At 41.0% G+C, this 288,358-nt stretch overlaps 2 protein-coding genes, 1 long non-coding RNA gene and 1 other non-coding gene across 8 annotated transcripts; 2 read left to right on the top strand and 2 right to left on the bottom strand.

Annotated features, from left to right (window-relative positions):
- Positions 1–5,457: 5,457 nt before the first annotated feature.
- On the bottom strand, positions 5,458–5,751 carry LOC102265633 (large ribosomal subunit protein eL37). Its single transcript, XR_001351703.2, has one exon. It is a non-coding gene; the product is annotated as a large ribosomal subunit protein eL37 (transcript).
- A 72,720-nt stretch (positions 5,752–78,471) lies between these two features.
- On the bottom strand, positions 78,472–228,153 carry PCED1B (PC-esterase domain containing 1B). Of its 3 annotated transcripts, XM_070370669.1 has the most exons (6): positions 228,023–228,153; positions 204,710–204,819; positions 202,542–202,614; positions 105,500–105,667; positions 92,858–93,059; positions 78,472–80,106 (listed from the first exon to the last, which is right to left on the bottom strand). In XM_070370669.1, exon 6 carries the CDS (start codon positions 80,053–80,055, stop codon positions 78,742–78,744), a length of 1,314 nt encoding a protein of 437 aa, XP_070226770.1. In that variant the 5' UTR covers positions 80,056–80,106; positions 92,858–93,059; positions 105,500–105,667; positions 202,542–202,614; positions 204,710–204,819; positions 228,023–228,153; the 3' UTR covers positions 78,472–78,741. The 3 variants fall into 3 exon arrangements, with proteins under 3 accessions (XP_070226770.1, XP_014336103.1, XP_070226769.1); XM_014480617.2 differs by lacking the exons at positions 92,858–93,059; positions 105,500–105,667; positions 202,542–202,614; positions 204,710–204,819; positions 228,023–228,153 and adding an exon at positions 88,802–88,942; XM_070370668.1 differs by lacking the exons at positions 92,858–93,059; positions 105,500–105,667; positions 202,542–202,614; positions 204,710–204,819; positions 228,023–228,153 and adding an exon at positions 88,517–88,684.
- On the top strand, positions 88,906–97,249 carry LOC106701208 (uncharacterized). Of its 3 annotated transcripts, none has more exons than XR_011464222.1 (6): positions 88,906–89,040; positions 89,505–89,628; positions 89,746–89,796; positions 93,099–93,154; positions 94,821–95,034; positions 96,666–97,249. It is a non-coding gene; the product is annotated as an uncharacterized lncRNA (long non-coding RNA). The 3 variants fall into 3 exon arrangements; XR_011464223.1 differs by lacking the exon at positions 88,906–89,040 and adding an exon at positions 89,068–89,172; XR_001351702.2 differs by lacking the exon at positions 88,906–89,040 and having other exon boundaries at positions 89,282–89,628.
- A 109-nt stretch (positions 228,154–228,262) lies between the features above and the next one.
- Positions 228,263–231,641, top strand: AMIGO2 (adhesion molecule with Ig like domain 2). Its single transcript, XM_005903242.3, has 2 exons — positions 228,263–228,746; positions 229,110–231,641. The coding sequence occupies exon 2, from the start codon at positions 229,173–229,175 to the stop codon at positions 230,736–230,738; it is 1,566 nt and encodes a 521-aa protein (XP_005903304.1). The 5' UTR covers positions 228,263–228,746; positions 229,110–229,172; the 3' UTR covers positions 230,739–231,641.
- The last annotated feature ends 56,717 nt before the right edge of the window (positions 231,642–288,358 follow it).

Here is a 288,358-nt window from a genome sequence, read left to right as displayed (position 1 = left end):
GGTGGGCTGCCGTCTATGGGGTCGCACAGAGTCGGACACGACTGAAGCGACTTAGCACAGCAGCAGCATATATGCAACAGAGATGAAAGAAAAAGAACAGCGCCTCAGGGACCTTGCTCTCCTCAGAGATAATACCAAAAGATCTAACATTTATGTCATCAGAATCCCAGAAGGAGAACAGTGAGAATATGGTGCAGGAAAAATGTTTGAAAAAATCATGGTTGAAAACTTCAAATTTGGCAAATAACAAACCTAAAAATTCAAGGAGCTCACAGAATTCCAAGTAAGATACATGCAACGATATGCTCAAACATCATAATCAAACTGCTGAAAACTAAAGGCAATGAACAAAGTGTTGAAAGTAGACAGAGAAAAGTGATGCCTTACTTATAGAGAAAAAGCAATTTGAATGACTGTGAATTTCTCACCAGAAATCACAGAGGCTGAAAGGAAGTAGCACATCTTAAAAATGCTTAAAAAAAAAAGGAAAAAAAAAAAAAAGAATTTTGTATGTAGAGTAAATATCCTCCAGAAAAGAAAATGAAATAAAGATATTCTCAGATGCAGAAAAATTAAGAGATTTTATTGCTAGCAAACTGACTCTGATACCCAAAGAAACTAGAACATCAATGTTTTAAAAAGAACGATATAAGTGATAAATGTCTGAGTAAATAAAATAGACTGAGTTATTTAAAAAGTGTTTGAAGTTTGAAAGCAAAAATTATGAAATTATCTGAATAGTTTGAATATACGTTGATATAATATGTAAGAAAGTGCCAACATAAAAGCAGGGGAGATGAAGGGACTTAAAAGATGGTAGGATTTCTACATTCCATGAAAAGTGGTACAATACTATTTCTAAATGTGTCAAATGTTAAGTATGCCCTAAAGCAATACTTAAAAACTATGCAAATAAATGTTGACAAAAATCAGAGTAGACAAGTTAAAATGGAATACTATCAGATATTCAAATAGCTCAAGAGAAAGCAGAAAAGGGAAAACAAACAAAAAAAGAGGAAATAAACAGAAAATAAATATTAACATGATATACCTAAACCCAAACATATCAATATTTACATTAAATATAAAGGCTTTATCTGAATTATAGAGATTGGCAAACTTTTTCTGTAAAAGGCCAGATAATAAATATTTTTGCTTTTCTGGCCAGGGTGTCACAACTGTTCAATTTGCCCATTGTAGCACAAAAGCAGTCATAAACAAAGCATAAATAAGTGTTTTGGCTGTGTTCCAAGTATACCTTATGATTAAACACCAAAACAAGTAGTGAGCTGCATATGGCCCATGGATGGGCTGTAGGTTGGTGGTTCCTGTCCCAGACAAATTAATTAAAAGACAAATTGTCAGAATAGATAAATAACCATGGTCAAACTGTATGCTATCTGTAAGAAACTCACTTCAAATACAGTGGCATAAGTAGACAAAAAGTAAAAGGGCGGAAAAATTATTTATACCATTAATCAAAATGGAGCTGAGGTGGCTCTATTAATATCAAACAAAGAAATCTCATAGCAAAAAGTTTACCAACAGTAAATAGGGACACTACATAATGATAAAAGGATCCATCACCAAGAAGACATAATGCTCTTTGATGTCAATGAACCTTACGATGGAGCTTCAAAATGCATGGAGCAAAAACTTGTAGAATTGAAAGCATAAATACAAAAATGCATAATTGCCATCAGAGATGTAAACACTTCTTAATAAACAATGTAATTATTATAGTAAAATTACCAAGGATATAGAAGAACTGAACATTATCAACTAATTGCATCTAATTGATGTTAATAGAAACATTACCTGACAGAAATATTAACAACAGCAAATGGAATATAGCAACACATGAAAAGAATAATCTACCATGGCCAAGAAGAATTCCAACAGTTAGAACCAGACAAAAAAGAAGGGACTGGTTCAAAATTGGGAAAGGAGTATGTCAAGGCTGTATATTGTCACCCTGCTTATTTAACTTATATGCAGAGTATATCATGTGAAACGCTGGGCTGGATGTAGCACAAGCTGAAATCAAGATTGCCAGGAGAAATATCAATAACCTCAGATGTGCAGATGATACCACCCTTTTGGCAGAAACTAAAGAGGTATTAAAGAGCTTCTTGATGAAGGTGAAAGAGGAGAGTGAAAAAACTGGCTTAAAACTCAACATTCAAAAAACTAAGATCATGGCATCTGGTCCCATCACTTCATGGCAAACAGGGGAAAAAATGGAAGCAGTGACAGACTTTATTTTCTTGGGCTCCAAAATCACTGCAGACGATGCATGCAACCATGAAATTCAAAGATGCTTGCTCCTTGGAAGAAAAGCTATGACAAATCTAGACAGTGTATTTAAAAAGCAGAGACATCACTTTGCCAACAAAGGTCCATCTAGTAAAAGCTATGGTTTTTCCAGTAGTCATATGAGGATGTGAGAGTTGGACCGTAAAGAAGGCTGAGCGCCAATGAAATGATGCTTTTAAACTGTGGTATTGGAGAAGACTCTTGAGAGTCCTCTGTCTCTTGAGGACAGAGATCAAATCAGTCAATCTTAAAGCTAATCAATTCTGAATATTCATGAGAAGTATTGACCCTGAAGCTGAAGTTTCAATACTTAGGCTACCTGATGAGTACAGCTGACTCATTGGAAAAGACCTTGATGCTGGGAAAGATTGAGGGCAGGAGGAGAAGGGGGTGACAAGGATGATATGCTTGGATGGCATCATCGACTCAATGGACATGAGTTTGAGCAAACTCTGGGAGATAGTGAAGGACACACAAGCCTGGTATGATGCAGTCCATGGGGTCACAAAGAGTCTGACATGACTGAGTGACAGAACAACACCAACAAGGAGAGTTTATCACAGGAATGTGAAGCTGACTCAATATTAAAAATCAATCAATGCAATCTACTATATGAGCATCCTTTTCAAGTACATTTTGAACATTCACCAAGGTAGATTATATTCTGAGTGACAAAAGAAATCTTAAGAAATTTTTTGAAAAGGAAATAAAATAAAAAGTATGTTCTCTGACAATAATATGATAAAACTAGAAGTAAATAGGAGAATAATAAAAGGAAAATCTCCGAATACTTGGAAATTAAATGATATGCATCTAAATGAGCCACAGGTCAAAAGGAAGTCTTCAGGAAGATTAGCCAAGATTTAAAACTGAACAAAAATAAAATACAACATAACAGAAACTGTGGGATGAAGACAAAGCAGTGCGTGTATGTGCTAGTCACTCAGGCGTGCCTGACTCTGCAACCCCATGGACTGTAGCCCCCCAGTCCTCTAACCATAGGATTTTCCAGGCAAGAATACTGGAGTGGATTGCCATTTCCTTTTCCAGGGGATCTTCCCGAACTTGGAATAGAACCTGGCTCTCCTTCATTGCAGGCAGATTCTTTATCAACTGAGCCATCAGGGAAACCCTACTTAGAGGGAAATTATAGCATTAAATGCTTATATCGAAAAGAAAGATTTTATATCAATAATCTAAGCTTCCTCCTTAAGAAGCTAAAAAAAAGCAAAATGAACACAAAGCAAGTTAAAGAGAGAAAATAATGAAGATAAAGGCAGAAATCAATAAAATTTAAACCAGGAAAACAATAAAGAAAATCAGTGAAACAAAGCTGACTCTTTGGAAAGATCTATAAAATTAATAAATGTCTATTAATATTAACCCCCAAAAAAAGAAAGAGAGAAAACATTATTTACCAATTGGAGGAATAAAAAAAGATTATCACAATTGTCACCAAATATCTCATAACTATTAAAGAAATTGAATTCATAGTTTTAAAACTTCTGCAAGAAGTCTCCAGGCCTAGATAATTTCACTGGAGAATTTTACCAAACATTTAAAGAAATAAAACCATTCTATGTAATCTTTTCTAACAAGTAAAAATGGGCAAAACATTTCTCAAGTCATTTTATGAGGCTAGCATTATACTGACACCAAAATCAGACAAAGACAGTACAGTCAGTTCAGTCGCTCAGTCGTGTCCGACTCTTTGCGACCCCATGAACTGTAGCATGCCAGGCCTCCCTGTCCATCACCAACTCCTGGAGTTCACTCAAACTCACGTCCATTGAGTCAGTGATGCCATCCAGCCATCTCATCCTCTGTCGTCCCCTTCTCCTCCTGCCCCCAATCTCTCCCAGCATCAGAGTCTTTTCCAATAAGTCAATTCTTCGCATGAGGTGGCCAAAGTATTGGAGTTTCAGCTTTAGCATCATTCCTTCCAAAGAATACCCAGGACTGATCTCCTTTAGAATGGACTGGTTGGATCTCCTTGCAGTCCAAGGGACTCTCAAGAGCCTTCTCCAACACCACAGTTCAAAAGCATCAATTCTTGGGTGCTCAGCTTTCTTCACAGTCCAACTCTCACATCCATACATGACCATAGGAAAAACCATAGCCTTGACTAGACAGAGCTTTGTTGGCAAAGTAATGTCTCTGCTTTTGAATATCCTATCTAGATTGGTCATAACTTTTCTTCCAAGGAGTAAGCGTCTTTTAATTTCATGGCTGCAATCACCATCTGCAGTGATTTTGGAGCCCCCAAAATAAAGTCTGACACTGTTTCCACTGTTTCCCCATCTATTTGCCATGAAGTGATGGGACCAGATGCCATGATCTTAGTTTTCTGAATACAACAACTAAATGCCTACATACCAGTATCACTTATAAACAAATCCTCAAAAATATTAACAAATTAAATCTAGCAAAATATGAAAAGAATAATACACCATGACCAAGTCAGCTTTGTCTCAGGAATGCAAAGCTGGTTCAATGTTCAAAATCTATCAACATAATTCACCATATTAACAGTCTAAAGATGAAAACTCTTATGGTCATATCAATTGACATACAGAAATCATTTTAGGAAGTTCAACATTAAGGAAACTTCCTCAGTGTGATAAAGGTCATCTGTAAAAACACAACTAACATCTTACCTAACGGGGAAATGCTGAATGTTTTTCTAAGATCAGTAATAAGACAAGCATAATTTTAGGCATGCATATTAGATGGCTGAAACTCTAAAGCAAAGCAAGGTGTCTATTATTCAAGCCAGGATAATGGTTACCTCTGGGAAAGGAGGTAGAGAAGTGGTTGCAATTCGAAGGGGCACAGAAGGGTCTTCCAAATGTTGGCAATACTGTTGTCTATTTTTTGACCTAATGGTATTCTCATCAGTGTTTACATCACAATTTGTTGTGTATTTATCTTTGGCACTTTCCTGTATTTCCATTATATTTTTCAATGCAGTGTTATAGAAAAAAATTAATATTTAAAAAAATTTTAAATGTTACTTTCTTTAGAGAGAATTTTTTCTTTAGAAAGAATAATTTAGTACGATACTCCTCGTAACTTTATATTTTTATTTTACTTTGCTTTTTAAAGCCAGAACATTTATTGCTTGACTAATCATTGAAATCCTTAAGATGAACCAGATACCGCGACAGCTGCCCTTTGGGGTTTAAGTGCTGTTCTTTCATGGAATCCATGCCTGAATCTGCCGTATACAGATTTTAGGTGCTGCATTCGACCAGTCCCTGTGGTATTTCGTCTTTTAGCTTTGCCACTCCAGTTATACTTTCTCTTTTGTTTGGCAGGATAGCCACATTTGCCGTAGGTTGACTTCTGAAGGTGGTAGGCTTTAGAGCCACAGCAGCAGCACAGCGTGTGTGTCTTATTCTGATGCTTTCCAAATGATGAGGTTCCCTTTGTCATCTTGCCCTGCCCAACTTTCTATATTTTTAATATTAATGCTGCTGCTGCTAAGTCTCTTCAGTCATGTCCGACTCTGTGCGACCCCATAGACGGCAGCCCACCAAACTCCCCCGTCCCTGGGATTCTCCAGGCAAGAACACTGGAGTGGGTTGCCATTTCCTTCTCCAATGCATGAAAGTGAAAAGTGAAAGTGAAGTCGCTCAGTCATGTCTGACTCTTAGCAACCCCATGGACTGCAGCCTACCAGGCTCCTCCATCCATGGGATTTTCCAGGCAAGAGTACTGGAGTGGGGTGCCATTGCCTTCTCCAATATTAACGCTAACAATTTATAAATACTTGAAGTAAAAAATCTCTGGAGATTTTATTGTATTCAAACCAAAGTCATAGTTTTAGCTACTCAGCATGGAACTTGCTTAACTCCTGAGGTTTGGTTTTCTCACCAATACAGTGAGGAGTGGGCTAGAAAGTCTCTTCTGGTTGTGGGTGGGGCCCCAGCGCAGAAGGAACACAGGGGATCAACTAGCAAGCTTCTTAGTGTGTTTTAAGCTTCAATCCAACCCTTTCTGATTGAAAAACTGTCAAAAATTGGCCTTAATTACCTAAAAGCTTTTTATATAAGTTCCTTAAAAGATTATTTATAGTAAAGCCATTTAATATCATTAAGATAATTCCATGTGCATGTAAAAAAAAAAAAATTATTTTAAATTCCAGTGATGGCTCAAAATGTCTGTCCTACTTTTTTAGGTTTCCACTTGCTTAAAATAGTATTTAAAATAAAAATTTGAACCAAAGAGCCAATAGGAATTTGGAAAAACAAGCATGGATAGAAAATTAAGAATGTGTAAAAGTCCTGTAACTAAATCCTAATTTGTATCAGTATTATGGAGAAAATATAAAGTTATGCAAGCAGACGTTAGCAAAAGTACAGATAATAACCTCAACGCTTTTTTTCTAGATTTGGAAAAAATGACTTAAAGCTTGAATTTTTATTATGAATGCTCATGTATTTAAAAACTTTTAAAGGTCTTACTTTGGGAGCGATATGGGGGTTTTCTAAAATATATAAAATAGTAGCCTATCTTTGTGTTTTATTATACATGATAAAGTTTTAAATTTGTATGTAGTAAAATGTAGAATTCCCTACTCTATGATTCCTTTTAATCTTTGCCTAGAAAGTAGTTCCTCATTCATTTCTCATTCATTTAATTAATGTCTTTCATTTATTTAATAAATACTGAACATTTAATATGTTCTAGGTATACATCAGGAAACAAAATAGACAACATTTCCTACCCTCTTGGACCTTACTTGTAGAGGAAGTAGACAAAAAAACATAATTAATAAGTATATTATATGATGTGTTAGAAGGTAGTAAGTGCCATGAGGGGAAAAAAAAGTGAAGCAGAGATATGGAGATCAATAGTGAGAGGAGGTAGGGGATTGTAATTATAAACAAGGGAGGATCAGAGTAGAACTCATTTAAAAAGGATATTTGAACAAGATACTTAAAGGAAGTGAGTGAATAAGGCATGCAGATATTTCGGGGAAGAATTTTCTAGGTGAAGGGAGTAACATGAACAAAGTTTCTGAGGTCAGAGGTTGCCTGGATTGTTGAAGGAACAGCATGGAGCCCACCGTGGCTGGAGCAGTGACGAGTTGGGAGATTAAGAGGGGTAAGGGGACTCTTGTGAGACTCTAAGAAGTCTGATATTCACTGTGAATAAAACGGGAGCCATTGAAAGGCTCATAATCTAACTTGGGTTTTGACAGGGTCACTTTAGCTGTTCTTCTGAAAATGACTGTAGGGAGACAAGAATAGATGCAGAGTGACCTGTTAAAAGACTATTACAATAATCCTGGCAAGACGTGAGGGTGACCCAGATCGTAGTTTAACAGTGGAAGTAGTAACAAGTGGTCACGTTTTGGATATACGGTGAAGGTAGGATTCCACTGGAAGAATGGATTTTTTATCAGCTGAGATGAAGACTATGGATGGAAAAGAGATGGATAAGATTAGTTCAGTTTTTGACATCTTAAATTAGATGCCCATTTGATATTACAGTAAGTCACTTTTGTACATACAAACCTTCAAGTTGAGAACCTTCAAAAATGTGAACATGTATTCCATCAGTGCCAGGCATGAATGAAATTGCAGCTTGCCCTCTGTGAGCTTCCCTGGTGGCCAGCTGGTAAAGAATCTGCCTGCAATGTGGGAGACCTGGGTTCAACCCCTGGGTTGGGAAGATCCTCTAGAGAAGGGTACGGCTACCAACTCTAGTATTCTGGCCTGGAGAATTCCATGGGCTGTATAGCATGGGGTCTCAGAGAGTCAGATATGACTCAGCGATTTTCACCATTCACTCTGTCTCCTTCTGCTGACGATCCTTCAGCTCTACCATCTCCCACCTCCTCTCCCTCCTCTAGTCAGTAACTCTTCTTGCCTGTTCACTTGACACCAACCCATATAGATCAGCTGTTGTACTGTACTACTGTACTTTTTAAAGTCCTGCTGCCACTGCTGCTGCTAAGTCGCTTCAGTCGTGTCCGACTCTGTGCGACCCCATAGACGGCAGCCCACCAGGCTCCCCCATCCCTGGGATTCTCCAGACAAGAACAATGGAGTGGGTTGCCATTTCCTTCTCCAATGCATGAAAGTGAAGTCGCTCAATCGTGTCGGACTCTAGTGACCCCATGGACTGCAGCCCACCAGGCTCCTCTGTCCAAGGGATTTTCCAGGCAAAAGTACTGGAGTGGGGTGCCATTGCCTTCTCTGTTAAGTCCTGCACTATAAGGTTAAAAACATTTTCTTTATTTTTTGTGCTTTTTATGTATTATTTGTATGAAAGTATTAATAAGTCTATTAAAATACAGTAGGATGTGTTAGTTGGGTACCTCTGCTACCTTTGTTGGAGAAGGAAATGGCAACCCACTCCAGTGTTCTTGCCTGGAGAATCCCATGGACAGAGAAGCCTGGTAGGCTGCAGTCCGTGGGGTCGCACAGAGTCGGACACGACTGAAGCGACTTGGCGGTGGTGGCGGCGGATACCTTTGTTTGACTTACAATTAAACTGGACTCACGAACACACTCTAGGAACTGAACTCATTTGTATGTAGGGAACTTGCTATAAATGACAATGTTGAGTACTGGACTGGACTGAATAGCATCCCCTCAAAATCATGTCCACTCAGAACTTCAGAATATGACCTTATTTGGAAATAGGATCTTTGCAAATGTAATTATTTAAATTCCATTAATCATACTGGATTAAGATCAGTTCTAATCCTGTGACAGCTGTCCTTATATGAAAGCGAGGTGAACACAGGGACACACCAGGGACAGTACGATGTGAGGACAGAGGCAGAGACTGGAGCAACGTGTCTATCTATACATTATAAGACATGCCTGAGATTGCCTGCAAGTACCAGAGGCTTTGAGAGAGACACCGAGCAGCCTCTCTCTCAGCGCCTCCAGCAGCCAGCCTGCTGACGCCTTGGTTTCAGGTTCCTGGCCTTCTGAACTGTGAGAGGATAACTTTGAGTTTTATGCCACCCAGTTTCTAGTAATTTGTTAGCGCAATGCTAAGTGAGCAAGTGGAAACATGAGTAAAGTTTAGGGAAAAGATCTGGACTGGAGATATAAATTTGTGTATTGAAATCATATAGATAACATTTAGAGCCTTGAAATTCAATTCCAAGTAAATGATATAATTAGGTTGGGGAAGAGATCCAAATTCTGAGCCATGGGGCCCTCAACATTCATAGTTTGAGACGATGAAGAGGAACCAGGTAAAGAAAGTGACCAATTCAGGAGAAGGAAAAGCATGAGTGTGGTATCCTCAAGTTAAATAGAGTCTATTTAGGGACTTGCCTGGTGGTCCTTTGGTTAAGAATCTGAGTTGCAATGCAGAGGACATGGGTTCAATTCCTGGTTGGGGAACTAAGATCCCATATGCCTCGGGGCATCTAAGCCAGCATGCCACAACTACTGGGCTTGTGACCCACTGGAGAGTCTGTGCACTGCAACGAAGACCCCATGTGCTGCAAATAAGACTGGGTGCAGCCAAATAAACAAAAAGAGTCTATTTAGATGGAGCACCATCAGGTAAAACAAGCAAGATGAAAAACTGGAAATTAGCATTGAATTTATTAATACAGTGATCATTTGGCAAATTTCATAAAGAGAGTTTTGTTGTAGTGCTGGCAGATAAAGCCTGATTTGGAATGGATTTAGGGGAGAATGTGGGGGAAAAACTGTAAACAACGATTGTAAACAAGATAAGCAGCAAAACAAAGTAATTCTGTTTTAAAAAAGAGCAGTCAGGGAATGGGTTAAGACTCTGCCCTTCCACTGCAGCGGGTGTGGTTTGAATCCTGGTTGGGGAAGTAGGATCTGACATGCCTCCTGGTGCAGCCAAAAACAAACAAACAAAACAAGAAAACAACAAAAAAGAGTCAAAATAGAGTTTATGGGAAAATGTCAATAAGTGGGGTCATGACAGGGCTATTTTAAAACTGGAAAAATAACAGCATGTTTATGTGAAGAAGAGAGTGATGCAGAAGAGAGATGAAAACCCATCCATCTAACAGATGCAGGGAATGAGTGATGTCCTTGGATAGGGAAGAAGGGATGAGATCTGGGACAGAACGGTCCAAAATGGTAACAAGGAACCACAGCTGGCTTCTGAGCACTTGAAATGTGGCAAGTCCTAATTGAGATGTGCTGTAAAGCACAAAATACATACCAGATTTCACAGACTTAGTATAAGCAAATGAATGCAAAATATCTTGTTAAAAACTTTAATGTTAATTACACATTCAAATGCTGTTTGGGATATACTGAGTTAAATGAAAGGTGCTATTAAAATTATTTTCACATAATCTTTTTACCTTTTTATATTGGTACTGCTGCTGCTGCTGCTAAGTCACTTCAGTTGTGTCCGACTCTGTGTGACCCCATAGACGGCAGCCCACCAGGCTCCCCCATCCCTGGGATTCTGCAGGCAAGAACACTGGAGTGTGTTGCCATTTCCTTCTCCAGTGCATGAAAGTGAAAAGTGAAAGTGAAGTTGCTCAGTCGTGTCCTAGAAAATTTTAAATTCTGCATGTGACTCACATTACATTTCTTAAAAAAATTTTTTTCTTTTTCATTTTTTGGCTGTGTTATGTACATGTAGGATCTTAGTTCTCTGACCAAGGATCAAACCTGTGCCCCCTGCTTTGGAAGCATGGAATCTTAAACCACTGGACCGCCAGGAAAGTCCATCACATTACATTTCTATTGGATGAGCTACCCTATGGCTCAAGTGAAGGAATTGCCCCCCTAGAGAAGCAGGACAATTTGTCTCAAATAATAAGAGGGAAAGCAGAGTATAGGGGGAAAACTGTTGGCTGGTGAGTGGAGGGGGTGGTGGGAAACTGAAATAGCTTCCGTTTTCCCAGTGAATGAAGAAACAAGAGTGTCCATAAATTGAGTTCTGTTAATTTGTATTGAAGTCATTTTGGTATAGAATACAAAGCAAGAATCTAAATAGATTTTTCCCCCTCAGTAATGACCATTTGTTCCTCACCACTTATTGAGTAAGGTTTCATCCCCATTAATGTGTGATGCCCTGCTTTTCATAATATAAATGCGATTTGTTTGTGAGATGTCTGTTTCATCAATCTGAATAGGCTCATACCCATCCCATATTGATTTAATTATTGTAACTGTTGAAGGGATTCAGAATATGACTCTTCAAATATGCCACTTTGGTGTATTGATTATTTTGAGTTGAAGGCACTTGAGAAACACAGAGACATAAGGGGTTCCGTGCTCTCCTATTTTCTACCTAAAAGCAGGTCACAAAATTCCCCAAGAGAAAGGTGCCCTCACTGTACCAGAAGAGAAGATCATTCATAGACTGCAAAGCCAACACCGAAATGGATCTGTATAAACCTACTGAAATAACCCTGATATTCCACCAATTTCCCTCATATATTTCCTAGTCACTTTCTCACAGCTTATTGTCCCCTAGCCCAAACCTCTGTTTTGTCACTTCCCCACAAATTTCTTGTTTCTTTGTTTAAAAGTGTACAAGTCCTCAGTTCTATCTCTTTTTCTTCATAAGACTCCCAGGTACATGCAAAAACAGTGAATACAATTTGTATGTTTTTTCCCTGTCTGTGCCAGTTTAATCCTCAGGTGTAGGCACAGATCCTGAAAGGGTAGATGAAAGTTCTTCCTCCCCTGTGCTCTATAATGTGCTCTGTATGTTAGGACTGTCTCTATCCCCCCTTCTTTTTCACAAAAGTCTATTCTTCAGTATACTTGCCTGTTGTATAATTCCAAATGAAATTTTAAGATGTTTTTCCAAGTTCCAAAAATTGTAGAGATTTTGCCTCTGTTCAGTTCAGTCACTCAGTTGGTTTTGTCAGTTTTGTCTTGGTAGAGAGTTCTGACAAAATGTGGTTCACCAGAGAAGGGAATGGCAAACCACTTTAGTATTCTTGCCTTGAGAACCCCACGAAGAATATGAAAAGAGATTTTGCCTGGCATTGCTCTAGTTTAGAAAAAGTGACATCTCTGCAATATCCTGTTTTGCCGTTCAGTATTCAAAAGCAGAGACATTACTTTGCCAACAAAGTTTCGTCTAGTCAAGGGTATGGTTTTTCCTGTGGTCATGTATGGATGTGAGAGTTGGACTGTGAAGAAGGCTGAGCATCCAAGAATTGATGCTTTTGAACTGTGGTGTTGGAGAAGACTCTCGAGAGTCCCTTGGACTGCAAGGAGATCCAACCAGTCCATTCTGAAGGAGATCAGCCCTAGGATTTCTTTGGAAGGAATGATGCTAAAGCTGAAACTCCAATACTTTGGCCACCTCACGCGAAGAGTTGACTCACTAGAAAAGACTCTGATGCTGGGAGACATTGGGGGCAGGGGGAGAAGGGGACGACAGAGGATGAGATGGCTGGATGGCATCACCGATTCAATGGACGTGAGTTTGAGTGAACTCCGGGAGTTGGTGATGGACAGGGAGGCCTGGTGTGCTGGGATTCATGGGGTCGCAAAGAGTCAGATGCGACTGAGCGACTGATCTGATCTGATCTTCCAAATTCATTTTCTCTCTCTGCAGTTGTATAGTTTTCCTCATATAGGTGCTACACATTTCTTTATATTTCTTGGGATTTTGATTTGGTACTTGCTATGACTTTTAAAAATGTATCCTTTTTTCCTCACTACGATTTCTATTTGGTAAGTCGGACTGGAAAGTGCTGAACTTTTGTATCTGAAGCTTGTATTTACTCTCTACCACTTGTCAATGACCTATTATGTTCCATGAGGAAACTGAGATTAATTAAAGTATTATTTTAATAGTTTTTTAGTTGATTTTCTGAGGTTTTATCTATATGCAAATAAGTGATCAGCATAAAATGATAGCCGTGTCTCTAGCTCTTCAATAATCACATCGTTTACTTCCTTCCTTTGTTTTCTTTCAGGGCAAACTGAACATCATTTAAACCTCTTTTAATCTCTGGGCACATCATTATGGAGATGGCAGTAATGATAAATTATATTGGGCTCTTCTACTCCGGGTTGAAACTGCTGCCACTACCGTTAATTTCTCAGGTGTCACATCTGTTGCAGTCCCCAGCTACTCTACCTTGCTTATTCTGTAGCTTCTAACCTGATAAATAATAAATTGTTAAAACAATACGCTTAATTTTAGACTATTTCCCCACTGGGGTTGGTGGAGCGTTTCACTGGAAAGTGGTTTCTGTGGAAGCTGTTTTATGTGCAGAGACAGTTTCCTGCTCACTCTAAACACTTGAAATGATCAAAAGCATGCCCTCTGGACAAGGGAATGTTCTAGTATGACTGTATTTCATTAGAAAAAATCACCAGGATGTGAGTTAGGAGACATGGATTCCCAGTTTATTAACTTGCAATGATTTGTCACTTCATGCTCTGGGTCTCTCATCTATCAGATGGCTATGAGTAGGATACAGAATTAATAGTGTCCATTTGTACAAATAGCATGTCACAGGTTTCTAAACTTTTTTCACACACATTATTCATTTTTTCCTTCTAATAACCTGTAAGCGATCAGGTCAGGGACTATCATTCCCATTTTACAGATGGGAAGACTGAAGCACAGGAAACTGGGTTATACAGACTCACAGGGGACTGGGTTGTACAGGAGACTATGTTGTACAGACTCTAGGTTTCTAGTTGTTGAGCCTGACCTAGAGCCTGTTTCCTAGTTCACTGTGCTCTTTGGATGAAAATCCTTAAAGTCCATCAGAGCCTATTCCTTTAGTATGTCTAGTTAGCTGGTAAACCTACCACTAGTAGATTTGTCAGACTTGCATGGGGATATGCAGGATGTGGTTCCCCTGATCTCCAGCACCCTAGCCTGGGGTACTCCTAATCTCAGTATGGATCCTTTCCAAAGCACAAACTAGTTCGTTATTCTCTGGGCCTGGGGTCTTGTTTTACTGGGAGAGTGTGTGTGAGAACTTTAGGGCCAATTGAAAAGTGGGAGGGCACAGTCCTCAAGACAGTCCTCATTTCTGACACCAACTGCAAGTTCAAGGGGCTCCCCAAACCACCCTCCGGTTTGGAGTTCTCTAGAAAGATGCACAGAACTCACTGAAAAGTGGTAGATTCCCAGTTATGATTTATAACTGGGAAGGGATACATATATTAAGATTAGCCCCAGGAAGATACACAGAGAGTAGAGTCTAGGAGGTTTGAAATGCAGGGCTTGTGTGGTCTTCTTTTCTCTCTGGGGAGCCAGAGGCATAATAATATCAACATGTGATGATATGCACAGAGTATTGCCAACCAGAGAGGCTGAGGTGTTTGGTTTTTACTGAGGTCCATTACATAGATGGTAGCTCAAATGGTAGCTCAATTGGTAAAGAATCTGTCTGCAAGGCAAGAGACCAGGGTTCGGTCCCTGGGTTGGGAAGTTCCTCTGGAGAAGGGAATGGCAATCCATTCCAGTATTCTTGCCTGAAGAATTCCAAGGACAGAGAAGCCTGGTGGGCTACAGTCCATGGGGTTGCAGAGTTGGACACGACTGAGCTACTAACACAGTCCACAGTCCACATTACACAGATGTGATTGAGCAGTTGTCCGTGTGGTCAGTGTCCAGGTTCCTGATCCTGGGAGACCCAAAGCCTCTGCTCTGAGTCCTGCGGTTGGTCATTCTGGTGTGGCCTGCCCCATCCTAAATCACTTTATTGGATGATCTACTGCCCCTAGAAGAAGAAAGACATCGGAGATCACCTCCCAGCAGTTGAGGACAAAGGTCAGACCTCTTGCAATGGAGGTTAATTCTTCACTACACAGGGCAGCTGACAGCTCTTTGTTTCCTGTATAGTGAGGAAGAGAGCTCAAGAGCTTCAGTTCAGGGGATCAGATATTTTTGAAAGAGAGTTTGCTTTGGCTGTGCCTGAAATGCTCTGCTCTTCAGTTCTCCAAGGGAAAATGAGCTCACCCCTCATTGAAGCCCTTAACCAATCAGTAGCACAAACAGCATACCCCAGGAGGCCTCAGTTCTTTAATCAGCAACCTGAATCACACTGAGGAAATTGCCCTTAACGTGTCATCCAAATTTTATGTAGACCCAAATGTTTCATTTAAATATAAAACAAAGATAACAGTGTATCTGAGTGAAATGTGCCTCTCTTCCAATCATGCTGCTCTTTCCCTAGCACTCAAAATTCGAACCCCACTGAGAAGTTACCCTACATCACCTTCCCAGCCAGCAAAACTCACCAGAGAAAGCCAACTCTTCTTGAAACACTTCTCCGGCACATATCTCCAGATACAAAGACTGTCAGTCAATGACAAAGAACCAACTTGGTAACAGGCCCTAGACTAGCACTGTGGAGAACACAGGGGTGAATCAGTGAGGCATCCTGCCCTCCGAGATCTGGCGGTCTAGAAAGCCAGGGAAACACACAAACGACCTGATGGTGGAGGGAAAGGTGTTGCCATATAGACTTAGAGGGAAGGGAAATAGCTTCTCCCTCAGAGCCTGGGACTCAGGCCCATGTCTTGTCCTTTCTAAGGCAGAGAAGTGTTTCTCTGTGACCTAGTCCTGGAACATCTATTTTTCTTTGCAACTGAAACCAAACCCTGGACCTCACAGGACCCGATACTGAGCAGGGCCCTGTGGTGCTCTTGGGCACAACACCTTTCTGTGTCCCTCATTTCTTTGATTATAGAAAACAGTCTTCATTCAGCTTCCATGACCTTCCCTGAGTTCTAACTGGTAGATTCAAGCAGATGTTAATTAAGGAAGGGAGGGGAGGAGAGACCAGGGAGAAACAAACAGTCAAGAGCAGTCCTGGGGTAAGATCCTGATTCTCCATCAATGCATACACATATAACAACATCTTTGAGTTATTTTGCAAACACTGAAACCCCCTCCAGGTGGGAGAAATTAATGATTAACTATGGTAGCTGCCCACAAGCATATAGACCCCAGACCAGTTGGACCTGAAGGTTGAAAATTCTCACTCTTACCTACCTCACCACGAACCCATCAGGAGAATGTCCACCATCTGACCACTCCCTCTTTGAACAATTACTATAAAAACTTCTTACTATCTTTGTGGCTGAGTCCAAGCTTGCTCTGCTAGCCACATGACAGGCCAATAAAATCGGAGAGGAGGTATTGAGGCAAGGAATATAAGTTTATTTGGAAAGCTGGCTGACTGAGAAGATGGCAGACTAATGTCTCGAAATAACCATCTTATCAGGGTCTGGATGCTAGGTTCTTTTATAGAACAGAGAGAGAGAAGAGGTGAGAAAGTAAAGTAAAAAGGCCATATATCTTGCAAAATAGGAGGGGGTGTGTTAATTTCTTCTTTTCTGCAGCCATTCACAGGAGGGCTGGGTCAGACTGTCTCTAACAAAGGCACTTTAACAGTCAGGTAGAGGTGCAGGGTTCTCTGAGGCAGGCCATTATGTGTGATTAAAACAACAAAAGCAACAAAAAGCAAAGATTAAAGTTAAAGAAACAGATTCAGCATGGAAGCAGAATTGGCTTCTCCCAGCAACATCTTCTCTAAACTGGGGCACACAGTTTTGAGGGCATTAGCCTGCTTTGCCTGGCAAAGTATATCCTTTTCTACCTCACCAAAAACTCTGTCTCCAAGATTCAATTTGACACCAGTGTAAAGAGAAGTTGAGTTTTCGACATCAGGCCCCACTGAGGTGTTTTTTTGACAAAAGCACCTCAGTGCCCCCTGTTTCTTGTTTGTAGATAAAGGCTGTAGTCTCCTTGGTCTTTCCTGAGTCTCAAAGAGCAGACTTAAGCAGTTACTAGTTAGGAGTAAGAGAAAGCAGAAATAAAGGAAAAGCAGTCAAGAAACAATAGTTCAATGATAAAAAGGGTCCTAGTTCCTCCTCAAGGGAGGAATAACAATTTGACACATATCTGAATTGTTCTTCAGGAATGAAGGCCCCCACACTCAGATGGGAGGATAGTGACTTCCTGCTAAGCACAAGTACAGAGACCCCAAACGGGTTGAAATAAGAAGGTTGATGATTAAATAAGAGCCCCAAACCATCAAACTGTTACCTCATCACCAACAACCAATCAGAAAAAAGTCACGCTCCCTGCATCCCTCGCTCCAAATGTTCTTTTTAAAAGACCTCCCCTGAAAATCATCTGGGAGGCTGAAGCTTTGAACAAGAGCTGCTTGTTTTCCTTGCTTGGCATCTGCAATAAATGCTGCACTTTCCTTCACTACAAACTGTTGTTGGTAAATTGGATTTTCTGTGCAGCATATGAGTGGACCTAGGTTTGGTTTTATATCAAAATCAGGCCTCTTTTTGGAAATTCCAGCCAAAAAGTCCAAGACACACCAATTCTATTCCCTGGAATATGTTTCCACTGGGGGTGGGAGTGAGTTAGGTGTTCTTAGTCATGCATTTCTTCTGGTATTTCAGGGTGGCAACGGTGCCTATGGTGGAGGGTTTAGCGCACAAATGCAATAGATTAAGGGTTGAATGTGATGCTGAAAGCCTACTTCTCTGTATGCTGGTGCCAAATCAAATCTTGGAGACAGAGTTTTGGGAGAAGTAGGAAAGGATATCTGTATTACTTTGCCAGATAAAGGGGGCCACAGCAGGCTCATGCCTTCAAAACCATGTGTCCCAACTTGGAGGAGACAGTGAGAAGTTTCATATAATTGTTCAAAGAGAGCATGATCAGCTCGTGGACATTCTTCTGACAGGTTGGTGGTGAGGTAAGTAGGAGTCAGCTTCTTCAGTCTTCAGGTCCAACTGCTCTGGAGTCTACATGCTTGTGGGTAGCATATCAGTTCAGTTCAGTTCAGTTGCTCAGTCCAGTTCAGTTGCTCAGTCGTGTTTGACTCTTTGTGACCCCATGGACTGCAGCACGCCAGGCTTCCCTGTTCATCACCAACTCTTGGAGCCTACTCAAACTCATGTCCATTGAGTCGGTGATATCATCTAACCATCTCACCCTATGTTGTCCCCTTCTCTTCCTGCCTTCAGTCTTTCCCAGCATCAGGGTCTTTTCCAATGAGTCAGTTCTTCATATCATTTAGCCGAAGTATTGGAGTTTCAGCTTCAACATCAGTCCTTTCAATGAATATTCAGGACTGATTTCCTTTAGGATGGACTGGTTTGATCTCCTTGCAGTCCAAGGGACTCCCAAGAGTCTTCTCCAACACTACAGTTCAAAAGCATCAATTCTACATTTGGATCAGTTCTAATGAGGTGGATGAAACTGGAGCCTATTATACAGAGTGAAGTAAGCCAGAAAGAAAAACACCAATACAGTATACTAACGCATATATATGGAATTTAGAAAGATGGTAACGATAACCCTGTATGCGAGACAGCAAAAGAGACTCAGATGTATAGAACAGTCTTTTGGACTCTGTAGGAGAGGGAGAGGGTGGGATGATTTGCCAGAATGGCATTGAAACGTGTATAATATCATATATGAAACGAATTGCCAGTCCAAGTTCGATGCATGATACTGGTTGTTTGGGGCTGGTGCACTGGGATGACTCAGAGGGATGGTATGGTGAGGGAGGAGGGGGGGGTTCGGGATGGGAAACACGTGTATACCTGTGGCGAATTCATGTTGATGCATGGCAAAACCAATACAATATTGTAATATTGTATTAACCTCCAATATTAACCTCCAATTAAAATAAATAAATTTATATTAAAAATAAATAAATAAATAATGAAATCTAAAAAAAAAACCCCAAAAAACAAAAGCATCAATTCTTTGGTGCTTAACTTTCTTTATAGTACAACTCTCACATCCATACATGACTACTGGAAAAATCATAGCTTTGATTAGATGTACTTTTGTCGGTAAAGTAATGTCTCTGTTTTTTAATATGCTGTCTAGGTTGGTCATAACTTTCCTTCCAAGGAGCAAATGACTTTTAATTTCATGGCTGCATTCACCATCTGCAGTAATTTTGGAGCCCCCGAAAATAAAGTCTCTCACTATTTCCATTGTTTCCCCATCTATTTGCCATGAAGTGATGGGACCGGATGCCATGATCTTTGTTTTCTGAATGTTGAGTTTTAAGCCAACTTTTTCACTCTCCTCTTTCACTTTCATGAAGAGGCTTTTTAGTTCCTCTTCACTTTCTGCCATAAGGGTGGTGTCATCTGCATATCTGAGGTTATTGATATTTCTCCTGTCAATCTTGATTGCAGCTTGTGCTTCATCCAGCCCAGCATTTCACATGATGTACTCTGCATTTAAGCTAAATAAGAAGGTGACAATCTACAGCCTTGATGTACTCCTCTTCCAATTTGGAACCAGTCTGTTGTTCCCTGTCTAGTTCTAACTGTTGCTTCATGACCTGCATACAGATTTCTCAGGAGGCAGGTCAGGTGGTCTGTTATTCCCATCTGTTTCAAGAATTTTCCACAGTTTGTGGTGATCCACATAGTCAAAGACTTTGGCATAGTCGATAAACCAGAAGTAGATGTTTTTCTGGAACTCTCTTGCTTTTTCAATGATCCGATGGATGTTGGCAATTTGATCTCTGATTCCTCTGCCTTCTCTAAATCCAACTTGAACATCTGGAAGTTCATGGGTAGTACATAATTTATCATTAACTTCTCCCACCTGGAGGGGGTTTCAGTTCCAGAAAAATAGCTCAAAGATATTTTTGTGTGTATCCATTGATGGGGAAATAGAATCCTGCCCCAAGGCTGCTCTTGACTGTTTCTCCCTTGTCTCATATCCCCTCCCTTCCTTATTTAACAACTGCTTGAATCTGCCCATTGGAACCCAGGGAAGGTCATGGAGGCTGAGTGAAGGCCACTTCCTGTAATCAAAGAAATGAGGAACACAGACAGGCCTTGTGCCCAGGAGCCCCACAGAACTTTCCCAGTATCAAATGAAGCCCTGGAGCTTTCTCAGTTGAGTTGCCATGATCTTTGGGGAGCTGTGGGAGACAGAGAGTGTGTGTTTCTAGAAGAACAAGATGCAGCACTGAGCTGTTAGCAAAGATACTTGCTTCTCTGCTTGCTTAATGGATGATAAAATTAAGTTCAAGGGTAAAGAGAGAACTGTTTTACTTATTAAATTCCTCATTAGAATTTGCATATTAGACGACCTTTCTCAAAAGCCACAAACTGGTTTCATTTTTCTAGTAAAATAAAATGTGGTTAAGGTGGGTCTGAGGCGGTGAGGAGCTAGTGCTACTATTAAAAACAAGAGACCCAGAAGCCCTGTCTCAGTCCATAAGCAAATTGTGGGCAGTTGCTTAGCTGCTGCCTCAGTTTCCCCATCTGTCAAAAGCAGCCCAGAGCTCTGGCCACCTACCGCATCCCCACATCAACCAGCCACAACTTTTCAATGCTGTCATTTCCCTCCAGATCAGTCTTTGTTCTTTTGTTTCTTTTTCCTTTTGTCTGCAATTAACATTGCTGTGGACATGTGCTCAGCTGCTCAGTCATGTCCAACTCTTTGTGACCCCATGGACTATAGCCCACCATGCTCCTCTGTCAATGGGATTTCCTAAGCAAGAATACTGAAGTGGGTTGCCATTTCCTCCTCCAGGGTATCTTCCTGAACCAGGTATTGACTCTGCATCTCCTGTGGCTCCTGCATTGGCAAACAGATTTTTTTTTTTTTTTTAACCACTGAGCTACTGGGAAGCCCTTAACATTGTTGCTACTGCTTTATTTTTATTAACATTTGCCTCATTGTCTTTTCCCTTCCCTTTATTTTCAGTTCTAAGACATGGCTGACAATGTGCTTCCTTCCCAGGGCTTACATTCAGCTTTCAAGGATGAGCTGCCTACTCACTCAACACTGTAAATGAACTGGTCCTGTTATCTAAAAACTAGGTTCCTCTCTTGGTGGGTGTTGAGCCAAGAGACACAACCAAGCTGAAGCACAGGACGGTAAAGCGTCTGTCTACGATGCGGGAGACCCAGCTTCGATCCCTGGGTTGGGAAGATCCCTTGGAGAAGGAAATGGCAATCCACTCTAGTACTATTGCCTGGAAAATCCAATGGACAGAGGAGCCTGGTAGGCTACAGTCCATGGGGTCGCACAGAGTCGGACACGACTGAAGCGACTTAGCAGCAGCAGCAGCAGCAGCAGCAGCAGCAAGTAAGGAAAACACTGAGGATCTTTCCCAAAGCAGTGTCTCCCAGACAGCAAAACTAGGGAAGTGTTAAGCTAAGGGAGCATCTATATTCATGAAAGGGCCTGCGCAGAATTGGGGCCAAGGTCAGTAGAGTCCTGCTTTAGTTGACCGAAGTCAGAAGGTCAAAAAGGACTTCACAGGTGGTGCAGTGGTAAAGAATCTGCCAGCCAATGCCAAAGACACCGTAAATCTGGGTTCTATCCCTGGCTTAGAAAGATCCCCTGGAGGAGGAAATGGCAAGTTACTTCAATATTCTTGCCTGAAGGATCCCATGGACAGAGGAGCCTGGGCCATTTCCTCCTCCAGGGGGTCTTCCCGACCCAGGGATCAAACCCACATCTCTTACGTCTCCTGCAGTGGCAGGCAGGTTCTTTACCACTAGCGCCACCTGGGAAGGCAAAGTTAAGTTTGTTACTGTTACTTTGAGCAGGGAGAGAACATCTGTAGGGGTCCTGGGCCTCAGTCTGAGGAGATCGAGAGAGGAGTCCTGGGGCTTGTGCTTGCAGATGTTGGGAGGGGAGCGATCCAGGGAGCTGGGCTTGCTGTCAGAAGCTGGGGAATTCTCTGATGGTTATTTCAGTAGGGCAGACTAAAGGCAGTCTAAAGGTGAAAATGACAAAGAAGCACTGTCCCTAATTTTAGCTGGGGGCAAGGATGTTTGTGTTTTGTCTGTGCTCATACTCAATTGCTGAAGGATCTTGTCCGTATATCGATCCATCACAATCGCAGAGTAGCCTTGTCTGATGCTGCCATTCGGTGCGGTTGTTGGCCTTCAGTAGAACAGTAAATCCTAGCTGTTGTTGTGGCCAGTTGAGAGCAACTCCAATTCCACTCCCCAATGTCGGGGACTGCTTTCTCCCTTCTCAGCCTGGAGGGGCTTTGTGTTGTCTTCTGCCCAAGTTAATCCCTCCCCGTCCTCAGAGCTGGAGAAACAGGAAGTGAACAAAATGGAAGGTGGTGCTCATGGTCAGGAAACAGCCGTGCCCTTGCCCGACCCTGACTGGAGATGCTTCCTTACCTGTGCCTCCTGACTCTCCTAGGCTGCCTCACTTCCATCTTGCTCCAGCAGTCCTCTGCCCTTCCTTCTCTTCTCAACCTAAATCCTACCTAGACTTCCCAGGGGGCTCAGTGGTAAAGAATTTGCTTGCCAATGCAGGTTCTGTTTCTGGGTTGGGAAAATCCCCTGGAGGAGGAAATGGAAACTCACTCCAGTATTCTTTCCTGGAAAATCCCATGGACAGAGAGGCCTGGTGGGCTACAGTCCATAAGGTCACAAAGAGTCAGACCCAACTGAGTATACACACAAACCCTATCCAGACCAGATAGAGACACACAGAGACCAGTGATGGGGTTTAGGATGCTGACATCAAAATATGGCTCCTTCTTATATTGACTATTTTAAGCTGAAAAAGTTTGAGAAAATGGCCCAAACAGGAATGTTACTCTGAGCTCCTTCCCACCTCACCCTGCTTCCTTGAGACAGGCATAAAACTCTGATGTGAGACGTTCCCTCCCTGTACCTGGAGGAGAGGAACACGCTTATCTCCAAAACAAGACAAAAGGATGCCAAGGAGAATCCTAACAGGTCTTGCTCAGTTTCCCCAGTTACTACACTTACCTTGCACTTCTGGCCCTATCCTATCTCCCATGACTGTCCACTCTTCTCAAAGCCAGCACTGAAATGCTCGAGTCTAGCTCTTTCCTCAGGTCTTCAATTCCTTACAAAGACTTCTGTGTCCCATAAAACTTATACTAAATACATTTGTATACCTTTTCTCCTGTTAATCTGTCTTTGCCAGTTTAATTTTCAGACCCAGTCACAGCCCCTAAGAGGGCCCAGGAGAACTTTTCCTTCCGAACACCAGAGGCAGCTTTCCCCTCTCTGACTGCTGCTGAAAGCTCGGCTTCTCCATACTCAGGTGCTGTATGGAATCTCAGAGACAGAGTTTTGGGTGAAGGAGACAGAGTTTATTACTTTGCCAGGCAAAGGGGACCACAGTGGGCTAATGCCCTCAAAACCATGTATTCCAACTTGGGGAAGATAGTGAGAAATTCAATAATAGCTGTTCAAAGAGGGTGTGATCAGCTTGTGGACATTCTTCTGATGGGTTGGTGGTGAGGTAAGTGGGAGTCAGCATCATCAACCTTCAGGTCTAACTGATCTGGGTTCTATCTGCTTTTGGGCTGCCTACCACTCATCCTTAACTTCTCCCACCTGGAGGGGATTTCAGTATCTGCAAAATAGCTCAGAGGTATTGTCCTGAGTATTCACTGATGGGGAAATACGACCTTGCTCCGGGCTGTTCTTGACTGTTTCTCCCTGATCTTGCATCCCCTCCCTTCCCTAATTAACAACTGTTTGAATCTGCCCATTGGAACTCAGAAAAGGTCATGGAAGCTGAACAAAGGCAAACAATCAAAGAAATGAGGGACACAGAAAGGCTTTGCGCCCAGGAGCCCCACAGGGCCCTGCTTGGTATCATAACTGTGGATGCTGTGGATAACCATAATGCATATACATTATGGTGTATAGCTATACTATGCACCCTGTAGTACAGCTCCTAGTCATTTGGTAACTGCTTTACGAGGATATGTTTGGTTTTTCCATTTGCACTGTAGGTCTTAGTCTGACTGGTTCTTTTTCATCTTTCATGGCTCAACTTAAATGTAATCCTGAGGCAGGACTTCCCAGCCCACCTTAAGTAAAATATTCCCGCCCCGAGGCATTCTCTCCTTTAGTGTGTGCACTCAGTTCAGTTCAGTTGCTCAGTCATGTCTGACTCTTTGAGACCCCATGGACTGCAGCTTGCCAGGCCTTCCTGTCCATTACCTACTCTCAGAGCTTCCTCAAACTCATGTCCATCAAGTCAGTGATGCCATCCAACCATCTCATCCTCTGTCATCCCCTTCTCTTCCTGCTTTCAATCTTTCCCAGCATCAGGGTCTTTTCCAATGAGTGAGTTCTTTGCATCAGGTGGCCAAAGTATTGGAGCTTCAGCTTCAGCATCTATCCTTCCAGTGAAAATTCAGGACTGATTTCATTTAATATTGGTTTGATCTCCTTGCAGTCCAAGGGACTCTCAAGATTCTTTTCTAATACCACAGTTCAAAAACATCCATTCTTCGGCACTCAGCTTTCTTTATGGTCCAACTCTCACATCCATACATGACTACTGGAAAAACCATAGCTTTGACTAGATGGACCTTTGTTGGCAAAGTAATGTCTCTGCTTTTTAAAATGCTGACTAGGTTGTTCATAGCTTTTCTTCCAAGGAGCAAGCACCTTTTAATTTCATGGCTGCAGTCACCATTTGCAGTGATTTTGGAGCCCAAGAAAATAAAGTTTCTCACTATTTCCATGTTTCCCCACCTATTTGCCATGAAGTGATGGGACCAGATGCCATGATTTTAGTTTTTTGAATGTAGAGTTTTAAGCCAGATTTTTCAGTCTCTTCTTTCACTTTCATCAAGAGGTTCTTCAGTTCCTCTTTGCTTTCTGCCATAAGGGTGGTGTCATAAATGTTTGTGTGCTCAGTCACTAAGTTGGGTCTGTTTGCAGCCCCAAGGACTGCAGCCTGCCAGGCTCCTCTAGCCATGGGATTCTCTAGGCAAGAACACTGGAGTGGGTTGCCATTTCCTTCCCCATGTGATGTTTTCTTCATTTACTGATCACTATATGAAATGACTTTTACTTATTTTCACCAGCCACCTGAATGTTAGTTGTTTATAAAAGCAACTATTTTGTCTGTCTTGTTCATCCCTATCTCTCCAAAATCTATTTTTAAATATAGGATTTTCTTTTCCAATTTTACCAAATCCAGTTTAAATTATAAACTGGAAAAATTCTATACAGGGTTAAATTCCTGATTCTACTGTTTTCTGAAGAACTTAATCTGATGAGGCTGAAATGAAAATAACAACAATTACAGGGAGAGGAATGACTGAGAAGTAAAATTTTCATTTGCTTATTTAGGTCTTCCCTTTCCTGTCTAGTGTGACTTTTTATAGTTTTTTGTGGTCAGGAAGTTCCATTTTCATCGGCTGACCCTGACCTCTATATTGATTCAATTCAGCTGCTATTATCAGGCAAATGTGTACAGAGTTCACAGCATCAAACCAGGCAGGGGCCAAACCATGGACAGAGTGTCTCTGCTCCTGAGATAAGGGGTCTTATCATTCATGGGACTCTTTATACTTTCAACAAATGATTCTTTTGGCCTTTCAATTATCTGCTTAATTGTTTAGCTTTTGTTGGCATTCAGTATCTGTGAGTGGGGAAATGGTTGCAGATAGTTTTGAGATGTGAAAAATCTCACCTACCTACATCAGTTTAAATGGTTCTTGGTTGCAAAGTACTAAATATGGCTGTTCATTCATAAAAAACAATAAAATAGAACTCTCTGTACACAGAGAAATGGGTCTGGAAGGTAGCCAGAATGCTCTCTGGGAAAGAGGCAAGACTTGAAAAGGAGAGTGAAGGCTTTACCTGTGAAGTGTGAATTTTTTTCCATAGTCAGAATACTTTTGTATGTTATTTATATAATTAAAATGATTTTTAAAAATAAGTGTGTGAAAGGAAAATTCATGTTAAATGTCCTGTTTTCAGATTCTATACCAAGGTCAAAAGTAGAGCTCAACTCTCAATGAGATAGTACAGTTTCATGAAATTCACAACCAGGAGAAAGGAGAGAAGTGATCCTGACAGTCTTTAGTGATTCTTTTGTAAGAAGCTGTGTGTTCCCAGCAGATGTGTTATTGATGACTCATGGTCCGCATCTCATTCCCCAAGCACTTTCAGTTCCCTGCTGAGACGTTCCGTCTCTTCCCGATGCCACGTTCCCCTACTCTACGAAGCTACCGTCTTGTACCACTGCCAGTCTGTGACCTTTACTGTGCTGCTGACCGGACACTGATGGGAGGTCAGTTTTCATTTTTGTCAGTCATCCTGGCAGCCAAGCCCCTAGGACAGGCTAAGTCGTTTCAGTCATGTCCTACTCCTTGTGACCCTGTGGACTGTATAGCCCACAAGGCTCCTTTGTTCATGGGATTCTCCAGGCAAGAATACTAGAGTGGTTTGCCATTTCCTCCTCCAGGGGATCTTTCACAACCCCAGGGATTGAACCCATGTCTCTTATGTCTCCTGCATTGGCAGGTGGGTTCTTTACCATTATCCAAGCCCCTATCCCCTCCTACAGACACTAGGTATACCCTCGGCTCTTCTGGTGACTGCTGCTGCTGCTGTTGCTAAGTCACTTCAGTCGTGTCCGACTCTGTGTGACCCCATAGATGGCAGACCACCAGGCTCCCCCGTCCCTGGGATTCTCAAGGCAAGAACACTGGAGTGGGTTGCCATTTCCTTCTCCAATGCATGAAAGTGGAAAGTGAAAGGGAAGTCGCTCAGTCGTGTCCGACTCTTCGCGACCCCATGGACTAAACCAGGCTAAAACCTTAACTCAAGGGCTGTCAAACCATATAGCCTAGTTCACTGTCCATGATACTCTGGCATGAAAAGTCTTTCCAAACAAGAATCAGTTAGCTTCAGCCATCTAACTTCCAGGAATTAGAATTAAGAAACACTGAGAGGAGGGGCAGCTTGCAGTGAGAACTGTTCAGCTTATGTAAAAGAAGGAGGCTTTGAAGTAAAGCAGAGGCTGTGAGGAGCCATGAGCAGACTGACCTCGAGAGGAAGCAGAATCGATGGACACATGGATGCTTTAAAAAAACAACAAAATTCTGTAAATCAATTATCCTTCAATAGAAAAATAAATTAAAAAAAGAAAATATTGTGAGTAAATGTGGGAAAGGCAATCAACAGTGAAAGAGAATCAGAGTTTCCTAGAGGAGCAAATCTGCAGAGAATAAGTGCAGCATGTTCTGGAAGGCACAGAAACTCCATCACCTGACCTCCCAGAAGGCTCTTGGCATGTCCATGAGTTTCTCATTGCAGTCTCTTCCAGCCTGGCTCTGATATATTCAGACCTTCTTGAAACCTGGGTGTTCTGCTTTTCTGGGGTTCTCTGAGACTTGACCATGAGGCTGAGATCACTGTTTCCTCATTTTTATAGGATTAAATATAGCACATTCTTCATGACTTGAGGTGATCTGAGTCTTTGGAGAAGGAAATGGAAACCCACTCCAGTATTCTTGCCTGGGAAATCCCATGGACAGAGGAGCCTGGGCAGGCTACAGTCCACGGGGTTGCAAAGAGTCAGACACCATTTAGCGACTGAGCCCGAATGCGTTGAGTCTTATTCTTCAAATCTAGAGAACCTAACTCCAATGGTCTCTTTGCCCTGCGGGGGTCCCCTCAGCACAAAAGGTGGAATAGGTACAGCTGAGCATCGTGGAAAAGGCATGGTCTTCCAAACACATTGGTCTGAGCTGCAGGCCAGGCCTCCACCTGTGCGCTGTGGAGGCTTTGGGGAGGTTACTTACCTACTTTTAGTATTTGTCCTTCCTACCTGGAAATGCCTGTGGCTCAGGATTGCTGTCAGGCCCAAGAATGGTTTATGTCAGGAGTTGGCATGATGCCCCACACATTGCTTGGTACAAGTTCATGCCCTTCCTTCTCTGTGAATGCTTCCTGTCTTGCACAATAAAACCCCACCCACCCATTACCCTTCAGGGCAACAGCTATAGTTAAAATTGTCTGCTTCCTGTTTCCCTGGTTTCTGCTGTTTAACTCTTTTGAGCTCACACACTTAAAGAGTGAAAGCCAGTCTGGTCCTAGCCATAAACATAAATTTGAGGTCAGAGTTTGGGCCCATTTCATATGAAAGCTACTGCGAGTTCAGTAGAAGAATATGGTTGGAAGCCCACTATAATGTAGTCAGTTTCACAGGGCATTGGGGACAGGGAGTTACCTTTTTTATATCTACCCTCAGTCAAGCTGCCATCAACAATTTCTGCACAAGATATGCCAAGATTGGAGGACCATAGCACTGTATGTGATGAACTGTGGCACAGAGCGATTAAATCACAGTTTATTCCAAATTTCACCTATTTAGGATTTACAAATGTATGATGATTTTTGAACAGTGTGATTAAATATTGTAAAGATGGTGTTTAACTCTCTTGTATGTGTTGGTGGGGGGAGGGGGGTGAATGGAGAGAGTCAGTCATATTTGGCTCTTTGTGACCCGTGGTCTGCAGCCCGCCAGGCTTCTCTATCCATGGGATTTTCCTCACAAGAATACTAGAGTGGGTTGCCATTTCTTTCTCCAGGGATCTTTCAGACTCAGGAATCAAACTAACACGTCCCAAGTCTCCTGCATTGCAGGCAGATTCTTTACCACTGAGCCACCCAGATCTTAACTGGGACTAATTAAGATTTAATCTAAAAGTGTCTCCCCGTACTGTCCTGCTCCTAGACAGGGTTAAGGATTTATGGGCGAGTGACTCAATAGCTGCTCTGTCTCTCCAGAAATCAGCAAACATCTATAAATCTTGCTGAGCTCCACCAGAGTATTACTATGTAGAAAAATATATGGTGGTATTGTGTTTATGGTGGAGCCAGATTATCCTAAAATCATAACATTCAAGACACATCTAAATTCTTCCTGAGAAACTAATCTGCCTGTTTTCCCTGCTTGGACCTGTTTTTCCTGCAAACCTTCAGAGTGTAATTTTTTTTAAGGGACCTGTATAAATCTCTCTGGAGCTGTTCATTCTAAATTCTTTATTTTCTAGTAATCTCAAAGAAGTGGCTTTCTGTGCCCTGCTGACCTCCTTCACTCAGAACAAAAACAAAAGAAAACATAGACCAGAAAACTGAGCATCCTCAGGAATCCAACTAGGCAATGTGAAATATGCACATTCCACAAGTTCCATCAATTATTTCTTAGGCATAAAAGACAAGTGCAAGTATTCCACCAACTGAAAGATCTGCCTCAAAAAACAGAAACCACAGAATCAATAATTCTCTAAGGACAATGAAATGAGGAAATCTTTTATGAAAAACCAATGGGAGAACTTGGTAGATCGTTCGTCATTCCTTCCTACCATGCACAAAATTTCCCCCTAAATACATGCTGAGTCAGGGTAAATCCCAGTTTGAAAAGACAATAACACCCCTTCTGCAGGAAGTTCACTATGACTCTCAGTTAAAGTTAGACAAAGTAGAGAGAAATCTAGAACCGAAAATAATAGTTGCATCCTCTAGGAACCTTGTCATGTGTCATGTAACATACATGTATGTTCTGTGCCTTTGTCTAGATGGTTGAACAGAACTTGTATAAATCAGTAAAAAAGATATTGTTAATTTAATAAATAAAATGATGGACTGAGTTTTCAAATGGAAACCTTTTCTGTGAGAAGTTCTGTATCAAGGACAATCCAAAATAGCTTGCTTAGGTTGCAACACAAATGCCAGTACTCAAGGGGAGAATATGCCTCAAGAAAAGGTCAAGTTAAACTCAAAGAGTAAGACATGGCATATAATTACCATCTCCCCATGGACATCTAGTTGTTACAGAACTACCATCAGACAAGATAATAGATGGAAAGGAACACCTGAAAGGGGAAGAATCAAAATTCATGAAATTGTTCAATAAATAGAATGATGAGAATGCTGTCTTTAACAGTGTCACACCACAAATCCAGTGTCATTATAATGTTATGCTATATAAAATCCAGTTATTTCTCATGATTAAATGACTTAGGATGGGGACCAAGACATACCATTTTCTCAATCATTTAGAAGACATTTTTCTCTCATCACTGTCGTTATTCAACATTGAAGAAATAACTCTGTGTTTCATAAGAGGAAGAACCAGGAGGGCTACCTTCTAGCACAGTAAGGCTCTTTCCCTACTGCTTCAGCTCAAAGTGTTTTGTATTTTCTTTGAGAAAAGACCCATTCTGTTCCCTTTGGCTGTCTGTCCTGTTCTGTCCTAGGTTTGGTTGTGCTTCATGGGACTCTCATGCCTAAAGTGATTCCTGACCTTACACATATTTTCTACTTTTCTCAATTCCTCCAGGACAATGCTGAACAGGTCCCAGACACTGATGGAAGTGAAATCAATCAAACATCCCATCATTCAGGCTCTCCTTTCATGATTAAGGATGTTTTCCTTCCAGAATCCTGACTCTTTTCTGTGTCTCAGGAAATGGTAACACCATCTTTTCCATCAAGAATCATTACAATGAACACGATGGACTTTTTTTTCAGACAAATCACCCTGAGTTTTTCTCTGAAGTCCCTTAGTTTTCTTAGAATTCTTTTGTGTTCCTTCCAGTAGCCTTAAATAACTGAGTGGTATGTATCCCTGCTTATTGTGCTGTCTCTCTGGCGCTCCTCTTGTTTCTCCTTGGAGCTCCTTTGGAGCTCAACAGAGTCTCTATACAGAAAGAGTCATTGTGTGTGGATAGACACCCTGACTGGCACGATGAAGAGCTCTCAGAAAAGACAGCCTTTATTTTTACTCAGAGATTAACCTGATTACTTGTAATGCCATCATTTTTTAAAAATAGCACCTCAAGGAGACAAACAGAATGAACTAAGTACCACTTTATGGAGTTTTAGAGTTGCAAAACATTCACAATACTGATTATAATCTCCAGAAAATTAAAGTTCAGAAAGCAGTTGTTGGTCTCCAGATTGCTTTACTTCCCCTCTACTGGATCATGTAGAACTTGCCTATTCCTCCTGAGGGTCCTTGGCAAGACTCTCTTGTTCATTCTTCTCTAAGTGTGGTTATTAATTAATTAGTTCTATTATATAAACATCTGAATGCAGAGTTCCAACGAATAGCAAGAAGAGATAAGAAAGCCTTCCTCAGCGATCAATGCAAAGAAATACAGGAAAACAACAGAATGGGAAAGACTAGGGATCTCTTCAAGAAAATCAGAGATACCAAAGGAACATTTCATGCAAAGATGAGCTCGATAAAGGACAGAAATGGTATGGACCTAACAGAAGCAGGAGATATTAAGAAGAGATGGCAAGAATACACAGAACAACTGTACAAAAAAGATCTTCATGACCCAGATAATCACGATGGTGTGATCACTGACCTAGAGCCAGACATCCTGGAATGTTAAGTCAAGTGGGCCTTAGAAAGCATCACTACGAACAAAGCTAGTGGAGGTGATGGAATTCCAGTTGAGCTATTCCAAATCCTGAAAGATGATGCTGTGAAAGTGCTGCACTCAATATGCCAGCAAATTTGGAAAACTCAGCACCGGCCACAGGACTGGAAAAGGTCAGTTTTCATTCCAATCCCAAAGAAAGGCAATGCCAAAGAATGCTCAAACTACTGCACAATTGCACTCATCTCACACGCTAGTAAAGTAATGCTCAAAATTCTCCAAGCCAGGCTTCAGCAATATGTGAACCGTGAACTTCCTGATGTTCAAGCTGGTTTTAGAAAAGGCAGAGGAACCAGAGATCAAATTGCCAACATCTGCTGGATCATAGAAAGAGCAAGAGAGTTCCAGAAAAACATCTATTTCTGCTTTATTGACTATGCCAAACCATTTGACTGTGTGGATCACAATAAATTGTGGAAAATTCTGAAAGAGATGGGCATACCAGACCACCTGATCTGCCTCTTGAGAAATTTGTATGCAGGTCAGGAAGCAACAGTTAGAACTAGACATGGAACAACAGACGGGTTCCAAATAGGAAAAGGAGTTCGTCAAGGCTGTATATTGTCACCCTGTTTATTTAACTTATATGCAGAGTACATCATGAGAAACGCTGGGCTGGAAGAAACACAAACTGGAATCAAGATTGCTGGGAGAAATATCAATAACCTCAGATATGCAGATGACACCACCCTTATGGCAGAAAGTGAAGAGGAACTCAAAAGCCTCTTGAAAGTGAAAGTGGAGAGTGAAAAAGTTGGCTTAAAGCTCAACATTCAGAAAACGAAGATCATGGCATCCAGTCCCACCACCTCATGGGAAATAGATGGGGAAACAGTGGAAACAGTGTCAGACTTTATTTTTCTGGGCTCCAAGATCACTACAGATGGTAACTGCAGCCATGAAATTAAAAGACACTTACTCCTTGGAAGGAAAGTTATGACCAACCTAAATAGCATATTCAAAAGCAGAGACATTACTTTCCCAACAAAGGTTCATCTAGTCAAGGCTATGGTTTTTCCTGTGGTCATGTATGGATGTGAGAGTTGGACTGTAAAGAAGGCTGAGTGCCAAAGAATTGATGCTTTTGAACTGTGGTGTTGGAGAAGACTCTTGAGAGTCCCTTGGACTGCAAGGAGATCCAACCAGTCCATTCTGAAGGAGATCAGCCCTGGGATTTCTTTGGAGGGAATGATGCTAAAGCTGAAACTCCAATACTTTGGCCACCTCATGTGAAGAGTTGACTCATTGGAAAAGACTCTGATGCTGGGAGGGATTGGGGGCAGGAGGAGAAGGGGACGACAGAGGATGAGATGGCTGGATGGCATCACTGACTCGATGGGCATGAGTCTCAGTGAACTCCTGGAGTTGGTGACGGACAGGGAGGCCTGGCGTGCTGCAATTCATGGGGTCGTAAAGAGTCAGACACGACTGAGCGATTGATCTGATCTGATCTGATCTGATTATATATTAATTTATTCACTCAATACCGCCTCCCAAACCCTGCTGCTTATTCCAAAAAAGATTTAAGGTAGACTGTCATCATTCTTGTGGGAAAACAAGAGGACTGCTCTGTTCCTCGGTGTTTTTTCACAAAGCCCTTTGTCCCCAAGCTGGCCTTCTGCTCCTTATTTCTCTCACCCAAGAAGCAAGGCCTGGTCTTTGGAGAAGGGCCCTACTTTTCTCTTCTAAGGCAGTTTTGAAGTATCTGGTTGGAACAGCGGCCAGAATATGCCTTGCTCTCTGTCTAGTATTTCACTTGGAAGAGAAATGGTTTGTATCACCTTTGAGTTTAAAATCTCATATACAAAATATCTAATTTTTTTAAAAAATTGAAGAAGGACTTCCCTGGAGTCCAGTGGTTAAGACTTCACCTTCCAGTGCCGGGGGTGTGGGTTCGATCCCTGGGTTGGAGAGCTTAAGGAGCGGCTGAAAAACCAAAATACAAAATAGAAACAGTATGGTAACAAATTCAATAAAGTCTTCAAATACAGTTCACATAAAAAAAAAAAATCTTTGGGAAGAAACTAAAAAGAAGAAGAAATTTCAAGCAGCTTCCCTTGCTTAGAAGCAGATTAATTGTCCATGCATTTTAATGAATCCAAATCATGACAAGAAATATCACGAACTGGGCCCATGAGAGTTTGTTTCAGAAATGGAAACTGACAGCTAAAAATGTATCCATACATTTTCTACTTACGTTTGTTCATTTCATGTGTGTTGCTTCTAGAATGTCTGCCATTACAGAAATAGGTGATTTTTTTTTCCAGCCCTTTCAATTGCCATAGTGAATTTTAGATCCCTCCCATCTGTGATCCAGCCATACCATACAACAGTTTCTCATGTCCTTCTGTCTGCTTTAGGAAAATGCCTCTAGTTTTCCTGGGGATGTTTTTCCTATAGGAAGAATTCAGAGAGAAAATAACTCAGTTGATAAACGTGATGAAAATGGACCTAGTCTTTGCCATATGGTGGGAATTATGGAGAGATTCTTTATCATCCCATTATACTCAGCTGTTGTTTACTTTTTGTGAATTGAATGTTGACAGTTATAGTTTGAGGGTTTTTTTAAAAACAGCATATGCTGAACAAGATAAAATATTTAGAACAACTTACTCTGGACTTAGCAATTATACTACATTCTTCCAGCTCATGTATGACTAAATTAGAACATTTAGTAATGTTTGGAGACAACTCCCACACTTCATAAGCACCAAGGGAAAAAAATATAATTTATTTAATTGGTTTTCATTTGAAAGGGAAATAACCCCATTTCAAGCATCTCAGTGTTAGAAAAGGCACTGTGTATTCCCCGTGAAAATACACAGATGCTCATACATTTGGGAAATTAACATGTATCTTCCACAAGGAAACGTATGAAGGCTATTTCATTACATTACAACCATTCCTTTCACCCACATGGTTTTGCAGAAGCACTGCCAGTCACCTCATCTTCCCCTCATATACTCTTTACAGAAGCCCTGAACTTCAGACCAGAGATGAGGCTTTTAAATTATCATTGGTTTCCAGTGTTACCATTGACAGACATCATTGATTCAATAGGCACTTAAGGAGAGTCTCCTCAATTGTGCCAGGCCTGTGCTGGGCACTAGGAATCTGAGATGAACTCACTGTGACCCCTTCTTCAAAGACCTCCAGACTTAAAGGCAGAGTCAAGGAAGAAAATGCACAATTACAATGCTGTAGTGGAGAGGGGGCACAGAGGGACACCTCAGTCAGCCAGAATGGGAAATGATGGCTGTAGGATAGCTAAGGAATATTACCAACAGCAGGATGTTTGAGTGAGTAAGGTGGAGAGAGAAGCCTCATGCAATGATATCACTCAAAGGCAGGAGAAAGCGCCCTGAGTCAGTGATCACTATTAGTTCATTGGTGAGGGGAGGGAAGAGGGGAATCAGACTGAACAGTTAGGTGCAGAGCAGATGGTGTTGGACTTTGCATTTGAACTTTACCCTGAAGGCAGTGGGGAACACATGAAGAATTGTGAAGTTCTCTGGTGTTCCATCTGGGAGGCTGGGGAGGAGCTGAACAGAGGGCAGTCTATGCTGTATGACCCTGAGCTAGCACTGTGGCAAAGGAGTGTAGACCTGAGTGAGTGCTCAGGGTGGATCAAATGTGTCTGATGTGTGGGAAATCTTGTTTGCAGGAGAGCTTAGGTAGAAACACTGGAGGGGAAAAAAAGAATTGCTGTGGACTTAAAAATGCACAACGTGAGACATGTGAATTAAGTTTTATCTGGGGCAAAATGTAGACTGTAGTCTGGGAGACAGCACCTCAGATAGCTCTGAGAAACTGCTCCAAAGAGGCAAGGGGGACGGACAGTATATATGTGATTTTGGTAAATGGGGAATACATGCAATCCAGCACATATTTTTTTTGTAGAAATTTCTGCTCATCTTGTGAAGCTTCTGCTAGTCACGAGGAATAGTCATCACCATGAAGGATTTTAGTTCTTTTTTAGATATGAGAAGATACAAGAATTGAGCTCATAAAATCAGCTTCTGAGAATATCTAATTATCTGAAGACCTGTTCTGCCAGGTTTTTTTTCTGAGCACAGAGTGCTTCATTTCTACTTTCCACCCTGAACTCCTTAGGGCGTGTTGAAGGTCAGCAGCTGCAGCAGCACATGATTTAATCCTTGTAGAGGTAGATGGTAAGCACCCATGGCAAGTACCAATTTGTAGTTGACAGGGCCCCCTCATGGTCATAAATTTGACCATACTTCGGGAGGTATTTTACAACCATTTTATCCTATAGTGCTGGGAAGGCTCATTTTTGGGTTTGGCAAAGGTTTCACTGAGAAACCACTTAACGTTTGTTACTGGACTAGGCTTTTATAGTCAAAGATATTTGGACCTGTCTGTTAATACAGTCTAGGAAAAGAATTCCCTTTTGCTTTATCTTTTTATATTTAGAGTTATATTATTACATCCATTGATTGCATACAGAACTGTACATTTGATTAAATGCTTTAAATTGGCTAGTCATCATTATTTTCTTTGGAGATTTAGTTACACATTTGGCAATGAAAGAAACAACATTCATGAAAAATAGGCAAAGTACAAATAATATAGCTAGCAGTTTTATTGAAGTTATAAGTAAGAATTAAGCCAAAAACTTTCATTAGGTGTAACCCAGTATATTCTTCGGTTATTTGACTTAATCCAGTGGGAAATTATATACTGGCACTGTTTTTAAAGCTTCTAGCCCAATTTTTTAGTGTGCTAGGCTGGTTATTCTTAGTATAATTTAATTGTTCCCAAGATAAAAGAAACCTTAAATTGTAAATGACCATAGCCTGGTGTTAATTACATAAATCTATTCTATAATTGTGTGATCCAGCACATATTTTTTTTAAACCTCTATGTAATTGTGAGAGGTTTTATCTTTTTGACTGAATTTTTGCTTGTTGCTTTTATTGAGCTTGAGTTACTTAGAAGAAAATTCATATTATGGCCAGAGTCAGAGCAGGTATTAACTGGCCAGGTGAGAGGATTCCACCTAGTAATATTAAGAGTCACCTGAACAGGACTGAGCTTTTTTGTAAAATAATTTTTTAAGGGTGATTTAATTAGAGCCTTGAAGTGGAGAAATCCACTAAGGTAATCTAGAGGTACTAGATCCAGGTAATTGGCCACAAACCAATAATTGGGTTGGTTTTTAAAACTAGCACAGGATCATGTCCATGACAGAAGAACATCTGATTTATATGCAAAGGTCTAAGAAGTTAACAAAACATTATGAGTGATCATACAAATCAGGTTCAGCATTTTGGGTAAGGTGCTTACTTTTGATGTCTTTTTTTCCCCCCTCCCTTCTGGTGCAGGGGTAGCTTTCTTTCTTGAGTGTTATTTTAAGGTAAGTTTGAGATCAGCAATTCTCTTTATAGACCAGTCTGGTGTACTGGCCTTTAGAAGTGAGAATTCAAGAGTCAAGTTCCCTTCAGTTCTATTGTACATGAGCTAGTTAAGAGTACCTGATAAAAAGTTTTTTATCTAGGTAGGAGACAGCCCCTTTGGGCATATATAATCCCCTGTTTGCAGCTCATGGGCATCTGATTTTTATACAGAGATTGTTGACACAAACTTTAGAAATAAAAGAGTGGTTTTTAAAAAATAATTTAATTAACTTTACATTAAAATAGCATAATAGCAAGCAACTATCTGGGAAGTGAGTTAGTAAATACAGACCTTCATTAACAAAACTGGAATTTAACATTTATTGAAACAATCTTTTTTTAAATTACCCTAATTTTTACCTAATATATTCAACAAATTAAGACTAATTTGTTGCAAAATAAGTTTGGTTTAAAATTTTAACATTTATTGAAACCTAACTTTTTAAAAATAATACATTTACCAAATATATTTAATTCAGACTATTTTGTTGCAAAATAAGTTTGGTTTAAGAAAAAAAATTGACCTGATAATCTATATAAATATAATTGATCGTATAGGCTTTCACCGTTTTAAACTTTTTAATAAGGAGTTTTAAACTGAAGCTTAAAAAAAAAAAAAACTCTGAGGACTAGGACGCATACACCAATGGCTTATTACATGTTTTACCTACAAATCTAGCTGAATTCCTCCCTTTACAAGGTCCTCAAAAATACCTTGAGGTTTTTGTACCTCTTGGTGAGGTAGCTTTCCTAATTTATCTGAGAAAATTGCTGAAAACCTAAGAGTTTACAATCTTTAGAGGGACCAGATAGAGAAAAAAGATTAATGTCTTAATTTTGTTTACAAAAGTATGATTACCAAATTACTATACGTCATAATTAACTTGAGGGGAAGGTTTTCCTTACATCTGGAAAACACACATTCAACTCAGTAATTTTTTAGACAGAAACCATAAAAATTATAACCATTTTTACCAGTGTATTCAGTCCTTTTGTTAACTAACTTTTTGTTAATAGTTTATGAAGCCATCAGGTTTCTCATTAGGATTTTGAAATTTCTTACCCAGTTCAGCATTATGGTCTGAAAGTTAGAAACTTATATTTATTTAAAAGTTTTTTGTTAATCTTTTTGAAGAGGAAGCATTTTTTTGCAAAGGCATCAGACTAAAACCATAACTATATATCAACAAAAGACTTAAGACATATTTAAATTTGATTACAATACAAAGTAACTTGTTACTGCTGTGCTATACAACACTTGCAGATAATAACTAGAATTATGACTGATAACATTTTACCAGGATATGTCAGCATTTTAGGAACTCCATATAAATTTTAGAATATTTATATTAATAACATTTACCATACAATATAAATCTGAGAAGATTTATTACTCATTTGACAATACTTCCCATGTAATTTAACATAGCAAATGAACTTAATTAGTCTAACATCTCTCATTGGGATGTTTCAGGAGCACTTTGAAGCATCCCAAAGTTAGCTAGAGGTCAAAAAGACTTCATTAGAATTTGATTTAGGAAATTTTGTCAAAGAATATTAAAAGGATTTAGAACAATTAGTCAGATAAGATCATAGGTTACTGTGAAACAATAGTTACTTATTTAGCCAAAATAATAATAAAAGATTTCAAAGGTATATACAGAGCAGATAGCTTAAAAGTAAAAAATTTAAAATCTGATGTTAAAGGCAGTTGAACATTTTAAGAAAACTTGTACCATGCACAAATTTTTTTTTTCGGGGTCCACTTTCCACAAACCTTTTTGTAATCATTATTTAATTTGCCCATCCAAAAACAGTCACCTGTAACTCAGATCTATTTCCTTCTTTTAAAATAAAATGCAATTCCACTCCCCACACCTTCTTTACTGAAAACACAAATCCTACTTTACTTAAGGAACCGTGAACTGACCTTTATATTAGCATTTTGTAGATTGGTGAGCATAAATACCAGTGATACTTAAAAAAAAAAATTGCTTTCTTACAGAGAACATCTTAGGATGGCACCAAACATATTTATTAATAGTTGAAATATCTTCAGCTTTTCTGTAAGAGGAAGCCAGTATATAGTAGTTAATGTTTTGTATCTTGTTTTATTTGGGAGTGACCTAGATGTTCAATAAACTTCCTTTACTTAATTTAGCACAGCCCTAGAAATTTAATTTAGCAAAATTTAGAGAGACTAAATAGATAGAAATCTTTAAAGCATAATTATTTTTTAGTAGAGGTTATTTAAAGCTTTTATTTTATTTACATTTTCTTTCTTTAAAAGTTTCTTTACATTGAATTTCTTTCCTTGCTAACAAAATTGCAATAGCTATAAGATTTTATTTAACTATGCTAAACCTAGGCACAATTAAAGTATTATAATGGATTATTATACTGATGACTTTAAAACATGTTTATATTAGATTGACAAAGTTTAACATTAATACCAGGTATTAATTTAATATTGGATATTTTTCAGTTTATATAAAACTGAAACTTATTTAGCTTAGTTTTCTTTTTTCAGTAAAGATTTTTTATTTTTTCTTAATATATATTTATTTTACTAAAGTATAGTTGACTTACAATGTTTCAGGTGTATAGCAAGGTGATTTCCTTATGTGTGTGTGTGTTTGTCGCTTCAGTCATGTTCAACTCTTTGCGACTCCATGAACTGTAGCCCATCAGGCTCCCCTGTCCGTGGAATTCTCCAGGCCAGAATACTGGAATGGGTTGCCATGCCCTTCTCCAGGGGATCTTCCTGACCCAGGGATCGAACCCAGGTCTCCCAAATTGCAGGCAGATTCTTTACTATCTGAGCTACCTAGGAAGCCCCAGTTCAGTTATACATATACACATATATTATTTTTGAAATTATTTTCCATTATAGGTTATTACAAGATGTTGACTATAGTTCCCTAAGCTATAAAGTAAACCTTTGTTGCTTGTTGCATATCTATTTTTTTTTTTTAAGTAGAAATCTAGCATTCTATTAATACTTAGTCAAACAAGTGGGATCAAAATGTCATAGATTTTTCAGCTAGGCAAAAATTCAGTTTTTTCTAAAATTTACATTATATACATACTTCATATATACGTATACAAAAGCTTTTTTACTATTCTTGATAAAGGCTTGAGAAAGAACATAAAAAAAAGAAGAGATGGAAAAATTGAAAAACATGAACTAAATGAAATGGGAGCACTGAATATGAAACAGGAAAAGTGAAACAAGCTAGATAAAAGGAAAAGATCATCATATAGTCTAGTTGTTTTTAAACATGGTTGCTCATTAGAGCTCTGGAGGAAAAGGAAGCAATACCTGGGCATTCGTATTTTTCAAAAAATTCTGATATGCATATTGGTTTTAAAAAGTGATTATAGGTTTTTCTATTAGATCCTAGTTTTGGTGATATAGAGGTCTATTATTTTTCTGTTGACCCATCATGATACAATGGTCTTAAGTGATTAATAGTTATATAATCACAATAGCAAAAAATGCTTATCGGTTTTCACAATCAATAGCCAGACAAAAAATAAAAAATAATTATGATTACAAGCCATAATGGGATAATGATTAACCTAACAATATAAAATAATTGCATACAATTTGGGGAGTCAGGCAGATTGATGTGGTAAATGAAATTGCATAAACGCACATGTATTCGTCTCCCCAGCGTCTATGTCTTTTGGTTGGTGCCTTTGGTAATTATCAATGGGTGTTCATTGGATGGACTGATGCTAAAATTGAAACTCCAATACTTTGCCCACCTCATGCGAAGAATTGACTCATTGGAAAAGACCCTGATGCTGAGAGGGATTGGGGGCAGGAGGAGAAGGGGACGACAGAGGATGAGATGGCTGGATGGCATCATTGACTCGATGGACGTGAGTCTGAGTGAACTCCGGGAGTTGGTGATGGACAGGGAGGCCTGGCGTGCTGTGATTCATGGGGTCGCAAGAGTCGAACATGACTGAGCAACTGAACTGAACTGATCCTATTACAGTTTTCCTAATTGTTTTGGGTTTATTTTCTGTAGGTCTTTTCCATCTCTTGTATTTCCTGTCTAGAGAAGTTCCTTTAACATTTGTTGTCCAGCTGATTTGGTGGTGCTAAATTCTCTTAACTTTTGTTTATCTGGAAAACTTGATTTCTCCATCAAATCTGAAGGAGAGTGTTGCTGGGTAGAGTATTCTTGGTTGTAGGTTCTTCCCTTTCATGACTTTAAATATATCTTGCCATTCCCTTCTGGCTTGTAGAGTTTCTGCTGAGACATCAGCTGATAGCCTGATGGAAGTTCCCTCATATGTTATTTGTCGTTTTTCTTTGTTTCTTTAAATATTTTACCTCTGTCTTTATTTTTTGTCAGTTTGATTACTATGTGTTTCACTGTGTTCCTCCCTGGGTTTTTCAGCTTGAAGTGAAGTGAAAGTCGCTCAGTCGTGTCTGACTCTTTGTGACCCCATGGACTATACAGTCCAGGGAATTCTCCAGGCCAAATACTGGAGTGGGTAGCCTTTCCCTTCTCCAAGGGATCTTCCAACCCAGGGATCGAACCCAGGTCTCTTGCATTGTAGGCAGATTCTTTACCAGCTGAGCCAGAAGGGAAGCCCAATTTTTCTTGTATTTACAATTTTCTTATATTTTTTTCAGCTAAATTTTCTTGTATTTAAAATTGTTTGATTTGTAAATGCTTACTTTTTTTAGGCCAATAAATTTGAGCTCATTTACAAATTAACCTTGGCAAAACTATCCAAATGTTAGGGGAAGCACACTAACTAAAACCACCCACCTTGGCTAGGCACCATAATAACCATTTGCATGAGTTATTTTATCACAGGAGTTGCTAGTAAGGAACATGGAACTGATAAGCCACCACCAACCAGAAGAGTTCAGGAAAGGTCAAAAGGAGACACCACGTGTTTGACCACCTCCCAGAATCCTTCTTGCTGGCATCCATCTTGGCTGAGCAATGCATGTGCCACTAGGAAGGGCTCTTGAGTCAGAATGATTGGCCAAAGAAAATCCAGAAACTAATTCCATTATCATCAAACCTGAGACTATGAGCCATGAGGCAGAGCAGTTCTCCTGGGTTCCCTTACCCTACTGCTCTCCACCAGGACACCCTTTCCAATAAAATCTCTTCCTTTGTCAGCTCATTTGTCTCTTCAGACAATTCATTTCTGAGTGTTAGAGGAGAGCCCACTTCTGGGCCCTGGAAGGTATCCCCCATCCTGCAACATAAAGACAAAGAAAGACACATACTGAGACATACATATATTCAGACAGACACAACAAGAGATCTGGCTTTATTTTTTAAACTTAATTTTGAATTAGATATCTTAATATCAAACTCACTAACTTATAAGAAAGATTTTAAAATGCTTTCCCTTTTCTGTTCTGTTTTTTTTTTTTTTTTTTTTTCAGTTTTAGGAATTAGAGATGGTCTGGATGACACAGTGGTAAAGAATCTGCATACCAATGTAGGAAACGCAAGAGATGTGGGTTCAATCCCTCCCCTGGAGAAGGAAATGGCAACCACTCCAGTATTCTTCCCTGGAAAATTCCATGGACAGAGGACATCTGGTGGACTGCAGTCCATGAGGTTGCAAAAAGTGGGACATGACTGAGAACACACGCACAACTCATAGATAAGATAAGTGGTCATGTTCTCCTCATTTGGACTTATTCCTTTAGGCATGTGTGTGTGGGTGTGTGCCCATGCTCAATGGTGTCTGACTCTTCGAGATCTTATGGACTGAAGCCCACCAGGCTTCTCTGTCCATGGGATTTCCCAGGCAAGAATAGTGGAGTGGGTTGCCATTTCCTCCTCCAGGGCATCTTTCTGCCCCAGGTATCAAACCCACATGTCCTGCATTGGCAGTTGGATTCTTTATCACTTGAGCCACTTGGGAAGCCCATATTCCCTTAGTACATACATATACATATATATATATTTTTTTTTTTTTTTCAAGCTAACTTTCTCTACTGGTTGGAATTAAACTGGTTCCAATCAGCAACTTAGCAACAGCAAATCAGTAAAGAAGGTTAGCTTGAAAAAAAAAAAAAAAAAAAGATCAGTCCTGGGTGTTCATTGGAAGGACTGATGTTGAAGCTGAAATTCCATATTCTGGCAGCCTGATGTGAAGAGCTGACTCATTTGAAAAGACCCTGATGCTGGGAAAGATTGAGGGCAGGAGGAGAAGGGGACGACCGAGGATGAGATGGTTGGATGGCATCACTGACACAATGGACATGGGTTTGGGTGGACTCTGGGAGTTGGTGATGGACAGGGATGCTGGCGTGCTGTGGTTCATGGGGTCGCAAAGAGTCGGACATGACTGAGCGACTGAACTGAACTGAAACTGGTTGGGGGTTGGTTAACCTTTGACTAGTGCTGTGCACTTATATTGGTGAAATTAAAGGCTCATCGCTTTTATAGATACCCCCTTTTCTTTCTTTCTTTTAATGGTTCTGAAAAGTTGGTCAGCCAGTGTAACAAGCATTAGTGTGTAACACAGACCAACCTAGATTGTTTTTTTTTTTTTTTTGACTAGAGTAGCCAAATCCTCATCTAAGCCTTCTAAGAGGCAGACCACTGGAGGTAATGGAATTCCAGTTGAACTATTTCAAATCCTAAAAGATGGTATTGTGAAAGTGCTGCACTCAATATGTCAGCAAATTTGGAAAACTCAGCAGTGGCCACAGGACTGGAAAAGGTCAGTTTTCATTCCAATCCCAAAGAAAGGCAATGCTAAAGAATGCTCAAACTATCGCACAATTGCACTCATCTCACACACTAGTGAAGTAATGCTCAAAATTCTCCAAGCCAGGCTTCAACAATATGTGAACTGTGAAATTCCAGATGTTCAAGCTGGATTTAGAAAAGGCAGAGGAACCAGAGATCAAACTGCCAACATCTTTTGGTTCATCGAAAAAGCAAGAGAGTTCCAGAAAAACATCTACTGCTTTATCGACTACACCAAAGCCTTTGACTGTGTGTATCACAACAAACTGTGGAAAATTCTGAAAGAGATGGGAATACCAGACCATCTGACCTGCCTCTTGAGAAATTGGTATGCAGGTTAAGAAGCAACAGTTAGAACTGGACATGGAACAACAGACTGGTTCCAAATAGGAAAAGGAGTACATCAAGGCTGTATATCATCACCATGCTTTTTTAACTTCTATGCAGAGTACATCATGAGAAACGCTGGGCTGGTAGAAGCACAAGCTGGAATCATGATTGCCAGGAGAAATATCAATAACCTCAGATATGCAGATGACACACCCTTATGACAGAAAGTGAAGAAGAACTAAAGAACCTCTTGATGAAAGTGAAAGAGGAGAGTGAAAAAGTTGGCTTAAAGCTCAGCATTCAGAAAACTAAGATCATGGCATCCAGTCCCATCACTTCATGGCAAATAGATGGGGAAACAGTGGAAACAGTGTCAGACTTTATTTTTTTGGGCTCCAAAATCACTGCAGATGGTGATTTCAGCCATGAAATTAAAAGATGCTTACTCCTTGGAAGGAAAGTTATAACCAACCTAGACAGCATACTAAAAAGCAGAGACATTACTTTCCCAACAAAGGTCCGTCTAGTCAAGGCTATGGTTTTTCCAGTAGTCATGTATGGATGTGAGAGTTGGACTATAAAGAAAGCTGAACACTGAAGAATTGATGTTTTTGAACTGTGTTGTTGAAGAAGACTCTTGACTTCAAGAGTGCAAGGAGATCCAACCTGTCCATCCTAAAGGAGATCAGTCCTGGGTGTTCATTGGAAGGACTGATGTTGAAGCTGAAACTCCAATACTTTGGCCATATGATGTGAAGAACTGACTCATTTGAAAGGACCCTGATGCTGGGAAAGACTGAAAGCGGTAGGAGAAGGGACGACAGAGGATGAGATGGTTGGATGGCATCATCGACTCAATGGACATGAGTTTGAGTGGACTCCAGGAGTTGGTGATGGACAGGGAGGCCTGGCATGCTGCAGTCCATGGGGTTGCAAAGAGTTGGACACAACCAAGCGACTGAGCTGAACTGAAGAGGCAGACTTAAGCAAAGGATCATTTTGGCAGTTAGGAATGACTTAGGTGTCAAGTCAGAATATGGCTTCAAAGTTTTTGTTTTGTTTTAATCCTCCTTTCCTGGGGACAGGGGAGCAGCAGGAGGTACAAGAGTTGGAAGAGATAAAAAAGAGAGAGACAGCATCTGGCCAAGCAATTCAGGTTGAAGAAAATATGAGAGGGAGAGACAGAATCAGTGACAGACTGTTAGCAGCCTTTTTTTGTTCTATGGTTTTAAGAGAAGCTTCTAGATACTAATCAAAGTAAGCATTTCATTCAGTCTGTTTGACCTTATGGTCAGCTTTTCTAACTGTGTGCCTGTAAATATTAATTTTGGAATATCAAAAGAACTCCAATTTGGTCATTTTTTGTTAGGATCTCTTTTCGTATAATTTCCCCAAGTAAGTAAATACTTGCAAGTATAAGTTTTGTACATACATATCCCTGGCTGAGGTTTTAGTTAAGAGGCTGGCTTTCTGATGTCCCTTGTAAAAGCATCAGATCAGCCTCTTAAGTAACCATTCAGCACTGACAAGTAAGTCTCCTACAGCTAAGCAAACCCTGGTATCTTTCAACCAGCCCCCACCAGTATATTTTAATGGAGTGGGTATTCCTTGGCCAAGCCCCACCAAGCATCTTTCCCCTGGATGGGGGGTGGGGGTGGTATTCTCCTAGTATCTTTCAACCAGCACCTGCTCAAAGTGTCTTTCGTTTCCAACTGGTCATGTATTCCTCAGTATGTTTCAACTGAGCCCCACCTAGTGTCTACACATTGAGTGGGTATGCCCCAGTATCTTTCAACTGGGCCCCTTGCAGTACCTGTCGGCTGAGAGAGGGCAGGTTGTCTGCTCCACTACCAAATAAAACTCAGGATCATCAACCAATATGGGAGATCTGAGAACCAGGAGATACTTACCCAATTTGTCTAGACTGTCCAAGGAGGCAGATGGGCAGATGGTGCCAAGGCTCTAGTTCCTCAAAGAGTTCAGGTGAAGGGAAGTCTATGCTGGGTCCCTTCGTCAGTTGCCGTAACTGTTGATTTTAAGGAAATTGCAACATGAGAATTGCGAGTTAAGCTTTATTTGGGGCAAAATGAGGACTACAGCCTGGGGGAGCAGTTTCTCAGCGCTATCTGAGATGCTGTCTCCTGGACTGCAGTCCTCATTTTGCCCCAAATAAAACTTAACTTGCAACTCTCACATTGTACATTTTTTAAAAAGTTGACATTCCCTTTCCATGCTGCTATGGCTGGGCTCCAGGACTACAATGGAAGGATATATTTTGCTCTAATCACAGTTGATTATCCAGCACTTACTGTGACCAGACCTGGTGCTAAGCACTTTTCATTGAAGAGGATCAGAAACTGCCAGTGTATAAGGATGACTTTGAGCTGAAAGCAACTGAGAGGCAGAAGATGTGGAAAGACTACTCTGTTCTCCCTGGTCTGCCTGAGAGCAGGGTACCAGTTGCCCTTTATGAAGGTGTCCAACCCAACAAGAAGGGAAGAATGACTCTAATCTCTGGAGATGGAGAGTAACATCGAGATGAGTCTTATTAAAGACTCATTACAGACCTTATTACAGACCTTATTAAAACACCCCTCATCTTCCGTTAGTTCCCCCATATATCTCTAGTTACTTCCCCGCAGTTTATCATCCCCTGAAGCTCAAATTTCCTCTCCTTTGTTAAAATGGGTGTATAAGACCCCAAGTCTGACCAATTCTTTGAGTTTCACTTCTCGTCTGTGAGCTCATATAACTATTAATAAAAAAATTATCTTTTCTCCTTTTAATCTACTTTTCATTAATTTAATATTGCACAGCCCCAGGCAGTAAACCTAAGAGAGTAAAGGAAAAGGTTTTCCTCTCTGACAAGATACATCATCATATCTTTTGAACCCTCATCCCTCTCAGTAAAGAAGGTTCTATTATCCCAGCATGAAAAGTGAAAGTGAAAAGTGTTAGTAGCGTCTGACTCTTTGTGACCCCATGGACTCTGTAGTCTGCCAGACTCCTCTGTCCATAGAATTCTCCAGGCAAGAATACAGGAGTGAGTTGCTATTCCCTTCTCCAGGGGATATTTCCTAACCTAGGGATCGAACTCAGGTCTCCTGCATTGCAAGCAGACTCCTTAGCATCTGACCATCTGAGCCACCAAGGAAGCCCCGGCATACTGATACAGAAACTGACCTAAGAAATATTAAGGAACTGATCCAAGGTCAAGTAGCTAATAGGTAGCAGGTCCAGAATTAAGACTCAGGCCTATGTGACTACACAGCCTGTTCATCTAACAATTATGGTGTAATCCCAGCATGATGGAAAGATAGTGCCAGTAGACACAGATTAGGGTGCCAGGAACCCTGTAACCTAATTCTGTCCTGCCACTATCAACAATAAAGTTAATCATGTAAATATTTGTGCTGTTTTCTGTTCTGTTATTGTTCAGTCACTCAGTCATGTCCAACTCTTTGTGACCCCATGGACTGTAGCATGCCAGGCTTCCCTGTCCTTCACCATCTCCCGGAGCTTGCTCAAACTGATGTCCGTTGAGTCGGTGATGCCATCCAACCATCTCATTCTCTGTCGTCCCCTTCTCCTCCCGCCTTCAATCTTTCCCAGCATCAGGGTCTTTTCTAGTGAGTCAGTTCTTCGCATCAGGTGGCCAAAGTATTGGAGTTTCAGCTTCAGCATTAGTCCTTCCAACTTAGTCCTCCCAACATTAATCCAATGTTCAGGATTGATTTCCTTTAGGATGGACTGTTTTGATCTCCTTGCAGTCCAAGTGACTCTCAAGAGTCTTCTCCAGCACCACAGTTCAAAAACATCAACTCTTCGGCACTCAGCCCTCTTTATGGTCCAAGTCTCACATCCATACACGACTAAATTGCATGAGATAAAGTATGCCTTTGAATTATGGGCTGAATTTTGTTTCATTCAAAATTCTCATGCTGAAGTCTTAACTCCGAATACCTTAGAATGTGATTTTATTTGGAGACAAGATCTTTAAAGAGGTAATTAAATTGAAAGAAATTAATTGGGTGAGTCCTAATCTAGTCTGACTGGCATCCCTTTAAGAAGATGAAATAAGGACACAGATTTACATAGAAGGAAGACCACGTGAAGACGACTATCTATACACCCAGTGGGGAGGCCTTAGAAGAAATTACTCCTGTGATACCTTGATCTCAGGCTTATAGCCTCCAGAACTGTGGGAGAAAAGTTTCTATTGTTTAAACCAGTCCATCTGTAGCCCTTTGTTATGGCAGCCTTAGTAAATAAGCACAATCATATAATCTATCTGCCTTATCAACATACACTTTTAAAATTCCTGTTATGTCCTAGACACTATTCTAATTTATCTATCTTGAAATGGCAATGCTTACTACCTTACAGTAGTGAGCCCACAAGCCAAACCACAGATATTTAAATTCTGTGGTTACAAGAAAATGAAACAGGAGTCCTTTCAGTTCTGTTAAATGCAAAACAAACACCTATGCACACCAGGTGTGGACTTCTGCATTTGACATGAACCAAGGTGGTCAATTGCTTTAATTTGAAAGAGGAAAAGTAAGCAGCAGATCTGCTGATGGCCTTATTTTGAACAGGTGAAACTCTCTTCTTAGTGGGTAACTCAGCTGCCTCAGACTTAACTAAACTGCCATGACCAGCTTACTATTTGCATGCACGCTAAGTCGTTTCAGTTGTGTGTGACTCTTTGCGACCCTATGGACTGTAGCCCTCCAGGCTCCTCTGTTCATGAGTTTCTCTAGGCAAGAACCGGAGAAGGCAATGGCAACCCACTCCAGTATTCTTGCCTGGAAAATCTCATGGACGGAGGAGCCTGGTAGGCTGCAGTCCATAGGGTCAAGAAGAGTTGGACACAACTGAGCGACTTCACTTTCACTTTTCACTTTCATGCATTGGAGAAGGAAATGGCAACCCACTCCAGTGTTCTTGCCTGGAGAATCCCAGGGACAGGGGAGCCTGGTGGGCTGCCGTCTCTGGGGTCACACAGAGTCGGACACGACTGAAGCGACTTAGCAGCAGCAGCAGGCAAGAATACTAGACTGGGTTGCCATTCCCTCCTCCAGGGGATCTTCCTGACCCAGAGATCAAATCCACATCTCTTACATCTGTTGCAATGGCAGGTGGGTTTTTTTTTACCAGTAGGGCCACCTAGGAAGCCCCCAACTTACTATTTACCCAACTTCAGAGCACTAAGCCACTGAGGGAGGCCCCCATGGAGAGCAATCGCTGATACAGATGATGAGAAGAGGATCAACTGAACTCCCCAGCTTATGTGGAGAAGGTTCAGGAGAATGTTGTGGGGGAGGAGAGGGGTGAGCTGAGGTGGGGAGAAAAGATGGAGAGAAACACATTAGCTATGGCAGGAGAGAAATGTAAAGAAATGGGAGAGACATTTTAGAAAGGTTTTTGGTGTGTGATGTGACAGACTAGAGATCTCTTCAAGAAAATTAGAGATACCAAAGGAATATTTCATGCAAAGATGGGCACAATAAAGAACAGACATGTTATGGACCTGACAGAAGCAGAAGATACTAAGAAGAGGTGGCACGAACACACAGTACTGTACAAAAAAGATCTTGATGACGCAGATAACCATGATGGTGTGATCACTCACCTAGAGCCAGACTTCCTGGAATGTGAAGTCAAGTGGGCCTTAGGAAGCATCACTATGAACAAAGCTAGTGGAGGTGATGGAATTCCAGTTGAGCTATTCCAAATCCTGAAAGATGATGTTGTGAAAGTGCTGCACTCACTATGTCAGCAAATTTGGAAAACTCAGCACCGGCCACAGGACTGGAAAAGGTCAGTTTTCATTCCAATCCCAAAGAAAGGGAATGCCAAAGAATGCTCAAACTACTGCACAGTTGCACTCATCTCACACACTAGCAAAGTAATGCTCAAAATTGTCCAAGCCAGGCTTCAATAAAATGTGAGCCATGAACTTCTACATGTTCAAGCTGGATTTAGAAAAGGCAGAGGAACCAGAGATTAAATTGCCAACATCTGCTGGATCATCGAAAAAGCAAGAGAGTTCAGAAAAATATCTACTTCGGCTTTACTGACTACACGAAATGGCTGTCTGAGGAGGCCTTACAAATAGCTGTGAAAAGAAGAGAAGTGAAAAGCAAAGGAGAAAAGGAAATATATAATCATTTGACTGCAGAGTTCCAAAGAATAGCAAGGAGAGATAAGAAAGACTTCCTCAGCGATCAATGCAAAGGAAAAGAGGAAAACAATAGAATGGGAAAGACTAGAGATCTCTTCAAGAAAATCAGAGATACCAGGGAACATTTCATGCAAAGATGGGCTCGATAAAGGACAGAAATGGTATGGACCTAACAGAAGCAGAAGATATTAAGAAGAGGTGGCAAGAATACATAGAAGAACTGTACAAAAAAGATCTTCTGACCCAGATAACCATGATGGTGTGATCATACATCTAGAGCCAGACATCCTGGAATGTGAAGTTAAGTGGGCCTTAGGAAACATCACTATAAACAAAGCTAGTGGAGATGATGGAATTTCAGTTGAGTTATTTCAAATCCTAAAAGATGATGCTGTGAAAGTGCTGCACTCAATATGCCAGCAAATTTGGAAAACTCAGCACCGGCCACAGGACTGGAAAAGGTCAGTTTTCATTCCAGTCCCAAAGAAAGGCAATGCCAAAGAATGCTCAAACTACTGTGCAATTGCACTCATCTCACATGCTAGTAAAGTAATGCTCAAAATTCTCCAAGCCAGGCTTCAGCAATACATGAACCGTGAACTTCCAGATGTTCAAGCTGGTTTTAGAAAAGGCAGAGGAAACAGAGATCAAATTGCCAACATCCGCTGGATCATAGAAAAAGGAAGAGAGTTCCAGAAAAACATCTATTTCTGCTTTATTGACTATGCCAAACCATTTGACTGTGTGGATCACAATAAACTCTGGAAAATTCTGAAAGAGATGGGAATACCAGACCACCTGATCTGCCTCTTGAGAAATTTGTATGCAGGTCAGGAAGCAACAGTTAGAACTGGACATGGAACAACAAACTGGTTCCAAATAGGAAAAGGAGTACATCAAGGCTGTATATTGTCACCCTGCTTATTTAACTTATATGCAGAGTACATCATGAGAAACGCTGGACTGGAAGAAGCATAAGCTGGAATCAAGATTGCTGGGATAAATATCAATAACCTCAGATATGTAGGTGACACCATCCTTACGGCAGAAAGAGAAGAAGAACTAAAGAGCCTCTTGATGAAAGTGAAAGAGGAGCATGAAAAAGCTGGCTTAAAGCTCAGCATTCAGAAAACTAAGATCATGGCATCCGGTCCCATCACTTCATGGCAAATAGATGGGGAAATAGTGGAAACAGTGTCAGACTTTATTTTTTTGAGCTCCAAAATCACTGCAGATGGTGACTGCAGCCAGGAAATTAAAAGACGCTTGCTCCTTGGAAAAAACTACGACCAACCTAGATAGCATATTCAAAAGCAGAAACATTACTTTGCCAACAAAGGTCCATCTAGTCAAGGCTATGGTTTTTCCAGTGGTCATGTATGGATGTGAGAGTTGGACTATAAGGAAAGCTGAGCATCGAAGAATTGATGTTTTTGAACTGTGGTGTTGGAGAAGATTCTTGAGAGTTTCTTAGACTGTGAGGAGATCCAACCTGTCCATCCTAAAGGAGATCAGTCCTGAATATTCACTGGAAGGACTCATGCTGAAAAGCTAAAACTCCAATACTTTGGCCACCTGATGTGAAGAGCTGACTCTTTTGAAAAGACCCTGATTCTGGGAAAGATTGAAGGCAGGAGGAGAAGGGGACAACCGAGGATCAGATGGTTGGATGGCATCACCGACTCAATGGACATGAGTTTGAGTGGACTCCGGGAGTTAGTGATGGACAGGGAGGCCGTGCTGCCGCCCATGGGGTCGCAAAGAGTCGGACATGACTGAGTGACTGAACTGAACTGTGATAGACAGATTCCTCTTTAATCTGTGTACAAAAACATTAATAAAGCTCTTCCTTTTTGAAGGCTGCACTGGCTATCAGCCTGTTGACTCTGGATGCATTCCCTGCCTGTGTTCTCTCTGACTGTCTTGAGCTATGACTCCCAGGCGCTCTTGACCACCAACTCTATGTTAGGTTTGCCAGTGAGAGGCACTGGTGGAGATTGGAGTTGGGAGGAAAGGAGAAGTTAAGGTATTTCTCGCCTTTTTCTCTGTATTGGGAGGCATGCCTGGCAGCAGCTGCAACTCCTGTATATTAATAACTTCTGCTTTTGCCCTAACAGAGCCCTGATGATACTAGGTGTTCCTGAGTGGTCCCAGCTCCTGGGCTCAGGTAATACCACCTTTTCTATTTGTTCTTCTAGCCCAAAGAGTGGGTAGTGTCTTTCCGGTTGCTAATTTGGAAGCTGCCTCATCTACCTAGGTTAATCTTTCAACTCCTCTAACACTTTTATAACTAATTCCCTGTGTTTAATGCCCTCTGTTTAATAATCCTAAGAGGAGAGACATCTTTTCTCTTGGTTTCTATAATGAGCATTTCTCTAAACACAGGCTTTGTCTCTCATTGCCCCTTTACTTATTCCATTCCTGGGACTCTGGAGTGAGTAATCTGATCATAATTTTGGAAGAGTCACTGGTCCCATTGGATCAGCTCTGCTTCTTCCTTTTTGGAGTGAGTCTTCCAAGAGAACACAATGTCTCTCTGTATTGAAAATCTTGCCTGTGCAGGCCTGCTCTGGTCCAGCAAGTGTCTGCCTATGGGCAAGTCTGTCTAGTTTCAGCCCATTTGACTGCCTTGTTGTCTTCTAGCCTGGTCTCTAGAAGTAACAAAGGTGACTCCATTTGTCTTAACTTTGTCTTATTTCCTCAACTTGGTCAGCATGGGAAAGAGGATTACTGTTTACTGAAGCTTCTTCTGAGACCCTAACATTATTCATCAATTGTTTTGGAACTGAGTTTATAGTTGTTTTTTTTTTCTTTCAGATCAGATCAGATCAGTCGCTTAGTCGTGTCCAACTCTTTGTGACCCCATGAATTGCAGCACGCCTGGCCTCCCTGTCCATCACCAACTCCCGGAGTTCACTCAGACTCACGTCCATCGAGTCAGCGATGCCATCCAGGCATCTCATCCTCTGTCGTCCCCTTCTCCTCCTGCCCCCAATCCCTCCCAGCATTAGAGTCTTTTCCAATGAGTCAACTCTTCATGAGGTGGCCAAAGTACTGGAGTTTCAGCTTTAGCATCATTCCTTCCAAAGAAATCCCAGGGCTGATCTCCTTCAGAATGGACAGGTTGGATCTCTTTGCAGTCCAAGGGACTCTCAAGAGTCTTCTCCAACACCACAGTTCAAAAGCATCAATTCTTCGGCGCTCAGCCTTCTTTACAGTCCAACTCTCACATCCATACATGACCACTGGAAAAACCATAGCCTTGACTAGACGGACCTTTGTTGGCAAAGTAATGTCTCTGCTTTTGAATATGCTATCTAGGTTGATCATAACTTTCCTTCCAAGGAGTAAGCGTCTTTTAATTTCATGGCTGCAATCACCATCTGCAGTGATTTTGGAGCCCAGAAAAATAAAGTCTGACACTGTTTCCACTGTTTCCCCATCTATTTGCCATGAAGTGATGGGACCGGATGCCATGATCTTCGTTTTCTGAATGTTGAGCTTTAAGCCAACTTTTTCACTCTCCACTTTCACTTTCATCAAGAGGCTTTTGAGTTCCTCTTCACTTTCTGCCATAAGGGTGGTGTCACCTGCATATCTGAGGTTATTGATATTTCTCCCAGCAATCTTGATTCCAGCTTGTGTTTATTCCAGCCCGGCATTTCTCATGATGTACTCTGCATATAAGTTAAATAAACAGGGTGACAATATACAGCCTTGACGAACTCCTTTTCCTATTTGGAACCAGTCTGTTGTTCCATGTCCAGTTCTAACTGTTGCTTCCTGACCTGCATACAAATTTCTCAAGAGGCAGGTCAGGTGGTCTGGTATTCCCATCTCTTTCAGAATTTTCCACAGTTTATTGTGATCCACACAGTCAAAGGCTTTGGCATAGTCAATAAAGCAGAAATAGATGTTTTTCTGGAACTCTCTTCCTTTTTCTATGATCCAGCGGATGTTGGCAATTTGATCTCTGTTTCCTCTGCCTTTTCTAAAACCAGATTGAACATCAGGAAGTTCATGGTTCACATATTGCTGAAGCCTGGCTTGGAGAATTTTGAGCATTACTTTACTAGCGTGTGAGATGAGTGAGATGCTACAAGACCAGGGCACGGCCTAGAGACATGGGCACCCGGGCTTAGATGATTGGCCAAAGTTCTCGTCCTCAGCAATTTTTTTGAAACTCTCCAGTTGGACTCACATGCGTTCCTGAATCAGCCCTACTTCGTGCCCACTTCCTGACTTTGCAGTCCCTCACCTGACAGGTCTATAGCGATGCCATTGAGCTAGAATATTGTTCCTAATGCCATGTTGATGTGTCTGTCCATGAAGTTGGAATCCCACCATATGTTGTTGCTGTTACAAGCGGAGTCCTGCTGTATTTGGGTGTCAGTAAAGCTGACATCTAGTGTAGGCTTCTCCTGCTTTCTAGAATCACCAGTACACTGAACTCCCAATTCTAGAGTTCTGCCTCTCTTATGACATGTTCTCCTGTAGGGGTCCCTGTCGCTCTCCCTGTAACCTAGCTGCTTTGGAACCACCAGCACACTTTGAATACATACACACACACGCACACACACCCTGAGTCCCATATGGCATGCTTTGTTCAAGTCTTTTTCCTCGTAGGCTTCTCAGCTGCCATGTATATCAAGGATGCAAATACATGAACCAGGGATTATAATCTCCAAAATTCACTCTCCAGAACGATCTGAGTCTCAGCCTTAACCTTGTGTGTGTGTATGTTTTAAAACTTGAGCCCCAGGAGAAATGTCCTGCCTTCTGGATACTCCTTGGGCCCTTTGTCCATTCCCTGTTTTATTTGATAAATTTACATGTATAGTGGAAAAAATTTGAGCTCTTGGAATAAAGTCAGAAAAGAATAACCCACAAAAAGAGCGTATTTCTTTCAGTTCTATTTAAGTCCTGTGGTGGGGCCACCCTTACAGGTCAATATGTAGCCAAACTGAGGAACAGATTAGTTAAGGAACCCTTGTGCACCACTGGTGGGAATGTAAATTGGTACAACCACTATGGATAACAGTATAGAGAATCCGCAAACGATTACAAATAGAGCTACCATATTATCCACCAATTCCCTCCTGGATATTTATCTGAAGAAATGAAAACAGTAATTTGAAAAGATATATGCACCCCTATGTTCATTGTAGCATTATTTACAAGAGCCAAGATATAAGAGCAAGATAAGTGCCAATCAATAGACAAATATATACAATGGAATATTACTCAGCTATAAAAAAGAATGAAGTACTGCCGTTTGCAGCAATGTGGACAGATTTAGCAAGTATTATGTCAAGTGAAATAAGTCAGACTGAGAAAGACAAATACTGTCTGATTTCACTTAAACCTGCAATCTGAAAACAAAACAAATGAAAAAACATAAAACAGAAACAGAGTTTTCAATACAGAGAACAAACTGTTGGGTCTCCTGAGGAGAGGGAGGTTGGGAGAAGAAAAAAATGTGTGAGGGAGATTAAGAGGTACAATTTCCCAGTTGCAAAGTGGATGAATTACTAGTATGGAATGCACAGTGTGGAGAATATAGTAATATCTGCATAATATCTTTGTATAGTGACATATCATAACTAGACTTACTGTAGTGATCATATTGAAATATAGAGTAGTATCAAATCACTATATAGTGTTCACTTCAGTCCAGTCGCTCAGTCGTGTCTGATTCTTTGCAACCCCATGAATTGCAGCACACCAGGCCTCCCTGTCCATCACCAACTCCTGGAGTTAAGTTGGTGATACCATCCAGCCATCTCATCCTCTGTCATCCCCTTCTCCTCCTGCCCCCAATCCCTCCCAGCATCAGAGTCTTTTCCAATGAGTCAACTCTTCATATTAGGTGGCCACAGTATTGGAGTTTCAGCTTCAACATCAGTCCTTCCAATGAACACCCAGGACTGATTTCCTTTAGGATGGACTGGTTGGATCTCCTTGCAGTCCAAGGGACTCTCAAGAGTCTTCTCCAACACCACAGTTCAAAAGCATCAATTCTTCAGTGCTCAGCTTTCTTCACAGTCCAAGTCTCACATCCATACATGACCACTGGAAAAACCATAGCCTTGACTAGACGGACCTTTGTTGGCAAAGTAATGTCTCTGCTTTTGAATATGCTATCTGGGTTGGTCATAACTGTCCTTCCAAGGAGTAAGCGTCTTTTAATATCATGGCTGCAATCACCATCTGCAGTGATTTTGGAGCCCAAAAAAATAAAGTCTGACACTGTTTCCACTGTTTCCCCATTTATTTGCCATGAAGTGATGGGACCAGATGCCATGATCTTCGTTTTCTGAATGTTGAGCTTTAAGCCAGCTTTTTCATGCTCCTCTTTCACTTTCATCAAGAGGCTTTTTAGTTCCTCTTCATTTTCTGCCATAAGGGTGGGGTCATCTGCATATCTGAGGTTATTGATATTTCTCCCAGCAATCTTGATTCCAGCTTGTGTTTATTCCAGCCTGGCATTTCTCATGATGTACTCTGCATAGAAGTTAAATAAGCAGGGTGACAATATACAGCCTTGACGTACTCCTTTTCCTATTTGGAACCAGTCTGTTGTTCCATGTCCAGTTCTAACTGTTGCTTCCTGACCTGCATACAAATTTCTCAAGAGGCAGGTCAGGTGGTCTGGTATTCCCATCTCTTGAAGAATTTTCCACAGTTTATTGTGATCCACACAGTCAAAGGCTTTGGCGTAGTCAATAAAGCAGAAATAGATGTTTTTCTGGAACTCTCTTGCTTTTTTGATGATCCAACGGATGTTGGCAATTTGATCTCTGGTTCCTCTGCCTTTTCTAAAACCAGCTTGAACATCTGGAAGTTCATGGTTCACATATTGCTGAAGCCTGGCTTGGAGAATTTTGAGCATTACTTCACCAGCATGTGAGATGAGTGCAATTGTGCAGTAGTTTGAGCATTCTTTGGCATTGCCTTTCTTTGGGATTGGAATGAAAACTGACCTTTTCCAGTGTAACAAGAACTAACACAGAGTTGTAGGTCATCTATACCTCAAAACAAAAACAAACAAACAAACCCATATAAAAGGATATCTGATTTGTGGTCATCAGAGGTAGTAACTAGGAGGTAGAGGGAAGGGGAATTGAATGAAAGCAGTCTAAAGGTATAAATGTCCATTAAAAGCCAAATAAATACTAGGGATGTAATGTACAATGTGATAAATATAATTAAAACTGCTGTGTATTATATATGAGGGTACTGAGAGAGTCAATTCTTAGGTAGATTGATAAGAAATCTGGGGTCCCTGAGGAGGAAAAAGGGGTCTGGGGCTCTCAAGGAGGAGAAAAGGACAAACCATTTTTTTTCCTCTAAGTCCTGAGCTAATGATTACACAACAAAACAACTCATCTTGCTGAAGGATATGTTTTTCCTTAAACTCTGTACCAATGATTATGTAACAGCATGTATCCTGCTTCAGGACATGCTTCTCATTCTTAAGACCCTTCTGACTAACCCTGTCATGGCTCAGACGCTAAAGCTTATGCCTGTAATGCGGGAGACCCAGGTTCGATCCCTGGGTCAGGAAGATCCCCTGGAGAAGAAAATGGCAATCCACTCCAGTATTCCTGCCTGGAGAATTCCGTGGATTGAGGAGCCTGTTAGGCTACAGTCCACGGGGTCGCAAAGAGTCGGACACGACTGAGCGACTTTACTTCACTTCACTTCACTTCAAGGGCGTGGGTCTGGTAAGACCTTTACAACCCTGAGATGGTCTTTTGATTTACTGCAATCCTGCTGCTAAGTTGTTTCTGTCGTGTCCAACTCTGTGCCATCCCATAGACGGCAGCCCACCAGGCTCCCCATCCCTGGGATTCTCCAAGCAAGCACACTGGAGTGGGTTGCCATTTCCTTCTCCAATGCATGAAAGTGAAAAGTGAAAATGGAGTCGCTCAGTCATGTCTGACTCTTAGTGACCCCATGGAATGAAGCCTGCCAGTCTCCTCCGTCAATGGGATTTTCCAGGCAAGAGTACTGGAGTGGGGTACCATGGTCTTCTCCTTTTACTGCAATAACCGATTGAAAAAGTATATAAGTGAAGTGAGCTCGCTCAGTCGTGTCTGACTCTTTGTGACCCCAGTGGACTGTAGCCCACCAGGCTCCTCCATTCATGGGATTCTCCAGAAAGGAATACTAGAGTGGGCTGCCATTTTCTTTTCCCAGAGAACTTCCTGACCGAGGGATCGAACCCGGGTCTCCCGCATTTCGGGCAGGCGCTTTACCCTCTGAGCCACCGGAGGAGCACATAGTATATAGCTGTACAAATAGTATATGCTGCTGCTGCTGCTAAGTCGCTTCAGTCGTGTCCATCTCTGTGCGACCCCATAGACGGCATCCCCCGTCTCCGGGACTCTCCAGGGAAGAACACTGGAGTGGGTTGCCATTTTCTTCTCCAATGCATGAAAGTGAAAAGTGAAAGTCAAGTCGCTCAGTCATGTCCGACTCTTCGAGACCCCATGGACTGCAGCCTACCAGGCTCCTCCGCCCATGGGATTTTCCAGGCAAGAGTACTGGAGTTGGGTGCCATTGCCTTCTCCGAGAAATAGTATATAGAAAAAGTATATAGCCCCCTTGCTAAGACTAGCAAGGGGGCACTCTCCGTCCCGCTTCTGACGTCTATGTCAGAAACTTTCTCTGTCCCTTTTTCACTTTAATAAAACTCTGCTACACAAAAGGTCTTGAGTGATCAAGCCTGGTCCCTGGTCCCTGGTCCGGAAGCTAAATCTTCTTTTTGGAGATCACAAATCCAACACTGTAAGCTATCTGTTGCTAAGTCGCTTCAGTCGTGTCCGACTCTGCGCGACCCCATAGACGGTAGCCCACCAGGCTCCCCCTTCCCTGAGATTCTCCAGGCAAGAACAGTGGACTGTGAAAAGCCTCACCAGGCTCCTCCATCCATGGGATTCTCCAGGCAAGAGTACTAGAGTGGGGTGCCATTGCCTTCTCTACTGTAAGCTATCAGTACTATGCAAATCCTGAGTTCTCCTCAAAATGAAAAAAATTTTTCTATTTCTTTAATTTTATGCCTGTATGAGATAATGGATATTCACTAACTTATTGTGAGAATCATTTCATGATATATGTAAGTCAAATCATTATGCAGTATACCTTATACACTGCTCTATGTCAATTTCATCTCAATAAAACTGGAAGAAAAATACGCATAAAATGCCAAAAAACAGAAAATCCTCCCAAACAAAATCTTAACCACAAAATAACTATCACACTAAAGAGAAAAAGAAGATTTTACTAACATGAGATATCTACTTAAAGTTTAAGTTTCCAAATTTAATTTTTATGGGTATTTGATCAAATTAGGATCCAAATATGATGCATTACATTGCAATTAGTCTGTATGAATCTTTTAATGTATAGTTTCCATGTCTCTTTTTCTCTTTCTTTCTCATTTTTCTCAACTAACATGTGAAGGAAATTAAGTCTTGTATATTCAGTTCCCCACAATCTGGATTTTGCTGATTGTGACCCCATTGTGTCATGTAACATATTCCTTAGGTCTTCTGTTTTCAAAATGATTTGATTCAAGAATCCTGAAGAGACTTTATTTTTTTAGCAAAGAACACTTCTTAAGAGGTAATAAACTGTACTTCTATTAGGAAGAGCCTGTACATCCCTTTTTGAGAAGTTTCATTCTTTGATGATCATGGCTTAGATTATTCCCTTGAGGGTGTCAAAATGATAATATTATATCACTTATTCAGTTTCCCAGGTGGCACAGTGGCAAAGAATCTGCCTGCCAGTGCAGGACACACAAGAGATGCGGGTTCAATCCCTGGGCTGGAAGATCTCCGAGAATTAGAAATGGCAACCCACTCCAGTATCCTTGCCTGGAAAATCCCATGGACATTGGAGCCTGGTGGGCTACAGTCCATGGGGTTGTAAAGAGTTGACATGACTGAGCATAGCACAGATTACTCATTCATTTATTAGTTGAAGTTCTCCTAAAATGAGAGATTTCCCCTCATCTGTTATTATCCTGAAGTACAGTTTATACATCTAAAGGCAGGATAAATGCTTGATTCTTCATTTGCCATTAAAAAAAAAAACAGAAGCCTGGTTCTCTAGTACTGTCCAGAGGTTACCAGGGAGGGTGTCTGCTGTGGTTGTTTTATTTGATAGGTTGTTTCTGAGCATAACTCTGAAGCCCAATTCTCTGGGATCAGGATCCCAGTTTAGTTGTGTGACTCTAAGCTGGGCACGTACCTGCACTTTCCTCATTTGTATATTGGAAATTTGAGGGTGTTTTCCTTTGTCACAGGGTTGTTCTGAGGATTAAATGAGAATCTACATACCACTTGGAAGAATGCTTGTCAGCCCAAATATAAGTGTTCCTGATCATTAATGCTATTCTTATTATATTTAAACAGGCTTGAGTGGATTCTAAGCAATGGTATTTTGTAAAAGGTCCCCAAGTGAAGCCGAGTTGGGAAACCACAAGATGGTGAAGTTTAAACAGATAACGTTTACAAAGCAGAGAAGATGACTGTATTTGTTTTGGGGTGTTTTTAGAGTTAAGATTAGGCTTAGGGTTAGAGTTCTGTTTCTAATTTTAAAAGACAGCCTAGGAATTGATGCCCTGCTCCCTTCCTCACTAACAGTGTGAGGTTTGACAAGCAAATTAGCATCTCCAAACCTCCAGGTTTTCATGGGAAATAAGATTAATGATAGTGCAGGGCTCATGGAGTGGCTGTGAGGATCAGTGATCCCACAAAATGCCTGGTTCATAGGAAGTGTTAGTGGTGATGTAAGAAAACTTCACCAGAGACCAATGTCTGTGCCCAGCTGACACTCCTCTCCCTGCCTAGATGTGTCTCTCCATAGAACTAGTTTTTCTGCCTTTTCACCATTTCTTTATTCAAATAAAAAAAAGCAAGCATTAAAACTTTGACAAAAATAGATTCCACACAAATAGTTGTACTAGAAACTATTACATGTTCAGGGCAATGAACAGCTATATAAACTTATACTCCAGTAATTCATAGTAGAACATTTTAATTTAAATGATAGTTCGAAAGAGAGAATCTTCAGGGCTTCCCTGGTGGCTCAGTGGTAAAGAATCTGCCTGCCAATGCAGGAGACACAGATTTGATCCCTGATCCGGGAAGATCCCACATGTTGCAGAGCAACTAAGCCCTTGCACAACTATTGAGCCTATTGGACCAAGAGCTGCAACTACCGAGCTCACACACCCCAGAACCTCTGCTCTGCAACAAGAGAAGCCACCACAATAAGCCTGAATATCGCAATAGAGAGTAGCCTCCACTCGCTGCAACTAGAGAAAAAACCCGAGCAGCAATGAAGACCCAGCACAGCCAAAAATAAAATAAGTAAATAAAATTATTTTTTTAAAAAAGAGAATCTTCAAATTGGCTGAACACATAAATAAAGGCCCTTTGAACACAAGTCCAGATGGATTTTCTGTTATCTTATTTATACTTCCTGACTTATCAGATCTTTCTTCCTTCTGCCTGTTGCATAGCTTTATTTGTTTTGGTTATCTACACACTATAAACTTGGCATTTCATTTGAGATGCTGTGTGCTTTAAAAGAAGGTATTTTGTTTTCCCAATATCCTAACTTGTCATCCATAAAGACGACAAGACAGTCTTTAAGACACAGATGTTAAGGGATGAATTATTAATCAAATCGTAAACAAGTTAGAAGATGAAATACATTTGCTAAACAGTTATATTTTAATCTTTTCCAAACTTTTCATCCTCCAACCCTAGAGATATATCAGTAATAGAGAAAAATGCCATATACATAGGTGGAACCAACTAAAATAAACAGAGGCCATATTTTTTAAGGCAGAGGTTTCTAATACGGAGATCTCTTTTATGGCTTTCCATCCCCATGGGTCCTGTGCTTTGAAAAAAGCAAACACACCAAATTGCACTTATCAATATTTAATTTATCTTCCCATTTTTTATTAATCAAAGTCATCTACAACTGCCAACCAGAACATCCAATTGGTATGAGACAACCTGGGTTACTATACTGAATTGCAGCAAAAAGCAAGAAAATATTTGAATGGAAAACATCTTTAATATGAAAACAGACATAGTGTTTTCTCCCCCAGCACAAAGAATGGAGATAGGAATCTTGATATGCAGGGTCCTTTAATCTTTGGCTCCAAACTCTGATAGGCAGCTGCTGCTGCTGCTGCTGCTGAGTCGCTTCAGTTGTTTCCGACTCTGTGCGATCCCATAGATGGCAGCCCACCAGGCTCCCCTGACCCTGGGATTCTCCAGGCAAGAACACTGGAGTGGGTTGCCATTTCCTTCTCCAATGCATTAAAGTGAAAAGTGAAAGTGAAGTCACTCAGTCATGCTGATAGGCAGAATGGCCCCCAAAATGTCCCCATCCTATTCCCTTGAACTTGCGAATGTTAGATTTAGTGGCAAAAGAGAATGAAAGTTGCAGATGGAATTATGGTTACCAATCAGCTGATTTTGAGATGGGGAGATTATACTGGATTATCCAGGTGGGCCCAATGTAATCACAAGGGTCCTTAATTAAATGTGGAAGTGGGAGGCAGAAGAGTCAGTGTCAGAGTGCTGTGATGTGTTATGAGGTGAGAGATTCAATCGGCTTTGAGTCTTGAAGATACACAGGGCCAGGAGCCAAGGAATGTGAGCAGCTTCTGGTTAGAAAAGGCGAGAAACTGCGAGGACTTCCCCAGTGGTCCAGTGGCTAAGACTTCAAGCTCCCAATGCAGGAGGCCCGGGTTTGATCCTTGGTCAGGGAACTAGATCCCACATGCCGTAACTGAGTTCGCAAGCCACAACTAAAGCTGCAACAAAGATTGAAGATCCTGCGGCCTCAAGTAAGACCCAGCAGAGCCAAATACATTTTTTAAAAAGGCAAGAAACTGGATTTTCCTTTAGCACCTCCAGAGAGGAACGCGGTCTTGCTGACACCTTAACTTTGCCCAGTGAGACGAATTTCAGGCTTCCTGCCTCTGGAATTGTAAGAGAATACATTTATGTTACTTTAAACTACCAGTTTGTGGCAATTTGTCATAGTAGCCAAGAAAACTGCTACCTAATCTCTTTCCTCAAATTATTGACCTCTACTCCCCTTATGAGTCCTGTGTTCTGGACAAAGTGACCTCATCAGCGGTGCCTGGGCATGCTTTCCCATCCCCTCTGGATTCTTTTTCATGCTCTCCCTCATAAAGTAGTCACTCCACTTCATTGCAGCAGAGGCAAATCCTGTCTCTCTTTCAGGATGCATTTCAGATGCCTCCCCTGCTGCAAGCTCCATTGCTACTGCATCTGCCAGTTGCCTGCAATCTCTCCTTCCTTTGAAATCCTGCAGTGCTGTAGTTGTCTCTCCCTGTCCTGGCACGGACTGCACTTTTTCCTGAAATAAACTTATTCATTCACATACTGTATCTTCTCTACCAGTTTTTAGTTCCTTGATGACAGGGCTAGTGTTCGACTCATCTCTAAATCTTCTATAACGTTTAGCCCAATACTTTATGTCCTATGAACTTTACATGTAATCATAATCCTGGTACTAGTGGTAAAGAATCCACCTGACAATGCGGGAGATAGAAGAGACCCGGGTTCAGTCCTTGGGTCAGGAAGATCCCCTGGAGAATGAAATGGCAACCCACTCCAGCATTCTTGCCTGGGAAAGCCCATGGAGAGGAGCCAGTCCATGGGTCACAAAGAGTCGGAATACATGTGGCTGAGCACACACATACATACACATGTGTGTGTTTTTAGTAGTTCAGTTATGTTCGAGTCTTTGTGACCTCATGGACTGTAGCCCACCAGGCTCCTCAGTCCATGGGATTTCCCAGGCAAGAATACTGGAGTGGGTTGCCAGTACCTGTTCATATCTGCTCCTCTGTATACATGTGTGTATATACATGTATATGTGTATATATGTATGTACATATAGGTAAACGACATTAGGACCTTATGCCCTCATAAGAAGAAAAAGAAAACTAAGGTTATTCACTAGCTGCCACACAAATGGCAAGCATCCCAGACACATCTAGTTTGTAGGAATAGCCTAAACCCTTGTCCCTTCACAGAACGGTTATTGAAGAATGGATGAGTTACTCAAACTTTATCCCCTGATGGAGGAGATGCAGGGTAAAAATGGAGAGCTGTGCCTGAGAGACCCCCGCGTTCGGGAATAGGATCTGAGCAAACAGAGGAAGGGGAAGTCCATGAGCAGGAGTAAGGTATGCCAATACCATACTTTTAAGTTTTATTTGGGATTCAGCTACCCATCATAAAAAAAATGCAAAATGCTGTTTTTTCCCCCATATAGATGTTGATCAATATTTTTCTAGAAAGAATCTAAAAATGAAACTAAAAAAGCCACAACATCAAATAGCTGATGATACACTTGGCTTGCACATCTGTGAGACAGGGCCATGCTTTTAAAAATACTGAATGCTTGCTTTCCAAGATAAAGAGGTAGCTTTGTGGCACTCTAAATTCCAGTTCTGTGAAAATAGAAAATTGTTATTTTTCATATTTTGCCTACTAAAGCAATTACTTTAGCTATTTTTTTCTAGCTTTTGTCCTTCTAAAATAAACATGAGGCCCAAGAATACACATCTCTCCAAAGACTATTCTAATTCTGGTATATTTTTAGTTCTTTTCCTCTTATAGTCAGGAAATGATAGATCACAAATGCATTTTTAATTGTTTTTTATTCCTATATGTCAGACATTATGCTAAGTGTTTATAGATATTCTGCCATTTAAAGCAAGCTAACAATTGCCCCCCGTGTTCATAGCAGCATTTTTTCAATTGCCAAGATATAGAAGCAATCTAAGAGTTCAGCAACAGATGGATGGATAGAGAAAATGTATATAAACGAAATGGAATACTATTCAGCCACAAAACAGAACAAAAATGTCCCATTTGCAGCAACTTGGGAGGGCATTATGCTAAGTGAAATAAATCAGACAGAAGAAGAAAAATACTAAATTATATCACTTATATGTGGAATCTAAAAAACACAATCGACAAGTGAATACAACAAAAAAGAAGCAGACTCAGAGATACAGAGAAGAAACTAGTGGTTACCAGTGGGGAGAGGGAGGTACAAACTCTGGTTGTAAGAGAGGCTAATAGAATGTATTGTACAATATGGGGGTATAGCCAATATTACATAACTGTAAATGGAGTGTAACCTTTAAAAACTGAATAAAATTTTTTAAAATTAAAAAGAAATGAACAATTCTGTGAGGTGGGTATTATTACCCTTATTTTAAAGTTTAGGTAGCTGAGCCGTACAGAGTTTAGGTTCTGATACAAACTCCGATCACCAGTAAAGGCCAGGAGATTCCATGTAACTCAAGGTGTCTGCATCGTCAAGCCCATGTTTTGGACCCAGTACCATCCAGAACCTCCCCGTGGGCTACTTACCAGGCAGAGGGAGCAGCTACATCCTTCTTGTGCTCAGATGTCCGTGTCTAACTTAGATATTAGATTTAATGAAATTCCAGGGCAGAACCTCCCGAATTTTTTGACAACAATCCATAATAAGAATTAACTTTTAACATCTAATCATAGAACACACACAGTTTGAAACAATATTATTAGTACTGTATAACATGCTTTGATATATTTTATTCTGCTCTCAAATTTTAATAATTTTGGTCAGGTACCACTAGATTGTTATCATAATTCACTAATAGGCTATTACCTTTATTTTAAAATATGTAGCACTAGTACATAGATAGTTTATCTTACACAATTAATTATCTTTTTTGAAAAAACACATGTTTATTTTTGGCTGTGCTGGGTCTTTGTTGCTGTGCACAGGCTTTCTCTAGTTGCAGAGCGGGGGCTACTCTTTGGTTGTGCCGCCCGGCTTCTCACTGCAGTAGCTTCTCTTGTTGAGAAGCACAGGCTCTAGGCCTGTGGGCTTCTGTACTTGCAGCAGTCAGGTTCAGTAGCTGTGGCTCATAGCCTTAGTTGCCTGGTGACACGTGGGATTGTCCTGGACCAGGGATGGAACCCATGTCCCCTGCTTTGCAAGGTTGATTCTTAACCACTAACTAGACTACCAGGGACGGAGAAGGCAACGGCACCCCACTCCAGTACTCTTGACTAGAAAATCCCATGGACGGAGGAGCCTGTTAGGCTGCAGTCCATGGGGTCTCGAAGAGTCGGACACGACTGAGCGACTTCACTTTCACTTTTCACTTTCTTGCATTGGAGAAGGAAATGGCAACCCACTCCAGTGTTCTTGCCTGGAGAATCCCAGGGACGGGGGAGCCTGGTGGGCTACCGTCTATGGGGTCGCACAGAGTCGGACACGACTGAAGTGACTTAGCATAGCATAGCATAGACTACCAGGGAAGTCCCACAGTTACCTTTCTGAAGAGAGATTTATCATAGTAGACAAGTTATTTAATTTCTGAGTCTCGTGTTTCCTCATCTGCAAAATGAGAAGATTGGACCAGATTTGTGACTCTTAATCCTGAATACACATCAGAAATGTTTAAGAGCTTTTATATATTTTTGTCCAGGTTTTTGCCCCCAGAATCTCTCATGTAATTGTTTTGGGGTGGGGGCCTGTGTACTGATTTTTGCTGTTATCTTATTGTTGTTTTTTAACTCCCCAGGTTACACTAACTAGCCACCAATCTTAGAAATTACTGAATTAGATGATTGCTAAATTTTCTTCCAGCCAAAAATTTTAGACTATTTTGAGTGGTGAATGGGCCCACATCCAGCAGTTCTGTGTACATCAGGGTGGGGCCACACACTTTGTGCACTTCTAACAAGTACCTTAGTGATTCTGATGCAAGCCATCTCAGTAACACTGCTCTGAGTCATTGCCTCACCAACTGTTTATTGTTTCCTCAGTCTAGCACTTAACCCGGCCTGTGGCCGATGCTCTGAAATGTTTGCTAAGTGGCTGCCTCCCCAAGCTGCCCAGCCACTCCACTGCCCTCTGCCAGCACCAGGGCTTCATGCCCATTTTCCTCTGTTCTTTGATCCTTTTTCTAACTTAGCTCAAGTAAGATCATATTCTCCTCTTTCTCCTATTCCAACCGTACTTATGTCTTTCAATACTAAAAATACAGGAAATAAATTCAATATTTTGTATTAACCTATAATGATACTGAGCAGGGTTCTAGGGGGCTCTTGGGCACAAAGTGTTTCTGTGTGCCTCATTTATTTGATTACAGGAAACAGCCTTCATTCAGCCTCCCTGACCTTCCCTGAGTTTCAATGAGCAGTTGCAAGCAGTTGTTAATTAGGGAAGGGAGGAGTTGCAAGACCAGGGAGAAACAAACTGTCCAGGGCAGCCTTAGGGCAAGGTCCTCTTTCACCATGGAGATGACACACACAGCAGTCTTTGAGCTAGTTTGCAGATACTGAAACCCCCTCCAGGTGGCAGAAGTTAATGATGACTGATGGTAGGCTGCTCACAATCATGTAGACCCCAGATCAGTTGGACCTGAAATTTGATGAAGCTGACTCCTACTTCAGTTCAATTCAGTTCAGTCACTTAGTCGTGTCTGACTCTTTGCGACCCCATGGGCTGCAGCACACCAGGCTTCCCTGTGCATCACCAACTCCTGGAGCTTACTCAAACTCATGTCCATTGAGTCGGTGATGCCATCCAACCATCTCATCCTCTGTCATCCCCTTCTCCTCCTGCCTTCAATCTTTCCCAGCATCAGGGTCTTTTCTAATAAGTCAGTTCTTCGCATCAGGTGGCCATAGTGTTGGCGCTTACCTCATCACGAACTCATCAGAAGAATGTTCACGGTCTGATCACACCCTCTGTGAACAATTACTATAAAACTTCTATCTTCATGTTGGGACCCATGGTTTTGAGGGCAGTACCCCACTGTGACCCTCTTTTCCTGCAAAGCAATAAAGCTATACTTTTCTGCTTCACCCAAAACTCTGCCTCTGAGATTTGATTTGGTATCAGTATCCAGGGAAGCTGAGCTTTTGGCCTCAATTGGGGAAAGGAAGCTGAAAAAAATAGATATATATGTATATATAACTGAAACACTTTGCTGTATACCTGAAACTAGCACAGCATTTTAAATCAACTATACTTCAATTAAAAAAAATACACTCAAACTAGGTTACTCACACCCTGAAGGTAATTATACAGTGGTAGCTAAAATAATAGAATGAACTTGGACAGATGTTTAATTTTATCTAACGTATATTTTTATAGTGTTAACTATGTGTCAGTCACAGCTGTAAGACTTTATAAATATTAACTTTGTTGATGTACATACATAATCATCCTATGAGGTAGGTGCTACCATCCTTCTATATGACAGATTAGGACCCTAAATCCCACTCCTTTTTTGCAGCACTGATACTTATTTTGAAGAGCATTATTTTTTATTTTAAATTATACAGACTTGAACATAGTATTTCAGTTAATATTTTATTTTTTAATTTTTATTGAAGTTTAGTTGATTTACAATGTTGTGTTAGTTTCAGATGTACAGCAAAGTTATCAGTTATATACATAACTGAATATATATATCTGTATATATTTTGTTGTTATTCGGTCACTAAGTGGTGTCTGACTCTTTGTCATCCCATGGACTGCAGCACACCAGGCTCCTCTGTCCTCCACTATCTCCTGGAGTTTGCTCATATTCATATCCATTGAGTTGGTAATGCTATCTAACAATCTTATCCTCTGCTGCCCCTTTCTCCTTTTGCCTTCAATCCTTCCCAGCATTAGAGTCTTTTCCAATAAGTGAGCTCTTTGCATCAGGTGGCCAAAGTATTGGAGCTCCAGCTTCAACAACAGTTCTTTCAACGAATGTTCAGGGTTGATTTCTCTTAGGATTGACTGGTTTGTTCTCCTTGCAGTCCAAGGCACTTTCGAGAGTCTTTTCCAGATTTTGATCAATTCTTCTCAGCAATATAATGATATCAATATATATTAATCCTGAGAATACACACACACATATATATTCTCTTTCAGATTCTTTTCTGTTATAGGTTATTACAAGATACTGAATATAGTTCCCTGAACTATACAGCAGTTCCTTGTTGAATTTTACATTTACTGCAGCAATGTGTATCTCTTAATCCCAACTCTAAGTCTGTGAATCTGTTAATTCCAACCATAACTGTAAATTTGTTTTCTTTAAGTCCATTTCTGTTTATACCAGTTAAAAATTTTCATTAATTAACAGTCTAATATGAGATATAAAATAAATTTAATTTGGGGGGTAGCCTGCTGCAAGGAGATCTCCTATAGATAATGATTTAGCCTCTTCCCCTATTGGGTTTTTAAGTGGAAACATGAAAATATAGTATTAAGGAATTATTTAATAAAGCATTCTTAATTCACCCAATAGTAATTTCCTTGAATAACTTTACAGAATATGACTTTTTAATCTAAATGTTTATCTCTAGTCATGAAAATTTAACATATTGTCCAACAAACATTTTTATTAACAAATATGTATTTGTCAATAAACTAATAGTGTATCATTTGCTAAGTTACATAGACAAGTGAACACCCTCACTCTGATGTGTAGTCACTTATTTATTGGTCAATTAAGTAAGATACAATACCAAAATGAAGATGACTTCACATGCAAAGGAGTTATTGTCCATTTATTAACTAACGCATTGGATAGGCTGTACAGTCTTATAAGCTAATCCCCAAACTTTGTCTCCCTTCCATCTGCAAAACCAGAACCATTTGTCTAGTGTTTGCAGCTTCATCTCCAGCTGGTCTATGTTCTTGATGTTGTTCTACCCTGAGCTCATTTTCCACGGTTGATAGTGGGGCTTTTATTGGGTTGTTTCAAATACCTGGCTTCCATCTAGAATCACATTTCAGATGATCACTGTTACGGCTTTTCCTGTGTCTGAATCCTTGTCAACAGAGCTCTAGCTGATTGATGGAAGGTGGGGTGGGCAAAGGGGTCTGAGAATAAAGTCCAGTTGTATCCATTATCATATCTTATGGTGACCAGGCTTTTCTGTAGGAAATGTATCTCAGAGTAAGCAGATAGCACCCCTGGATGGAGGAAATCTCTTCTTTACAAAAGAATGCTGAACTAAGAAATGTGTAAAGCAATGGTAAGATCAGAAAAGTCACTATTTTTCTACACGTAATTAAATCTCCTTTTCATGTAAGAATCATCCATGTGTGCTAACACCATTTAGTGAAATGGCGTTAATAAATTCACCATTTAGTGAATTGATGAGGAACTGGAATATTGACTATGTACCAATTCATTACCCACAAGACACTTGCTGGTTCCAAGTAGGAAAATATAACAATTTTCTGGCCACACCTCACAGCATGTTTGATCTCAGTTTCCTAACCAAGCCCCTTGCACTGGAACCACAAAGTCTTAAAACCACAAGACCGCCAGGGAAGTACCTGAAAAACAGAACTTTAAAATGAAGGCATCCGACCGTCACATTTTACTTGGTGATCCATCTCAGCATAGAATACTGGGAACCATCTTATACGTCCACTGAGCTGTACAGTTTGAAGCTCACTGCCTTGCCTGTGAACTATTCTACCAAAAATATTTAACTTGTGTTGAAATCAAGCCTTTGGATCTAACATTGACTTTATAGGAAACACAGGAGATAAAGTAAAAATTAAATGACATCACGAAGAAATCATTAGACTAGCTCAGTGGAAAATTCTACAGGACAAATATTTTCAATGAGTCACTGCCATGAAAAAAAACAAAAGAAGGGAGTGTTTGGGTTCTCTTCTAGATTAAAAGAAATTCAGAGACATAGTAACTAAAGCAATGTTTGATTCTTCAGATCAGATCAGTCGCTCAGTCGTGTCCGACTCTTTGCGACCCCATGAATCGCAGCACGCCAGGCCTCCCTGTCCATCACCAACTCCCGGAGTTCACTCAGACTCACGTCCATCGAGTCAGTGATGCCATCCAGCCGTCTCATCCTCTGTCGTCCCCTTCTCCTCCTGCCCCCAATCCCTCCCAGCATCAGAGACTTTTCCAATGAGTCAACTCTTCGCATGAGGTGGCCAAAGTACTGGAGTTTCAGCTTTAGCATCATTCCTTCCAAAGAAATCCCAGGGCTGATCTCCTTCAGAATGGACTGGTTGGATCTCCTTGCAGTCCAAGGGACTCTCAAGAGTCTTCTCCAACATCACAGTTCAAAAGCATCAGTTCTTCGGCGCTCAGCCATCTTCACAGTCCAACTCTCACATCCATACATGACCACTGGAAAAACCATAGCCTTGACTAGACGGACCTTTGTTGACAAAGTAATGTCTCTGCTTTTGAATATGCTATCTAGGTTGGTCATAACTTTCCTTCCAAGGAGTAAGCGTCTTTTAATTTCATGGCTGCAGTCACCATCTGTGGTGATTTTGGAGCCCAGAAAAATAAAGTCTGACACTGTTTCCACTGTTTCCCCACCTATTTCCCATGAAGTGGTGGGACCGGATGCCATGATCTTCGTTTTCTGAATGTTGAGCTTTAAGCCAACTTTTTCACTCTCCACTTTCACTTTCATCAAGAGGCTTTTGAGTTCCTCTTCACTTTCTGCCATAAGGGTGGTGTCATCTGCATATCTGAGGTTATTGATATTTATCCCGGCAATCTTGATTCCAGCTTGTGTTTCTTCCAGCCCAGCATTTCTCATGATGTACTCTGCATACAAGTTAAATAAACAGGGTGACAATATACAGCCTTGATGAACTCCTTTTCCTATTTGGAACCAGTCTGTTGTTCCATGTCCAGTTCTAACTGTTGCTTCCTGACCTGCATACAAATTTCTCAAGAGGCAGATCAGGTGGTCTGGTATGCCCATCTCTTTCAGAATTTTCCACAGTTTATTGTGATCCACACAGTCAAAGGCTTTGGCATAGTCAATAAAGCAGAAGTAGATATTTTTCTGAAACTCTCTTGCTTTTTCCATGATCCAGTGGATGTTGGCAATTTGATCTCTGGTTCCTCTGCCTTTTCTAAAACCAGCTTGAACATCAGGAAGTTCACGGTTCACATATTGCTGAAGCCTGGCTTGGAGAATTTTGAGCATTACTTTACTAGCGTGTGAGATGAGTGCAATTGTGCGGTAGTGTGAGCATTCTTTGGCACTGCCTTTCTTTGGGATTGGAATGAAAACTGACCTTTTCCAGTCCTGTGGCCACTGCTGAGTTGTCCAAATTTGCTGGCATATTGAGTGCAACACTTTCACAGCATCATCTTTTAGGATTTGGAATAGCTCAACTGGAATTCCATCACCTCCACTAGCTTTGTTCATAGTGATGCTTTCTAAGGCCCACTTGACTTCACATTCCAGTATGTCTGGCTCTAGGTCAGCGATCACACCATCGTGATTATCTGGGTCGTGAAGATCTTTTTTGTACAGTTAGTGGGTCCCAATCTGAATAGCTATCTGAGTTCAGCTGCTGTAACCAAATTCAGGAGTTCTACCTTGCTTGCAGGGCATGTGTTCCAAGACCCCCAGTGGATATCTGAAATTTTGGATAGTGCTGAACCCTATATATACTATGTTTTTCTCTATACATACCTATGACAAAGTTTAAAAATTGTAAATTTACAAATTAGGCACAGTCAGATAATATCCAAATTGCTAGCATTATTCCTTTTGTACTTTGGGCCATTGTTAAGTAAAATAAAAGACCCTTGAACACAAGTACTGCAACAGAGTGACAGTTGATCTGATAATCCAGACTGCTACTAAATGACCAATGGGCTGGATACACTGGGCCAATGGATGACTCAGATCCTGGGTGGAGTAGAGCCAGGGGAGTTGGGGTTGGATGAGAAACTTCATCATGCTAATCAGAGGAGCACACAATTTAAAACTTGATTTGAATCTTTAAAGACCTGCAGTGCCAGGTCTTAGGTGCAGCACATGGGATCTTAGCAATCTTTCTCGTGGCATGTGGGATCTAGTTACCTGACCAGGAATCAAACCCGGGTCCTCTGCATTGGGAGGACGGAATCTTAGCCACTGGACCACCAGAGAAGTCTCCCCAACATGTTTTTTAAAGATATGAAAATGGTCTGTGGTTAAATAAATCTTGGAAATCTATATTAAACACATTTAAGCAAGTTTATTTAATATAGAACTACTCAGAGCCTCTAACACATTAAAAGCCATTTCACATGGGGTGACTACAGAATGAATTCTTTTGTAAGCATCCGTGCCCATAGAATTCATGAGGAGTAGCGACCATGGCTCAAAGGGACGTTTTAGAACATGTTTCTTTAAAGATTTATCAGTAAAGACTTGTGAAAAATTATATCTGTCAATTAAAAATGCAGTCATAATGGCTTTCCTTAAAGTTGTGACATTGAGAATACTGTTTCTAGTTTATAGCAACACACACACAGGAAAAGAAAAACAAGGGTAAATTCTTTCGCTGATATGATCTAAGGTTTCAAAACAACTCACCTTGAAGATCTGTGAACTGAAGTTTCCACAGATGGAGCTGCTGTTATGTATACCTCTGGAATCTAATATGAAAATTGCCTCAAGCTGTCAGGCAATGCAGGCGGTGGGAGGTGGGGAGGTGGATAGGGAGTGGAGTGGGTGGGCCGGTGGGCGGAAACAAGAGCTCTGTGGCTGACCAGGAACAACCAGGCTGATCATGATCCTACAGGAGGATGTAAGGTTTCATTTGTTTTCAAATGCTGGGCCTTGCTTTGCTTATACTTATGGGAAAATAGAGTTATAGCTTTCAAGTTTTGGCTTTTGGTATAACGTATTACTTGGCTTAAAACTCAACATTCAGAAAACTAAGATCATGGCATCTGGACCCATCACTTCATGGCAAATAGATGGGGAAACAGTGGAAACAGTGATTTTATTTTTTGGGGCTCCAAAATCACTGCAGATGGTGATTGCAGCCATGAAATTAAAAGATGCTTACTCCTTGGAAGGAAAGTTATGACCAACCTAGACAGCTTATTAAAAAGCAGGGACATTACTTTGCCAACAAAGGTCCGTCTCATCAAAGCTATGGTTTTTCCGTAGTCATGTATGGATGTGAGACTTGGACTATAAAGAAAGCTGAGCACCGAAGAATTGATGCTTTTGAACTGTGGTGTTGGAGAAGACTCTTGAGTCCCTTGGACTGCAAGGAGATCCAACCAGTCCATCCTAGAGGAAATCAGTCCTGAATATTCATTGGAAGTACTGAAGCTGAAACTCCAATACTTTGGCCACTTGATGTGAAGAGCTGACTCATTTGAAAGACCATGATGCTGGGAAAGATTGAAGGCGAGAGGAGAAGGGGACAATAGAGGATGAGATGGTTGGATGGCATCACCAATTCAATGGACATGAGTTTGGGTAAATTCCGGGATTTGTTGATGGACAGGGAAGCCTGGCGTGCTGCAGTTCATGGGGCCACAAAGGGTCGGACACGAATGAGCGACTGAACTGAATTACTTGAGAAACCTACATGTAGGTCAGGAAGCAACAGTTAGAACTGAACATGGAACAACAGACTGGTTCCAGATAGGAAAAGGAGTACGTCAAGGCTGTATATTGTCACCCTGCTTATTTAACTTCTATGCAGAGTACATCATGAGAAACGCTGGGCTGGAAGAAGCACAAGCTGGAATCAAGACTGCCGGGAGAAATATCAATAATCTCAGATATGCAGATGACACCACCCTTATGGCAGAACGTGAAGAGGAACTCAAAAGCCTCTTGATGAAAGTGAAAGAGGAGAGTGAAAAAGTTGGCTTAAAGCTCAACATTCAGAAAACAAAGATCCTGGCATCTGGTCCCATCACTTAATGGGAAATAGATGGGGAAACAGTGGAAACAGTGTCAGACTTTATTTTCTGGGGCTCCAAAATCACTGCAGATGGTGATTGCAGCCATGAAATTAAAAGATGCTTGCTCCTTAGAAGGAAAGTTATGATCAACCTAGATAGCATATTCAAAAGCAGAGACATTACTTTGCCAACAAAGGTCCGTCTAGTCAAGGCTACGGTGTTTCCAGTGGTCATGTATGGATGTGAGAGTTGGACTATGAAGAAAGCTGAGCACTGAAGAATTGATGCTTTTAAACTGTGGTGTTGGAGAAGACTCTTGAGAGTCCCTTGGACTGCAAGGAGATCCAACCAGTCCATTCTGAAGGAGATCAGTCCTGGGTGTTCTTTGGAAGGAAGGACTGATGATAAAGCTGAAACTTCAGTACTTTGGCCACCTCATGCAAAGAGTTGACTCATTGGAAAAGACCCTGATGCTGGGAGGGATTGGGGGCAGGAGGAGAAGGGGACGACAGAGGATAAGATGGCTGGATGGCATCACCGACTCGATGGACATGAGTTTGAGTGAACTCTGGGAGTTGGTGATGGACAGGAAGGCCTGGCGTGCTGCAATTCATAGGGTCGCAAAGAGTCAGACATGACTGAATGAATGAACTGAACTGAACTGATACCTTATTATAGAAGATTGTGAGAAATACGCTGCATGGATCTTAATTTCATCATTAAAGTTCCTTTTTTTTTCCCCAGAAAACTTGAGACAAGAGTCAAATATAAAAAGCTGTCATCTCTTGAGGCTAAAGATTTGGCCAAATGCACCCTAAATTCTAAATCCTAACAATAGAGCAATAATTTCTCTCATAAATGTTGAATAATTTGGCTCTTTTCACCAGACAATAGCTTGATTGCATTGCATTGCATTTCGACTTAAGGAGTAAGAGGACAATAGCAAAAAATAGGCAAAGAAAAAAGCTCTAAGATGGAAGATAAGGCTAGGGTATGTATGAAATTAACTGCAAGCACCCACTGAAGGCGCCTTCAGGCTCTAAATCCCAGTGGGGGTAGGGAAGTCCCAGAGGTGTTAGCTTTCCAGATGACTTAGGTAAAGTTATGGGAGAGTTCCATAGAAAAGGAATCAAATACATCCTGAATTCTGATTTAATCCCATTATTACTTAAGAATACAATGTGAAGTCATTGTATTCTTGAACATTTAACTAAACATGCTTGAACACCTTTGTCAGGTACACTAGCAGCCATTGGGAATTCAACAGGTGAACAAGACTCCTGCAGAAGCTAACAAACAAGCAGCCACTGAAGCCCCTGAGTGGGGAGCAAAACAAAGGAAATAGAGTGTGTTATGATGGTCCTAATAGCACTTTTAGATTAAATGGTCATGGAAGACCTCTTAGGAGATGACTTGGAAGGTGCAGGTGGAAGAATGAAGAGTTAGATATCCAAAGAACTAGGGGGTAGAGGATGTAGAACATTCCAGGCAAGTGCAAAGACCCAAGTTATAGAAGAGCTTGACATGCTATATAAACAGAAAGAAGTCCTGTGTGGTTGACAGTGTAAAGAACAGTAAGAGTTCTAGAAGATAATGCTTCAGGGACAAACAGAAGCCTGATCATGTAGGACAGCACAAGACACAGTAAGGACTTTACTCTGGGATAATGGATTTGGACTTCTGAGCTCCAGAACTGGGAGGGAATAAATATGTGTTGTTTTAAGCCACCATCTTTGTCATTTGTTACAGCAGCCATAGGAAATACAGGTGGGAAGAAAATTGAGTTTACCTGTACTCTCAAACGTCTAAGAGAAACAGGACTGTTAAGTGATTGATGTCATTTAATTCATAACATAGTAGATTCATCATTGAGTCAGTGTGTGGTGCTCAGCATTGTATATCTAAGAACTCATTCTCCTTGATTCATGAGGCATGATCAGATTAAGGAGGGTGAAAACATATTAACTCACAAAAGAGATATAAACCACACCACCAACTCATTGGCTTATTCATGGAAGCAGAAATACTAAATGCATCAGCTTACTCAGATCAGCAGCTAAGTGCTGCTTGACTTTGCTTGGGAGTTGTAAAGCCAGAATGATGACAATGAGCTCATTTTATTGCCTAAAGTTACCAAATCTCATAGCCTGATGCACTCATCTCTATGGGATGAGAACATTTATACTGGTCAGACGAATCCACTCTCTCCTGACTATGTTGGTACATTCTGACAAATTCTGGCTGGTAGGCAGTACTTTTGTAAAGTCCTCAAAGTCTTTCTGAGTGCATCATAAGGATAATGTCAATTTACATCATCTTCTCAGGTAGTCTCACCGGGAAGTGAGTCTCACCGGGAAGTGAGTCTCACCAGGAAGTCTCACTTCATCTTTCACTCACTGATTCTTTCAAGAAACAGTATTCAGATCTTACTAAATGCCAGATACTTCACTAGGATTTCAGACACAAAGTAAGCTAAAAAGCCCTATTTTTCAGAAATCTTATTTCAGTGGATTAAGAGTTTTCATATATTTCTTCTGTAAATAGCAGGTCTCACTCATGTCTTAAGATTTCATGAACTCCATTTTTGCAGAATAATGTTTCCTTACCCTCATTGTCAAATTTAGGGATGATCCAACTGAGGACCTATAAAGCAGTCAATTCAATGAAAAATTCCACAATCTGGACAATTTTAAGTTATGTCCTATTTTGATCATTTTATCTAAGTATTAATATTTCACTATCTAGAGTGAAAAATCTCAATCTCAATAATTTTTACATTCCTACAAAACAGAGAAGAGAGAGTTGTGGCCACCTGTGCAATTTGCAAGAAAGGGATTTGTACACAGGGTGGTGCCTTGCAGCTCCTAGTTTTACTCTATGATACATTGCCATTGAGTGCAACTTAAGTTTTCTCAAGTCCCAAACTAAAGACTATTAAAGAAATCATAAAGTCACAACCATGCCATCCACTCTGGTTTGCATACAAAAATTACTTGCACATCTAACCAATAAATCTCTGGTTATGGAACTATAGGGGTTTTTTATCATCTCTTCCATGAAAACCATGTTTGGTAAACTTCCCTTCTTGGTTTGTTGTGGTATAAATCAAGTTTGAAAGTTAATATAAACTGGAAACTAGTATAAACTACAAAGGACTAATGGAGAAGTGATTTTTCTGGGTGACCTATAAGAAGTCACTCAGCTCCTGGCCTCAGTTTCCTTCTTTGTAAATGTTAAATTTTATGTCTTTAGTTTTCTCAGTCCTAAGATCCCATGATTTTTTGAGAATCTCTGGTAAATAGCACCACAAAATGTTAAAAGTTATTTCGTTTATTTATAAGAAATCAGATCCATTTTATGGAAACCCTTTGGTGAAATTCCATTTTGAGTAGTTTTGAGGCCATGACCATACAGTAGATATTGTCCCTGCTGTTATGAAGTGTTCAAGAGAAGGGAGAGGCATCATTAAATAAAGACTCAGAAATCCACAATGACGTTTATGAAACAACTTTTTAATTTCAATTGTATATTTACAAAAAGACAGAGAATAAGCAGTGGGAAGGCAGGAATGATGCCTGGCCACCTCCCACCTGAGGGTGCAGAAAGGGGCCATGGACAACATGTATGTGTCAGACTGATCTTCCCTGCCATTATTGATAACAGCAATGGACAAAAGGCTTCAGTGAAGGTCAGTGTATTTGGGAAGAGGCAGACCATCTGTTCAGTCCATGTGCCTGAGAAGGAAGAAGGCCCAAGTCAGTCTATTGAGGCCTTGGCTCTTTATAGGCTGAGGCCCTTCTCTTGGAAGTTTTAGGCCGCCTTCTCCAGGGCATGTAGGGGTCAGGGGGATGATACCTGGGAAAACCCCTATGGACCTCAGGGACCCGTTGCTGATAACAGGGTGGAGGGAAGCGGGGCATAGGTGGCTGGGGACCATACTGAAAGTCACCTTGGACGGCAAATTCTGTTTGGGTAGATGGGGGGACATCTGAATGTAAATAGTTTAAGGAGAATTGATCCGATTGGAAAGGATGGTCTGAAGAAAAACAGGTTTCCTGGGGACAGAATGGGAATGGAGGCATCACCTGGTGTAAGGGGATGGGATGACGTTGTGGGGACAAGAGCGGAAACAGGGGTGGGCAGGGAGGCGTGGGGAGCAGGGGTTGGCGCCCTGGGAGAGGCAAAGGTCTGGGCAGAGGGCAAGCCGGCTGATCTCCGCAGACCAGGGGCTGCCTCTCAAGCCTCCGGCCAGGTCTTCTTCTCCCAGGGCCATCCGGGATCCACTTGTCCACTGGGTCCCGCCGGGGCAGCTCTACCCCCCAAGCGTCGGCCACGTGGGCCAGCAGGAGCTGGGAGAGGTGGCGGTGTGCGCACTGGTTCCAGTGCACTCCGTCCGTCTGCAGGTACTTCCCTGTGTGGCGGCGGAAGTGGAAGTGCAAGTCCAGCACATCGAAGCCGTGCTTTTGGGCCTCGGCAGAGCTGTAGAAATTGGCTTCGATCACACTGATTTTCACGGAGGAGGAGGTAAACTGGACCTCGGGCGGGACGAAGCGGCTGGTGATTTTGTCGCCCACGGGCATGGCCGTGTTCCACACCAGGAGGCACGACTCGGACAGCATCTGGCGGAGGCGCCCAAACAATCTCTCCAGGTTCCGCCGGTAACTAGGCCAGAAGTCCTTCCCGTACCTGGTGATGTCCCAGAGGCACGAGTTCATGATGACCAGGTCCGGGTGGTGCTCACCGGACTGCAGCTCCTCCAGGACGTCCTCCAGGTAGTCGGAGTACACGCGCGTCAGGAAGTAGAAGCGCACCAGGTGCTGGCCGGAGCAGAACTGGCGCACCTCGCGGTAGTGCGTGCCGTTGTGCATGTGGCCCTGCTGGCCCCCATGCACGAGCTCATCCTGCTCGAAAGTGTGCTCCCCCTTGGCCTTGAGCTGGCTGAGTGTGAGCAGGCAGTCCTTCTGCAGCAGGAGCACCAGATCCTTGTACACAGCCCTCTGGACCGAGTCCCCCAGGATAACCACGAACTTGTTGTGGAGCAGCTGCCGCACTTCGGAGGCCAGTAGATGGACCATGACGTCTGCACCGCCTAGCTCTTTTCTTTCACTCAGCGGGTCTGCGGAAGGCTAGGATAGAAGGAGAGAACGCATGGGAGGGACCAACCTCGCGCAGGACAGGATGCAGGAAGGTTCGGTAAGGTGGGCCTGCCCAGGGACTGGGCTGGAACTCTGGCCTGGGGCGTCTGAAGGGCGGGGCTCCACTACCCTTAGCCCGGAGAGAGGGGAGCCTGGAGCCAGAAGCCCTGGTTGGCCCAGAGGAAGTTTCTGCCTGAGACTTGACTTTGAATACCCAGGAAACCCAAGTTCCATGGCCAGGAAGGGCCTCCGCCCTCCCCAGCTGGAGGTGCATCACCCGGTGCCTGGACGCAACTCGGATGCCTGACAAGTGAAGAATGGTTAGGCAGACTTTGCAGAGGTTAAATAATGAGGATTGTGATTAAGCAAGAACACGGAGTGTCATATACTGTTAGCTGAGGAAGTTACATACCATATATGTGGCCATATCGCTGAAATGGTGTAAAATAGCTATGCATACTAAGTTGTGGGAAACCAGGCTCCTCTGCCCATGGGATTCCCTAGGCAAGAATACTGGAGTAGGTTGCCATTTCCTTCTCCAATAGATATGCATAGGTAACATTGAAAGAAAATACACAAAACCAGCTTTAAATAGATAGTAAGATCATGGGGGACTTGCTTCCCCTGTCCTCTTTTTTGTAAATATACTTTACATAGTCTTAAAATCAATTTTAATAAGAACTTAATGTTTCTTATCAATGGAACTTGTAAAAAATAAAATTATAATTCACAAGTGCTTCAGCTGCAATATTCTTTGTTTTTTATTTGAAGGAAATTGACTTTGGCATAAGAAATATATTGAGCTAAAGACCAATGAGAATCTATGTATCTCATGTATCTAAAGGCAAGATATAAGTTTTCTGAGGAAGGTGACCCTTCCCCCACCAAGGAGAGAAGCGTCAAGAAAGAAGAAAACAAGGAACTGTCAATACAAAGATGAGTCTGCATAAACAAACCTTACTAAAATAGCCCTTATTTCCCATTAGGAACCCCTTATATCCCCTTCTCCACACTTTATTATCCTTGAAACACAATTCCCTTTGTTCTCTGTTAAAATGGTAATATAAGCCCAAGTCTACCTAGTTCTTTGAGTTCCATTCCTTTTCTGTGAACTGTTGTGCACACAGATATTAATTTAAAAACTATATGCCTTTTCTATTTATCTACGGTAATTTTATTCACAGGGCCCCAGATACTAATCCTAAGAGTATAGAGAAAAAGTTTTTTCTTTCCCAGAACACTGAATAAGCTGTTAAAAGTTGTGAAACTCATCTTCAGAACTTCAGATTGAGTTTATTTCAAGCTGCCATTTACAGCCATATCCACTAATGAATAAACGCTGGAAACACACTAAAATACTAAGTCTCACATGGGGAGGAACATGGCATGCCCTTCACACACTTACAAAGAAGCTGTTAAAATCTGCTGTGGCTTGGTATTTGTAGGCTATCATGCATTAGTAAAAATTTTAATAGGTGTGGTGGATAGCTATTAATAAATTACACATTTGGTTTTTAAAAGCTATACTATTTGTGGTTTTAAATGAGTATGAGCCCAAAAATAAAAACATAAGTTGGGTAGAGTACAAAAGTGTTCCCCTAAGAGAACAGTTAGAAATATTGGCTTATTTGAATCTTCATTCAAAAACATCTGCTATCAAATAAAAAGCTTAAAACCAAGATTTTGCTCATTGTAGTACAACAAAATTAAACATAAACTCCAAATCCCACTGGGGCTCAGGCATATTCTCTAGTTTATATTCACTCATTCATATAACTCACACTAGTTTATATTCACTTATTCATCCAACTCACACTTACTAAGCACTGACTAAATGCTCCACATGGGGATTCCCTGGTGGCGGAGAGGTAAAGAATCTGCCCAGCAAGCAGGAGACATAGGTTCTATCCCTGGGTAGGGAAGATCCCCCGGAGAAGGAAATGGCAACCCACTCTAGTATTCTTGCCTGAGAAATCCCTTGGACAGAGGAACCTGGGAGGCTCCAGTCCTGCTGCTGCTGCTGCTAAGTCGCTTCAGTCGTGTCCGACTCTGTGTGACCCCATAGACGGCAGTCTACCAGGCTCCCCATCCCTGGGATTCTCCAGGCAAGAACACTGGAGTGGGTTGCCATTTCCTGCTCCAATGCATGAAAGTGAAAAGTGAAAGTGAAGTTGCTGAGTCGTATCCGACTCTTAGCGACCCCATGGACTGCAGCCTACCAAGCTCCTCTGTCCATGGGATTTTCCAGGCAAGAGTACTGGAATGGGGTGCCATTGCCTTCTCTGGCTCCAGTCCATGGGGTCGCAAACAGCTGGACACTACTTAGCAACTATACAACAATAACAAATGCTCCACATGGGGTATATAGAGATGTGTAAAACCTGGTCTTGCTTTTCAGGAGCATATCAGATATATTCATTGATAACTGTAATACAAAGTTGAGAACACTACAGTGTTAGTTGCTCAGTCATGTCTGACTCTTGAAACACCATGGACTGTAGCCTGCCAGGCTCCTCTCTCTAGGCAAGAATACTGGAGTTGGTTGCCATTTCCTTCTCCAGGGGACCTTCCTGACCCAGGGATCAGACCCAGGTCTCCTGCATTAGCAGGCAGATTCTTTACCATCTGAGCCACCAGGGAAGCCCATAGACAAATAAACAAAGGATGTGAAACTGGTTTGTAAACAGAGCTGGGCTGCTAGGGCGATAAGGAATCATGTCTGTGCACAAGTGTGCCAGGGTGCCTGTTCATGTCCAGGTCAGGATGTGAGTCTGGAGGTCTGCCAAAACAGAGTGAGACGCAGGCAGAATGGAGCACTGAAAGCGGCCAGTCAGGAGGAAGCTTTGTATCTGTATCTGTCTTTGACTGGCTGTGTGATCCTGGGCTAGTCCCTGCCCTATCTGGTGCCAGGGTCCTTTCCCGTACAATGACAGTCCCGGGTTTCATGCTGCAGACACCCAGTTTCACCTTCTAGGCCAGGCAGGGCTGGTCCTTTGTGCTCCCTGGGATTTGAGTGTGCAGTGAGGAAGAGAGTCGAGAGAGAAGAAATCATCAGAGAAGGGTTGGAGTAGAAAGGAAATGTGGAAGGGGGATGTGACAGAGCATCTGGAAGAGCAGACTCAAGGCCAGGATGGGAAACGGCCAGAGGCTCTGGGTCAGCTACCTTCAAGTGCCATGAAAACAGAATGAGCAGGTACAATGGACGTTCAGGATCTCTGCAAACAGGACTCCTCTACCCCAGACCCAAGTCTCCAAAGTGTAAAGTGAAATCTTTTCCCAGTGTTTTCAGGGTTCCCATGCTTGCTCCTTGGAAGAAAAGCTATGACAAACCTAGATAGCGTATTAAAAAGCAGAGATGTAGTTGTGTGAGAGTTGGACCATAAAGAAGGCTGAGCACTGAAGAATTGATGCTTTCAAATTGTGGTGTTGGAGGAGGCTCTTGAGAGTCCCTTGGACAGCAAGAAGATCAAACCGGTCAATCCTAAAGGAAATCAACCCTGAACATTCATTGGAACAACTGATGCTGAAACTGAAGCTCCAATACTTTGGCCACCTGATGAGAAGAGCAACTCATTGGAAAAGATACTGATGCTGGCAAAGATTGAGGGCAGGAAGAGAAGGGGGTGACAGAGGATGAGATGGCTGGATGGCATCACCGACTCAATGAACATGAGTTTGAACAAACTCCGGGAGATGGTCAAAGACAGGGAAGCTTGGCGTGCTGCAGTCCATGGGGTTGCAAAGAGCTAGACATGACTAAGTGACATGTCAGAGCAACAAACGCTACCCCAGTTCTACGTGCCCTCTCTGGGTTGGACTCTGGTCATACTCTGTCCTAGTCCCCTAGGGTAGAGGACACCATTCCTTTCCATTAGAATTCCCTCCCCTAGGGTGGCAGATGTGACAACAGAGTGCGGTCTCCTTCAGCGGTACTGTGTTTACAGGTCCAATACATTGCTTCTCTGTGTGTGAAGTGCCCTGGGCTTGAACTCATGGATGTGAGTCAAATTTGCTGCTTAAAAGTTGTGGAGAATGGAGGCACTTAAGTATATTTGTGAAAAACAACGCTTTTCATCTGTAATTTTCCTCAACTGTAAAATGGGACTTTTAGCACCCACTTCAGAGATTTGATCTGAAGAAGTGGATAGAACAATGTCCTGATAAATAGGGTGGATATGAGTTACTATTTATAAAGCAAGTTCAAGAACACTTGGATAATCATCTGTAAACGAGGGTTACACTATTTGTGCTGTAGAGATCAAATGACAAGAAGCAAGTGAGATTTTGAATAAAACAAAACTAATGTTATTTGAACAGATACCCATGCCAAATGCTTGGCAAGTGTTACCCGATTTGTGAGATAAGAAGGATCTTCATGTGATGGAAGTGAAAGTCACTCTGTTTAGTCGCTGAGTTGTGTCCAGCTCTTTTTGACCCCCTAGACTGTAGCCTGCCAAGTTTCTGTCCATGGAATTCTCCAGACCAGAATACTGGAGTGGGTAGCCGTTCTCTTCTCCAGGGGATCTTCCCAACCCAGGAACTGAACCCACGTTTCCGCACTGCGGGCAGATTCTTTATCATCTGAGCCACCAGAGAAGCCCACCAGGGAAGCCTACCAGGGAAGATTTAAAGCTACTGATGGCAAACTGTCCCTGTGGGAGATAGCCCTTAGAGCAGAACCTCCTGCAGTCTGAACCCCAAAGCTCAGGCTCAGGTCAGGGAGATGGGAGAAAAGTGTTTCAGTGTGCCTTTAAGCATAGACAGGAAATCCTTTGGGCTTCCCAGGTAACTCAGTAGTAAAGAATCCGCTTGCCAATGCAGGGGACTGAGGTTCAATTCCTGGGTTAGGAAGATCCCATGAAGAAGGGAACGGCAACCCACTCTAGTATTCCTGCCTGGGAAATCCCATGGACAGAGGAACCTGGCAGGCTACAAGCCATGGGGTCACAAAGAGTCGGACACAACTCAGCGACTAAACAGCAGCAGCAGTAACAGGTAATCGTTAACTCCGCCTGCTCAGGGGAGATGATCCATGTGACCTTAGGGGGCTGGGGAGCTGCAAGTGAGAATACAGATATTGGGTTGATCAAAAAGTTCCTTTGGGTTTTCCAAGGCTGTTGTGGACAAACCTGAAGGAACTTTTTGGCCAATTCAATATAGATAGATATGATCTCAAGCAAGAGACCTGCAAAAATTAAAAGACCTGTGTTTTAGAATAGCCAAAACAAATTTCTACAGATTTTAGAGCCTCACAGTATTTGAGAAATTCTGGCTGCCTTATATGCTGACCAGTGAACCTAACCCACCCAGATACTGTTACAAGGGCTTAGAGCCAAAATCAAGCAAAAATGTCCAGCTGAGAATTTCTTGCTGTTCTTCTGCAATGTAACATGCAGACTGGACTGTAGAAAAGAAGGGAGGAGGAAGTGACTGGGAAGAAACATTCCAGTTAGAAGCTGAAACTGAAAGGAAATTCATGAAATTCTTGATAAACTTCCTGTCACAACTGTAACAGGATTAACAAATCAGACCCCCTCAGGACCGTGGGAAAAAATCATTTAAACTAAGATGTCAAGCATGAAAAACAAAACCTAACAAAAAACAAAGTAATTTTTTTGGGGGTGGGGTAAATGAAGAATAATTTGGAGAGCTGAATCTTCTCTGGTCTAAAAAAAAAAAAAAAGTTGGCAAGTTTCATTTTCAAAGCTCCTTTGATTTATAAAAATGAAACAAAAAAAGAGATTTGAAAACTATCAGTTCAGTGATTTTTTTTGGCCTAAGGGTTTTTCTTTGCTTCAAACTTGCAAAAACTTAACAGCTATTTTATAGATTAATTGACTCGTTCATTAAGAAATTTATTGAGAACCAGATATAATGCTAGGTGCAAGGAGTAGCTATAAAAAGGCAGTCTCTTTCAAGAGGATGGGTAAGAAAGTGGACACATAAAAATATCAGTTAGAACTGATGATGTAAATGAAATATCAAAGCTGGTATGAAGAGTCAAGGAGGAGGGAAGAGGAGATAAATGGATGATCAGTGCAATCTGTGAGTCCAACCTCAAATTAAAATCGATTTTTAAACGAGTTTTATGATGATTCCTCAAATTTTAATTGTAAGCAGTTTCATGTTTTTCTGTTTTCAGAGTAAAATTTGGGCTTTGGCTAATGCTCTGACAGAAATATACATTATTAATGGCTACTATTGATGCTACAATAAATTATTTTGAGGCATCTTGCTTATATTTCTGTTCGGGGATAATTAATTTTTAATGGCTTCATAAACCATCATTTATAAAATCATTGACTAATGCATTATAACTATCACAAACCAAACACATAGCATTTGGTTTTTTACTAATCAGTGGGTTGTAGAAATTATGTTAGTCTTTTTGCTTTTCTTATTGATTTTTGGTAACAGGAAGAGTGGCAAAGATATATAGGCCAGTAACTCCAGAGACCCTACAAAAAAGTCTTAAATCACACAGGTAATCACTAACAATTAGGATGCTGTTTTGATTAGTTGTAGAAGTACTTTACCTAGTTCAAAGTTTCTTGCACATGACTAACCATCTTAATGCAACATTGTACTAGGCATATTAAATAGATCATTTTCTCCTAACTGCATTTTTGGTGATCACATCTATGTTTGAACTATCTAAGATTCCCTTAAATGTTAATAGAACAGATTGTGCAAATAAGAAAATTATTTTTCATGAGCTCACCTGTACAGCATACCAATTCTTGATATTTGTTTAGTTTTCTAAGTGGAATTTAATCTTGTCAAAAATTAAATTGGTATCATGTCAAGTTTTCAAAGGAAAGAGAAAAGCAAAAGATTCAAATTTCTCTTCTGAGGACGGGGATTTCTCAAGAGACTGACCTTTTTGATTTGGGCCAAGTTACTCGTCTATAAACATGAAAATGGAAATCATGCAGTCCTATTATTTTAAAAAGTGGTTTTAGGTGAAATTTTTAAAGATATATGAAAGTACTGTGAAATCCTATGATAAATAAAGCAACAGAAAGTTGTTTTTCAAATAGTAATCATTGGAAAGACCGATTTTAATGCCGCACCCCCAATAACCTCACGTGCAATATAGGCCTTAGCTCTGCAGTTCATTAATTCAGAAAAAATATAGAAAACTTTGTATACCTTGGTCTGTGAATCTGTCATTCCGTAAGTTTGGCTACATCCTCCAACAACCCTCATGGTTCCTCTGCCCCATCCCAACACATATGTCATATGACCCCTATTTCTCACTTGGCTATTCAGTTAGTTATACGCCACAGCTAAAATCTCAGAAACTTACGGTATAAATGGAAAGTTGAATTTAGACTAATGATCTTCAAACTGGGCTCCACGTAACCATTAAAATCTCCTTGTGGAGGCATGAATCTCTGTGGACACATTCAAATTTGTATCCATACCGTCTTCACTGGGCCACAAGCTTAATTTGTGATTTTTTTGGGGGTGGGTAATAAAATACCAACAGAAGAATTGCACACATTTGAAGAGTTTGAAAATTGCCAAGTTTAAAAATCCTTAAGGCAGCATATTTTTCACATTGTAGTAGTCTAATATAAAAAATTTCCTATGGACTATACAAAGAAATGCAGGAAACATCCTTAATGAATGAAATCCTCACTATCAGGTTCATAGTACCTGATAGGCAGGTAACTTCTATAAAAACAAGAAATAAACTATGGAGACTTTATTCAAAGAGCCCCATTAAACAAACAAAAAGCAACAAACAAACAAAACCCACAAAACTTGTGTTTTACCAAAGACTGCGATTCATGGGGTCGCAAAGAGTCGGACACGACTGAGCGACTGATCTGATCTGATCTGAGTGTAAAGTGGAAAAAAATCAGCCAAAAAATCAAAGCAATTCAAACAAAATGTGATTTCAATCATGTACAGCCATTGACAAACTTCCACATTCTGGTCTTCCACATTCCACCATTTTACTTAAACCACATTTGCTAATTCTCTACCTATTAGTCCTTTAACAGGAATGAAAGATACTGAAAGGCAGTGACCCCGCTTTCACTTCCAGCAGATGACAAAGTCAAAAGTGGACTCTGGCCTTGAACAGCTGTGTGCTCTGGGATGGCCTCCCCCACCCCCAACCCCCCCGACCCCTGCGCCGCAATTTTTTCTGTTGTCAAACAGGGGTAATAGCCCCCACTTCACTCAATAATAGTGAAGATAAAAGATCCACGTCAGCGTCCATCAAGGGCCTAGGAAAATACCAGTCTTGCATTAGGCACCTTTAAACCCTTAGCACAACTCCTCCCCTGGGGAGCACACTAAGCCTGCTGAGGGCAGCTGGCTCTGGCTCCCTCCCTCACACTTCAAACCCACAGTTCCTCTCCTCCCTCCTGCAGGGGCCAAGAGATACCTCCTCAGGTGTGAAGGCGATCCCTCAACTCACGGCCGGTCTCCTACATGCCCGGGCACTTTGCTCCAGGAGGTCCCTCAGAGAGGGGAGAATTATGCATTCCACGTTCTCTTCACTCTCCCTGGGCTGGCTCCTTTCTTTAAACCTTAAACATATTCTAGTTTCTTGCTTTAAAAAAGAAAGGAAACTTCTTTGACTCCACCTCCAGGACAGTCCTATCTTTTGTTTCTACTTCAAGGCCACTTTTTACAAAGTTGTTTGAACTGGCTGTGTCTGGGTCCTCACCTCCCACTCACTCCTCCGTTTACTTGAAATTTGGCTTCCAGCTCCACCAAAGCGAAGAAACGTTTGTCAGCAAATCCCCAACGATTTCCTTGTTCCTTTCAGCGGCTGCTTCTTGGGCCTTATCACATCTATAGCATTCCTAGTTCCCCGGGGCTGGGGCACTGCGGAAGATTCCCCTCTGTAACCCTGCCCGAGAGTCTGACACCGAGGCCGCCCGTCTCACCTCCCCCATATCCTTCGTGAGTTTCTCTTTCTCTGGCGATCCCCAAACGTCGGTCTTTCTCAAGGCCCACTCACTGCCTCCCTCCTTCCTTTCTTCAGCATTCTTTCCCTCGGTAAATTCATCCACACTCTCTGCGTCCACCCGTAAGGTGAACAGAAAGCCCTCTTTGTCCCTACAGTTCTGGTTTACCTCTGTTTTTCCAGACTAATTGTTGATCGCCACCCTTCCCCTAAAAGTCCTAGTTAGGATGGAAACAAACGATACACTCCCCATATCACTTACTATTTGTATGCAGATGACTCCGAATTGGGGCCTTAAAAGCACAGAGGCTGAGAAGGTGGGCCCTCGAGTCAGCCCCCTGGGTTTAAACCCTGCTCCATTGCTTTATTAACCTCTGAGACCCTGGGGCGATAATGTAATCTCTCTGCACTTAAGAAATCTTACCTACAAAACAGGAATACTAACACGGACTTCTTTTAGAATCAAGGGTTAAATGAACACATGCGAAGGCCTTTGCATACGGTCTACCATATTTTTAAGTGAATAAATTTAGCTATCTCAAACTTGTCTCCTGAGTTCCTGACGTTGTAGTGAGTAGAATAAGGTGAGTTCAGGTGAGATTTCCTGGGGGTGGGCAGGGAGGAGCAAGAGGTGACTTAGTCTGTGTGGGCTTTTTATCACTTGTAAATTCTTTGGATACCACTATTCTCCCATCAAACAGGCTGAATTCCTCACCGAAGACTCCTGTGACCTTTGAACAATCCTTCCAAAGGTAAATATCGGTCATCCATGGGAATGACGGTGGTCTATTTTTCTGTGCACTTTCAGAGAACTGCTATACAATTTACGCTTAATATTGGCTGGGGATAACTTGGTGGAAATAAACTCTGCTTCTAAAATGCTTGGGTCAAGTCATTTTTATTTTTCATGACTGGCCATTTCCACCATTCCTAAAACATCAAAATTCTTCAGTGACAACTTGGATATGGATCAGCTCAACAGTTTCTTGGCAATTAAAAGAAAAAAAAAAGATGTAATTTTAGAAAATACTTTAGGAATGAGAATGTTGCTATATATTTTAGGAAACTGAGCACAGTTTCACCTCTTTTAGATTTTATGGCTAACTTTTCTATTTTCCATAGATTTCTCATAATACCTACGGAAGTGTGTCTTACTTTGATTGAAACTTTTCAAAATAGGAGAGATTTTATTTTATACATGTTTTCTCATGTTTCTCAATTTCGTATCTTCATTTTCATCTGATACACTAGCCTAACTAACTACAACAGTTTGCATTTACAGACTTTGTTTTTTAACCTAGGAGATGATCCTTCCTTCTGTGCATCTCTCCAAAGCTTGTGGATGAATTACAAAGCTTGTGTATACCCAGAGGGCTTTTTCTTAAGCACTCCCTGTTTGATCTGTGACTCAGCATTGTGTTCCCTAACCCCTTCCTCTCCTGAAATTCTGTTCCTTCTTTAAGACCCAGTTTAAAATACAGTTCTAAGAGCCTTCTCTGTTCCCAGAGAGAAAAATTCCCCCCTTCCTCTGACAGATACCTCTGTTTAGCCCTTGGTTCTGGCTTCTCTGGTGGTTCAGATGGTAAAGAATCTGCCTACAATGCAGGAGACCAGGGATCAATCTCTGGGTTAGGAAGACCCCTGGAGAAGGGAATGGCTACCCACTCCAGTATTCTTGCCGGGGAATTCCATGGACAGAGGAGCTTGGCGGGCTACAGTCCATCAGGTTGCGAAGAGCCGAACATGACTGAGTGACTTTCTGCTTTATTGTATAATTAACTGTCTATGTCTTCCTACTCCAGTACATCCTGGTCCTGGGGAGCAGAAATGGGTCTCACCTATCCTTGTACCCCTCATGCACCAGTGTCTGAGGCAGAATATGGTTATTACCCATTGAGCATTTACCCTGTGCAAGGCCTCTTCTAGACTCAGGACCTAGTGAAGAAGGAACTATTATACCCATTTTATAGATGAGTAAACTGAGGCTTGGAGAAGTTATGTCAATCATCCAAGGTTGTACAGCTGCTGAGAAGAGACAGCACTCACCCCTTATGGACAGTGACTCTTCTGCTTGATTAGATAAGCATAAGATTTTGTTTTGCTTCTTTAGGAGGAAATATGGCTCCAGAGACTGAGCTTTTAACCTCAGCTATACATATATAGTGAAATCAAGAGGAAAAAATAATTTTACCAAAAAAAAAAAAGTTGCATATAGTTTTCCTTTTTTTTTTCTCTGTTGATAAACAAAACAAAGCAATGCTGTGTGAACAGCTTTAAATTTTTCTTTGTGAAAACAGGACAAGTATGAAGTCAACCTAGTTTTTTACCACTTATAGTTAACAATTCTGAGTGAGTCAGTGGGAAAGTCAGGGCTGCACTAAAGCCACATTTGTGTTTCAAATGTTTCTATACTTATATTGACTACTCTAGATTCAACAGTTGAGTAAGAAGTTTCCATGATTGTAAAGGGTTGGGGTGGGGGTGATAATATTGACTAAATTACTTTCAACTGATGAACAGGTTGGATTCTGAAAATTCTGTCTCTAGGAAGGGCCACAGAAGCCCATGTAACCAGCGATGAGAGCACTAGTCTGAGTCAGCAGGCCAAAGGTTTCTGCCACCACCAATGCTCACTTTACCTCTGTGTGTTTAAGCTTGAAGTTGGAGAAATGGCCCCTATGTTCCTCTAGGGAGATTGTCCAGAAGAGCTTTTAAAATGAGATTATTTTATTATTGCTGTTGGTATTATTTTTAAACAATATTATCTAGTATTCAGATAGGTTTGTATGGGGAGCAAAGGTTTTGAATGGGAAAATGGGATTCTAAGAGCCAGTTTCTGTCTGCTCCCTACCAACACTATTTGGTAGAGGGATCTGGAAGGTCTGGGTTCCCACTGCTCTGTGTGGGATTTCCCTAGGTTTCAAGCCCAAAGCTGGGAACAAGAGGAGGGACCAGGTGGAGGGGAGAGGGCCAAGGGAACTGAAACCACCACCACACCAGGCCTTTCCCAAGTCATGCTTTCCTCCCTTCAGATCTGAGTTTGGGCCTAAGAGTTTGTTCCTACTGTGTGTTCAGCAGAGCTCTTACCCCTTATCCCTCAGTAACAAAACTAATCCAACGGCACTGCCTACCTCAGGGTTAATTGTGGAAATGAAATGCTCTGTAAACTCCATGGATGTTAAATGTTATTCTGAGTCATCTCAGCATATTTGGGGGATGGGACTTAGCAGTTAAGGAAACTGTCCAGTGAAATGAAGTGTTATCTTATTATTTAAAAATTTAACTTATTATTTAGTGACATTGTTTAGTACCCTCCAAACAGTATGCTCAGTGTTTTGTCTTCTCTATTTATTCCTCTTAAGACCTGGATAAAATTGGTACTTCATTTTCTCCATTTTACACATTCAAAAATTAAAAGATTGAGTCATCTGCCCAAGGTCATCCATTTTATAAAAAGCAGAGCTAGGAGTCATAACCGATGCCAAGCCTTTGTGGTCAACCACAACATAAAAGATTACACAGACAATAGAAGCGTCATCTCTTTTCTCCAGTTCACAGCTCACTGTTTCCTTGCACTGTATGCTTTTAGAGATTTAGTGGCTTATCAGTCATGCACCCTTATTAGACAATATTACAATGATAACAGTTGTCTCTTTAGGACTCTTCAGTTAAGTGGAGGTGGGGTGGAGTGGACTAGGCTGGTGATTCCTTCCTATACATTAAGTGCCCCAAAAATGAGGATCCTAAGAAAGGCTGGTCAGAAATGTGAAATAGTAATGCTTAAAATAAAATGGCAAAACTGAAAGTACTTACTCATTAAAGTAACTGGTGATTTAGAAATGTACTTCTCAGTTGGTCCTAGATCTTTTCCCTAGAGAGACTCCTTTCTCCGCTGGAGGTTGAAGCGTCAGGTGGGAGAGCCCAGAACCTGGGCTCAAGGCAGGTAAATTCACCTCTGGGGGCTGCTCCGTTTGTGAGCCAGCGTCTGGGGAGAAGAGGCCATTTCCGGTGGCATCTGGAGCAAATAACATAAATCAGCACTTTCTTGCATTAGGAAGTGGAAGACTAATGACGGAAGCGTTAAGAACTGGGCAAATACGAAACAAACTGGTAAGTAAATCAAACTAGAGCTTCTTCCTGAAATTTGGCTCTTAGCTTGCTTTCATTTCACATTTCTAAGTAATCTGGGTGTAATGTCTATTGACTCTTGCTTTGTTTCATTTTAACAATTCAAACTCTGGGTTCTTATCACCCTTATTTGTGTGGTTTGTCCACAGCTGGGAAAGCTATTAGAAGGGGAAAGGGGGAAAGACTGGGGACTGGAAGCAGAAGTGAAAAGAGAGATAAGAGAAAATGATGAGAGGAAGACTGGTCCCTTTTCTAATTAATTTTTTAAAGTCAGAATCCTGATTTTTTGTATGGGGGCATTAGAGTTTACAGGCCACTTTCCAATCCCTTCCCTTGCTCCTCCCACCTCCTGTGGGTGGCAGGATAGGCCATTCTGCAGCTGCAGAAAGCAAGGGGTCTCAGCCACAGGCCTCTGGTAAACAAAGTGGCAAAGCCTCCTCTCCTGCTCCCCTGGAAACCATCAGGTGACAGGAAAGGGAAATGGGAAATGGTTCTCTGATTGATTAGATAAGCTCAGAGCTTTGTTTTGTTTGGGAAGGATCTGACTTGGAAGAGGAGTATCACTTCTACACATCCCAAGAGGAAAGAGAAGGAAGAAATAAATCAGAAAAAAAAGAAAACAAGAGGAAGTGAAGTTTTAGAAGTTTTCTCCCAAGAGTGAACTTTCTAAAGTATGTCAAACACTTTAGGATAAGGTATCTCTCCATTGCTTTAAATGGTGTAAGATACCTAAGGAACAAGAGTAATAGATTCCAAAATAGTGCTGAAATAATGTCCTTCATCCCTTGATTTTTTTTTTTTAATTCTGTTTCAGGTAAATTGGCCTATTAAGTGATGCATTTATCTTTTCTTGAAAAATATTACTTTACTTTGCTCACTGCTCAATGTATGGCTTAAGAATTAATCCCACACATTACACTGTTTTTATATCCTATTTTCTATAGCCACAAATCAAATTATTTCACACTTTTCCCATGAATTTAATTACAATCATTACTGTGTCTCAAGGCAGGGCTGTACCTAGAACCCAACTGATAACTTTTGTATTTTAAACTTCAGAGTGGCTTGTGACATCACTTTGAAAATGTGCCATTATTTGATTCTAGCTATTCTACAAATGAGTTGCAAATCTAACTTTAGTATTTTAAAATTCAGAGTAATTTGTGAAATAACTTTGAAAACTTGCCATTATTTTGAGTCTAGCAATTCTGTAAATGAGTTGCAGATCTTTCCAGTTCTCTAAATTCCAGCTAGTGTGTACATGGTGAGAATAAAAGAACAATTTAGAGGATGACTAAAATTCACATAATCATCCTAAGACCAGAGAACAGAGGAGCTGTAATAATGCAAATGCTAATCTCACTTGTACTCTTTAAATTCAAAATAAAATTTTTTGAGACCAAGTAACAGATTATTTCCCACAGATTTTCTTACTTCCAAGAACTTATTATGATATATGGAGAGAGTTACAATTGCTGTTCTGGCCCCATTTCATGTTCTATAGCTCAGTGAGCTGGCTTTCTCACCCAGCTTTTTCCTAAAAGATAATGAGAACTATGCATGTATAATGTTTTACACTTAAAATGTGCTATCACAATAAATCCTGGTTTACAAAGTAAGGCAAGCTCTCATTATCTTCACTTTGCAGATGGTGAAACTGAGGGAGAGCTGAAATGACATACGTCACCTTGATGGGTCAGCACAGGATGGAGCACACCTGAGTGCAGGCGGGCATGTTCACGGCCCTCTGCGGGGGAAGTCAGACAGGGTACACTGGCCTCACTGTCATCTTTACACCATTTTGCTTGTTTCTAGAAGCTACTTAATGCACAGGGTGCAAAAGTTCAAAAGGTGTATGAGAAGTAAGTTTCTTTCCCTTTCTTGTTCCCTAATCCCTTACTCTTCTTTCTAGAAACAATACTGTCACACCTTGTCTATTCTACCAGAAATATTCTCTGCAGATATTCTATATGTCTCAGAAATATTTTATTCTCTTTTTTCCTTTTGAAAGAGTCAACTTCCATTTTTATTGAAGGCTCTGGAAAAAATACAAACGCCGCTTAGAACCAGTAGTAAACTGCAAAAAATCTGGTAAATCATCCAGACTGTTGTAAGCACTTAGATGTTTGAAATGCTGTAGAAAACTTGAGAGTCACAACAGCCTATGAAAAGAGGTGGGCTACTGTCCTTTTGGGTTTGGCCCTGATATCCCATCTGGGGATAACTCAGAAAGCTTGATCTTGATTTGTGATGTGGTAATTTCATGTCTTTTGATGGAGAGGACTGGAGCCAGAGCGATGATGCTATGAAATAAAGTGAACTGCCGCATGTCTGACTTTGGGGCCAAACAGACTTGGGTTTGAAACTTGATTCTTTGACTTTGGGAGTCACTTAACTCCTCTGTGACACTGCAATTTTCTCATCTGTGAAATAAGGATAGTAATAACCACTACCAAGAGGCATGGGTTTAAGGAGAAAATAGATCCAAGTACCAGGTACACTGCCATGGCTAGTAAAATATATCTGTATCATTAGTCATGGCTCATTTTATTCAGTCTTTCCCTCATTCATTCAAAATAATTGTGGTAGGCACTGTACGAAGTGCTGGGGAGAAATTGCTGTGAATATGGTGGGGGGAAACCCCAAAAAACCCTTGCCCTTATTGAGTTGATCTTTTTGTTAGGGGAGGCAGGTACTAAAGAGCAAGTGAAATAATACGTTAGATAAATGAGGATAGGAACATGATTGCTGGATAGGGTGAATGTAAGGACTGCGGGTTGGAATTTTAAATAGGGTGGTGACGGGGTTCATGCAGCACTTTGACATGTTAAATATTTTAAGCTGAAAGAATGTGAGAAACAGCAGGTACTGAAAAGACTCTGACCACCACCCCCACCCTTCCCCACCCAACCCTGAAGCAAGTCTTAAGACCCTGTGTGGGAGAAGCTCTGTCCGTTTAAGAAAGAAACATCCTTGGACTTCCCTGATAGCTCAGATCATTAACAATCCGCAGATCCCTGGGAAGATCCCCTGTTGAAGGGAATGGGCATCCACTTCAGTATTCTTGCCTGGAGAATTCCACAGACAGAGCAGCCTGGGGCTACAGTCCATGGGAACGAAAAGAGTTGGACATGACTGAGCGTCCTACACATACACAGCATCCTTATCTCTGAAGACAAAGGGACTCCGAGGAATTCCAATAAACAGGGCTTGCTAAGTTCCCTCAGTTCACTGCCCTTAACTCTCACCCTTTGTCCTATTGATCTTCAAATCCAGTTTGAAAACATTCAGGCCTATTCAATGGATTCGAGTTTGAACAAACTCTGGGAGATAGTGAAAGACAGGGAAGCCTGGCATGCTGCAGTCCATGGGGTCGCAAAGAGTCAAATAGACTGAGTGACTGAATATCAACAAGAATCCTCCCTTTGGGTCTTCATTTCTTTAGAAAGGCTAATTTGTAACTTTTCTCTTGTTAATTTGTCTTTTGTTACAGAGATCCTGCTAAGAACAGTGCAATGTGGAAGTAAACAACCTTGGTTCAGAGGAGGCTGCTGTTGAGAAGTTGAGGGTGGAGGTGGGGGGATGGAGCAAACTTGGTGGAAATCTGGTGGGAGGAAGCACCAAGCAGAGAGAACAACAAGGAAACGAATTGACTGGGCTGGAGAGAACAAGGGAGGAAGACACAGGAGATGGACTTTCTTCACACAGAGAAGAGAGAGGCAGATGGTGACGGAGTCCTTGGGCCTAGAAAAGAAAACATCGGTCTCCAAGGCCCTTGCTGAATCATCTAACTCCGGGGAAAACAAAACCGAACTTTAAGTCCCGCCCTGATGCTCTGGGACTTAACCATCCCCTGCCCAGGGGACTTATTGCCCCCCTGCCCAAAACCTCCCACCCCCTGTTCAACTACAAATGCCATCTCAGCTGAAGATTACTGAAAACGTCCTGCCTGCCTAACATTTCCCTCATCGCTTCCACAAACCTCCCTTTAAATATGAAGCCTCCCTGATCCCTCTCACACGCAGCCTGGTCGTTAGGCCGACTGTCACCCCTCCTTGCCTGAATAAAGGTAACTACTTCTCTTGAGGTCGTCCCTCCTCCTTTTCTGCCTTGGCCCGAACTGTACCTTACAGCTGGGAATTCCCTGGTGGTCCAGTGGTTAGTTAGGACTCCATGCTTTCACGCTGTGGGTGCGAGTGAGGGCTTGGGTTCCATTCCTGGTGGGATCCTGGAGAACTAAGATACCATAAGCTACACTGTGGGGCCCAAAAAAACAAAAATTCAGGGAGAGGGGCAGATTAAGGGTCATTGAAAGGACTTGGGCTTGTTATTTGAAAGCTGTTGTGAGGGGCTTGAGCAGAAAATTAACACCCACCTTAATAAGATTGGGATGTGAGGGAAAGCAGGAAGACCAATTAAGGAAGTTACCAAGTAATGCAGGAGTTGAGGCTTAAACCAGAGTGACATTAGCCAAGGAATGAGAAAGAGTCAGATTCTGGATATATTTTGAAGTAGAGGTGACAGGATTTGCCTGTGGAGAGAGGACGGGGTGTGAGAGAAGGGGGGAATATAGAGCTAGCTCCATGGCTCTTGGCCTGAGCACAAGAGGGACGAAGTTACTGAGATGGAGAATCTCTGGGAGAAACAGATTTGGGGGTGGATGGCTTGTTCCCTTTTTGAGATTCCTTGTACACATCTAAAGTCAGCTGTGGGGCGGGGATTTGGCACTGGGCAGAAAGGACTAGCCTAGAGAGAGCAGTTTGGTTTGGGTTTGGATGCTGTTGCCAATGGAGATGGTGAAGCTACAGAAGAAAAGAGGTCTGAGAATTCCTGGGAGGTCAGGAAGAGGAGAGGGAACCTGGAAAGGGCCTGAGAAGGAAGAGTCAGTGACCGCAAGAACAAAGTATAAGGTCCTGGAAGCCAAGAGGAAAACGTGTTTCAAGGGAGGAAGGATGGTCTCAGTCAGAGATAGGTAATAAGTCAAGTGGGATGTTTGACCACTGGCAGGACATTGGGTGACCTAGACAGTGTTGGGGACAACTGCTGATTACAGTGGTTAAGAGAATGAGAGGAGAATTAGTGGCAGTGCCACCCTCCAGGAGTTAAACTATAAGCAAAGGGAAACTAAAGATGTGGGGAAGTGGGGGGAAAAGAAATTTTGTTCCTTTTAAGATGGGAACAACAGTAGCGTGTTTGTATGCTTACAGGAATGATTCCATAAACAGGGAACAAGATGCTGCAGGAGGAATGGGAGAGAATTCTGGAGCCATTCCCTTGAGTTGGTGAAAGGACTGGTCTCTAGGGCCCAAGTGGAGAGGTTGGCCTTGGATAGGACGGTGGACATTCAACCAAAGAAATGCCAGGAAAGACACAGGATGTGGTGAAGGTACCAGCGGGTAGGGGTTTTCCTGACTGCTCTTTTCTCAGGGAACTAGGCAGCAGGGTCCAGGTCACCAACTGAGAGTGAACCTGGGGAGGGTGGTATTAGAGGTCTGAGGATGGAGAAGTGAAAGTGAAGTCAAAGTCACTCACAACTGTTTGCGACCCCATGGACTATACAGGCCTTGGAATTCTCCAGGTCAGAATACTGGAGTAGGTAGCCTTTCCCTTCTCCAGCGGGTCTTCCCAACCCAGGAAGATCTGGCGGCTTCCCAAACTGGGGTCTTCTGCATTGTGGGTGGAGAAGGTATGAAATAGTCATCTGGGGAATGAGGAGGCTGTCTACTCAATAGCATGGGGCCCCACTCAAAGCTGGGAGCCCTTACTTGGATGGGCTTCCCTGGTGGCTCAGACGGTAATGAATCCACCTGCAATGAAGGAGACACAGGTTCAATCCCTGGATCCCTAGGAGAAGGAAATGGCAACCCACTCCTGAGAAATCCCATGGACAGAGGAGCCTGGCGGACTATAGTCCATGCTCAACAGGGGTGTTTGGTTTTCTCTAGTCTGTTTCAGCCGCAGAGGTGCAGGTACAGAGTAGGCAAAAATAATATTTATTCAGATTGGAGTTTTGCCTTTCAGTTTCTGTTTATATTAATGTGCCATTACAAATTTACAATTTGTTTTAAACCATAATTTATTTAAAAGCAAAATCACAAAAGCCCAATATTATAATTTAGTGAAAATATTCTGAATATAATGGCAGAAATGATCTTTCTTTAATAGCAACAATTTTTAACAGATCTGGCCGCAGATTAATTTAGACTTATCTCTATATGAGCCATTATCATTTTATCTACAGTTTCCATTTTAAGGAACACTTATTTTTTTTATCTTATTTAAATGGAGTATTTCAAACAGGCTAGAAATCAGCCCACTAAATACTTATTTATAAATGCACTTATTTCAGCCAGCTGGCATGGCGTGTGTCTGTGTACAAATCAGTGACTGGCCACCTTAAGGAAGAGGACCAAATTTGGCAAACCACAACTCTATGTGTTTTCTTCACTTGTATGACTTGAAACAGTATACATTTTTGATCATTTCTCTTCAAATCATTTGCATTTAGCGCTTTCAAGCACATATGAATAATTTGTTTCTTTGGTGGCACAAAGTCTTCTTTGAGAGTGTGTTAAGAATTTTGAGACTGGATCAAAACTTCTCATGAGTTGAATTTGGAAACTGAACTAAATTCTGCACTAATTTAGTACATGCAAGCTTTTGCCTTATAGAGGAGCAAGGCCAGAGTTGCTGGAGTTTGGGAGCTTACAGGTTGACAAGAGCCCAATTGGTGGTTTCACCAGGATGAGAGAGGAATGGAATTTATAAAGACCTCATTCTGTCAGGATTGTTTTAACTTTTCTGCAAACCTTCTTTGGAATTTTTATGTTTTATGCAATTTCTCTATTCTGCTCCAGTGTAGCTTCATAGTTCAGAGCATGGCCTTTATAGGCCAAAGAAATGAGTTCAGAGTCTGAAGTTTGTAATCTGTGAGCTGAGTGACTTTGGGAAAGTCACTAACCTCTCTGGCCCAGTTCCACTTGTGGGGATTGAATAGGCCAAAGGCTAAGTAGAGTGCTTAGCAATTGGTCTATGCTCAAATTATTCTAGGAATTAGTATACATACACCCATGCTTTAGTAATACAAAATAATTACTAAGTTATCCTAATAAATTAGCAGTATAAAAATAGATTTTTAAGTGGCTAACCATGGAGCTTGGACCAAAGACTTGGCCTCCTGAGTCTTGGTCCCCTAGTCCCAGAGACATGGTCCATAAATTTCAGGAAAAATAAAAGGTTATAAACCTTTTTCACAAAGAATAATTTAATACACTAGGAGAATTGCATCTTGAATTATTTAGCAATATTCTTTACCTTTAAATAGCATTAAACTTTATTAGAAGATTACCAACTTAGTTTTCTGAATCTAGTGTTTCTCCTTCCCCCACCTCCTCTCCGCCTCGCTCATATCACCATCTTAACCATTTGCAAGTGTACAGGGCAGTACTGCGAAGTACATTCACACTGTTGTGAAACAGACCTCTAGAACTTTTTTGTCTTACAGATCTGAAAAACTCTACCCATTAAACCGTATCTTTCATTTGCTGCTCTTCACAGCCCCGGGGAACCACCATTCTACTTTTCTGTTTCTATGAATTAGGCTGCAATAGACACTTCATGGGCTTCCCTGGTAGCTCAGCTGGTAAAGAATCTGCCTGCAATGTAGGAGACCCTAGTTCGATTCCTGGGTCAGAAAGATCCCCTGGAGAAGGGATAGGCTACCCACTCTAGTATTCTTGGGCTGCCTTGCTGGCTCAGCTGGTAAAGAATCCACCTGCAATGCGGGAGACCCCAGTTCAATCCCTGGATTGGGAAGATCCCCTGGAGAAGGGAAGGGCTACCCACTCCAGTATTCTGGCCTGGAGAACTCCATGGACTGTATACTCCATGGGGTCACAAAGAGTTGAACATGACTAAGCCACTTTCAGTTAACTTTCAGACACCTCATAGAAATGGAATCACACAGCATTTGTCTTTTTGTGTCTGGCTTATTTCACCTAACATAACATCCCCAAGGTTCATCCATGTTGATGTAGGTAACAGGATTTCCTTTTCACAGGCTGAATAATATTCCACTTCCACTTCGCTAAAGGTCACCAGGTCAGCATATCTGTAAGAGCACAGTTTTGTCCAAACCCAGGCCAGCTCTCGAAGATACTCATTTTGAGATATTTAAGAGTCAGTTGACTATTGGTGACAACAAAATTTCCTTTCCACGATCCATGTTGGCATAAACTACGCAAATAAAGAAGCTATATTCTAGACCTGGAAAATGCTAGGAGCATCATTTTTTTTCTTGCCCAGAGAGGCTGGCAGAGAGTCCTCTTTTACCTTTCACATTCATCATCTGTGTTTGAGAATTTTCTCTTTAAAATGGCTTTTACTTTCAAGTTGTCATATTGGAGGGGGCTATTCACAACACCGTCAGTTTAAAAATATCTGGGTATTTTGGGAATGTAAGCTGGTGCAGTCGTTACCATATGATTCAACAATCTCATTCCTGGGCATACATACAGATAAAACTATGATTTAAAAAGATACGTGCACTCCAGTGTTCACAGCAGCACTATTCACAATAGGCAAGACGTGGAAAAACCTAAATGTCCATTGACAGATGAACGGATAAAGAAGATGGGGTACAGATACACAATGGAATACTACTCAGCCATAAAAAGGGATGCATTTGAGTCCTTTCTGATGAGGTGGATGAACCTATTATACAGAGTGATCAGATCAGATCAGATCAGATCAGTCGCTCAGTCCTGTCCGACTCTTTGCGACCCCATGAATCGCAGCACACCAGGCCTCCCTGTCCATCATCAACTCCCAGGTGAGTCAGAAAGAGAAAGATAAATATCGTATTCTAACACACATATATGGAATCTAGAAAAATGGTTCTGAAGAATTTATTTACAGGGCTGCAATGGAGAAACAGCCATAGAGAATAGACTTATGGACATGGGGAGAGGGGAGGAGAGGGTAAGACGTACGGAAAGAGTAACATGGAAACTTATATTACCATATGTAAAATAGATAGCCAACGGGTATTTGCTATATGGCTCAGGAAACTCAAACAGGGGCTCTGTATCAACCTAGAGGGGTAGGATGGGGAGAAAGATGGGAGGGAGGTTCAAAAGGGAGGGGACATATGTATAGCTATGGCTGATTCATGTTGAGATTTGACAGAAAACAACAAAATTCTGTAAAGCAATTATCCTTCAATAAAAAAATTAAAAAAAAAAAAGGTATGGTACAGATACAGAATGGACTACTACTCAGCCATAAAAAAGAATGAAATAATGGCATTTATAGAACCATGGATGGACCTAGAGATTATCATACTAAGTGAAGTCAGAAACACAAGGACAAATACCGTATGGTATCACTTGTATATGGAATCTAAAATATGACACAAACAAACTTATCTGTGAAATAGAAACAGACTCACAGACATAGAGAACAGACTTGTAGTTGCAACAGGGTGGGCTGTGGGGAGGGGTGCATTGGAAATTTGGGATTAGCAGATTCAAACTATTATATATAGAATGGATAAAAAGGAAGACCCTACTGTATAGCACTATATTCAATATTCTGTGATAAACTGTACTGGAAAAGAATATGAAAAAGAATGTATATATGTGTATAACTGAACCACTTGTATAAAAAAGTTAATATTTTAAATCAACTATACTTCAATAAAATAAAACTTATTTTTTTAATGCATGCTTTTAAGTGGTGTTATATGTTAATTCTAAGAATGCTAACATTATTTGCTGAAACCAAAATGCTCACCCTTCATCTGTGTGCATGGAGGATTATGGATGCAGTAATTTATCTTCAAAGCTTCTGAAACTTGGTCATACAACATTTATAGAGGCAAGTTCTAATATCTTAAATATTGGATATTTAAATATTAACTGCAGTTAATTAACATTAACTGCAAAATTCCTGACCATGAAATTGTCTTCTTATGGGAGGTAGAAATTGCTTAATATTTTTGATGCATGCTACTCTTCCTTTCCTTTTTTTTTAAGATAAATCTCGTTGAGTGCCTCCAGAGCCAGGTGCAGTGCCTGACACCAGTGGGTACAAGGTTGAGTAAAATATAGTCTCCTTGTTCAGGAGCTCCCTGTCAGTCAGGGAGGAACACAGAAGCAGAGGATTATAATTCAATGTTGGAAATGCGGTTACAGCCTTATGTTAGGGCATCACTTCTATCACTGAAAAAGGATTTGAAACATCTTAATGAAGATATGAAAATGACTGAAAATAGCACTGTGAAAAGTGGCTTCCGGTTAGACTCTCTTCCTAAAGACATTTGCCTTGTAAAGATAATGAGTGCCCCAAACAGCATCACTTGCTTTGTATGTCAGCTGTGCATCACTGTTCCGTTCTACCAGTAAAATGGTAGGCTTTTAAATATTTTTCCAAATTATCATTCACAAAAATCACGCCTTCCTTGCCTTCCTTTCTTTCTCCTTTAGGCTGTTTCTTTCCTTAACACATTTCGTTGTTGAATCTCTGAAATACATTCAAATAAGTGAAAATGGAGAACTACAAATTGCTCCTATTTCTCTGATGTTCACCAGTTTAACCTATGAGTCATATGTCAACATTCTGTTTTCTTTGTCATGATTTCTAACTGTTGTATAACTGTGGACTTAGTCACTTGATATATTGGTATCAGAAGAAAAAGATTCTGTGTTTATGTTCCATATATGCATTTATTCTTGGTGATGGAAGCTAATTAAATCTCAGAGTAGTTTTAAAATACATGACAAAAATTGCTAAGAAGAAAGAAATCTCTCTTTGCTGCTGGTTGAATAAACTCTGAGACTATGCAAGGACCCAATTTAAAATTAGTTCTAAACTAATGATCTTATTCCCCAAGTGTGTTGTTCTCAGTAAGTGAAGCCAACATTCACTTAATTGCTCCATGACAGAAATTACAAGGTCATCTGTGATTTCTCCATTGCCTTCATCCACCCAGAATAGAGTAGATTCTACCTGCTGAACCAAGCTTGGTTCAGTCCCCTGCTCTCCCTACAGCCTGGACCTCAGCTCAGATCTGCAGTCCTGCTGTGGCTTTCTGATTTATCTTCCCAACTATAGTCTCTTCTTCCTCTGCCCATTCTCTGACCTACTGTCTTTGCTGTTTCTAAGATGTAGATCATACACTTTCACTTCCCTTTCATAGGCTGAATTTAACCTGCTAAATCATGTCAAAATTTTTTCTGAAACCAGGCATGTTAGCCAAATACATGGTATGACCTCTATGAGGCATGCAGATCCCAAAGTGACAAGGCATCTGGGTTTCCTTAGATCACAAGAATAAATAATAATGGACACTTCCTGAGTATAGTATTCTGAGTACTTTGAGTCTATTAATTCCTTTTACAAAGTCAACAGTAATAATCCCTGCCATCATTTATTAGGAATCTACTTTCCATCCAGACATTAGGTGTCCATTAGCTGTCACCTTTTACCTTGCTTTTTTGGCCATGAGACATAAGGAGTCTTGGCTTCCTGGCCACAAATTGAACCCACTGCCCCCTGCAGTGGAAGTACAGTCTTAACAGAGGAACCACCAGAGAAGCCCCAGTTGTTCCCTTTTAAACCACTCTGCAGGATAAGTTCCCACCTCCGGGAAGGAGATGAACTGAGGGGAAGGATTTCTGAGAGGGTCAGGTGTTGCCCCAGGCCAGTCAGCTAGGAAGTAGTAACGTCCAGAGCCAGCCCACACCCCACAGTCCCTGCTCCCTGCCCACCCTCGGCACTGGGCACCGCACCACTTACACGCTTGTAGTGGTGCCGCATCAAGGAAGGTGATGGAGAGGAAAATTAAAACACTGTGACCAAGACAGGCCGGCTGTTTTGACTTAGGACCTGTGGGGAACAAACCTGGCGCTGAACTGACTTCACCAAATCCCTCACTTAACGTGTGACTGTTTTGGTTTTGGGCTTGTGTCTGGTTACGGCAGGCTCAGAAGTCCTGGACCTTTGGTGGAGTCATAGAATGTTAGCCTCCAGGATGAAACTGTCTCTTGCAGAGCGTGATTAACCACAGACAAAATTTTAGGAGGAAGTAGGCTAAGAAAAATCTGCAAATCTTGCCTGTCGTCTGCGGAGGCTGTCAAACAAAACTAGATGAGGAGCTTATCATGTCTTTAAGTGGGAACCCCCCCCAGATGCTTTGTCTGAATAAAATCTCTCGGTGGATGCCTTAAGAACAAGTGGTATATCCTTCATGGCAGGGGACCAGCTCACCAGCCTGAGGTAATTGTTTTACCTTGGCGCTGTGTCTGCTGACGAGGAACGCATACTTACAGGTTCAGGCAAGGACGAGTTCCTTATTGTCATGTCCAGTCATGGCTTAGTCCCGGAGGAGGAAGGAAGAGAGGTCAGGGGGCATACCACACTGTCACTCGTGCTAAGAGGAGAAGGCAGTGGGGAGCTCCTCTTGGCCACTTGCCGATCTGCTGGGTCATCCTCCTCCTATCAGGAGAGAGACGGCACTTCCGTCAGCGGGCTTGGGTGGGGGCAGCCACCTCAGCCAGCTGGAGAGCATGGCCCTGTGGCCTCGGGCTGCTGGGGAGCTGGCTCGGGCTTCCTCTTTCGTGGAGCTACTTTCATAGAGTCCTGACCCTTTTCTGCGCTCCGGGTTGAGCCCGGCGGCTGGCTCCCCACTTCATCTCAACCAATCTCACCCACTTCCTCAGACCAACGCTAGGATTTCCTAATCATTTCTTTTACATTTGGGGACAAAGATCTAAACTAATTGAGCCCTCAGTCTCTCACTTTCTGCTTTAAGTCCTTTCTCTTGGTGTTTGGACCATAAGAGACCATTTAGGACCTGAAAAGATTTTTCCCTGAAGGTTCTCAGCCAGAGACCACCAGGGTCACCTTGGTCTACACCTTCTCATCATGAGCTCTGGGTTCTCTGTTTGCTGGCATCCCATTTAAAGTCCTTGCCGACCTGAGCCGGGAGACATTTTGTCCAGATGCCATGAAGTTGGCTCCAGTTCTTCTGGATGAATCTATCAAAGTCCCTGGGCATTAGGACAGACATCTAGTTACAGGGAAGCAGACACTGCTAAGCTAGCACTCAAATCTGTTTTTTCACTTTCTTTTTCAACATACCAGTTCCTTTAAAAAACTAGGATTTTAAAAGTAATTAATATAGGGTGCACAACATGAAAATACAGTTTTGCCTTGTCTCCAGGAGGCTAAAGGAATGACCAAGGAGAGAAGATAGAGAGTAAAACACCCTAGGCCTTATGCCAACTGTTGATCATATTATGGCTCACATTTACTAAGACCTGTTTCTGTTCCTCTTCCTGTCTGCGCCCTCCTCTCTGATCTCCCTTTCCTTCATTTTCATAAAAAATAACTATTGTCTAGGGAAACTTCCCTGGTGGTCCAGGGTTAAGACTTCACACTTCTACTTCAGGGGGGTATGAGTTCGATCCCTGGTCACGGACCCAAGGTCTGTATGCCACACAGTGTGCCCCTCCCCCCAAAACGCTATTGGCTAAATGAATTGCTTACTACAACAATCTGTGCTGTGCTGTGCTAAGTCACAGTCAGTCGTATCTGACTCTGCAATCCTATAGACTGCAGCCAGCCATGCTCTTCTGTCCATAGGATTCTCCAGGCAAGAATACTGGAGTGGGTTGCCATGCCCTCCTCCAGGGGAATCTTCCTGACCCAGGGATCGAACCTGTATCTCTTAACCTCTCCTGCATTGGTAGGCGGGTTCTTTACCACTAGTGCCATGTGGGAAGCCCATAACCATCTACATCTAACCTCGATTACAAGGAAGGTAAAATGATTAGGGAGGTAACTGAACTAGGGTATCCAGATTCAATATACAGTACTTACAGCTAAATTAGGAGGAAATGTTATGGCTTGACTGTGGAAATCAGCTTATTTGTAGACAATGAGGCAAGTAAATGAGGAAGAGAATTAGAGCCATCGGAGCCTTTACCTTTAAAAGTGTGACCTGCCTGTCCCAGCAGGCTCTGGGGGATTAAGGAAACTAGGCAGCAAGTAAGGACAGGGGCTGATCCAGAGCCTGCTACATACTCCCGGAGCACGGCTATGCTTGAGAACCAGCCCAGGAGGTGTAAGCTCCAGTGGCTATAGGGATTAGATGTGAGATGGAAGAGGATGAAAGAGCAGGGTCTATTCTTTGTATGGACACCCACTTTGCATACTAAACATGTAGGAATAGTCTTTGTTTCCTCGAAAAATTGCACAGCCAGCCCTCTCATTTCATGTGTTCCATCTATATCCATGGATTCAACCAACTAAGAATAGAAAATATTATTAAAAAAAAAGAAGAAATTCCTGAAAGTTCCAAAAAGTAAAACTTGAATGGCCCATGTGCTGGCAGATATTTATATAGCATTTACACTGTATTAGGTATTATAAATAATTCAGAGCATTTAAAGTATATAAGAGGATGGGCATAGGTTATATGCAAATACTATGCCATTTTATATGATGGGCTTGGTATCTTCTGGGGGTCTTGAAATCAAGCCCCTGTGGATACCAAGTGATGACTATACTGTACTAAAAAAAAAAAATGATTGACCCTCTTAGATCTCTTATTTGCTACTTCTGATAAATACATGCTGCTACTGCTGCTACTGCTAAGTCGCTTCAGTCGTGTCCGACTCTGTGCGACCCCATAGACGGCAGCTGACCAGGCTCCGCCGTCCCTGGGATTCTCCAGGCAAGAACACTGGAGTGGGGTGCCATTTCCTTCTCCAATGCATGAAACTGAAAAGTGAAAGTGAAATCGCTCAGTCATATCCAACTCTTAGCGACCCCATGGACTGCAGCCAACCAGACTCCTCCATCCATGGGATTTTCCAGGCAAGAGTACTGGAGTGGGGTGCCATTGCCTTCTCCTTTGATAAATACATAGGCTCACAGAAATACCCCTCTACCATAAGGAAAAACAGAAGTGAAAGTATAATGGCAAAATAAAAACTTAATACGTAGCCTCAGTGTTGGAGACATTAGGGAATAGTGGAGATTGTGGAAAACTGGAGAACACATGTATCATCTAAAAAGGCAGAAGCCGCTCTGCTCTAGCAGATTGCTTCATGAGAGAAGAGGGCTCTAGTATCCTTTTTTTTTTTTTTTTTAACTTCTGTCTAGATAATGAGGGAGTCAAATTTGAGAAAATATAGAATCAGATCAAACAGGAGCAGTAGGTAGAAGACACAGGAACAGTGAGGACTGCAGGAGCTATAGAAGGGCCAAAGAGAGAAAATTTTGGAAATATTCTTGCCTTAGAAACAGACACTTTACTTTCCCTTCCAGCTGTAGTAGATACCAGTGACAGTTTCCCATGCAACATCCAGTCTGGCATAGCCTGATAACTCATGTACTTTTGCAGTGCAGCATAATTTCTTGATAGGCAAATTCTTGCACCATTTCAGAGTCCTTCCAACCCAAGAATGGAAGGTGAGATGGTGCTACTGGGTAGCAATTCCCTGTCATGACAAATTTTAACCCTTCTGTTAAGTTTAGAGTTCTTAATGGATTCTCATTTCTTTGTCGTTGTAGTTCACAGAAATCAAATTCTCAAAGTCTGACTGCCACATAAGAATTTTCTACATGTTTTTATTTTATCTGTGGTGCTTAAAATATATATAAATATATAAAATTAGATATTTATAACACCAATATGCTGATATTATAGTTGATCTAAACGGATTTTATTTTATTTATTTATTTATTTATTTTGGATTTTAATATTTCTTCACAGTTGGGTACAACTCAGTGACCTGTTTTCAGGTAGAGGGTCAAGTTTACTCAAAGATGAACTTAAAAACATCTGTTTTCTTTGTTAAAGAATAATAATGGTGATAAAATACTGTTATGTGCTTGTGCTCAGTTGTATCCAGCTGTTTGCAACCCCATGGACTGTAGCCCACCAGGCTCCTCTGTCCATGGGATTCTCCAGGCAAGAATACTGGAATGGGTTGCCATCTTCCCGACCCAGAGATTGAACCTGCATCTTCTGTGTCTCCTGCATTTCAGGTGGATTCTTTACCCCTGAGCCACTGGGAAAGCCCTAATAAAATGCTGTTAGGGCAGTATTAATAACCATACTATCTAGGACTTTAAAAAGCCTTCCAAGTAACTTCAAACAAATCTATACTTTGATTTTAAGAACACTGGGGAAGTAGAATTTAAGCGAATAGCTGTGCCTTTTAATCCACGTCTCATGGGCCCTTTACTGCTTAACTGTCCTTATTTATTTATTTTTTTTCTACCTACTCTCTAACAAGCTGAACTGAGATGAAGTAGAGTTATTGGTCTGACACAGCAGGGGAAAGCTATAGGCATGTTGTTTCCTGAAATCAACAAGGCTTTTGGCAACACCTATCATTGTAGCATTGTATATAAGAGGGAGAAATATGTATGAACTAGATGATAGCACATTTTTGTGCATTCACACTCATCTACATTCAACATATCATGCAAAAGTGATTTAGAAAATAGTGAGTGGGAAACCATTATGGACTAGGCAGAGCTCTAGGTCCTACAAGGATAGGAGTGAATATGAATTTTTTTGTAGAGGATACTGAGAAGCAAACAGAGGTTTTAAAGAAGAAATACACACACACACACACACACACACACACACAAACACTATATGTATAAACATATATAATTAAAAAAGAGATAACTCTAGACTTGAGTAGCGAATAGACTTCATCCTCAGTGGATACTGCAACATAAAAATAATTTTGAAATGTCATAGGTGAAAAATGTTACATTACATAATAATACATAAAAATATATTAATAGGCTATTAAGTATAGAGTTCTCATATACACTCCTCCCATCCCCAAAGATTCCCCTATTATTAAATTCTGCATCAGTGTGGTACATTTGCTATAACCGATGAACCAATACTGATATAATACTGATATATTATTTTAACTAAAGAAAGAAAAAAAGAAAGTGAAGTCGCTCAGTCATGTCCAACTCTTTGTGACCCCACAGACTGTAGCCCAACAGGCTCCTCCATCCATGGAATTTACTAGGCAAAAGTACTGGAGTGGGTTGCCATTTCCTTCTCCAGGGGATCTTCCCAACCCAGGGATCGAACCCAGGTCTCCCACATTGCAGGTAGACAAGTTACCATCTGAGCTACCAGGGAATTTTGACTAAAGTCATTGTTTTACATTAGGGTTCACTCTGTGTTGTATACTCTGGGTTTCAGTTCAGTTCAGTCACTCAGTCGTGTCTGACTCTTTGCGACCCCATGAATCACAGCACACCAGGCCTCCCTGTTCACATCCGAGTGAACTCCCGGAGTTCACTCAAACTCACGTCCATTGAGTCGGTGATGCCATCCAGCCATCTCATCCTCTTTCATCCCCTTCTCCTCCTGCCCCCAATCCCTCCCAGCATCAGAGTCTTTTCCAATGAGTCAACTCTTCTCATGAGGTGGCCAAAATACTGGAGTTTCAGCTTTAGCATCATTCCTTCCAAAGAACACCCAGGGCTGATCTGCTTTAGAATGAACTGGTTGGATCTCCTTGCAGTCCAAGGGACTCTCAAGAGTCTTCTCCAACACCACAGTTCAAAAGCATCAATTCTTCGGCGCTCAGCTTTCTTCACAGTCCAACTCTCACATCCATACATGACTACTGGAAAAACCATAGCCTTGACTAGACGTACCTTTGTTGGCAAAGTAATGTCTCTGCTTTTCAATATGCTATCTAGGCTGGTCATAACTTTTCTTCCAAGGAGTAAGCATCTTTTAATATCGTGGCTGCAGTCACCATCTGCAGTGATTTTGGAGCCCAAAAAAATAAAGTCTGACACTGTTTCCCCATCTATTTCCCATGAAGTGATGGGACCGGATGCCATGATCTTCATTTTCTGAATGTTGAGCTTTAAGCCAACTTTTTCACTCTCCTCTTTCACTTTCATCAAGAGGCTTTTGAGTTCCTCTTCACTTTGTGCCATAAGGGTGGGGTCATCTGCATATCTGAGGTTATTGATATTTCTCCCAGCAATCTTGATTCCAGCTTGTGCTTCTTCCAGCCCAGCGTTTCTCATGATGTACTCTGCATATAAGTTAAATAAACAGGGTGACAATATACAGCCTTGAAGTACTCCTTTTCCTATTTGGGTTTGGACAAATGTTTATTTGCATCCATCATGTTTCATGGTGTTATGTATTATCATGTGTCTTCATATCATGTATGCACCATTACAGTATCATATGGAATAGTTCCACTGTCCTAAAAATTCTCTCTGCTGTACCTAGAGCACATCCTCCTCTCCCCCAGAAGCCTTAGCAATCACTAGTTTTTTATTAGCTTTATAATTTGCATCTTCCGGAATGCCATATGTTAATAGTTGTAGTCATTCAGTAGGTGGTCTTTTCTAATTATTAGGCTTCTTTCACTTAGCAATAGACATTTAAGGTTCATCCATGTCTTTATGGTTTGATAGTTCAATTTTATCACTGAATATTATTCCATTTTATAAATGTACCACAGTTTGTTTATCCATCCACCTACTAATGGACATCTTGGTTGCTTCGAAGTTCTGGAAATTATGACAGAGCTGTTATAAACATTCAAATCAGGTTTCTGTGTGGCCATAATTTTCAACTCATTTGGGTAAATACCAGGGAATATAAATAATGGATTGTGTGGTAAGACTAAAAGTACAGCTTTGTAAAAAACTTGCAAACTAGCTCTGAAATGGTTGGACCATTTTGCATTCCCACCCAACAATGAAAGTTCCTATAGTTCAAGATCCTCTCCCAGCATTTGGTATTGTCATTACTTTGGATTTTGGCCATTCTAATAGGTGTCTCATTTTTGTTTTAGTTGTCATTCCCTAATGACATATGATATTCCCTGGTGGCTCAGACAGTAAAGAGTCTGCCTGCAATGCGGGAGACCTGGGTTTGATCCCTCAGTCAGGAAGATCCCCTGGAGAAGAAAATGGCAACCCACTCCAGTATTCTTGCCTGGAGAATCCCATGGACTGAGGAGCCTTGCAGGCTACAGGGTTGTAAAGAGTCAGACACGACTGAGCGACTTCACTTGCACTTTCAATGACATATGATGTTGAGGATCTTTTCATATACTTTTTGCCATCTATAGCTTTTTTCTTAAAGGTGTTAGATCTTTTGCCCATTTTTAAAGTTAGGTTGTTTGTTTTCTTATTGTTGAGTTTTGAGAATTATTTCTACCCTTTAGATACAAGTTCTTAATCAGATACAGGTTTTGTAAATATTTTCTATGACATATCTTTTTAATTTCTATGACATGTCTTTCTATTTTCTATGACATCTTTTTAATCATTTAAGAGTGTCTTTTGAAGAGCATACATTCCCTGCCCCCCATAAGTTTTTAATGGTAATAAGTCTCAGTTAATTTTTCTTTCATGGATTGCATTTTTGGTGCTGAATCTAGAAACTCATTGTCAAGCATAAGATCACCTAGATTTTCTCCTTGGCTTATGACCCATTTTGAGTTAATTTTTTAAAAAGGTATGAAGTGAAGTGAAGTGAAGTCGCTCAGTTGTGTCCGACTCTTTGCGACCCCATGGACTGTAGCCTACCAGCGTCCTCCCATGGGATTTTCCAGGCAAGAGTACTGGAGTGGGTTGCCATTTCCTCTTCTAGAGGATCTTCCCCACCCAGGGATCAAACCCAGGTCTCCCGAATTGTAGGAAGACACTTTACCGTCTGAGCCACCAGGGAAGTCCTAAAAAAGGTGTGAGGTCTGCATCAATTCCTTCTTTTTCCTTTTTCCTGTGGATGTCCAGTTTTTCCAGTGCCATTTGTTGTAAAGCTTATCCATTGTTCACTGAATTGCCTTAGCTCCTTTGTCAAAGATAAGTTGATTAGATTTGTGGGGCTATTTCTGAGCTATTTATTTCATGCCATTGATATATTTTTGCTAATTCCACATCACTGTAGGTAGAGTAAGAATTAAATTTAGATAGTGGCAGTCCTCAAGATTTGTTCTTCTTCAGTATTGTGTTGGGTATTCTGGGACTTACGGTTCTCCAAATGAACTTTGGAATCAATTTGTCACTAGCCACAAAATAACTTGCTGGTATTTTTATTAGTATTGAGTTACACCTATAGATCAAATTGTAAAGAACTGATATATTGACAACATTCACTCTTGTATCCATGGAATATGTCTCTATTTATATAGATCTTTTATTTCCTTCAAGAATTTTGTAATTTTCATCAGGCGGATCTTGTATTTATTTTTAAAAACTTTTCCTTAAGAATTTCTTTTTTCCCCCTTTCTTTTGTAAATGGTGCTAATGTGAATGGTGTTTGTTTTACATTTCAAATCCAATCATTCTGAATGGGTTTTGGATTTTTTTCAAATATGTTTTCTACATTTATAGATATAATCATAAAAAAAAAACCTTTAGCCTGTTGATGTGATGAATTCCATTGATTTTCAAATGTTGAATGAGCCTCATGTACCTGGGATAAATCCTACTTCATCGTGGTGTGTATCATTTTATACATCGTTGGATTTGATTTGCTAATATTTTGTTGAGAATTTTCACATCTGTGCTTATGAGATACATTGTTTTCTTTAATGTTTTTGTGTGGTTTTGCTATTAGGATAATGCTGGACTCAAAGAATGAGTTAGGAGGTATTCCCTCTGCTTCTTTTTCTGGAAGAGGTTGTAGAAAATTGGTATCATTTCTTCCTTAAATGTGTGGTAGAATTCACCAGCGAATCTACCTGGGCCTGGTAGTTTCTCTTTTTGAATATCATTCATTACTAATTCAATTTCCTCAATCAGTTCAGTTCAGTTGCTCAGTCGTGTCCGACTCTTTGCGACTCCATGAACTGCAGCACCCTAGGCCTCCCTGTCCATCACCAACTCCCGGAGTTTACCCAAACTCATGTCCATTGAGTCAGTGATACCATCCAACCATCTCACCCTCTGTTGTCCCCTTCTCCTCCTGCCCCCAATCCCTCCCAGCATCAGAGTCTTTTCAAATGAGTCAGCTCTTCGCATCAGATGGCCAAAGTATTGGAGCTTCAGCTTCAACATCAGTCCTTCCAATGAACACCCAGGACTGATCTCCTTTAGGATGGACTGGTTGGATCTCCTTGCAGTCCAAGGGACTCTCAAGAGTCTTCACCACCACCACAGTTCAAAAGCATTAATTCTTCAGCGCTCAGCTTCCTTTATAGTCCAGCTCTCACATCCACATATGACTATTGGAAAAACCATAGCCTTGACTAGACAGACCTTTGTTGGCACAGTAATGTCTCTGCTTTTTAATATGCTGTCTGCTGCTGCAGCTAAGTCGCTTCAGTCGTGTCCGACTCTGTGCGACCCCAGAGACGGCAGCCCACCAGGCTCCCCCGTACCCGGGATTCTCCAGGCAGGAACGCTGGAGTGGGTTGCCATTTCCTTCTCCAATGCATGAAAGTGAAAAGTGAAAGTGAAGTCGCTCAGTCGTATCAGACTCTAGCGACCCCATGCACTGCAGCCTACCAGGCTCCTCCGTCCATGGGATTTTCTAGGCAAAAGTACTGGAGTGGGGTGCCATTGCCTTCTAGGTTGGTCATATTTCCTCAATAGATATAGGCTTTTCAGACTGTCTGTTTCTCCTAGGTATGAGTTTTCATAGATTGTGTCTTTCAAAGAAATGGTCCATTTTATCCAAGTTATTGTATTTTTTTGGGCATAGAGTTGTTAATAATATTCCTTTATTGTTCTTTTAATGTTCATGGAATCAGTAGTGATTGCCCTTCTTTCATTTCTGGTATTAACAGCTTGTATCTTTCCTTTGATTGCATATCATTCTATTTTAATGTGTAATTTTTATTACAAGTGAAAGCAGATACGTTTTCATAGAGCCAGTTTTGGGGGTTGTTTTTGCTTTTTTTTGTTGTACCACGTGGTTGTGGGATTTTAATTCTTCAACCAGGGATTGAACCCATGCCCCCTGCAAGTGGAAGTGTGGAGTCTTAACTGCTGGACTGCCAAGGAAGTTCCCATACAGCCAGCTTTATTTGTTTTATAAACTGTACAATTTATGTACTTTGCTTGTTTTTCTATTTTATCCAAGGCTATGATATATGAAATGTTTACCTTATGCTCTCTCATTCATGTTGCAAATTTTTTTTTATCCCAGCTTGTTATTTTTCTCTTAATTTTATGTTCATATATTTTCATGCATAAGCTTTAGACAGTCTTTCAGCACTTTTTAAATTGTTTCTTTGTTATCACTGTCATGCTAAGTAATACCTAACATTCACTAAGTATTTTCTATGCATCAGGCGTTATATATTTACCTATATTATCTATGTTAAACCTCAAAGGATCCTTGTGGTAGGTACTCTTACCTCCATTTTATGGAAGAAGAGTCTGAGGCACAAAACAGTGAGTATGTCATTTCAGGTGAGCAGAGCCAGGATAGGAAGCTAGGCACTCTAATACCAGATGTGTGTTGTGTGTGTGTGTGTGTATGTGCTCAGTCATGTCTGACTCTTTGTGACCCCATGGACTGCAGTCTGCCAGACTCCTCTGTCCGTGAGATTTCCGAGGCAAGAATACTGAGTGGGTTGCCATTTCCCTCTCCAGGGGATCTTCCTGACTTAGGGATTGAACTCGAATCTCCTGCATTGGCAGGTGGATTCTTTACCACAGAGTCATCTGGGAAGCCCCTAATACCAGATACTCAGCTCCTAAGCTTTACTGCTTCCCAGAGAAGTGCTGCCAGTTGAAGATGGTATGATTTATCTATATTTTTAATGGTATACATATTTTAAAAAATAACACTCATAACCACTCTACCTTAAAAATGTCAAGATTTCCCAATTTTATAACATAGAGCTATATGTCACAGCTCTTGAAAATTTAAAAGAATTCATTTATTTTGGAACTGGAATTGATACATTATATACTTCAATCTTGTGGGAAATTGGACTGATAGAATATTGGAAGATGTGAGATAAATTGAGACAAATAAAACAAGCAATTTTTAAAAAAGACAATTACTATAGGAAAAAAGCAAATGATTAAAAAAAAACAACAATGGTCAGAGTTAAGTTGTGAATGCTATTTGCATGGACATAATAAAGTGAAAAATGAATATTTAACTACACAATAAAAGTGAATGAAAGGTGAGGAAGTGGGAAATCAGAGAATAGAACAGACAATTCTAGTTTTGGGGAGATGCTATTTCCAATTGAATTTAGAAGAACAATCAGAGGAGGAAGAATGGCCTTACAGTCAGTAATATTTTGATGGGGCTGAAGATAAACGTAATGAATATGGAGAGAGATTATTTCACTTTCTCATAATCTCCATTTTCTCCCTTGAGATATAGTGAAAAGAAAGTGAAAGTTGCTCAGTCGTGTCTGACTCTTTGTGACCCCATGAACTATACAGTCTATGGAATTCTCTAGGCCAGAATACTGGAATGGGTAGCCTTTCCCTTCTCCAGGGGATCTTTCCAACCCAGGATCGAACCCAGGTCTCCCACATTGCAGGTGGATTCTTTACCAGCTGAGCCACAAGGGAAGCCCAAGAATACTGGAGTGGGTAGCCTATCTCTTCTCCAATGGATCTTCCCAACCCAGGAATCGAACTGGGGTCTTCCTGCATTGCAGGTGGATTCTTTACCAACTGAGCTATAAGGGAAGCCCCCTTCAGACATAGCTCTATTTCAAAAAGATTTTTAAAAGTTTTTTTTTTCCTTTCATTCAAGAATACATCTTCACTTGACAAGTTAAATACATAATGCTAATAAATGATTCACAATACTCAAATGAAGACAATAACTTTAAATGGAATTACAAAACAGAATAAATGCACAATGTTATTTTTGAAGAGAACAATTTCATATACTATCAAGTTTTGCCACATCGTACCTTTCCCTGTCTCATTAAAACTCTGGCCATATGTCACTGCTTTCCCATCTAAGGAACATCCGATCTTTTAATAGCACATTGAACTTCTACCAGAGTGACCTTTCTTTTTGGCAGGTCATCTGACGATAAACTAGAGTACTTTGTTCCCAGAAGAGCAGGAAACCTTAATATTCAGAGAAGCTTTATGGTTGAAATGATCTGAGCAGACTGCCAAAATGACTGACTTCCTTTGCTCTGAAGAAGTTTCTCTTGTGTTTGTAATAAGTAGATATCAAAGGGACATTTATGGGTCTAAGCAAGTTCCAGTACTTGTAAAGAGGGTGACCCCTGAGATGAGGCAGGCAGTTGTGAGAGAGATCTGTTTCAGGGGCGTAGGAGGAAGTTTTCTGAAGGATGCTGGCAGCAAAGGGCCAGCAGCCAGGACTACAGGGAGGTCTTAACATGACCAAGTATCCCTATCTGTGACAGAGCACAGTCAGAGCATATCAGAAGCATGTGATAGTCAATGTCAAGGTAGGAAGGCAGGAAACCAGGAATGCAGTTTAGAGTAATCTGGGCCACAGCCCCAGAAAAACTGAGCAATGAAATGAGTTAAAAAAACAACTCAGGAAAGCAAGTGCAGTGATCAGAACTGGGTCTCCAATAGCAGACTCTGAAATAGAGTGGTAAATGAAATCAATAAACAAGGGTAGAATCTTGGAAACTATCCAGTTGCCTCATATGATTTATAGGACTAGAGAAGTGTGCTGATCCTCATACCAAAATTTATGTTACAAGGTGAAAACACAATTCTAACTTCCCAGTGAACCATGATTTAAGCTACACAAGGCTGAGTGCAGGGAAGTATGTCTTTGTCTCTAAGGGAGATTATAACAAATGCTTGCAATTTAGAAAAGTCACCCATAATTTTTAATATTTTTTGTTTTTGGAGGTAAGCCAAAATTCCGTATCTATAGTATCCATTGCAGTAATCTAGATGAATGAAGGAGGTGACAATGGAGGGAATGGGGATAAAGTGATGGACTGAACAGTTACAGGAGGGGAGTAGGGGATAGGCAAGGATCACATAAGCAGGGAAATGCTGTACAGAATGGATCCTTGGTGTTAAAAGATAGACTGAGGCATATTAAAATTTCTTTGAGCAAAAATCAGAATGGAGCAGCACCAGGCCAGAAGCAGCTGAGACCAACTGGGGCTCCAGAAAAGACTTTAGAGAAAGAAGGCGGAAGCAAAGCAATAAATTAGTGGTTGGTTGTCCTTAGGTCTTGATTTCAAAACCACAAGGCATTTATAGGCTTTGATTTGGGTTTGCTTACATAGGCTACCACTGGCATTGGTGTCATCTGTCTTAATGGTTTCTCTGTAGAGTTAATTTAACACTGGTTTCTGGATTGTCTCAGACAACTGAGTGAACAAGGATGCCAGCACAGAGTAGGGACAATCTGATGCTTGGAGTCAAAACCTGACCAGTTCTGTGTGAACTTGTGCCAATTACTTAACCTCTCTCAGTCTTTATCTGTAAAAACAAGAACAATTCTACTTACAAAGTTGTTGTGAGAACTAAATGAGAGATCATACCATTAACTTGACACATATATTGAGTGTCGTATTAATTGCCAAATCCTGAATTCAAAGTCCGTGTGCTGGGGGAGACATGCAAAAGCAGTCAACCCATTACAAAGGGGCAAGTGATAAGTGCTAAAATATCAGTGTCCACAGAATGTTCAAGGAGCCCAGAATCAGGCACTCTGCATACAGATGTGGGGAGAGGGGATTGGGTATTTGAGTGAGGCCTGAATGAATATATTTCAATCAAAATGCATTTCCCTTGTGACCTTGAACAAATTAATTGCCTCAGTTTCCTCATTAGAGATAATAATAGTAACTATCCCAAGGAGTGATTATGAGGGCTAAGTGAACTAATCCCTGAAGAATGCTCACTACAGGGCCTGTGAAGTCGCTCAGTTGTGTCCAACTCTTTGCGACCCTATGGACTATAGCCTACCAGGCTCCTCTGACCATGGGATTTTCCAGGCAATAGTACTGGAATGGATTGCCATTTCCTTCTCCAGGGGATCTTCCCAACCCAGAGATCGAACCCGGGTCTCCTGCATTGTAGACAGACGCTTTACCATCTGAGCCACCAGGCCTGGTACACAGCAAATACTTCATCAATGTTGGCTGTTTTTATTAACATATGACTATGGAGAACTCTGGGAGTCAGCATCTCTGATGAACTCAATGATATATCAAGGTCACAGCTAGTTAACAGCAGAGACTAGACTAGAGACCAGGTCACAGTTTTATGCTCAAAATAGAAGTAGAGTTCTAGACTCATCCATCCTGCTTTTTTTCCTGGAGATTCTAAAGAGAGTGCGGTAACATGGAGACTTTGGCAACTGTTCCCAAAGGGAAGTTCTGGATGAAATCATGTAACACTTGGATAAGCTCATATATAGAAGGATTGTCCACGTTGACAGGCAATCAGTCTGCAGTACATATAAATTCACTTTTTCTTGTACTAGACATCTTTGGTTTTGCTTTTGTTTTCTTTTTTCCCAGTCTACATATTTTTCTTATTTCAACCTTCTAACCTCATTCTCTGAAGCCTGTTTGATTTTCAAATCAAAGGAAAATTAAAGCAAGAAGAATAGGTTCTACTTGTAATCAACATCCATTTACTGTCTACTGTGGTTCAGAAGCTCTTTGCCAGGACTATGGAAAGAGGCAAAGGATAGAAGATAGCTTCCATCTTTGAGACAGTTATCACTTTAAGTAAACCAGATCTACAGGCAATGAAAAAAAAAATTCTAGAATAACATATAGATATTCCATGGTCATATGGGGTAGGTTGGAGACAAAGTCAATTGGTGTTGTATTAGGCAGGAGCTAATGAGGATGTATGGAGAAAAAAGAATCACGTCTTTGGCCAGTGCTGTGCTGGGAATTCTGTATAGTATCTGGACGATTCTGAGCCAGCCCTAAAAGTGGTAAAAAGATCGGCAAAGAGAAAGGCAGGCAGTGGTTTTCATTAGGATCACCTGGTACGGACAGACAACCCTGCACCCAGCCCCCACCCTCAGAGATTCTGCTCCCTTCTTCCCTGGGCAGGGAGCTCAGGTCTCCACACTTCATGAAAGCTCCCAGGTGGTTCTACGTGCAACCAAGGCTGAGAATCTCTGCACTGAGGCAACAACTGCTGCTGCTGCTGCTAAGTCGCTTCAGTCGTGTCCGACTCTGTGCGACCCCATAGACGGCAGCCCACCAGGCTCCCCGTCCCTGGAATTCTCCAGACAAAAACACTGGAGTGGGTTGCCATTTCCTTCTCCAATGCATGAAAGTGAAAAGTGAAAGTGAAGTCGCTCAGTCGTGTCCAACTCTTAGCAACCCCATGGACTGGAGCCTACCAGGCTCCTCCATCCATGGGATTTGCCAGGTAAGAGTGCTGGAGTGGGGTGCCATTGCCTTCTCCGGAGGCAAAGACTAGATGTCTGAATAGGGAGCTAATGCCTATGAAAGTGTTTTCTAAATCATACAATACTGTGGGAATAGCCTCATCATTGTTTTTCTGTGTGGAGTTTATACTGAGAGTTCCTCAAATGACATTGAACTAGTGTACTTCAAGTGTGTTGCTTGTACACTTCAAACAGGATTAGGAGCGTAGTGTATTGAAGCAGGCATGTGGGTTTGTGGGGAGGAGGGGGAGGGTGACCAAAAGAAGTGCCAGGCTAGGGCTGGAGGAACTGACTCACAAGGTTGCTTCTGTAGATTCCAGGTCTGCAGCAGCAGAAAGTTATGCCCAGGGCTTGCCAGACATCTCCAGAGCTTTCTGTTTGGAAATTTCAAGGAGGCTTATTTTGTCGTGGAGCTAGTTGCTGTGAAAATGCCAAGCTGGAGAGGAACAAAAGATGGGATTCAAGAGTTTGACTCAGTCCATGGTCATTAAGTGTTTGCTGAAATGAAGACAAAATGTGGGATGACAATGTAGCACTAAGAAAAAGAGATGGTCTCGCAAATTAGATCAGCCTATTTGGAATTTGATGCTAGAGGCAGCAGAAAGCCAGCATGTAGCCTTGAACAGTGTTTAAGGACCTGTAAACTACTGAAAATTTAAGAAATAAATGTGTCCGAGTCTATTCATCCCTTAAGAGGACTTTAAAGAAGAGTATTTTCATCATGAGAATAGTGGTCACTCTAATGGTTTATTTAGGCAAGATTATGGACTCTTGTTTTCTGAACAGGGTTGCACCTTCTGGTTAGGCAGGCTGCTCATGGCACAAGAGCTGGTCTTAACAATAGAGTTGGTCCTGAGATTGGTCTGTCCTGAGCCACTAGGGCTGCATCTGCCTTTTCTCAGTTCGCACAAAGGCACCCCACGGAGAAGTGTCAGCCCATCTCTAAAAGTCCGAAGACAGCATCTCCTCTTCTACTCAGGCAGCCTCGTAAGGTGGCTTCCTGACTCAGGTAGAAAGCCCATGATGTGAAAAATAAAGCGGAAGAAGAGGAGAAGAACAGTCAAAATGTAAGAAATGAAAAAGAACAGTAGAGTGAGGTCCTAAGATAAGTGGAGGCTCTCCATAACATCTTTTGTGAGTAGACTCGGGGACAAAGTTCACCGTGACCTATTAAATGGCAGAAATGAAAACGGACAAAATGCCACATGGAGGCATTTTGCAATAAGAAGCAACAGGAATCTGGGGCCTAAAATGCAGCAAGTATATAACCAGGCCTAGACAAAGTCCATTTTACTGGCAGGAAGTCTCTTTTTAGGGAGAACATGTAATATGAGTATGTTTCCAAAGTTCCTCTGCACTTCTTTTCACTTTCACCCCAAATCCCTTCCTCCCCAGCCCACTTCAGCACCACAGTGGGACAGGGTGGCCACTGCTTATGTTCCACATGGTAAGTTTGGATGCTGGGTTTCCATATGATGTTCACATCTGCAACACTCTACCACTCTCACCTCTAACTGCCAACTCTTCTGGTACACAGTTAGAAAAGGAAGTCCTTAACGCAGTTTGGTCTTGAAATTACCTAAGAAATATCTCAAGTTCCTTTCCATTTCTAAAGAAAGCAGAATTTGCATACTAGAAATGGAGCTCACAATACCTAAGCAAAGAATTCCATCAAGATAAATCAGGTTAGTTCAAAGGATATTTGCCTTATAGGTCACAGTATATCCCATGCTTTGCCATAGACCAAGAGGACCTGTGGTCACCGCTCTGGATTCTGACCCCTACGAGGCTTTTGCATGGAACATCACTGATTCTTAGAATTCCAGCTGAGGAATTTATAACATGATCTGTTTTCCTTGGGATTAGCCTTCAAAAATTTATTTATTCAGCCAACATTTAATACATTCCCCAACTGTGTTAGGTGCTGGGAACACAAAATTCACTAACGAATGGCTACTGCTTCCAAAATCCTTATTTAGTAAGGGGAGACAGACATTTAATTTAATAAATGCCACAAAATGCTCTGGTGCTGTGAAAGATGTTATGTCTGGGAAAGAGAGGGGACACAAAGGGTGAGGAGAAACCTGTGGAAATAAAGTGTCTATGGGTCAAAGAGCTTGATGCAGATAGAAGGAAGAAAGATGCAGGTAGATCCAGTTGACCAACTGAAGTCCTATCCTTGGAGAAGGTGGGATGAAGCATAGGTCCAGGTAGAAGAGGTGGCAGATGGGGCCAGTAGAAGTGAAACCAAAAAGCCACGGTCTTTACAAAACTTGACCTCCACAGGATGAATCTAGAATTCCCAGATATGCCTGCAAAGAAGCCAATTCAACGTTTAAGAGGAATTCCAGAATGCCTAGAGTTGGGGGTTGCTTGGGAGATGGAATGCTCAGAAAACTACCGGCCCCTATCACCTCTGGTCCTCGGAACTGAATCCCTGAGCATGTTTAGTCTCTGTCTTAGCTGTGAAAAAATAGACTTTAAGGCACTGATTTTTAAACATTTTACTGTTTAAGGCTGGATTTAACTCTTTAAGCCTGCCATTGAATGAAGATGAAAAATACATCTCATCTCTATACAATGCTGCCGACAGTTAAAATAACATCCCTAGTTCTCTCTTTCTCCTTTACTCTCTCCCTTTTTGTAACTGGGTTAATAATTCCCTTGGATTAGGGAGAGGAGATTTTCATTAGCACCCGATCATTTCACCTGTCTTTTCTTCCTGAGATTTCCAGTTCCTTGACACTTGATTTTCTTTAAAATTTCCATCCCTCTCTTAGTTTTTCATATGCTCCCATGGTCTGTCTCTGTGAACACTAACCTTCGCTTTTCTAACTTCTTTCCTGGAACCTTCTACCTGGATCCCTTACCTAAATTTTTCTTCTTTTCATCCATCCTTTCTTTCTTATTGAAATAGAGTTGAAATACAATATTATGTTAATTTCAGGATACAATATAGTGATTCATTTAAATACATTATAGATGATAGCCACAATAAGTCTAGTAACCATCTGCTCCCATAAAACACTATTACAGTACTACTGACGGTATTCCCTATGCCATATAGTACATCCCCATGACTTATTTATTTTATAACTAGAAGTTTGTACCTCTTAATTCCCTTCATCTGTTTAGCCCCCCTCCCCTCTGGCAACCATCATTTTTTTACGATTCTGTTTTGGTTCTGTTTTTGAGAGTCCACATATGAATGAAATCATATGGTGACTGTCTTTGAGTTATTTCACTTGGCATAATATCCTTTAGATTTATCCATGATGTTGCAATTGGCAAAATTTCATTCTTATTTATGGGTGAGTAATGTTCCTCTGTGTGTGTGTGTGTGTGTGTGTGTGTGTGTGTGTGTGTGGTGTGTGTGTGACACCTTCTTTATCCATTCCTCTGTGGATGGACATTTAGGTTGCTTCCATATCTCAGCTATTGTAAATAATACTGCAGTGAACATACAGGTGCACGTATCTATTTGAATTAGTGTTTTGTTTTCCTCAGGGAATACACAGATGTGAAAATGCTGGATCATATGTAGTTCTATTTTTAATTTTTTGAGGAATCTCCATGCTATTTTCCGTGGTGGCTGCACCAACTTACAATCCTACCAATAGTGAGGCTTCCCTTCAACACATCTTCATCAATACTTATTATTTTTAGTTGTCTTTTTGATGATAGTCATCCTGAGAGGTGTCAGGTGATATCTCATTGTGATTTTGATTTACATTTCCCTGATAATTAGTGATGTTGAGCATCCTTTTTATGTGTTTGTTGTCCATCTATATGTCTCCTTTGGAGAAATGTCTATCTTTTGCCCATTTTGGAGAAATGTCTATACTTCTTGTTTATTTGTTGTTGGGTCATATGTGTTCTTTATATATTCTGGATATTAAATCCTTTTTCGGATATGGATGCAGATCTTTTTTCAAGTGTTATTTGCTCTTTTGGATTGATCTCTTTATCATTATGTGATATCTTCTTTCTCTCTTTGTCCAGTCTTTGTTTTAAAGTCTATTTTGTCTGATATAAGTAGTGCTGCCCCAGCTTTCTTTTCATTTTTATTTACATGGAATATCTTTCTTCATCTCCTCACTTTCTATCTGTGTGTCTTTAGATTTGAAGTGAGTTTCTTATAGGCAGTGTATATGTAGGTCTTTCTCTCTCTCTCTTATTATTATTATTTTAGCCATTCTATCTCTTTTGGGAGCATTTACTCCAGTTGTATTTAAAGTAATTATTGATACATATATTATTGCCTTTTATGACCATTTTTGTGCAATTTTGGTTGTTTTTGTAGTTCTCTTCCTTTCTTCTTCTCTATTCTCTTTCCTTATTATTTAATAACTATCTTTAGTGTTACATTTGGATTCTGTTCTCTTTTTTTTAAATGAATTATTTTTTAAAAGAATGTATTTATTTGACATGTACACACTATTACATTTATTTATATTTATTTTTGGCTGCGCTTGGTCTTCCTTGCTGCCTGCAGACCTTCTCTGGTTGTGGAGGGCAGGGGCTGCTCTCTCACTGCAGTGCATGGGCTTCTCATTGCGGTGGCTTCTCTTGTTGCAGAGAACGGGCTCTCGCTCACGAGCTTCAGCAGTTGTAGCACGTGGGCTCAGGAGTTTCGACTTGCTAGCTCTAGGGTAGCTGGCTTCAGAAGCTGCAGCACAGGGGCTCGTTAGTAGTGGTCTGCAGGCCCTAGAGTGTGCAGGCTTCAGTAATTGTGGCACATGAGCTTAGTCGCTCTGTGACATGCGACATGCTTCCAGACCAGGGATCAAACCAGCATCTCCTGCGTTGGCAGGTAGAGTCCTATCCACTGCATCACCAGGGAAGTTCTTCATTTTTTGTTTATCTTTGTAGGTTTTTTTATTTGTGGTTACCATGAGGTTCATTAATAAGAACCTATATATACAGAGAGATATCTCCTTTAAGTTGATGATCTCTTAAGCTGAACACATTCTAACAGCTCTATGTTTTCAGTCCTTCCATTATGTTTTATATTTTTGACATCATATTTTACATTTTAAATTTTTTCTGTATCCTTTAACTTACTGTAGGTATTGATAACTTTACTACTTCTGTTTTTTAACCTTCCTACTATCTTTATGAGTTGCTGACCTTTACTATATGTTTGCCTTTACCAATGAGACTTTTCCTTTCACAGTTTTCTTATTTCTAAGTGTGGCCTTTTCTTTTCTGCCTAAAGAAGTTCCTTTAATACTTCTTGTAATTCTGGTTTAGTGGTGCTGAACTCTTTTAGCTTTTGCTTGTTGGTAACACTCTTTATCTCTCTTTCAATTCTGAAGGATAACCTTGCTGGGTAGAGTATTATTTGTTTTAGTTCTTTCCTTTCATCACTTTGAATGTATAGCTCCTCTCCTGGCCTGCAGTGTTTCTGCTGAAAAGTCAGCCAATGGTCTCGTAGTGCATGCTAAGTCGCTTCAGTCATATCTGACTCTTTGCAATCCCATGGACCATAGCCTGCCATGCTCCTCTTTCCATGGGGATTCTCCAGGCAAGAATACTGGAGCAGGTTGCCATGCCCTCCTCCAGGGAATCTTCTCAACACAGGGATCTAACTCATGTCTCTTACATCTCCTGCATTGGCAGGTAGATTCTTTACTTGTGTCACATGGGAAGTCCAGTCTTGTGGGAATTCCCTTGTATGAAACTTGATGCTTTCTCTTGCTGCTTTTAAGATTCTGTGTTTATCTTTCATATGACATTTTAATTACAAAGTGTCTTGGTATGGTCCTTTTTGGGCTCATCTTATTTGAGACTCTGTGCTTCCTGGACCTCAGTGTCTGTTTTTTCTCCCAGATTAGGTAAGGTTTCAGCTATTATTTCTTCAAATAACTTCTGTGTGCTCTTATGTTTCTTTTCTCCTTCTGAGACCTCCATAATACAAATGTTAGTATGCCTGATGTTGTCCCAGAAGTCCCTTCAAGTACTCTTATTTTTTTTTTTTTTTATTTCTTTTATTTCTTTTTTTCTGTTCTGTTCAGCTTGGTTGATTTCCACTAATATGTCTTCTATATCACTGATCTATTCTTCTGTTTAATCTAATCTACTTTGATTCCCTCTTGTGCTTTTTGATTTTTTAATTATTGTATTCTTCAGCTCTGATCTGTCCTTCTTCTTCTTTTTAAAAAAGTATTCTGACTCTTCTTTAAAATTCTTACTGTGTTCATCCATTCTTCTCCTGAGATCGGTGATGATCATTACCCTTAATATACTGGGGAGGTTTCTTATCTCCATTTCACTTAGTTCTTTCTCTGAGGTTTTTATCTTATTCCTTTGTTTGAAATGTATTCCTCTGTTTCCCAATTTTGCCTCGTCTCGTATTTTATTTCTGTGTATTATGTAGGTCCATTTCATCTCTTTCTTTTTTAAAAAAATAATTTATTTATTTTGGCTGTGCTGGGTATTCACTGCTGCTCAGGCTTTTCTCTAGTTGTGGTGAGTGGGGGCCACTTTTTAGTTGCACTGTGTGGGTTTCTCATTGTGGTGCCTTCTTTTGCTGTGGAACATGGGCTCTAAGGTGTGTGGACGTTAGTAGCTGTGGCACCTGGGCTCAGTAGTTGCAGTTTCTGGGCCCCAGAGCACAGGCTCAGTAGTTGTGGCACACAGGCTTAGTTGTTCCGCAGCATGTGGGATCTTCCCGGGCCAGGCACAGGACCCAAGTCTCCTGAATTGTCAAGCAGATTCTTTACCACTGAGCCACCAGGGAAGCCCCCACACCCCCGTTTCATCCCTTGATCTTGGAGAAGGAGCCTTATATAGAAGAGGTCCTATTTCAAATACAGTTATATCCACTGATACCTGGGGTTAGGACTTCATCATATCATTTTGGAGGACACAGTTCAACCCACAAGGCTTTCTGTCCTTTTCACTTTATCTTCTTGGAAGTGCAGTAGCTATCTTGTGACTATGAGGCTATAAGTATGAAAAGAGTTTACCATCTAAAGACAGAGGAAAGGAAAGCTAAGGCAACAGTAGGTACCTAACAGCATCACAGCACAGTCAAATTCCCATTGACTTCTAGAGCTCTTGATCTTTTAGAAAATGACTCTGAGCTATTAAGTGACTGTCAGGTTTCCTGTCACTTGTAGTGAAAACCATGCTAATGGATACACCAAGATTTCCCTAGTTCATGACAAAATTAGAAAAATAAGTTAGTAAAATTTTCATAGAGTAAGGCTCATTTAATATAAAGGATTTTAAACATTCTAAAGTTAAATCATTCTCACTTTTTTGTTGTTAAAATATCCTTTCTTTTATGAAATGAAGGTGATTGTAGAATGTTATTTGTTTTTAGCATCCTTACTTGGAGAAGGAAGGAAGAGAGGGAGGGAGGGAGAAATGAATGAATGTGTGAATGGATGAGGGAGAAAAATTTTTGGAAAGTTAGTCATTCTTTAATTTTCAAAAATTCTTTACTTTTTGCTTTGGAAACCCAAAAGTCTGAGAAGAATGCTGCTGAACTTTCCTTGAAACCTAGAATTAGTGATGTGCTGGAGCCTCAGGCACCAGCTCACGAGAGTAGACGGTTGAATTTCAAGCAGTGGCTTAACATCACCTTGGTAACTTGAAATCTGACATGGTGGGAGTATTTACATAATAGAAATCTGCAAGTGCTATAAATCCAGTTCCCTTTCCCCGAGCTGGTTGTTTTCCAGCACCGTATTTCCCCAAACCTGCCTCTTACAGGTGTCCAGGGGATAAGCATGCAAAGGACAACTCATACCAACTAAAACACACATGAGATTGAGACAGACCTATTTACCAATTTAAAATTTCATAATGTAAACTATTCTCTGTCATTGCTTGTTGAATTATCTGACAGTCCATTTCCCTCATGAAAATAGTAGCTCTGCTTTGAAAGGAACCACATCTGTTCCATTCACAATATCCTCACTGCCTGTCACAGCACAGAGTGGGCTCTGGGGTCCTCATTATCCTAGGAATCATTATCAGATATCCCACAGTCACCAGGATGCTTAGGGAACCAAAAGTTATTGTAATATAAGAATATTTACCAGTGAGGGGTCTGTAGACAGACCAATCCTTGTCCTCATCAGGTGCACATTCTAAGATGACTGAGTGGAAAATGCTAGTTAACAAAAGTACTGTGTAATTTCAAATAGCAGAAGTCATGAGACTGTGAATTTTAAACAATCTGCTATAATACGTTCAGTGAAACACTGGTTCAGTGGAAAGTTGAAAAAACTTTAAATGATTCTATAGCCAAAACATGTGGGGAATTTTGGTTAAGCCAAGTTAAGTCAGTGTCTGTTGCTAAACTTCTCAGAACCTTTAATATGACACTGTGAATCTTTTTTTTGATTAATTTTTATTGGGATATAGTTGCCTTACAATGTTGTGCTAGTTTCTGCTGTACAGCAAAGTGAATCAGTTGTACGTATACATATATCCCCTCTTTTTGGATTTCCTTCACATTTAGGTCACCACAGAACACCGAGCTAAACAGTAGGTTCTCACTCATTATCTACTTGATACATAGTGTATGAATACCGTATATATGTCAGTCCCAATCTCCCAGTTCATCCCACCCCTCCTTTCAATACTTGATGTCTGTACATTTATTCTCTACATCTGTGTCTCTATTTCTGCTTTTCAAATAAGATTATCTATACCATTTTTCCCGATTCCACATATATACGTTAAGAAGCCCACATTTGTTTTTCTCTTTCTGACTTCACTCTGTATGACAGTCTCTAGATCCATCCACATCCCTAGTGTGAATTTTCATTGTGCTTATGAATCTTTACTTTGACCATGAAATCCATTTTTGATGTATCACCTATAATTAGTGTTCTATCATCTATAATTTGTTGTTGTCATTCAGTCACTCAGTTGTGTCCGACTCTTTGCGACCCCATGGACTGCAGAACGCCAGGCTTCCCTGTCTGTCACCATCTCCCTGAGCTTGCTCAAACTCGTGTCCATCAAGTCGGTGATGCCATCCAACCATCTCGTCCTCTGTCGTCCCATTCTCCTGTCTTCAGTCTTTCCCAGCATCAGGGTCTTTTCTAAGGAGTGAGCTCTTCGCATCAGGGGGCCAAAGTATTGGAGCTTCTGCTGCAGCACCAGTCCTTCCAGTGAATATTCAGGATTGATCTCCTTTAGGATGGACTGGTTGGATCTCTTTGCAGTTCAAGGGACTATCAGAGTCTTTTCCACACTACAGTTCAAAAGCATCAGTTATTTGATGCTCAGCCTTCTTTCTGGTCCAACTCTCACATCCATAAATGGCTATTGGAAAAACCATAGATTTGACTAGACAGACTTTTGTTGGCAAAGTAATATCTCTGCTTTTTAATATGCTGCCCACGTTGGTCATACCTTTTCTTCCAAGCATTAAGTGTCTTTTAATTTCATGGCTGAGATCACCATCTGCAATGATTTTGGAGCCCAAGAAAATAAAGTCTGCAACTCTTTCCATTGTTTCCCCATCTATTTGCCATGAAATGATGGGACTGGATGCCATGATCTTAGTTTTTTGAATGTTGAGTTTTAAGCCAGCTTTTTCACTCTTCTCTTTCACCTTCATCAAGAGACTCTTTAGTTCATCCTCGTTTCCTGCCATAAGGGTGGTGTCATCTGCATATCTGAGGTTATTGATATTTCTCCCAGCAATCTTGATTCCAGCTTGTGCTTCATCCAGTCCGGCATTTCACATAATGTACTCTGCATATAAGTTAAATAAGCACAGTGACAATACACAGCCTCAATTTACACCTTTCCCAATTTTGAATGAGTTCATTGTTCCATGTCCGGTTCTAACTTTTGCTTCTGAGAGTGTAACAGGAAGGAAGGCCACAGGTCCCCAAGTGGCAGGAGGAAATAAACTACAAGTAGCAGACCATTTTTTTTTCCTTCTCTGCACAAAACTAAAAGAGGGTTCTTTTAATTCTGTGTTGATGACACGTGGTTCTGCCTTGAGCTAACCAATGTGTTTTTCCTATGGAAATGTTTTTTTTAAGCTATGTTAATAAAACTATGCATTTGTTTTGGAATTTGCCTTTCTTCACAATGGTTCCACCTAAGACTAACTTTTTTTCTTTTCTCAAACCTTAGGCTGATAATGGCTCAACAAACCTGTATCCCTGTCAATTGTTTTATGGCTGGGGGATGACATACCTTGTGCCTTCCTATCTCAGAAGTGCATATTGTGGGAGAGGGGCCTGGTGAAGCTCCCTCAGCCTTGGGGTGTCTCTCTTATCTGATTAATAGCTTTCTAAACGACATAAAACACATTGCTAAAAACTAGCAACGGGGCACTCTTTCTGTCCCCTTCTGATGTCTAGGTCAGAAGCTTTCCCTATCTCTATTATACTTTAATAAAACTTTGCTACACAAAAAGCTCCAAGTAGTCAAGCCTCATGTCTGACCCCAGATCAAAATCCTCTCCTCCAGAGGTCACCAATCCCAGTGTAACACACACCATCCACTTCTTCACCTATAACTAGTTTCCTAATTTTAGAAAACATGAACACACTGTCATCTCAGATTTCTTGAAAGGTTTATGCCAGTTTCCTTGAGAGTCTCTTTCTGTTAGGCACTAAAGCAAAATATATTTAGGAATCCCAGCCCCAGACAAATTACAGACATTTCCTATGTGTATTTTATCCATCTTTTTACAGACACAGAATGAGACGTGAACACTTACCTACTATAATTTTGGAGTACAGTAATTGTAGGTACTCCATTTTTCCTTAATTTGGAAGAGTTCACTCTCTAATTGGGTAATTAACACTGCCAAGATATCAGATATGTTATTTAACCAGATTTTTAATTTTCTTTATGTTAACTTCCAAATGGTATAATGAGTAAAACCATCTTTTCAGTCATGACCAGAAAGAAAGAGACCTCAAAGCCGTTTTAAATTAGCATTTGTGGCAACCGACTCCAGTACTCTTGCCTGGAAAATTCCATGGATGGAGGAGCCTGATAGGCTCCAGTCCATGGGGTCGCAAAGAGTCGGACACGACTGAGCAACTTCACTGCTTCAGGCAAACCTGAACGCTCTCCGTCCCAATAAGACATAGACATTCCATTTCCATTTCCAATCTCTGGAGAGATGAGCGTCAAAATCTCATTTATTTGCATGGCCTCATTTTTTCACATCCTTTTGGACAACTGAATATCTCTGCTCTTAAGGCAGCTCAGTGTACCAATGAAGAGCTGAGGCCCTAGACACAGCTTGGGTTCAAGTTCCAGCTCATCCATTACTAGCTATGTGGCTGTGTGCAAGTTACTTAAAGCCTCAGTTTTCTTCAACTGTGCAATGGGAATAATAGCAATAACATCTGCTTCCTGAGTTTTGAAATTCTTAAACAAGATAATATGGATAAAGTAGTCAACTATAACTTTAGCTCTGTTAGCACTTAGATCTACTGGTGATAGTGACTCACTGCCACGCACCTTTGATTTTTGAGTCCTCTCTTCCTCAACTAAGTCAAAGAAATAAATTCGGTGCCTCTAACAGCTCTTCTGAAGTGACTTAGCAGCAGCAGCAGCAACAGCTCTTCAATAGGGGGATCCCCCAAGCTTCCAGCCATTTCAGCAGCTCTTTTCTGAAGGAGCTTCAAGTTTCACTGGTTTTCTTTAGTTTTAGCTAACTGAGCTCAGTGCTCTGAAAAATGCCTGCTTAGAGAAACAGAACCATTTGTGACTTCAAAATTGCCTCAAACTGTTCTTTGAAAAGATTTGTGAAGACTTCAGCCTTTCTGTTGTCAGTGGGAGTGGACTATTATTAGCATCCAGTTTCGCACGGATCTTCTTGGATTCAGTTCTGATTTTGAAGGGGGGAAATTACAGGATGTTTCTCGTGACAGGACTAAGATTGCAGAAGAGTTGGAATGGTTGGTAATGATGGTCTGTCTTCTTTTTAGAGCAGACAAAAAGTTGATTTGTTTTACTTTTTTCTTCAGGAGAAAGAATGAACTAGACCAAGGAGGTTAAAAAAAAAATGCCAGGTTTTTAAAGAATTTAGAGATCCAGCATTCTTTCTACTGTATATGGTTTTTCTATCTCTCTGTACTCAATCAAGAGAAATATAGTGGAAAATATCTTCACTAACCAGAACCCAGCTCCCTGAAATTATGATTTAAATAGACTAAAAACATAAACTTCATGAGAAAACATCAAATAACATCAAGCTAGCTGGCCTCGGTGATTAACCAAAAATCAACAACAAGGATATGTCTGTGTATAAGTTGTCAGTCCAAGCTCCTATTCCTTATACATATAACATTGTATGAAAATTTAATGTCCATGAAAGAAGAGATGTTTGTTTTATTCTCTGTTATGCCTTCAGTCTCTACGAGAGTACTTGGCACATAGTAGGCATTCAGTCAATATTTATCAAACAGACTGATGAATGAATGAAAACAGTATGTTTGGTGCTAAAAAGATGGGAAGTGATGGTTTAAGATTATGAAGCAGAGGTATTGCAAGGTTTGTAGTAAACAACATAATATCTGTGATGTTGGGATGGAACTATACCTCTTCAAGCAGAGCAGTTGACTTATAAAGCACTGAGAAATATACTGGCAAAGTACTGACTTTTTAAAAGAAATGGTTAACCAGAAATATTATTTCATCTGAACAGTCCACCAATTCCAAAACCTCTAGTTGAGGTTTCAAGTTTAAGAATAACAGTGCAGACTTTGCATTTATTAATACTACTTTATGAAAATCCATCCTTCAACTAGATGGACCCTTCACCAATGTTCTGATAAGATTTGTTGTTCCCTCGTTTCAACTTTGAGAGGAGGCCATTTCAATTTAAGCTCCATATTAATTTTCCTGCATTTAATTGAGACTAGCTAACATTGGCACAGAGGTCCTATCTGAGCCTTTCTGAGATGCAAAAGATGAGAAGCAGAGAAGGGAAGATGGAGATTAAGATCTAAACTGTGGTTGCAACATCATGGTAAACTGAGCGAGTCCTTCATAAAGCAAATTATGGAAATGTTTCCATTTGTAATTTGTATTGCCTGGATACAACTTTCTATCACTAATCCTTCTTTACTTTTCAAAATTGAGAGGCAATTGCCTTGGGGGCTTTTGTAAACAATGGTATTTGCATTTTTACATCATCCAGCATGAAGAGAGTCAATCTTTCATTAACTTCATGAGTACATTTGAGGTGCCTTCCCCCTTTTCTAAGTTTTCTTTTATTTTTTGAGATGGCAGCAGAGCTCTATGGAATATTAGACTGCTGCCATTCCATTATTTGAAAGTGTTGTTGTTCAGTTGCTAAGTCATATCTGAGTCTTTGTAAACTCATGGATTGTGGCACGCCAGGCTCCTCTGTCTTCCACCGTCTCCTTGAGTTTGTTCAAATTCATGTCCATTGAGTTGGTGACACTATCCAACCATCTCATCCTCTGTCAACCCCTTCTCTTCCTGCCTTTAATCTTTCACAATATCAGGGTCTTTTCCAATGAGTCAGCTCTTCACATCAGGTGGCCAAAGTATTGGAGCTTCCGATAAATATTCAGGGTTGATTTCCTTTAGGACTGATTGCTTTGATCTCCTTGCAGTCCAAGGGACTCTCAAGAGTCTTTTTCAGCACTATGATTCGAAAGCATAAATTCTTTGGCACTCAGCTTTCTTTATGGTCCAACAATCACATCTGTACATGACTACTGGAAAAACCATAGTTTTGACTATACAGACCTTAGCTGGCAAAGTGATGTCTCTGCTCTTTAATATGCCATCTAGGTTGGTCATAGCTTTTCTTCCAAGGAGCAAGAGTCTTTTAATTTCATGGCTGCAGTTACTACCTGCAGTGATTTTGGAGCCCAAGAAAATAAAATGTGCTACTGTTTTCACTTTCTCCCCATCTATTTGCCATTAAAATGGGACCAGATGCCATGATCTTGGTTTTCTGAATGTTTAGTTTTAAGCCATCCTTTTCACTCGCCTCTTTCACCTTCATTAAGAGGCTCTTTAGGTTCTCTTTGCTTTCTGCCATAAAGGTGATATCATCTGCATATCTGAGGTTGTTGATATTTCTCCCAGCAATCTTGGTTCCAGCTTGTAATTCATCCAGTCCGGCATGTCACATGATGTACTCTGCATATAAATTAAATAAGCAGGGTGACAATATAGAGCCTTGTGATACTCCTGATTTAAGTTGATCTCATCAGTCTGTAGAATTTCCTGTGGCAGCACTCCATCTTCTCAAATAGAAATCTAGCATCCCCTTTCTCAAATTGCCCCTGTTTATTTTGGGGACCCCCAAAGATGTGCTTCACATTTGCCTACGGACCCGCCTGTTGGAAACAGTTATCCCATGGCATGGCATCTACCGCACAGCCATCCATTGGCTGCACTTACGCATACTGTTGGCTCAAGTTCATGTGCCTGATGCACAGGGAGGTCAAACAAACTGAAATGTCAGAGTCTGGAGCAGAGAAAGATTTACTGCAGGACCATACAAGGAGATGGGTGGCTCATGTCCTAAAAAAACCCTGAACTCCCCAAGGGTTCTGGCAAAACACTTTTTAAAAGCCAGGTTGGTGGGCAAGGATCACAGGATATGTGCTCAGATTGTGCAGGGTTCTCTTGACTGATGGTGAGGTAACAGGGTGGTGTCACCAGGGTTAACATAATTGTCCTTAGGCTCCAGGAGGCCTGGGGCTATGTGCTTATGGTCATCAAGTAGTTAACACCTTTCATCTGTAAAACATTTCAGGAAATGTGCATCAAATACTATTAGCCAGGTACTTCAGAGAGGAATTAAAGCAGTAGATATGCAGGAAGGCCTGTCCTGGGAAGGCCCCATGGGGTCCTTACAATGTCTTTGCCTTTCTGCCATATGACCGCTTAACCCTGCCAAGTGCCACTGTCTGAGGTGCGAATGTAAGTGTTCATGCCAAAGGTATCATATTCTTGGGGTGTGGGTGTGGATTTTATGCAGAGGAGAGGAGAAAGGTACTTTCTCTACTTCTGTACAACACATTGGGCCCTTAAGGAGATCTGATTACATCCGGAGTTCTTTCTGTGCTTCCAGCTCTGGCTTCCACCCTCACTCAGCATGTTACAAATTCTGTCATAACAATAATTCTGTCAGTATGTGGCACCCATTCCTCAGCCAGAATTGTTTTGAAAACATTCCCTAAGTTTCTAGTTGCCATTCCCCTCCCAACCCCCACCCCCTGACTGAGGCTAAGACATCAGCTGGGGCAAAGAGGCCACAATCCTCTTGTCTTCCCTCTCCTCTGGTGCTTGCTCTCCAACCAAAGTCAGTCACAAGCAGACGCTCCATGGGCCTCCCTGGTACAGAGAAGTTTCGTGTAAATGGGGCGGGAGCACAGTGAAGCGATGGGATGAATGTGTACTTTGCTGCTAAGTCGCTTCAGTCGTGTCCTACTCCGTGTGACCCCACAGACTGCAGCCCCCCAGGCTCCCCCGTCCCTGGGATTCTTCAGGCAAGAACACTGCAGCTGGTTAAATACTCTGTTAGGGAAGAAATGCTTTTTCTCTGATTTCTGATGTGATGAAACAAAACCTAACTACCTTGGGCTCCACACACCATTTCCTTCAAGGCACCGCTCAGGTGAGTGCCGGCTGCCAGCCCTTCCGGTGTCTGGAGCTTAGTCATGCCTTTTATAAAGGGTCTTTGTGGAAATTTTTCTTAGGGACAAGGAGTTCTTCACATGCCCCGCCAAGACTAGGATCTGTATTTGTTTGGTGTCCTGCAACTGGTCGCATCCCTTTTCCTTTCCTATTGAGCCATGAGGAACAGGTCGTCAGTCTAAGCGGCTCTCCCTCTGAGGCTCCTCAGAGTTCAGAGCAGACATTGCATTGCTTTGATTGCTCTAAAGGGGACAGTCTCTTTGTTTTCTCTCCTCCACCTCTTTACTCAGCTTCGATTTCATTTTCTTGCAATTCCCACAGGGGACAGCTTTGACTTCTCTTCCTCGTGTTTTCCTGATTTTAGCTGGTCTCAGATCCAGACTCTTTTTAATAAGTAAAAGTACTGAGCAATAATATTATTTAAAGAGTCATTGGCTAGGACACACCAATATTAAAAGGAACAAACAGATAGGTTTCTGAATTCCCAAAAGGAATTTCTATGCCCTAGCAGTGTCTGTGACCCAACATTTAAAAACCATAATATTCTAGATAATGACCAGATAAAATTATGAGGCTTGGCTCCTTTGGAAAAAAACCTTGAACTAATTTAATTCAGGCCTATGAGGATACCATGCAAGTTAATATTGATTTACTAACTCAAATAATACAAAAGTCCAAGAGTGAATAAATTTTCATTGAATTTGGTTTTGTTGCCCAGATATTATGGGCAGTTGGCCCACTCTGCTTCGAGGATAAAGTAATGTGAAAAAAGAAAAAGAAAATTTAATTTGTGATTCCAAAAGCTAAAGCAAGTACCATATTTAACTGTAAATATTCCACTCAACTAAATTCCAATTTTCTCCACAATTTGTTATTCAATCTCCTGTAATAAACATCAACAATGCAGAACTGGAGAAATTTGAGGAGGATATTAAAGGGGCCTCTTTAATTCTGTTACAGTAGCTAGATATATAAAGCTATATGGCATATGTGATAATAACTTTCATTTTGGGGGTTTACTATAGCTAGATACCTTGTCAGACCTTTACTTTACATTATCCCATTTAATCTATGCAGTAGTATTTAAAAACATTTTTTGGAGTATAGTCAATTCACAAAATTGTGTTAGTTTTTGTTGTGCAGCAAAGTGAATCAGTTACACACATATATGTATTCACTCTTTTTTAGATTCTTTTCTCATATAGATCGTTACAGAGTATTGAGAAGAATTCCCTGAATTATACAGTAGTTCCCTATTCGTTTTCTATTTTGTATATAGTAGTGTGTATATGCCAATCCTAAACTCTCAATTTATCCTTCCCCCAACCCCACTTTTCCCCTGGTAACTCTAAGTTTGTTATTATGCAGTCGATAGTTTTAATTTCCATTTTATAGATCAAGAAGCTAATGCTCAGTGATATTACGAACTTTCCCAAGTTAATATCATCTGTTAGTGGCAGGACCAGGATTTGAACCTACATGTTTGACTCCAGAGATTATGCATTTAACCCCTGTGCTGTAAGGCAAGAGGAGAAAGCCACTTAAAAAAATAAAAGATTAATCTTAGTGCACTCTCATAAAATTTGAACTGTGGTGCTGGAGAAGACTCTTGAGAGTACCTTGGACTGCAGGGTGATCCAACCAGTCCATCCTAAAGGAAATCAACCCTGAATATTTATTGGAAGGACTGATGCTGAAGCAGAAGCCCCAATACTTTGGCTACCTGATGTGAAGAACTGACTCATTAGAAAAGACCCTGATGCTCGGAAAGATTGAAGGCAGGAGGAGAAGGGGATGACAGAGGATGAAATGGTTGGATGGCATCACTGACTCAATGGACATGAGTTTGAGCAGGCTCTGGGAGACCTGTTGAGCTGTAGTCCATAGGGTCGCAAAGAGTCGGACACGACTAAGTGACTGAACAACAAAAATTGTCACATTCATTCAAACTAGCTAAGAATCTGAAAAAGTAAATGCTGGAAAAGATGAGAAGCCAACAGTAAGAGGGTTGATATATGCCAGGACCAGTGGGTGGAGTATGCCAAAGGGCAATAGCAGAGAGCACAGAGGAAGCAGAAGTCTGAGGGAGCCAGGAGTCACTGCACAAGGGTGAGACGGGCAGGAAGATGCTACTGCCGGACATGACACAGAAGATGGTGGGAAGGGGTTGCAGGGATAAGAGGGCAACAGAAGTACCCAGAACAGGAGCATGCACTGTGGCAGCTGACTGCGGATGTTCATAGAATAGAACCTACAACTCTTAAAACTCCTGCACTGGCAGGCAGGTTCTTTATCACTAGCGCCACCTGGGAAGTCTCCCCATGTCAACAGCCAGTCCCAGCAGAACCCCTCTAGGCTATATGGCCCTGGAGTGGGATTAGGCAGTTTGAGGCTCTAAACTGAGCCGGAAGGAGAATCACAGCATCTGTGCTGGAGGAAACAGTGACTAAAGGCTGCATTTTACAGATTCTAGGTAGAAAAGTACCAGGAAGTATGACATTCAAGGGGCTTTGCTTTTTCAGCCCAGTAATCCTCACTGCTTCTAACAGAGTTCTATTAAATTATGCCCACATGTCTCCCAAGAGCAAAAACCAGCTCCTAGAGACAGCTCAATCTGACCCCACAAAAAAAAACCATTTTCTTAGCTACTTTGCCAATGACAGGGCCCCTTCTCACTCATTAAATTCAGTGAGTCAAACATTCTTCAATCATATACATATCATGGGTTAACCTTCATCTATTGCTACCTTACAGCGCATGTTCTAATTGCAAGTTTTCCCCTTGGAATGTAGTACTGGAAACTGCATGTTTCATTCTATATGTGGCTTGACCAGCAGGGAATATAATGGTTATACTACTTACTTGTCATTTAAATTGCATTAGCATTGTAAGTTGCCACATCACACTGGTATTGAGTTCATGGCCATTGAAAACTACTAGAGCGTTTATACTTAAATGGCCACTATCAATTCAGATAGCCATCTTATATTTATGAAAACTCAGTTAAAAATAACTTTTAAAGGGCTTTTTGCCTGTATTTCTGTTAATTTCTTTGTGGTTTTTAATAGCCCAACACTCCAAATTGCTGAAAGCAGGTTGAATTCCAGCCTGTTTATAACATCAAAATCAACGGCATCAGCTCTTCAGGCTTTATGATATCCACAGCTAGGACAAAATGTCTTCCATGTCTTCAGTAAATTATGTAATTTTCAATCAAAATCAATAGATATTTTATCAGACATATGTTCTGAATTAGCCACTTTTCTAAATGCGAGGGTGAATGAGATGTATTGATGATGTATGGATGAACTAGATAGAACTAGTACCCAAGAGGCTTACGGAACTTGGAGGAAAAGGCATGAGTACAGCTAAGTAAAACACGAGTAAAGTCCTATGAAAGCATTGGAAATTAGCAATTTAGTGAATCGCTTTAGCCATTATTTCAGTTTCTTATACACAGTTGTCCATTGGTATTCGTGCGGGCCTGGTTCCAGGACCCCACAAATGCACAAAATCTGTGGCTGCTCAAGTTCCTTATATAAAGCAGTACGGTCAAGTCCCCTGTATTTGCAGGTTCTGCATCGGCAAATATAGGAGAATCAACTGTAGGCCATCTTTACTGAACCCGTTCTCAAATTTCCAATTGGTTGGTGTGGTACTAATTCAACCCGAAGCTAGGTCTGCATGAAGCAACTAAACCAAGTAATTAACGAAGACATCATCACAGCGAGCTGAGCACGGTAGAACGTGTGAATTCTAATGTATTAAGAAAGTTGATGCACATGACCAATACATTAGAAACACACAAGTATCTCACCATATCAACACTTTTTGTGATTTTAACTTTAAGACAACAACAATGACAAAGACAGTGCACAAGACAGATGTGTCTCACATATGCTGCCTCTTCTAGAATGCAAAGATAGCAACAAGAAAGCAACAGAAAACAGATTTCCACCTGCAATGCTGAGTGGAAGCCTAGCCAGTGGCTCCCTTACCATATCTCTGTATCTTGTAGCCAGCCACCAAGAATGGCCACACAGTTTTTGGTAGCTGAAGCCAGAAGAATTTATTTGGGTGGTTTGACTAATTGTTCCTTTCTCTTACCTTTCAGATGGAAGGAGGAAGAGGAAGAGGAGGAGGAAAACTTTCTACCCACACTTTTTACTAGGCTGCCAAATCTACATTGGGTTTGTTCACATTTACTAACATCTCAGCAGGGACAAGAGATTTTCTATTCAGTTGTGGGGGCTTTTGGTATTTTACACTAAAAACAGTGACTCAAACCTGAATATAACTGAAAGAAGAGAGATCGGTTCCATAGCATCTAGACTCCAATCAGAGCTTTCTTTTCTCTTGATACCCTCTGCCCTGTGTGCATGCATGCTAAGACATTTCAGTCATGCCTGACACTTTGCAACCCTATGGACTGTACCCCACCAGGCTCCTCTGTCCATGGGGTTCTTCAGACAAGAATACTGGAGTTGTTCTTATGCCCTCCTTCAGGGGATCTTCCTGACCCAGGGATCGAACCTGCATCTCTTATGCCTCCTGCATTGGCAGATGGGCTCTTTACCACTAGCGCCACCTGGGAAGCCCACCCTCTGCCCTAGGAGAGCATTATGCAGTCCCGCTCAGGCTGTCCTGTCCCCCTTTCTTGAGACAGGCACCTAACTATGCCTTCCCCAGCTGGGACCCCAGGCTCAGACCTTTCTTGGGCTGTGTGTGAGGCTGGTGCTCCCCTCAGCCAGGAGGCAAGCCAGGGCCAGCAGCCCAGAGATTTTCAACTGAGTTTGTTTGTCTTGCTTTTTATTTCCTTCCCTCCCTCCCTTGCTTCCTACCTAAGTCATTTGAGTATTTTATTACTAAAGTTCAAAACTCAGTTCTTGGCCAATGCAAGGATGAAATACAATTTTTGAAAGATGTAATAAAAATGAAATAAACTGTTCATAGAGAGCCAATGGAGCAAATGGAGTCAAGGAGTTGAAAAATGGTGCTGGAACAGTTGGACATTGATATGCCAAAAAAAAAAGAACCTTGACTATTCCTTGAACCATATATAAACATGTCCTCAAAATGTATCATAGACCTGAATGTTCAATGTAAAACAATAAATGTTCTAGAACAAAACATAGGAAAATATCTTTGTGACCTTGGATTAGTCAGACTTTTTGGATATGACACAAAAGAACAAATAAAAAAATGAAAAAAAAAAAAGATAAATTGGACTTCATCACAGTTAAAACCTTTTTTCTTTGAAAGACACTTAAGAAAATAAAAAGACTAGCTATAGACTGAGGGAAAATACTTGCAGAACACACAGCTAATCAAGGACTTGTAGCCAGAGTATATAAATAACTTTCCAAAACTCAGCAGTAAGGAAACAAATGACCCAGTTTAAAAAGGGAGGTGGTCAAAAGATTTGAAAAACTTTCACCAGAGATGATGTACAGATGGCAAACAATCATGTAAAAAGAGATTCACATAAAAAGATGCTCAACATTGTTAGTGATTAAGTGTGAAAGTGTTGCTCACTCGGGTCTGACTCTGTGTGACCGTGGACTGTAGCCCACCAGGTTTCTCTGTCCATGGGATTTCCCAGGCAAGAATACTGGAGTGGGTTGCCATTCTCTCCTCCAGGGGATCTTCCTGACTCAGGGATCAAACCCGGGTCTCCTGCATGGTAGGCAGATTCTTTACTGTCTGAGCTACCGGGGAGTTAAAACCGTAGTAGAGATACCACCTCTTAGAATGGCTAAAATAAAATGAAACGAACAATACCAAGCGCTCAGGAAGTTGCAAAGCAACTGAAACTCATGCACTGTTGTGGAAATATAAAATGCTATAGCACTTTGAAAAACAGTTTGGTAGTTCCTTACAATATTAAACATATACTGACCTTATAATTCAGCAATCCCTTCCTAGATATTTACTCTGGATGAATGAAAATCATATTCACCAAAAAACTCGCACTTTACTTTTATAGCAGCTCTATTTTAAATTTCCAGAAATGTGAAACAACATATTTTCAGAGTAAATGGATAAACAAGCGGTAGTACATCCTTACAATAGAATACTACTGGGCAATGAAAAGGAATGAACTGTGGATATAGGCAATGACATGGATAATTCTCAAGTGCACTGTGCTGAGTGAAAGAAGCCAGACTCCAAAGAGTACATATTATATGAGTCTATTTATGTGACATTTTAGAAAAGACAAAACAATAGCAACTGAGAACAGATTAGTGATTGCAGAGGTCTGGAGGGAAGGAAACTGACTCCAAAGGGGCACTGGGGAACTTTGTGGGTGGCAGAAATGTTTATATCTTTATTGGGGTGGTAGTTGGGCTTCCCAGGTGGCGCTAGTGGTAAAGACCCTGCCTGCCAATGCAGGAGACAAAACAGAGGCAGGTTCAATCCTTGGGTTGGGAAGATCCCCTGGAGGAAGGCATGGAAACCCACTCCAGTATTCTTGCATAGAATATCCCATGAGCAGAGGAGGCTGGCAAGCTACAGTCCATGGGGTCACAAAGAGTTGGACATGACTGAAGTGACTTAGCATACATGCACAGAGTGGTAGTGGTAGTTATATGGGTGTTTACATACATAAAAATTCATTAAGCTGTACCTTAAGATTTGTGCATGTTCAGTTCAGTTCAGTTCAGTTCAGTCACTCAGTCGTGTCTGACTCTTTGCGACCCCATGAACTGCAGCACGCCAGGCTTCTCTGTCCATCACCAACTCCCGGAGTTTACCCAAACTCATGTCCATTGAGTCAGTGATGCCATCCAACCATCTCATCCTCGGTCGTCCCCTTCTTCTGCCCTCAATCTTTCCCAGCATCAGGGTCTTTTCAAATGAGTCAGCTCTTCGCATCAGGTGGCCAAAGTATTGGAGTTTCAGCTTCAACATCAGTCCTTCCAGTGAACACCCAGGACTGATCTCCTTTAGGATGGACTGGTTGGATCTCCTTGCAGTCCAAGGGACTCTCAAGAGTCTTCTCCAACACCACAATTCAAAAGCATCAATTCTTCTGTGCTCAGCTTTCTTTACAGTCCAACTCTCACATCTATACATGACTACTGGAAAAACCATAGCCTTGACTAGATGGAGCTTTGTTGACAAAGTAACGTCTCTGCTTTTCAATATGCTGTCTAGGTTGGTCATAACTTTCCTTCCAAGGAGCAACCATCTTTGAATTTCATGGCTGCAATCACCATCTGCAGTGATTTTGGAGCCCAAAAAACAAAGTCAGCCATTGTTTCCACTGTTTCCCCATCTATTTGCCATGAAGTGATGGGACCAGAAGCCACGATCTTAGTTTTCTGAATGTTGAGCTTTAAGCCAACTTTTTCACTCTCTTCTTTCACTTTCATCAAGAGGCTCTTTAGTTCTTCTTCACTTTCTGCCACAAGGGTGGTGTCATCTCCATATCTGAGGTTATTGATATTTCTTCCAGCCGTCTTGATTCCAGCTTGTGCTTCTTCCAGCCCAGTGTTTCTCATGATGTACTCTGCATAGAAGTTAAATAAGCAGGGTGACAATATACAGCCTTGACGTACTCCTTTCCTGATATGGAACCAGTCTGTTGTTCCATGTCCAGTTCTAACTGTTGCTTCCTGATCTGCATATAGGTTTCTCAAGAGGCAGGTCAGGTGGTCTGGTATTCCCATCTCTTTCAGAATTTTCCACAGTTTGCTTGATTCACACAGTCAAAGGCTTTGGTAAAGTCAATAAAGCAGAAATAGATGTTTTTCTGGAATTCTCTTGCCTTTTCAATGATCCAGTGGATGTTGGCAATTTGATCTCAGGTTCCTCTGCCTTTTTTAAAACCAGCTTGAACATCTGGAAGTTTACGGTTCATGTATTGCTGAAGCCTGGCTTGGAGAATTTTAAGTATTATTTTACTAGTGTGTGAGATGAGTGCAATTGTGGTTTGAGCATTCTTTAGCATTGCCTTTCTTTGGGATTGGAGTGAAAATTGACCTTTTCCAGTCCTGTGGCCACTGCTGAGTTTTCCAAATTTGCTGACATATTAAGTGCAGCACTTTCACAGCATCATCTTTTAGGATTTGAAATAGCTCAACTGGAATTCCATCACCTCCACTAGCTTTGTTCGTAGTGATGCTTTCTAAGGCCCACTTGACTTCACATTCCAGGATGTCTGGCTCTAGGTCAGTGATCACACCATCATGATTATCTGGGTCATGAAGATCTTTTTTGTATAGTTCTGTGTATTCTTGCCACCTCTTCTTAATATCTTCTGCTTCTGTTAGGTCCATACCATTTCTGTCCTTTATCGAGCTCATCTTTGCATGAAATGTTCCCTTGGTATCTCTAATTTTCTTGAAGAGATCTCTAGTCTTTCCCATTCTATTGTTTTCCTCTATTTCTTGGCATTGATCTCTGAGGAAGGCTTTCTTATCTCTCCTTGCTATTCTTTGAAACTCTGCATTCAAATGTGTATATCTTTCCTTTTCTCCTTTGCTTTCCCTTGTCTTCTTTTCACAGTTATTTGTAAGGCCTCCTCAGACAGCCATTTTGATTTTTTGCATTTCTTTTTCTTGGGGATGGTCTTGATCCCTGTCTCCTGTACAATGTCACGAACTTCCGTCCACAGTTCATCAGGCAGTCTGTCTATCAGATCTAGTCCCTTAAATCTATTTCTCACTTCCACTGTATAATCATAAGGGATTTGATTTAGGTCATACCTGAATGGTCTAGTTGTTTTCCCCACTTTTTTCAATTTAAGTCTGAATTTGGCAATAAGGAGTTCATGGTCTGAGCCACAGTCAGCTCCTGGTCTGATACAAAAAAAAAAAAAAAAAAAATTGTTTTTGCTGACTGTATAGAGCTTCTCAATCTTTGGCTGCAAAGAACATAATCAATCTGATTTCGGTGTTGGCCATCTGGTGATGTCCATGTGTAGAGTCTTCTCTTGTGTTGTTGGAAGAGGGTGTTTGCTATGACCAGTGCATTCTCTTGGCAAAACTCTATTAGCCTTTGCCCTGCTTCATTCTGTACTCCATGGCCAAATTTGCCTGTTATTCCAGGTGTTTCTTGACTTCCTACTTTTGCATTCCAGTCCCCTATAATAAAAAGGACATCTTTTGTAGGTCTTCATAGAACCGTTGAACTTCAGCTTCTTCAGCGTTACTGGTTGGGGCATAGACTTGGATTACCGTGATATTGAATGGTTTGCCTTGGAAATGAACAGAGATCATTCCGTCGTTTTTGAGATTGCATCCAAGTACTGCATTTCGGACTCTTTTGTTGACTATGATGGCTACTCCATTTCTTCTAAGGGATTCCTGCCCACAGTAGTGGATATAATGTATATGTTACTGAAGGCAAATTGTTTCTCAGTTAAAACATTTAAAAAATGAAGATGAAACAAAAATATTTTCAGATAAAGGGAAACAGACAGAATTTATTGCCAGAAGATCTGCCCTACAAGATGCTACTAGATGGGAACTTAGATCTTCAGGAAGGAAACAAGTGCACTGAAAATGGTGCATATGAGGATAAATATAAATACATTTCCTCAGTTTTCCCTTCATTTAGCTTTAGGTGGGGACAGGTTGAATAGAAAGCACCTTTGCTAAGAAGGGGGCTGGTGGGGGGATTTTTTAAGGAAACAAGGAGAAAGCCACCAAATCAATTAGGGAGTCCTAGCTCCTCAAAATTTGGTTCTAGCTTAATGCCATGATGCAGAGTACCTTCAAACTCGGTCTTCATGATGCCAAATAACCTGGTGAATAAAACAAATTTGAGTCAATTATTCCCAAACACTGCTAGTTGGCTGTTTGTTGTCCATGACTTGCTGTAAGCAGATACTAAAAAATGTTTGTTAGGTAATTATAACTTCTAAGCGTCCCACTCCAATATTCTTGCCTAGAGAATCCCCTTGGACACAGGAGCCTGCTGGCTACAGTCCATGGGGTCGCAAAGAGTTGGACATGGCTGATTGACTAAGCACATATATATATTGCTGAAGCCTGGCTTGGAGAATTTTGAGCATTACTTTACTAGCGTGTGAGATGAGTGCAATTGTGCGGTAGTTTGAGCATTCTTTGGCATTGCCTTTCTTTGGGATTGGAATGAAATCATCCAATTTAACGCCTGATGGGTCATTCTGAGCCACTAGCTCTGTCTTCCATATAGCTCACTCTGACTCAGAAAAAGGCAAAATTTTTAGTGTTGCTTTCTTCACTCTTTTAGTTCCTTGTCCTCTCTTTACTGTCCTGTCTTACCCACTGTCTATTTCAATGACTTATCTCCCCTGAAAACTGCCCCTACAAATACACAAATACAATTTGGTGCTTCCCAGCTTTGTCTGTTTCAAACTGATTTCCTTTGGCCACCTCCTCAATACCTTCCCCCTCCCCGCCCCCACCCCCGCCCCATGACACGCCTATGTCCTCTGGGTTCTCAGGAGACAAGTCCTCCCTTCTTCAATACCTCCAGGAAAGGGAGGAGAGGAGCTCACTGTATGCCAGTCCTCACCTTCCCCAGACATGATCTCCTAGCAAGAACTCTGGAAGAAGGCAATGTCGTCTCCATCTTCTAGGACGAGTGTCAGAAAGTGGATGCAATTTGCCCAAGTTCACAAAGCCAAGCAAATGTGGAATTGAGATTTACACCCAGGTCCTTCTGACCACAAAAGTCATGCTATTTCACTGTGTTATCTTGTTCTCTATAACCTACGGGATCACACTCAAAGTTAATCAGTCCAGCACTCATATATTTTCTAAATCAGGATCCAGTTTTGTACAGCTAGTTTTATATTAGCCCAAACTCCATCCAGGCTCTACTGATTTATGTCTTAAGGTTTATGTCTTAAGGTTTCCCTCTTGGAATCTTTCATTTTATGCAAGGAACAGTTGAGATGAACAGAACATTATTTCAAATTCTCTTACTACAATGTATTGTAAATCACCAGCTGTCCGGACTGTGGCCAGTAGCCATTCGACCGTACTTAATTCAGAGACTGTTGCTATGACATGTTTCTGAGGTCAGCTACAAGTTTCTAGGCATCCATATTTTAATTCCTTCAAGTTTTGGGCTGTATGTGTTAAGGAAAAACAAAGCTGGACGTTAGTTGAAGGTAGTAAGAACAGCCTTTCTTCAGTAACTACTGCAGTGGGGGAAAAGGACTTCAGTAGAAAACCAAACTCAACTCTGATCCATGTAGGGATGTAGAGATGGAGTTGGGGACTTGAGCAAAGTCAGGGAAGTGGAAAATTACAAAGAGGAAGTGAGGCAGTGGGGGTGGATTAATGTGATTAGGCCATTTGGGATTATTAACTGGCCCTGTGGAAGTGAGACTCTTACCCTCTCACAGACATTGGAGAAAAGGGGCCCTATTCGGGTATTGGCTGGAACAGATGGTGAATTCTTTAGTCAGCCTTGAGTTTCCCCAGACAGGAACTTAAGGGGCACTATGTCATTCCAGGGACACGGCCTTGAGCTGTTAGAAGGCATGTTAGTGTTTGTTTAAGATGTTAGTGCGTGTGTGTATGTGGGGGGGGGCGGGGTAGACAAAATCATTTGTGATGAGAGTAAAGAACAGTTTTCAGATATAATCTGAAGAAATCATGCCATAATAATGATCTTAATATATACAGCTATTACCATATGATTTCTTTTTGTCACTAAATTTATAATTTCATTTACTAATATAAAGTCAAATGAATACTGCATATGAACTATGTAACTGAGTAAAGGACTAATTGCACATTTTGCCCCAGCAGCCTCTGAAAACATTCCTAACTAACAGGATAATATGTTCATAAGCATCTCCAAAGGATAGCCCTGAGTCAGCCATCTGAATCAGTCTTTTAAGTGGAGGAGCAACGTATTGTGGGTGTATAACTCAAATAGTCTACTTTTACCCACCAACTTTAACAACATCAAGGAATTAGTCATAAAAGCCTATAAACAGGCACTTGAACAAGTAAATATAGAATGGAAATTTTTATGATTCCTTTCATTGTAGAAAAAATATTCAAACAACTGACAATAAATGATCTATGTTCTCTCTGAAGCTGTTAGAATATATGCCAACAGGCTGGATGCGAGGGGGGGTTTGGGGAAGAATGGATACATGTTTATGTAAGGCTGAGTCCTTTCACTGTTCACTTGGAACTACCGTAACATTGTTAACCGGCTATACCCCAATTCAAAATAAAAAGTTCAAAGTTTGAAAAAAATAAATAAAAAATAAAATAAAAAGAATATGTGCCAAATTATTTCTCAGAATGTTTTTCTGGTACACACACACATATACACTATATACATATATACACACACACACATTTTTACACATATATATGAAAATGTGAAAACCTCCATAAAGCTAACAAAAATGAAAAACAATTCTAGAAAAATTGCCCATCATTCATTCATTACTGGTTGTAAAACTGTCTTATCTTTGTAGTAACAAGAAGTATTAGATGGGAGAATATGTTATACGAAAAGGAATAAATATTTCACTAAATCACATATTCCCCTGATGAGGTTGGTTCTGCACTATATGCTAAAGGTTCAACAGGACAAAAAAAAAAAGCCTCATCTTACTACAGATCACATTTGGACTTAGATGACGGCAGTAGATCTGGGAGAAAACTGAATAAAGCGGTTCTGGGTAGGAATTTGCAAACCTGTAGCAAAATACCCAGTGCCTAGAACACAGCAGGCGTTCAGGACATGTATGTTAAGTGGAGTTTTCAAAGTTCAGGGAAATAAAGTATTTAAGATACTGAGTGATACTTACATTTCAAACTGTTCAATCACCCTGAACAAGCATCTGTTTCAAAGAAATGATAAAGAAGAAGCACCTCTGTTTGTTCAGTTGCAAAGAAGCCATATTATTAATATCATCCTTTCTCACTGTTGCACAGAAGCACTGAATTTAATTGGATATTCCTGGCACCAAATCTTCCCTCGAAGAAACAGAGCTGAGACAGGAGAAAGAAGCCAGAGTGCCCTGTAAAGAGCCAACTGAAGCTCTTGGAGTCAGAGCTGGCAGGTTTAAAGCCCTTATCACAGAAGAACCACCCCGAGCCCCAAATCAAAGTTTACTTAATCTCATTTAGCACAGACTAGGACTTAGACAATTTTATCTGGTTTCTATGCCACAAATTAGAAGGGCTATATACAATGTTAATTTCCTGGGATAGAATTTTAGAGTCATCAAGCTTTAAGAAACAGGAGGTCCCTCTTTGGGGTTTCCCTGGGGGCTCAGACAGTAAAGAATCTGCCTACAATGCAGGAGAACTGGGTTTGATCCCTGGGTCAGGAAGATCCCCTGGAGAAGGGAATGGCTACCCACTCCAGTATTCTTGCCTGGAGAATTCCATGGACAAAGGACCCTGGAGGGCTACAGTCCATGGGTTTGCAAAGAGTTGGACATGACTGAGCAACTAAGCATACAGCACACAGGTCCCTCTTTGGAGCCTATTTTTATTCTGAGTCCTATATCAGGACTTCTGCCTCTGTCCCCCAGTTGCTTCCTTTGTATAACTGGTTATATCTCTAGTTTCTCTAGTAGGGTAGGTACTTACTATGTCCAATTAATGTTTGTATTTCTCGTTCATTTAAAACTTTTCCCCAAACCTTGACACGGGGTATACAATAAATGCTTGTTAAACACAATGAATCAAAACAGAGAGTGAGAAGAGTTGATGTCCTGTTGGATGAAGCAAGAAGTCACATATGGTGGGTGACAGTGTAGGAAGAAACTAAAATCAAAGGGCTGATGTATGAGGAAGCCCAAACACAAACAAGTGGAGCCCTTCAGTGTAAGAAGAAAGAGCTCCAAGTACGCAGAGCTCAGGAGCCCTGGGGAACTGCATGGAGATTCAGAGGTTGAGGTACTTGCTGCTCAGAATCACCAAACGGAATCTTCCCAAGGTTTAAATGAGGAGTTATGTGATGGGTTTACAGAGGCAGGGGAAAAATGAGATGCCATTTTTCTATCTATCAAATTAGCAAAGCTGTTTTCTTAGGATCAAGCCCACTGCTGCTAGGGGCACAGTAAAACTGGTAGGCTTATAAATTGTTGCCCCTTCATGGATCACAGCCTTGTTGTGGCGACAGGGCTTGTATAATTCCATGAAGCTATGAGCCATGCTGTGCAGGGCCACCCAAGACAGAAGGGTCATAGTGAAGAGTTCTGATAAAACATGGTGCACCAGAGAAGAAAATGGCCACACACTCCAATATTCTTGCCTAGAGAACCCTGTGAACAGTATGAAAAGGCAAAAAGATATGATGCCGGAAGATGAGGGCCCCGGGTCAGAAGGTGTCCAATATGCTATGGGGAAGAGTAGAGGGCAATTATGAACAGCTCCAGTAAGAATAAAGCAGCTGGGTCAAAGCAGAAAAGAACCTCAATTGTGGATGTATCTGGTGGTGAAAGTAAAGTCTGATGCTGTAAAGAACAATATTTCATAGGAACCTGGAATGTTAGGTCCATGAATCAAGGTAAATTGGACCTCATCAAGCAGGAGATGGCAAGACTGAACATCAACATCTAAGGAATCAGTGAACTAAAATGGAGAGGAAGGGGCGAATTTAATTCCGATGACCCTTATATCTACTACTGTGGGCAAGAATCCCTTAGAAGAAATAGAGTAGCCCTCATAAATAACAAAAGAGTCAGAAATACAGTACTTAGGTACAGTCTTGAAAAATGACAGAAAGATCTTGGTTTGTTTCCAAGGCAAACCATTCAACATCACAGTAATCCAACTCTATGCCCAAACCACTGATGCTGAAGAAGCTGAAGTTGACCGGTTCTATGAAGACCTACAACACCTTCAAGAACTAACACCCCAAAATTCATGTCTTTTTCATCATAGATGATTGGAATGAAAAAATAGGTAGTCAAGGGATACCCAGAATAATAGACAAGTTTGGCCCTGGAGTACAAAATGAAGCACGGAAAAGGCTAACAGAGTTTTGCCAAGAGAACATGAAAGAGAACATGGTCATTGCAAACACCCATTCCCAACAACCCAAGAGATGACTCTATATATGGATATCATTTGATGTTCAATACCAAAATCAGATTGATTATCTTCTTTGCAGCTAAAGGTGGAGAAGCTCTATACAGCCAGCAAAAATAAGACCTGGAGTTGACTGTGGCTTGGATCATTAGCACCTTATTGCAAAATTCAAGCTTAAATTGAAGAAAGTAGGGAAAACCACCAGGCCATTCAGGTATCACCTAAATCAAATCCCTTATGATTATATAGTGGAAGTGATGAATAGATTCAAGGGATTAGATCTGGTGGACAGAGTGTCTGAAGAACTATGGACGGAGGTTTGTAACACTGTACAGGAGGTAGTGACCAAAACCATCCCAAAGGAAAAGAAATACAAGAAGGCAAGTGGTTGTCTGAGCAGACTTTACAAATAGCTGAGAAAAGAAGAGAAACAAAAGTTGATGGAGAAAGAGGAAGATTTACCCAATGGAATGCAGAGTTCCAGAGATTAGCAAGGAGGGATAAGAAGGACTTCTTAAATGAACAATGTAAAGAAATAGAGGAAAACAACAGAATGGGAAAGACTAGAGATCTCTTCAAGAAAACTGGGGATATCAAGGGAACATTTCATGCAAGGATGGGCACAATAAAGGACAGAAACAGTAAGGATCTAGCAGAAGTAGAAGAGATTTAGAAGAGGTGGCAAGAAAACACAGAAGAACTATACAAGAAAGGTCTTAATGACCTGGATAACCACAATGGCGTGGTCACTCACCTAGAGCCAGACATCCTGGTGGGTGAAGTCAACAGGGTCTCAAGAAGCATTACTAAGAACAAAGCTAGTGGAGGTGACAGAATCCCAGCTGAGCGCTTTAAAATCCTAAAAGATGATGCTGTTAAAGTGCTGCACTCAATATGCCAGCAAATTTGGAAAACTCAGCAGTGATCACAGACTGGAAAAAGTAAGTTTTTATCCCAATCCCAAAGGGCAATGCCAAAGAATGTTTAAACCACTGTACAACTGCACTCATTTTACATGCTAGCAAGGTTATGCTCAAAATCCTTCAAGTTATGGTTCAATAGGATTTGAACCAAGAACTTACAAATGTACAAGCTGGGTTTTGAAGAGGCAGAGGAACCAGATATCAAATTGTCAACACTTGATGGATCGTGGAGAAAGCAAGGGAGTTTCAGAAAAATGTCTACTTCTGCTTCATTGACTAGGCTAAAGCCTTTGAATGTGTGGATCACACCAAACTAGAATATTTCAAAAGAGATGGGACTACCAGACCACTTTACCTGTCTCCTGAAAAACCTGTATGTGGGTCAAGAAGCAAAAATTAGAACCAGACATGGAACAACTGATTGGTTCAAAATTGGGAAAGGAGTATGACAAGGCTGTATATTGTCCCCCTGCTTATTTAACTTAAATGCAGAGTATATCATATGAAATGTTGGACATAAGCTGGAATCAAGATTTCCAGGGAAGTATCAACAACCTCAGACATGCAGATGATATCACCCTAGCTGCAGAAAGTGAAGAGGAACTAAAGGGCCTCTTGAGAGGGTCAAAGAGGAGAGTGAAAAAGCTGCCTTGAAACTCAACATTAAAAAGGTGAAGATCATTGCATCTGGTCCCATCACGTCATGGCAAATAGATGGGGGAAAAAATGGAAACAGTGGCAGATTTTATTTTCTTGGGCTCCAAAATCACTGCAGATGGTGACTGCAGCTATGAAGTTAAAAGATGCTTGCTCCTTGGAAGGAAAGCTATGGCCAACCTAGACAGCGTATTAAAAAGCAGAGACATCACTGTGCCAACAAAGGTCCATATGGTCAAAGCTATGGTTTTTCCAGTAGTCTTGCAAGGCTGTGAGAGTTGGACCATAAAGAAGGCTAGGCACTGAAGAACTGATGCTTTTGAATTGTGGTGCTAAAGAAGACACTTGAGAGTTCCTCGACCTGCAAGGCTATCAAACCAGTCAATCCTAAAGGAAATCGACCCTGAATATTCATCAGAAGGACTGTTCTGAAGCTGAAGCTCCAATAGTTTGCCCACCTGATGTGAAGAGCCAACTCACTGGAAAAGACCCTGATACTAGGAAAGATTGAGGGCAGAAGGAGGAGTGGGCAACAGGGAATGAAATGGTTAGACAGCATCACCAACTGCATGGACATGAATCTGAGCAAACTCTGGGAGATAGTGGAGGACAGTGGAGCTTGGTGTGCTACAGTCTACAGGGTTGGAAAGAGTCGGACAGGACTTAGTGACTGAACGACAGCAACATAAACTCTTGGGTTGTGCAAATCGTTTTGTTTTAAAAATCTTTATATTGTTTAAAAGCAACTTTCAAAAGTTTTAACCACCATGCAAGATGCTTGCAAAAATGTATGACATGGGATGTTTACTGCAGCATTAACACTATGAAATAGAGATATACTCATCAACAAAGATTTGTAAAAAATAAAATTGGAATATTTCTACATAATATAAATGTATGCATATGCATTAAAAGGATGCGTGTGCACGTGAAAGGATATAGATTAATGTATTAACAGTGGATGGTAGGCTCATAGATGGCTTTTATTCCTTCTTTATAATTCTGGTTTCTACATTTTCACCAATAGATATGAATTCATTTACTAATTAGAAACAAGAAGAAATTTTCTATGTGTGTGTTCAGGGGTAGGCTTTAGCTATATGTAAAATTCATTTACGTACAGAAACCCATTCCTTGACCATACGGTTATAGACTTGTAGGAAAGTTCTGCTATGTGCCTGATGTTATGCTGCTATATGCTGTTTGTTAGGTCCTTAAGAAGATAAAAGACACGGTCCCTGCCCTCAGTGAACTTAGACTTTATGAGAAAAAAATTTTCACTCTAATGTTTACTGAATATTCATTGGTGCTAGGTATTTCACTTAGATTATTTCATTAAAATCTCCATGATGATTCTTTGAAGTAAATATTTTTCTTCTCATAAGGAGAAGTTGAAGCTTAGAGAGGTCAAGTGACTTGCCCACGATCACAGCTAGTCAATAATACAGGAGAGCTTCAAACCCAGGCAGACCAGTTCTAGACACTTTTCAGCAAGCCTGCCTCAAACAACTGTAATAAAGGAAATACAAGCTAGTTCAGTTCAGTTCAGTCACTCAGTTGTGTCCGACTCTTTGCAACCCTGTGGACTGCAGCACGCCAGGCTTCCCTGTCCATCACCAACTCCCGGAGCCCGCTCAAACTCATGTCCATCGAGTCAGTGACGCCAGCCAACCATCTCATCCTCTGTTGTCCCCTTCTCCTCCCGCCTTCAATCCTTCCCAGCCAGGCAGGTCTGGCTCAGTCTCTATGGGGCCTCCTGGTGTGCACAAGGTTTTGTTTGAGCCCTCCAAGTATCTCTGGTGGGTATGGGGTTTGATTCTAAATGCAATTTTGCCCCTCCTACAGTCTTGCTGGGGCTTCTCCTTTGCCCTCGGACATGGGGTCTCTTTTTTGGTGGGATCCAACATTCTCCTGTCGATGACTGTAATTTTGGAGTTCTCGCAGGAGAAGATGAGTACATGTCCTTCTACTCCACCATCTTGTAAACTAATTATTGTTTACAAGTTTCCCCCACAGTCAGTCTCTCCCATCAGGAAGCTTCCATAAGCCTCTTATCCTTTTCCATCAGAAGACAGACAGAATGAAAACCACAGTAACAGAAAACTAGTCAAACTGATCACATGGACCACAGCTTTGTCTAACTCAAGGAAACTATGAGCCATACCTTGTAGGGCCACCTAAGACGGACGGGTCATGGTGGAGAGTTCTGACAAAATATGGTTCACTGGAGAAGGGAATGGCAAACCACTTCAGTATTCTTGCCTTGAGAGCCCCATGGACAATATGAAAAGGCAAAAAGATAGGACACTGAAAGATGAACTCCCCAGGTTGGTAGGTGCCTAATATGCTACTGGAGAAGAATGAAGAAATAAAATGCAAGCTAGGATGGAGGTAAATTCAGAGTGTTCCTGGAACACTTACGACATGTTTCTAACTGATAGTGGAGAAAAGGATGCGGAAGGCTTCCTGGAGGAGTGTCATTTTCATGGAGTAGAATGTTTAAAGGAGTTGGGGCCTATAGATGGGAGCAAAAGTTGGCTCCAAGCAGAAGAAGCCACATGTACTTGTACTCAGAGGGCAGAGAGAACAGGGCACACTCAGGAAATGCACATGGCTCCTTACGGTTGGAGCAAGGGTGCAAGGGGGTGTGAGGATCCAGTGAGCAAGGCTGGGACCCCAGAACAAAGGGACATTCTTGCCTAATCCCACACTACTGTACAAAATGGAATCTTTCTTTAAGTTTGCACTAATGGGTAAGAAAAAGGGTTAAGCAGGCTTTAAAACTCCCATGCTTGTTTGACTGATTACTGCCATGGTAACCTAGTGGCAGCCAACACTTTTCAAGGCCTCTTCTTTAGATATAATAATAAACAGTGATAAAACATTATCTCAAGACTTTATATTTTTGCCATCAGTTAAAATTCTGTTCTTGGCTATGGTGAAGACTTCTTCAAATCACAACCAAAAAAAAAAAAAAAAAATGGGAAAGAAAACAAAGCGAGAGAGAAAGGTATATTTTTAAATAATGTACTGGAAATGCTTTATGCATATGCTTTAAGAATTCAAAGCCCTTAACATTTTAAGCCTTTGAAAAGGCCAAAAACCTTATGAAGGCAGCGAGTTCCGAAAGGGCTTTCTCCCTCCTAAGAATGAAGACTTGACAGAGGATAAACAATGACACTGCATTTTGTAGCTTCACAAAGCATTAGCCCCATTATGTCTGTAATGATTTCTGTGGAGGTGAACAGCCACCCCCTCACCCTTCCTTTCCCTGGTAACTTTTGCTGAAAGAGAGGAGCCCAATCTCCCCATTATTGCTGTGTGACAGCTGTGTGATGGGTGGGAACTTGTTTCTAAAACAATCCACAAATATTTAGATTTGGTACCATTCTGAAAGCTACTCTCAACTTAGGCAGCTTCCAAGAGGCAACTCCTTAGAGTAACTGTGGGCTTCTCAGCTGGAAAGGAGACATAGCTGGGTGCAAATCATCGCTCCCACTCCTTCTAGCATCCTCCCCTTCAAACCTTACCTAACCTCCAGGAGCTCAGTTTTCTGCTTTGTGAATGGGTTTTCTACCCCTTCTATGCAATAGAGGCAGAAAATAGAGTTAAAAGGTCTGGGGCTTATGAATACACAAATATATCTTCTACAATTGGTAGCTATTATTATGCATTTAGAGTCACAAACTCAAACAATATGTTAGATAATAAAGCACTGAAATAGCTTAGGCAAAAAGTTTGCAACCCCTAATTCATGTATCATAGTTCATAAATTCTTAGCTATGCTGCTTCTCGTGTTTCAACATTTCTGAAATTGGGATGTGTCTTATAATTGGCAATACTTTTTCTTTCTTAGAAGATCACAAAACAGTGGAGCATCTTACTGTTGCGGACGTCTGAGATTAGATGATTAGGTAGAGTCCCTTTCAGCATATGGAGCATTTGACTTTGGTTCAAGGCCAACAGATAAAAGAAGAAGCCAACCCCTACTCCTATTCAATAAATCTCTGACAGAGAAGATAAGATTCATGGCAAGGACCCATCTCATCTTTCTGAGCTGTTGCAACCTGGCAACACATCTGTTCCTCATAGAAGACACATCAGAACCATCTATCTACACAGTCTCCTATGTGATCCATACCACCTGCAGCACCTTTTGGTATCTCCTCAACTGTTCTCCCCACCACACACGCTGCTGCTAAAACTAAACAGAAAAAGACTTAGTGTGAGATTTTCAAAGCTCTTTTTAAAATGAAACCAGGCAAGAGTGTGATGAATGTAATTTTCCAGGCTTGTAGAAACACATTGATCATAGCAGCAAGGCTTACTGTTGGGGGAGGAAGTAGAATGTTCATGTACACACACACATATGCAAAGATCCCTCTGTCCCATAATATGGAGTTCTGCCTGAAGGCTTCTAGAACCCTCCAAAACAGCATTCTAAGGGAATGTAGGTGGGTGGGACCTTAGAGTAGTTGGTGTCACCTGTTTCGGAAAAGGAGATGCACACATACACATACATATTCTTATAGGTAACAGAACCAGAGTGTGAAATGGGTTAGGAGGTACTTGCCTGGAAAACCAATCTGCAAGGGTGCTAAAATATCACTGGCATAAATCAGAACTAGGAGACCTGCTAATTCAGGTGCTTGAGAGCAACTCTACACGGTGGCTGAAACACAAGTTGGTTCTGTGCCCACTAAAACAGACACTGACTTCTAGGATAAATAGTTCAAAAACAAAAACCCCCTACAGGTGCTAAACTTGTTTGAAATGTGTGTTTGGGTGGTGCTCATGGGCAAATTACATAGTGCAGCTGTGGGATGGAGCACCAGTCCTAACAGCCCATGCCTGCAAGTCCTACCTCTATCAAGAACTACCAAGGGCATGAGGTTTCACCTTCCTTGAGAGCTAGAGAGTTAGCCTGCCACTGTTTCATGGATGCTAGTTGATGATCCGTGCAGTCTATGTGTGTCAGATGGTTTGGAACAAAGAGCAGTCAATGCCTGGCTCACAAGAGGTGTAGAAATGGGAGAGACCCTGGAGAACTGTCTCCCAGCAACAACACAGCAATGCCACATAGTGGAATAAACAGAGTCGTTCCCACTCCACTAAACAAACATAGTGAACAGTATATTAGAACAAATGAAACATATACTGAAAGAAGATCCATGTGAAGAGGTGCAGATTACAGCCTGCCTAGGAAGTTCACGTGGTCCAGCTCTGGTCTGGAGCAGTACAGGCTAAGTCTTTTCATGGGAATGAACTTGAAAGATCAATTCATGGAGAAGGAAATAGGACAAAGGAAACAATGAATAGTTCTTTTTCTTTTTTATTCAGAGACATTTCTATTATGTAATTCAGTGGGAAGAATAAAGTTGGATGCTTAAAAGAAGTTGGAAAAATCTTAGTCTAAAGGCAATACAAAGTTTCAAAGTTCAGCTATGAAGAGTTGTCCTTTTTCCTCTTTCAGCACAGATGGCTTTCTCTTTCTTTTGGCTATAGCTAGACTGCTATAGCAGTCAAGCCTGGTCCTTGTGTTATACTTATAGGACTTGAATTAGTAGATGACCAGTTATTAGATTTGAGATGACTGGAACTCCAATCATTTTGAATTTATGTATCAAGTTATCTGGGGCTTCCCCAGTGGCTCAGATGTAAAGAATCCGCCTGCAATGCAGGAGATGCAGGAGACGAAGGTTCGATCCCTGGGTTGGCAGGATCCCTTGGAGGAGGGCATGGCAACCCACTCTAGTATCTCCGCCTGGAAAATCTCATGGACAGAAGTGCCTGGTGGGCTCAAGTCCACGAGGTCACAAAGAGTTGGACATGACTGAAGCAACTGAGCATGCACACATGCATCATCTTATCTATAAAATATATGCAGAGGACATTTTGTATAGTTTTAAAGAACGTAATTCAACTTTAATTTCAATTTCTAAATTCTAAGCATTTTCTCCTTTTCCTAGAATTAGTACATTTGGTTATAGTCCTCAATGTAATAATCATTTTCTTTATAACTCTTATTAATTGGCAGTCTAATGTTATTTGAGAAGGTCACATTGATATAGTAGTCCTCTCTTAGTAACTGTAGAGGTTGGTTCCGGGACTCCCCTGGGATACCAAAATCTGTAGATGCTCAAGTCACTTACAGAAAATGGCATCGTTTTTGCATAGAGCTTAAGCATATCCTTCTTATGCCTAATGCAGTATAACTGTTATATAAATCATTGCTAGCACACAGCAAATTTAGGTTTTCCTTTTGGGGATTTTCTGGAATTTTTTCCCCAAATATTTTCAATCCACAGTTGGTAGAATCCACAGATATGGAACCTGTGGATCTGGAGCACACACTGCACAGTTAACTAATTTTCAGACCTTTTTCCAATATCTCCAATTGTCCTCTTTCAGGTCCAAACTTCAATTCAGGATCTCAGTTTGCAAGTAGTTTTCATGTTTCCTTAGTCTTCTCCAATCTGAAACAATTCTTCAGTTAAAAAAGAAAATTTCCATGACCTTGTTATATTTAAGAGTTCTTCAGTTTGAGTTGGTTTAATGTGTTTTTTTTTTATGATTATAGAGATTACTCATTTTTGTCAAGAAGACTATAGAAGTGATAATACACCTTCTTAGTGCAGAATACTGGAGAAGGCAATGGCACCCCACTCCAGTACTCTTGCCTGGAAAATCCCATGGATGGAGGAGCCTGGTGGGCTACAGTCCATGGAGTCTCTAAGAGTTGGACACGACTGAGCGACTTCACTTTTACTTTTCACTTTCATGCATTGGAGAAGGAAATGGCAACCCACTCCAGTGTTCTTGCCTGGAGAATCCCAGGGATGGGAGAGCCTGGTGGGCTGCCGTCTACGGGGTCGCACAGAGTCGGACATGACTGAAGTGACTTAGCCACAGCAGCAGCAGCAGCAGCATATAAGGAGGTTTATGATGTCAAGATGCCTCATAATTGATGATGTTGACTTTGATCCTTTGGTTATGATTTCTCCACCATAAAATTATGATTTTCCCACGTAACTAATAAGTATTAATATCTTGTAGGGAGATACTTTGAGACTATGCAAACATCTTATTTCTCATTATAACTTTGCCCACTAATTTTGCATCTTTCAACGTTGCTAGCCTGCAACAGTTGTTACTGTTTACTTAGCTGTTTACCAAAGAGTGATTTTCTATTTCCATTTTTTCCCATCATTTATTAATTGGAATTCTACTATAAAGAATAACTGAGCAATTTATTTATATTAGTGCATACTCAGATATATGTATTTTATTTTATTGCTCAATTTGTTCTACATTTGGCCCTTGGCAGCTCCTTCAAATTGGCTCCTATGGTCTTTTGACATGCTCCCATCATTTTTTTAAAGCACTGCCATAATTTCTGAGACCACAGATAGTCCAGGCTCATCCTTTATTTCTTCCCTCCAGCCCTGGAATTGACCATTTTTCCGAGGATCCTTGGCTCCTTTTATTAGAGAATGATGGTTAGAAATAAAAATCTTGCGGGTGTCAGGTGTGCTCATTATTACTGGGTGTCATCACTCCCGGGCCCTTTCAGCAAACAGAACTAGGATATATGGACAAAGGTCTGTATAGTCAAAGCTATGGTTTTCCCATTAGTTATGTATGGATGGGAGAGTTGGACCATAAAGAAGGCTGAGTGCCAAAGAATTGATGCTTTCAAACTATGGTGTTGGAGAAGACTCTTCAGAGTCCCTTGGACAGCAAGGAGATTAATCCAATCAATTCTAAAGGAAATCAACCATGAATATACATTGGAAGGACTGAAGCTGAAATTCCAGTACTTTGGCCACCTGATGAGAAGAGCTGACTCATTAGAAAAGACCCTGATGATGGGAAAGATTGAGAGCAGGAGAAGCGGGCGGTAGAGGATGAAATAACCGTTCGATGGCATCACCGACTCAATGGACATGAGTTTGAGCAAACTCTCAGAGATGGTGAAGGAGAGAAGCCTGGCATCCGCAGTCCATGGGGGTCACAAAAAGTCAGACACAACTTAGTGACTGAACAAAAAATAATACACACACACACACACACACGTACCTACTTATCTATCCATCTATCTATCTAATCTAGAACCATGATTCTCATTGGTATCCCTGATTCTAGTACATGGCAAGTTTCCTTATAGCCGCCTCCCTTTCCTTATTTGTAACTTCTTTCCCCTTGGGTCGGGAAGATCCTCTGGAGAAGGGAATGGCAACCCATTCCAATATTTTTGCCTGGAAAACTCCTTTGGACAAGAGGAGCCTAGAGAGCTACAGTCCATGGGGTCGCAAAGAGTCAGACATGACTGAGTGACTAACACACACACACACACACTCTCTTTTTGTCTCCCCCCTTAATTAAGATAACCCATTCCCATTATCCTTAATCTAGACATTAAAAAAAATTCATTTATTTAATTGCAGGCTAATTACTTTACAATATTGTAGTGGTTTTTCCCATACACTGACATGAATCAGCCACAGGTGTACATGTGTCCCCCATCCTGAACCCCCCTCTCGCCTCCCTCCCCATCCCATCCCTCAGGGTTGTCCCAGTGCACCGGGTTTGAGTGCCCTGTTTCATGCATTGAACTTGGACTGGTCATCTATTTCACATATGGTAATACACATGTTTCAATGCTATTCTCTCAAATCATCCCACCCTCACCTTCTCCCACAGAGTCCAAAAGTCTGTTCTTTACGTCTGTGTCTTTTTTGCTGTCTCGAATATAGGGTCAACATTACCATCTTTCTAAATTCCATATATATGTGTTAATACTGGTGTTTTCCTTTCTGACTTACTTCACCCTGTATAATAGGCTCCAGTTTCATCCACCTCATTAGAATTGATTCAAGTGCATTCTTTTTTTTAATTTTTTTTAAGTGCATTCTTTTTAATAGCTGAGAAATATAATCTAGACATTTATTTGCACAATCTTATAATGCATATAAAGTAATTTCAGAGTTACTTAATCCATACTTCTGTGAAAATCAAATTTATCAATTCAAATAAAATATTTCTGCATAGTTCTTTTTGCTTTTACCCTTATGGAATATGATGGCTAGTTTTATGTATCAATTTGACTAGGCCATGCATGGGGTAAGAAGATATGATTTCTAGGTGTGTCTGTGAGGGTATTTCTGAAGGAGATTAACATTTGAATTAGCAGACTGAGCAAAGCAAACTGCCCTCCCCAGTGTGGAGGCCAGATGAAATCTGTTAAAGGCCTGAACAGAACAAAGAGCTGAGAGAAAGAATACTTCCTCACTGCCTATCTTTTAGCTGACTCATTGGTTTTCTCCTGCCTTTAGACTGAGACTCAGACGAGAACTTACAGCATCGGCTCTCCTGGTTCTTGGACCCTTGCACTCAGACTGGACCTATACCATTGTTTTTCCTGGGTCTCCAACTTGCGGACTACAGGTCCTGGACTTCTCAGCCTCCATAATCACATGAGCCAATTCCTTATAACAAAGGATGGACAGATAGATAGACCTCATGGTAGCTATCTATCTATATCTATCTCCTATTGATTCTGTTTCTCTGGAGAACCCAGATTACTAATATTCAGTATATAGTCAAAATACTATCTTCCAAAATCACTTAGGTTAATACTCTTCTTTTGTACTCCCTTCATTGTGGTTCTATTGTTCATCTGTAATTGTACATTTCTTACCTTTTATATTTCTTTAAAAAAGTGAGATCATATCTGCACAAAACCCTCAAGGACATTCCCTCTTACTCTAAGTCAAACTGGGAGGCCTTTCCTGACATAAGCCACACATGACCTGGCCTCCTGATGCCTCTCTGACTTTATCTTCTTACCTTCCAAACATCTGCTCACTCCTGTCCAGTCACACTGGCCTCCTTGCTGTTTTGCCAACACCCCCATCTGCTCCCACCTCACTGCACTTGCGTGTGCTCTCCTGCAGACATCAACACGGCTGAGGCCTCACTTCCTTCGGGCTCCTGAAGGCACTTTAACTACCGATTTCTTTGCGTCTCAGTTATAAGAACGTGAGTTCCTTAAGGGCTTTTTTCTGTTCACTGCCATACTTCCTGACTAGGACATTACTTGGAACTTAGTAGGAACTTTTATATATATATGCATATGTGTGTGTGTGTGTGTGTGTGTGTGTGTGTGTATATATATATATTTGCAGGGCTTCCCTGGTGGCTCAGACAGTAAAGAATCCGCCTGCAATGCAGGAGACCTGGGTTTGATCCCTGGGTCGGGAAGATCCCCTGGAGAAGGGAATGACTACCTACTCCAGCATTCATGCCTGGAGAATCCCCATGGACATAGAAGCCTGGTGGGCTACCGTCCACAGGGTTGCAAAGAGTCATAACTGAGAAACTAACAAACACACATATATTTTTGTATATTTGTACTGAATGTTTGTTGAATTAACCTGCTTCGTGTTTCTTTAAGAAAATATCCTCAGTACTTTAGATGTCAATGATGAGTGTCAGCTGATGATGAATTGCCAGCATAAGGACTAACAATCTGTATTTCTGCTGCACAATCATGTTCCAGTAACCGTGCCAGTGCAGACTGTGATTCAGTCTTATTCATTAGAATGTTTGCCTTCAATATACTCCTCCACATCTCTGCTAATAGCTGCCTGTCCTTATATAAAGGAAATATGGTTTTTTTCCCCTCCAAATTCTCTGCAATAAACATATATTATTTTAAAATCAGAAAAAAGAAAACCAGAAAAGCTATTTAAACAAGCAACTCATAATGTTAAAGTGTTAAGTCCTCACCGTAGAATTATGATGCCCTTCCCCTCTTTTCATGCTCCTGAGGAATCTTTTCGGCTGACAGGCTCCAATATCAACTTTTAAAGTATCTGTCTGAGAAAATGATCCTAAAGCATTTTTGCTCCTACAGATAGGCCACCGACTATTGTGCAAGCCAGCTTATAACAAAACAGTTATCCCCAATCATTTATTAGGGAGTAGCAGAATAAGGAAATAATAACAGATAGGAGAAAGTATGAGGCTCCTATTGTGCCAGTTCTCAGGCAACCTGACAGAGAGAGAGAGGTGCGAAGAAAAAGCAGCCAAGCGCTAATGGCAGGTGAGGATGTCAACATCTCTTCCTGCGTTGACACACAATGGCTAGGGGGGAGCACTCTGGAGGGCAAGCACTTAAGAAAAGTGAAATGTATGGTCAGTTCTAGGTGTAGCGTGTTTGGAAGCCAGATACAAAATACCAAATTATGAAAGCAATTGAGTGAGGTCTAAACTGAGAAATAATAGCTGGAAAGTTGTTCCCACCACTTGAGGAAGCAGATTTATTTCTGTAAATTGAAAAGACTAGGAAGAGCCAAAGGGATTGTTAGATTCATGGACTCTTCCACTGAGTTCCATGGGGGAAGACTCTCAGCAAACTCCATTTCCTGATGGCATGTTACCAAACCTTTAGGTGTGTGGACAGTGGAAAATGAAAGGGGCCAGGGGAAGAGAAAAGGGGGACAGAAAGCTCTAATTGTGTAAAATCTTGTGGGATAAGGGAAAGACTCTTAAGGGGAACAGATGTTGAAAACCGCTGTGGTCTGTCTGGTAACAGAGAAATGTATGAGATTTAAGGAACTTGAGTCAGCTGCAGGAGAATCTGGCCAATGAGGTAGGCATATCTGAATACATGGTGAAGAAATCTGTGAAACAAAGTAGAGGGCTTTCTCTTAGGGAGAACACTTGGATAAAACTGGGGAAACAGAGCTTCCGTGGGGCTTCCCTGGTGGCTCAGTGGTAAAGAATCCATCTGCCAATGCAGGACATGTGGGTTTGATCCCTGGGTCTGGAAGATTCCTTGGAGGAGGAAATGGCAACCACTCCAGTATTCTTGCCTGGGAAATGCCTTGGACAGAGGAGCCTGGCAGGCTATAGTCCATGGGGTTGCAAAGAGTCAAACATGAGTTAGTGACTGAGCATGAGCACAAGAGCTTATGTGAGCACAAACACAGCTCTTCAGGACTTTTTTCTTTTATTTTTTTTGGCTGTGCCCAGGCCATGTGGGATCTTGGCTTCCCAATCAGGGATCAAACCCATGCCCCCTGCAGTGGACTACTGGACTGCCATAGAATTCCTCAGGACTGTTTTTTTTTTTTTTTCTCCTAGGAATCAATTAGTTCCAGGAAACTGAGGCAACACAAATGACCCCTGGGGTTCCCCATGGACTGGGGATTTCAGAAGCTGCAGACAGTTGCCTCTGCTGTGCTTTCTACTTGGGAATTTGCTACAGCAGACAGCTCTGGTTGCCTATCCAATAGCGATGCCCTACTCAGTGTTTCCCTGGTGGCTCAGATGGTAAAGAATCTACCTGCAATCAAGACTGGGGTTCGAGCTGTGCGCCAGGAAAACACCCTGGAGAAGGGAATGGCTACTCACTCCAGTATTCTTGCTTGCAAAATTCCATGGAAAGACGAGCCTAGCAGGCTCGAGTCCATGGGGTCCCAAAGACTCGGACACAACTGAACGACTTTCACTTTCACTCAACATTTTCTAATCGTCCCTGAATTTGACCTTGAATGGTTATCTAAGAAATCATAGGCTTTAGGTAATGCTATTCCCACTCTCAGTCCTGTGTTTGATTATATTAACCCAGTGGGGGAAAGCTTTCTTTGTTTAACAGTGATTAGGAAGAGGCAGTTTTGGCCAGTGGGTTAGAGGAAGCTGATAAAGGAGGCTTCTGGGAAAGGTTTCTTAACTCTCTAAGAGACACAAGGAAAAGTCCCATTTTTGTGTCTGCATGATAGCAACTGAACAACAATAACAACAACAATGGAATGTGACACTATGAAGCCTGACCCTGCTATAGCCAGTTTTTCTTTTGTTTTATCTTGAAAATGTGTTTTTTTAAATTTTTATACAGTTTCTTGGTAGCTCAGTCAGTAAAGAATCTACCAGCAGTGCAGGAGACCCAGATTCGATCCCTGGGTTGGGAAGATCCCCTGGAGAAAGAAATGGCAACCCACTCCAGTATTGTTGCCTGGGAAATCTCAGGAACAGCAGAGCCTGGTGGGCTACAGTCCGTGGGGTCATAAGAGTCAGACATGAGTTAGTGACTAAACAACCGGCACAAAGGTTACTTTCCACTTACAGTTGCTGCAAAATATTCGTTATCGTCCCTGTGTTGTGCAACACGTCCCTCAGCCTATCTCACCCCGGTTGTTTGTACCGCCCACTCGGCCACCCCCATATTGTCCTCCGCCCCACACCACACACTTGTACACAGAGTGGTAACCACTATCGTTTGTTCTCGCTGCAGCCATTTTTTAACCATCAGGAAATCTAAGCAACAGGCCCAGGACGGAAGAGTTGAAGAAAGAACTTGGGTTTTTGATATTGTTGTCAAGGTGCCGAACTGAACAACCCTGGGGCTGTGCTCCCTTGGGACCTCTTGTTATATGTGTTGATAAATCCATTAGCTGTTTCAGTCATGTTGAGTTTTTTGTTGCATAAGTCCTACCTATTTCTTACTCTAATAATGAAATTTTGAACATGCTACCAAGAGAATCCTTACTTTAGAGTAGATTGTTAAGGCCTCTCTACCTTTCACTCTGGAGGTCTCCCAGAGTGAGGGCGGTGCAATGCTCCCAGAGGTGAGAAAGGGCCCAGAGTCAAGACAAGAGCTCCCAACACCACTAGGATTGGAACCTTCCCGGTTCCGATAACCCACTGCAAACACTGGAATACCCACTGGCTCAGACGACTGATGCATGGACCAGATTTAGACATTGGTTCACATTTGGGCTGAGTCTGCCTCTGAGTTGCCTCTGGCTATACTCTAATATCTTCAGGAGGCCCAGATACTGTGCCTCAGCTTTGCAGTGGAGAATTGGCTCAGTAGCGTTGGTGTGCTCAAACCTTGCACATTCTGAAGAAAGGATTGGCCTTAATTGGCCCTTGGGAGATAACCTGAGAGCCCTTGGAATATCCTTGCTGATAAGAGTATCTTTGTATAACTGAGACTTTGAGTCATGTCAGATAGTTTATGTTAACAGGGTGATTTATGGAGAATGCCTGCTTTGTTGACCTGTGGCCTTGAACCACGAGGTATCAGTGTGACCTGTGGAAGCCGAACCCTGGGTGGTTCAGGTCAGCCACTCAGGTGCTCCACGCCTATGTGACTGATCCCCAATAACAACCCCGGACACCAAGGCTCAGGTGGGCCCCTTGGTCGGCAATGGTACTTTGCGTGTTATCACATATTGTTGCTGGGAGAATTCAGGGCTGCCTGTCTAACAACCCTGAGAGAGGACCACTGGAAGCCTGGGCCTAATTTTCCTCGGACTTTGCCCTCAGCCTTTAGTAATTTTAATATGTACCCTTTCACTGTAGTAAACCAGTACCATGTGTGTAACAGCTTTTCTGAGTCATCCTAGAACAGTGGTCCCCAACCATTTTGGCACTAGGGACAAGTTTCATGGAAGACAATTCTTCCACGGACTGGTGGCGGGGGTGGAAGAGGAGGGATGGTTCAGTATGATTCAAGCACATTACATTTATTGTACACTTTATTTCTATTATTATTACATTGTGATATTCAATGAAATAATTATACAACTCACTATAATGCACAATCAGTGGGAGCCCTGACTTTCCTGCAACTTGGAAGGAAAGTTATGACCAACCTAGATAGCATATGCAAAAGCAGAGACATTACTTTGCCAACAAAGGTCCGTCTAGTCAAGGTTATGGTTTTTCCTGTGGTCATGTATGAATGTGAGAGTTGGACTGTGAAGAAGGCTAAGTGCCGAAGAATTGATGCTTTTGAACTGTGGTGTTGGAGAAGACTCTTGAGAGTCCCTTGGACTGCAAGGAGATCCAACCAGTCCATTCTGAAGGAGATCAGCCCTGGGATTTCTTTGGAGGGAATGATGCTAAAGCTGAAACTCCAGTACTTTGGCCACCTCATGCAAAGAGCTGACTCATTGGAAAAGACTCTGATGCTGGGAGGGATTGGGGGCAGGAGGAGAAGGGGACAACAGAGGATGAGATGGCTGGATGGCATCACTGACTCGATGGATGTGAGTCTGAGTGAACTCCGGGAGTTGGTGATGGACAGGGAGGCCTGGCGTGCTGCGATTCATGGGGTCGCGAAGAGTCGGACACGACTGAGCGATTGAACTGAACTGAACTGAGACAGTCCCATCCAGGGGTGATGGGAGACAGTGACACCCAAAGTGTGTTGCTTATGTCCAATCTACTTATTTGCCACCACAAAACCTTCCACTTGATGCAGCTTAATTGTCATTTGCCACTCACCAATGGCGTTTTGATATGAGTCTGAAAGCAATTCATTTATTATGGTCTCTGTGCAAACCTTTCCATTAATGAGGATCTGTATTTGCCACCACTCCCCACTGCTAGCATCATCGCCTCAGCTCTGCCTCAAGTCATCAGGCATTAGCTTCTCATAAGGAGCATACAACCTAGATGGGGAGCAGCTATAAATACGGCAGCTGTAAATACAGTAACCTTCACTCACTTGCCTACTGCTCACTTCCTGCTGTGGGGTTTGATTCCTAAGAGGCCACGGACTGCTTCTGGTCTGTGGTCCAGAGGTTGGAGACTCCTGTTCTGGGGAATCATTGAACCTGAGGGTGGTCTTGCAGGATCCCCCAAACTCCTGCTACCCCAAAATTTAAGAATTTCTTTTGGAATCTCTTATATTCTTTTCAGAGTCACATCTCATTTCAGTATTATACTGGGTTAACTGGTTTACTGGAAAGAGCACTGGGACAGACCTGTGAATTCAGCAGACCTGAATTCACATCCTGGTTCCATGACATGGTGGTGGCGGGCGGCCTTGGGGGAGGCACAGATCTTCTCTAATAGGCCCTCTTTTGCCAAACCAGACAACATCTGCTCTATTACAGTGGGCTGTTGTGTGGAACCCATCAGATGATGCATGTGACAACTGCATGGATTTTTAACTGTTAGGTGTTCTATATACTTTTCATACTTGACACAAAAGTGGAATCTTAATAGCTAACGCTGAAGGCTGAATTTGTGCCAGACATTTTCATACAGTGACTCATTTAATCCCCACTCTACCATCAGCCTCATGTTGTATTTGTGAGAAACTTTGTGAGGAGGATATTAAACAACCTTTCCAAGGCTCTACAACGGGTAAAGAGCAAACAGGAACTGAAAACAGTCTTCTGATTGCAGAGCTCAAGTGATCAACCACTTTACAGTGAAATTCCATCCTTTCAAGTACCTCCAGCGAATTCAATCCAGTCTCTTTAAATATGAAACCCCTTAGAGATGTGGAGTCTGTCATCTGAAAGTACTGAGAATGTCTTCGAAATCACCCCTAGATCAAGGTCACTTTAGGAAACACACCAGTCTCACTTAAGAAAGCTGTGTTTTGTTCTGGGTAATGATACTTAGCAAGTAAACATATGGAAAATTTTGGCTCAATTAGGGACACACCAGTCAACAACATTATAGGAGAAGGGGGACTTACTGCCTTCGCTCCCTTTTCCTGTTTATCCAGGGTATTTTGGACAGATTTTTCTTTTTGCATACAACTGCCACAATCATGACAAGGGGAAAAAATCTGTTATATCATCTGTCAAATATGTGAAGCCTTTTCCACTGTCTTCTGACATAACTGAAGTCTCAATTGTGAAACATTTTCAATGTTTCAATCTTGGTTGTGTTTTCTATGTGGGCCTAGATGGAGACTAGATATCACTGCATTTCACTGACTAAATGAGGAAAGAGGTTTGGGTACAGATATTAATGCATAAAACAGAGTTGAAAGTGACAACATATTTTGTCGTTCCTGACACTATAGTACAAATTTCTTGGCAGCCCAAGATGCCAGGGGCATAAGAGTCTACAGAAGGTCAAGAATCCTTCAGCTTTCAAACCCACATGTTAACCAGAATTAAAAGCAAATAGATTTTAAAACTCTCTACTTATTTAAAATGTATTACTGATTTGTTTTGGAATCTGTACTTTGCTGCATTATGTATTGAAAATGTTGTCAAGCATTAAATTTCAATGATTATGCTGATGTAGCAGAAGCAAAAGTGTTCTTTTTCAGAAAACATCAATGAACTATTGAAAACCTGGATTGTTCAATAAGTAAAATTCCTTATTAAAATGGGCTTTCCAGGTGACTAGTGATAAAGAACCTGTCTGCCAATGCAGGAGACATAAGAGATGCGGGTTCAATCCCTGGGTTGGAAAGATTGCCTGGAGAAGGAAATGGCAACCCACTTCAGTATTCTTGCCTGGGAAATCTCATGGACAGAGGAGCCTGGTGGACTACAGTCCACAGGGTCGCAAAAGTCAGACATGACTTAGCAACTAAGACAACAGAGACAGCATGCAGTAACATAGCAAGGTGGTCTTTTAATCCTGGGAGCTTGTCAGAAGGAAACAATCAGAAAAAGAAGGTTTCTTTCCTTTTCAGGCTGAGGTTTTCAAACATCCTGGCTGGATGAATTTTGACTAGGTTTTGTTGCAATAAGGATAGTAATTTTAATACACGTATGTACTACCATGCACACACAGGTCCCCTTATGTACATTCCCATCACACCAAACACACCTGCATATATGACACACCACACACACACCACACCACATGCATACATACACAACACACACACACACACACATCACACAAACACAAGACTTCACACATGCACCACACCACACACACCTTCCCTCTGACACCAAGCACCTCTCCCGCACTCTTCACAAATGCAGTCTGGCCACTGGCTACCCCCGACCTAATTTCCAACTCTCTCTTCCTTGTTTACTGTACTTCAAGTACACCCTCCTCCTTAGCACTTCTTGAACATGCCAAATACACTTCTGTCTTTGCATCTGCAGTTTCCTCTGCTGAGTTTCTCTTTCCTGGACTTACTTTCCTGGCTTACTTAGCTTTCCTCAGAAAGCCCTTCCCTGACCCCATAACCAGAGTGGCACACAGATTTCTGTGTTGTCTCAAATGGAGAAGAAACTCGAACAAAATTACACAAATCATTCATTTATCCATTCAGCAAATACCTAGTTAACTTCATGTGCCTGACTCTGTTCTAAGTACTAGTTATCAGAAGGGTAAAAAAAGGGGCAAGGAAATGTACATTCTATTCAGGGAGGTAGGTAATAGACAAATAAACACATACTGTAATGTTAGCAGTGATAAATGCTTTTTAAAAGAAAGAAAACTAGGAGGCAGGAAAAAGGAGCCAGATGTAAGAAAGAGCCAGGAACAGTTGAGAAACATTATCCCAAAGGCACATGTTACAACATCTGTTCATTCAAGATGGTAGCCAGGTAATGGGCTAAAATGTGAATACAGAAGGTTTAGCAAGAGGCTCCTTTGCATTTGAAAAGGAGGCATAGTTTCTGAATCTACCTTCAAGGCAAGAATAGTATAAAAGACCCTTAGATGGTCTAATGATTTTCTCTGTAGCAATAATTGCAGTTAAGATAATGGTGGAATCTGGAGTGAATCCATTCAAAACACAGTGCAGAACGAACCACCATGCATACTCTTGTTAATGTCAATTACTGATAGTGACTAGAGCTGACTTGGAATCCAGCAACACAGAAACATCTGAGAAAATAATCAACAGTCTAAAAGTGGGAGCCAGGCTACTGAAAGGTGGGAAGTCAAAGGTGATCATGCACAAGGCAAGATCAAAATCAGACTACTCATCTAGGAATGTCCCAATATATACTCATTCTGGAAGATAAAACTGCACTGGAGCCACCGTAAGATGCGACAAAGTCATATAAAGGCTAAGAATGAAGACAAGATCTGAAAAAAAAAAAAGAAGACCAGGAAGCAATGAAAATAACCTCTTTCTCTCCTCATGCTTGTGGTTCTATAAAGAAGACAGGCACTAAATAGAAACATCTGAGTGTGTGGGTACACCTACGGCTGTGGGTGCATGTGCGCACAAGCGCATGTATGTGTGTGTATGTGTGTGTGTGTGTGTAAAAGAGAGGAAGGAACAGACATATTTTAGAGGAGTCCCTACATGCTTAATGATATGTCCCATCTGCCATGTCTGGCACACTTAACCCAAATCATTATCTTTTTGAGAAAAGAACGGTAGCCTGGACTTTTATGCTACATGAACCTCCAGAATGAGAGCTGCTTCTCATATCAGAATGGGCAATTTCAAGAAAATAGGCCCTTTGCACTTAAATTACAGGGCCCTCTTCAGTGACAAGATTTGAGGGTTTCTGAATAAAGTTTCAAATCTCTGAAGTGGCTCAAATCTCTTGGCTTCAGTATAAACATCTCTGGGTACAATGTAGATTTTGAGACTATATAATCCTTGTAATTTTAAGCATTAAAAAGACTCCTTTTTTGAAAGACGGAAAAGCTTTCCCTAAATGTTTAGGAATTAGAATAGGAGCATCTTAGAAATAATTTTTATATAGAAATTTATCTAATAGCACTATTTTATTTCCCATAACAGATCAAACATTTTTGAAAAGGACTGTTTGGAATTTGTTGATGATTCTAATTCTGATCATTCCTGTATTTGAAGATATATATTGAATACAATAACATAAGTGAAAATGTGCACATTTGATCAAAATATGCCATTGTTTAAATATGAAGAAAATAAAATGGAATTAAAGCAATGTTGACACCTATTTCATGAAAAAAAATTTTGTACTAAGTTTTGTAATCAGTACCACAATTTTTCACAAGTCAGAGAATAATCAGGAAGCCAATGAGACATTGTAGAACATAATCCACAGATCTGTTATTTTCCAAGTTAAACTAATTCAGAGTGTTATATGGATTACAAAATGCTTTACCATGAGTTCTTTTTTAAAACTGATTTTTACTGGAGTATAGTTGCTTTATAATGCTGTGTTAGTTTCTACTGTACAGCAAAGGGAATCAGCTATACATATACACATATCCCCTCTGTTTTGGATTTCCTTCCCACTTAGGTCACCACTGAATACTGAGTAGGGTTCCATGAGTTCCTTTAATTTACAAAATGATCTATTTGATATGTAGAAAGTTATTATTTTCATTTTGGAGATGAGAAAACTGACACAGAGAGCCCGAAGGAGTTTCCCAAGGTCCCATGGCAAGAAAGTGACGGACAGGTCCAGAACCTAAGCTTACCGACCCTAATCATGACAACCGTCCTTCAACCTGCCCGTCTTGCTCTACTAGGCCTTATCTTCCAGTGCAAGTTGATACTACTTTAACTTAAGGAACTGCTTAAAATGATTTTACAAAGATACCAAGATGCCCAAAATAGAACTTAAAATTTGCCAGAAACATTACTTAAAATTTGGAACATTTGGGTTTCTGAAAGATACTGGAGAGCTACATGAAAGATACTCTTTGAAGTTCTGGAGTGCATGTTTTATGCAGATTATAAAGGCATGAATGTTTGGTTGCTTTCCCAACTCTGATGGATCAAATTTGCCTTGGGGACATCATACTGCCTTCTCACTGCTTATCCTTATCCTTTAAAGGAAGTGATAGTTTGGCTTTTGTCATCTCCCATATCTCATTTTTAAGTGACATCAGGCTGAAATTCTTTTTTTTTTTTTTTTTAAAGAGGGCTTAATAATTCCATCTGCTAAGAGGAAGGAAGATGATTTATTTTTACCATTAAAAGTTTTGACAGATGGACAGCCTAATTTTCTAGATTTATAAAGAACTCATTCAGAAAAATTAAAAGGTGAGCAAACCAGTAGAAAAATGGACAAAAGACATGTTCATGAATTTACAGTACAAAAACACAAATGGCTGATACATGAATGATGCTTGTAATAAAGGAAATGAATAGCAAAACAATGAGGTACCTATTGACTTGGGAAAAAAAGAGTTGGACAGTACTCACTCCTGGTGAAGGTATGAGGGGAAAAGAAGTCTTGAATCTTATTGATGAAAGTGTAAATTTGAATGCCCTTCTGGTGGGCAATTTGTTATTATCTCTAAATTGCATGTATCTTTTAAAGGAACAATCCCATTGCATGCATCTTACTATATGAATATACTGATGAAGTTCATCTAGATCTACGGATCTCACACTTTATTAATTACAGCATTACTTTGGCTTCCCTGGTGGCTCAGATGGTAAAGAATCTGCTTGCAATGCAGGAGACCTGGGCTCGATCCCTGGGTTGGAAAGATCCCATGGAGAAGTGAATGGCATCCCACTCCAGTATTCTTGCCTGGAGAAACCCATAGACAGAGGAGCCTGGTGGGCTATAGTCCATGGGGTCGTAATGACTTAGACAAAACTGAGTGACTAACACTTTCACTTTCACTTTGTAATGGCAAAACCCCCTAAACAACCAATTCTTATCAGTAGAGAGTTGGTGAAATAAAAAAGAGATAAATCCATGGAATTCCCTGCTGGTCCAGGGGTTAGGAGTCTGTGTTTTCACTGCCAAGGGCCTGGGTTCAATCCCTGGTCAGGGAACTAAGATCTCCCAAGTCTTCAAATCCATCCATCAATCAATCCATAGATGCAAATGTGCGTGCATGTTCACTCAGTCATGTTCGACTCTTTGCAACCCCATGGACTGTAGCCCACCAGGGTCCTCTGTCTGTGGAATCTTCCAGGCAAGAATACTGGAGTGGCTTGCAAATACTGGTGCCTAAAAGATGTAAATATGTATGTGGAATGATTTTCAATATTTGGCAATAAGTTAAAAAAGAAGTAAAGAGATGTGAATAGTATGATCCGTATTCAATAGGTTAAAAAAGAAAAACACATAAAAATACACGTGAACACTTGTACATGTGTATATGTATATGCCTCTGTATATGCTTTTGTGTCATGGGTGAATTACAAGATATTATTCAACAGCAGTTACCCTTGGGGTCAAAGATTGGGAGAAAGAAGAAAGTGACCTGGCTCAGTCATGTCTGATTCTTTGCAATGCTATGGACTGTAGCCCACCAGGCTCCTCTGTCCATGGGATTTTCCAGGCAAGAATACTGGAGTGGGTTGCCATTCCCTTCTCCAGGGGATCTTCCTGACTCAGGGATCAAACCTGAATCTCCTGGATTGCAGGCAGACTCACTGGCTCACTCTCTGAGCCACCAGGAAAGCAAAAGATTAGATGGGAAGGAGTCAATTTAGAAGAGATTTTCATTTTGTGTAGTTTTTGTCCTGTTTTAATTTTGCATTTTCTAACCAGACACACGTGTTATTTTCTGTTTGGTTTAAGTGTTAGAAAGAGAGGTCGTCTCTACAATTATCTGAATTGGAAAAAAAAAGAAAAAAGGAAGGTAGCAAAAAAGAAAAGAAAGACAGCATTCTATGTTGATAACGAAAACAAACATATAAACAGCTCCATCTACAAAGTAAATCTGCAGTCTCTCCTGTCCTAAATTTCCTTTTTATTTTCTAAATCTCCTCTGTATTTTCCCGCAACATATTTTCCCACATGATGGGCACAACATGCCCATCATATTCTGGAACACATCTTTGAGCACCTGAAGATATTCTCACTTCTGGATTGACCATTCACATCGTGAAACAGTCAGGGAATCTGCTGGAAATTATATCTTGAAAGTTACCACAAGGATTTCCTTTCTTTTCCTTTCCATGATAACTAAGATGCCTGCTGGGAGGTGTCCTATGCTAGAACTGTAATACTGGTCTTCAAGGACCAGTGGTGTACTTCATGTGCAACAGGATTTTATTAGTGGAAACTCTGAGCCATGACAAGGACTGTCTGCTTGACCAACCTGTGGTCAAGCTCCTCTGATGCCTCTTCTCAACTGGACTGCAACATTGGCCTGTAAAACCCACTGATTCTCGGCATGAGTGATTTTGTCCATTCCGACCCTGCCCCTCCCAGCACCAAGAGACTGAAGCAAACACTAGCATAGTTTCTAACAGCTCAAGCCTGCACTCCTTAAATTATCTGCCTGAAAAGCCCAGTGCTTTCAGGAGAATTTACTGTTTGCTACTGGCTAAGAGGGTGGCAGAGGATGAGATGGTTAGATGGCATCACTGTGGACAAGAATCTGAGCAAACTCTGGGAGATAGTGAAGAAGAAGGAAGCCTGGTGTGCTGCAACCTATGGGGTCGCAAAGAGTTGGACATGACTTAGCTGCTGAACCACAATACCTGGTAATAAGCAGACAGGCTCTTGCACCCTCTCTTGGAGCAGATACTTTCTTCTCTTAGTACAATCCCTACTTGAGAAATCATGGCCCTTGAGGTACGTCGAAAGTGTGTTTGCTGATGTCATGTTGTCTTACTCAGTTTAACTAATCAAGAATGAATTCCACACATACGTAGATGTATAAATAGGAGAAAATAGTCAGAAAATGATTTTGGTATCCTGGTGATTTAAATTAACTTTGTACTATTTTACGAAACTACACATAAAGAAACATATCCTCTAAAGTCTCTTTTATAAGAAAGACATGGAAATTAATTTTAAACTGTCTTCTTAAGCTTTAAATATGAAAAATTTTAAACACATATAAAAGTGGAATAGTATATACTCATCAGTGTTATGGGATTACCATATTGTCATTACTATTTCTTTCATTTCCCCCCCCGAACGTACTCTATTTCCAATGATTTGTTGCTGTTCAGTTGCTCAGTCAATAATCTTCAACAAAAGAACTAACTTATATTCCACAGATGTTGATTGTGTGCCAGCTGGGTATGGTTCTCCTTTGGTACTAATGCTGTTATTCAACTTCAAGAGGATATTACTTGCCACCCTTAGGTCATGGTTTGGGGTTTTTTTCCCAGTAACAAGAGGACTGAGTCCCCGCCAGGCTCCCTGCTAACTGACAGCACAGATTCTGACATAGTTGGGTACGGTGAAGAGCGTAGTTAAGACCATCTGGAAACTGACTTGCAACACAGTGTGATGACTGGACGGACTCACTGTCAGGTGAAGGCTGCCCCTTAGCCTAACAGCCTCACATAGATGGTGCTGTGTGTGAATGCTGTTTTCCTGCATAAGGATGGCTTCAAGCTTTGAACTATAAATCCAACTGTAAGTCATTTAATTCTTCCTTTGCACTGGGACATTTTTATAGGGGTATTTATGTCAGAGGGAAAAGTCTTACCACAGTTATATTAGGGCCTTATTTTTAGTTTGGATAAACTAGATGCAAGCTCCAGACTGCAGGCTTAAGCACACATAGGAATAAAAATTAATTAGTGCAATATGTTTATGGCATGGTTATTTTTTCCCATAACAATGTTTATGCATATCCACTTCAATAAATCAAGGCTCCATCTCTAGATTGTTTAGAAGCTCATATGCAAATAAGAGTTCATAAAAAAGAAAGGGGTGATTAATTATTTACTAATGTGAAGACTGGCAGCCAGGTATTGTTTTATTAAAAAAGAAAACACACTGGAAAAAAATCTCAATGTTTCCACTGTTGTTAGTTGTCCTTGATGCCAATGACTTTCCACGTAAAGTTCATTATCGCCCAGGACACTTACTTTCACCCTAACTTCCTTATTTTTCATGTACATGTGAAGTAAAACATGACAAGAAGGTCAGCACAATCAGGAAGTTGAATAAAACTGGAAATGAGCCATGGAGATGAAAATAACCCATGGCCAAGTGGCTCCCTCCAGCTGTCCTTCCCTTTCGTTGTTAGTGGTTTCCGCAGTGAGAATTCTCTGGTGTAATCCTGGTCGGGACAGATGACACACACAAGCAAGTGCCCATCTGGGTATTTTAAAACATTCACTCTAACAGTTAAATTTCTAGGAAATAAAACTAGTTGAACAGTTTTCTGCTTAAACCAGAGACACACGAAGAGGTTCAGAGGAAGAAAAGGAAGGCTGTGGTCCTGTATCAGTTTAACAGGGCATTAGAAGAGCATTCCGAAGAGAAGAATCTGTGTATTTGCTCAGTCTATGGTGTGGAATGCTTAGGAGAAAGTTTTAGATAATTTTGTCATTTTAACAAGTAACAGTGGCTTGACATCTTATTGGAGGAATCAGTTCTCTTTTAAGTAAGTAACAGATATTGGCATGTCCCAAGTCATAGAATAAGGCTATGGTTCCTCAGTTATAATTGTAATTCATGTTTATAAATACCATCAAGCTGCCTTCAGTTAAAAAAATTTTTTTCTTGCCAGATGACCATTCTATGCTACAGATATGGATTGTGTGTCAGCTGGGTGTGGATCTTCTTTGGTACTGATGTTATTATTCAACTTCAAGAGGATGTTACTTTCCAGCCTCAGGTCATGGTTTGGGTTTAATTCTAGTAACTGGAGGGCTGAGTCCCCTCCAGTCTCCCTTCTAACTGACAGCACAGTTTCTGACATAGTTGGGTAGGGTTGGGTGGTCTTCATTAAGACTGAGCATAACAAATACAATTGTTATGATAAAATAAAATGTATGCCTTGATTTAACATATAAGGAATATGTGTGATAGCTGTGATGCATCCGGTATGGCTGTTAGCATAACTGATGCCATCTTGGGCCTTTACAGTTTCTCCTTCCTTCCACTGACTTGATCCAGGACTGTACTGTGTAGTAAATCACTTCTCCAAAGTCAAGAGCTTTGTAGTTAAAAGATAATGTTTAATAATCATTAGGACCAGATGGCTTCTATTCTCTTTAGTCCCCAAACAATGATGAAAATCTTCACTGACCTATTCCCAGCGCTCACGAGACTAGTGACCCATTTATGAATCTTGACTTATGAATGCACATCCTATTTCCAAGTGCCTACCCCCAAACCCTGGGTTAACTATAAAATTGTCCTAATGGCTCCTTGACTGTTTGGAGTGCATTTGCAAATGTATCCAGATCTTTGTCTGTTGGATCCTGATCCCAACTTTTCAGTAAGTTATCCTATAAAAAACCGGTCCATTGATTATATAGAGTTGCCTGCCTCATTTTTCCATCTCAAGATGCCTTCTCAGTTCAATGGACACTTATTGTTTCCTCTGTCCTCCAACACATCCCCATTGATCACAAGTAGTTAACTGTTAATGCAACTAGCACTTAATATAGACTTTTCTGTTATCTGTAAACTAAATAAACCAAGACAGCTTTAATAATATGCTGCTTTTAACCTTTTGAATTTGTAATCTACTTGTTGGTATGAAAATTTTTATCCTACTGATGAAATAAATATTTAAAATCATAATTAAATACTTTCTCATGATAATATCTAAGACAAAAAAAATTGGGATGAAGAAAGTAATGTTAAATAATCTTGTTCTATTTTCCTGTTACCCTTCTCAGAAGCCTTTTATAGAAAACTGGGTAAAATACTTCATTCATATTTTATATTTCATTGTATATCTTAGTAACATTTATTCTTTAAAAATTAAAGTGTCACTATTTTAAAAAAATTATCCAAACAAAAGTTTTTCTGTTCCTATAGCTCAGTGGCTCTCAATTCACTATTTGTTAACAAAGGAAGGTTCATTTCAAGTAAAACTTTACTTGAAATTCCAACATGTAAAAATAAACTATATGAAATTGCTACGGTTGAAAAAAGGCATAGGGAGCCTACCTACTAAGCTTTTCCTTTGGGCAAAGCTTAAGACTGCCTGCTAAGCATGTTGGAAAACCACAGCTTTAGCCCATCATAAGGATGTTTGTTCTTTATGTGGCACCAAGCAAGTCCAGTTGGTGTTCATCACGCTGTGGGACAGGGTTGTTGTGGTGGACAGGCTATGTCTCATGCCTGCCAGGTACAGTGCCTCCTGCTGGAATCCTTCGGAGTTCTTGCCAGACATACGGCTCCTTCTCCATCCTTTGTACCTTGTGATTCGTCCACCTTAGTCATGCACAGTTAGACTAGGGGTAGGTACCTGATCTAAGGACAGTTATCTATAGGTTGCCCAATGACATGTAAGTAACCTGCCTTGAGATTTCTTCCCATGAGAACACTCCATTCTGGAATGACAGTTGGCCTGTCACTCTCTGTGGGGGGTTCGAACTTGAGATGTAAAGAAAGGAATGGAACCAGGAGATATACATAAAGAAGGCAGAACGCAGAAGCCTTGAGGTAAAGAGAATAGAGTTTGTGAAGGCTGGAGCAGTGAAAGAAAAAGAGAGAGCAGCTAAGTTGTCATGTCGGTGGAGCACTGGAGAAGTGGGTAGCAGGTCCCTGGTTCGGAGTGCCCCTGACAGGTCACTGGGGCTTCTGACGTGTTGTGAAGGAGTTCGAGGAGGACAGCTCGTGCTTCCTCACTGTCCCACGTCACTTACACAAATCTTTATCCTGCAAGGCTACCTAAGGATTCTCTGTTGATTTCAATTTGGAAAAGTCTGATGATTGCCATTGTATAGTTTTCCTAGTTTGTCAAACATATTCAATTCAGGACATGTCATGGGAAACCAGATTTAGGCACTAGATTTGTCAATATCTCAGATCCAAGAATATCAAATGGGAGGCATGTACTCTTCCAGTTTCTATACCTGTGCCCTTGGCAGACATCAGTGATTAAAATGGCCCTTTTGAGTTATTCATGAGACAGAAATAAATTTCAGACAATTTTTTCAGATAGTTCACTAGGCTGGTTACCAGTTCCTATTGTTGACTCTCCAACACTTTGGCCACCTGATGCAAAGAGCTGACTCACTGGAAAAGACCCTGATGCTGGGCAAGACTGAGGTTAGGAGGAGAAGTGGGTGACAGAGGATAGGATGGTTGGATGGTATCACTGGCTCAGTGGATGTGAGTTTGAGCAAACTCTGGGAGATAGTGAAGAACAGGGAAGCCTGGCGTGCTGTAGTCTATGGGGTCGCAGAGTCAGACATGGCTTAGCGACTGAACAACAACAAATTGTTGATGCGAGTTGAAATCTATTTACAATATCATTTCTGTAAATATTTTGAATGGGATCATCTATTTTTCTTCTTGGTTAGTAGAGTATTTAGGCAGGTCTTTGGTTTTCAATATTCTCCATGGTGTCTGAAACCTGCAGCTGAGGTACCAAAGCTGGTGCCCCTGGGGGAAGGAGAGTGAGGTCCAGAGTGAGGCTGAACAATTGAAGTCCAAATAAAAGAGGAGCTATTTCATCTTTATATCTGTATTGAAGTTCTGATAAAATTTTGTTCGATGGAAGTTTTCTACAACTGAGAAAACCATTTTTAAAATCACTAAATTATACCTCATCATTTGGATCAAAGTCTTCATACATAGCGTTTAAGTCAAGCAAAGTAAATTCTGTTACTACAGTGAAATTAAATTAGAAATCAATAACAGAAAGATAATTAGAAAGTACCCAAATGTTTGGAAATGAAATAACACATCTCTAAATAACCCCTGGGTAACAAAATAAGTCAAGGGAAATTAGAAAGCATTTTGCACTAAATGCAAATACAATCAAAACATATCAAAATTTGTGGGATGTAGTGGGATTGAGTTGACACAGTTATTAAAGGATAGTTTCTAGAAATAAAATGCCTGTATTCAAAAAGAAGTTTCCAAAACCACTGACTTCAGCTTCCACTTTGAATATTAGAAAATAAACAGCAAAGAAAACCAAAAGGGAGCAGAAGAAATGAAACAGTAAAGATGAGAGTGAAAATCAGTGAACTGGAAAACAAAAATAAGAGAGAATATGAATGAAACATAAAAACCCAGTTCTTTGAGAAAATCATTAAAATCGATAAACACTCTAGCTACTCCAATCGAGAGAGAAAAAAATGAGAGAATAAATAAGTGACTAACATTAGAGCCGAGACAGGTAATAACACTATGGAATCAGTGGATAGTGACAAGGATAATAAGGGAATATTATGAAAAACTTTATGCCAATAAACTTGATAACACAGATGGAATGTATGAATTCTTCAAAAGACACAAACTATGAAAGCCAATTCTGCAAGAAATAATAACCTAAGTTATCCTACATCTATTAAAGTAATTGAATTTAAAATTAAAACTTTCTCACAAAGAAAACTCCATGTTCATATGACTTTTCTCGTGAATCTTAACAAGTATTTAAGGAAGAAATAAAATTAACACAAATTCTACAAAAAATTCTTCAAGAGCACTGCATCCCACTCCAGCACTCTTGCCTGGAAAATCCCATGGGTGGAGGAGCCTGGTAGGCCGCAGTCCATGGGGTTGCTAACAGTCGGACACGACTGAGCGACTTCACTTTCACTTTTCACTTTCATGCATTGGAGAAGAAAATGGCAACCCACTCCAGTGTTCTTGCCTGGAGAATCCCAGGGACGGGGGAGCCTGGTGGGCTGCCGTCTATGGGGTCGCACAGAGTCGGACACGACTGAAGTGACTTAGCAGTAGCATCCTTCATGAAACTTAGTGTCAACACTCTTAACAAAAGTTTAGCAAATTGAATTCAACATTACATAAACAGCATAATACATCTTGACAAGTGGGGTTTATCTCAGGAACGAACAGTTGTTTTAATATTAGAAACCAATCAATATAATTTACTGTATTAATAGACTAAAATGAAAAGCATCTGATCTCAGCAGATACAGAGAAAACATTTGGCAAAATCCAACATACATTCCTTATTTAAAAAATACTCACAGTACAGTATAAATAGGACTTCCCCAGTGGCTCAGTGGTAAAGAATCTGCCTGCAATGCAGGAGACATAGGAGATACAAGTTCAATTCCTGGGTTAGGAAGATCCCCTGGAGGAGGAAATGGCAACCCGGTACTACAATATTTATGCCTGGAGAATTCCATGGATGAGAAGCCTGGCGGGCTACAGTCATAAGGTTGCAAAGAGTTAGACATGACTGAGCACACACAGATGCAACTGTTAAAACTGTATGTATAAAGATGTTCACTGCACTCGTTAACAGTAGCCCAAAACGGTAACACCAAAAAGTCTAACAGTAGAAAAATGGTTAAATTAATAATAATGTATTCATAAAATATAATTATATTGCAAGCATTAAAATATTTTCAGAAGAAATTAAATAGCACAAGAAGAGTCATGTTACAAGGCAAATGTTAATAAAAAAGAGAATTCAAAATTACAGGTAAGCATTATCATGATAATCCTTATTTTATAAGCTAAAATATAAAAGAAACAAGACAGGAAGAAAAATGTTGTTTAACACCTATGATTCTTTGAATCTATGGCTTTTGACCACCTATATTCAAGTTTGTTCTTATTTTCTTATATGTGCCTAGAAATTATATTAAGGGAGAGGAAAATAACTGACATTAATTTTTGGATATCTTAGTGAATTTATAGAATTTGGGTGCACTATTTTATTGATTCTAATGAAAGTAGAATCAATATCTTAACCATAGATTAAAGCTCATAGATTAAGCTCTTTAAAGGGCAACTGACATGAGTTTGAGCAAATTCCGGAAGATAGTGAAACTCAGGGAAACCTGGGGTGCTGCAGTCCATGGGGTTGCAAAGAGTCGGACATGACCGAGCAACTGAACGACAACAAAAATGGCAAGGCTTTCCCAATCTCTATTCTCCATAGATAACTGATATCCAAAAAGTAAGCATCTTTATTTGACTTCTCCATGAATAAAATTCAACTATGCCTAGAGAAAAAAAAAAATATATATATGAGGCTGTGCTCACACACTGTTTAGAAGGAATTATGCTAGAACTCAAATAATGCTGTCATACCTTAACTGCAGTGTTCAGAAACAGGAAAGCATTTTTAACCTAATAAAAGACATTTTCTTTTTTCTTCTACAAGAAAATTTCTTTTAGCACTAATTGTAATGGAATATGGATCCCTTTGGGCTTCCCAGCTGGCTCAGCTGGTAAAGAACACACTTGTCAATGCAGGAGACCTAAAAGCTGTGGGTTCGATCCCTGGGTGGGGAAGATCCCCTGAAGGAGGGAATGGCTGCCCACTCCAGTATTCTTGCCTGGAGAATCCCATGGACAGAGGAGCCTGGCAGGTTACAGTCCGTGGGGTTGCAAAGAGTCAGACACAACTGGGGCAACTTCACATGCGAATGTGCATGGTAGCACCTTGTTTTGTGGAAAACTATTTGGTCAAATAATCTAGGCTACAACACAACTGTAATTATTCTAGAAAGTAAGATTTCTCAGTCAGCAATGTTAAATTCTTCATTCTAATCTAATGACCCAATCTGCTATATTCTGCTTCCTATACTGTGTTATTCTGCTTCCTATACTGTGTTATGCTTCCCATGAAACAAAAATGTCTCCCACTAATGAGAAAATAGGAAAATAAAATGGGTGTATGTTATTTGCTTTTGATTTACGGGGTTATAATCTCCAGGTCAGTGACTAATTCTTTTGTGACTTCTCAAAAATGGACAGGACATTTCAGAGCTCTTAGTAAATCTGTAATCATAGAATTGATTTTTGACAAGACTTGCTCTGTACAGCCAAGCTCTTACAAAGGGACAAGATAAACTTGTAAATCATTTATCCAAGCACCAAGGATTGTAACTATCTCCAAATTCTCATTTTCCAGATCCAAGGGACATACCTAGAACCTACAGGGAAACCTTGAGGAAAACGTTCATTTTCTAAGGAATAGTGACAGATGCTGAGGGCAGAGGTTGCACGGAAAGAAACACCATCAGTCTAACTTTCTGTACCATGTATCTTGACTAAAACATTAAGATGTTACAAGATGTTTAATGACTTTCTATTCCCGAGGACACAAGGAAAGCATTTGTTTTTCACACTTAACAAAATACGGCTTGAGCAATTATGATGTTAAGTCACACCCTGACAAAGTGAAATACTAAGTTCTGGAACCAAGTAAATGTGGTTGGCTTTCTGCCCGTCTTCAGGGAAACATCATGTTGGCTCCAGTTACAAATGAAGCACATTTTCTGTGGTGTAAATACTTAAGTCCATGGCAAATCTGCTGTGATACTTTAAAAAAAAAAAAAAGAGGGCCAGTGTGGTTCACTAGATTATACATAGTCCTTCAATAGAATGCTTATTATGCCAAGTGAAAAATGCCTAATCAAAAAAAAAGAAAATAATGAGACACATTTAAAATGATTATTATATGCTAAATATACCCATTTTATTGTTTCAATTAATTATAACTTCACTGAAGACTGAATTATAATTATAATTATAATTCATTCCACTGATTATAATCATACCCGTTTTACAGATCAAGATAGAAAAAAGTTGAAAGCAGCTTTTCACAATTTGTCTTGACAGAGTCAAGACAGATGCCTAAGTCAATGGTGCTCTTAACCACTTCTCTACCACCCCCAGTCAGCAAGAACTTCCTGAGGCAGGCTAGCCAACTTACCTAAAATATTCTCTTTGGACATTTAATCAGACTAAATTGTTGTATTAGACATTGCATAAGAACATGTTAAGTATGCATTTTTGTTCTTGTACATTGAGTAAAAATTACAAAGGAAGTTTTCTTAAAAAACAAAACTCCAATATTTTGCAGTTATTAAAAAATTGAAATCATTGGGCTTCCCAGGTGGCTCAGTGGTAAAGAATTCACCTGCCAATGCAGGAGACTCAGGTTTGATCCTTAATCCGGGAACATCCCACATGCCACAGAGCAACCACAGAGCAACTAAGCCGAAGTGCCACAATTACTGAGTCTGCGCTCTGAAGCCTGGGAGCCAGAACTAATGAAGCCCTCATGTCCAAGAGCCTGAGCTGTGCAAAAAGAGAAGCCTCTGCAATGAGAAGCCCACATTGCAACTAGAGAGTAGCCTGCTTCAACTAGAGAAAAGCCTGAGCAGAAACAAAGACCTCGCATAGCCAAAAAAAAAAATTACTATGGGCTTCAGTTGTATGTATACATACATACATTTATATATATATAAATGTATGTATATATTTTCTTTTTCAGATTCTTTGCCATTATGTGTTATTACAAGATATTGAGTAGAATTGTTGTTGCTAAGTTGCCAAGTCATGTTCAACTCTTTGCAACCCTGTGGACTGTAGTCCGCCAGACTCCTCTGTCCATGGAATTTCCCAGGCAGGAATATTGTAGTGGGTTGCCATTGCCTTCTCCAGGAGATCTTCCCAACCCAGGGATCAAACCTTTGTCCCCTGCACTGGCAGGTGGATTCTTTACTGCTGAGCCACCAGGGAAGCCTATTGAGTAGAATACCCTGTGCTATATAGTAGGCCTCTGTTATTCATATATTTTATGTCTAGCAGCTTGCATGTGTTAATCCCAAACTCCTAATTTATCCCCTCCCCCACCTCCCGCCCTGCTATTTGATGGTGTTCTTTGATGCACAAAGGTTTTGGTTTTGATGAAGTCTAAGTTATCTACTTTTACTTCATGGCTTGTGCTTTTGGTGCTATATCTAAAGAATCCATTGCCAGATATGAGGTCATAAGAATTTAACCCTATGTTTTCTTCTAAAAGTTTTATGCTTTGGTGGTTTAGTCCCTAAGTCATGTCTGACTCTTGTGACTCCATGGACTGTAACCTGCCAAGCTCCTCTGTCCATGGAATTCTTCAGGCAAGAATACTGGAGTGGGTTACCATTTCCTTCTCCAAAAGTTTTATAGTTTTACCTTTTTAGTTTAGGTCTTTGATCAATTTTGAATTAATTTTTATATATGGTGAGAGGTGAGGTTCCAGCTTCATTCTTTTGCATGTGACTATCTAGGTGTTCCAGTACCATTGTTTGAAAAGATTATTCTTTCTTTTTGAATTGTTTTCACATCCTTGTCAAAATTAAGTTGACAATAGACACATTGGTTTATTTCTCGACTCAGTTCTATTCCACTGATTTATATATATGTCTGTCACTATATAATGCCAGTACTGAAGTTTTTCAAAGAATAAAATTTTATAAATATTCATGATTGTCACAGTCCAGGACCTCACAATTCCAATATTTTTAATAGAAAATTACCTAGCCTTGAGATTGGCGAATTATTTGGCTCAAATAACCCAACTACCTATTAAGACTTATACTATATCAGTAGTGAACTGTTAAAAAGTCGCCTGCTGTCTACTATGTTTAGGATGAAATTTTATATGACAAAAATAACTCACATTTTCTGATCTGACTGTGTTTTTTGAAAATGAAAATCTCAAAATAAAGTATATTACACAATTTTGGAACTGAAAAAACAGACCAATCTAGGCCAATCTATTTGTGTTTGTTTTACAGATTACAAATTAAACCTTGGCTCATTTCATAATAAAGATGTCACCTTTCCCAAACTGTGACCTATAAAGCATCTCCTTCATTAAATTTATTTGCAAAGTAGAGATAATTCAGGTGTTTTGACAGACTGTGTACCTCTCCAAAGGGAACAGACAATTATTGGTGTGCACAGAGCTTAATCAACGTCACTTCTGTAGTCAAGACTTGTCACACAGCGGTTGTGTCAGTAAATATTTAGATGAAAGAATTTTGCATTTGGCTTCTGGATACTTGGCATTATGTAGACTCAAAAAAAAATCTTATTAGTAAAGATTATTTTAAATTGGAAACACTGAGAGAACAGCATCATGTTTTGAAACAAAATGCTGAAGAAATCAACTAATAAATCACAGAATGATTGATTCAGAAATAGTTTTATATCCTACATATCTTATATATTTAAATTTCGTTAATATAATTAATGTAGATTCATAGTGTGTTACTTTACAGGAATGCGGCTTTACTGATGTTTAATAAAAGTTCAAGCACTCTGTTAAGGACTGAATTGTGTCTCCTCAAAATCCGTGTGTGTTGAAGCCATAACCTGCAGTGTGACTGTATCTAATGACAGGGCTTGTGAGGAGGTGATTGGTACAGGTTAAATGAGGGGGAGCCCTAGTCCAGTAAGGCTGGTGTCCTTTTAAGAAAAAGAACAGGCATTAGAGCTCTCTTTCCACCATGTGAGGACACAGCCAAAAGACAGGCATCACAGAGACAGGAAGAGAGTCCTCACCAGAAACTAAATCAGCCAGCAACAAGATATGGACTTCCCTGCCTCCTGACTGGCAGAAATACATTCCTGTTGTTAAAGTCACTCAGTCTTATGGCAGTTTGCTATGACAGTCCAAGCTCACTAACACATGCTCTTACTGGTGAAAATCAGTCTATACAATTTCTTGGGACTGGACCCTAGCATGGCAGTTCACACTGTACATACAATTGTTTTTCACTGAAGTTACACATAAAAGGATTATAAGAAGATGTAAGAAGTATAAATCTGAAAGGGATTCTCCCATCCACTACAGAAAATCCTCACGTCACTTAGAGAATAAATGCTTTCACATTAGATGAATACCAAACTTGATCTCTAAGATAAATAAGGAGATTCAATCCATACCACATTTTTAATAGCAAAGAAACAGATTATTCCCTAATTGAAATCTTTCTGGAAGAAGGAGAGGGATAAGAATAAGATTAAGGAAAAGAAGACTAGGAAGAAGTAGAAGAGAAGGAGGAGACCAAGGGAGAAAAGGAAAGAAAACAAATAAAGCAAATAACTTTGTTTCTTGTTCGTTTGTTTGTAAATATCAGAAGGCTATACCTTGGAAAACATTTAAAAGTACATTGAATATTTAAGCAGAAATATAGAAAAGCTGATTCAATAATATTAATGCTGTGTATACACTTAGGCTGAGAACTTAAATGTTTCACATGAGATCATACATGGTTGAAATAAAAGAGCCCCAAGACTGGATATTTTTAAAGAAATTTAATCAATACTAAGAAAAACAATTTTAATCTTAAAAAAGGATGCTAGTTCTGGAACTTCTACAATGTACTTGCATGAGTGTAAACGAAGGAAGAATCTTAATAGTCAAAACTCTGGGAGCTAAACGCCGTTTGAAAGTTCTTTAAAATATTAAAGATTTTAAATTCTCAGCCAAGTTGTCCTTAAAAGGAATTTAAGACTGTACAGGCCAGTTGAATAAAGCTATCCTATATACATTCCTTAAAAGCTTAATTCATTCATGTGTTAATCCATCTGCTTACCAATTGTTCTGGGAGACTTTGGTTAAATTCCCCCTCAGAGACCTGACTCCTCTAATACCCAATGAGTGAGAAACATTGTCTTCCTCTGTGAGAAACAACCAGGATTAACAAAAGGGATCTGTAATTGCATTAAAGTGTCATTAACACGTTTCCAGAGGACATTAAAGCATATGCTACTTGTGATAGAACTTATGGTCCTTTAAAATGCCCACTAAAACTCTTTCGGTGTCCATGAGAGGGACTTGCTCCTTGAGCTCATCTCCAAGGAGGTTAGAGAATTCTGACCGGTTGACTTAGACCTCATCATTCTGCCAAGAGGAGGTAATCAGTGTTGACAATACCTTCCTGTTTTGAAGCAGTTCTAGTTGTTCCTTGTGAGCAGGACTCTATGGCTTTAGGACAAACCTTTCTGTTTGCCTCCTTTCCCCCGAAAATTACAAAATGCCAAGTGCAAAAAGTCACAGACATTGAAGGAGCAGAGGAGAATGGGAAGTCAGAAGAAACCACACCAGCAGAGGCCAGAATCCAGAGCAGATATCACCAGAAAGTGGTTTAATATGGGTTTTGGTGGAGAATAAAGGAGCACTGTGGGCTTGCCAGATGGTGCTTGTGGTAAAGAACCCTCTTGCCAATGCAGGAGACGTAAGACACGGGTTTTATCCCTGGGTTGGGAAGATCCCCTGGAGAAGGGCATAGCAACCCTCTCCAGTATCTTTGCCTGGAGAATCCCATGGACAGAGGAGCCTGGTGGGCTACATGGTGGGTGTCCATGGGGTCACAAAGAGTCGGGCACGACTGAAGCACCTTAGCACACACACACACAGAGGAGCACTAGAAGAAGACTAACTGTCCCCTGATTCTTCTGCCTAAAAATTCCTCTATCTTTATTATACAGATTTCAAATTAAGCCTAATCCAGACAAGTTTGACCCTGTTGATTTTCACAAGGTCTTAAAACCACCATCCATTTGTTCACTTACAATGTATATTAATACAAACACATATTGATAACCTAAGTGCCAGGCTTTACTATGCTCCTTAAAATACTTAAACTGGTAACATCATATTATATTTAGGTCACAGGGATTGAGATTTGGACTGACTTATTGTGCAATATTTCTTCTTTATTATTTTTGAAGATGATATCAACTTTAGAGTAATTTAAACAGTGTTACAGTTTTCACTTGCACAGTCTAACGTCCCAAACCTTCCTCCCACCTGTATCTTCAGACTCTGTGATCATACTTTGCTTAATGAACTTCAGGGAACATGAAAGAAGATTCTCTTAAAACTTGCTGGGTCTTGGAGTAAAATGCTCACAATGGAAAGCCAGATGCTGGCAAGATCCAGCTCATAAAGGTTTACCCTCAGGCCCGTTGCTTGGTGGCAGTCTCTGGTAATAGGCACCTCCATCCCTGCTGTTCCTGGAGGGCTGGGTGGCAACGACCTTAAGCCTTCTGAGATAAGAACATTTGCTTTTTTCTTGAGAAAGTTCTACGGGTCAAGTGATGGCAGGGGCAGAATGGAGGCAGCCTCTGCTAATCCAGGGCAACGTAATCTTGAGCTGGAATCAAGGTCTGTGCATATATCCTATGGGCCTGACACAGGTGTATTCCCAAGGCTAATGTTCTCTCTTATTCAGTGTGCTAAGGAGACAGAATAGTCTAAAGAAAGCTGCATGTCCAGCTTTGTTGGACCAGACTGTAATCAGCTGAAAAGCTTCTGTCCAGATCTCTGCTTCTAAATCAGAAGCCGCCTGTGGAGGCAGAGGGCCTTAGTGTGAATCTAAGTTCATCACTTACTACTGGGTTGGCCAAAAGGTTCCTTTGGGTTTTTCTATGTGAACTTATGGAAAAGCTCAAATGAGCTTTTTGGCTGACCCAATAATCATCTGGGCCTCAGTTCTATCATGTTGCAGTTGGAGGAGATTAGCATCTGCCTCCCAGGTTTGCTATGAACATAAAATGGTAGAAGACAAGCCTCAAAGGTAACAGTATGTGGTGGGTGCTCAGGAAGCCATGCTGAATCTGAAATTTGGTAGCTGCTCTCTCCACCGAAGAGTATCCCTCTCTTTATTTTGGCTTTGTGTCTCTTACCTCCAGCAAATCTTCAGTAAAATTACTAAAGTCTCAAGCTTAGTTTTTTCCTTTGTAATTGGAATCACAGGAGAAGACAGAATTATACAAACATACAAAGGGCTTTCTCTGTGTGATTCTCAAAATAAAATATATGACTCTCAAAAGCAAACTCTTAAAAAAAATTCCATTTTAAACTATCCTTTGAACACGTGCATTTCCTCTGCCTACACGTCCCACAAATCTCTGACGCCAACTAGGAGGTAGTTCAAATCTGGTAAAAGTTGACTGAAGCCTTCCAATCTTTCTCCTTATTTTGGGGGGCTGGGATCAGGGTCAGGACAGGACATGAGGTAGGAAGTGTTACCAGCATGGATTACTGCAATGAAAAGGATAAAAGCTGAGTGAACAATCATATATGGACAAGTCTTGGTGTCCTCATTTCTAAATTAGGGGTTAAATGCCTAATCATATGAGGGATGTGAGAACTGAACTAGATAACTCATCAAAGCTGCCTAACATAGTGCCAGATACATAGTATGTGTTCAAGTCCGTTATTCTCACTCCTAAATTCAGAGATTTGCCCATCTTCTGAGTTCCCACAGCCTTCTCTTTCCCATGCATTATGTCCTGATTTGCATAATAATGGAATAGACATCCTCTCCCTGGTCCTTAAGGACAAGGAGGTCTGTCTGATTCCTCAGTACATTCCAGAGAGCTAACCCAGTTATGAAAAACATTTACTTATGGAATGAATAGGACATCCCATATAATTCAGAGGGGACTGTGTAGGATTTTAGAGAAAGCTAGTTCTATTTGCCAGTTAGCAGTATTAGACTGTAAAGGCAAATGTACCAGAGAGCAGGAATATTAGTTAAGAGGAAGGGGAAGGATTTTCTATCTGGTTTTGCAGCCAGCAGGGCAGGAGGTTGTGCCGGGGGCAGATCAAAGACTGTCTCTTTCCCAGGAAGCTCACTGAAGATTGAGGCTCTCTACTATAGAAATGAAACTTAAGTCTCCCAGTTGAAGGGAGCATGTGTGTGTGCTCAGTCACTTCAGTTGTGTCCGACTCTGCAACCCTGTGGACTAGCCCACCAGGCTCCTCTGTCCATGGGATTCTTCAGGCAAGAATACTGAAGTGGGTTGCCATGCTTCCCTTCAGAGGATCTTCTTGGTCCAGGGATAGAACCTGTGTCTCTTGCATCTCCTGCACTGCAGGTGGATTCTTTACCGCTGAACCACGGGGGAAGCCCCATTGAAGGGAGAAGGTGCTTGCATAGTCCAGTAATCCCTGGAGCCCAGGGGAGAATGGGGACCCTTTCAAAAGGCATAAGAGAAAGGAAAGTATTATGTCTGTTATAAATATTGGCAAGTAATGGGATATTACCAACTTTTCAGTTAAAGGATTACGACATTGGGAGATATTCTGGTAAAGTAATGTACTCCGAAGTGACTTTCATATGAAGAAAACACAGATTTCTCTTTGCTAATGTCTAACACATAGACTATGATTAAAATCACTAGATAAACTTTCAGCCAAAATTACTATTTTGTTAAATAGAAACCACAAGGGATGTAGTGAGTAGAAATGGTTGCTTCATTTTCTGCTCTAACACCATGGAATATGGAGGGATATATTCTCCTCCAAGACAGAAGCCTAATGAACTACAGTGAAATGTGCCTCGACTCTTACTGAAATAGCACTTAAAAAAATTCTACAGCAAAGCTTTCAGAATTTACACAATCATGACTGTATTTGAAAGGCGTGAGGAAATGAGACTACTTTTCATTGGACTGGAGGAACTGATCCCCTGTAGCAAGTTTGGCAGAAGCGTCTCTTGTATAACAGAGACTTTATCAAATAATTCCAGGCTTATGCTGGGCTTGGTGCAGTGTTGGCCACATAACAAGTGTTAAATAAAATAATAGCAACATGTGACATGGGAGCCTGATTCTCTCATTCTTACTGCTAAACCCACATACCAGATGGTTATACACACCCGTAATCAAGTGCAGAGCCGTGTGGGTTGGGGGCTGGCGTGGCAGCTCTGAGTCAGACCGGCTGCCTTTTCTCTCCCTTTTGTGGAAGAGCTTCACGACCTCCACAAACAGTTATTAGGAGCCATGCTGGGGTCCTTGAGACCTCATAGAGCCTCGTGCTGTGCTGTGCTTAGTCCCTCAGTCAGGTCCGGTTCTTCTGTGACCCCATGAACTGCAGCCTGCTCCTCTGTCCATGGGATTTCTCAGGCAAGACTACTGGAGTGGGTTGTCATTTCCTTCTCCAGGAGATCTTCCTGACCCAGGGATCAAATGCGAATTTCCTTTGTTTCCTGTATTGCAGGCAGATTCTTTACCCTTGGAGCCACTGGGGAAGCTTTGGATGGGTTCAGACAATTCCTGAGTGAGGCCAGTTTTTCTCAGCTATGCACAGAATATCTTATCAGTACCTCTTACCATTGAGAGAAGCAGCTTCCTATTAAGATCTGTAATCACCTTGGCTAGGACAAGTACAATTGATTGTTTATGAGTACTTGAAAATATTAGCTCTCTAAAAAAACTCAACCTTGAGGACACTACACTGAATGAAATAAATCTGCTATGAAAGGACAAATACTAAATGATTCCACTAATATGAGGTCCCCAGAACAGTCAAATTCATAGAGACAGAGAGTAGGATGATGGTTGCCAGAAGCTGGGGAAGGAGCAATGGGGAGTTATTGCTGAATGGATGTAGAGTTTCAGTTTTACAAAATGAAGAGTTTTGAGGATGGATGGTGGTGATGGCTGCACAACAGTGTGAATGTTTTAATGCCACTAAAGAAAGTGAAAGTGAAAGTCGCTCAGTTGTGTCTCTTTGAGACCCCATGGAGCATACAGTCCATAGAATCCTCCAGGCCAGAATACTGGAGTAGGTAGCCTTTCCCTTCTCCAGGGGTTCTTCCTAACCCAGGAATCAAACCCAGGTCTCCTGCATTGCAAGTGGATTCTTTACCAGCTGAGCCACAAGGGAAGCCCTAATGCCACTAAACTGTACACTTAAAAATGGGTAGAATGAGAAACTTCCTGTGTATTTTGCCACAATTTAACAAAATATAAAGACATATAAATTAAATTGAAAGATTCACTGACACAGAAAACAAATTTATGGTTACGAAAAGGGAAAGGACAAATTATTATTGTTCAGTCACTAAACTGTGTCCAACTCTTCGCGACTCCATGGACTGCAGCACACCAGGCTTCCCTGTCCTTCACCAACCCCTGGAGTTTGCTCAAACTCATGTCCATTGAGTCGGTAATGCCATTCAACCGTCTTGTCCTCTATCTCCCCCTTCTCCTCCTGTCCTTAATTTTTCCCAGCATTGGGGTCTTTTTCAATGAGTTGGCGCTTCGCATCAGGTGGCCAAAGTATTACAGAGAGAAAATTAGGAATTTGAAATGAACAGATACACACTACTATGTAAAAGTGGATGAGCAACAAGGACCTACTGAATAGCACAGGGAGCTATGTTCAACGTCTTGCAATAACCTATAATGGAAAAGAATCTGAAATTTATACAGAGAGCTGAATCACTTTGCTATATGCCTGAAACATTGTAAATCAGCTATACTTCAATTAAAATAAATATAAAAAGATATATACATATAAATAAAAATCTAATAAGCATTTATTTCTTCTGAGGGTCAGTGAAAACCATAGAGATGTTCCTTCTATCATAAAAAGCCAGCAGAGGCATGTTGAAGCATTTAAGAGGCAGTCCTTCACAACACTCTTTTGTGTGGGAGCTGATTCTCCCTAGAGCGAGTCCTTCTAGGTCAATGCGATACCATCTTCATCTTTGTGTCCTTGTGGCTCAAAATATGAGGTTCACAGTGTCCCTGGGTTTATATTACTAGGATAACCCAAATGCTAAGTGGACTCTTCAGTTCTACCAAAATTTAATTAAAAAAAAATCAGATTGCTTCTAAAGCAACTGAATTCAGTGGGAGGAAAACTGCATTTCTCTTTGAAATTTGAAGTTATGTAAGTCAAACTTCAAAGAACACTAGCACATTCTTTCATGCTGCATATGCTTTTTTTTTTTTTTTTGGTGGAGGGGGAGCTGAAGAGCTCAAACCTTTGCTGCTCTGACCTCATGTTTCACTGAAACTATATAGCCTGGGAAATTAAACTTCACACTGGACCCACCTCTGCCATGTGTTGGGTATTGACTCATGAAAGAGCAGCCTGGTCAATAATTACCTGAAAGAAAATGCTAGTTTGATCTAAAAATGAAGCTCGTGTTTTCATGATCAAAGCAGCTTCTCAGCGAGAAGCGTACCCTCACATTGATTTTACTCCCAAATGGAGATGCAGAAGGCTCCCGAAACCTTCCTTACTTGACTTTCACATGAGGCTGCTTCTCTTACATTTATAAGTCTCTGTTGTGTAGTCATGTCTGACTCTTTGCGACCCTATGGACTGTAGCCCGCCAGGCTCCTCTGTCCATGGGATTCTCCAGGCAAGAATACTGAAGTGGGTTGTCATGCCCTCCTCTAGGGGATCTTCCCAAACCAGGGATTGAACCTAGGTCTCCCACATTGCAGGCGGATTCTTTACCGTCTTTAGCCACCAGGGAAACCCTTATAAGTCTCTACCAGGCAATAAAGAGGAATGTTATGGACTATCTTTGTGTCTTCAGGGTCTTGTCTTCCCCAGTAATACTCGAAGTTCTTGCGCAGAGAGTATCATATTTTGTTAGTAAAGTTGGGTCAGAGCCTATACTGGACACATTGTCCTTGTTAACTACAAGCTATTACCCAATACTTTCTGGGTGATGTGCTTGCAATTCGTAATCAAGTGATTGGCTGATTGTAATCTATTGATTACAATCAATCTATTGATTGTTTATTGAAGTGGATCTTAATGCAAACACAACTTCCCTCTTCATTGACAACCTTACCTGCAAAATTCACTTTACACGCTCTAAACTCAACCAAGTAGGGACAGAAGAAGTGGTTGTTGGCCATCCTCTGAATCAGTGATTTACATGATAGATTGTTCATTTGCTTATCTCTCTTTGTTTATCTACTTAAAAAATGTTTTCTATTGCAGTAAAATACACATATACATAACATTTACCATCTTAACCATTTTTAAGTGTGCAACTGAGAGGCGTTAAACATATCCATTATGCTGTGCAGCCAACACCAACATCCATGCACAGAACTCTTTTCATCTTGCAAAAGTGAAACTATGTACCCATCCCCAACATCCCCCTAGCCCTTGGCAACCACAATTCTACTTTCTGTCTCTATGACTGTAACTATTCTAAGTATTTCATGTAAGTGGAATGCAGTTTTTTTCTTCTTGTAACTGACATTTAATGTAGAAAATGTCCTCAAGTTTCATCCATATTGTAACATACAAAGGAAGCAGAACTTCCTTCCTTTTTAAGGCTGAATAATATTCCATTATATGTAAATACCACATTTTGCTTATCCATTCTTCTATTGATGGGACATTTGGGTTACTTCCATGTTTTTGCTATTATGAATAATATTGCTATGAACTTGAATGTGTGTTTATTTACTTTTTAGCTCTACAAAAGCCCACAGTAACAATTCATTTGGAGGCATGAACACCATAAGAGGATTTGGAAAAGCAAAAGGATTCATGAACTATTTCAGCCACGAGCAAATATCCCTTAAGCCATCTGTTTAAGCTAGTTCTAAACTCTATTCCATTATGTGGAAAATAAAGTAGAATCTCTATTTTACTTGGTTAAAAGTCACTCAAGGGTTCCACACACTGCTCAAGTGTTTTAGGATCATAGAAATGTTTACTAGAAGGGATATATACAAGACCATTTAGTGATTCCCATTCTTCATGTCCATCAGAACCACTTGAGGCTCTTGATAAAAATACTGATGCATAGATCCCATGCCCAGAAATTCTGATTTAACTGGCCAGTGGGTAGGCATCAGTAGTTTTCAAATTTTTTTAGGTAACTAATGTGTAGCCAGAGTTGACAATCACTGATACAGCTTAATCCTCCTCCTCACTCCCATTGTGAGAGAGAAAGGGGAACGATTTGCTGAAAGTAATACAGAAATTGGTGGAATGATGCAAACAGGCATTTTAAAATCCTAGTACTCTAATTTTAAAATCTAGCACTCTAAACCTCTTGAAACTCCTTTATACTGTACTCTGCCTTCAACGCTGATCTTTACAAAGTGCGAACACATAAAATACTATCAAGTGGATGATTTTTATTCAACCAAGAAAGATTTAAATTGAGGTTAAAGCCAAACTGGCAAATTTTAGTTTTCATTTCAGTATCTGAATGGTGATGAAGCCCAAAGATGAAAGGATTCTACCTATTACCAGAAATCTGCCAAAGGAAGACAAAGTCTGTGTGTGCTTTGAGGTATTATACACTCCTAAAAGAGGTTCATCAGAGACAAAGTTTAAAGCAGAGGAGAAAACAGAAATGAAACAACAGGAGAGATTCTAAAGATGATTATATTCTTTGTAAAAGTCAAGTAATGGAAATCTAAGAGGACATACAAATGCCCATTTGAAAAGAGCCTCAGTCTTACCAGTGGTCAGGAAGCTGAAAATTAAACTACAGCTTGATTTATCAGATTAGGAAAAGTGAAAAATGGCTAACATGCAGGGCTGGCAAAGATACGGGGAAAAGTGAACCCAAGGCATATTTGGGACATGTGTTGCTTCCAAACAGCCTCTGAGGAGGAATGTACAAAAGGTCCTGGCAAGGAAGTCACTGGGAAAGATTTACTGTTCTTCATTAACTCCGTTATTTTGCTTTCCTCAGATCCTCGACAAAGAGAATATCAAGGAGGGAGTTCCTAGGTTTGGACCAGTCTTCTGCTGCTTTTTCCATGCTTCAGATACAGGAGACTTAAATTCCTATTTCCAACTTAAGTGAGTTTGAATCCATTTTGCTACATACTGTTGATAAGTCCACATTAATACAGAAAGTAAGCTCTTCATGTAAAAGTTTCTTAGGTTGACTGGGTTGCTGGGGCGTATTTTCCAATGAACCCACTGAAGCTCTGATTTTCTTCATCAATCTCTTTGAAGCAAAATTTCTGTACACAAAGTACCTAATCCTTGTCTTAGGTCTTTGCTGAGTGTGTATGGATCACCTCCTGAGAAGCTCAGCAGTGTTTGGGCTACTCTTCCCTCCATGTGCTCTTGCATGCATCCAGAGCCCGCTCCAGCAATGGATCTGTGTTCTCAACTGCAGAAAGCAATGATCACCCACTCCCCACCCTGGATTCCTCATCACCAGGTAGCAAGTTCTCAGGTTCTGTGCTCCTAGGTGGTAACCCTTTCACCAGCTCAGTTGCAGGCTGTGCGTCTCACACTATTTCTTGAGTACTTGCTGGTACCAGGCTAGCACTTCATTCTCTCATATTTGCATTTTAACTTCCAACAATCCAGTAAGGTAATTATTATTTTTATTCCTATTTACATATGAGGAAGATGAGGTTTAAAGAGTTCAAATGTCTTTCGTGAGGACACGTAGCCTGTAACTGGCAGAACATTGTCACCTGCTTGTAAATGAGTTTTGAGGAGTGAAAACACATTCTTCCACCAGTTTCCTCTTTTAGGAGACACTGTGTCTGAACACATCCATGAGGTACCAGCTAATGTGTGGGATGCTGACCCCAGGCTGCTGACTCCAATGACTAAGCCGAAATCCCTGAGCTACCCTCACTGGAGGAAGAGGCCTCTGCTGTCACTGCTGCCCCCTGCTGGAACCTGGTCTCTCTGCCAAGCTGAAGTCAGGGGCCATGCCGCGCCTGTCCCTGGTGCTCTAACTGGATCCATTGCACCCTCTCTTTATTCTGGGAAAATGGTCAAAACCTCAGGGAGTCTGCCCCCAATATATCTTCTGAAATTGGGACCCTAAAGGCCAGCTATCAGTTCCCCCTATATCCCTTTGGGAAGAAGAGAGAACAACCCCCTTCCTCCTAGAGCAGAATATTTGCAATCCTGTCCCATAGACTGTCCCAGAAAAGCAGGCAATGTTCCATGGAGATGAACAAGACTTGGACTCCACGAAGATCCCCAGCCTCCAGGCAGAAGGTCGGGGATGGAAAGGGATAGTTAGGAAGTTTGGGATGGACATGTACACACTGCTACACGTAAAATGGACTACTGTACAGCATACGGAACTTTGCTCAATGTCACACAGCAGCCTGGATGGGAGGGGAATCTGAGGGAGAATGGACACATGTATATGAATGGCTGAGTCCCTTTCCTGTTCACAGGAAACTAGCACAACATTGTTCATTATTAATTAGCTATATCCCAGTACAAAACAAAAAGTTAAAAAAAGATCCCCAGCCTCTTCACATGATGCAATATGGTAACTCCTTTGACATCTGGCATGGGCATTCACCCATCAGAACTTCAGGAATCTCTCGCGAATATGAATCAACAATGAAGACTTGATCATCAAGACTGATGGCATCCCCTTCCTCCCACTGACCTCAGACACAGAATTTGTGGACATTGTGTACAGAAAAGTTGCTTTAAGGAGATTAAGGAAGGAAATCAGAACTTCAATGGATTCATTGGAAGATACGCCCAGGCAGCCCAGCCACCTTAAGACAATTTGACAGCATGAAGTGCTTGCTTTCTGTTAATGTGGACTCACCATTAGCAACTGGCAGCAATGGAGTCAAATTCACTAAAGCTGGAAATAGGAATTTACAGTCTGTGTCTGAACCATGGAAAAATCCATGAAGACTGATCCAAAGCCAGGAACCCGCACTGGGATTCTCTTGTCTTTGCCTCTCTCTGCAGGCTGGCTTCACTCTGTTCAAGTTTAGAGGTGCCAGTGGAGAACTTGAGGGGAGAAGAGGAATGAGCATGGAAAACAGCATCTCAAACTCACATCCCCTCCCCTCTGAGATCAACAAGGAGAAAGTCTTCCCAGCAGCAAATCTTGGAGAAGGATTCAAATTGTCCTCTTTTGGATCACATCACCATTTCTGAGAGCTGCAGTGGGCTTTGTTACCATAAGAAATAGAAAGAAGTGCTGGGCAGAAAATGAAAAATGGCCATTACAGTATAATGAAAATGTGTTTGTAAGGTTTACATTTGTTTTGGTTTTCATCAATTTCAGTTTTTTAAAAAAATAGTTTAAATAGATTCCCAAAGAGAGCATCCTAACTAATAAAATTGTAACCATTGGAAATTAGGTCTTGACTTACCTGTAATTTTTTTCCTTTATCCCATGTGTTACTATTTTTATACTTATTGTATGATCATTTGATAACTGCTTGTCTGCCCAACTGGAATGTAAACTTCATGAAGGCAGGGCTATTTTTTTATTCACTAAGTGCTATGATTTCCATAGCACATTCCTGGCATACAGCTGGCATCCAACACATCCTGTGAAGGACTGAACAAAGAATCAACTCAACGTTTTCCAGGCTCGATGTTTAAGTCACCACCAGATGATTCCAAAGTTAGCTGAAGAATCCATAGGTTAAGAAACACAGAAAGAAAGAGGAAGTGAGATGAATACCTGGAATTAGAAGACCCAACTAGCCTCACCATTTATGGTCTGACAGGAAACTCCCAGAACAGAAACACGATAATACTGAATAATAATGATCTGATGAGCAAAAAAATAAAAATTTAAGATGATCATAAAAGAAAAAGATTCAAAATTCTAGCTAATTCTGAAAATTTTAAAGTTTACAGAAAAAGCTAATATTTATAACATGTGAAAAACCGAATTTGGCTTAAGAAACCTACCACCTATCATTATATTTCTATTTGATCCAATTTTTGGATGGAAATACCATCAAGCCAGACATCCAGAGAGATCTCATTACTGGCCTGTGTTTAATGGAGCAACACACTCATGAAAACACACCACTTGGGTACTTCACTGGGTTGTGCTAAAAATTATAGCCTTTCAAAGATTCTTGAATACACATGCTCTTGCCCTATGTACACTTAAATAAAACACTTTAGTAAAATACAGCTGTTTGAGTTTCTATTAATTAAGCTTAACTTCTGGTGACCAGGACTTCCTGTGCCTGAGGTCAGGCCAGGACACTGGCTACTCATTGTGGTTGTTAACATACAGAGAGAAGCATGTTAAGAAAGGCGGAGAATGAGGAATTTTGAGGCTGATGGGTACCCTGTAGGAAACCAAGATTTCTGTGAGGTCAGAGGAGGGGCCCAGTGATATTGTGATTTATAATAGGAAATACACACTTGGCTTTTTTCCTATCCCTGACACAGGGCTCCTAAAACCCTTGTAAATTCATAAGTGACAGGCACACTAGGGGCATCTTTATTTCTAATGAGGTGACTCTGGGTGGTTCCTGAATGGAGACTGGTCACCAGAAAGAGCAAGCCATGCGTAGAAGCTTTGGATTTTCAGCCCACCCCACCACTTCTCTAGAGAGGGAAGCAGGGCTGGAAGTGGAGTTAATCACTGATCTTATTATGTGAGGAAGCCTCCATGATATAAAAGCCTACTCATATAAAAATAGTAGGGGGCTTGAAGAGCTTCCAGATGGGTGAGCGTGTAGAGGAGAGAGGAGAGTAGTAGTAGCCTCGGAGAGGGCACGGAAGGTCTGCGCTCTTTCTCCATATCTTGCCCTAAGCATTTCTTCCACTGGGCTTTTCCTGAGTTATATCCTTTTATAATAAACTGGTGATCTAGCCAGTAAAGTGTGTCTCAGAGTTCTGTAAGCCACTTTAGCAAATTAATCGCATGCAAGCAAATTAATCGAATGCAAGCAAATTAATCGAATCCAAGCAAATTAATCGAATGCAAGCAAATTTATCGAATCCAAGGAGAGGGTAGTTGGAATCTCAATCTACAGCTGATGCTTCAGAAGCCCAGCTGACAACCTGGACCTGTAACTGGCATCTGGAGAAGATGAGTGGGAGGTGGGGGGTGGCAGTCTTGTAGGACTGAGCCCTTAGCTGTGGGGTCTGATGCTATCTCCAGGGAAATAGTGTCAGAATTGAGTTGTAGGACCTCCAGAGGGTGACTGAGAATTGCCTGGTGGTATGGGCTTCCTAGGTGGCACTTGTGGTAAAGAACCTGCCTGCCAATGCAGTAGACTTAGAGATGTGGGTTCGATCCCTGGGTTGGGAAGATCCCCTGGAGGAGGGCATGGCACCCACTCTAGTATTCTTGCCTGGAGAATCCCATGGATAGAGGAGCCTAGCTAGTTACAGTCCATAGGGTTGAAAAGGGCTGGACATGACTGAAGCAACTTAGCACACACACATACATGCACACATGGGAAACCCCATCCCACGTTGGAATTGGTACTAGAATCATCTTAGGCCCCCATCTCCCTCCCGCTAGAGACTCACACAGAGGGGAGGGGGCAGTGATTGATTCATGTGACTCCCTGGCAGGCAGTTCCATGCTTCCCTCCAAGGAACTGGGATGACAATCAGCGTGGACACAGGTGAGTTCAGGGCCAGTATTTTGCTGATGCTTTGTCACCTTGCCTGACCGCAAACACCAGTTGAGAGAGCTGGCCAAGACAGTTTCCCATATGATTCCACTTTCCATCCTCCTATGTAACGCCTCCATAAGTCAAGGTATGTTCAACACAAGGCTCACCTCGCAATGAAAGACTTAATTCCATGAACAGGAAAAAAGTATGCAGTAAGGATAAATGTGAGGAATTTATCTGAAAAAAGAGTTCTTGACTTTAGAAAGAGAAAATGGAAAGCACCAACTCTTCCGATCAGCAATAAAATGGTCTTTCGGGATTGAGGCAGCAAAGCAGACCACGCGGCAAAGCAGTTACCTTGAGTGATGGGCTTGGTGCACACAGCTCAGTGGCTTTCCTGGTGGGTTGCCCTCTGGTTCTGTCTCTCCGTCTGTAAAAGAATGAAAGGTTATCTAAGTTCTCATCCAGGTTTAATTTTCCAAGTTTTTCAGTTAAAAATTCTAAAACTTGCTAACTGTATCATTGTTAAGATGTTTTTCTACTCTTTAAGGGACGACACGGGGAGTATTTCCCAACATTGGTGAGGGAATGAAATGACTATGAGATTGTACTCGTCTCATTAAAGCAGCAACTCACAGTGCGTTCTTTCAAGACACCTGTACTTTGTTGCTCTTTCAATCACTCGTACCCCACTCACTTTTCCTTTATGACCTTTATTCCTCTGGAAGCAGTTTTAGAGCTGCTTCTTATGAGAACCTTTTTTAAAGGAGAAAAATGTTCTTCCTACACAAACCCAAACAGGATTTACTAAATGATAAATTTGACTAAAGCATGACAAAATTGGGCTTCCCTCATGGCTTAGTGATAAAAGAATGTGCCAGCCAGTGCAGGAGACAGGGTTAGACCCTTGGGTGGGGAAGATCCCCTGGACAACGGCAACCCACTCCGGTATTCTTGCCTGGGAAATCCCATGGACAGAGGAGACTGGTGGGCTACAGCCCATGGGGTTGTTAAAAAGTCAGACATGACTTAGCAACTAAAACAGCAATAACAATTGACAAAACCAGTTTTTAAATTCAGTGTTGAGCAGTGGTCTCCATCAGCTTTGCATATAATCATATTAGCATCCCCGTGTATCTTTTTTTCTTTTTCATTCCCAGGTCATAGTTACCCCAGACCCCAGGCTCCTCCCACCAGGCTTAGCTCCGCCCATTGCACACACACATCACAACACACTTTGCTTCCACACTCCAATGTCTTTATCCTAACTGTAGGATAAAGTCTAAAGATTTGACTCAACCCTGGAATCCATTCTCACTGGTTCATGTCTGTCTGAGCACCCCAGCTACCATTACTCCCTTACATAATCCATGGTCCTGTCCCTGGGAAGATTCCCAGTTCCAGGCACATCCCAGACCCTTCCCACTTTGCTCATTTTCTTTACTGATTTGGACCATCTTCCCTCTTTTTGTTCTGGCATTTGAATCCTATCAGTTTTTCAAAACCCAGTGGAGATCCCCTTTTCTCTATGGAGCTTCCCCAGAACTCTGCATCTTGGAGGGCACTATCCTTACTTGTATAGTCCACTGCCTGGCACAGCAAGAGACATTAGCTCAGTAGTCTCGAAAGTATTCCTCATGGGGCCATGATCTCCTTCGCAGGGCTGAGTCTACTTTTAGTCAGCACTTAAAAGCTTATAGGCCCCCTAAAGCATGGTTGGGTGAGAGAGGACTCAAAGTACAAAGGTAGTCAGTCCCCTGACCAGTCTCAACAGAACAGGACTAGGAGGCCCAAGGGTGAGCCAACTTCCAATGAGATGAAGAACACCCAGAAGGGCCAGAGGCACCTTCTCTCACCAGGTGCAATCTTCTGAGTCCTGAGTACAGTGTCCTTCTGTTTTTTACCCTCGTCTCCTTCCCTCTCTCTCCTATTCTTCTGGCGTGATTAGAAGGGGATGGGTAAAAGTTGAATTCCCTAAGACCTGGGTTTTTTCTCCTGAGCCTAAGGCAATTTAACCTAATTCTTGCCCCAGTGGGTCAAAGTAAACTTTTGACCCAGGTGTGAGCAAGGTCTCTGCAAGGAAAGGTTTGATGGAGGCCTGATAACCACAACATTCAGAAGGTGATTTACTCAGGGTGATAATGAAAGTCATAACATAATTCATTCACATTGTTATTTATTTATTTTTTTGCCACACCACAGCATGCAGGATCTTAGTTCCCTGACCAGGGATTGAACCTAGGCCCTTGGTGGCAAAAGCAGGGAGTCCTAACCACTGGACCACCAGGTAAGTTCTCTAATTCATTCACATTGATTGAACTCTTATCCTGTGGCAGGCCTTCTTGTTTTTATCTTTCATTCATGCATTTAATTCTCCCAACAGTTGTCTAAATTGGACATTATTCTCTCCCTTTTACAATGAGAAAAACTTTCATGTCCAAAGGTGAGCTGCCTTTCCCCAAGTCACACAGTTAGTGAGTGGCAAAGTTATTTTCATTTAGGGGAAGAACCTTAGCTTAACTTACTTTACCATAAAACCAGAGGAGAGAAACTCAGGTGTCTGCAGGAAGCAGAGTCCTCAACACATCCCAGGCTTCTTGAATGGTACCTCTGGGATCTCAGGGCCTCTCATTACCTGAAATAAGAAAATGGCAAAAGTTTAATTATTCATTTTCCATCACCCTTAATGAGGGGATTAACTGCCACCTGAAACAAAAGGAAATAGCCTGACCTTCCTGCTGTCAGGAAGTGATAATTAACTAAAACCTCTAGTCAGTGGAAACAGACAAATGAGTGTTTTACTGATCTTGATGCAAATGAGCTGTCAGGGTCACTAATTGAAGTCACATAATAGAGCAATGATAATGAAAAAATAAACACATGCCCAAAATAGACATTTTCTGAAGTACAGTTTGTTTACAGATGCTCTTCAGGAGTTTCCAAAACCCTGCTGACTCACTTTATGTCTTAGGGTTCTGAATATTTTGAAGGGGTAGGGTTTGCAGGGCCCTAGTTTGCTGGGAGGGCAGCGGAGAGGAGGCTGTGTGCATGGACAGGGAGGGAAGTTGTCAACTAAAATAATCAAGAATAGAAAAGAGTTTTATTTGAACCAAACTAGCCCAGAAGTCAGCTTCCCAGATTACTCTGGAAAAACTGCTCCAGAAAAGCAAGGTTTCCCACAGTTTTTTATCTTGTCAGAACAAAGAACGTTAAACAAGTCGGGGTTACATTTTTTTCAAGTTTTTAAAAAAAAGAACAGACCAGCATGTACACAATGAGTCAGTATGGCCTTGGCTCCTGGGAAGGCAGTCCTATCAGGGAAGGAAGACCAGAACTGCATCCCAGGATGGAGGGCATTAGGCCTTAATTTCTAACATGGACATTCTTTACCTTTGGCCAATGTGCCCTTTTCCTTAATAATTAAAGTCCATGTGCAGTGAACATTTGATAGGCTACAAACAAGCTATTTTGGTTAGGCTCTAGTTTAAATTAAATCATGGGTAAGGCAGAATGACTTCCCCAAACTTCAACATGCGAACATTTCTCAGAGTCTGTTTAGCCTCAGATTCAAGGAGCATCAAGTAAGTGGAGACTAGTTTGGAGACCGTTCATCTCAGCCTCAGGATCAACTGGTTGGCTTTTCATTACTTGGTTGATTGGTTTGACCAAAAGTTACTGCAGGAATGATTCATGGAACCATTCTGCTGCACAGCATGTAAACACAGCCTTCTAATCTAGACTTTAGCTATTAAAATGGTCATAAATAGCTGCAAATTACTACTGTTGCGTAACTGGTGACTTCATCACGGCTCTGGCCGAGCAGATGGAGCCGCGTTCCAGGCAGTGCTGCAGGGCCCGGCTGGTCCTCAGCGTGTAACGAGTGCAGCCTGGTAGGTGTGACACGGACGACAACATGGCATCCTCCTTGTTCCAGAGTAACACATTTTTCAGAAGGCCATCAAGCCTTCAGAGCCTCACACATGCTGCATGATAAATAAGTATATAACTACCCCAAATATGGCAAAACGAGTCGCTATTAATAACCCTAAGAGTCATGGGGATTTGGGCAGTCCAGTTCCTCTGCCAAAAGTTAAGAATGTTTGCTCAGTGTTTTGATTTTTTTTTTTTTTTTAAACTCTGTTCTTGATTTGCTTCAGTACATTTCCCATTTAGCTGACTTTATCTGTGACCTTACTAGGACATACCAACACATACAGGATGGCAATGGAAGGCCTTTTAAAGCTATTGGGGCTTTCAAAATTGTGTCTAGTAAACATTTTCCATTTCTCTCTACCATAGCGACTATCACCTTTGCCATTATGCAGAAATTACTAAAGGGCCAGGGAAGAAACTCCCTAAGTTACTTATATTGATTATAATATTGTACCATTAACTATTTCTTGAACATTTATTCTCACCAGATAGTGTTTCTATACATTGCTAAGTTTTGCATCAACCTTCCAAAGTCGGTGTTATTCCTAATTCACAAACCAAGACTCAGACGTTGAGTAACTGCCCGGAGCTGATATGCAAGTGACTCTCAGGGCTGGAATGCAAACTCAAAGCTCCTTGACTTAAGCCATATGAAACTGCCAGTGGTCAATCATTTCTGACCATCAATGGCGATTTTATGGTTTAGCCCATTACATGTTGGTTCTGAAAGGAAATCTAGAATCTCCTTCTGATATCACCACTCATTTGATTGGAATTTTTTCAATGCAGAATTGGGAGGAGAGGGAGGGGAAATGGTCAAATGATCTATTTTCCTTCCATTGATGATTATTATTATGACAATAAAGACATGTGAAACTGCACCAAAAAAAAAAAAAAGGCAAAACATGTCAAAAGCTCTCTGTTCTACTCACATTGTCTGATACATTCTATCTGAAAATCTCCACATGGAAATATGCTCATCAGACTTTTCCAAGCACTGAAATGATTTTTAGCATTTAAAAGCTAATGATGTTAAGATACAATTTTGATAGATCATGTGTTTTAGTAAGCAGGTAGGCTATGAGTCTATAATACCTATATCTTGCCAAAAGATAATTTGGCAAGAGCAATTAAAATTTCTTGGGAATTACCAGAAAGTCAATAGCATAGTGGCTTAGGTAAGGTAAGGTAAGTCACTTCAGTCGTGTCCGACTCTGTGCAACCCCACAGATGGCAGCCCACCAGGCTCCCCCGTCCCTGGGATTCTCCAGGCAAGAACACTGGAGTAGGTTGCCATTTCCTTCTCCAATGCATGAAAGTGAAAAGTGAAAGTGAAGTCGCTCAGTCGTGTCCGACTCTTCGAGACCCCATGAACTGCAGCCTACCAGGCTACTCCACTCATGGGATTTTCCATGCAAGAGTACTGGAGTGGGGTGCCATTGCCTTCTCCGAGCATAGTGGCTTAGATAGGAGCTATTGTCTATAATAAATTATTTCTCTGAGTGTTTTTAGAAACAATTCATAATAAACTCTTTTTAATTCAGTTTTCTCCAATGATAAAGTAAGAAAAGGAAATATTATGGCAACCAATAATAATTATTGCATTTAATACAAGATAGCTACCGAATAGTAAATTGTTAAATGCATTGTAATTGGGACGTTTAGTGTCACACGAGAAATAATAGAAAAAAGGTTAATGAGCCTTAGAGTGAGATTTCAGTCAGAGGAAGAATCTCATTTTACTGAAGGGGAAACTGAGGCAGAATAAAACCAAATTAAATAGCAGAACCATTCAACTCATTGGCAATACCTTAATGACTAGCATTCAGTTCTCTTCTCAGTTAATGCTTTCCCTCCCTAAAATCACAGTCTGGCTCTATGTAATATTGTTTATTGTACTCTACATTTCTTTTCCTTGAAGATATCTGGAACAAATAATGAGATGTACCTAACAAGTTATTACATTAAAATGAACTTAATATCCTGGGTGATTATATTCTAAAATGGGATAAACTAGATTCTTATTGAAACAAGATGATCAAATAACTTTAAAAGTAAATTCCTATAGATCTACTACTAGACTTCAAAGTCTGATTGGCCTTTCTCATGGTCAGAAGAAGTTTCCTTTCTATCTGACCCTTTCCAGACTCTCTGTTCACCTCTCATATGGGAGGCATCTGATTTCAGATACTGAAGGATTTAACGTGACTCAAGGTTTTGACTCAATATTATGAATAGAAATATGAAACATCACAAAGTTTATAATAGCTTTACCATATTACTTGTGAACCAAATGACACAACCAAATGGGAGAAGTACCCACAATGAAAGAATTCCTAATATTTTTCTAATATAATGATAAACATATAGAGAAAGAAAAGGAAAATAAGTGTATTAACTGATGGATGAATGATTCAGCTTCTACATTAACAATGACTCAGTCTGTAAAAACTGGCATGTTTACAAAATAAATCATATTACTGAACCAGAAAAGACAGGCACATAATATGCAAGTGAACCAAACATGCTCACAAAATAATTTTCTTTTATTTCCATATAGGATTTTCTTGAGGGTTCTGAATATTACTCTAGCCTTTAATGACATGCAAAAGAGAAGTGAAATGTTAATGATTGCTAGAAAAACAGTCCTTTATGCACGAAAATAACTTGCCTCAAAGAGTATTTATGAATAGCAGTGGATTCAAGAGTTTCTATTAATAATCCTTCGTTGGCTATAGGTCAAGCCTGTGAGAATGGCCCCTTTTCCAAGGAAGGAGTGGAAAATTGCACAGTGTAGCCCTTCCTTCAGAGCTGCTGGGTTTATGTGCTGACACTTGCATTGATGAACATGTGCTGAATGTCCTCATTGGAAATTCAGCTTTATGACTGGCAGGTAATGGACGTGACCTTGCGGATTTATGGACCGATGTTGGGAGTGTACAGATGGAACAGGAGGTTGTGCTGGCTCAGAAAATCCCTTCAAATACCTATATTGGCCTCATTAATCATGACCTTGTGACTGTGACTGGGCCACCTCTAAATCTTCTTTTCCTGGGCTAAGTAAACTCTGCTTTCCTGTCTTTCTCATCCTCTTCAAACCATTCTAGCAAAGTTCACATGAAGTCCAGAAAGAGTAGCAAAAGGGGAAAGGAAAGTTTCTGAGAATGTCAGTTCTGACATTCTAAAATTGAAGAGAGGCGGAGAAAGAGTATTTGTTCAATTTATGTACATGATAAGTATCCATCCAAGTGAATGCTATAGGGGTCAGCCTTCATAAAGTACATTCATATACTAAGGTGCCAAGTATGCAAAGATGGTGAGGACATAATCCTTTCCTATTCTCAGGAACTTAACAATTTGATAGAAGAGTTTCATATGTGTGTGAGTGTGTGTGTGTATGTTGTAGGGGAATAGAAAAATGTTTCTGCATAATGATAAGCAGCTCTTTTAGGCAGAGGGCATGGTCAGCTACTGCGATAAAAGAACTTGCTCTGGGAAGATTCCAAAATATATTCTGATGCCCAAAATGGTATTGGGAATTATTATTCCTTGGTGTCTAATGCTGCACTCTCACAGCAGTGCTTTGTGAAGATATTGCTGGAGAAGTCAAGACAATTTGACATGGGAGAGTTTTTCAGGTCATGTTCTTTCCTCACAGGAGAGAAAAGGACTGCACCAAAGCAGGGTGCTGGTCGGGAAGGGAAACCCATCAGTCAAGAGGCTGTTGGTTGCCAGGAATCTAATCTCATGTGAATTAACTCAAATTAAAAAGAGGAGTTACCTGTAAAGATAAAACTGGCAATCTTATGGACATCCAGAGGCAGGAAGCAAAGTCCAGGTGGATGTCATAGCAACCTAACCTGGGAACTAGAATGTCAGTGGGTCTCTGATTCTCTATTTTTTTCACTCTTTCTCTTTTGACTCTTCCCCCCCCTTTTTTTTTTTAGCATATCTAATGCCTTCCCTCTAAAGAGTTTGCTTCCTCTGATTGTTTATAATTTGGTTTTCAAGTAACTTTGGTTGTATTTGATTTTGGCATGCACTGGTGCCAACCTCAGTCCAGATGGACGTGAGCTCTGAGCAGGAGCCCACAGCCACTGATGGCCATGTCTGTAATTCGGTTCAGATTTTCAGAGAGTGGCTGTCCATGAGGCTGCTCCTGGTCTATTCAGATTGGGGCGAGATGGATATGGGGTGGGGTCAGGGCCATGTAGACCTGTCCTTTACAGCAGAGACTGTGAACAGCAGGAATTCTCAGAGGGAGGAACTGGGGAGAAGGCACAAGTGTCTGGCAGAGTGTCAACCACTGCTCCAAATCAAATGCTTCCTTCTCACAGCATGGCAGGGGGCAAGCTTCACGTGGAGAGGAGAGGAACCCTGTCTGCTATGACACAAAGCTCAGTAGGACAGCATTTGGAGCATGGATAATAATATGGTTTCTGTGTCTGCATCCTTTTCTCCCTCTACTACAAATTTAACAGAAAGTAACTGCTGTTTCAGTGCTGGTGCTGCCATCTCTGTGAATGGGGCCGAGAGAATCTTTGGGTAAACTGAGGAGACACAGCTAGATAAGTAAGCAAGTAGGTGTTAGTTACTCAAGTCAGACAAGTTACTCTTGTCTGACTCGTTGCGATCCCATGGGCTATAGCCCGCCAGGCTCCTCTGTCCATAGAATTCTCCAGGCAAGAATACTGGAGTGGGTTGCCATGCCCTTCTCCAGGGGATCTTCTCTACCTAGGGATCGAACCCAGGTCTCTTGCATTGCAGGCAGATTCTTTACTGTCTGAGCCACCAAGGAAGCCCCCATGCAGCTATATACTGAGGTATTTTCATTAATTCATTCAGTTAGTTAGTGTTAGTAAGTACCTGTTCTGTCTTGTGCTGGAAAAGCAGGAGAGCCCTATATACTCCAGAAGTTTATTTTATTAATGGCTCTTTGGGGTATGTGTTTGTTGACTTTCCACTGAATAAAATCTAGATATTACCAGTGAGAAGTTCCCAAAACACTCTTCGTATTTTTCTATCTAAACATTTCTAAAACCAAAATACTAATAAATAATTTTTATTTATTTCTAAAAGCAAAATACCAATAATCAATGCTCATTACTGGTTCTTAAAACTAAGTTCAGTCCAGTGCCTAGAAAGGAAAACCAAACAGAAAGACTAAAATAAACAATATAATCCACCTCACTTTCCCTTTCTCGCTTCTGCGTGGCTTTAACGTGAGCTTCTAACTGGGAGGACACTTACTATGTTTGCTACAGGCAGATGTTTATGTGTGTTTTGAGTTTTAAAAATCTAGATAAGGAGCTATAAAAAGGAAGAGGGTGTTCATTTAAGAAGTTGTCCTTAAATTGTATATTTTGAGGGGTGTATTTTCCATAGGCATACTCTTCTTTATAGACATATGAGTTATTTTAGGCATTCCTAGTTGATACAATAGTCAGAAACCTGACTGCTTCTGGGGAAACAGTCAGGCATCAGGGGACTTGGGTTCAGTGTAAGGTGTGTAAATCTAAACGAGTCTCTTTCCTCCCATGATCCCCACTTTTTTGTCTTTTGGGCTTATCTATCAAGTTATTGGGGGCTTCCCCGATGGCTTAGTGGGAAAGAATCTGCCTGCAATGTAAGAGATGCAGGAGACTTGGGTTCAATCCTTGGGTCAGGAAAATCCCCTGGAGGAGGACGTGGCAATCCACTCCAATATTCTTGCCTAAAAAATCATGTGGACAGAGGAGCCTGGCAGGTTACAAAAGGAGAAGTCAAAAGAAGGGGCGGCAGAGGATGAGATGGTTAGATAGCACCACCGACTCAATGGACAGGAATCTGAGCAAACTCTGAAAGATTGTGGAGGATAGAGAAGCCTGACAGGCTTCAGTCTATAAGGTTGCAAAGAGTCTGACACAACTTAGTGACTGAAAAGTCAAAGTGAAAGTTGCTCAGTGGTGTCCAACTCTTTGCGACCCTATGGAACTGTACAGTCCATGGAATTCTCCAGGCCAGAATACTGGAGTGGGTAGCCTTTCCCTTCTCCATGGGATCTTCCCAATCCAGGGATTTAGTGATTGAACAACAACACAATCAAGTTATTAGCAGTATCAACTGAGAGGTAAATGTTAACACTCTTGGAAAACTGGAAAACACTATTCAGTAAGTATTTGAATTTGACTGAGTAAATTCAGAACTTTACTGAAAAATCAGTATTATTGCCTGACCTTGACACTAAAGTTGTCTTACCCAAACTTACAATCTATTTTCGGTGATTATGTAATCAAAATTCCATCTCAAATATATTTAAACTAACATACTTAACTCACATAGTGGTTGCATTGCAAGTCTATTTTCAGGAAAAAAAAATGCTGGAAGGAATAAAAAAACATTGAAAAGGGTAAGTACATGAATATTTATAAATTCCTATTAACTGTGCAAAACAATAATTTTAATTTTTTTGGAGAGTAAAATCTATGTAGAACTAAAATGCAAAACAAGAAGAACAGAAAAGGCAGGAAGGTTAAACAGCTTGAAAGGTTTAAGGATATAAAAATATCAAAGGAGTGGTAAAAATAATAATTTTTATAATTCTGTAATAAACCTATGTTTTGTAATCTCTAGGATAACTATTACCAGGATAAGAAACTAATGTATTATTTATAAGTTATTAGAATAAAAAGTCAATAATTTAAAATTTTTAAATAATCTAAAAAGGCAAAAAAGAGGGAAAAAAGCATAAAACAAGGAAAAAAGGAATATGAAAGAGAAGAGCTTAATAGAAAATGAAAATAAGATAATATCTAGAAACCCAATTATGCCAGCAACTACACTGAATATAACTGAACTAAATTTGAAGTAAAAGACTATGATTTTCAGACTAGGTTTTAAAAAACCCAACTGTATGCTTTAAATATATTAACAAAGAAATTTTTAATGTAAAAGGAAAGATAAATATATCATGCAACACTAACAACAATGAAAATAATTATGTAAATCTACCAGTATAAGGCAATGTGAACTTTAAAGCAAGAAATATTATCAGAGATAAAGAGAGGTCAGTCCAATAGGAAGATATTACAGTCCTAAGTTTCTATACACCCAATAGCATTGTTTCAAAATAAATCAAACCAAAATGGACAGAATGAAAAGGAAAAATGTTCAAATCAACAATCATAATGGGCAGCATTAGCATAACTTTCTCAACAGTGGATAGAATAAGCTAAAAATAAAAAATCAGTAAGGATATAGAAGATAATAACAGTATAATTAGCAAACCTGATTTAATTGCTTTGCACATAAAATTACGCCTACTAATGACCGTTTCATATTCATTTCAAGTGTACCTGGAACATTTATTAAAACCAATGTATTATAGTATCAGTTCAGTTCAGTCGCTCAGTCGTGTCCATCTCTTTGCAACCCCATGTACCGCAGCACTCCAGGCCTCCCTGTCCATCACCAACTCCCAGAGTCCACCCAAACCCATGTCCGTTGAGTCGGTGATGCCATCCAACTATCTCATCCTCTGTTGTCCCCTTCTCCTCCCGCCCTCAATCTTTCCCGGCATCAGGGTCTTTTCAAATGAGTCAGTTCTTCACATCAGGTGGCCAAAGTTTTGGAGTTTCAGCTTCAGCATCAGTCCTTCCAATGAACAATAGTCTCAGCAATTTCAAAATGTTGAAATATTTAAGAATATCTTCTCTGACCACCTTGAATTGAACTAGAGATTAATAATGGAACAGAAAAAACCCAACTTATTTATGTATTAATCTCAAGAAACTAGAAAAAGAGTAGCAGTCGAACCTAAGGAAATAAATGATAGAGATAAAAACCAAATCAAGGAAATAATAATCCAACATATATAATACAGAAAATCAACAAACTCAAAAATTGGTTTTGAAAAGATTACCAAACTTAATAAAACCAAGACTGATCAAGAAAAGTAAAAAAAAAACACAAAAATCAGCAACAACAGCAATGAAAGGGAGATATCACTATAGATGGCACAATAAAACCATGCTAAAAATAACTTTATTCAGAAAAACTTGACAATTTGGGTGATATAGACAAATTTGTTAAAAAAAACACAACTTACCAAAGCTGAGAGAAAGAAAATATAGGACTAGTTTCGGGTATGTTTTAAAAATTTGAACCCATTATTTAAAAACCTTTCCCCAAAGAAAAATCTAGGCCCAGAGAGCTTATCAATGAAATTTCCGAAAATTTAAGGAAAAATAACCCTTATATAATTTAAACAGAAGTAAAACTTCTCAGACTTAAAAAAAAAAAGTATAAACTTGATTTAAAAACTCTGATAAGCATTCTGAGAAAACTGCAAACCCACCTTTCTCCTAAACATTGTTGAAAAATTCTTAACAAAATATTAGGAAATCAAATCCAGTGATATAGGACGCTGAGTGCTATTTAGTCTAGGTTTACAAGTAGGTTTGACATTTAAAAATCATAAACTTACTTAACCACATTCACAAAAAGAGTAAAATCACACGATCATCTTGAATGCAGAAAAAGGTTTTGATAAATTAATTCAACATCACTTGTGATGAAAATTTTTAGCCAACCAAGAACAGAACTTCCTTAATGTGATAAAGAATATCTACAAATTACCCACAGCAGACATCATTCTCACTGGTAGAATACTGAAATCTTGTCCTTAATACTGGGACTGGGTTAAGCATGCCCACATTGTAACTGGGCTTCCCTGGTGGTTCAGTGGTAAAGAGTCAGCCTGCCATTGCAGGAGATGAGAATTCAATCCCTGGGTCAGGAAGATCCCCTGGAGAAGGAAACGGGCAGTATTCTTGCCTGGAGAATCCCATGGACAGAGGAGCCTGGCAGGCTACAATCCATGGGGTCACAAAGAGTCAGACACAATTTAGCAACTCAGCAAAACAAAACAACAAATAAGGTTATAACTAGAGGTCTAGCCAGAGCAAAAAGCAAGTGGAAGTGAAAGTCGCTCAGTCATGTCTGACTCTTTGCGATCCCTTGGACTATACAGTCCATAGAATTCTCTAGGCCAGAACACTGGAGCGAGTAGCGTTTCCCTTCTCCAGGGGATCTTCCCAATTCAGGGACTGAAACTCGGTCTCCCACATTGCAGGCAGATTTTTTACCAGCTGAGCCACAAGGGAAGCCCACAAAAGGGAAGGGGAAGAAAGAAAAGTCATGGAGACTGAAAAGGAAGAAATGAAACTGTCATTTTTAGACAATAAGATCAAGTACGTAGAAAATTTCTAAAGAATTTATAGGTAAATTCTTAGAATCAATAAGAGAATATAAAGGACAGTGGATAGAAAATCAACACACAAAAATTAGTTGCTGTAGAATGAATGTTTGTGTTCCCTACAAAATTCGTATTTTGAAATCCTAACTTCAACGATGAAGGTATTCAGAGATGGGGACTTTGGGCTCTGACCCCATGAATGGGATTAGTGCCCTTACAAAAGTATCCAGAGGAATCCCTGAGCCTTTCTGCCACATGAGAACATAGAAAAAAAGCCATGGTGTATGTATGAAGAAGGTAGCCCTCACCAGACACCACATCTGCCAGTACCTTGATCTTGCACTTTACAGCTTCTAGAACTGTGACATATAAATTTGTTATAAATTTATAGCTCAGTGGGTAAAGAATATGCCTGCAATGCAGGAGACCCTGGTTCAGTTCCTGGGTCAGGAAGATCCGCTGGAGAAGGGATAGACTACCCACGCCAGTGTTCTTGGGCTTCCCTGATGGCTCAGCTGGTGAAGAATCCACCTGCAATGTGGGAGACCTAGGTTAGATCCCTGGGTTGGGAGGAAACCCTGGAGAAGGGAATGGCTACCCACTCCAGTATTCTAGCCTGGAGAATTTCATGGACTGTATAATCTATGAGGTCACAAAGAATCGGACACAACTGAGTGATTTCACTTTCATAAGCCACCCAGTTTATGGTATTTTATTTAGCAAACTGAGCTATGACATAAGCCATATTTACTTGTATATACTGGCAACAAACAAATAGAAAATAAAACATTTATAATAGTACCCCCAAACTCAAACACTTAGAAATAAATCTAATTGAAGATGTACAGGACTAACAATTACAAAATTTTATTGAGAAAAAATAAAGGAAAGCTAAACAAGTGGACTTGTTATGGATTGGATGACTCAGTATTACAAAGATATAAGTTTTTCTTCAGATTATTACATACTTCCATGCAATCTCAACCAAAATCCAAGATGTAGGCTTATTTTTTTTTCCCAGCAATGTACGAATCAATACAAATAAATTCTAAAATTCATATGGAAAAGCAAAGGCCAAGAAAAGCCAAGCTTTTCTTGAAGAACAAATATGAAGGACTCACACTATAGCAGGAACTATTATTATAAAGCTACGGATAATCAAAACTGTGTGATACTAGTATAAGAACAGATAACTGTCCAACAGAACAGATCCATACATATATGATCACATGATTTATGATAAAATGGCCATGAAATTCAGCAGGGAAAAGGGTCTTTTCAATAAATCATGCTGGGTCAGTTGGATACCCATATGGAAAAAAATGTTTATTGACTTCTACTTCACATTACACACAAGAATCAATTCCAGATGTGTCTTAGACCTTTTGGGTTGCTATAACAAAAATACCATAAAAATTGGCATCTGGTGAGGGTCTGCTTCCTCATTCATGGATGATGTCTTATTGCTATGACCCCACCTGGCAGAAAAGGGTCTCTCCTGAGTTTAATCTCATTCAGGAGGGTTCTGCCCTTATGATCTAATCATCTCTGCAATGCCCCACATCTAATACCACTACCTTGGGGATTAAGATTTCAACATATGAGTTCAGGGCAGAATACAGATATTCAGACCATAGCAAGATTGGGTTGGAGAGAGAAATTGAAAGATAAAGCAATACCCTTTTAGATGGAAACACTTTCATAACCTTGGACTAAGCAATGCTTTTTAAAATAGGAAATAAATTGTGATTGAGTCACAGAGCGGAATATTATATAGCTGTGAGGTTATTGATGACTACATTCAAAAATATGGATGAAACCCTCAAGCACAGAGTTGAGCAATAAGAGCCAGACAAGAAGAGTATATATTTCATGTATATAATGTATCATCTATTTCTGCTTTATTGACTATGCCAAAGCCTTTGATTGTGTGGATCACAATAAACTGTGGGAAATTCTGAAAGAGATGGGAATACCAGACCACCTGACCTGCCTCTTGAGAAACTTATATGCAGGTCAGGAAGCAACAGTTAGAACTGGACATGGAACAACAGACTGGTTCCAAATAGGAAAAGGAGTACGTCAAGGCTGTACGTTGTCACCCTGCTTATTTAACTTATATGCAGAGTACATCATGAGAAGCGCTGGGCTCGAAGAAACACAAGCTGGAATCAAGATTGCCGGGAGAAATATCAATAACCTCAGATATGCAGATGACACCACCCTTATGGCAGAAAGTGAAGAGGAACTAGAAAGCCTCTTGATGAAAGTGAAAGTGGAGAGTGAAAAAGTTGGCTTAAAGCTCAACATTCAGAAAACAAAGATCATGGCATCTGGTCCCATCACTTCATGGCAAATAGATGGGGAAACAGTGGAAACAGTGGCTGACTTTATTTTGGGGGGCTCCAAAATCACTGCATATGGTGACTGCAGCCATGAAATTAAAAGATGCTTACTCCTTGGAAGGAAAGTTATGACCAACCTAGATAGCATATTCAAAAGCAGAGCTATTATTTTGCCAACAAAGGTCCGTCTAGTCAAGGCTATGGTTTTTCCAGTGGTCCTGTATGGATGTGAGAGTTGGACTATGAAGAAAGCTGAGCACCGAAGAATTGATGCTTTTGAACTGTGGTGTTGGAGAAGACTCTTGAGAGTCCCTTGGACTGCAAGGACATCCAATCAGTCCATCCTAAAGGAGATCAGTCCTGGGTGTTCATTGGAAGGAATGATGCTAAAGCTGAAACTCCAGTACTTTGGCCACCTGATGCGAAGAGTTGACTCATTGGAAAAGACTCTGATGCTGGGAGGGATTGGGGGCAGGAGGAGAAGGGGACGACAGAGGATGAGATGGCTGGATGGCATCACTGACTCGATGGACATGAGTTTGAGTGAACTCCGGGAGTTGGTGATGGACAGGGAGGCCTGGAGTGCTGCAATTCACGGGGTTGCAAAGAGACGACATGACTGAGCAACTGAACTGAACTGAACTGAACTGAATGTATCCTAAAAGGCAGAACAAATCCAGAAGTCATGAGAGTGGTTATCACCGGGCAGTTAGTGACTAGAAGGGAACACAGGACCTAGTCTGTTCTTTGATTTGGGGGACTTTGCCCGTTTTGTTAATCCTCCTCTCTGTGCTACACGATTCTTATCTCAAACTGTCTTTGCTGGAACTTTTTTTCTTCAAAATTGTTGGACAGACCTCAGTTTCTGCTTGTGTAATTATTCAGTTTACTTTCAATATACATGATGTATCATTATGTTTTACTGAGGTTCTGCAGAATGTCTGCTTCTCAGGATTATTTCTGGAGACTGACTTTTTTTTTTTCTTCCAGGTAGCTCTGTAGCTTTCTGAGAACTCTTTCTGAAAAGAGTTCTGTGTTCTCTGTCCATCTGCCTCTCTTCTGCACCGTCACCACTCTGCCTTCTTTACGATGCTGTTCTGCTTTTGCTACTCTGTTATTATTATACTGTTGAAGAAAGAGGAAGAGATCGTCTTGAATAGAAAGTGTAATTTTCTGATTGGGGCAGCATCATGATGCCGCTGTATTTCTTGTGTAATTGAAGATTTCGCTGATTAATGGCTTTAATAGCCTGCCCAGGGATGACAGTGTTGGGTCCAGCCAACCTGAATGTGTGGTCTTGTTGACAGACATACCTCTCTTATGGCAAGAGGTTTGTCATGCTATAATCATTTGGTATCACTCAACACTGAACTCATCAAACTACTCTTCTCTATTATTTCACACTCAGCAAATTTGTTTGTGATTATAAACTTGGCTTCCCAAAGCTTTCTAACAGGCAGAGTTCTGATCCACTTGATGTTTGCTTTAAATTCATAGATAGGTATTCTTTTGGCTTATGTTATAAGCCATTCTCCACATGTCAAATTAGCTCTGGGGCATTAAAAAATATCAAGCGTGAATCTAACATCTTGGGGTATGTTGATACTATCAAGGTAGTCTATCCGGAGAAGCCACTACTCAGCTTTCCTCCTAGACACACCCTGTTGTTGTTCAGTCGGTAAGTTGTTTCCAACTCTTTGCAACCCCATGAACTCCAGCACACCTGGCTTCCCTGTGCTTTCCCATCTCCCTATTGCTTAAACTCATGTCCATTGAGTCAGATGCCATTCAAGCCAATTCATCCTCTGACAAGCAAACAAACACATATGATATCCATCAGATCAATGTTATTCTGCTTATGAAAATAGAATCAAGGTCCTCAGTGCCTTCCCAGAAAAGGGAATTCAGATGTCCATAAATTCTAATAAATATCATTGAATAAGTGAAAAATTCCACTTTGAGATAAATGTGGACAGCTGCCACACTAGCTTGTTTTTCCATCATCTAGCTGTTTCTCCAAAGGAGGAAATGTCAGTGAGCAGACTCATCCTCCAGCAACTTGTTTAGATTTGCACATCACCTCTCCTACACAAAGCTTCCTTGGTCTCCTACCGTGCATTTCTATCACAATGCAGGAGGCAAGCAGCAGCACATCAAAACTGCTCTCTGGAGAGAGTGATGATTACTGTTTTTTTAATTTTGTTTTTCCCTATAGTTCAGAACCCCTCTGGGGACTCTCCAGTGTGTCACTGACATTGCCAGTCATCTCTCCTAACTAAAGGTCTTCACCCAGGATGCCCTCCGTAACCTGCCAGCTTCAAGTCCCCCGGGGCTTTGGGTGGCCCAGGCATGCAGACTGGTGGTTCGTTCCCATCTGCAGCAGCTGAGAGTTCCATGGGGAGTAAGGCAGGGCTGAGCCAACAGCAGGTTCTCCAGACGAGGACCGAATGAGGACCTGCTGTGCTCTGATACAGCCCGGCTCAGGGGAGCCACATAATTAGTACAAACACCACTGTGGTGCGATACCTCTCCAGCTCTGTTTATTCTGTACATAAACCTAGCTTCGGCTCCACTAGGTTCAACAAACATTTGTTAAACATCTGTGCTGTGTCAGATCACATCCAAGGCACAAGGGCAATAAGGATGAAGAACACACGAACAGGACACACTCTAATACCCTTTTACAGCTTTAGAGCTCCCAAAGCACTTTTCACATGTCTCATCTCCATCAACATTGTGAAATCAAATAGAGTATACATGGGTACTGCATTTCCATTTCACAACTGGGAGGGCTGAGAATCTGAAAGACTGGGTGAGTTCCCTAAGACCACACAGTTAATAAATGTTAAGTTCTGGTACAAGAACCCAGGGATTCAAGTCTTTATTCAATGCTCAATTTCACCATATTGCTCCCCCACCCCTTTTTACACATGGTCATTTGGCATACAGTTAGAGGATGTTTTAGACCATTTACATGTGCCAGGAAAGAGAGACTACTTTTCTAGCTTATAATTCTCCATTATGAATGCCATGGACAAAATGAGCCAGAAGGACTCATATTGTTGTTGTTTAGTCACTAAATTGTGTTCGACTCTTGTGACCCCATGGACTGTAGCCCACCTGGCTCTTCTGTCCATGGGATTTCCCTGGCAAGAATACTGAAGTGGGTTGCCATTTCCTTCTCCAGGGATTCATACTATCATTGCTTAATTCTGAGAGATCATTTTCATCCCTGACCACTCAAATAATTTCTTCTAAATTATGTTTTTGTGTGCATCCAATTCAGTTTGTTGAATCAGCTACTTAGTCAACCAAGAAATGATTGACTTAAAATTAGAAGAAACGAGTAAGACCTAAAATTCTGTTTGTACTGGAATTTTCAATGCCCAAAGTACATATTTTCTGTTGCAAATATTTTAGCTCTTGGTTATACGCAATTTGAAATTGAATTATATACTGTCTTATATCCTATAATTATTCTAATAACACTACACATTCCTAGAGGAGACCAACCATATCATGGGTCTGGGAATGTGGCCAGAACTAACAATATTTGCTGAAAGGAATTTAAATTATGGCTGACCATTCTACTCCCTGACAGGAAGTATAAGAGGTAATGGTTGAGCATGAGATCAGAGTGGGACAAACTTGGATGAGAGATCTGGTTTGTAATCTTGGGCAAGTTATATAAACTAGCTAAGCTCTACTGCCCTCCTTAGAAGATGGGGATGTTATTGGTCATCTTGCAGGATCTTTGTAAAATTAAATGAGAAGCCTGGTAGACACTGAGAATGAATGTTTGGTCTTATTATCAAGCCCGCTTCCTTGGATCTTTCCAGAGGTCCTTCTGTCTTCCTCCATTTAAATTCGATTTTTTTTTTTTTTTCACTAGCACAGACTGAAAGGTCAGAGTTCCAGAGCCAATTATTACTCATGGAGCATCCACCACAGAGGGCCTTGTATTTGCTGAAAGTAATTGAATAAGTATTTGCTGGTTATATAATAGAGTGTTTATTATATTCTTTCAATTTTATTTTACTCTATTTTGTGTAAATGTTGACTAGCAAATAATGACTGTTTCCAATCAGATAGTTCCTTGAATAATCATATAGCACCTTTACAAAGGTATGATAAATTAATTACTGCTACAGGAAATCATGTTTTTTAAAAGATATAAAATTGGATTCTGAACACTTCATGTAGTTCTCTAAACTGAGTTTGTTAAAAATTATCCATATTTTTCAGAGAAATAAAATCAGCCCCAGTTTTAAGAAATATAATAGCGTTTAAGAATTCAATTATATGATCCCTTCAGGCTAATAATAAGCAAATGAAAACTAGAGCACCTACCATTTATGAACAAAAACATAAAAGGAACCATAATGCTAGATGCATGGCTTTAAGACAGTTTTATAAAGCAAATTTTCATCTGCTTATTTCATTCCTAAGGCTGAGAATTCAGAGTATTAAAAAAAAAAGAAAAAAAAAGTCTATTTCTCTTGTTACATAATTATGACAAAGAGAAAATCATCCTTTTGCAACCTTTTCAGGTCCCCCACAACAATGAATTTATTCTTTCAGCAGAAATAAAGTTACCAGTAAGATTATAAATGGGCTTCCCAGGTGGCACTAGTGGTAAAAAAACCCAGCTGCCAATGCAGAACTGCAAACCTGGGAATGGGAATGACTGGCCAATAAGAAATACGTAAGTGACTACATGTGCCTAATCCTAACGTGACCTGTGAGCTACAGTAGCTCGTATGTATTGCTAAACTTTTCAGATTAACAGACAGCACCCAGCACTTAGCAGATGCTCAGGAAATATCTGCCAGATAAATGACAGCTGTGCTAAGAGGGGACAGCAATTATAGTACCTCAAATCAGGGGAAATCAGAGTCACTTGCTGCCTGAGAAGTTAGAAGAGAGTTTGCTCTCTGAAACTGAACTGTTAGTCGCTCAGTCGTGTCCAACTCTTGGCGACCCCATAGACTGCAGCCCGCCAGGCTCCTCTGTCTATGGGATTCTCCAGGCAAGAATACTGGAGTGGGTTGCCATTTCTTCCTCCAGTGGATCTTCCCAATCCAAAGACTGAACCTAGGTGTCCTGCATTACAGGCACATTCTTTTCTGTCTGAGCCACCAGGGAAACTAGAGTTGCTGAAAAATTAAGTCAGAGTCACAAAGAAGAAATACTGATGCACATGACTTAATCGTAAATAACTTGAAACAATGGTAAGTTCTCACTGTAGTTTTTCTTATCCCAAAAGCATTGCAGAGAAATAGAAAATGCAGATAAGAGATGAAAATTTTAAAACCACTGTTATAAGTATATATTCTTTCAGATGATCTTCTATACATACAGATAATTCATATACATGTGTATTTTCTTTTGTAAAAAGTGGAAGAACAATTTTTGGTAATTTTTTGTTATGTCACAGGACATTATTTTTAATGACAATATAGCACAATGCCGGATGGATGCACAATCATTTATTCACCCACATCCCTGTTGGACATTAAGGAGGCATCTTTCTTTTTCCTTTGAGAAATGATCTGCCCCTTTGTGATTGAATACTTAATAAATTAAAGTGATATCTTGACTATAGGCAACTTGCTCTCAGTTACTTTTCCTGAAACAGCAATAAGACTGACATCACTGGGGAAAAAGAGGAGTTTGTGTCTACCCACTGCAGTGATAACTGACCCAGAGGAAGGAACTAAACCCAGATGGGCTCTAACTGGTTAGTACCTCTGTTCTAATCATCTCTCTTCCCGGGGCCTGGGCAACAGCAGATCAGAAAATCAGATTCACGTTTTGAAGTTAAAAGGAACTTAAGAAATCATTAATTGTCATATCCTTAATTGATTCTTAGGTTTTATGGAGAGATGAAAGCATTTTTGCCCAGGACTAGAACTTAGATCTTCTCAACTCAGAACCTGCTGGTTTTCTGTAATCACATAGGGACTTGACACTTATAATTGAAGACTCTGAATAAGTAGAACTTTGAGTCTCAAGGTTGACAATGGCAGGAGCAGATGGCCAATGTTTACGCTCAAGTGCAAGAAAACCATCTATGTACAACTTTCAAAGGGATGATCCCAACTGGTTCTACAACCTTTAGCTATAATACCTCATCCAAACTTGAAAACAGTATGCTAAGTGAAAGAAGCCAGACACAAAGGCCACATCTTGTATGATTCCATTTATGTTAAATGTTCAGAATAGGCAAATCCATGGTGACAGAAAGTAAATGAGTGGTTGCCAAGGGCTGGGAGGAGGAAAATGGGAGTGACTGCTTACTGGGTCCAGGGCTTCCTCTCGGGAGTAATGGAATTATTCTAGAAGTAGACAGTGCTAAACACGCAACAGTATATTTTCGAATGTTCAAAATGATGAATTTTGCTTATGCAAATTTTATCTCAACTAAATTAAAAGCAACATCATCAACAACAAAAATTCTATCCGGTCCATGTCAGTGAAGACAGGCGATAGAAAGAACAGATGGGGGTGGGGGGTGGACTGGTGGTTCAGTGGTTGGGACTCTGTGCTTTCACTGCAAGGGGCATGGGTTTGATCCCTGGTTGGGGAAGTAAGATCCTGCATGCTTTGCAATCTGTCCCCACCTCAGCCCCCACCCCCTAAAATAAAGGGAGGAGCAAATGGGTAAGTGGTGATTGATTAAATAGTTGCCCCACTGTGGGCTCTCCCTGGGGAGGGCATGTGGGTACTTGCTGCATGTTCCATCCCCATTCCCTGCCCCATTTCTAGCTTAGGGAGATTCCAAAGAACCCAGCCACACGGTGATCCATGCCACCTGGAGTTCAGAGCACAGGGGTTGGAGTTTGAATCCGCATACAGCCAAAAGCACAGTACTGGGTTCAAGATCTGGTTCAGTCACAAATCTTGGAGAATTTACAAAAACCAACTGGAGCAGGCCAAAAGGTTGTGGAGCAGAGTGCACTTGCAGAGCTGGTGGGCAACATTATGTGTTTTCTGTGACCTAAGCTGCAGTCACATTGCAAAATCCCTACCAAGAGGGCTGTCCCTAGAGTGTGCCTTCAGCAGAAAGCTTCCACCTGCAATAATCAGGCCCCTGCAGAGCTAGATACTCTTGTGAATTGTCCCTGAAAACCACTCAAAAGTCCTCTCAGGTTAAAAAAGAGGTAACTTTATTATTATTAATTTTTAGGCCACACCAGGCAGCATATGGGACCTTAGTTCCCTGACCAGTGATCAAACCCACACCTCCTGGATTGGAAGACAGAGTCTTAACCATGTTATCACCAAGGAAATAAAAAAAAGAGGCAACTTTAGGTTAGTGTCCCAATTATACCTGATCACAGGATGTATGCTGGAATTAAATGAGATACAGAATGTGAAAGCCCCTCATAGCATATAAAGTTCAATTACAGTATTCATGATTAGTAAAAATGACTCCAAATTATCAAATTAGCCCTATAACAATTTTTTGTCTCCTAGCTCTAATTCCATAGGTCTTTGATTACAACCTGAGAAATTCTAGAAATCACAGGGCTAGAAGACCCCTGAGATTTCATTTACTCAAATCCCTGCCCCCAGGCAACCCCAGCCAAAGGACCACACAGGCTAGATTCAGAATCCCATCAAATGTCAACCCACTTTTTCCTATCCTGGAGTCATTACTGGTCAAAAAACACACATACAAAAAACAAAAAAACTAATAGATTGTGCCATGTAGAAAAGACCAGAGAAATATCTATCCGTCCTATTTTAAACTCCTGAGAAGGCAACTCAACCATCTGTCTTGGCAACCCATTCTAAGCTGGAACCACCCTGTCAAAAATCGTCTCTTTTGGTTTAATCTAAATCCTTCAAATGGAGCCTCAAGCTAATTTTGTCCCATTCCATTTTCAAATAATTTGGAACACAGTTGTTTACCATCTGAATTATAGGATTATACAATATCACAGGGTTTTGGTGAGCAGTAAATGAAATAACCCATGTAAAACACAGAGGTCATATCTGACACATAGTAATAGCTCAATACCTATTTGTTTATTATTACCATCATATATACTAGGATTCTTGTTTCAAGTGACATGAAACGCAACTCAAAATAATTGAGGAAGAATAAGAATGGAAAAAGAAAAAGGGATGTGGGTAGAGAATGTAATTAGAAGGGAAATAAAATTGTGCAGTGGCCTTCAGGCACTACTGGATCCTCAAATAATGTTCACAGGGCTCCTCCTTCCCTCTCTTTACAAGAATTTGAAGTATAGACAGCAGGAGGGCAATGAGTAGATTCACGCTGCCTAAGATAGGTTCCTCATTCCCCAGTTAATTTATCAAAAATTCCTTCAAAGACAAGTAAGCGGCAAGCACAGTTCTAGAAGCTAAGAACAGAGCAGTGTTCAACATAAAACATTTCACCCTTGTGGAATATACCTTCTAGTGGAAAGGGTGGATCTGGTAGAAGAAGAAGGGATTCCAGAAAGATAAAACTGTTATCCGCCACAAAGTAAGGTCCCACCTTACACCATCATTAAGATCAACTGTTGGCTTTCACTCACCAAGTCAAGTAAACCCACCCTTTTCAAAACTCTTTTCCTCTTGGTAAATGTGCAGAATCCCCAAAATCAGGTCTTCAAATGGGTAAACAAACTTGCCTTCGGATTTTGAGTGTATTTAGTTTATTTAGGCTGTGTAATCTTTGCACAAAGTTTCTAAGATGTGCCTGCAGCCCTAATAACATAACATTCTGCTTCCATTTTCAAAAGCTACTTTTCTTTTTAAACCATTTTTGTTTGAAATATAGGTCTTTCTCCCATCTTCATTTTTTTTCCTTTGAATAGGATGTTATTTAGTAAAATCCTGCAAAAACCTGGTCGTCTATTAGTTGTTTAAAAAGTGTTCCTCTGGGTAATTTTAATCTATTTCTCTGTGCTAATCATTATAACTGTAAAAATGAAGCCCTGGACACTAAGTTTTTTTTTTGTTTTTTTTTTTTTGAGAACCCAAAGAAACGTGGCCTAAACTTTAGAAAATCTCAACCTCTGCCTTTCCCCTGGGAACTTTCAGTAAGAAATGTTTCCTGAAGCATTTCAGACTGTATTATGATAAACTTCGACTTTTCAGAAAACCAAAACTAATCTGAATCAAGCTGCTCTCACCTGAAAAACCTCAATTTACCGGTGCTATTTCAGATTCATTCCACAAACAGCCTAGCTAAACTAATGATGCACACAATTCTATTTACATTTGGCACTGGCCTAACAGATCTGTGCCATCACATGAATCCATTCATTGACAATGTAGAGACCAACGCGCACTAAATTCAAGGTGGCTCAAGTGTGTGGGTATCGGGGCCGAGGAGTCGGTCGTCTACGTCATCGTTTCTATTTTTCAAGTACTATTACAAGTTATGTGCCCTGCCCCCAACTGTCTTTCTCAATTTAGTGCGTTTCAATGTCCCTGTCCCTTCTGCTTTGGTTAGTATCTCGTCAGGGAAGTAATTCAGTTCTTTAAATCCGGATATAATGTATAAATGGGTCATTTGGCTCAGTCAAATCCCGAATTAAACAAAAATGGATTTTTAATCGAAAAGCTCATCAGCTCCACCCCGTCTCCTCACTTCGCCCGGCCTTGTCCACCCGGTCTCGCACCTTTCCTAGCTTGCCTCTTGGGAAAGGATGAAGAACCTCGGCAGACACCCCTTCCGGGATCAGTCTCTATCCCGCGCGAACACATTTTGAAAAAACAAAAACAAAAACGGCTGGCTTTGGGATTTTTTTTTGCTTTTAAGCTTAATACTCTTATCTTTGCCTTCCAGGCGGAAGGTCGGCTTCAACCCTTCTTTCCTGCGCTTCTTCGCGAATGGGGCACGAACCCTGATGCTTCCTCCTGAGTTAGGAAAGGGACCGAACTTCCCCAGGAGGTGCGCAGCGTCCCCGCGGCGCTTCCGCGGTTCCTTCCCCCCAGTAGGAGACCCTGTTGCACCGGAGGGAACGCGCCGGATTTTTCTGCTTACCCCCCGCCCCCCTTATGAGGGTGGAGACCGAAGCCGGCTTCGGTGTTTGTTTTGCAAACCTACAAACCCACTGTACTTAGCGCTCTGCGAGCCCCCCGGGCCTTCGCCCAAAGAAGGGTAGCGATAAAAGGTCGAGGAGCTCAGCGGACTCGATGGGAGAAAAACGCGACCCCCGCGGTCGCGACACGTGGGTCTTCAAGGCTGCGACCTCTAGCTCCCGGGCTGGGCGTGTCCCTTAACCTCCCTCGACCCCACCAGCCCGCGAGTCAGGGCTGGGCTCGCCGACGCGATTGGCAGCAGTGCGCGAGCGCGTCCTCACCCCTGGGTACGCGAGCCCGGCCTCCGGTGTGGGTCCCCCGCCCCGCCGCGCGGCCGCTCTCCCGGACCCAGAGGGGCAGGAAGAGGGTGGCGGCGGGGCCGCGGGGTGGGTGCGTGGGGGGGCGCCGGCCGCCGCTCTGATTGGCTGCGCCGTCGCCCCCTCCTCGCGCCGCGCGCCCCCTGCCGCGCGCCCAGCCGGCTCCCGCCCGTAGCCCGGGAGCAGGTTTACGCTGGAAGGAGGACGCGCAGGGGCGGGACTGGTCTCCCCGCCCCGCACCCGACCCTGAGCGCGCGGGGATAAAACCCGGCCGGTGGCGCCGGGGAGCCGGGGCCCTGCTGCCTCCCGTGAGCGGAGAGGTGGGGCCGGGTCCGATCCGCTTCCCGCGCCTCCGCCCCTCGGACCCGGCTCCAGGAGCCGGGCGCCCCACGCGACGACCTGATCGCCCAGGAGGTACCTTTAGCCGAGCAATGAAGAAAGCCCGGGAGAACCAACCGGAGCCGGTCGAGACGTTTCCTGCGGCCGGGGTTGCTGCTGCTGCCGCCGAAACGGCGGCTTGAAACTCTACAAAGTTGCGAGCCAGCGAGAGGCTGCCGCCCGCCGGGAGCAAAAGGGAAAGGAAGTCTTAAGATGCCGGAGTGACAGACGGAGACAGACGGACGCACAGACCTGCAGAAGACACCACGTCGGCGGCCTATCCCCGGAGCCCGTGAGGCGTCCCAGCTCTGTGAGTTGCTTTCTGGACGGGTGGCTTGCTAAGTATTTCCCTGTAATTGTTTATAAGACGCGTTTATGTATTTTTGTGTCTCCTAGAGAGAAAAAAACAAACCCAACAACAACGCAGGATGCACCTTAAAAAACAATTGAGTTTCTGATATTGAGAAGGTTGTGCCAATAGAATGGAACTGTAAATGCCTGTAAGCAGGGGTAACCCAGGAAAAATTGGCATCTAACATAGACTCCCCAGTGTGAAAAAACCCTCCGTTTCAAAAGTTACTGGAAAGAAAGCCAGATATTACTCTTAAGGGTCAACTAGTGCTAGTGAATCTTTGTTTTTTTAACCTCTCTTTAAATATTGATTGTTTACCAGGTTCACTGGTGGGAGGCTGAGCTGGTGGAAAAGGCTCCTGGAAGAGACTCAGAGGCAACCATAATGTCTTTACGTTTACACGCACTGCCCACCCTGCCTGGAGTTGTCAGACCGGGCTGCAAGCAACTGCTGTGTTTGTTGGTTATCACGATGACTGTGAGCCGTGGAGCCTCCGGGGTGTGCCCCACTGCTTGCATCTGTGCCACTGACATCGTCAGCTGCACCAACAAAAATCTGTCCAGGGTGCCTGGGAACCTTTTCAGGCTGATCAAGAGACTGGATCTGAGTTACAACAGAATTGGGCTTCTAGATTCTGAGTGGATTCCAGTATCGTTGGTAAAGCTGAACACCCTCATTATTCGGCACAACAACATCACGAGCATTTCCACGGACAGTTTTTCCACCACTCCAAATCTGAAGTGTCTTGACTTGTCATCCAACAAGCTGAAGACCGTGAAAAGTGCAGTGTTCCAAGAGCTGAAGGTTCTGGAAGTGCTCCTGCTTTACAACAATCACATTTCCTATCTGGATCCTTCAGCGTTTGGAGGGCTCTCCCAACTGCAAAAACTGTACTTAAGTGGAAACTTTCTCACGCAGTTTCCCATGGATTTGTATGTTGGAAGGTTCAAGCTGGCAGAACTGATGTTTCTAGATGTTTCTTATAACCGGATCTCCTCTCTGCCAATGCATCATATAAATTTAGTGCCAGGAAAGCAACTGAGAGGTATCTTCCTTCATGGAAACCCCTTTGTCTGTGACTGTTCTCTCTACTCCTTGCTGATCTTTTGGTACCGTAGGCACTTCAGCTCAGTGATGGATTTTAAGAATGATTATACCTGTCGCCTATGGTCTGACACTAGGCACTTCCATCAGGTGCTTCTGCTCCAGGATAGCTTCCTGAACTGCTCTGACAGTATCATCAATAGTTCCTTCCGTGCCCTTGGCTTTATTCACGAGGCTCAGGTCGGGGAAAGGCTGATGGTCCACTGTGACGGCAAGACTGGTAGGGCAAATACCGATTTCATGTGGGTCGGTCCAGATAACAGAGTGCTGGAGCCCGATAAAGAGATGGAAAACTTTCATGTGTTTCCCAATGGAAGCCTGGTTATAGAAAGTCCTCGTTTTGAGGATGCTGGAGTGTATTCCTGTGTTGCAATGAATCGGCAACGTCTGTTAAATGAAACTGTGGATGTTACAATAAACGTGAGCAATTTCACCATAAACAAATCCCATGCACACGAGGCATTTAACACAGCTTTTACCACTCTTGCAGCCTGCGTGGCCAGCATTGTTTTGGTACTTCTGTACCTCTATCTGACACCGTGTCCCTGCAAGTGTAAACCCAAGAGACGAAAAAATATGCTAAACCAAAGCAATGTCCATGCATCTATTCTCACTTCCGGCCCTGATAGTGATGCCCCCACTGATGAACGGAAGGCAGGGGCCGGGAAAAGAGTAGTGTTTTTGGAACCCCTGAAGGATACTGCAGCAGGGCAGAATGGGAAAGTCAGGCTCTTTCCCAATGAAACGGTCATAGCTGAGGGCATCTTAAAGTCCACGAGGGTGAAATCCGACTCAGATTCAGTCAATTCAGTGTTTTCAGACACACCCTTTGTGGCGTCCACTTAATTTTGTGCCTGCATTTGTACAATGTAGTGATTGAATCTCTTTATATTCAACCTTGTGTGTGGTCTGCAAAAATAAACAGCAGGGCAGAAATGGGGTTGTTCTGTATTTCAGAAATAAAACCAAAGGGTCTCTTTCACTGGTTTATAAGTAATGTGGTAAAGCACTTAGGTTCATGCCAGAGAAAGATGGAGTTATATTTCAGAGTTTAAGTTCTAGATAATACCTTCATCTTTAGCACCACTGATAATTTCAAAGCTGAACTGGAGGTGACGTGACTGACATTGTCCTTTCACTTGGGATTCTTGAAAGAAAAGCTAAATTTCAGATATTAGAGATTTTACTAACTTATTGGGACCAAAGTTGAGTTATGTTAAAGAAAAGTGTTCATTTTTAAAAGATGCAGAAGGAAGAACCAAGCAGCAGTTGTTTATAAAGCACAAAGTACAGTTAGATTTGGGGATACTTCAGTTCATGTTATCATTGCAGACCAGAGTAAATAGACAGTCCTCATCAAATTTGCTGAGCAGTGCCACATTGCACATGGTGTTAGATAAATAGTACAGTAAAGGTACATTTGTTTGACTATCTTCTTTCCATTCTGTACATCTCCTATCCTTGTACAAAAGATCTTATTGAAAGTTTAAAGCCATCATTATTTGTTGCCATAAATATGTAAGTGTCAATGCCAAAATGTCAGAGTAACTTCTTCAGCCTTTGTTCTAGGAGACTAATATTTGTCTATATGCTTGTGTGTGTAAAAGTCTTAAATTGTATGAACTGTTAAAGAGATGCCACTATATTGTACTTTGGACATTTGATTTAATGTAAATACGTGTGTTCTGCGACTTGATGTTCTGTTTTATTTGGCTATTTAAAAATATAAATCTAAGACGTTTTATGTGATCTGATTGTGCTGCTTTGTGTTAAACACCATCAATTGCAGATTTCTCTCCAAATTTCTTATACAGTATAGATTTTTTTTTTAAAGAGGAAAAAAGACTATGGAGTGTCCTACCCAGTGAATACCTTCAATATCCCATTTTACCTGATACCATTATGCACTTCAGCCAGGTTTGAAAGTCACTTAAGCTCTGAATTTGGAACATGTAGGAGCCTCCTTATTCCCATCCCTACTGTGAGATAATCAACTACCCACTTTGAACCTAGGTTTTCTCAACTATGAAATGGAGATTTCAGAGGTTCCTTCCCACCCTGGAAGTGATGACTTCCCGGTGGTCTTAGATCCATCACAGACTTGCACTGACTTTCTGAAAATATACCACGTACTGATAGAGGACAGGAATGGGATTAGGACAGGCTAGTGTAACACTGCCTAGGTCTGAAGGTCTATGGATTATCAAGTCCAGCTGCTTTACTTTCTCAGGGATAAATGAAACCCAAAGAGGGCTGTGGGTTGTCTAAGGCCACACAGTGAGTTAGTGACAGGGATTCAAGGAGAGCTCAGTTTCTGGATTCTTCCTGGTGAAAATAAGCGAGTCAAAAAGTGGCTATTTTTAATGATAAGGATGGTGAAGGAGCCAAAGAATGAGGCAAAACAGTGGTCAGAAAATGACAAAGGGGAATGAATCAGGGATGTGTTGTCGCTAGGGCTGAGAAGATAATTAAAAGATGGAGGTAGGTCACTGTAACAAGCATTTGAAGAACTGGAGAATGAGATGAGGAGGAAAGACTGACTTTGGTAGTGGTGGTTTTGGGGGAACGATGGATCCTTGGTGACAGCTTGATAAGTGCCAAGCCGGGCACCTAGTGACAGATACCCATCAGCTGTGGGTTAAGGAGTGGGTGTGTGCATAGGAAATACCATAGGATGTTAGCTATTGCTCAGTTGACTTGACAATTCCTTATTGCCTAGTTGGTGTTAACAACTTACTGCCTCTACCTTTTAAACATAGACCTCACTTGTTAAATAAGATCCTTCAGTCCCAAGGATATTACAGGAAAGCACTTTATTCCAGTTCCTGCCATTTAAGCAATTAGGAAGAACTGTGTGACCTGTGTGATCTTTAAAATCGTTACTCTTTTTTCATTCATATTTGGATGAAGAGATACTGTGGTTCATTCAGGGTCACACAGGGAGTCAGGACACAGAGGGAAACTCCTGAACCACTGACACTCCAGCAAGGGGAAGGGCTGCCTCCAGGGGCCGTGATCACCAGGGTGCTGAGTGTGAAAGAACATGGCCGGCAGTGGGGTTCAAGATCTCTGAATTCAGCCTTTTCTGGGCCAGATCTCTAGGGTCTTTCAACTCTCAAACCCTTGATCCTAGGAAGTGCATGCTGCCTTTGGCAAGGGACCATGGACAGTGCTGGCAGTGGGGAGTTTGGAGAGCCTGATTTTGGCTAATCCTAATCCTGATGCTTGGTTAAACGATCAGCTGAGTTGAGATCAAAACTAACATATTTACAGCTCAAAAAAAAAATGCATATATACATATACATGTGTATATATATGGATGTATGTATAACTGAATCACTTTGCTGTCATCTGAAACTAACAACATTGTGAATGAGCTATATTTCAATAAAAAATAATGCAAAAGCAAATCCTGAATGCTGTAAAGCAAAGCTTTGTTTTGGACAGGAATAGGAAGGCATGGTGATGTAAAAGCATAGAACTGAACGTTATGCTGTGGAATTTTAAGTTCTTACATGTATCTTCTTTTTTGAGGGAGTGGGGAGGGTAGAAGCCTGGGGGCTTCCCAGGTGGCACTAGTGGTAGAGAGCCTGCCTGCCAATGCAGGAGACACAAGACTCAGATTTGATCCCTGGGTCAGGAAGATCCCCTGGAGGCAGGCATGGCAATCCATTCTAGTATTCTTGCCTGGAGAATCCCATGGACAGAGAAGCCTGGTGGGCTATAGTCTATAGGGTTGCAAAGAGTCAGACACAACTGACAAGGCATAGCGTGCACGTAGAAGCCTGATCACGTGTATTTTAAATGTGGGAACAGAAGTGATTTGTACATTATAAATTTGTTTCACTCAAAACTTTTATATAATTTTCCTTCCAAGTAATAATTTGGATTTATGTACCTGGGTTATTCTTTTAAGGTACTTAGTATTTTTTAGTATTCAGTTATGAGAGAAGTGGGTACTCTGGAAAAATCAAACAAAGATCACATATGTGAAATTTTCCTGGGCTTATAATATTTTTTCACTATAAGATACTAAGTTGATGATAGCACCCTCTATTAATCATGAGTTACATTTTAAAATATACTTTCAAGACCTATTATCTGAACTAATGCCCTAAAACATTAATTTATAGTCAACTTCTGCATGAATCCTCACTGTTTGGCCTAGAGAGATTTAAATATATTTATTTTTAGCTTTAGTTACTTGAATTATTTGCCTGGAAAACATGTTTGTTTGTTTGTCTTATTTCTCTAAATAAACCTTTTTTCTAAAATGTTAATCAGAAGGGACGTAGGTGAAACTTACAGGGGTGGAAACATAAGAGGGGCAAGAAGATATGCTGTCAGTCCAGATTCTAGAAAGACATCTGATTTGGATCATCCTGCTAAGCACTGTTAAAGCAGGATACAGCCTAAACACCCTCCAATATTGCTGGCTTTTCCTTGGCCATGACTGCTCCTTGCTGATTGTCACCTTTTAGTTTCATCTGCTTTACCGAGCAGTAAGTAGGTCTGGAGAAGGCAATGGCACCCCACTCCAGTACTGTTGCCTGGAAAATCCATGGACAGAGAAGCCTGGTAGGCTGCAGTCCATGGGGTCGCGAAGAGTCGGACACGACTGAGCGACTTCATGTTCACTTTTCACTTTCATGCGTTGGAGGAGGAAATGGCAACCCATTCCAGTATTCTTGCCTGGAGAATCTCAGGGAGTCGGACACAACTGAGCGACTTCATGTTCACTTTTCACTTTCATGCGTTGGAGGAGGAAATGGCAACCCATTCCAGTATTCTTGCCTGGAGAATCTCAGGAACAGGGGAGCCTGGTGGGCTGCCGTCTATGGGGTTGCACAGAGTCGGACACGATTGAAGCGACTTAGCAGCAGCAGCAGCAAGTAGGTCTAAATCAGAGCATCTCCATGGGGTCACGGGGGAAAGTTAGATAAACAGGGGTTTCTAGTAGCTACCCTCTATACACTCCCCAACCAGAAGCTCTGATTCAGGCCATCTGGGGTAAGGCCTGCATGTGATTTTTTTTTTCCTAAATAATTATGCTTTTGCTTATTTTGTTGAAACATACCACCCCCCCCCCCAAGAAATGAGGCTTTAGCAAATTTTGTGTTTGGGGCTATGTCAAAATACATTATTATTACTTGCTAATAGATTTTTTAATAAAAAGAAGAATTTGTGCACACAAATTCTAATATGTTGGGAAAATGAAAGACTTTGATTCTCTGTTACTAAATAAACTCTAGAGTAAATTGTTGGCTATAATTTATGATTTTCTAAATTATGAAACACAGAGTAATTACTTTGAGATCAGTAGATCTCTGATCCTTTCATTTTTTAAACCTATTTTTGGCTTGAAAGCAGCGACGACAGATCCGGTTCGTGACAATGAGCTTTGGGGCTTTCAAATCTGATTAGATCATAGTAACATGAAGGCATATCCCAAGGATATCTGAGTGCAGATTTCGGCTACAGAGAACAAACTTCTTTGTTTTTTCAGTATATTAGAATACTATTTTTAAAAGAGAGTACTGAAATTCTTTTCATTGTTTTCTATACCTCTTTGCTCAAGAACCAGCCCCCAAAGCCATATTTTTTTAAATTTTTTATAATATGAAAGTTAGTGTGGAAAGATAATGGTAGTTTGCCCTTGCAAGTATTATTGGGTGGTAAGATATAAAATGTAGAATCTAAAACTCTTATGATAACCTCCTGACTGATTCAGAGGACTGCTTACGGGACCATTATTATTTGTGAATTGATTGCAGAAGGGGTATCCTCTTACAGTGAGGTCAGAGTAAACAGTATGGAAACACAGACCCTTTTATAAATTGTAAAAGGTGATATATCAATATATGTATATATTAAATATTAAGTGTTTGCAAAGTGCCAGACATACTTTGAGAGATGGTACTTATTACTCCTCATCACAGAATCTCTGAAATGGAAAATACTACCACACCCTTCATTTCAGATAGGAAAAAGAGGCTTAAAAGGGATAAATAATTTTCCCAGGTGACTCAGTTAATAAGTCATTTTCATAATGATAATCATTTTAAAAATATCTGCACAGAACTCTTAGAGATGTTCTACCAACAGCATGGGTCATAAGTAAACTTTTATAAAAGTAATGAGTGCTCACGGCAAATCTGGGAGAAGAATGGAGGGTCAGAGGATCAGAAGTCATTCAAACATCATAAAGGTAGAAATTTTTATTGTTTTTTCCCTTAAAACACAAGTAGCAAAATTAGAAGTCCATCTGAAAGGATTTGGTCGCATAGATGAAACCTCCCCAGTCTGCAGGGTCTTTTCATTCTGGTTGCTCTTCACACATGAAATTGCTTAATATGCAAAGCAGATATCTGCTTTATCATTATAACTGACACATTCAAGATTTTTAAATGAGTAAGTGCTTAAAATGTTTTTAAAATTAAAAATGGTCTAACTTACAGAATAAATATTTCTGATATAAATGTTTCTGATAATTTATTTTAAATGTCTGAAAGAATGGTGGAGGCAACTCAAACCCAATGGGGGATATTTTCAACTAATTTTCATATTAGATTTCTAAAAGTTATTTAAAAATTACTGTGTAAGGTAGCTTCACCAGCTTACCTGGTTAAATTTCTCTTTTGGGTAATATGTCAGCAGAGTATCAAATATCAAGAGAATTTTGCAGTATCTATAGGTGCTGGAGGACAGAGGAAACGAAAAGTACCCACCAAATTGAGAAGGTATCTTGAGACAGAAAAATGAGGCAGGCTGCTCTATATAATCAATGGATTGGTTTTTTAATAGGGTAACTTACTCACAGAGTAGGATCGGAGTCCAGCAGGCAACTATGCAGAATCGGAGCCACACTCTGCACCTCCAAAGGGCCACTGAGGCAATTTTGTTGTTACCCAGGGTATAGAGTAGGTGCTTGGAAACAGGACATGCATTCCTCAGTCAAGATTCACAAATGGGTCACTAATCTCGTGGGCGCCAGCAATACATCAGTGAAGGTTTCCATCATTGTTTGGGGACTAATAGAGCATAGAGGCCACCTGGTCCTAATGATTTTAAACAATACTCTTTAACTACAAAGCTCTTGACAACAAGGAAGTGATTTACTGTACAACACAGCCCTGAGTAGGGTCAGCAGAAGGACAGGAGAAGCTGTAAGGGCCCCAAGATGGCGTCAGTTATGCTAACAGCCATACTCTAGGAATTTGGTGTCATGAAATCAAGTGTCATAAGATCAAGGGTCAAACCCTTGATGATGAATGGCCAGTGGTAACCAAGAGAAGATTATTAAGTAGGCCATATGTGCTATATAATAACTACCCTCTCCCCTTAAGGAAGATTATAATACAACTGAGAGATGAAATGCAAAAACCTGAAACAGTTCAAGAGTAAGAGTTGATTTGTCTACTAGTGGCCAAGCTGGCAAATAGGAGATGAGAAATGGATGATAATTAGCAGACCTTGCTTTTCCCAAATGGGCTAATGTGACACAGGCTTGAACACTAGATAGCCATCCCATAGATGCTCTGAATGTTATCATAACTGGGATTCTTACCCTCAGAAAGGTTATACCTTAAGGAGGTGGCTCAGACTAGTTAACAGTGTTCTAAAGTTTATGTCATAGACTCTATTTAAAATTTGACTATTCATCTATTATCATTTGTGATCAAACCTAGAGGAGAAAGAGACTTTAATACTTAACACTGGTCCTCTACACTCACAGCTCCAAACTTCACCTCCATTAGTTAGGATGAAGACTTCTGAAATGTCCTAGCTGTGTTGAGAAATGAGAACAGTAACAATAATAAGGGTTTATATATTTTGTCTTATACCTATGAGAAAGTTATTATTTTTACATGCATTTTATAGCGGAAGAACTGAGGTACAGTGGGAGAACTGAGGCTTAAAAATGATTTTTCTAAAGAATATTGGCTCATTGAAAAAGCAAGAGAGTTCCAGAAAAACATCTACTGCTTTATTGACTAGGCCAAAGCCTATGACTGTGTGGATCACAATAAACTGTGAAAAATTCTTAAAGAGATGGGAATACCAGACGACCTGACATGCTACCTGAGAAATCTGTACTTAAGTCAAGAAGCAACAGTTAGAACCAGACATGGAACAACAGTTGGTTGCAAATTGGGAAAGAAGTACATCAAGGCTGTATATTGTTACCCTGCTTATTTAACTTCTATGCAGAGTACATCATGAGAAACGCTGGGCTTGAAGAAGCACAAGCTGGAATCAAGACTTCCAGGCAAAATATCAATAACCTCAGATATGCAGATGACACCACCCTTATGGCAGAAAGTGAAGAAGAACTCAAAAGCCTCTTGATGAAAGTGAAAAAGGACAGTGTAAAAGTTGACTTAAAGCTCAACATTCAGAAAACTAAGATCATGGCATCTGGTCCCATCACTTCATGGCAAATAGATGGGGAAACAGTGGCTGACTTTATTTTTCTGGGCTCCAAAATCACTGCAGATGGTGATTGCAGCCATGAAATTAAAAGATGCTTACTCCTTGGAAGAGAAGTTATGACCAACCTAGATAGCATATTCAAAAGCAGAGACATTATTGTGCCAACAAAGGTCCATCTAGTCAAGGCTATGGTTTTTCCAGTGGTCATGTATGGATGTGAGAGTTGGACTGTAAAGAAAACTGAGCACCCAAGAATTGATGTTTTTGAACTGTGATGTTAGAGAAGACTCTTGAGAGTCCCTTGGACTGCAAGGAGATCCAACCAGTTTATCCTAAAGGAAATCAGTCCTGAATATTCACTGGAAGGACTGATGCTGAAACTGAAACTCCAATTTTTTGCCCACCTGATGTGAAGAACTGACTCGCTGGAAAAGACCCTGATGCTTGAAAAGTGGGAGGAGAAGGGGATGACAGAGGATGAGATGGTTGGATGGCATCACAGACTCGATGGACATGAGTTTGAGTAAGCTTCAGGAGTTGGTGATGGACAGGGAGGCCTGCCGTGCTGCAGTCCATGGGGTCTCAAAGAGTTGGACATGACTGAGTGACTGAACTGAACTGAAAGAACATTTATTAAGAGTCAGTTTCATTATTTGAATCCCGTTGTCTGGATCCATCCAGAACCCAGCCTCATAATGTCTGTTCTGTGATATACTACACTGTATGCTTTCCACCTCTGTAACAGGGCTTTACTCATCATGTCCCCTTTGTCCTCCTGCTTATCTGGCCCCAGGTGACCCTTCCTCCAGTGGTCTGGCTCTGCTTTCAAGACTCTGAACCCTTGTCCTCTCCCTGGCACACACTGTTTTGACCCTTAACTGGTGCTGGGCTTTTATTGTTGTTTCTATTCAAATTCCTCATCTTCCTGACCAGATCCTCCCTCAGCTGCTTGAGGAGATGTTGTCTAGCTCTTTATTCAGCCTCTAGCCTGTAGTAGGTGTTGGCATGTCTTAGCTGTTCAATTATATTCATTCATTCAACACACAGTATTGAATACCTAATATGTGCTTGACTCAGAGATCCACAACCGTCCAGCTGTTCCCAGTGTTTGAAGAGACACAGAAACACGGTTTTAATGAGGCAGTTGTGCTGCTGGAGCAGTGCCCAAAGGCAGGGAGGTCAGGGAAGTCTCCTGAAAGAAAGGCTACCCCCGCAGAAGTTTCAAGGAAGTCTATGATTAGAGAGGTCTGGTTAGTGCTGGACATATCGACAGGGTGGATGGAAGGACAGTGAAAGTCCCCTGGGATCCTGAACGTTCGATCGGCAGCTGAAGGAATCAGCACTGGCGTCCTAGGAGCCACCTGGCAGGATGCGCTTCAGTATCTTGATCACTTGGTCCTCTGGATGCGGCCCAGCGTGAACCTTTCTCATTCCTTCTTCAAGAAGGATACATAGTAAATTGGCTCATGTAAAGGCTTATAGTGTATTTTACCGGTCTAAAAAGAGTTAGAAATATTAGCTTCTCTTGAGTAACAATGTGGGTGTAGTATGGTAATGGCGAAATAATGCTGCTTAATTCAGTTATCACTCTATAGACCAAGGAATATCTCAGAGCTAATGTTTATCCAAGCCTCACCGTAATTAAATTCACATTGCTAGCCTAGATATTGATTTGACTATGCTGGTTTAATAACAGTAAATGATTTGGGTGGGAAGAGAGAGAAAGATGCGATTTTCAAGGGAAAAGAAAAAGAAAGACACGACTAACTGACCTGCAGAATTGAATTACAACAATTCTGGCTGCTTACTGGGCATTTGTGTGCGTTTTTGCCTCAACTCTGCCTGGTTAAATACTTCTCCAAAGCTTTCATGCTTGAATGAGTCCGTCGAGAAGTCTAGACTTCAAGAGCTATGCACAGGATCTTCTTTTCTTTTTTGCTTTTTTCCAACTGTATTCGTTTTTCCAAAGAAAAGGATCTTGCCCGAGGTACAAACATAATGAAAGGCCTGTGATGTGAATGTCTGAAAGAAGTTGTTTATTTTTTATTTGTTCTCAAATTTTTAATATTCATACTTAATTACAACCTTAGGGAAGCCTTGAGCTCTCAAATCTGACCTACTTCAAATCAGTGGAGAAAACAGCCAGATCTCCCCTAGGCAGCCATTTATAATAACTTTGACTCTTTCCTAAAACCCAGAGGAAATGTCTTTCTTGATCCTGGGCCAAGTTTGTCAGGAACTATTTGTGTTAATAAATCTTATTCATGTAAGGATTCAATCGAAAAAATCATATCATTAATCATAATATATAATTTTAATAAGGAACTTAAAAAGAACTTTAATTAGCTATTAGTATAAAGTGATTTGAATGACAAATGTATTACTGCATTTTTTTTTCTTGTTTAATTGGTCAGTGTTAAACATCTTAGGCATTTGGCAGAGTTTTGGAAAATGAAATTATATGCAGCCCCGTACAGGATCTGGGGTGTCCCTAAGGAATGCAGTTTAGGTATTGCTGTTTTCAGTTCAGTTCAGTCGCTCAGTCGTGTCCGACTCTTTGTGCCCCATGAACCGCAGCACGCCAGGCCTCCCTGTCCATCACCAACTCCCGGAGTTTACCCAAACTCATGTCCATTGAGTGGGTGATGCCATCCAACCATCTCATCTTCTGTCATCCCCTTCTCCTTCTGCCCTCAATCGTTCCCAGCATCAGAGTCTTTTCAAATCAGTCAGCTCTTCACATCAGGTGGCCAAAGAATTGGAGTTTCAATTCTGAAACTCCATCAGTCCTTCCAGTGAACACCCAGGACTGATCTCCTTTAGGATAAACTGGTTGGATCTCCTTGCAGTCCAAGGGACTCTCAAGAGTCTTCTCCAACACCACAGTTCAAAAGCATCAATTCTTCGACGCTCAGCTTTCTTTACAGTCCAACTCTCACATCCATACATGACTACTGGAAAAACCATAGCCTTGACTAGATGGACCTTTGTTGGCAAAGTAATATCTCTGCTATTTAAAATGCTGTCTAGGTTGGTCGTAACTTTCCTTCCAAGGAGTAAGCGTCTTTTAATTTCATGGCTGCAATCACCATCTGCGGTGATTTTGGAGCCCAGAAAAATAAAGTCAGCCACTCTTTCCACTGTTTCCCCGTCTATTTGCCATGAAGTGATGGGACCAGATGCCATGATCTTCGTTTTCTGAATGTTGAGCTTTAAGTCAACTTTTTCACTCTTCTCTTTCACTTTCATCAAGAGGCTTTTTAGTTCTTCTTCACTTTCTGCCATAAGGGTGGTGTCATCTGCATATCTGAGGTTATTGATATTTCTCTTGGAAATCTTGATTCCAGCTCGTGCTTCTTCCAGCTCAGCGTTTCTCATGATGTACTCTGCATATAAGTTAAATAAGCAGAGTGACAATATACAGCCTTGACATACTCCTTTTCTACTTGGAACCAGTCTGTTGTTCCATGTCCAGTTCTAACTGTTGCTTCCTGACCTGCATTTAGGTTTCTCAAGAGGCAGGTCAGGTGGAAAGGTATTCCCATCTCTTTCAGAATTTTCCACAGTTTACTGTGATCCACACAGTCAAAGGCTTTGCATAGTCAATAAAGCAGAAATAGATGTTTCTCTGGAACTCTCTTGCTTTTTCGATGATCCAGCGGATGTTGGCCATTTGATCTCTGGTCCCTATGCCTTTTCTAAAACCAGCTTGAACATCTGGAAGTTCATGGTTCACGTATTGCTAACGCCTGGCTTGGAGAATTTTGAGCATTACTTTACTAGCATGTGAGATGAGTGCAATGGTGCAGTAGTCTGAGTATTCTTTGGCATTGCCTTTCTTTGGGATTGGAATGAAAACTGACCTTTCCCAGTCCTGTGGCCACTGCTGAGTTGTCCAAATTTGCTGGCATATTGAGTGCAGCACTTTCACAGCATCATCTTTTAGGATTTGAAATAGCTCAACTGGGATTCCTTCACCTCCACTAGCTTTGTTTGTAGTGATGCTTCCTAAGGCCCACTTGACTTCACATTCCAGGATGTCTGGCTCTAGGTGAGTGGTCACACCATCGTGATTATCTTGGTCATGAAGATCTTTTTTGTATAGTTGTTCTGTATATTCTTGCCACCTCTTCTTAATATCTTCTGTTTCTGTTAGGTCCATACCATTTCTGTTCTTTATTGAGCCCATCTTTGCATGAAATGTTCCCTTGGTTATCTCTAATTTTCTTAAAGAGATCTTTAGTCTTTCCCATTCTATTGTTTTCCTTTATTTCTTTGCATAGATCACTGAGGAAGGCTTTCTTATCTCTCCTTGCTATTCTTTGGAATGCTGCAGTGAAATGGATATATCTTTCCTTTTCTCCTTTGCTTTTCTCTTCTCTTCTTTTCACAGCTATTCCTCCTCAGACAGCCTTTTTGCTTTTTTGCATTTCTTTTTCTTGGGAATGGTCTTGTTCCCTGTCTCCTATACAATGCCACAAACCTCCGTCCATAGTTCATCAGGCACTCTGTCTATCAGATCTAGTCCCTTAAATCTATTTCTCATTTCCACTGTATCATCATAAGGGATTTGATTTAGGTCATATCTGAATGGGTCTAGTTTCCCGGAAACCCACCTGACAGTCAGGAGACTCAAGAGACTGGACTTCGATCCTTTGGTGAGGAAGAGCCCCTGGAGTAGGAAATGGCAACCCTCTCCAGTATTGTTGCCTGGAAAATTCCATGGGCAGAAGAGGCTGGTGGGCTCCAGTCCATGGGGTCAAAAAGAGTCAGACATGACTGATGCAGTATTGCCTGCCTATCTTGTTGTGGTGGCTGACTAACTCCCCTGCTATTTGTCACTGAGGGTAGTCTCTATTTCTGTTCAGTTTGCAGTACCACACCCTTGGGGAGAAAGGAGTCAAACATCCCATACATCTCTTGAATTTAGGGCCGTTGCCAGGATTCCTGCCAGGCAACGAAGCCTCATCCCACAGAGTCCTAAAGATTTAGAGGAGATGGTAGCAGAGGCATTTATGGGAAGTTTTTCCTGGCTATGTTTTCATCGCCTCTATTTATTTTTGGAGAATACTTAGAAAATGTGTTTTTATTTGCCCTCAGACCACGTTAAAGATAACTCCACTATGGAAACTTGCCCTCCAGCCCCAGCCCACTCTGTCTCTCTTAAAGGCATACTTGACCCCTAGAAAGTGCCAGGTGTGGATCACTTTACTATCTATGGGCATTTCCATGCAATGTGTTCATATTTGACCTAGAAATGCTTTCTGGGTTGTTGCATAAATGTGATTCTTCCCATAGTCTTTCTCATTTCAGTCAAAGGCAACCCCATCCTTCCAATTGCTCACCCCCAAACTTGGTATCATGTTTGACTCCTCTTTGCTTTCATACTATAAATCAGCGTTCCCCAACCTTTTTGGCACCAGAGACTGGTTTTGTGGAAGACAAGTAAAGTGGCTCAGATAGTAAAGAATCTACCTGCAATGCAGGAGATTTGGGTTTGATCCCTGGGTCAGGAAGATTCCCCTGGAGGAGGAAATGGCAACCCATTTCAGTATTCTTGTCTGGGAAATCTCATGGAGAGAGGTGCCTGGCAGGGTACAGTCCATGGGTCACAAAGGGTTGAACACGACTGAGCAACTAACACATGGGTGGGGGATGATATTAGGATGATTTGAGCACATTACATTTATTGAGACTTTATTTCTATTATTATCATATTGTGATAATTTGGTAATGCCAGCGATGGGGAGCAACTGTAAATGCAGATGAGGCTTTGCTTGCTTACATCCTGCTGTGGGGTCCCAGTTTCTAACTGGTTCTGGAAATTGGGGATCACTTCCCTAGATCTATACCATCAGGGGGAAAATGCCCTTGGCTCCACCTTCAGCAATAGCTGGAGGAATGTGACCTCTTCTCACCGCCCCCAGCCCATCCTCATCCCAGTGCCCTCACTGGATCATTACTGTGCCCACCCCCATCTTCCCGCTCCCACCTGTCCTCCTGCCTTGTCTGTTCCTAAAACTGCAGGCACCTTGACCCTTCTGAAGCATAAGCCAGCTCCTGTCCTTCCTCTGGACTTGGTGTGGCTCAAGCCCTGACTGCTGGAGGCACACGTGGGGACATCGAAAATGCTCTCGGGCCTGGGCTCCATCTGTGGAGACTTGGATTCACTTGGTTTTAAAAGTTCCACAGGTGACTGCAAAGCCATGGTTGAATCCTCAGGAAGATCTACCAGCCCTTCCCCACCCTCTGCCAGCTCTCTGGCCTCGTTTCCACGGCCCTCTCCCACCCTCACTGTGCACCCTCTCTTTGGCCTCTCTGCTCACCAGGAATGCTCCCACTTTGTGCTTGGGATTCTCTTCCTAAGTCCTGCCTGACTGGCTTTGCCTCCTTCAGATCTTCACTCAAATATCACCTAAGCGAGGCCTCTGACCAGTTTATTTAAAATCAGATCCCCTGGACTACCGCAAGCCCACCCTCCTTCTCCTCTTTCCTGTTTTATTTTCCTGCATTGCCTTCATCGCTGGCTGACATCCCTTGTATTTTGAATGTTACTATGGAGTTCCACGAGGGCAGGAATTTTAGCAGGTTTTTTTTTTTTTTTTTTTTCTGAGTTGTGTTCCTGGTGCCAAGAATAGTAGAAATAAATATTTGCAAATAAATACTCAATGAATGAAACACATGCAGGAAGGAGCTGTAAAGCTGCCCACGGAGGTGAGGAAAGGCCAGGACAGGCAAACAGTGCTGACAATGATTGGCTTCCCTGAGGCACGTTTTCTACTTTGTCCCCCAGTTTGCAACATTCTTTTTCACCCCCAGAAGAGCACAAAAAAGGCTTGGCCAAATTACATCTAAGTTCCATTCCACGTATTTTCCTTTTATTTAAGGTGTTTACAGAACGATGTCTTGCTGGGCACAGGAGAAGCAGGAAGCAAGCCTGTCTCCTCTCAGCACCTGCTAACCGGGTGAGTGATGCCAATTAGTGGTGTGTCAAGGGCCTGAAAAGAATCAGACTGGGCTTAAAAGGGATCAGGCAGTAAGCCTGACACAGATTTAATAAGCTGTCTCCTACCTTCGGAGCAGGTTTTTTTTTTTAAATTTTTGAACCTACTTCTGTCAAGAGGCATCCCGACTACTTTAGTGGATACCCAGCAGAGATGCTGTTTACTCAGTGACTCCCAAGTGCAGTCAAAGATGACCTCTGGGGGGGTCATGTGGTCCAACAGGCCAATTAACTCTTCTCCTTGTCAATACGTGGAAACTTCCCGCAACTTCCATGGCAACGTATTTTCTGAATTAATTCCTGGTATGAGGAAAAAGCGGAGAAGGCAATGGCACCCCACTCCAGTACTCTTGCCTGGAAAATCGCATGGATGGAGGAGCCTGGTAGGCTGCAGTCCGTGGGGTTGCTAAGAGTAGGACACGACTGAGCGACTTCACTTTCACTTTTCACTTTCCTGCATTGGAGAAGGAAATGGCAACCCACTCCAGTGTTTTTGCCTGGAGAATCCCAGGGATGGTGGAGCCTGGTGGGCTGCCGTCTATGGGGTCACACAGAGTCAGACACGACTGAAGCGACTTAGCAGCAGCAGCAGCAGCAGCAGCGGCAGCATGAGGAAAAAGTTACATTACCACAGAGAACACCAGGCAAAAGGAGAAACCTGAAAGTGGTGGGGTGGGTACCACAAGGCTTGGTCACTCAGAAAACCCGCCTACTCCAGGTGATGGCCAACTGCGTGGTGGTGGATGGGAGGTGCTTGGTGAACTGTGAAACGCAAGCCGACCTTGATGATCGAAGACGGTGACTGGGCCGGTGGCTGCCCAGGATAGGTCGCCCTGGCGCAGTGGCCCCCTCCTCCATCAGTGTTTTCCAGAATCTCTCCTCCTTCCTTCTCTACCTGGACTCTTCCTTCTGCTCCATTGAGAGTTTGTGTAATATCAAAACCAAGAGAGCAGAGGCCAGTGAACTGCTTTTGGGAGATGATTACTTCTCTTGCCATTTTATACTCTATATTGGTAAGCACTTTTTTTCAGGTCTGCGCCATGTCATCAACTTAATTTCTGACTATTAATACTAACATTGAGGAATAAGAAATGATGATGAAAAATGAATAGCTAACATTTGGTGAGCACTCGCCAAAGCACAGCCTCTTTTTAAAGTGTTTTCCAGGTAATCCTCCTAACAACTTCTGAGTTAGGGATTACTTTGAAAGCCCCTGGCCTGCACTCAGGCTGAAGCACAGAAATTTAGAAACTTGCCGAAGGTCATCCAGCCGGTCAAGGGTAGAACCAGTGCTCATCCACATTTCATTTAATCTAGGCAATGCCACACTGAAGTAAGCACTGTGAAGCCATCTTACCTAGGACTGAAAATGGAAAGAAATGAATTACTCACTCAAGGCCATATGACTATTAACTAAGAAGTTAAGATACGAACCTGTTTGGCTTCAAAGCCCTTGGCTGTACTTTAGTTGGTTTCTTGGGTAAAGCCAACTCTTTTTGATTCATTATTAATATTCTGAATTTGGTATTACCATAAGTTTTGCAGCAAGCAGGCATCCAGATATCCCTAGATATTAGGTTAAGAGTCTATCATACTTAGCTTCATTTTAAAAACAGCCAGTCATCAAAGTCTGAGTAGCAGCACCTTTGAGTTGAAAACAATGATGACGCTAGGCACCCGAGACTGGTCTGTGCGCTGGGCACAGTGCCAGGTTCTTGCTGATAGAGTGCAAAGAAGTGCACCATCTCTGTGAGGCAGGCATCAAAAGACCCACTTTCAGATGGGAAAATTTGCCTGCGGCTACGTAACAGAGCTTGCACCTAGCTGAGAGGGGATATGATTTTATATCCCTCGACCAAAGCACACGGTCCTCTCTCCACCTGTGGTTCGTGCAAAAGCCATGTGCTGAAGGGTACCCCAGGTATCTTAAAGAAAGAAAGAAAGAAAGTGAAGTCACTCAGTCGTGTCCGACTCTTTGCGACCCCATGGGCTGCAGCCTACCAGGCTCCTCTGTCCATGGGATTTTCCAGGCAATAGTCCTGGAGTGGATTGCCATTTCCTTCTCCAGGGGATCTTCCCAACCCAGGGATCGAACCTGGGTCTCCCACATTGTAGACAGATGCTTTACCATCTGAGCCACCAGGGACATCAGGTATCTTAGCCACATCGTTATTTTTTATTTATAACAAAAGAACTAAGAATGCTTGTCATTGCATTGGGGAGCTTTTTGAGTGTGAACCCTTTCTGGGCTTGTCTGAATCCTTCTGAACAGGCAGCAGGTTGTTCACTGGTCCCAGATAGCCATCTCAGGAAAAATGCTACTATTGGCCACCAGGAAGCCTCTTGAAAATTGAAGATATTCATCATAAACCTAGCTTTTCTGTTGGGAAACAATTCTGAGAGCATATCCTACACAAACTAGGTCTAGGAACACCTGGATTCCTATGCCAAAAAGCAGATATGGAATCCATTTGGCCCATAGGCCCTTCTTTATGCTCATGGATAGATTAAGTTTATTTATTCATTGTTTTAAATGTTCATATTAAATTCTTTCCAGAAAGTGTTTATTGACAGCTGGATAAAAATCAACTGAATGTGTCCAATAAAAGTATTTCTGAAAATATTAAACAGCATCTTTTTCTTCCCATGTGTCTCCGTCCCTCCCTTCCTTTTTCTCACTCTTTCTTTTTAAATTAAATCACTACATGTTTAATAATTACTTTGGTTCTAGTCTAGAAAAGCTTTAGTACTACTCTCCTAGACTAATATATTCTTTAGAATCTCATTTTTGGACTCTGCTAATATATGCCATTTATAGTCTGAAAACACATTGTGTTTTATCATTCAGCTCCATTTCTAATGTTAAATTCAACTCATTACTATCACTAGTCTTTCTTTTTATAATTTATTTTATCGAACTATAGTTGATATACAATGTTGTATTAGTTTCTGCTGTACTGCAAAGTGATTCAATTACACATACATGTGTATATATATTTTTTTCATATTCTTTTCCCTTGTGGTTTATTACAGGATATTTAATATAATTTCTTCTGTTATACAGCAGGGCCTTGTTTATCCATTCTATATATAATAGTTTGCTTCTGTGTCCATCCTAAAGGAGATCAGTCCTGGGTGTTCATTGGAAGGACTGATGTTGAAGCTGAGACTCCAATACTTTGGCCACCTCATGCGAAGAGCTGACTCATTTGAAAAGACCCTGATGCTGGGAAAGATTGAGGGCAGGAGGAGAAGGGGACAACAGAGGATGAGATGGTTGGATGGCATCCCTGACTCAATGGACATGAGTTTGAGTGAACTCTGGGAGTTGGTGATGGACAGGGAGGCCTGGCGTGCTGTGATTCATGGGGTCGCAAAGAGTCGGACACGACTGAGCAACTGAACTGAACTGAACTGAATTCTAAATTCCCAATCCATCTTTCCCTCACCCTCTCTCTCTCTCTCGGTAACCACAAGTCTGTTCTCTATGTCTGTGAGTCTGTTTCTGTTTCATGGGTAAGTTTACTTATGTCATATTTTAGATTCCACATTTAAGTGGTATCGTATGGTATTTGTCTTTCTCTTTGTGACTTACTTCACTTAGTATGGTAATCTCTAGGTCTATCTACGTTGCTGCAGATGATATTATTTCACTCTTTTTTATGGCTGACCACCTGTCTTTCTTCAATGGCATGTAAGCAGTAGAGATTTCCTTTCCTGTTTCCTAAAGTTGCTGCCTTGTCAGAGTGAGAGGGAGATACTCACATTCAGTTCACTCAACCTCCTCTCCACTAACTTAAATATTCCTTTAGCTATCATGAAATATCCCACAATATTGTCACAATCCACATTCAAAATCATGATAGCTAATATTTGATATGTTCCTGAGAAACAATTATATGACTTAAACTTGGTTTACAAAATATGTAGATCATGAGCACATGATACTCAGTTTTTTGTTTGTTTTCAGGAACAAGATGGATTTGTTGACTGATGGACATAATACAATGGAAGTCCTTCAATCATTGTAGGTCTGAAACTTTAATCCAGGCACTCCCATTCTCAGTTCATTGCTTTAAAAGCCTTTAAGAATAATAACAGCATCTATGATAACTCAAGCTTTCCCAGCCTCAAAGTAGTTTTAAAAATTAAAAATCACTGGCTTTAAAAATTAAAAATCACAGCCAGTCACAGATGATCTGTTCCATTGAGGGGAAACATTCCCTAATGCAAACTATTTATTTTTGTGACACAAAAGGCATCCTTCCCTGAAGCATCTGATAACCAAGATTTTATATGATGGAACAACCTCTTAAACAGCATTTTGGTTTCTCTGGAGACAAAATTTTTGTAACATATTCTTTTCTTTTTAAATAATGACATTTTCTCCCTAATTTTCCCTATTTTTATTGGTTACATTCTTATATAAGAATATGGTTATCTTATAATGGTACTGATATACATTTAAAATTTAAGCACTCAAACAGGCACTGGCTTCTGGGTAAAGATGAAAATAACTGATAGTTATCTTTTAAACAGTGTTTCCTAGGTCAGTCTGTATCTCAGTCATTTTCATAGCAGAACATTAAAATTGCAGTTCTTAGAATTATTTCCATCTGCTCCCTCAGGTTTCTTGAGTTCTCTTCTGGCAGAGAGTGAGGCGGCATTACTGTGACCTTGAGGTTTCAGTCAGTCTTTTGAGATCAACCATATAACCTGTCACCTAAAAATAATAATTAAAAACAATTCCTTTCACTTCCCATTTAACTTTACTGAACTCTGTTCATCTGAAGAAGGGGAATTAGAGGCAGAACCCAATTTTGTCTTGCATAAAGCATATTTAATGGTGCAACCCTTTAGGACTGCGCTCCAAATTCTCCTTAGATTGCCTCCAGGCACTTTTTCCAGTGTTTATGCCCACAATTCTCTCTCAACAATGCATTCCAATATGGCCTAGTCAGGGTCTTTAAAGAGGCACCCAGAGTATTCTCCCTGGTATTTTCCACTGATTGATAGTCTATTAATCCTAAAATGATTGAGTAAAAATCTCACTTCTATGAAGCCATCTTTGACTTCTTTCATTCATATGTGAAAGTAACATTTTCTGAACCAGGTCTGATTTAAGCCCTCCTTTAAAGATTCCTTTGAAGCAGAGAAGGCACATTAATTTAATCTGCATCTAGAAAAGATCTTTATGGTAATGATGCTGAGAGGGATCGGGTGCGGAGAAGGCAAGAGTGGAAGTAGGGGGACCAAGAGAGGACTTTGCAGTGGACCAATAGCAAAAGCAGGATTTTTTTTTTTCCTTTCAAGCTTTAAGCTTTTTCTTTTGCATTGGGGTATAGCCAATTAGGGGCTTCTCCAGTGGCTAAGTGGTAAAGAATCCGCCTGCAATGTGGGGGATGCTGGTTCGATCCCTGGGTCAGGAAGATCCCCTAGGAGGTGGGCACAACAACCCACTCTAGTATTCTTGTCTGAAGAATCCCATGGACAGAGGAGCCTGGCAGGCTACAGTCCATAGGGTCGGAAAGAGTCACACATGACTGAAACAACTGAGCATGCACACATAGCCGATTAGGGCTTCCCAAGTGGTGCTAGTGGTAAAGAACCTGCCTTCCAATGCAGGAGATGTAAGAGACATAGGTTCGATCCCTGGGTTTGGAAGATCCCCTTGGAGGAGGTCATGGCGACCCACTCCAGTATTCTTGCCTGGAGAAACCCATGGGCAGGGGAGCCTGGTGGGCTACAGTCCATAGGGTTGCAAACAGTCTGACACGACTGAAGCAACTTAGCATGAGCATGGCCGATGAAAAATTTCAGGTGAACAGTGAAGGGACTCAGCCATACATACACATGTATCCATTTCCCCCCACAGGGCAGGGATTTTTTTAAAAAATTATTTTTTAATTGGTAAATAAAATTTTTAATCATGCTTGGTACATACACACACAACTGAAGTGCAAACAAAAGCATCACAGAATAATACCCTTAGCATTATGCAGCCTAATGTTTTGTATTATTTACTATTTTATTCAACTTATTTGTTTTATAAAATCATCAACACTTTAATTTAGTTCACACTAAGTATACGTTCTCATTCTAAGTCAGTTGTGGTTCCACTACATGTTGTCTTCACCCAGGACCTAAGATGATGAAGCTGATTCAATCTAGAACATTCCCATTTCTTGTGGTACATGAAGAAACATTTGGTGAGCACTCGCCAAAGCACAGCCTCTTTTTTAAGTGTTTTCCAGGTAATCCTCCTAACGACTTCTGAGTTAGGGATTACTTTGAAAGCCCCTGGCTGCACTCAGACTGAAGCACAGAAATTTAGAAACTTTTTAGGACTTCATTGAAATTAGATGAATCATTTCTAGCTCACATAAGGGTAATAATAAAGAAACACACAAAGCATATTAGAATAACAAAGAAGAGTGGTCATACTGAGTATCCAGAAAAGCTTTCCTAAGGATGTAATACCCCATGACAATCCTTGGAGCATGGGTTTGAGATGGAGCATAGGTTTGTGAGGTGAAGTGGAACGGGAGGAAGGGGATTCCAGCTCAGTTGGAGGGAGTGGCATGGGTGAAAGCCAAGAGATTTGAGAGAATCTGATATTTCAGTGCCAGGAGTTTGGTTTTGCCAGAACCGTAGTAGAGGATGGTTAGAGAGGTGGGAACTCCACAAAGGGGACACTAGAAGGATAGGCAGAAGTCAGATCCTGAAGATCCCCAAGTCATTTCAACATTATTCTGAAAGATATAAGATCAACCTGTGGATTTCAGCAGCTCGAGTGATAGGAACAGATGTGTACTGAAGGGTAGCAGAATATGCCATCCCCAAAATGCCACTTTGGCATAAGGATTATTTTGTGCTAAAGGCAATTGAGAAGAAGCAGATACCAGAAGAGCTCTCTACTTTCCTCCTATTTATCTAAAACAGAACATAAATTTCTAAGGTGTCCCCCTCCCCTTTAGTGGAAGGACAGAAGTTAAAATCACTGGAAACAACTCTAAATCCTTATTAGCCCAGAGACAGTATGAGAAGAATCTATAGAACAAAATTTAACTGGTCCTTATCTTCTATTAGTTCTCCCATAGTTCTCAAAGTCCTTTTCCTTTGTCTGGTGACTTCACTAAAATTTTATAGTTCTTCTGTTAAGTGATATAAGCCCAAATTCTAACCAACCCCTTGAGTTACTCATCACTGAGAATTCCCATGTATATGCATGATGTACATGTTGATACACTTCTGTTTGTTTTTCTCTTATTAATCTGCTTTTATTAGTCTAATTTTCAATATATGAACCTAAGATAACAGAAGCAGAAGATATTAAGAAGAGGTGGCAAGAATACACAGAACAACTGTACAAAAAAAATCTCACAACCAAGATAATCACAATGGTGTGATCACTCACCTAGAGCCAGACATCCTGGAATGTGAAGTCAAGTGGGCCTTAGAAAGCATCACTACAAACAAAGCTAGTGGAGGTGATGGAATTCCAATTGAGCTATTTCAAATCCTAAAAGATGATGCTGTGAAAGTGCTGCACTCAATATGCCAGCAAATTTGGACAACTCAGCAGTGGCCACAGGACTGGGAAAGGTCAGTTTTCATTCCAATCCCAAAGAAAGGCAATGCCAAAGAATGCTCAAACTACCGCACAATTGCACTCATCTCACATGCTAGTAAAGTAATGCTCAAAATTCTCCAAGCCAGGCTTCAGCAATATGTGAACCATGAACTTCCAGGTGTTCATGCTGGTTTTAGAAAAGGCAGAGCAACCAGAGATCAAATGGCCAACATCTGCTGGATCATGGAAAAAGCAAGAGAGTTCCAGAAAAACATCTATTTCTGCTTTATTGACTATGCCAAAGCCTTTGACTGTGTGGATCACAATAAACTGTGGAAAATTCTTCAAGAGATGGGAATACCAGACCACCTGACCTGCCTCTTGAGAATTAGACCTATATGCAGGTCAGGAAGCAACAGTTAGAACTGGACATGGAACAACAGACTGGTTCCAAGTAGAAAAGGAGTACGTTAAGGCTGTATATTGTCACCCTGCTTATTTAACTTATATGCAGAGTACATCATGAGAAACGCTGGGCTCGAAGAAACACAAGCTGGAATCAAGATTGCTGGGAGAAATATGAATAACCTTAGATATGCAGATGACACCACCCTTGTGGCAGAAAGTGAAGAGGAACTAAAAAGCCTCTAGATGAAAGTGAAACTGGAGAGTGAAAAAGTTGGCTTAAAGCTCACAATTCAGAAAACTAAGATCATGGCATCTGGTCCCATCACTTCATGGCAAATAGATGGGGAAACAGTGGAAACAGTGTCAGACTTTATTTGGGGGGCTCCAAAATCACTGCAGATGATGATTGCAGGCATGAAATTAAAAGATGCTTACTCCTTGGAAGGAAAGTTATGACCAACCTAGATAGCATATTCAAAAGCAGAGACATTACTTTGCCAACAAAGGTCCGTCTAGTCAAGGCTATGGTTTTTCCAGTGGTCATGTATGGATGTGAGAGTTGGACTGTGAAGAAGGCTGAGGGCTGAAGAATTGATGCTTTTGAACTGTGGTGTTGGAAAAGACTCTTGAGAGTCCCTTGGACTGCAAGGAGATCCAACCAGTCCATTCTGAAAGAGATCAGCCCTGGGATTTCTTTGGAAGGACTGATGCTAAAGCTGAGACTCCAGTACTTTGGCCACCTCATGTGAAGAGTTGACTCATTGGAAAAGACTCTGATGCTGGGAGGGATAGGGGGCAGGAGGAGAAGGGGACGACAGAGGATGATATGGCTGGATGGCATCACCGACTCGATGGACCTGAGTTTGAGTGAACTCTGGGAGTTGGTGATGGACAGGGAGGCCCATGCTGCAATTCATGGGGTCGCAAAGAGTCGGACATGACTGAGTGATTGAACTGAACTGAACTGAAGATAGGTAAAGACAATTTTCTTCCCCTGAATATAAAGAGCTTTCTGACTGCAGTGAGGAAGGAGTAACTGATTAGTTAGAGTACGATAAGAAGAACCCAAGGAAGAGATGATAAAGATTGAATTAAGATAAGGTGATGGAGATGGAGAAGGGGCTATAGTTGGGAGACTTTAAGATGCTAAGATTGACAGGACTGATGCCTGATTAGATGAAGGAAGATTGAAGAGAGCATCAGACTTATTTTCTGATTTATAGTGTGGGTGGTACAGTAAAGGATGGTGCCAATCTCCAAAATGGAGGATATATTTGAGGGAGAAGAAGATGAATTTTGTTTTGGACATTTTGAATATGAGTAGCCCGTAGGCCATCACAGCAGAAATGTCTGGTGCAAAGATGAATGAAGATGCTTGGAGCTCAGAAGAAAGAACTGAGCCAGAGATTTAGGTTTTGGTGATGAGTCCACATTTAGTTAGTAGTTCAAGCCATGGAAGTGGAAGAAACAAATCAGAGAGTATCTAGCAAGAGAACAGAGGACGATGGAGCAGAGGAGACAACAATATCTGAGTTGCTGAAAGAACAGGAGCCAGAAAAGACAGGAGCCAAAAAAGGCAAGAGCCAAAGCAGCGAAGGATGGTATCACTGAGGCCAAGTGAGGAAAAGGAGACGGTTTCCAGCAGAGCAAAATACATCAGAGAGATCAAGGAAAAGAAAGCCTGTGAATGTTCACTGGATTTAGAAACAGGTGACCTTGGCAGAAGTAGTTAAGTGGAGGAGGAAGGCATATGGAAGTGGGCTGAGGAATACATAAGAAATAAGGAAGTGCAGACATCTCTTTCAAGAAGTTTGGATGCGAGGGAAGGAGAACAAAAGATAAAGCCTGAGCTATGCAGAGGGAATGCAAAACCAAGAGCCTTGAATCAAGAAATTCAAAAGATGTGGGTACATTTAAGTGCTGGAATGGAAAAAACAGAAGAGGAGAGAATGAATACCTAGTTAAGACAGGTATAAAAATAGCAAAGCAAAGGTATGAGACAGAAGGAAGGAAAGGAGGGAAGAAGGAAGGAAGGAGAGCAGGGAAGAAGGAAGGGAGGAAAGCAGGGAAGAAGGAAGGGAGGGAGGGAGGCGGGCAGTGAATGCACGGTGCGCACAGAAGGGCTGTCTCTTCGAAGAAGAGAGAAAAGAAAAAAACAACAAGATTTGGAGGACTGGGTAGGAAGTTGAGGAAACCTTTTCCTGAAGATCTCAATTTCTAAGTGAAACAGGAAAGTGACAGATTGGGGAAGAACTTAAAGAAAGTTGAGAAGATTTGAAATATTCATTGGGATTGTAAGGAAGGAAAAACGTCTACTCTCTTAGGTTCATTCATTGATTCTTATGAATTAAACCGACAAAAGACATAATAGCAAGAGAAAAGACAGATTTTTATTCACACACACACAGAAGTTCACAGGAAAAAAATATGTGACTCAGGAAGGTGATTAGAATTTGGAGCTTATATACTATCTTATAGGGGAAGGGGAGCCGGAGAAGGGAAGACTTCTGGGGATAATAAATGGGCCCTTTGGTGACTAGATGGCAGATATAACAGTTTTATGACGTCTGCTTAGATGATCTCTTATCTTGGTACCAATTTCTCTTCTCCAGTGCTAAGAGTCAATCTTGTCTAAGGGAAAGGGATTTATGACAACGGAGTGCTTTTGGGAGGCTCTGCTTTTGGGCAGATAAGCAGAGTTCAGAAAAATATCTCTTCCTGAATCTGTTGATTCTCAAATACCTTTAGCTCAAGATAATTTTTATGAAAAGTGGCATATTCTGGACCCCTACATGGAAAATAAGATAAAGATATAACTAGGGAAATGTAGAGATTTTTCAAATTGAAGAAAACAATATGTCTGTACATTTGTGTACTTTTTCCCCGGCAGGACCCAGCAGGGCAGATGTAGGAGCAGAGAAAGTGGACCCATGTTTCATTTCTCCACATTGGTGGGATGGGAGGACCAGTGGTTAAGGGAGTTCAAGGTGCTCTTTAGCCTGGGAGTGGATGACTATTCACTTAGCAACTATTGGAAACAAGATGGTGTTGTGGCCTGAATGCTTGTGCTCTCTACCCCCAGATTCATACCTTGAAGCCCTAATGCCCATGAGGCTGTATTTGGAAACAGAATCTCTGATGATGTGATTAAGATGTGATGAGGCCATAAGATGCTTCCTCCTTGGAAGAAAAGCCATGACAAACCTAGACAGCGTATTAAAAAGCAGACATCACTTTGCTGACAAAGGTTCATTGTCAAAGCTACGGTTTTTTCAGTAGTCATGTATGGATGTGAGAATTGGACCATAGAGAAGGCCGAGTGCTGAAGAATTGATGCTTTCGAACTATGGTGCTGGAGAAGACTTGAGAGTCCCTTGGACAGCAAGGAGATGAAACCAGTCAATCCTAAAGGAAATCGACCCTGAATATTCACTGGAAGGACTGATGCTGAAGCTGAAACTCCAATACTCTGCCCACCTGATGAGAAGAGCCGACTCACTGGAGAAGACCCTGATGCTGGGGAAGATTGAGGGCAGGAGGAGAAGGGGACAACATCAGATGAGCTGGTTGGATGGCATCATCAACTCAATGGACATGAGTTTGAGCAAACTCCAGAAGATAGTGAAGGACAGGGAAGCCTGGCATGCTGCAGTCCATGGGGTCTCAAAGAGTCGGACATCACTGAGCAACTGAACAACAATAGGCCATAAGATAATCCTTATCTGATAGGATTAGTGTCCTTATAAAAAGAGATACCAGAGAGCTGTCTCTCAGGCACACACAAGGAAAGTCCTTGTCCTTTCATGTGAGGACGGATGAGAAGGCAGCCATCCACAAGCCAGGAAGAGAGCTCTCTCCTGAAACTAAATCAGCCAAAACCTCGATCACGGACTTCCAACCTTTAGAACTGTGAGAAAATAAGTTTCTGTTGTTTAAAACACCTAGTTTAGGGCTTTTGTAATGACTGCCGTAGCAGACTAATTCCCATGGACAGGGAAAGAAGTGCAGACAGTTAGGCAAAAGAGTGGAGAAACTCTTAAGGGTGTTGAGGAACAAAGCAATGGCTGCAGTGAGGAAAGGAACCTGCAGGAGGGAGTGTCTGTTAGAATTTGTTAACTGTCGAGGAATAGCAGCTCCAGGGATGACAAGCTCTAGGATTGTAGCTAAATGGTAGTAGAAGAAATGGGGTTGTGACCGCTAAGAACTGTGAGGCTAAGGCTTGGAGGTCATCTATGTGGACTCAGAAGTCCCCTAGGCTGATGACAGGACCTGAGATGAGAAGGATGTATGAGTTAAGAAGAGAAAAATGCTTGCTGCTGTAGTAAGAATCCTCACATTTCTGTGACTTCGCTGAATAAAAGTTTGTTTCTCTCTCATGTCACAGTCCAGTTTGGGTCAGGCAGCTCTCCTGACAGCTCTGCTCCAAGCAGAGTCTCAGAGATGGGGACACAGCTGTGGTGGTCATTCATTTCCAACAAGTATCGCCTGATACAAAATGTAGATAAGATACCACGTGCGCACACACACACACACACACACACACACACCATCTCACTTATGAATATGGATGAAAATATTTAAATATAATGCCAGCAGTAATAAAAGAAAAATGCAGCATGACCCAGCAGAGTTTATTTTAGGAGTGAAAGAGAGAGGGTCTATCTACATGGATGGAATGGAAACATTTGCTTTGTTCAACCTTCTGTATCTCATCCAAACACTTGTATATCATAAAGTCAGAAATAGTGGCCCTCCACTTCAGCAACCAACAATGACATAAATCTGTGAAGACACTTCTCTCAACTGAAATGCACTCTGTAAGGAACTTCTGAGCACAGAGGACCCCAGGCTGGGTGTTGTTTAGGACAAGACGTTTAAGACAAGGTTTCTCTTCTAGAAAGCTAAGAAAAGATGCAAACAACATCAAGTGTAAAGGCCCAGCAGTCAGACAGACCATGTTTAGAGTTGAGAGGGAGAGAAGATAATCTCCAGGCCTTGTCTGTTGCAGAGAAACCAAATCATTGCATTTTCTCTCTGGGGCCCTGGGAGGCTGACTTTCCCAGCCCCTGCTGCTTCTGGGAGGAGTCAGATAAGAGCTCTGGTCCCTGGACCAAGGGCAGGACTGATACACGCCACCATTAACTTTGGCCCTTAAGTGTTCTTCAGGGTCCCACTCTCTCTCCCCTATTTGTGCAAAGAATAAACAAATGTTAGTCATCACACACACACACACCAGAAGAAAAAAAAGCCAAATAGTTTTCCAATCTCCTATTTAAAAAAAAAAAAAATTATTTATTTGGCTGTGTCAGGTCTTAGTTGTGACACGCATCTTTGATCTTCATTGCAGCATGCAGGATCTTTAGCTTCAGCATATGAACTCTCAGTTGTGATGTGTGGGCTCTAGTTCCCCGACCAGGGATCAAACCTGGGCCCCCTGCATTGGGAGAGCAGAGTCTTAGCCACTGGACCAGCAGGGACGTCCCCCTGCCCCTCCTATTTTCTTAATCTATTCCTTCATTTAAACAGTGTTTGTTATTTGCCCATTATATGTTAGGAGCTGTACTCTCATGGAGCTTACATTCTAAGATGACTGGTAAATTCTAGGAGTTTTTCCATTTTATTTTGTTATTCAGAAGTCCCTTATTGGATTTATTAATTCAGTTTTCTAATTACTTAATATCACTCTTCAGCCTGACTGCTTTATTGTTCCCTCCTTGCCTTAAGATTGTTTTGTAGATTTTTAAAAAATTCCATATATTGGCTAATTTTTCATCTCCTCTTGTTTAATAATAACAGTATTTAAGGGTGCACATGAAATCATTTCATGCACACATTTAAAGTTTGTTAAATTAACTGAATACCCATGAATGAATATTCCTCAGTATTACCAATCCTATGACTCACACAGAGGATGCAGTCAAGTCAGAAAACTGTCTGCAGGAGTTCCAAAACTTAGGCAGAGAACACGTGAATGATTTTAACATTTTCTCAACTATTGACAAAGGAATGAAAAGCACTGTTTGTTTTCAAAAAATCAATATGATCAATACACTCCATGAGTGATTATAGATTTTATCAAGATGTATGTGGGTCTCGCTTTCATTTTAGAGCCAATTCTCTATATTTATTTACTTATAAGCAGTCCCTTATAGCTCAGTCGGTAAAGATTCTGCCTGCAATGCAGGAAATTTGGGTTCAATTCCTGGGTTGGGAGGAATCCCCTGGAGAAGGAAATGGCAACCCACTCCAGTATTCTTGCCTGGAGAATCCCATGGACAGAGGAGCCTGGCAGATTACAGTCCATGGGGTTGCAAAGATTTGGACAGGACTGAGCAACTAACACTTTCACTTCTTAATGCATCTTTATCCACTCAGACTGCTAATATAAAGTCTAGTAGGAATGCATCACAATCAGTGTGCTACAGAACACTCCTGGCCCGCCTGTGCTTATATCACCCAACCCTCGTTCCCTCTCAACAACAACAACAGAAAGTGCGGAAACAATAACCGGCTTGCTTTTGATGAAGCTTAACTGGTAAGAGTCAAAGAGCTGAGGTCACTGGGAGAGCCGGGCAGTGCACATAGTGAGTACTTAGTACTTTTTGGTGAATTAACCAAACAATTGCATTCTGACTTCAAGTCACCCGCTCCTTCTACTTCATGCCCTCACAGTTGTGAGGCTCAAGTGAGAAACACACGGAAGAGCTTGGCAAACTGCCACGTTAGTACCACTATTATGGTTTTAATGCTCCGTATTGTGACCCTGAAGCGTAATGCTCGACAGCACCACCAGAGGGCGGCAGACCCACTCTACTGCTCTGAAAAAATATTCCATGGGATTTTCCAGGGAAGAGTACTGGAGTGGGTTGCCATTTCCTTCTCCTTGAAAAACCTCAGTGAATACGTTTTATATGGAAAAGGAAATACTCTTGTTCTATCTAAAGCTTATTAAAATAATTTTGTTCTTGGTACTCTGCAAGATCCCCTCATCTTTCAGTTCATTTCAGTTCAGCCGGTCAGTTGTGTCCGACTCTTTGTGACCCCATGGACTGCAGCATGCCAGGCTTCCCTGTCCATCATCAACTCCCAGATCTCGCTCAAATTCATGTCGTGGAGTCTGTGATGCTATCCAATCATCTTATCCTCTGTCTTCCCCTTCTCCTCCTGCCTTCGGTCTTTCCTAGCATCAGGGTCTTTTTCAATGAGTCAGTTCTTCGCATCAGGTGCTGCAAAATGGTTTAGAAAGTGAGTCACATTAGGGTCTCACTCATTCCCTGCTCAACAGATAGGGCTGCAGAAAATGTTTATTTCTTCCTTAGGTTAATCAGCTTTGGAGAAATAGATAGTGGATCAATGGTCTGCTATGGGAGAAACATTGATGTGTGCCTTTGTTTCCCCAAACATTTTAGAATAAATTATCTCCTGGAACATGATCTCATGAAAATAATTAACACTGGTTCGGCAGTTACTTTGTATCAAGCCCTGTTCTTATTGCTTCGTGCGAGGTAGGTGTGATAATTATCCCCATTTTATGCATGAGGAAACTAGCAAAAAGAGGTTAGGTATTTAAGGTAAGGTTGTTCAGCTAGGAAGGGGAAGAATAGTTTGGCTTCAGAATGTGTAGTCTTAACCACCGAACTATGCTACCCTTCAAAAATGATGGCTTGTCCCCAAATCCCATAATTGGGGCTAGATTGCTGGGGCAGTTTTGCACCTAACTGTACATGGCTTCATACTGAGGGCATGGATTATTTTCAAATTATCAAAAGGATTCCTAGTAATTCAGTTTGTAAGGAGGAAAGTCTGAAATGCAAGGCAGATACTCAACTTCGTGTGTGCATGCTCAGTTGCTAAGTCAGTGTCTGACTCTTTGCAACCCCATGGACTGTAGCCCACCAGGCTTCTCTCTCTATGGGATTTCCCGGGTAAGAATGCTAGAGTGGGTCACCATTTCCTCCTCCAGGGGATCTTCCCAACCCAGGGATCAAACCTGTGTCTCTTGCATTGGCAAGTGGATTCTTTACGACTGAGCCACCTAGGAAGCCCTAAGAACTCAGGGATGATATTAATTGGGGCATAGCCTTCCATGAAGTTGAAATTATGTAGCTGAAATTTCTTTTAAGGGGAGTCATGACAGCTTTCAGAGTAGATGGTTACAGACTTTAGAACTCTCACAAGAATGTTAAGGACAAGGTTGCTGTGCCTCACTGACTTGTCTGAGTCTCTATTAGCAGAGCTAGAATTTGAATCCAAGGACCTAAAATTCCCAGTGCCAAGTGCAGAACTCTGCATAACAAAGCTTCCCCCCTTCAGAATAAAATTCTCTTTCTTCCTGGCCGTCTTCCAGGGCCTTCAGCATTCACAAGAGAGAAGAGTGGAGACGTTTCTCTCAGTGTGAACTTAGCAAAATAGATGAAAGAGCTTCCCCAGGTCCCCATGCACTTTAATGGGACTTTGTGCCTCCCTTGGTTCCTTCTGTTAGTGATCAGACGAATGCTTCAGATTTGCGTCAAGCGTGGCGAAAGCGCTGGGATTTTGCCCACTGGCAAGCTAACTCGTTCACCTGCTGAAGTTTAATGGATGCTGGTAGAAAACCCAAACCTCCTGGGTCAGAGACAAAGGACAGTTCATTATTCATATAGCAAAACTGTAGTTGCCAGACTCTGAGCATTTTTTGCACCAGCTCCCTAAGCTCCAACTTCCAAAAGGTAATAGAAAAAGACCAGATGATACCCGTGAATCCAGCAGATTGTGTCCCAGGAGAACTCTGACCTGAATCTTCTAGAATGGGCAGTAAACATAACAATTCTTTGCTCCGGAGAGAGACCTTGTATTCATCATACTGGGAAGCAGATTTGCCTGTCCTTTGCTCCCATGAGAAACTCTGTTGGGAGTTTCAAGGTTGTTCTCTGCACAAGTATCTTTGAATAGATAGTCTGCCACAAAAGCCAATCATCGCCTCTATTTGCAAGATATGCAGAGTGGTTGAGAGGCCTTGGAGCTGGCCTGAGATCCATGGAGGATGGTTTCCTACTCACATGAATATATGAAAACCAATCCTATTCAAGTTACTGAATGTTCTGCTATTTTCAAAATGTCTAAGTTAGCTGAATTACTCGACAATCAGACGTGAGTTTCATGTTATTTCAATAAAGTCTTACAACAAGGAAGCTGATTTTTGACCCACCTGTACTCAGTACTAATGGGAGAATCCTGGTAATTTTTAAAATTATTTTTCTAAGTATTTCATTCTTCCAGTGAAAGAAAAAAAAGTATTCTCTTTAACACATAAGGGCATGTGAAATATTTTCTTGTTTAGGTAGGGTCATGGAGCAGGAAGGATCAGTGATAACCCAATTTCTTGGTACCCAAATCAGCAACACATATTTTCGTGTTCAGTACAGCATTTGATAGGTACTGTCACGCTGATATGTGTAAATAACTCCCATGTACAGTAATCATTTATGTTAATATAGTTCATCTTTATGATAAGAGAAAAGATACCATCATAAGTATTAAAAGATTAAAATCCTATGTAAATAGTTTTAATTGATGATTAGAATTTTGGCCATTTATGCAACAATTTCTCTTCTGTTTCTTTTGTTGTTCAGTTACTAAGTCGTGTCTGACTTTTTGTGACCCCATGGACATCAGTATGCCAGGCTCCTCCTCTCTCTTCCACTATCTCCTGGAGTTCAAATTCATGTCCATCGAGGTGGTCATGCTATCTAACCATCTCACCCTCTGCGGCAGCCCCCTTCTTTTGCCTTCGATCTTTCCCAGCATCAGGATCTTTTCTGTGAGTCAGCTCTTCTCATCAGGTGGCCAAAGTAGTGGAGGTTCAGCTTCAGCATCAGTTCTTCAAAAAACATTCAGGGTTGATTCCCTTTGGATTGACTGATTTGATCTCCTTGCAGTCCAAGGGACTCTCAACAATGTATTCCAGCACCACAGTTCAAAAGCATCAATTCTTTGGCGCTCAACCTTCTTTATGGTCCAACTCTCACATCCATACATGACAACTGGAAAAACCATAGCTTTGACTATACGAACATTTGTCAGTGAAGTGATGTCTCTGCTTTTCTGTTTCCTAGTTTTGAATAACATCAGCTACCGTTTGTCATGCACCTTATTATTCAGATAATTTGCATATTTAATCTTATTTGAATTTTAATGAACGACTATGAAGGAATGAGACACAGCCAGATTCAGATCTACCTGCCTGGAAATTTGGTATATTTCTATTGCATTAGTCTGCTTTATTGTTATCTGGCCCACCTCTTGGCCTGGAGTATGGATTTCCAAGAAGATTTGAAAGCATTTTCCTCCAGGTTGCTAAGTCAGTTGCCTGTCTCCGTCACTTGGGCACGCTGGCATTCTCATCCGTGTTCACTTCTCCACAGCTCAGGAACACCATGGATCTTAGAGATGGAAGGGATCCCAGGAGTCTCCAATACCAGAGCATCCCCAGTGGATGCCCATCTGCTTTCTGCTTTGGTGGTTCTTTGGTTGGAAGCGCTTGTAATTAGAAGTTTTAAAAATGTTACTCTCTGCTGTCATTTTGCAACTTGCACACATTGTTCCTTGTCTGCTTTTAATTTACTTCCTTTTCTAGAAGGACTTCTCATAAAATTAAAGAAAAATGTTTCCAAAGAAGTATGCTGAAAAAGGGTACTAATTCAGGAAGTTTTTATATCTTTAAGTATATTATTAAATATTAAAATATAACTGCTGACTTCTCAAGCACTGATTCAGGTTAAATCATGTCAAGAAATTACTCTAAATCATTTGCCACTGGAAGGATTGGGGGCCGACTTGAGAGAGATGCTGATTGGTGCTAACCTACTTTCTATGATGCATTGAGCACATCGTTCAAGTTTGTAGCTTCAGCAGAAACCCAATATTGAATAAATATCGGGTGAGCATTTTTAAATGCTTCAGGGCGACAGTGTCATTCTTACTTACATTTTTACTTTAAGCTATCCAGCAGATTTGGTGGGTGGTCCAGTAAGTAATTGTCCTCCCAGAAGCCACCCTCTATAGCTGTTAACATTCCTTTCTGTGACCTTTAGCCCCTGAGCCATCTACTTTTTCCAATTGAGTGCCTTTTTTTCCACTTCAGATACACTCAGATCCAGGACAAAGTACCAAGAAATTTGAAAGTATCATTTAGGAAAGTTGTTTTTTTTAACCTTGTACTTTAGAATTACACCTTTTTTTTTTTTTCTTTTTGGTATTTTAGGCAAGTGTAGTAAACTGGATACTGTCCCTTAAAAATTCACGTTCATCCAGAACCTCAGAATGTGACGTTTTGGGAAATTTGCAGATTAATTAGTTAAAGATCTGAAGATGACATCATCTTGGATTTAAGCTGGACCTTGAATCCTATGACTAGAATCCTTTTAAGAAGAGGAGAGGACACAGGGAGACCTTTAAAAAAGCGGGAGATGTAAAGAAAGAGGTAGAGACTGGGGATAAGTACAAGCAAAGGACCACCAGGGATTGCTGGCAGTCACTGGAAGTAGCAGACAGGCATGGAATGATTTTTTTCCTTACAGGACCCAAGGAACCAACCCTACTGACACCTTGATTTCGGACTGCAGTCTCCAGAACAATGAGAGAATACATTTTTGTTATTTTCAACCCCTGAGTTTGTAGCAATTTGTTATGATGACTGTCCTAGGAAATTAGTACAGTGCTGTAACAACAAACAGTTTAAAACTGGTGAAGCATAAGTGTTTATCAATAAACGGTGTCCTAATCAAACAAGATGCTTTGAGAAAAGGAAGAAGGAATGGCTGGAGGATGTTACTAAGTCTGAAAATGGGCTGCTGCCTTAATTGAAAAACATCATTCTTCATAAAGAGAGGACCACCCGTGGTGTTCTCCCTGCTATTCTCCACAGCCCTGACCGCATTGTATCGAGGTGATTTGTCTTCCTCAAGGGCCCTTGTTATTCTCAGATGAGGCTCTGTGTCCTAGCAGAGAGGCTGGTGCATAAGTCACAGTAAGTACTCAACAGACAGAGGGACACGCATCCAGGTGCAGTCCTCATGGGCACCTGTTTTCCTGGCATAATTATTAATAGTGTCTTCTTTCTGGATGTAGAGAATAGATTTGTGGTTATCAAGGGGGAGAGGAGTGAGGGAGGGAAGAATTGGAAATTTGAGGTTAGCACATACAAACTATTATTTTCATATACAGGATGGGTAAACAACAAGTTGCTATGGTACAGCACAGGGAACTATATTCAGTATCCTGTGATAAGCCATGATGGAAAAGAATATGAAAAAGAATATACATATATATATGTATGTATAGCTGAACCACTTTTCTGTACAGTAGAAATTAACACATTGTAACAACATTATATTGTATTGTATACTTCAATAAAATTAATCTACAAATATCAAATAGTGTTCTCTTTCATATTCAGAACTGTCCCATTTGGATGAAAAGCTACCTACTAATTTAAGCTCTTGCACATATAGAATACATGATTTTGGAAATACTGTTATGAGTCTATTTGAAAAATGGCAGAGCCAAGATTTTCCCTATTTTTACTCATCTTTATTGTAAAATTCACACATGTAATTAATACATCCAGAGTAATCCTATTAAAGTGAGTTAGAGCATGTCTTTTCACTGCCCCAAATCCTCCCATTCCTTTTCATTTCACTCTGAATGACCACAACCAAAGTCCTTACAGTGGCCTACAAGTCGCCACATGATCTGATCCATTTCCTCCCTGATCTCACCACCAGGGTCTTGTCCAATTGCCCTCCTTGCTGACACTCAAACATACATGTAGGCTACTGAGTCAGGGAATTTGCATTTGTTACTGATAAATACATCAAAATTTGTGGAATGTAGCCAAAGCAGTATTTGGGTATTAACAGACTAGCTAAAATGGAAATAAGAAAATAGAAAATTAATGGCCTAAAGTTAAAACTCAATTATCTAGAAGAAAACCACAAATAATCCCAAAGACAGTAAAATAAAGGAAATAATGATAATATATTTACAAATTAATGAAATTAAAAGCCTATAGAGATGATCAACTATAAATCCAAAGTGGCTTTTCTGACAATTTTCAGCAATAAAAAAGAGAAAGTATAAGTAAACAATACTAGATATGAAGAAGTGTAAGCTCTCAGGTCATGTCACATGCATGCTCAGTCATGTTCGACTCTTTGTGACCCCATAGATTGTAGCCTGCCAGGTTCCTCTATCCATGGAATTTTCCCAGAAAGAATACTGGAATGGCTTGCTGTTTCCTCCTCCATGGGGACCTTCCTGACTCAGAGATCAAACCTGTGTCTCCTGCATTGGCAGGAGGATTCTTTACCACTGAGACAATAGGAAAGCCCTATGTAGGCTCTATGAGGGATTTTAAATCATAGGAAAATAAAATAAGCAAGCAATAATTTTGAAAATATAGATGAAATAAGCATTTTTAAGAAAAATACAAATAACCAACTCATGACTCAAGAGAGAAATTTTTGAAATGCAAAAATGCCAATATACATTAATGAGAGATTGGTAATCAGACTTCAGGCAGTTCAGTTGCTCAGTTGTGTCCACTCTTAGCATGGACTGCAGCACGTCAGGCTTCCCTGTCCATCACCAACTCCTGGAGCTTACTCAAACTCATTTCCATTGAGTTGGTGATGCCATCCAACCATCTCATCCTCTGTTGTCCCCTTCTCCTCCCGCCTTCAATCTTTCCCAGCATCAGGGTCTTTTCCAATGAGTAAGTTCTTCGCATCAAGTGGCCAAAGTATTGGAGTTTCAGCTTCAACATCAGTCCTTCCAAATGAATATTCAGGACTGATTTCCTTTAGGATGGACTGGTTGGATCTCCTTGCTGTCCAAGGGACTCTTAAGAGTCTTCTCCAATACCACAGTTCAAAAGCATCAATTTATCAGTGCTCAACTTTCTTTATGGTTCAACTCTCACGTCCATACATGACCACTGGAAAAACCATAGCTTTGACTAAATGGACCTTTGTTGGCAAAGTAACATCTCTGCTTTTTAATATGCTATCTAGGTTGGTCATAGCTTTTCTTCCAAGGAGTAAGTGTCTTTTAATTTCACGGCTGCAGTCACCATCTGCAGTGATTTTGGAGCCCCCCAAAATAACGTGTGTCACTGTTTCCATTGTTTCCCCATCTATTTGCCATGAAGTGATGGGACTGGATACTGTGATCTTAGTTTTCTGAATTAAAGTTTTAAGCCAACTTTTTCAGTCTCCTCTTTCACTTTCATCAAGAGGCTCTTTAGTTTTCTTCACTTTCTGCCATAAGGGTGGTGTCATCTGCACATCTGAGGTTATTGATATTTTGCCTGGCAATCTTGATTCCAGCTTGTGTTTCATCCAGCCTGACATTTCACATGATGTACCCTGCATATAAGTTAAATAAGCAGGATGACCATATATTCCTCCTAAAAAATAAAAAAAAAAGTAACAGAAGGTTTTATAAGCCAATTGCACCAATCCTTTGGGCTTCCCAGGTGGCACACTGTAAAATATCTGCCTGCCAATGCAGCAGATGCAGGAGATGCAGCTTTGATCCCTGGATCAAGAAGATTCCCTGGAGTAGGAAATGGCAAACCACTTCCTGCCTGGGATTCTTGCCTGGGAAATTCCATGGACAGTGGAATCCTTTAGGGAACAGATCATTTCTATTTTATATAAACTGTTACAGTAAAAGATGGAAATTTATTTATGTTATACATTTAGTATAATCTTGATAATAGCATAGTGTATTTACCCAGGTCTCCCACACTGCAGGTGGATTATTTACCAGCTAAGCTACCAGGAAAACCCAAGAATACTGGAGTGAATAGCCTCTCCCTTCTCCAGCAGATCTTCCCAACCCAGGAATCGAACTGGGGTCTCTTGCATTGCAGGCAGATTCTTTACCAGCTGAGCTACCAGGGAAGCCCTGATAATAACATTAGTAATTAAAGATAAAACTTACACATATGAACATTATTTTTATAAACATATTTGAAAATCAAATCTAGCAACATACAAACCCAGAAGATATTAAATGTTCAATGTTAGGAACACGTTAAAATGCAGTATTGACATTGTAAAGAGAAAAAATTGTATGATAATCCTAGCAGATGTAAGAGAAAAGAATTAGATAAAATTCGACACTCATATTTTTTTAGTTTTAAGAAAAACCTAACCCCTCCTAACAAATATGAAAAGACAAGTTCTTCCAAATATGTATTAAATGAAATCACAACAAAAAAAACCCTCTTTTAGATTTCATAAAAAGAGAGAATATTCCTCAATTCATCTTGGTATGGAGCATAATCTTGATGCTAAAGCTAGATGAGGACAGTGAAGGGAGGCAAAATATGCTAGCCCAAAACATGCCATTTTGGCTTAAGGATTATTCTGAGCTGAAAACATTTGAAAAACAGCAGATATAAGAAGGACACTCTGGGGGAAAAAAAAAAAAAGCATGAGCTAAAAAAAATTCCCATGTAAAAATTCCCTCCCTGTACCAAGAATTATTATTCTTATCAACAGAGATGAGCCAAGGTGAGGAGAAATCTGCACAGACCTTGTTAAAATCACTCTTATCTCCCTTTTAGTCTCTCCGTATATTTTCGTTACTTTTCCACAATGATTCCTCTTTGTTCAGTCTAGAACAGAACACTTAGGTATAGCCACGTCTTTGGGTCTTCATTTTCCTATGGAGGCTCCCATGTGCATGTATAAATCTGTGTGCTTTTCTCCTATTTATCTGTCCTACATTTAATTTAATTCTCAAGTCCAGCCAGAGACCCTGAGTGGGTAGAGTTAAAGTCCTGCTTTCCCGACAACAATACTAAATAGAAAATTTACAGTCTAATTTCACTCGTACACATAGATATAAAAATTCTAAACAAAATCTTATAAAACTAAATTCCATAATCTATAAAAATATAAGTCATTTATGATTAGATTGAATTCATTCCAGGAATACAAAGCTGATTTAATGTCTGAAGGCAAAATTATATTATTTATTTCATATGTAGTAAAGCATCTCCCATGCTAGTAAGGTCAGGCTTAAAATCTTGCATGCTAGGCTTCAGCATTATTAGAACCAAGAAACTGCAGATGTCCAAGCAGGGTTTAGAAAAAGAAGAGAAACTAGAGATCAAATAGACAACATTCACTGGATCATAGAGAAAGCAAGGAAATTTCAGAAAAACATCTATCTCTGTTTCATCAACTGTGCTAAAGTCTTTGGCTGTGTGGATCATGAAAAACCGTGGAAAGCTCTTAGAGAGATGGGAATACCAGACCATCTTACCCGTCTCCTGAGAAACCTCTATGTGGGTTAAGAAGCAATAGTTGAAACGCTGTATGGAACAACTGATCGGTTCAAGATTGAGAAAGGAGTACGACAGGGCTGTCTGCTTTCACCCTGTTTGTTTAACCTGTATGCTGAGCACATCACGGGAAATGCAGGGCTGGATTAGTTACAAGCTGGAATCAAGATAGGCAGGAGAAACATCAACCACCTCAGATACGTGGATGATGTCATTCTAATGGCAGAAAGTGAAGAGGAACTAAACAGCCTCTTGAGAGGGTGAAGGAAAAGAGCAAAAGAGATGGCTTAAGACTAAATATTGAAAAAACTAAGATCATGGCATCCAGCCCCATTACTGCATGGCAAATAGAAGAGGGGAAGGTGGAAGTAGTGACAGATTTCCTCTTCCTGGGCTCCAAAATCACTGCGGACGGTGACTGCAGCCATGAAATCAGAAGGCAATTACTTCTTGGCAGGAAAGCGATGACAAATCTAGACAGTGTGTTGAAAAACAGAGACATAACCCTGCCAACAAAGGTCTGTATAGTCAAGGCTGTGGTCTTCCCAGTGGTCATGTATGGTTGTGAGAGCTGGACCTTAAAGAAGGCAGAACGCCAAAGAATTGATACTTTTGAACTGTGAAGCTGGAGAAGACTCCGTGAAGTCCCTTGGACAGCAAAGATGTTAAACCAGTCAATCTTAATGGAAATCAACCCTGAACACTCATTGGAAGAACTGATGCTGAAGCTGAAGCTGAAGCTTCAGCATTTTGGTCATCTGATGTGAACAGATGACCCATTGGAAAAGCCCCTGATGATGGGAAAGATTGAGGGCAGAAGGAGAAGAGGGCATCAGAGGATGGTACAGCTGGATGGCATCACTGATGCAATGAACATGAACTTGAGTAAATTCTGGGAGATGGTGAGGGACAGGGAGGCCTGGCGTGCTGCAGTCCATGGGGTTGCAAAGAGCCGGACATGACTGGGCAACTGGATAACAACAACAACAATAAAGGCTGTAAACTTGCCCCCAAAGAGGTTTGGCCTTTGTCCTTAGCTTCTGGGAGATAATCTCTGAGCATTTGGACTGTCATGCCTGATAGGAATGTCTTTATTTGCCTGGGAGATTTCGCTAACTGGATAGTCTAACAAGGATGATTTAGGGTAGAGAATGACTACATTGGAAAATGGGGACAAGAGACTGAAATCAATCACATGGGTGATCAATCCTACTTATGTAATGGAGCTCCCCAGACCTGGACACCAGGCTCAGTGAGCTTCCCTGGTTGACAGTATTTTGTGCACTTTGCCACACACTGAAACTGGGAAAGTCATGCATCCATGACTCAATCGGAAAAAGACAACAGAAGCTCTGTGTTTGGTGTATCCTGGACTCTACCTTATGTTCTTCTTGACTAATTTTAATCTATCCTAAAATTATCAAATCAACCAAATGATTTTAATTCTCCCCAAATTCCAACAATACAATAAGCTGCTTTCAAAACTTATATGGAATAGCGAAGGGCCAAGAATCACCAAGACACAGCTGAAAAAGATGGGGTCTTCTACAGTCTTATGTCCAGATTTATCTTACAGCTGTAGTAGTTAAAGCATAGTGTCTGGAACAGGGATTGATCAATGGAACAGACTAGAGACAGAGAGGAATATATATATTGTTCATATATATATATGAACAATAGTCAATATTAAGGAGAGAAAACCCAAGAATGAAGAGGGAGAAAAGAAAGGAAAATGGCTGAAGAGAGAAATAGTGGTCTCTGTGTACATTTGACCACGGTCAAAACGATTTTCTTTAATGTGTAAGAAATGGGGGGACATTGAGTGTGGCCCAAGTCACAGTTCAGTTTCCACACCAAGAAAGAGGGTCAAAAGATAGTTTGTGGGGCAGTGCAGATGAAACTGCACTGCCTCTTGTTAAAAAAATATTAATAATTTCAAGACAGTGACAGCAAATAATCCAACCAAATGCAAGACCCTTCTAAGCGTGGGAACCTGTGTGACCACCACACATGTCACATGCCCATGAACCCAGCTCTACCAGGAATATTCTACAGATTGCTCTTCAGTGCAGGGTTTGAGTAATGGACTATTTGGAATCATATATGCATTGCTGTCAACTTTGTGGGTGTCAAATAGTGTGAAAAAAGTGCAATCGTGTCTGTTTTCACTTACAACTATACACAGTATATTCTCTGGAACTAGGGTAAAGAATTTTCTACTTTTTCTCCAGTAATGTCAACTCAAACACACTTGTAACTCAATACCTCATTTAAAGTTTCAGCTCAAACAGTTGCAGGAGATGATCTAGTTCTAGTTGGGAGAGTACTTCAAATTTTCTTCCGTTACTCTCATAGATTTTCTATTGTTTGGTATTTTCCTGTGGCACTCATTTTCAAAGTTGAAAGATTAATAGGACGTTTCATCAAAGTAATACCAGGTTATTTTATTTTAGGTTGTTTTTGTTGTCAAATAGAATAAATAAATCAGTGTCTAAAATTATAAAGATTATAATATATGAATGTGAATAATTTGTAATGCCTAAAATTGACTTTCTATACTGGAGTACAGTTGAAGCACACTCAAAATTAGTCTTTATAAATTAAAAAAAAATCTAACCTCCCTTAAAGAAGATATCTTGACAAATATAAATGTATAGAAGGTTCTACTGCATTATTTTGAATCTTCCAAAGACTGACTGGTTGCATTCTTATTTATTATTATAATATGCATAATGCTTCCTTCCACTTGACCTAAAGAAAGTTCACCGTATAAAGTTACGTGTGTGTGCTCAGTTGCTCAGTCTCATGCCACTCATTGTGATCCCGTGGACTGTAGCCTGCTAGGCTCCTCTGCCCATGGAATTTTCCAGGCAAGAATATTGGAGTGGGTTGCCATTTCCTACTCCAGGGGACCTTCCTGACCCGGGGATCGCACCTGTATCTTTTGTGTCTCCTGCGTTGGCAGGGGGATTCTTTACCACTAAGTCACCTGGTTGAAGTTAAAATATTCACAAGTGTTTGGTAGTTTGTTATACCCAGACAGTGCTACTGGGGCCATTCAGGGTACAATCTATTGCAAAGTAGAATTTTCAAGCAGATTCTTTCACCTCCACATGAAGAATTCAGCTAACTTTCAGAGGTGTATTAAATGAATGACAATAATTGCTTTCTTTTTATACAGTTACTCTTAAAATGCTGCCCAAGATTTCATCATTGATTTCAGGTCGAATCTTTTTTCAAGTTTTTCTCACTGGAGATCTGCCTGACACCACAGCCAGAGTTTTTAGGAGTTAAGAGTGAATGGGGTAATCTGCATTTGCTAGAGTTAAATGGCCCCTATTGTGAGTGATTTTATTTGACAGCATCATAACTGATTATCTGAAGATTCGAACCGATAGCTGTCCCTTCAAGAAAAATTCAATTTGCAATTTACATTTTCCACACTTCTTTCTGCCTGCTAACACACCAACTGCAGCTCTTTGTTCAGCTCTGAAAGGCACTTCTAATGGGAAAAGAAACAGCCTTAAACCTTCTTCAGGATGATCATACTTAGTCACCAACAGAGAAGGACTGGGCTCTATGACTGAGGGCAGAGTTGGTACATGGGAGCAGGGAAGGAGTTAATGAAAACCCAAAGGCCCACAGAAAACCGATAAACTTTTCAATGACAGGGGCTGGTCCCAAGAATCACGGATTAAAATAGTGGAGCTTTATTGACTATCACCCAGGTTCTCTTAGCCTAAGGTCTGGCACACCTGCTTCCTCCCTGCCACAGTCTCTGCTTGTCAATCAGCCACAAGGCATCCACATTTGTGTCTTGTTTATCTTTTGTTTTGTTTTTGATAGAAAAATTTATTGGCCATCTGATACCCTCTTGTGATTTGCTCTTATTCATTTTTCTATTGGATTGTATCATTTTTATTTTATTTATTTATTTATTACTTTACAATATTGTATTGGTTTTGCCATACATTGACATGAATCCACCATGGGTATACATATGTTCTCCATCCTGAACCCCCACTCCCACCTCCTTCCCCATCCCATCCTTCTGAGTCATCCCAGTGCACCAGCCCTGAGCACCCTGTATCATGCATCGAACCTGGACTGGTGATTCGTTTCACATATGATAATTTACATGTTTCAATGCCATTTTCCCAAATCATCCCCCACCTCCCTCTCCCAAAGAGTCCAAAAGACTGTTCTATACATCTGTGTCTCTTTTGCTGTCTCACATACAGGGTTATTGTTACCATCTTTCTAGATTCCATATATATGCATTAGTATACTGTATTGGTGTTTTTCTTTCTGGCTTACTTCACTCTGTATAATAGGCTCCAGTTTCATCCACCTCATTAGAACTGATTCAAATGTATTCTTTTTAATGGCTGAGTAATACTCCATTGTGTATATGTACCACAGCTTTCTTATCCTTTCGTCTGCTGATGGACATCTAGGTTGCTTCCATGTCCTGGCTATTATAAACAGTGCTGCGATGAACATTGGGGTACATGTGTCTCTTTCAGTTCTGGTTTCCTCGGTGTGTATGCCCAGCAGGATTTCTGGGTCATATGGCAGTTCTATTTCCAGTTTTTTAAGGAATCTCCACACTGTTCTCCATAGTGGCTGTACTAGTTTGCATTCCCACCAACAGTGTAAGAGGGTTCCTTTTTCTCCACACCCTCTCCAGCATTTATTGCTTGTAGACTTTTAGATCGCAGCCATTCTGACTGGCGTGAAATGGTACCTCATTGTGGTTTTGATTTGCATTTCTCTGATAATGAGTGATGTTGAGCATCTTTTCATGTGTTTGTTAGCCATCTGTATGTCTTCTTTGGAGAAATGTCTATTTAGTTCTTTGGCCCATTATTTAACTGGGTCATTTATTTTTCTGGAATTGAGCTGCAGGAGTTGCTTGTATATTTTTGAGATTAATTCTTTGTCCATTGCTTCATTTGCAATTATTTTCTCCCATTCTGAAGGCTGTCTTTCACCTTGCTTATAGTTTCCTTTGTTGTGCAGAAGCTTTTAATTTTAATTAGGTCCCATTTGTTTATTTTTGCTTTTACTTCCAATATTCTGGGAGCTGGGTCATAGAGGATTCTGCTGTGATGTATGTCGGAGAGTGTTTTGCCTATGTTTTCCTCTAGGAGTGTTATAGTTTCTTATCTTTTTTCTTATTAATTTGTAGATGTCATTTATAATTTGGGATAAGTTTTTAACCATTGTTTGTGTTGCAAATGTTTTCTTGTCTTTGGGCTTCCCTGTTCATTCTTAAAGGTATCTTTTGATGAACAGGAGCTATTAATATCAGTGTAATAAAATAAGTGATTTGTGCTTTTATGGTCTCTTTATAATTTGCAATTTTTACATTATGCTGTTTTTAAAGTCTTTCTCTTCTCTGAAATCATGACAATATCATATTTTCTTGAAATTCTTTCATTTTTTTCTTTCACATTTATAACTGAAAGAAATCTGGAGTTAATATATGTTTATGGTGTAAGGTAGAGGTCAGGGTTTTTTTTCTATGTGAATATTTAATTCCCAATATTATGTTGAACAGATCTTCCTTTCTCCCATTGTTCTATAATACTACTTTTTTCATAAATCAGGTGTTTCATTGGTCTATTTCTACCATTGTATATTGTTCAGTCACTCAGTCGTGTCTAACTCTTTATGATCCCATGGACTGCAGCACACCAGGCTTCCCTGTCCTTCACCATTTCCTGGAGCTTGCTCAAACTTGTGTCCATTGACTCAGTGATGCCATCCAACCATCTTGTCCTCTGTCATCCACTTTTCCTCCTGCTTTCTGTCTTTTCCAGCATCAGGGTCTTTTCCAATGAGTAGACTCTTTGCATCAGGTGGCGAAAGTGTTGGCGCTTCAGCTTCAGCATCAGTCCTTCTAACAAATTTTCAGGGTTGATTTCCTTTAGAATTGACTGGTTTGATCTCCTTGAAGTCCAAGGGACTCTGAAGAGTCTTCTCCAATGCTTTCAAAAGCATCGATTCTTCAGTGCTCAGCCTTCTTTATGGTCCAACTGTCATATTCATACGAGACTACTGGAAAAAATAGCCTTGACTAGATGGATCTTTGTTGGCAAAGTGATACCTTGTACCATTTTCTTAATTTGCACAAATTTCCTAACAACTATAGCTTCCTAGCCTTGATAATCAGGAATCTGGCTTTGTTCATCTCAAAAAATTTCTTGACCATTCTTGGTTCTTGAATGTCTAACTAAATTTCAGCTTGTAAAGTTGAATAATAGTAACAATAATCAAAGGAGGTTTGCTTTAAATATATAGATCCACTTGATATTATTCTTTTTTCTGTTTTAAGATTTTTTTTTTTAATGTGGACCATTTTTACAGTCTTTATTTGATTTGTTACAACATTGCTTCTGTTTTACGTTTTGGGTTTTTGGCCTTGGGGCACTGGACCGACAGGGAAGTCCCTGATATTATTCTTTACAATTTTGATTCCTATAATCCATGAATATATTTCTCATCAATTATTTAGATATAATTTTATTTGTTTTAATAATGTTTTACAGTTATTATTATTTTTTGCTTTGAAGTCCTTTGTTAGATGTATTCCTTATATTTGATATTTTTGAAGTTATTATAAATGGTATCTTTTAATTTGATCTTTAAGTTACTAATATATAGAATTTAAATAGATTTAAAAATACTGTTTCTAGTGACTTTTCTAAACACATTTATTATTTTAATTTGGCTGTTGTTTCTTTTCAGTTATCCCACTCACATAATTATATCATCTGTGAATAGTGATGTTTCATTTCTTCATTTCCACTAATGATGCAGTTTATTTATTTTTCTTTCCATACTGCATTGGCTAGGACTTCAATGCTATATGTTGAATTAAAGTGAATCTGTGTCTTGTTATAGATCTCAAAAGAAAGCTTTCACCATTTTACCATTATTACATTCATTAAATTTACTTTATAAGTATCTTTTGTTAAATTTATTAAATTAAGAAAGTTTCCTTGTAGTGCAAGTTTGCTAGAGTGTTTTTTTTTTTTTAATTAATTAATTAATTAATTAGGCTGCACCAAGTCAGAGAAGGCAATGGCACCCCACTCCAGTACTCTTGCCTGGAAAATCCCATGGACGGAGGAGCCTGGTAGGCTGCAGTCCATGGAGTCGCTAAGAGTCGGACACAACTAAGCGACTTGACTTTCACTTTTCCCTTTCATGCATTGGAGAAGGAAATGGCAACCCACTCCAGTGTTCTTGCCTGGAGAATCCCAGGGAAGGGGGAGCCTGGTGGGCTGCGGTCTATGGGGTCGCACAGAGTCGGACACGACTGAAGCGATTTAGCAGCAGCAGGTCTTAGTTGCTGCATTTGGGACTAACTTCCCAACCAGGCATCAAATTCGGGCCCCTTGCATTGGGAGTACTGAGTCTTAGGCACTGGGCCACCATGGAAGTCCCCTGGAATGTTTGCTTTTTAAAATCATGAATGGACATTAGATTTTTACCAAATGCTTTTCCTGAAACTATTGAAATGATGTGTGCTTTTTCTTTCACTCTACAAATGCAGTGAATTATATTGATATTGATCTAATTTTCAATGTAAGACCAAAATTCAAAATTGCATTTTTGGAAAAAAATCCAGTTTGGTGGCGCTAGTGGTAAAGAACCTGCCTGCCAGTGCAGGAGATGTAAAAGACACAGGTTTGGTCCCTGGGTTGGAAAGATCCCCTGGAGAAGGAAATGGCAACCGACTCCAGTATTCTTGCCTGGGAAATCCCATGGACAGAGGAGGCTGGCAGGCTACAGTTCATAGGGTCACAAAGAATTGTACACAACTGAAGCAACTTAGCACACCCAGCAGTACAGTCATGAAATACTACTTTTTGCATGTTACTGGATTTTCTCTGCCGCACTAGAATATAAGTTTCAAGAAGGCAGAGGTTTTTGTTTGTTTTATTCACTGCTGTGTTACCATGGAATATTTGTTGATGAATGAAAGAATCCCTCAGAATTGTGTCTCTTCTATTCTGCCTATGAAAGGAGAGCCCTGAGCCTCTGGGTGGGGTGGGGTGGGACTATTTCTCCTGGCGGTGCAAGTGTCACTTCTCTGCAGGACTGGGCACTACATTTACTCCACTTTCTAGAGAGCATATATCCAAACAACTCCAGAGTTGTATGTCCTTCTTTAATGGTTTCTTCTCAAAGCCGCTCTGCTTCCTTTCCTATCTCCCTGTCCTTCCTATGTGTTGAGACCCCTTACATTCTATACCCAGGATTTAGCAGATCAATGAGTCACTTGTTCACTGGCTTCCAACCCAGATTACCCAAGGGCATGAAACAAGGAGAACTAAGACCAAAGTGTGTTGTCAGATAGCACACAGACATCTATTTTCCTCCATTATAAAGCATAAGAAATGTTTCAGAATGCTAAGCATTTCATTTCCAAACATTTTTAAGTGAGGGAGAAAAAAAAAACTCATTTAAAAATGATCAATGTACCATGAAGTTAACAAGCTCGTTTGGAATAAAAATGACATAAGCTATATTATGGTTTCTTTACTGCTGACAGTTTGTAATTATAATTACAGTTCTAATTGTGACAAACTAAATCCATAAACAAAGCACTTGACCTTACATTGGCTTTAGGTAATAGAGCTCTTCATGACTCTTCTGCCATTTTTCTCCTTGAACTTTTGCCCCAGGGGCTTTGTAATTCATTCCAATTATCCAATAAACCAGGTTTTCCTGACAGTAGATGTACAGCCCTTCCCCTCCCTAACACACATGCTCTCTCTTTCTCTCCTCCTGGAACAGTTTTTCCTTTCAGCAGCTTCTTTGGCCAACTTCAACCTTTCAGAGGCCTGAAGCATCACTTCCCACTTCCACTCTTAAAATAAAAACCATGCCCCTGTATACTATTTTATGGCTCCTTAAATTTTTCCTATTGTATCACTCATTAAATGTCATTTATTTGCTTGTCTTCTTGAGAAGCTATGAACTCTTAGGCCAGGATCTACACTGTCTTGCTCACAGTTGACTCTCAAGGGCCTGGAGTCACAAGAGTCAGACATGACTGAGTGACTAACACTTTCACTTTCCAGGGGTCTCACGTCTGTAGCTTGAAGAACTGCTGAGAATATAATCTCCTTCTATGTCAGGAGAGGTGACTTAGTGTCCTAAGGCTTATAAGTGGGAGGGCAGGGAGAGGGGGGTGCCATGCCCTCTTATTGGGCTATAGTTTTGGGCTACTGAAGTGACTACTCAGTCTTCCAGTGAGAGGCAGACTGTCTGAATTGAATCCTCACTCTACTACTTATGAGTCCCATGACTTGGGCTGCTGCTGCTGCTGCTAAGTCGTTTCAGTCGTGTCCGACTCTGTGTGACCCCATAGACGGCAGCCCACCAGGCTCCGCCGTCCCTGGGCTTCTCCAGGCAAGAACACTGGAGTGGGTTGCCATTTCCTTCTCCAATGCATGAAAGTGAAAAGTGAAAGGGAAGTCGCTTAGTCGTGTCCGACCCTTAGCGACCCCATGGACTGCAGCCTACCAGGCTCTTCCGTCCATGGGATTTTCCAGGCAAGAGTACTGGAGCGGGGTGCCATTGCCTTCTCCGACGACTTGGGCAGTTAACTCAATTTTTGTGTGCCTTAGTACCTCTCATAAAGTGATTGTTAAAAGATTAAAGGAGTGTAACACAGTGGCTAAAGTACAATGAATGCCTAAGGAAGGCCATGTTCCTATTTGAGAGTAAGTTAGGGGATAATTGTAGTTCTGTCATCCCTGAAAGCACCTTAACTATGTAGGGAAACAATATCCTGTTTTTCTTGGGGGCAGTGGCAGTGGCTGATGGCTTGATGATTTCAGTACCCTCTATTTACTGATGACATTCTTCATCCACACCTCCTTGATAAAAAAGAGACCAAACGGGCTAGCATGCTTCTTTTTGCCAGTTCTTCTTCCTCGAACATGGACAGATGTGATATTTTAAGTGTAGCAGCTATTTTGCAATCATAAGGCAATGACCATGAAGGCAAATGCCTCCAAGCTAAGGATGGTGGAGAGAAAGATGGAAATGCCGGGTCCCTGATGGCATTGTGGAGCTCCTGCACCAGCCCTGAACTGCCCACCTCTGCTCTTGTCTGAGAAGAATAAACTGTGGTGAGGGATGGTTGGGTTTTCTTGCTTTGAGTGGACTCCTAAAGATGCAGACAGAGTAAAGGGACAAAGTAAAGTCGCTCAGTTGTGTCCGACTCTGCTACCCTGTGGGGTGTAGCCCACCAGGCTCCTCTGTCTATGGGATTTTCCAGGCAAGAATACTGGAGTGGGGTGCCATTTCCTTCTCCAGGGGATCTTCCCAACCCAGTCTCCCGCATTGCAGACAGTGCTTTAACCTCTGAGCCACCAGGAAACAAAATAGGAGGTTAAATAGTTAATCCCATGAGGGAGTTATAAGTTAAAAAAAAAAAAAGGAGATACCTGTAAGTTAATGATTATTCAAGAAAGTAGGTTTACTTAACTAGAAAACCAATCAGGCTTGCTTAGCAATAAACCATGCAACAGAAGCACAAGACATGCCCCCAAATAATAAAACAATGGTGCCATGAGGCTCACATCCTGCCCAGTGAGCTCAGTAAGTTAATGATCCCTAGGGCACACTCTTCGTACACATAAAAAACAATAATTTGTGCACCTAGCTTGACCATGTAGGGATGAGAAAACTCCCCTGCCCAACCTGGAGGAGGAGAATGACATCTACTCAAGAAAGATAAAAAAGGTTTTCTTTCTCCCCACTTTTCCTTTGATTATAAAAGGGTAGCCCAATAAGTTCTCAGGGGACGGCATTCCCTCCCCTTGCCCTCACAAGCATCCTATTCTAATAAGTCACTTCTTGTCTATCACTTTGTCTCTTGCTGAATTTTTTTTCACAGAGACATAAAGGACTAGGCAGAGCTCTTCAGAGCCCCCCAGACAACACCAAACAGTACTCACAAATAAATACCTCCTGCAGCCTAAAGCTTTAGACCATACGAACACCAACAGTATCTTATCATTGCTAGAGTGTCTTATCATTACTTAATTTTCTTTCTTTTCTACTAGACCTGTGTTCCTTGAGGGTAGGAATCTGGCTTATTTCTTTCTTTCTTTGCAGCATGTACTATAGTAGATGCTCAGTAGGTATTCAATGAGTGAGTGAATCTGTTTCAATCGATGCCCTGTGATAAGTGAGCTTGCAAATCAGCTTGCTATGATCCAGCCAGGAGATGGGTGACGCTTTGTTGAGAAACCAGGAGCGCCTTGAGAAATGAAGGCTCACGAGTCATCAGCCGAACACTTGCAGTTTCACTTATTTCTGGATCTTTTATGACAAAAACAAATGCTATGCTATGCTAAGTCACTTCAGTCATGTCCGACTCTGTGTGACCCCATAGACAGCAGCCCACCAGGCTCCCCCGTCCCTGGGCTTCTCCAGGCAAGAACACTGGAGTGGGTTGTCATTTCCTTCTCCAATGCAGGAAAGTGAAAAGTGAAAGTGAAGTCGCTCAGTCGTGTCCGACTCTCAGCGACCCCATGGACTGCAGCCCACCAGGCTCCTCCGTCCATGGGATTTTCCAGGCAAGAGTACTGGAGTGGGGTGCCATTGCCTTCTCCGAAAAACAAATAAAGCATACTAATAAACATAAAAATCAGACATGTTACCAGATAATGAAAACATATGCTCATCTCAGACATAGAAATAACCTTAAGAGGAGAAGTGCTGGGAATAATAACAAAACACAGAAAAGGGCAAAATAATTTTTCTCTCCTTACTCTTGTGGCGGCTCACTCATGAAATGGAGCTTTATTTTGCCAGATGAATCTAGACATGTGTATTTTAAAGAACCTGGAGCCATGACTAATTAAGAAATGCTCACTCTTGACCTTACCTGCACTCAGGCAGCATTCACCCGCTGCCTTTACCAAAGTTTACTTCTCGGGCTCTGTCTCTCCCGCCATCCCCTTTGCCCGAGGACAATTCCCTTTTCATTCCCTTTTCTCCTGTGTCAAGAGGCTGCTGCTGAACCGATTTGCCCAGAACCTTTCTGTCATTCGCATTTCAGCTGCCCACTTCTCTGTATAGTTTCTATTTTAAAATGCTTATGCAACAACTTTGGGCCCGCTAGGGTCTTTTTATCCTTGAAGATTTTAATCAGGCTGGCTTGAGTCCCCGTTTTCCGCCTTGTGGAAAATCTGGTGTCTTCTCCAAGATTCCTCCTCATTGCCAGGAGTCTCACCTGGGTCTCAGGGAGACCTACTTCCTGCTGTGATAAGCTGCTGCTTTTCATTCTGCACTTGTGGTTATTCCTTATCTCTACTTCAACATTATCTCAGCTGTGGAACTCTGGACCTTTGCTTGATTTGAATTTCTGTTTTGAATGAGCCAACTAATTTACAGCACAAATGTGACTGCTTCCTTCTTAGTAATATGTAAAACTTTCGTGAATATGCACTGAGTACTTCTTTTGTCCCTGGAACGGTCAAGCCAGGGACATTTTAAAGAGCCACTGAACTAGGTAATGGGGAGGGAACTGGACCAGGGGGGCCATAGTCGCTGGCCCTGTAGGGAGCGAGGCAGACAGGCCAAAGGGTGTCAGTGAGGGATGGCGGAGCTATGGGCTATGCTGCTGCTGCTGCTAAGTCACTTCAGTCGTGTCCGACTCTGTGCGACCCCATAGACGGCAGCCCATCAGGCTCCCCCATCCCCGGGATTCTCCAAGCAAGAACACTGGCATGGGTTGCCATTTTCTTCTCCAGTGCAGGAAAGTGAAAAGTGAAAGTGAAGTCGCTCAGTCGTGTCCAAGGGTCAGCAGTTCTCTGTGTCCTATATATGGGCACATGATTTTTTGTAAAAAATTCTGTGTAGTATTGTTTCTTATGCTGATCAATGCAACTGAGTTGCTGCCTCACTCAAATTCACTATCTCTTATAAAATGAATTCCTTTACTATAAAATTCCTGCTAAAAAGTTTCAACCCTTGGGTCAACATTGGAAAACAAACTACTTGTATTATTACCTGAGAAAATCACTCACGTTGGAGACAAGTGGTTATTATGGTCTGTACCTGTTTGTTCCCAGAGAGAAAAATGCTGCTATGTTAGGAATAAAACTTCCTTCTATTAAGCAATTAAGTAGATGCAGGATATATATTATACTTTTGTATGAATTCCATTTTTCTGGTTTTTACTCACCAGCAAACGACTACAGTTTTTTTCTGCTTCCTGCCAGATCACACACAACCTACATGCACTGATCCCTCCCTTTGAAATGAGAATTTTCTGGATTTAAGGTGGGCTTTAGGGCCCTCTAGTGGCTCCTTGACTATGAAATAGTAAAAATTACTTTTAAGCTGAATGAGAGAGAAATAAAAATCTCTTTCAATTTGCTATATACCAGCTCTCAGAAGCTTTAAAGACATATTGTAAAACTTGTGGTAGCTCATATATCTCTCTCCTTCCAAAATGAAATGTGTTACTGTTTTTGCATTCCCACAGTAGTTATGTATGAAAATAGCTCCTTGCTGAAGGGTATCTTACAACAGAAATATAGAATATTTTCCTATTTAGAACTGACAGACTCTACTAGTGCAACAACACTTTGCAAGATTTATCTTACTCTTAACTGCCACATTCAAGTGTGGACATAGTTATGACTCATGAGTTTTTGGACTTTTGAGGAATGATAGAATTTTGGCATCTTGTGGGTATGTTATGAGGTTTAACCTATCCTGACAACTAAGAGAATTTTCTGGCACCTTTATGCCTTTCTATTATATACAGTGTAGAAGAAGTCAGCCTAGAGCCAGCCTCACATTTAAGTGGTATGGATGATTTAAAGGAACGGCTACAGATTTCACTCAATTCAAAATTCTTAGGCTGATAAAAGATGGCTCCCCAAATATCACCAATAGAAACTGTTGATAAGACAAGTCTGCATTGATCACTTACCCCAAAATGGGTGACCACCACCTCACAAAGCTCTACTATTTTCTTGGAGTGGGGGAAGACAAGGACAGAGTTGATTGAGAATTAAAAGGATTATGTAAGGCAAGTCTTTCAAAACGGGGCTAAGGACCACAATGCAACCATCCAAGATTATTGGAAACATCAAGGCAAGGGGTTCAAAGATTCTTAAGTGCAAACTGTCTGTTCATGTTATACACTGAAGAGGTGATGGGTTTTTTGGGAAGGTCCTGTAGTGAAAAATCAAGCCATGTCCCTGGGCAGAGGACTTCTGGAAAAATAATGCAATGCTGATGAAGACAGAGGAGTAGCAAAATAATGCTAATGTAGACAGTGGGTGTGGTTTTTGTTCATGATGTGCAGACCAAGTATCAGAATAGACAGTTTCAGTTCTTGGTGGGCTTCCACAATTAAGATGCCTTCATGGCGTCTAAACAATATTCCCTGTTAAAAATACAAATACTCAGAGAATGTCATATCAAACTACTATAAACATTTTACTTTTTAGAAAGACTGTGCTTCAGGATTGTTTCCCATTAAGAGATTTAAATGGAAATAGTTCTCTGAAGGAATAGATGTAGTTTTACCAAGTTCTGATCTTGGTAAAAGATAGAACTTTTTCAAGCACAGAAAGTTGGCAGGTTGGTAGGATGTCAGAGTTCAGGATCACAAGGCACCTGTGCAGAACACAATGGCTTTCCCAAACCTAGCTCAGATGATTAAGAATCTGCCTGCCATGTGGGAGACCCAGATTTGATCCCTGGGTCCGGAAGATACCCTGGAGAAGGGAATGACAACTCACTCCAGTATTCTTGCCTGGAGAATTCCATGGAGGAGGCTGGCGGGCTACAGTTCGTGGGATCACAAAGAGTTGGACGCGACTGAGTGACTAACAAACAATGTTATGAAAGATGCAGTGAGTGAAAGACACAATATTGTCTTCAGTTTTGCTCTGGGTAAACTTAATCCTTTCTGTGATTCAGAGCTCAGCATCTGACCCGTAAGTGCCTGGTAGAAGTAGCAGAACTCCTGCCTGAAAGCTAGTCTGATGACTTCGTGTTAGTCTATCAGCCCCATCTCTAAAGTTAGCACGCTTTATCCAGTCTTAAGTAAGTCGAATTTTAGAGACGAAGGACACAAAGTGTCAAAGAGAAATTGCATCAGATATTTGTTAAAAATGGAAAGACAGAGTTTATTTGAGGTACTGCAGTAGAGAAGAGAGACTTCAATACGGAACTGAGCTCGACTGCAGAAACAGTAAGGGTTTCTGTGGAATTACAGCCAGGGGGCAAAGTGAGAAGGTCAGTGGATGGAAAAGTAATAAGAGAGACTTGGTGAGATACCAGAGGTGAGGGAAGAGGGACATGATTAGATATCAAAGATGGGGGTTGTCTTCAAAATTTTTGTATTTCTGGCATCCTATTAACAGGTGAACACTTATGATTAAGCTGACTTAGCAGGTCAAGGACAAGGCCCAGTCAGGAAGAATGCTCAGAAGACTCAACTTAAGTTGGTTAAGGAGATAGTGTCTGTTAAAGGTGGGAATACTTGAAGATAACATTGGGATTGAGTGGATGAGTGTAGGGACTCCAGAAGTGGTGAGCCCAGCTCCATTTCCCTTTTCCAGAAGAAGGATGGCCTCCAGCTTAAATGCTTCCACATCCCCAGAGTCTTGCTTGTGTTAGCAGTTCACAAGGTTACAAGACCAGCAGTAGGAGGGAGCAAGAAGCCACTGGGTCTATGGCAAATGAGGCTGTCAGCAGAGGGACGGTATTTGTGTGTACTTTAAAGGCATTAATTTGTGCACTATAAACATTTGAAATACACTACAATTTATAATATTCCTTTGTCTTTTTTCTTTTGTTAACATATCAGGGGCTTCAGTATATCTTGAGTAGTCTACGCCTCTCAGCCTCAGAGAGGCCCTTTGAGGATAGTTTCTAGAAGACTCTATGCATCAGTTCGTATGGATTCCAAAAAACCCAAACACATGAGAATTAGTCAGTTATCCACCTCTTACCACAATCCTCTCCCCATCCATGAAGAAACTAACCATGTGGTGCCCTGGAAAGGCTCTGACTTGAGGACTCCAAGTCATTGGCATAATGATGGCATTTAAAGCCATACACCCAGATGAGATTGCTTGACGAGTGTGCACAGGGCAGAGAGAAGTCCTAGGTGGAGAGTCCGGGCTACCTCCACATCCAGAGCTCTGAGAAAGGAGAACCCAGCAGAGGAGGTGATGGGGGAGGGGAAGAGGAGGAGAATCACTAACTACGGTCTAAGAAAAAAAAGCCATTTCATTACTGGCTCTTCATGAATTCAGAGGCCACTCCTTCCACAGACACAGATCCCTCTTATAACTATTGATTCCTCAGTTTCTGCCTCACATACTTTACTCAGAGCATATATGTAAGTACTGTACTCACAAACAGACTGACAGCAACCCTAACCTCAGTTTGGGGATCTATCTTCTGACCTAGCACAGTAGGGATAGGACAGAGTATAAATCAGATTTTCCAAGTTACACTTTAGATATTATACCAGAGTTCAGTGCATAACATAGGAATCAGTTTAGATTTTTCAGTTAAGAGGAAATTTAACATAGGCAGTTAGGCACTTACAGATGTATTGGAAGGTCATGGGACTACCATTGATCTATTATTGGTTCCCATATCTAACCACCATAGCTGCTATTGCTCCTGTTATCACAGCTGCCTTCACCACACCTGCTCACGTCTGGGAAGCTGAGAACTAGGCGTGAGAACAGAGTCTGGCCGCCACAAACACCTATGTTTTAGGGAACTTGCTTGCTATCTTATTCACCACAAAGGTGGACTTCCCTGCCACTTTGCTTTCTATATCTATATGAGTCTGTGTCATTAGCCAGACTTAAATCATATTTAAAACTTTAGCTCCAAGCAATTCTGAAAAAGGTAGTTTTTAGACTTTCAGCCTTTTGAATACAGAGAGGATACAAAAGAAAGGGAACTAGGCTCCAAATAAAAATAGCTGATATTCAGTCCAAATTTGTTCACAATGTTGTAGGTCTTGTGAAAGTTTATAAGACTTAACCATTTTCTTAAAACTGCAACTTCTACATGATGCCATAAACATGATATTTGCATTTCTGGCATCCTATAGTGGACGGAAGGCCTGTGGTTCTTGTCAGTTTGTTACCCTCCACTTTTACTCTCTGCTTGGCTTCCAAAGAATACTCACGCTTTGGCAATGATAACGTCTTTTACTCAACACTCGTTGAAAGTACTTTAAGTAAAAATGTTTTGGATAATCTATATCTAGGTGCCCTCCAAACTAGGCTATGGTATTGATATAGCATGCATCTTTCTCCAGGTCTTTCATCTGCACAAGCAAATAATTAATCAATTGATCAACTGCCCAAAAGATGAAACGACTATTGTGTGTGTGTGTGTGTGTATTGTTTCGGGGGGAGGAGGTTGTATTTGATGGGAGAGGTTCACAATTTGGCAGAATCTAGCCTGAAAGTATATACTAACATTACATACTGCTTCCAGGTCTTCCTTAATTTTAGATTAATCTGATTCCAGCACAGCCAATCCACAAAATGCACTTGCCTCTGCTACAGTTATCCAGCTTCTCTTCCTATTTCATGTCCAGGGTCAAAGCTTTATAAACTTATAAAATAGAGCAAAAAGCAGTACTTCACTTACTTAAAAAATAGTCTTTTAAGATTTCCTTTTTTTCTTATTTTTTAATCTTCATCCTTTTTAGGAAATTAAAGAAAGAATACTAAGAAATAAGTTAAAAGCTATAACTTCCAAAAGAAACAAAACTAAAAAATTAGTTCTGCTGCAAAACACTTTACAGGTCTCCTCTCAGTAGACTTGAATGAGGAGAGTTGCACAGATGTATTTAGAAACACACGACATGGCTGGGCCTCCTTGACTAGACAAGCTATCTTTCCCATTGAAAACAGAGCAATCCCCAAGTGACACTTTTCTCTGTGAATACTATCAGCTGCTTGAATGTCTGTGATTACTATAAGACATCATACAATCTTAAGAACTGTGATATGGAAACAGGAATTTTCCATTACTTGGTTTAATTGTCTGCCTCCTTAACTCAGCAGGAGCTTCTTGAGGATGTGAGCTACAATGTGGGCTATGCCCAGGACACGATGATAGATAGGAGAGGGCTGACAGATGCTTTTGGATTAGAGTTTGGAAGGGTTAGCAAAAATTAACTAAATGGAAAACAGGGAGTCAGCACAATTGGGCAACACGAGCAAAAGCATGACATGCTTGGGAGGGTGGAGGCAGTTTCGTAGGACTGTTCTGTTGGGATGTGCTGAAGAGTGGGGATAGAGGCTTCGCAACACACAGGGTCAGGGTTACTAAGAGATGAAGTTTCAGCCTTCTCCTGAAAGCCCCAGGGAAGGACGACTTGACCGGATGGGCAATCTGGGAAAAGCACTCTGTCCCTACAGGCTGGGCTGAGGATGCGCTAGGAGAGACAGAAACGGACCAGAGACAGGGAGACCAGTTAGAAGGTCATCACCATAAATCTGGGTAAGAACTGATGATGGTCTAAACTGGTGTGAAGTTAAAGTAGCATACCAGGGAAAGAACGAAGGTATCCGAGACATAACTAAGCAGGGGAACCTACTGTAATTTTGCCAAAGGAGTGGAGGGTGGCTGTCAAGGTTAGCACTGGGAACACACTGCCTTCATTGGAGTTC

Source organism: Bos mutus, chromosome 5, assembly GCF_027580195.1.
Source record: "Bos mutus isolate GX-2022 chromosome 5, NWIPB_WYAK_1.1, whole genome shotgun sequence".
Taxonomy (NCBI): Eukaryota; Metazoa; Chordata; class Mammalia; order Artiodactyla; family Bovidae; genus Bos; species Bos mutus.
Note: the sequence above shows the minus strand (reverse complement) of the source record. Positions and strands in the feature narration are given on the sequence as shown.

Bases quoted from the DNA above. Each gene is read 5' to 3' on its own strand.
- AMIGO2 (XM_005903242.3), top strand. From the start codon at position 229,173: ATGTCTTTACGTTTACACGCACTGCCCACCCTGCCTGGAGTTGTCAGA.
- PCED1B (XM_070370669.1), bottom strand. From the start codon at position 80,055: ATGGTCCATCTACTGGCCTCCGAAGTGCGGCAGCTGCTCCACAACAAG.